At 36.7% G+C, this 288,358-nt stretch overlaps 3 protein-coding genes across 3 annotated transcripts; all 3 read left to right on the forward strand.

Annotated features, from left to right (window-relative positions):
• Positions 1-13,829: 13,829 nt before the first annotated feature.
• GSH2 (glutathione synthetase 2) lies at positions 13,830-234,470 on the forward strand. The gene is made up of 13 exons (XM_089820872.1): positions 13,830-13,976; positions 87,592-87,761; positions 88,199-88,368; positions 128,691-128,766; positions 128,975-129,105; positions 175,340-175,462; positions 175,579-175,659; positions 175,767-175,847; positions 176,103-176,172; positions 176,365-176,486; positions 233,354-233,496; positions 233,613-233,805; positions 234,005-234,470. The coding sequence occupies exons 1-13, from the start codon at positions 13,835-13,837 to the stop codon at positions 234,126-234,128; spliced, it is 1,626 nt and encodes a 541-aa protein (XP_089676998.1). The 5' UTR covers positions 13,830-13,834; the 3' UTR covers positions 234,129-234,470.
• Positions 135,912-140,459, forward strand: LOC149567618 (uncharacterized). The gene is made up of 2 exons (XM_089820873.1): positions 135,912-137,741; positions 140,080-140,459. Exon 1 carries the CDS (start codon positions 136,755-136,757, stop codon positions 137,316-137,318), a length of 564 nt encoding a protein of 187 aa, XP_089676999.1. The 5' UTR covers positions 135,912-136,754; the 3' UTR covers positions 137,319-137,741; positions 140,080-140,459.
• On the forward strand, positions 153,117-155,520 carry LOC149567619 (uncharacterized). Its single transcript, XM_089817501.1, has 5 exons — positions 153,117-154,009; positions 154,155-154,453; positions 154,610-155,003; positions 155,101-155,324; positions 155,435-155,520. Exons 1-3 carry the CDS (start codon positions 153,591-153,593, stop codon positions 154,819-154,821), a joined length of 930 nt encoding a protein of 309 aa, XP_089673627.1. The 5' UTR covers positions 153,117-153,590; the 3' UTR covers positions 154,822-155,003; positions 155,101-155,324; positions 155,435-155,520.
• Positions 234,471-288,358: the final 53,888 nt, after the last annotated feature.

Below are 288,358 nucleotides of genomic sequence, written 5' to 3' on the forward strand. Positions count from 1 at the left end.
TGGCCTTTTTCAGTGATACCTATCTTTTCTCAAGAAGGTTCATGAGCCTCTTCATTTGTTTCTCCTCCACTTTCTCTACTATTATCTTCTCAATCTCTATGTTGTTAATAATGTCAGTGAATTGATTTATCAAATCAATATTGGCACCATACTAGACATCTATAGCTAAGTCCATTGTCAAATATTGGGTCTTCATCAGTATTCGGGCTTACCATGATCTCTTGCGTGTTTGCATAAGGAGTCTGTATTGGTAAACTAGTTTATAGTATTTCTTTATCTCCTTTTCACTCATCCCATCCAACTCTGCCTTTTTATTTGTCAACATCCTCTTTGATTATGTTTATTTCAATTTCATTTTCTACATCATGCTCAAATAGCGGTCCTTCATCTTTTGAGCTAGACGATGATGATGGCTAGGGTGAGGAGTGTCAAACCTTTTAATTATTCTTACCATGTCCTTTGTCTCCTTCATTTAGACTATGCTTCCTCTTTAAGGACTTTGACTGCATTACACACTATTACCCATGTGTGTACCTCCAGTCATCTTATACCTATCTAGTGTTACTTCCTTTATAAATGATTTATACTTCTCTTGTTCTTTCTCTACCTCTTGGACTAGTGCCTTTTCTTTTGCATGAGTTTTATCTCTTTTAGATGTATTATCCTCTCAAGATGTTTTTTTCTGGGTTGGGATGTCTTCATTCTCTATTGGATTTGTTTCAAGCTAATGCTTGTATCCTCAGTATTCTTATCTATCTCCTTTTTCCTTTCTTTCCTGGGACTTTTCTATTTTGTTTGCACTCGAGCATCTTCACCTTGAGTGCTCTCTTTGATTGGTGCAGTGTTTATAGTTAGTGCCTCTGGTTGAGTTGTCTCATTCTCCCATACAATTGATTGTTGTGAATATTTATTATTCTTTTCCACCTCAAGTTCTTGTTTGTTAGCACTTCCTATTCCTTGGGAACCTTCTATTGTTGTGTCTCTTCTTAAACCTTTTCTTTAACCATTCCTATTTTCTCAACAATGTTCACTTGTTCTTGCTAAGTCTCCTAGACAAGTGAGCTAATTCTCACTAGAGAGTCTATCCTTATTGGTAACATGGATCTAACTAGTGAGGCTTCCTTGGATGCTTTCTTTTTTCTTTATCTTGTCTTCTCCTTAGCTTGAGTATAGTCTATTTCAAGTGACTTTTCCTCAATTATTGTCTCTGATTTCTCCTTGTTTGAATCCTTTGGTGGATTAATCAACTCCAATGACTTCTCTCTTTAAGGGCCATGTACTTCTATCCTTGGTGAAGTAAGAAGTTTGAAGTTAACATGTATCACTGGTAAGTCTTCCACATGTCCCTCTTCTTCTTCATCCTTACTTGATCCAATTATATTTATCCTTTTTTTCATGTATGGTTGTAATATGCATTTTCCTTTTGGATTAGTTTGTACAAGTATTTGTGCCTTCACTTCCTCTTCCTTCTTCTTCAATCCAAAATTTTCTAACTATGTTGCAACAATATTCTAACATTTCACGGCATTCTCAAATGCATTCTTCTCTCTTCTTGTAGTATCCAATGCTACATTATCTTGCATGGAAAAATATTTGTTTTATGTATCTACAAATGACTTTCTTTTTTATTTCATATATTATGGCCTTACTCTTACTAGTGCATCATCTACTATTCCTTTGAATATAAGGATTCTAGCTTGTCATTTCTTTTGTATGATTGATGCTATTTTTGGGGGTAATTATTTTCTATTTTAGCAGGTATCCTATTGTATGTTTTCATACCAAGTAGGAGGACACTAACAAACTTGTTTTTATCTTCCTTAATGATTTTTCAAAACCTATTTCTCAATGTTTTATAGCTTTTGTTAAGTACAACATCATTTATGATGTCATCAATTTAGAGTGGAAAATATTATTTCTTACCTCTCTTCATCATCTTTATTACCTCCGCATTTCATTCTAAATTAGATGACTCTATATCTTTGAGAACTAGTGAGGGTGATTTATCCTCTTTACCTTTTATTTTTTGCTTTGCTTCCTCTTGTATGTCTCAATCTTTGTTGGTTGGCCTAAGATTGCCTCCTTCTTTCTAGAATCCTTTGCAATACTTTCTATATTAGGTGACTACTATTGATCTAAATCACACTTTTCTTCTACATTCACCTTTAGTTGTGGACTTGATTGGGCTTCAATGGTGAGCTCTAGTTCTTCCTCAATGTTCATTTCTTCAATCTCCTCTGCTTTGGTTGATTTGGTGCTCTATTTATTGTTGGATTTTCCTATATTTTCCTTGGTTGATTCAACACTCTTCTATTGCTTAAGAATTGTATTAATCACTGTACATGTGCCAAAAATAGGCAAATTTGGGTTTATTGGCATAGCTAGTAACCTATCAATGTGTGGCCTTGCCACTTCTTCTGTCAACTCATATTGAAATATTGTTAACCAACAATTATGTGGTTCAATAGCCTACACCATTTAATATTTTGTGCTTGCCAGTAGGTACAACTCATTCTTGTATTCTTCTACAAGGCTAAAGACAATCATCTCCCTTTTGTGCATCTCCTGCTGAAATTTATGAAAGTATGACCAAATGATGTCATTTCCTTGGTCTCCTAGTTTCCTGTACATCTTACTAATATGTGTTGTGACAAGTGTTTCCTTTTTCCATTTAAAGTATTGATACTTGGGAAATTCTCTTCTAAAGTAAAATAATATATACTTAAAATAATAGATCCAAATTTTAAAATATGCTTGCTATAGTTCTTCTTGATCTTACCCAAATTTTCCAAGAGTTTTCTGTGAAGTCACCCACTTGGTTCAAGTGTGGAATTATCATGAATGATTTGGTAAGCATCGTATGCTACTCCACTCAGTATAATATTCTCTCTACTTGAATTGTAGATTTGATAATCAATCACCATTATTGTGAATCTCATCTGATCACTGGGAATATTGTTGATTGAGCATGCACACTTGTTAACATAGCCTCTATTTATTTGTGTTACCTTTGGGACCATAATAGTTCTAGTGGTGAGTTCCAACCCAATGCCACTGAAACCTGTAACCCCTTGAATCACATCTTTGGTGATCCTATGTGGTTTGTGAAACCTACATAAATTAGTCATTTACTCTATTTAGCATAGATCTTACCTAATCTTCACAAAAAAAATTGGAATAACTATGGAATGATGCAATATGGTATTTTCCAAGTGCTTATATTCCATCTTCAAAATCCCATTTTCACAAAACTTTCCACATAGTTTTTGAATGCCCTTGTCCCCAATATCTTGAACTCTAACCCTTAGATATGTGCTAGAAATCTCTTTAAGAATTAAATCTACTAGAGATAATGATGATACTCCTACCATGTCCCTTCCATCCTTCTTCAACAGAAAAATCTTGTGTGTTGGACATTCAACTTTCTTTGAGTTAACCAAATCCACCTTCCTGATTTCTTTGATCATATTGAATACAAACTAGTAGATGGTAACATAATGATCGATAACACTTACTTTTACTTCTCAAGCCTCACTCAAAATACTATACAAAATGATTAAGCTCGAAAAGCTAGGTTTGTTCAAATAGAAAAATCAAGAGTTCAAATTTGCAAAGTGGTGTGTGGCTCTTTGATAACCAATTCATAGCTTGGCAATAGTAATGTTAGGGTAATTGATAGGGAGACTCTCCAGTGAGTTACTCTTAACTCTATTATAGGTCACTCCTATGACCTCTTAGGATTTCTTCTCATCAAAAACCCTTCCTCGTGAGGGGGAATTCAATTTACTTCCCTACTACTCTTCTAGAGCTCCACTATCAATTCAAAGTGCAATCACTTCTAACTAGCTCACAAAGGTAAGCTCAATCACCAACTTCGTAGCCTTTTCTCAGTCACCTTGTAGGAACTTAGGGCTTATATACCAATTTGTTCAGTCAAATCAACAAGACATCTTTCAGACCATCAACCCAATATGCATTATCACATCTAATTTTATCATTCAGAATAATTGATCCTTTACCTTTCACATAACACTATTACCATTGTAATGAATCAACCGTTCAAACTTACTTTTATAACTAGTTACATGATGTGAACAACCACTATCAATTATTCATCTGTAATTTTTGCTTATATTTGAAATTAGAGTAGTTTATTCACATTTTTTTATCTTCATCATAATCATCTTTCATAGAAACATACACAACTTCTTCATCATTTTCATCAATACCACTACCTCAACTTTCTTTAGCAATGTCACAAGATTTCTTACCTTTACCTTTGTAGTCTATGTCACCTCTTCCATCTTTGTTATCTCTCTTCACTCAATACCTATTGCCCTTCCTCTCATCCTTATCCTCTCCATCAAGATATCTTGCAACAATATGACCAACTTTATTATATGAGATAATAGGAATCTTACTTTGTATTTACCTTTTTCTCTAGGTAGCCTCTTAGCCAATAATGCCTCAAGTTCATCAATTTATTCATCTGATTCACTGCCAAACATTTACATGTTTTCTTTTCTTCTCCTTTCTAGAACCATCAAGAATTAATTTTTATTTGAAAGCACTTTCAACATTAGTAAGGGGCTAATTATCAAAATTAGCTAACTCAAAAGTTGTGAATCTACCAACTAGACTATCTGGTGTGAAATCATTACTAGGTGTGCATCTTAGCTCTTGTGTTGCATACACTCTAATAAGATAAATAGGAAGTAAAGTTCTCAATACATTGCTCATCATTATCTCCTAAGATATTTCACCTCCAACACTTCTAATAGCATTCACCACTTCTTTAATTCTTGCAACATATGGTGCTATATTCTCACCTTCATTCATTGCCATGTCATCAAACTTTCCTCTTAGACTTTTTGCCTTAGCTCTCATTACGTTTGTGTCTCCTTCATGGATTAATGCCAACTTGTCCCATAATTTATAATCATTAACACAATATTTTACTTCATCAAATTCAGAATAGCTTAGGGAAGATGCAAGCTCAATCATTATTTGTTTATCCTCCTACTTCTCTTTTATCTACTCAACAATCATAGATTTGGAAAATTCAATGTACTCATTTTCTAGATAGTAAAGTGAAAAATTTCCAATACCCAATAGATGCAATTTCATTAGCCTTTTCCACGCTAAAAAGTTCTTTTTTCTTAGCTTGGGTATCTATCTCTTGTACATCTTGATCTTTGGCTTTAAGTCATTCAAATTTTCACACAAGCACCAATGGCTATGATACCAATTGTTAGAATATTTGCAATAACTTAGACGAGGGTGAATCATTTATCCCTAGCTCTAGATGTACAAATTAGACACTTGAAACTTTAACAAACTTAGCCCAATAACTCACTAATTAAAACTATTCACTATAATCCAACTTATTCATTCTATTTTAGCTATTTGTTCTATATGTGTCGAATTGCAAAAACTTATTACAGTCAACACTAAATTTAAACTCAAAAATAGTAAGTAGCATAAACACACACAAAACATCCACATAATATTTGACACTAAGATTTAATGAAGAAATCCAAATTCGGAAAAACCACCACTAACATCCTACAACTTTTCACTCTTCTAAAGTGAGTCTTGTTAGGAGCCAACCCTATTAAAGGTTACAAAACACACTATTATGTGTGACACTGTTAAAGGATTTAATTACCCTAGTAGGAGTGGCCTTGTTAGAGGACTTAATAACATTCCATTAGAATGTCACCTTGATTAAAGGATTTAAAAATAACTATTAGGTCAACCTTATCAAAAGGATTTTGCTACCACCGCGATGGTTAGAAAGTAACAACAAAATTTTGATATGATAACATAAAACTCACTTTGCAAATTTAGATTTCTATTCAGGTCAACTCTAGTTCATTGACTAGATGAGCCATCATTATCACCATCTCAGATCTACTTGGCAACTCTTCAAGCAATCCTTCTTCACCTTACAAACTTCACACTTCTCCTTGCAAGTCTTTTCACCACTTGTCTCTGCAAATTTCTAGTCCAAAAACCCTCTAAAACATATCAAATACCTCCTTAAAATAGGTAGTTTTGATATTTTTCTATTTAATCACAATCATAGATCTTAGGGTTTATGATCATATCCAAAATATTTAATGAATCTATCCACCTTCTTCTTCTTCTTTTCTCAACACTTCTAGAAACATCACCTTGAATCTTAGCCTTTGATCACTCAACTAATCCTTTCCTTCTATTAAATAATACAACTCATCAACACATTTTTCTTATTTAAAGATTTCAACTATGTCGGCGACAAATATTAATTCCTTCATAAACTATTCTTTTGCCGAGACTCAGTCATCATTGTGTTCTTTTACTCGGTCTTCACTGGATTACTCAGTCATTACTTAATTGTCTTTCTTAATCATCACTATTCAACTCGATTGTTGTTGTCACTTGATAATCTCTATCACTCACACAATATTGATACTTGGCCGAAATTGTCATGCTTAGAAATGATTAAGTTCTTTAATCTTTTTCTTTAACTCCTTCATTGATTATGTAACATTGATACTCAGTCAAGCTTATCATTATGACTTGTTTCAACTCTAAGTTTCATCCAACTATCTTCTTCATTTCATGTATTTATTGGACAATACATTATCTTGTCAAGTACTGACTTAACAAGTGCCCATTATAATTTCATCTCACTTACACATCTCAACTCAACCTTTCACTAGGTCATCTCATTATCTCTTCTTTTCAAATTATCTTCATCAATCAATAGATATGACACTCTACAATGTTAGTAAATTATCTTCCTAGTATGGTTTAACACTTGGTTTTACCAATAGGTTAGACATCAATGACAATATAACAATTGTTCCAATCATGCTTTCAACAATTGTAGCTCCAACACCTTATAGGTGTAATATACTAAATTGGACACACTACAATTTATGACATTTTAGCTCCTCTTTGGTGAGTTTTCATTTCATAATTTCACTTTGAACACACACTTTCCCTTAATTCTCTTCTTTCTCCTAGGTAAAATTTAGATGGGACCTTATAAGGTCTCCTTGATTTTCCTTTTTCTCACACATTGGTTGAGGTAAGATATGATTTCTAAGAATCCTCATCCTAGCTCATATCCTAGATTTGATCTCACATTATCAACCTATGACATTCATTACACCTAAAACTTCTACAAACCCATAAAGTAGAACACTAAGACCCTTGTATCTCACCTCCTAGACTAGCTCAACCTAGGTTGACTTGTTATAGACTAGGTCAACCTATTGCAGAATAAATTGAAGGAGAGTCTTATGATTCCAAACCTAGTGCTAGTTTACTCTCACAATAAAATCTTACTCGTTATAGTTGGCTCCTGCAAGGTAATTTCAAAATAGTCACTATAAAAGGATATCGAACTCCTCATTTTTTACATGGATGAAGAAGGAAAGAAAGAGGAAAGCATGTGTGAACACACCAATCTAACATAGAGAAATTACAAGGTGGAAACAAAGGGCTAGTTTCTTATTCTTTATTACAAAGTGAGGTTATCATTTTACATCAAGCATTCAAGGATGCTATATTATCATGGGCAAGGGGATCTTGAACATGTTTAGAGCACTTTATCCTTGGTGGCTTGATATGATTTCTATATTATGTTTAGATGTGATTATTTGTATCTTCGTAGATTTACATACATACACACTTACATGTTAGGATTTCACTCATAGAGTAGATTCTTAGAATTTTAGCATATTCACTTTCTAGATCTACAAATCTAGGATACTCATACACTCCATACATACTCAACATCTTTCTTAACAACTATTCAGGGAAGTGTAAATCACCAAAGTGGGAGGTTGACTAAGGCAAACCCCTTTATAGCCACCCACACACACCAAAACTTTCATAGGGTTGCAGGATATCAAATTGGCAATTACAGACCTAGAAACTACTATCCAAGAGCATTTTTGGAGAACTTGGTTTGGCCTCATTACAGTGCCCCTAGAACACAGTGACCTCATGGGAGTTTTTCTACATAGTTACAACCATATCAAGTTGTTCTCTACTAATTTTTTAGAAAAGCAATTTTTGAGTTTTTCATTCCATTTAGGAATCTACAGTTAGATCTTCAAAAATAGGCCTAGATCTGTTATTTTTGAGCAAAAAGATACACTTCCAAGCACATGTCAAGATAAGTCCTTCATCTCTTATTTTGTCTTTTAGTATTTACTTATTCTCATATCTATATTGGGTTGTTTATGTACATTTCATATCTATAGTCATCTTGCATTAATTACTTAGATCTTATTTGCTTCTAATTGTTGGAAATATTCAAGACTATGCTAAGTTACTAAGAGGGGAGGGATGAATCAATAACTTCTAGTAATTAAACAATTTCAACTCTTAATCCAACAATCCAATTAGCATTTAATCCATCACATATAATCTGATATAATTGCATGCATAAGAAACTAAAAACTATTGGAAATATTCAAGATATGATAGGTTACTGAGAGGGGAGGGGTGAATTAGTAACTTCAAAACTTTTAAACAATTCAACACTTTAACTATATATACTATTCACCATTCATTCATCTAATCTACTACATATATGAGAAATCAAACATCCATAACACATGCACACAATGATTTGGTAACCCAGAAACCTTCCAAATAGAAAGTAAAATTGGGGTGGGGATGATACCCACAAAACTTCGTTACTGCAGTATGAAGTTGGCCTAGTAAGGCTTACATTGACCACTTCTGGTGATCTGCCCTGTTAGGAGCACAAAGGACTGCTAGGTCCACCTTGTTAGAGGATTTACAAACATACACTGAAGTATGCACTCTGTTAGGAGATTTATACAAAGACTATTAAGTCTACCCTGTTAAAGGATTTACAAAATTGATTGACCTGTTAGGATGAAATAGTGGATCTACTTACAAACTTTATTTTTTGATTAGATCCTTGAAGTATAAATCACCTCTTGTGACTGATATATCTTTACTGCTCCTTGTAGACCTTGTTGAATACTCTACTCTTCTGCTAATTCGCTTTCATTCTTCTCAAAACATTACATGTCTATATTTTATACTTGCTTACATGCCTTGTAAATGATATAATACATTACATATATACCATTCCAATAATTATAATTGCAAGGTTGGCTAAAACACAAGTGAACAAAATATTACTGAGTCGGCCAAATAGTAAATAACTCGGTTTCACTGAATTGACTCGGTGACCTTTTGATACTCGGCATCCACTGCATTACTTGGCATCGTCATGCACTCGATAGAAGTGAAGGCTCGATCCATACTAATCACTTGACATAGTTCTAAACTCGGTAACCATTGGAGACTCGGTAGATATAGTATCACTCGGTAAAAATTGGATCCTTTGTTTACCTTGCTTTAACTCAGTAAACACTGCACTTTCATTACTTAGTAAACATTATGCTTCCATCACTCGGTAAACACTGTGAAGCTCGGTGAACACTGTAAACTCGGTAGACACTACTGGATTGCACATTCACTCGATAGCTTCATGAATGCTCGGTATGAACTACTTAAGTGATTAACCTATAAGGTAACCAATGAATGCTTGGTATACACTGTAGATGCTCGGTGTAAACTGTGAAGCTCGGTGAGTGTAGGAAACTGAGTGCGGAGCTTGGTAGCTATACTGATATAGATAAGTGTTGTCACTAATGGAAATAATAACTTAATGCCAACAAAAACATGAAAGCATTCATAACACTATGACACAAAGATTTGATGACCCAAAAACCTTCCAAATAAAAAGTAAAATTGGGGTGGGAATGATACCCACAAACTTTAGTACTGTAGTATAAAGTTAGCCTATTAAAGCTTACATTGATCACTTCTGATGATCAACCCTATTAGGAGCAATAAGGACTGCTAGGTTCACCTTGTGAAAGGATTTACAAACATACAATTAAGTATGCACTTGGTAAAGAGATTTACAAAAGATTGTTAGGTCTACCTTGTTAAATGATTTGACTGATCCACCTTGCATAAAAATATGGAAACTCAAACCCCAAACACATTCTCAATATTCCCATGTCTTTTTCTTTCTTCTAAAAATAATGATATGTTGGTCCCATTTTGACAAAATGCACTTATAAATGAAAGCAAGTGGACATAACAACACTAAAAATTGGGTTGTTTGAGAAAAGTGAATATTGAGAATCCACTTTATAGGATTTAGGACTCAAATTGACAGTCAAGTTCAAAGTCCAATTGATGATCATGATTACTAATGAGGACTCCAAAATAGAAAATATCACACTTTATGACAAAAAAGAAGTTGAATTTGGAAAATGTCTTAATTATGAAACTTTATAGCAAAAACGAGTATACAAATGGAAATACACCCTTAAAGGCTCAAAGGGAAATGTGAAGCTATTATAATGGGTAGAAGGAATAAGGCTACAATTAGGAAGGTAGGGATGAAATCTCATTTGGAAAATGAGGGAATTATAAATTTTTATATTCATTAATTTATAGATTTAGGAGAAGTAACAAACTAATTAATTAAATAAATAAATTGTAATGGAAAAGGGGAAAAGAGGGATAAATAAAAGTAACCTATTTATCATAGCTTAAGACAATTGATAGAGGGAAAAATCAATAGTTATTTTTGTTTAAAGATGACATTGATCAATGGATCATTAGAGCTAAATGGGTAAGGACAAATTTGAAAGAATTATAATTGAACATTGTCAAAATGGTCAAATTGTTTAGACATAGTGACAATTAAAAACAAAGATTACTCGACTTTTTAAATTATTTAATTAATGACCAAATGACATAATATTGCTAAATGATAATAAAAATCACATAATGAATACATTTTAGGAGCTTCCTAAAGAAAATATGAGCTCATTATTGAATTTGAATTTAGAACATAGAAAGTTAGAATCATCCTTTGTTTTACCCAAATTTAGAACAAAGATCTTTAACCATTATATCTAGAAAGTAATTGTTTTTCAGATGTTTTGAAGGCAAAAGTTTTTTTGGTAAGTGAGCCCACCACTCACTTGCACAAAATGGATATAGTTTTGTCTTTACAAAAGAAAAAATATTACATAAAAAAAGGAAAGGTAGCTTAGTTTATATTTGTAAAAGTTCGTATTATTATAAACTTTTGACAAAACTATATTTTTTTAAAGTTATTAGTTCCTGTCATAGGCACGATACTATACTATAGCATTCATCAATGTCAATTTATTTTTTCCTTTAACCAATCAACAAATCTTTGTACTTTAGTAATGTTTCTAATTTCTATGTCTTTTATAAAAAATATTAAAAATCTTTTATTTCATTTCTTATTGGTTATTACAATAAATAGTCATATGTCCAAGTCTATCTAATAATAATTATTTTGAAATAAAAGTCAAATATTTCTCCTCAACTTTTGCGTAAGCTTTAGAAAATATCCACCAATGATAATAGGTGTTGCAATTAAATGCATAATTCTTAAAACATCTAATTATTTTGTAAAAAACATGTCCTCACCTATTTAGAGATAAATTAATACAAAATTTTCATTACTATTTCCAAAGATTGTCTTGAAACATTCATTATTCTAATTTCATTTTTAATTGATAATAGTCGAATTTTGAGAAGACATTTGTTGTTATTTATAAATTTATAAACTATATTAGTTCTTGTCTTTGGTAGGAAACTAATGGAATCATGTGATTCCATATTAGTTACATACATCTAAAAATTTGAAGATGTACTAATGTTTGCAAAAGCTATATTAATTTACATGCTTTTTTGAAATTGGAAAATACAATTTTTTGAAAATTGTATTGGCCCATGATATAAAAGAGTATGAAAAAATTCAATTTTTTTAAACAAAAATATAAATATTTTCTAACAACTCTATTAATGAATGCATTAATTACAACTTTATCTTTTACATATTTGTAACATGTGGATTAACTTTTTAAAAATACATTCATTTTTATCTTCCACCTCACAAATGAATGTCCAATCAATATTAATTATCCCTATCTAATTTCCTTACCAAGTTCAAATATACAGTTAAATATTTTATATTTCTTATTTTAAATATATTTATTATTAGTTTTATATCAATGTTTAGTTTTTCTAATTTGTAAAATGTTATTCAAATATAGATATTTTAATCAAATATAGAGTTAAATATTTTATATTTCTTATTTTAAATACATTTATTATTTAAGATAGTTTATAAGAAGAAGTCATATGAATTTATTGAGTTAAATATTTTTAAAATTGTATAATTTAGATATTTTAATCAATGAATGTCTAATCAATATTAATTATCACAATTTCAAATATAAAGTTAAATATTTTATATATTATATTTTAAATATATTTATTAGTTTTACATTACTGTTTATTTTTGTCAATTGTAAAATGTTATTTCTTTAAGTTTACATTATATTTTACTAGCTACTATTTTACAATCTTGCTTTGATACTACCCCTTAAACTTATTAGAGATTTTGGTAGCTTGAATAAATTAATCAACAATTTATTTTTTAAGACTACATATTTCAACTTATAATTGAATTGGTAGAAATCGGTAGTTCATTCATATAATATAATTTATATTGTTATTTATATCCCTACTTATTTTCCTTACCAAGTTCAAATATAGAGTTAAATGTTTTATATTCTTATTTTAAATATATTTATTATTAATTTTACATTGATGTTTATTTTGTAATTTGTAAAATGTTATTCAAATATAGATATTTTGATCAAATATAGAGTTAAATGTTTTATATTTCTTATTTTAAATACATTTATATTTAAAATAGTTTATGGAAAAGAAGCCATATGAATTTATAGAGTTAAATATTTTTTAAGTTGTATAGTTTAAATATTTTAATCAAATATAGAGTTAAGTGTTTTATATTTCTTATTTTAAATATTTTTATTATTAATTTTACACACATACACATATATATCTTCTTAGTTTTACATTGACATTTATTGTTTATTTTTGACAATTGTAATATGTTATTTTTAAAAAGTTCACACTATGTTACTATCTACTATTTTATAATTTTGCTCAATTTTTTTTAATACTATTAATACTACCTCTCAAACTTACTACATATTTTGGTACTTTGATTTAAATAATCAACAATTTTTTTGATTAAATATTTCAACTTATAATTGAATTGGTAGAAATGAATAGTTCATTCATATAATATAATTTTTATTATTATTTATATATATTTTTAAATAATAAAATTATTAATTTTTTCAAATTTTCTTCAACTCTCTCTATTATTCTACCTTTACTTATCCTTATAATAACATATTATTCTCTCTTTTACCTCTTGCTTCGTATACCATTATATTCCATGAGCCATAGGCATCTTTGATATCAACACTAGCTTAGTTGTATATACACAAAAAAACGTTATGAATGTTTCTATTTTAAAAGACACTTCAACATTTTCTATTAGTTCCTCATTAAACACAAAAAAAAAAATTTTGAGCCATAAGTTTCCATCAGTGAAACAAAGAAATGTTGACAAGACAAGATCATTACAAAAGCTATTTCAATCAATCATAAAAACACGAAGGGAGGAACTTTGGTGGCGCATGTGGCCCTTAATATTATTTTTTCTTACAATATTTTAAAAGACAAAATTACAATGACAGTCCTTGTTTTTTAATTTTTTAAAGAGCACCGACCATCTGACCATACAAAACAAATGCAATACTCACTGCGCACGCGGGGGTAAATTGTTTTGGGACACAAATTACGATCTTTCAACACAATACAAAGCGGTAGGCAGACGCATATAAACGAGTAAGGAATGAATGCTGGACTTGTGGATTATGGGCATATAGGGCGCTCTATCACCATCGGGTCTCACAAATTATATCCGATTTGCAAGAGAAAGAGGATTTACAGACCGCGCGATCCTTGCATTCGTCGGAGGCTGATTGACTTTCCAGGTGCGCAACTTTCTTTCTATGCATACACCAGCAACTCATTGGGTTTAAGCAAAAATGCTATTAGTTCTTTTCTATAACAGAGGGGTAATCCGTCGGCATTAAATTAAGACGCATGTACTTCTACTGCGTGACTGTTTAATGATTCTCAGTATTTACTAAACAATATTAGATAAATCCAGACCATGGTACTTTCGTATTGTGGCATGTTCAGCAGCTGCACCTCATTTTAAAAAGGCAAGAGGCCAGGAAAATGGATTTCACGCCACCAAAAGTTAAATGTCTTGTGCAAACAGAAATATAAATGAACAAGCTTTATCAGTAGTCGGCCAGATATTGAATAGTGTTTCCTCTTGCTCAAGCCAAGTACTGACATTCTGTCAATAAAGAAAGCATATTCCTAATTTAATATCTGGCCAATTACTGATAACGCTTGTCTTAAATACGCGATGTAATCGTCCTGCGGGTCTGTCCTTATCTGTTTAATTGAATGGGTCTATGAAATGTTGATGTTTGGTAGCTTCTGTAGGGTGTATATATATGCGCTTATTCTAAATTTAAATTTGAGGTCGCTGCCATTTGGAAAACTCATACCAAATACAATGACAATGGTTATTTCATTTGCAGTGATCTGGGTAACTTAACATGGTATCAGAGCAGGTTTTAGAGCAAGGCCTAGACATAATTTCTCAATAAAGAAACTATAAAATAACATATTGAATGAAATAGAACTCAACATATATATTATCTGCGTTCAAGGATTTGAAGTAATTGTCAAAGAATAATGCAATGAACGACACATAAAAAATATGGAGGATTATTGATGGAGACATGCAAATAAGGACATTGGCAATTTTAAAGTTTGTAGCTGTGATAGAGATCTTTATCTCTCGAAATCTGAATGTTATTACTATTATTATCATCTTCAGCTAGAAAGGACACTTAAGTTTAATTTGTAAAATTAAACGTAAATGACGTGTCATTTGCATGCATTGAGGCATGAATATTTGAAGAGTCGCAATTAATTATAGGAGTTATGAGAATCTCAAGAGACCTTCGGTTATAATGTGAAGAGTCTCTCCTATTGTTATATATTCGCATCAAGCAAAGGATATTGTACACTTGAACATTTCATTATCAATAAAGATATATTTGTGTTGTGTGGCTGGGTTTTTCCCATCATTCTCGAAGGGTTTTTTCCAGGATATTTCTTGTGTCTTTGTTTTAGTTTTATATCTTTCTTATTGCTTGTTCTCTTCATGGATTTTTGGGTTCTAGATTTAACATGGTATCAGAGCTAGGTCCTGATAACAGCTGTAATGGAGAATGCATAAGACCGCATACAGGTTTAGACGCATGTCTCCATACTATGACTTAGCTTGATTTATGTTTTCATTTGGGATGAAAGGAGTGATTTGATACAAGTCCTGCATCACGTGTGATAACTTTGTTGGACAAATAAGTTTTATTTTATTTATACAATTTTTTCTATATATGCGTTGATATTGAATCAGTCTTTTTTATGTGTTCTATTTTTTAAAAGAGATCAGAATATTTTCCATGCTAGAGATTAATTTTTTTTAAATTTCTTTTTGGGCCTTTTGTTATCCTTAATCATGAGCAATGAATTTGGCATTTGATGTAATCAGCCAACAACTATGATGTTTTTTATTTACCGTCACTTCTTGGCAAGAGAAGTTTGCATAGCCTTTGGCGTGTGGATTTGATCTTTTGTGTTGTCAAGGGTGATCTTATGTTTGTGATGTAAATGGTTGGAGCTTTGTAAAGAATTTTTACAAATATTATGAAGTTGCTGCATGCGTCTTACACGAGATGTTCTTAGATGCTAAGGCACCTCATCTTTCATCTATGATTCCTCCATCACTTCCTTGGAAGGCCACAAAACCAACTCAGCCGTCTGGGTTAACTAGACAAGGCAGTTCTGCCATTATTGGTACCTTTGCGCAATCTGAAGAATTATGTTGTGTTATTGTTGTTATACGCCATGGTGATTGTTCACCTAAGCAAAAGGTGAAGCTAAAAGTCACTCAAGAGAGGCTTTTAAATTTAATACTCAAATACAATGGTGGAAAGCCTTGTGCAAAGACAAAGCTTAAGAGTGCTGTGCAGTTGTAGGATCTTTTAGATCCAACAGGGATGTTGGTTCTACGCGCGAGGTCTAGAAGGGAGAGTGATAGTGATTCTGAGGACCTCAAACATGCAAAAAAAACTTTGACATGTGAAAGCTGTTCTTGAGGAGGTTGGACATTTTTTTGGGATATACAGATCGGTTCAATTGAAGCCTCAAAAATGGATAAAAGTCTTAAAAGAGAATGGTGAAGGTGGAGAAGAATGCCCAGTGGAAGCATTGATGGTATTGAAACATTGTGGTGTCCTTACAAATGTAGGGATAAATTAAGTATATAATTTTTTTCTTCAAGCCTTGACAATATCAACGAAGAGTGTTATTCACATTCATAGGGTGACTCTTTAATAACGTTCATCTTGTTGTTTTTTTTTTTTTTTTTTGTAGCCGACAAAGCTATTGTGTCGGAAGTGACCGATGCCTCATCATGCCCCATCATGAAGAAGCGATCTATTGTGATATGAGAGTGGGCGTTATGTCAAATTGGCAAAGAATAAGGACTTATAATGCTACTGTAGTTGGGTTGTTGGAGTCATTAGTTGGTGCTTGGCGATCTTCATGAACATCCGGTGAAAGATAAGGAACAAATCAACATAGAGGTAATTGTATGCCTTTATTAGGTATAGTGTTTTTATTTTAAATCTTGTTATGTGTATGCATCACTTTCTTTGCAAGCTCCATCTGTTGGACGTACATGTTCTGTATTTGGCAGTCGTGTTTGGTATTTATTAGTTTTATGTCTTCGCTTCGTCTTGTATCCTCTGTAATGGAAAATGTGTTGAGTAAGCTCGTAATGGAAAACGCTAAATATATTTTTGTAAATGGATTATAATCTTTCTCTAGAAGCTCGAGAAGAAGATTTTGTTTCAAGTGATTGGTAAAATATGGGATTGTTACTATTGATTGGATACTTAAGTTTTGACATTCGATTCTACAGTAATATCAATTAATGTCATTCTGTGTTATGTCTCAATGACATTAGAGTCAATACAATATTGAATATAAAAGATATATTTCTCCATATGTATTCCTGTGTAATTCTGGTTGGAGTCATTTTGTGATTATAATACTCTTAGTTTTAAATAGAGGCTTTATAATTGGTACTGTCTTTGACTGATATTGTGAAAATTATTCTTGTGTGAAAGGATTTTGTTGAGAAAGCAACATATACTTAAGGATTAATGTTTGGCTCCATGGGAGTTCAATGGTTTTATATAGCTGGGAATAGGGTTTTCTTTTCAGCATTCATCTCTTTATATGATAAATTAGTTTACGAATCTCTCTTCATTGCAGGATGCAACAAGAAAAGCAATGATTAAGAGGTTGATGTTTTAGCTTCAGAGGGAGGCTTCATAATTAAGAGGGAGTGCTTATGGAATCCCTTTAATTGTCACATTTGCTTGTGATGCTTATGGTATTTGTAAAATTGATTTAAATAGAACTAAGTCTTATTTTGCTATGCCTATTTCTATTAGTGTGTGAATAAATGAGATTGTAAGATCAGGTCTGACAACTCTTTCACTATGCAATATTGAACATCATGTTGAGAGAGTCCATGATGTCATCACGTTGAGAGATTCCGTGATGGGAGTTGGATGTCATGTTGAGAGATTCCATGATAGTTCACGTTGAGAGAGTCCGTGAACAAAGACTTAGCTGTGAGTCTTGCAATTTTTTTTCATGTGGAGTAATTCCATGAATGAGTAATTGTTACAGGTTTTCATGTGAGTGATTCCATGAATATGATTCATTGTTACAGGTGTCCATGTTGAGTAACTCCATGAATTATGTTTTGAATTCGTATGATTAGAATTTATCATTAGCATTTTTGGTTGCAACTTTGTGTGACTGTTCAGCTAAAAATCTCTCTTCCTAAGAGGGAGTGTTAAAGTTTGTAGCTGCGATAGAGATCTTTATCTCTCAAAATTTGGACGTTATTACTGTTATTATCATCTTTAGCTAAAAAGGACACTTAAGTTTAATTCGTAAAATTAAATGTAAATGACGTGTCATTCGCATGCATTGAGGCATGAATATTTGAAGAGTCGAAATTATTTATAGGAGTCATGAGAATCTCAAGAGACCTTCGGTTATAATGTGAAGAGTCTCTCCTATTGTTATATATTCGCATCAAACAAAGGATATTGTGCACTTGAATGTTTCATTATCAATAAAGATATATTTGTGTTGTGTGGCTGAGTTTTTCCCTTCATTCTTGAAGGTTTTTTCCTAGGATATTTCTTGTGTCTTTGTTTCAGTTTTATATCTTTCTTATTGTTGGTTATCTTCATGGATTTCTGAGTTGTAGATTTAACAAGCAAAAGGGCATGCTAGCAGTAAGGAAGTGTCTTTCTAGTCTGCAGTCAACCTTGCGGTACAAGTAGATAACCAAAAAGGTGACCATACAATGGAAACACCTGGAACCCATGCATCAGATGGATGCATGCCTCACATTTGCATCCTTGTGAACTAAATATTTGTAGACCCTTGCAAAGTTAGCGATTATTTATAACATGTCATGTTCATGAGACAATGATAGAAAGATATATAAAGGAATGCCATGTCAATCATGTAGTCGACTTTATAAAAGGTAGATACTGTTGTTTCGATGTCATTTATAACCACCTTGCAATGACTAGCCACATGGACATTCAAGGAAGACATTAAACATGGGAAATGGGAGAAAAGTAATGAACCATAAGGCGTCATTTTCTATTTCTTAGTCGATAGGGGGAGATCTTAGGAAGCATGTAGATCACAACAGATGTTAGATACTAAGGGAATAATAAGTATTGGTCAGTAACTACATTGTAGATTTAAGATAGCGAGTCTACAAAATTGACATAGAAGATATACCATTGGCTAGCAAGAGAGGAAAATAACAATGATGGTATGGTTTGATGAACTCCTCAATCATGATCTCTAAAGATATTACGTGCTTGAGACCCACACGAATCAATCTAAGATCTGATCAGACACTATGTATGGAAAATATATTAGTTGTGCTAATGTTTCACGACAACATCATCTTCTTGGATATTGCCGTGGGATAGTGACTATCAACAAATTCTTGATATGACATGATTGGTATTAGGTGTGGATGATAAACAAAGGAATTTAGTCTATCAGCGTACAAGAGTCACGATATATGAACAACCGTATTAATACTCGTAATCCTAATAACAACAATGAGTAATCAAGTTGGAAGGCGACATAAAATAAGGAAGACACATGCATGGGCATCGAATGTAAATCCATCATGACAAATGCTTAGAGCTCGCTTCATATTGAAATGTTGTGTCAGAGATACTGTGATATGTGACAAGCCTCCTTTATAAATGCTATAATTCTAGTCTGTGTAGATGACACTGATATATGTTTGCGCACTGAGCATATATTCTTGAGTGGCGAGTTGTTACATTGGCTATTGTAATGTCGTTGTATGGGTGTCATAGATGTTTAAGAGACATGTCGGGTAACAAAGGGCAACAACATTCTTTACTTGTGGCAACTACATTTTACCTGATTGACGAGAAGAGACTTAAGATGGGGCTGATCAACACATTGTCTGAGGAAAGAAGACATGCCTTAAAATATGTGGAGGCCACAATTTTTGAAAGGATAGTAATCATGGGCCCCACACATCCACCAAGGAGGATGCAAAAGGCAATTGAAAAAGGTACAAGTCAAATCATTTATTAAGGAAGGATTTACAGACCCCACCAACAAGGACAAATCATATGAACGAGTGACACAAGGTAGACCCCACGTACAAGTGGGAACGTAAATTAAATTTTGATAAATATTAATGAGATATTTCAAATGAATGAATATCATTTTATAATATTTAGAAATATATTAAACATTAAATGTCATTTTAAATATTAAGAATTGAGTATTAATATTTTAATTGATAATATAAAATGACAAGTTATGTTATTGTTAGTAGCAGGCATGAGATAAATTACTAACATTCAAATTAATGTCAACATCTTTTTTTGTACTTTTATGTGTATTATGAGCTATGTGCCTTGAACTTCTCCAAGAATGTTCTTGCAGGAAAAAGAGGGAGTTTGACAGTTCATCAGAGATGAGGAAGCTTAGAAGATTGATGTTTAAAGGGAGTCTCACTGATTCAACTGATCTTTGAAGAGCTTGATCATATTAGAATTAAAGGGAGTTTTAACTTCATGAAAACTTTTGGTATCATGCGAGTGACTGCATGATTTAATGGGCCTACCCCTTGTGTACATCATGAGGAAGTGATGACTTCCAAATGATGTCACTTGTATTTGCATAAGTCACTGTAAGGTGACTATCTTACAATAACTTGTATTATAAGATCAAACAAATTGAGTATATGGCGAGTGTCTTGGATCTCGACACTCTGGGAGGCCAATACTCATGATATCATATGTGATATCAAACATTTATGAGCAATTGGTGAACATTATGTATTCTAGAAGACCAATACTCATGATATCAGATGTGATATCAAACCTTATTGAGTATTTGGTGAATGTCATTGATATTTTGGGAGGCCAATACTCATGATATCAGATGTGATATCAAACCTTATTGAGTATTTGGTGAATATCATATGTTGATATTCTGGGAGACCTATACTCTTGATATCAAATGATGGACATCTTTTGATCAAAGATATCCTTAATCTTGTTAACTTGATGTTACATTGAGGTAACGTGTCTTTATCCTCCCTAGCTAAGAAGGAGTGTTGATGGTTGGTAATTTCTATTAGGTAAACCAATATATAATTATATATGAGATATAATTTATATATATTAGTTTATTGTTATATGAGAGAAATATATATATATATATATATATATATATATATATATATATATATATATATATATATATATATATATATATATATATATATATATATATATATATATATATATATATATATATATATAACAATGATTAAATGTTTATTATTTTAATAATCTAATTAAAGAATAGACATGTCCCATTCATAACTTATTCTCAATTTAAATAAGAGGCTGTTGCCATTTGGAAAACACATACCAAATACAATTGTAGTGCTTATTACATTTGCAGCAATCTGGGAAACTTAACATGAAATAATGTGAAGTCCACTCTTAAGTCCACACTTTTAAGAAGTTTGAATATTAGTGGCAGCCTAAGTATAATTTGGAGAACCCATTGTTAACTAGTTCTTGATGTTCTTAACTAAATCTCAAATTTGGGTTTAGTAAATAAATATATTCAACAGGGATTCTATTAATAAGAGTAAAATCTAAAATTATTATTTATAGAAATATTTCTTAATCAAAACCTTAATTGAAAGGTTCAACAAGAAATCTCACTTTTTAAAACTTCAGAATCCCTTCAAAGTATAACTTCATAACAATCAATAGTTAATATATCTTAATTTCTTTAGAAATTGTTTTCATTGTTAACACAATTTCCATTAGTTATATAATTGATGAAGTTTACTCTTATGATATGTGATAGGAAGAAATAGTATTGCATTATCCCTCTAGTTAGAGAATTCTCACTATGTTACCTTTAGCATCCTTGTAGAGAAGCTGGCCCCAAGTCATTTTTAACAAAACCAGGTATACTATTAATTATTTGTGAAGCAAGGGCATAGAATTGGTTGATTGTGAGACCACAAGATGTTTGAAATATTTTTGTTATATTGAGTTTATAATATACATATTTTTTGTCTGTAGTTGATTGGAGGTGTATTTTAAGAGATTGCTATTTATTTTTAGCGCTCCCACTTACGAGGTGATCTTTATGTCCATGAGGTCTTTTTAATCTCAATTTAAATTTCTGATCAATATGCAATCTGATATTTATCGACTTGCTTACTCGTACATTTTTAAAATTGTTATGATATGGATATGTTAATTTGTAAAATTCTTATGTATGCTTAAACACAATGAATGTTAAAATGTTTGAATCTGCATAATACACTTCTATTGCAGAATGAATAGTTTAGTGTAAAAAAATCTTGTAGGTCTATGTGTGAGTCGAGTTTACAAAAATGGGTCTGACTAGGTTGGACACTATAATAAATAGCATGTATCCAACCATCTACCAACTTGCGTGAAATTAGGTTCTTTTGGTGTTGATGGGAAAGAAAAGCTCAATTGATATCTCTTTAACTTGACAAATATAAGTTGATAAACCTTTCCCTTTGTTGGTAGAATAAAAATTGATGTTGAGAATGATATGAGAATCTTGAAGTTTTTAGACTAAATACCTAGTTCTTTTGAATCTTCCTAAATCATCAAGCTATAGTTGGTGCTCAGTTAGAAAGGCCTTTCCCTTCTGTCACCACATGACACAATATTCTTTGATGAAATAACGACTACACTGGTGATAACATGTAAATTATTCTTTTCACTACTAGATAAGGGAGTCAATTGTTAATAGAGTCACTAGGTGAAATTATGAATCATCAAAGATTAGATTTTAGGGTTTAGAGAGCTGTCACGGAAAGATTGTTTAGGATTTGAAGATTCCTCGCAATGCTTTCCTTCTACTATGAAGGGTGTTTTGAAAGCATGCTCAAATAAAGTGATGATGAAATGTTTTAACTCAATTTTGGATGAAAAACCAAGTCTAATGTTGAAGAAAGAAAACTTAAAATACCTTGTAATTGTGTCCTAATCCTAAATTACACTATAAATAACATAATAATGCAAATTTAAAAAATGAAAATACTTGTACACGTTCAAAACTTAAGTGCTCCATTCTGAACTTTGTCTTTGATGAAGTGACATATGATCTCTGTGCTTGGATCTATTATAAAACATTGGATTCTCAAAAAGTTTGGGACAACTCTGATTATTATTGTAATGATTGTGGGACCCAACCCCTGATCGAACAACTCTATAATTAACTAGTGAATTTAGATGGTCTCACAACTAACAGTGGTAGCTGCCATATATGTTGCCTTTGTTGTGCTTACTGTCATTGAGGTTTGCTTCACCCTTGGAACTTCACTTCCAACTTCACTTCCTCATCTCCAAGATATCACATACCATACTATATTATGCCCTTAAGATATTTGAGCACATGTTTCACTGCCATATATTTCTAGTGTGATGTTGACTAGATACATCAAGGAACCTATTAGCTATTTGTACAATGTGGGATCAATCACCTTTGAATCTTAAGAAATTGCTTTAAATTAGTGATCATAGGTGATTTGAATATTTTAAATGTTAGGATCTCTGATAGAGATAAACTATTATAGCAGACTTGCACAAATACAAATTATGATGGTGATGTTCAAATGATGCTGTTCTTCTTCTTTGAATAGCAGTTTGTGTGATGTTGTCTTCAAACTTGAACGCCAATGGAGGATCAATGATCTTGATTATATTAACCTGTAGGGAGAGCAATCACTGGGACTGTTTATGACGTGTATTGATATTGATCCCAACGAGCATGTCCCCATAGAGACATGACTCTACGTGGCATGACTAATCATTAGTTTGCCATATTAACAAATGTAATTGGTTTCCATGTAATATGTTTTCTTTGCAATCGGCAGCAAAACATATGAATAAAAAGCCCCGATAATAATAGTCTTCTCAAGACATAAGCCCGATAATTATGAAGTTATCTTGTGAACAATTAAATGTATATATAATCATATATGTGTATATATATTCTTTTATAAATAAATAAATAAATAAATAAATAAATAAATATATATATATATATATATATATATATATATATTTTTCACCAATAAAATAGAGTTCATATAAAACATGAATTCAAGTACTTAATATTACTTCAACTGATGCTATACATCAACAAATACTATATTCTATACAAGTTATGAAAAGATATATAACAATATAAGAAGTAAAATAGCAAAATTGCAATCGCCAAATACTTAATACTTGAACATTGAACAATGAACAATGGAACATTGAATATCAAATTAGAAATTAGAAATTAGAATATTAAATAATCGAATTAGCGAATGGAAGATTTCTTTTATATAAAGAAAAATCATAAAGATGATTAGCATTACTATCAATAGCATGATATCAAAACAATTACAAAATTTCAAAATGCAGTGAAGGGAGGCTTCTAATCATCCCTCAAGGCAAACTCCTTGTCACTGGAACTAGTAAAGTGGGTATAAAAACATCAACTTGATTCAACGCGATTTTCCCATCAATTTATTTCTTAATTTGTTTATAAATTTGAGAGCAAGGGTCTAAGGGTAATATTCCCCAATGATGTAGAGGGTCAATGCCCCTTGCAAGGCCTTTGTATTTTTCATTTTTAAAACATTTTTCTCCCAAAATTGACTTGTTTGAACAAAACTTTAAAACATACATTTAATCTTTTTTCTTCACTTTAATGGCCATTCACCAACAGGGGACATGCAAAGATCCTTGAGATGGGTGAGGGAGGCCTGGGCATGCCCACGTTCATTTTGGAGATGCCATGTCATACCTACGTCTCGACGATGCAGTGGTGACAGAAGGGTGATGGTGTGGGGGTGCCCTATCCTCATACCCTCGTCCTCGGGATGTTCCCATCTCGAAAACATGGGGGTCTAAGGACAACATGTCCTCGTGTTACATTGATATACACTTTGATGACAAGACGATTAAGAAAAGTTGCATTTTACATCCATCTAATGTTTTTTTTATAGTTCATGATTCAAATGAAAGACATTATGTTATAATGAAAGCATATTTGGTGATTGGAGCAAAGGCCTCCTTCATCCATTCCCTTACATTGGGAGAACCTTCTTATTGCAAACCTCACTTTGTACTTCTCAATACTACCATTTCTAGGATGCTTGATTTAATAGAGGCAATGGAGAACTCACAATTAATGTCATGTCCCCAAATTTTAATGTAATAATTAAATTAAATTAATTAATTAATTGGTTCCAAAATTTAAATAATATAATAAAGGACCTTAATTAATAGATATGGGGCCCTAATTAATAAAATAATAAATTAATAATGTCGGCTTGTTAAAAATCTGTAGACCCTTCTTGGAGGCCTTTATAAGGAGATGGCTGAGCGTTGTAAATCATCATGGATTGAATTTGACTCGTCTATGTATTTCCAGAGGTTGAAGGTTGAGGGAACATTGTGTGCAATTTCAAAGGTGGAAGATCCTCCCTATTCTACTTGCTGCAGTTTCGGTGGTTCAACGACAAACTATTTTGCCGTTGGAGATATTGCTGCGCAAATTTGTAAATTCTTCATTTTGGAGACAGATCTGTAATCTTCGACACTTGCTCAACTTTCTTTATAAAAATAAATATACTTTGCATTGCTAGTTTTGGCGACAATTTGGTGTTCATTACATCATTGGCTCTGGCGACAAATCTTCAGACTTGAATTTGGCTCATCATTGCTCTCTAATAATCTACATCCCGATTGATACCATATGGAAACTCAACTTTTGCACTCATCACTTAAGGGAGATAAACTGAGACTGTACGCACCTATACAAACTTTGACCATATGACTCCCTCATACCTTGATTGTATGCTTGGACCACACATCATATCCTCATTGTATGATAGTGCACTTTGGTCCGTACGCCATCTCACAAACCAGCCACTTTGCATCTACATGATGTACACGACATCACCATATGACATCCTTCATTTGTACGACATCCACCCTCCTTATCTCATCGTAAGTGATTTGGTCATTTGTGTGAATGGGAACATCACAATTAACTTCCCTTCCAGTCCTAGCACAATGTCCAATACACTGTTTTTCATGATAGAGTTCTACTCCACCAAGGCATCTCACCAAACCTATCTATAACTTCTCGGAAGTTGGAAGACTCTAAATCATTGATGTTACTCATCAATGCTGCTAAAACTGGTGAATTATTCCCTCTCTAACCCTATTACCTACTGCAATGCCTATTCTAAATACCTTTGGGTTGATAGCATGTTAGTTATCCTTGAATTCAATTTCAAAACCCTTATCGTCCACTAAAAATGAAAGAAAAATCTTTCCTAGAGCAAGAACAAACAAAACATTACAAAAAATCTATAGAGATTCTTAAATTACAATTTAAAGGGTATTGTACCAATTCCTACTATTGAATACTTGGCATCATCATAAAGCTCATCTTGAATTCCATAATTTTATTCCCTGAAATTGGTAAAACATTGCTTGGGTGATGATACATGCCCAGAGGTTCCATTGTCCACTTGCCAAGCATTCCTAAGAACCATGCTAATAGAGAGACAAGGAACCATTGAGAGCTCTTTCTTGAACTTGGTAGCAAACTTGTTAATTTTAATGTTGTTGTCATGTACCTACTACTTTCCTTGCTTCATCTTCCTATTTGATCACTATGAATCATTATGACAAATCATATGAAAACAAAATCTACTTAATTTTTGTCTAGCCTTTCCTAGGCTGTGAGGATCTTTTCTCATCCTTTTCCTTGCCCTTCGTTTTTGACTATTTTTTGCTCTAAATCCCAGGTTATGGAATATGAACCCTAGTTCTTATTCAAACCCTATTTGTTATTTCTGCAAACTAGTTGAATAAACCCTACGTTTTTGACTTTGTTTTTGGCTCTAAATCCTAGGTTATTGAATTTGAACCCTAGTTCTTATTCAAACCCTATTTGTTGTTTATGCAAATCTGGTTGAATTTCATGTCATAAAGACCTCTTAAATAAAACCCTAATTCACACTTCTAGTTGCCCCCTTCAAACCCTAACAATCATCTTGAAGCCTAGTTGGTTTTGAAAGGCTTGTTGGCTTTCTGTGTACACTAGTTGCTGGCTATTACTCACAGACCCTAGTTTTGGTTTGCAAAAATCCTTCTACAATAGTTTGATAAGCCCTAGGCCGCAAGTTTAAATTTCATTCAAAAATGACCATAAAATCTTAAAACCATTTACAACAAGCCCCTTTCAATTGTTGGAAACCCTTGATATTATTTTGCACTATGCTAAAAAAATGTGATTTTGTGCCTAGTACCATTGTTTATTCCTTGGTTACAGATTTGATTGACCTGTCTCATAGAAATTGTACATGATTTGAAATAAAAAAGGATTGCATGTTTTTCTTCAAAACAAGGCATGATTTATGACATTGCTATCATGATTTATCTTTGTAGTTTTTGAGTCAAACTCATTGACCCATGTATCATGAGTAGTGATTCAAACACAAATCCATCTCTCATAAGAATAAATGGAACACTTAGCACTCATTGTATCTAGGTGATGCTCACATAAATGAAGCACCGGGACTTCCCGAGAGGTACCCATCCCAGTACTACTCCAGCCCAAGCACGCTTAACTACGGAGTTCCCTCCACGATTAAACCCAGTCTGCTTGCAACCTCATTTGTAAAACCTTCACCAAGTGTTTTACCTTATGAACCATTCATTAGAAAGCCCCTTAAGCTCATCAATTGATAAGTAGGACATTTTTCCACAACAAGTCAAATTATGATATTGCTATCAGGATTTAATTGTGTAGTCTTTGAGTCAAACTCATTGACCCATGTATCATGAGTAGTGATTCAAACATGAATCCATCTCTCATGAGAATAAATGGAGCACTTAGCACTCATTGGATCTTGGTGATGATCACAGAGGTGAAGCACTCGGACTTCCGAGGAGGTCACTCGTCCTAGTGCTACTCCAGCGCAAGTGCACTTAACTACGGAGTTCCCTCCCTAGTTAAACCCACTCTGCTTGCAACCTCATTTGCAAAACCTTCACCAAGTGTTGTGCCTTATGAACCATTCATTAGAAAGCCCCTTAAGCTCATCAATTGATAAGTGGGACATAGTTTTCCACAACAAATCAAATTATGATATTGCTATTAGGATTTAACTATGTAGTTTTTGAGTCAAACTCATTCACCCATGTATCATGAGTAGTGATTCAAACACGAATCCATCTCTCATGAGAATAAATGGAGCACTTATCACTCATTGGATCTAGGTGATGCTCACAGAGGTGAAGCACCAAGACTTCTCGAGAGGTCACCCATCCCAGTACTACCCTAGCCCAAGCGTGCTTAACTACAGAGTTCCCTCCATAGTTAAATCCACTCTACTTGCAACCTCATTTGCAAAACCTTCACCAATTGTTGTGCCTTATGAACCATTCATTAGAAAGCCCCTTAAGCTCATCAATTGATAAGTAGGACATATTTTTCCATAGCAAGTCAAATGATGATATTGCTATCAGGATTTAACTGTGTAGTTTTTGAGTCAAACTCATTGACCCATGTATCATGAGTAGTGACTCAAACACGAATCCATCTCTCATGAGAATAAATGGAACACCTAGCACTCATTGGATCTAGGTGATGCTCATAGAGGTGAAGCACCGAGACTTCTAAGGAGGTCACCCATCCTAGTACTACTCCAACCCAAGCGCGTTTAACTACTGAGTTTCATCTCTATTAGCATCACCTAGATCCAACGAGTGCTAAGTGTTCCATTTATTCTCATGAGAATGGATTCATGTTTGAATCACTACTCATGATACATGGGTCAATGAGTTTGGCTCAAAAACTACATAGTTAAATCCTGATAGCAATATCATAATTTGACTTGTTGTGGAAAAATATGTCCTACTTATCAATTGATGAGCTTAAGGGGCTTTCTAATGAATGGTTCATAAGGCATAATACTTGATGAAGGTTTTGCAAATGAGGTTGCAAGAAGAGTGGGTTTAAACCATGGAGGGAACTCAATAGTTAAGCGCACTTGGGCTGGAGTAGTACTAGGACGGGTGACCTCCTAGGAAGTCCCTGTGCTTCACCTCTGTGAGCATCACCTAGATCCAATGAGTGCTAAGTGTTCCATTTATTCTCATGAGAGATGGATTAGTGTTTGAATCACTACTCATGATACATGGGTCAATGAGTTTGACTTAAAAACTACACAATTAAATCCTGATAGCAATGTCATAATTTGACTTGTGGAAAAATATGTCCTACTTATCAATGGACGAGCTTAAGGGGCTTTCTGATGAATGGTTCATAAGGCACAACAATTGGTGAAGGTTTTGCAAATGAGGTTGCAAGCAGAGTGGGTTTAACCATGGAGGGAACTTCATAGTTAAGCACGCTTGAGCTGGAGTAGTACTGGGATGGGTGACCTCTTGGGAAGTCTTGGTGCTTCACCTCTGTGAGCATCACCCAGATCCAATGAGTGCTAAGTATTCCATTTATTCTCATGAGAGATGGATTCGTGTTTGAATCACTACTCATGATACATGGGTCAATGAGTTTGTCTAAAAAACTACACAGTTAAATCCTGATAGCAATATCATAATTTGACTTGCTGTGGAAAAATATGTCCTACTTATCAAGGCATGAATTTTTTTGTAAATTTTTTTTGTAAAATCTAGCTATTACTTTTGTTGGAAAATTCTCGTGTTTTCAAATCAAAAAGCTTTGTGGTTTTTCAGAATAAAAATTTGTGATTTCAATTTCTACATAAGAATTATGCCATGATTTTTTTATTGGTAAAAACTATGATATCCTACAGCCCTTCACCACAATTTCAAGGGAAAAAATGTTGTGTAAATTGTGATCTCCCCTCTTTGAGACATTAGGAAAATGCAAGCCAACTTCAAAATATTAAAATGACTTGTAGGGAATGGAGAGCAAATCATTTTAAAAAGTGTCATTTTATAATTATAAAGGTTAAAAGGTGACATATTTGGAGCTAAGTATAAAGCTTTAAAATGGACATTTTAACTAAAGAGGGAAAAAGGTGACAAAAGATGAAGAAGACAAAAGACTCAAAGAGGAAGCTGAAGAAGATAAAAGATTCAGAGGAAGCTGAAGAGTCACTGCTTGGGCTTAAAAGAGAGAGATTTCTTTTCAGCATGCTTGGATATTGGTTTGGATTTTCAGATTTCTTCTCTTGAAGAATTGGAAGTTCAACTTTGTTCAGCTTTGAGGATGGAGACTCTCTAGCCATAAGACGGTGGACGAAAACCGTTGTTTGTGGAGACGTCATATCAGGTGTCTCACTTATTCTTAAATTTTATTTCTATTTTCCAATATGGCTGTCATTTCTGTGTTTACGATTGGAGCTGATTTATATTCTACTAGAATTTTGATTGCAGCGTTCATTTGGAAAATATCATATTGCTGTAGGTTATTTTGTTTGAACTGCTGGAAGTGGAATGAAATAGAAATTTTGAGATTGTCATTTGTTGATGATTTTACTGGTTAATTACGTAAGTATTTGCATGCATTGTTTGTTTGAATTTTAGTTGTGTGAGAAATTGGGAAAAATATCCAACCAAGATATTATAGTGCTACCAGAGCTGGTTTTCTAGCCAGTATGTGAGGTTTTTATTAATCACAAATAAGTGTAGTGGTTATTTGGTTGAAATGGTGCGGAGCCAAGTCTAGTGTAAAATGACTCTGTAAAGTTTGATATATGCTGAGGAACTGTCATTGTGGTTATATTCCCTTTTTCAGAAAATAGAAGAAGAAATAATAATGTGCAGGCCAGGCTTTGATTGATTGTGGCATATAGAGCGAGACCTAATAGAAAACAACTAAAGAGCCGAAAGGTTTGCTATGGAATAATATATTTCTCCAAGTTGTAGGAAAACATTGGATGAGCTTCTGAAATAAATTTCCTTTCATTGCCATGACTGATTGGTAACTATATCAACGAATATAATTGCTTCTGTGGGACACTATCGAGAAGCTGGCTGCGAATCTTGTAGTAGCAAAGGTCATTCTTCTTTGTAATGAAATATTGTGCCGTGATTTAAAAATTGATATTGTGTTGGGTCAACATTGGTATGACCGTGAAAATTGTTGAGGAAGCAAACTTTTGAGTATGGTCTGCATTTCAACGGAGGTAGTTTATTTTGTTGTGGAGCAGAATTCTGTGGTCACTCTTGAAGCATAGAGAAGCTCTTTCCTGCCATGTTTGCACTTGGAAACAACTTGTTGCAATTTCCTTGGAACCTTTTCATATATTAGAGTGAAGTTAACATAAGAAAAAGTATTCTTGAATTAAAACATCTCTAGGAGATGAGATGTCTTCTCGGAACAGATTTGTTAGCTTTGCTATGGAGTCAACAATGATTCTTTTTAACGAGTTTTTAATAATTTGGGGCATTACAACATGCCCTCTGGGCTATCGTTGATATTCTCTTCTAAATTTAGAACCATATGCTGTGTTTAATTGGGAAAACACAATTTTGGTGACCTGAAAAGTTTTGACTATTACAAAGATTGTTGGTATTTACCGTACAAGGTAAAACCTTAACACGTGTAACACGATTCAACGCAGAACATATACTTTATTCATATATGCACTTACTGATTACAATCTGAATACAATGACTACAATGATCACAATGATTACCACGATGATTCCAAAGTGCATCTTGGACGTGTACATATACCTTTCCGAAGGGGTGACTCAAGCGTCACGCGCCCGTTCGGATACTACTCTACCCGTCGGCTACACTATACATTTTACCGACAACATCATCCCCCCAAAAGAAAAGTTGTCTCCGCACGACAATTACAAAATATCCGAAACAAAATACATTGACTAACTACAACAAGATAATTCTGTTTCTGTCACATCACTTTCACATTGTCCCGTGTCTGCACCAAACTGATCTCCAAACCACGTTGCATCTGTAGCTTATGCTAACACAATACTGTGTCCTTAGCTGACCTTGATAACCACTCGCGCCGCTTTCTCTGTTTCCAACTCTTGGGTACAATGAGCCAAGTGTCGTTGTATTGCCTTCAATTGGATGATCAACTCCTCCCGAGCTCTCTATGCATTCACCAAGACAGTTTTACGTCCAACACCTACTCCAAGTGCCTCAAAGCGTATCACCCCTCTTGAAAGGCTTGCTCCGTTGATCTTTTCATCTCTGGCACACTATGCCTGCAGCAGCTCTAGGTCTCATCAACTGGTCACACTTCCCATGATTGATAACTGCAATGACTGGGGGTCTAGGGGGCATCGCCCCCAGTGGGGTCGAGGGGTAACGCCCCCGCGGGGTCCTGGGGTAGCGCCTCGGGCGCGCTCCCTGTCGCGATACAGGGTGCCAAGGCCAAATTAGCACTCCGAAACCACACAAAACTGCATAAAACACACTATTTCTGTCATTTTCTTCCGATTCCACACTCTTTTTGGTAATTGCTTATGTCTACCCTTCCCTTTGGCATCATGCATTACTCATTCCAAACTGTTTCAATCTATCCTTTTTTTTTAATTTTTGCTCCTTCCTCTATTTCTTTCTGCTGCACGGCTACATCCTTTGCATCATTTACCTGCTACAAATTTCTTTTCTTGTCCGTACGAATCTTTCACCCTGAATTTGTCTTGCTCTACTGCTGCACAACTCTTACTCCTTTTCTTCTTGTCTCAAAGTACTGCATCCGTACGCCATACGACCCTCCTTGGGTCCTTAATCACCGTTTAGCTTCTGCTTTCTACTTCACTGCTAATGTACTGTCTTTTATCTTCTCCGTACGATTGTCTTTCCACACGTTTTAAATACCTCCATCCTTACGGCTTTATACAGGTTCCAACACTTATGAATTATATTTTCTGTACGTTGCTCTATTGGCCATACGGTCTATAGTATCTACTGTTCTTTGTCCGTATGGTCTTCCTTCAAATGGCTGGCTGGCCATATGGTCTTTGATCCACTTCCTTATGCCTTCCTCTAGCCATATAGAGGTTTCACTATCTCTGGAAACTGCTTGTCTATCCACTGGCCGTACTGCAACTTACACAGCCTGTTCCTTGTTGACTGTACAGTCTCCTTCACACTGTCTCGATACTTAGCCGTACGGTTTCTTCTCAAAATGCATTGGTTTTTAGTACGGTCCTCAATTCGTTCTTTCCTCCTATCTTCTCTGGCATACACGATCTTTTATGACTAGTGATTTTACCTGGCCGTACAGTCTTATTTCCTCTTCCTGCTGTTGGCTGTATGGGCTTCACATTATCACCTCCTTCTATGTTGTGCCTCTAGCCGTACGGCTTCCTCTTATGTCTTCTGAGCCACAAGGCCGTACGCTCTTTAACTTCTTCCAATTATGAATTTGTTTGCATATTACCTCCTTTAAGGCCGTACGACAGGCTGTGTTCCTTCATGTTTTATCGCTTTGTTACTTCACACTTTAAAACTATAGTTTATTATTTCGTACTCTAAACTATTTTAATCTTTAATATTTTATTACTTATTATACATATATACATTATTTACAGATGTTTCTTTTCTTTCCTCAGCTGTTTGTTGGCGGGGGACCATTTCTTTCACGGTATATTTTCAACTTCGATCCATTTACAACATCTAGTATTTCTTTTCCGTCCAGTGTCCACAACTTAATTGCTTCGTTATATCCAACTTCCCGTATCTTGTACGGTCCAACCCATTTAACTTTGAACTTTCCAGGCCTAATTTCATTTGGTCCATTATACTTCAGTATTAACTGGCCGGGTTGAAAGTTGTTTAATTTTAAGTGCTTGTCGTGCCATGCTTTCCTCCTATTTTGTGTTACTTCTATGGCCCATGCTGCATAGTTCTTATTCATTCGGTACGACTTCTTTCGTATGGTACTGCACCTTCGATCAATGGTATTTGATGGACGCATAGCTCTGGTGGTACTTCTTTTAAGTCTTTATATGTCCAAGCAAAAACATCCTTGTACTCCATGAATATTTTGAATGCTGCCATCTTCAACACTGGATTCCAGTCATCTCCTACCAGAATGTTTTTCGGATTTTCCTCATCAACTAAGTTCATTGTTTTCATCGTAGGCTCTTCGTACTTCATCAATTTATCTTCATTGAACGTATGGGCCCATGTTTCATCCACCTGCGCTTCTCCCTCCTTCAGTTCACTGTACTCCTTCGGGAACTCATTGTCTGCTTTTCCTTCCTTGACACTCAAAATGTTGCAACTTGGAAAGACCCCATAATCTTCCATTTGCCAGTGTAGCAATCCATTTACCAAATCTAGGTCGTCATCAGTTGACTCTCTTACTCTCAACACCCCTTCTTCATCTCGTTCCATCCTCTTTTTTCCTTCGTTGTCACTTTCGCCTTTGCCTTCTGAGTCTGATGACGCTGCTTCTTCTCCTACCATTTGTGTATGCAAATCAATTGTGAATCTCCTGCCTCCTTTCTCCATGGATAGGGTGTTCCTTTTCCAATCATGTTTTACCTTAGCTTGCACCATACACCCCCATCCTAGGATGGTGTCGTACACTCTTCTCTTTAGTGGGATGACCACAAAATCCAATAAAAAGGGTTGTGTCCCAATTGTTATCGACTGTGCCATCAAAGTTTCCAACGACTTTATCCCATGTTGATCTGCTATAAGTAACTGGAAAGTAGGTGGCCATAGTGTTGGTTGTCCAAGTTTTTACCAAATATCTTCTGCCAACACGTTCACCCCCGACCCTCCATCTACTATTGTATCCGTTAGCACAGTACCCAGAATGCCCATCTCCACCACTGTCGGGTGTCTACTTGTCGTAAGTGCCAACAACATCGGGTTTGTTGCTGCTGCTATTGTTTCCTTACTATCCTTTGCTTCCTCCGTCACTCTCGGGGATGACATCATATTTATAATAGCTGTACACAACTGTGGCATCGTGAGAAGGTCGTTTAATTTAATGGGCACTTCCGTTTGCATTATCTGTTTCACCATGTTTGTTCCGCCAAGTTTCTTTTTGATGTTTCGGCAATGTCCTTCATTTGTAACTTCTCTGCTTTCATCTACTTTTCTATCTCTGTTCGGGCTTTTTGTAGCCTCTCCTTTTCTTCTTCCGCATTCGGATATTTTGCTTTCCTCGCTTGTTCTTGCATGATCGCCAGTACCTTCTCATTACACGTTTCAATACTTAATAGATTTACGCCTTGCTTTGGACATTTTGAATCTTCATGGTCCCTTGGACCACACCATCTGCATAGTAGTTGTGGCGTCTCCTTCGTAGGACAGTCCCTAGCGAAGTGACCCTAAAGATTGCATGCCCGACACTGTATCATTGGCCGTCTGCTCATCATACTGTATTCTACTTCGGCCTCCGTTATTATTATTATTTCCACCCCTTCCGCGCTTATTATTATTTTGATATCCACCCAAAGTTGCATCATTGCTTGTGTTATTGCTGTTGTTGGACGTTTCCTGCATTAGTAATACCTGCTGGTGTCCTTTTGCTTTCAAGTTAAATGGGCACTCCTTTAGGGAATGTCCCGCTACTTGGCATATGTCACAGAATTGCTTCTTCGGGCATTAACCCTTCATATGGCTATCCTCTGTGCAATCTGTGCACCACAACTCTCCCTTCATTGTGTCCAGATTCTTTTTCAAATTCTTGAATTCCTTCATCATCTGAAGCATGTCTTCCTTCATCATCTGAAGCATGTCTTCCTGTAATGCTTTCACCTTCTTGTTCGACTCCTCATCGCTACTGCTACTTTTCGAGGATGAATTATCCGAATCAAAGGATTTATGCTTTTTCTTCTTACTCGTCTTTTGTTCACTTTCCAAATCCATGGCACGAGTATAGGTGTCGGTGTATGACGTTAGTGGTACAATGTTCATCTTTTTTTTAAGAGCCGGCCGTAGCCCCTCCACAAACCACCATTTTTTCAAACTGTCCGCTGGTTGACTCTCCATCTTTCCAATCAATTCTTTCAATTGTTTGGCATAGGTTCGGACTGTTTCATTCTTTCCTTGTTTAGTACTATATATCTTTGCCACTATTTCATTATCATCTCGGAGCAATTTGAATTCTGCTATAAATTCTTTTTTAACATTCTCCCATGTATTGAGTTTCTGAGGACTGGTATTAGAAAACTAATCTATCGCCATACCCTGTAGGGTCACTGGGAACTATCTCACCCAATCGTCTTCATCTGTCACACCATTTGCCGTCCATATGGTTTCACACGTTTTACAATGTCGGATAGGGTCTGCTAAACCATCATCATGAAACTTGGGCAATTTTTCTTTAGGACCTGCCATCGTTACTTTCCTTTGATTCTGAGGTACTTGTGTACCTGCACTGTTCTGAGCTCCCACGTTGTTTTGCACTCCCGCACTGTTGTGGACTCATGCGCTTTTTTGGTCTCCTGCGCTTTTCTGTACTCCTGCGCTGTCCTGGTCTCCTGCATTGTTCTGTATAACAATCTTGTTTCCAACAACCGCATTGTCTAGTGAAAGGTCTTCAAGTGATGTTCAATTCTTTGCCTGTATCCGTTCATTCGATGTATCAAGAACGAAGAGATCACTTCACGGTTGTGCTCCCTCGATACTCCGAGCCGTGCGAGTTGCTTCCCTTCCGTTCGGACACTCTCCCCTCGACGTATACAAGTTAAGGAACTCTTCCCTTGTTTCCTCCACCAAATTTAAGCATTGTCGAGTTTCCTCTAGCAATTCCTCGGCACTCCTCAGTCTACTAGGTGAGTGCACTTCCTCCGTCTGTGACCCTTCACCCCTTCGGTGCCCCTCGACAATCTGTTGAAGCCTCTGCTTGCGCTCTGTCTGCTGTGCTAGAATTAAAACTTCTTGTGCTATACGTAGTTCATCCTTATCTTTCACCTTGTTCCTATCCTTATTAAGCAAATTCAACATTGATCTTCATATCATTCCTTCGTTCCAAGTTCGTCTGGCAATGGCGCCAAATGTTTACCATACAGGGTAAAAGCTTAACATATGTGTAACACGATTCAACACAGAACAAATACTTTATTCATATATGCACTTATTGATTACAATCCAAAAACAATGACTACAATGATCACAATGATTACCACGATGATTCCAAAGTCCATCTCGGACGTGTACATATAACTTTCCGAAGGGGTGACTCAAGCGTCACGTGCTTGTTCGGATACTACTCTACCCGTTGGCTACACTATACATTTTACTGACAATAGTTGGGAGATTTTTGGCAATTACAAAGATTGTTGGGAGATTTTTGGCATTCATGTGCAAAGAATTTGGTTACGTGGTGTCTGTGTTTCAAAGAAAGTGGTGACAGTATTACTCTGGGCATAAGTCGTCCATGGAGGAATTGTAGCTTGACAAAATGGGTTTGAAAACTGGAATATGAACCATTTGAAGAGAAATTAATTAATTTCTCAATAGTATTGGATTAATTCTTTGCTGAGATTTTGATTTTTATTTGGTGGGCCCCAACCAAACTATTGTAAAGGTCTGTTTAATATTTGACCCATGCGGTCATTATTGTCATGAGTTTGTAATTTGAAGAAATTGAAGATCAGTAATTTTCATCAGAGCTTTCAAGTGATGGTTTAACAATCATTGACCAAGATATTAAGATTGAGGGCCGTTTTAATATCTATCGTGCTGCTTCATTGCTGTGAACATTTGAATATTGCAAAATTTCGGCCAAAAAAATTGATTTTGTTGTGGCCTTGAAACTTTGTTCTGAGTAAAGTGTATAATCGGAAATAGATAATTCTTGGCCAAAAAACTACTCATATCATGGCCTATGGTTGAAGTGCTTAATTAAATTTTATATTCAAACCTTGTTGCTGGGTGAGAGCTAAGTCTTCAATTAAACTATTAGTGGAGTAAACTATGGTGTATTAGAATTATTTCACATTGGTTCGAATGTTTGAAAATTGTTGGGAGGAATTGAATTACAATGGGCTTGCCGTTAGCTCTGTCTGATGTCATGAATGACTTCTTGGATGTTGTTACTTCTGCTAGTGGCGTGCAAGGATACCCCAACAGACGAATGAAAGAACATTGGAAGATAATTGCATATGCATCAAGTTGAAAAACCATGGTCATCCATTGGGGCTAATGAATCAAAGTGTTTCATTTTACTGAAGGGGGCGAACCTAAAACACCTGAAGTTTCATGGGAGAATGTTTTGGATTCAATGTGTGCCAACATTGAGTTTAGTTCAAAAGTTCAGATTTATTACTAAGAGTAGTCGTGTATCATCTCCAGTTTGTAGATGAGACTGAATTTTGAAGTTGGGATTAGTTCAAGCGCTTGTAAGTGAAATTCTCAAATGTTTTCTGATTCTGTATTGTTTGCCAATGTACAGAGAATCAATCTTTAGCAGTTTAATTAATATTTCTGCATATAATACTTTCTAATTTCAATTCAATAGTAGTATTGGACTTAAACGTATTTATTTCTCATCTCAACAAAATGCCAACTGCTTGACGATATGCCTGAATTTGAATTCAATAAGGAATTGAATGATAAGACAAAATTTAGAAGACAATAAACAGGGGTTTTCACTACAACTGTTTGACAAATGTATAAACAGTTAAAGGTTTGTCTATTTGGGAAAGATTCCAACCAGAAGTCTCTACAGTGGTCAGATTGGCATGGTTGTTTGCAGTGGTAAGTATCAACGGAGATGCAGCTTGACTAGTCAATGGAGAATTTGAAAAGTAATTTGTTCTCAAAAGAATTCAATGACACAATTAGTGGCAATCAACTATGGTACTTCCAAAAAGAAAGCAGTCTGGAATGAGCTCTATATAATGGGATTGCAATTAGAGTTTGTGAAACCTCTGAATAAACTATTGGATTCATGTTTATCCAAAATGGATCAGTATGGTTGGAGGTTTTTGAATTGGGCCTTGCAACCCTCAATGGTTGCTGTAGTGTAATAAAGGTTAATGGAGCATCTGAATTAAGGATTAAGACTAATGGTTGCCTCGTACCTTGGTGAATGTATCAGAATAACAACTCCTGTTATATCTTACAGTGATAACATCTTGAAGAAGGTTATGCAATTGATTGTGATTCCGTAGGTGGACTACATGATGTCAAAAGCCTTACCTTTGGTAAGAGGACTAAAACCTTGGAACTCATGACAATAACTAGATGTTTTAATCATCATATTGGATCTCGGTTGTGAAGTAATAATTCTTCAACTGTTTCAATGTTTCTTAAGGGAGTTTAGGGAACATCATCCAGACATTGTGAGATCTTGCATAAAAATAATCATGTCCTTAATCTTAGATGAGGATGATGACATATGCGAACAACTACAATCAGATTTTGTAATTCCTGCAGCTGACTTGGTCAGTTCACCATTGTGACCCTCGTGAGCTAACAGTGGGATTTGAGGGTCTTAGTTGTGGAGTTATAGGCTTTCTAACAACTTATGGTGTATTTTGGCTCCATTTGAAGGACTTATTATTTATAGTAAGTCCAGCTGTTGTTTCCAATGAGCGCAGTTGAGTTAGAGGAGTTGGGTGATGCTCTCACTTATTATTTTGGGCTCCAAGAATCTTGGAGGGAGCGTCTATTTATAGTAAGTGATCTTGTCAGGTTCATTCATTGTCTTTTTTTATCAAGACCACTTTGGTGTTGTTAGATTTCAATTATGATGCTTTTTCAATTGTTTTCGCAAGACAGGTGAATTATTATTATTTAGCTAAATATGCTGAGGTTGCTATTTTTGTTGGTGTTGTATGTTGGTCACCTCAGTATCATAGCTCGTTGGAACTAGGTTGAAAAGTTTCAAATCGCGGGCACAAGAAATAGTGGCCTTGTGTGCCAGAATATTATGTTATGGTGGAAAAGGTCATTTTTGGGAGCCAAAAGCAATTAATAAATTATATTATAATGACACTTTATTATATTTTAATGTTGTGCTGAGGAAGCTCTTTAAGTGGAGTTCATTTGGGAAACTTGTGCCATTTGGAGATTATAAATATGATCCCATTTGATAAGAAAGACATCCGATTGATTATTTGCTTTGCTGCCTTTGTGGAGTTTCTAAGTTTGTGCCCTTGCTGAAGTATAAGGGTTTGATCCGAGGGTTGAATATTGAAGTTGTGCATCAACCACTGCTGAAGTATAGTGATGTGGATTGGTTTGCAATCTGAATTGCAGCGTTTCTCTTACTGTTGTTGCTGTGTTTGAGAAACAAATTGATATTGGGATTTTGCTGGAGGGTTTTGATCAGTGCACTCATCTGTCTCTACTGTTGAGCGTGGATTTGGACTGCAATTTAGCTTGGGAATTCTCTGCCATTAGAACGCTTAAATTTCCCACACATCAGCGTTAGGATTTCTTGCTGCTAGGAGTTGCTACAGCTACAATCCAAGTGTTTGAATGTAATTATTCTGGTACCATTATTATCTGCATTTGGATGTCAATTACTTGTATTTGGGCGGTTGAAGTCTGGAGTATTTGGACGGTGCATATCTGGTCCTGTTTGCATATTTGGTTCTGTTTTGTGGGTGTCTGTGATACCTGTTATGAGGTGCAATTTCCATCAGCAACCCAGACGTTTGCAGGTCCTGTTTTAAATTTAAAATACTCTCCTGTGGCATGGTAATTTCCTGTGATACATAGGTGGCCAGAAGACCCTAACAGGGCTGCGATTACTTACACCAAATGGGGCATCTTTCTGCTGCAAACTGGGGCATTAATACTGTGGCAATTTGGTGTTCACTGCTGCCAACATGGACGAGGTTTTTATTTACTGACGGCATTAATCGAGGTTCACTATGATCAATGTTGTTTGATTCTGCAAATATTTATTATGTAAGACAATAAATTGAAGCTGGAGTTGCTCATTAAGTTTGTCCTCATACTGAACTATGCAAATTTAGTTGAAAAAAAAAAGGAATAAGAAACCTGCGAAGTTTCAATGGCCAGATTTATATGTAATCTGACAATAAGACATAAACAGGCATGAGTAGTATACTTTCATGTTCCAATATTGTGTTTGAAATTTAGCAATATCATCTATTGGGTAGAGCAAGCTCGTTGGGATTATTACAGATTTGCTAGCAATATGGAGAGAGGATCATAAAATCTTGTCTATAGCCTATGAGCTCACAAGTCAATTGATTGAGCATGAGATGGAAATGTTCAAGGAGTGATTGTATGTGAGCTAAGATCAATAGGCATACAGGTTGCAAAACTTTGAAAATGAGCAAGAACCAAATGAGTAAAGAGAAGCTTTGTTTCACTTGCCAGCATACTTGGTCACTTGATCACATCTGTGAGGACAATGAGGAAGATGATTCAGCCCAGGAAGTTCAGATTAGCATTGAGGAAGTTAAAAATCCTATAGTTCTGCTCCAACATAATGATACCCAAACTTGCAAGGAGTGGGGATCAGCTATGGTTAATGGTAAGAGATACTCCAACCCATAGTTACATCGACCTAGGGGACAGCATTCCGAGTAGGGGGGATAAAGGGGCCTCAATTTGGGGATGGCAAGGGGATGACTATGGGGAATGGGAGGTTGTATATGCTATATACTATACATGTGGTACTTAAAATGCTTGTTGTGAAAATATGTATAACAATATAAGACATAAAGATGTAAAATACTAGTTTACTAAAATTTAAATACCTGAACATTGCATTGAACATTGAACAATAAATATTAAAATTTTAAATATTCGAATCAGCAAATGGAAGAGTTCTAACTTCTATTATAAAAATATTAAATGATAATAGTCATAGATATCAAAAGTACGAGTATCTTATCATACAAATGATTATGTTGAGCAACATGATATGGTACTCAATACGATCAATAGAATATTAGAAAAATGTTTTAGTTCGTTTAACAAACTTTTTTTTTGGTTTGATAGGGGATGCCTAGCTGTCCCTTGGAGGGGTCAAAGGACTTGTTCCCATCCCCCTGTCTCCTCGAGGGACGCTGAGATATCCCCTTGTCTCCTTAGAGGATGCCGAGATGTCCCTCCTTGTCCACTAGAATAGCAACAGATTGGTGGCGCCGTAGGAGACATCGGATCGATGTTCCCCCATCCCCGGTATGTCCCCATCGTAGAGACGTCGGGATTTTTTTGGGGGGATGCATCTCTGTGCTACTATGCTCCAGCCTCTTATTTGATGACTTGGAAGTTGTTATTAACAAGCATTTAATGCTCCCAATGAAGGAAATGAATCTTTCCATAATTATGAATCATTTGAAAAATGATGACATACTAGAAGATCCTCGAGGCTATGCATTTTGAGGTGGAGGAAAATACCCTTAATAATCTGAAAATAGTGCAGCAAATGATGAACTTTCTTCCAACTAAAGGGCTGTTCAAACTTGTATATGTGAGCCAGACCATGATGATGACACCAAAGGGGCTGATTTGAATAACCAATCAGAAATTTAATTTCTAGATGAAGAATTTGGAGTAGGTACTCTAGAAGATAAGTTAAAAGTCATGGGTGACATTGTTGTTGCAGCATTAGTGCATTTTGACAAGTACCCATAATTGAAGAAACCATATTGGAAGTACAAATTGAGGAAAGGAAAAAGGGGACAATGTTTGAATTAATAGTGCATACCTTCACACAATTATAAGGGCATTGGAAATGATGAAATCAAATTATTTGAAATTGTCCAAAGATAGAGATAAGGTCATCAAGTTTGCTAATGATAAAGAGAATGAGGTAGATGAGCTTTATCTTCAGTTGTGTATGGCACATTACTCATTGTACAAGGCTGAAAATCAGATTTCTGTGGCACCCACTCACAAGGAAGATTGTCTTAATTCAAAGACTAAAGAGATCATACAAAATATTGAAGAAATCAACAAAATTTGTGAAAATAAGAGTGGGCATAGCATTTCCACCTTTTCCTATTAAAACGAGGTACGCTATGCTAATTAAGATCAAATGAACCAGCAAGAAGTCAACCACAAGAATTCTGATTTTTACAACAACAGTTCTATGCATTTACAAAATTATGATGTAACAAATTTTCCACATGAGGATGAGGATAAACTGAGGATCTGAAAACTCATGTGATAATGATCATTTTCCTGGTGGAGGTGAAGAGTTGATTGATAATACTTGTGGTGAATTGGAGATTCTAGATTTGTCCATAACGTGTAATGAGGGCTTCTATAGTTCATCTAGAGATTTGGCATGAGTTTTTATGATATGACTGTTGTCGGTAGAAATTATGTAGCCTACAGGGTGTTGTCGGAAAAGATTTTGTAGCCGACGGACCCTTTTGGGAAGGTTCGGTGGGAAGTATTTATACCTCGTTTGGGATCATTGTAAAGCATCTTATTTTATCATCAGTAATGTAATGTCTTGGCATATGCGAATAATAGGAGTTCTGCTGTTCTTGTTCATTGTCTGTGTGCATTAATCAATTAATCTATGCGGTAAACATTTGGCGCCGTTGCCCTATGTACCTGGAAGGAGGGAGGAATGAAGCTTAATGTCAAATCAGCTTAACAAGGATCGGAATAAGATAAAGGGAAAAGATGGAATACATATTGTGCAAGAAAATTTAATTTTGGCACAGCAAGCAGAACACAAAAGGAGGTTTCAGAAGACTGCCGATGGGCACCGAAGCGCTGAGGAATTGTTGGAGGAAACTCGAGAGCGGGTGGAATTGGTAGAAGAAGCAAGGGAGGAATTTTTGAACCTGTATTTGCTGAGGGAAGAGAATCCAAATGAAAGGGAATTGACTCGCACGACTTGGAGTGTTGAGGGAGCACGAGCATGGAGTGAACTCTTCGTCTATGATACACTTTCGGAACGGGAAGACCCTTCTTCACCAGAGGACACAGCTGTTGGAGATAAGACAATTGTTGGAGAGTACGCTGGTGTAGGAGTGCAGATCGCCGGTGTAGAAGTGCAGACCGCTGGTGTGGGAGTGCAGATCGCCGGTGTGGGAGTGCAAAGCTACGGTGTGGGAGTGTAAACCGCCGGTGTAGGAGTACTAAGCGCCAGCATGGGAGTGAATAGCGCCAGTGTTGTAGGACCGAACAACACCCATGCACAAAATCCAGTAGTGATGGCAGGACCAAAGGAAAAGCTGCCGAAGTTTGATGGCGATGGTACGGCCGATCCGATCTGACACTGTAAAGCATGCGAAATGATTTGGAGGGCAAATGGCATAATTGATACAAATGAATGGGTTCAACAGTTTCCGGCCACCCTACGGGGTGTTGCAATTGATTGGTTCGCCAACGCAAATCCTCAAAAATTAACCACTTGGGACAACCTTAAGAAGGAGTTTACCACCAAATTTCAACTACTCCGCGACAACAATGAGATTGTGGCAGAAATATACAACACAAAGCAAGGGAAAAATGAAACAGCTTGAGTCTATGCCAGGAAATTAAAAGACTTGACAAATAAAATGGAAAATAAGCCAGCTGACGGACTGCAAAAAAGATGGTTCATTGAAGGCCTGCACTCGAAGCTAGGGAAGAAGATAAAGATTGTGCTGCCATCGTCATACATGAAAGCGTACAATCGAATAATGAACCTGGAAAGTGAGTAGAAGATGAAAAAGAAGAAGAGTAGCTCCTGTGAGTCAGACAACGATACGTCTTTGGAAGAAGAGAGCAACAATGAGAAAAATAGCAGCAAAAAGGTCCGAGCTCTCCAGAAGGACATGATCTGTATGATGAAGGAATTTAAGAACATGCAGAAAGAAACTAAGGGAAGCGACCTATGGTGCACGGAGTGTAAGACAGACGGTCACACTAAAGGGTCTTGTCCAAAGAACCAGTTCTGTGACATCTACCAGATCATGAGACATTTCACAAAAGAATGCCCCTTCAACATGAAAACTAGAGGACCTCAACAAGTATTCCTGGCACAGGAGGCTTCTGCGTCCTGAGGAAGTGGGAACACAAGTACAGAGGGTGCCACATCCGGAGGATATAGAAATAATAGACGTGGGCAGGATAACAACAATGTGAACAATAATAATAACAATGGTAGCCGAAGTCGAATTCAGTACGATGCGAACGGAAGGCCAATCGTTCAGTACCAAGCATGTAATTTGTGGGGACACTTTGCCCGGGATTGTCCAACAATGAACACACGAAAGTTATTATGCAGGTGGTGCAGACCCGACGATCATGAAGATGCCAAGTGCCCAAAGTCTGGGGTGAATCTGATCATCGTTGGGATGGATGAAGAGGAGGTGCTGGCAATCACGCGGACACAAGAAAAACTATACCCCGACCCAATGGAAGAAAAGAAGAGGATGAAGTACGAAAGGAAATTGAGAAAGCAACACAGGTGGAGACATCTCAATTGAAGGACACCGCAGACACCTCACCAAGGAACTGTGCGGAACAAAACATTGTACAACAGATACTACAAATGGAGGTACCTGTTAGAATAATGATCTGTTGATCACGATGCCTTAGATCCGATCAACACTCACAAATATCGCACCAACTGCCAAGTTACCAGGAGAACCAAGAAGAGGGAAGGAAATTGCCGCCGGTGGAGAAGACCCCATGTTGCTCGCCCTCGCATCTGGATGGCATCTAGCGGTCATCGAGGTGGAGATTCTCGGAAGTGTGCTGACGGACACGATTGTCGACAGAGGGTCCGACGTGAACGTCTTACCCGAGGATACTTGGAAGAGGTTGGGACAACTGACATTGTGGCCACCTACATTTCAGTTGTTGACAGTAGACCAACATGGCATTAAACCTCTCGACATCCTGATGGCACAATCGGTGACAATTGGAACACAACCATTCTTGCTTGACTTCGTTGTGATCCTGCTGAAGAGAAAAGGATACAACACCATTCTGGGCCGCAGATGGCTTGTTCAAGCCAAAGTTAAACATGATTGGAAGAAAAACACTTTATCACTTGAAAGTAAAGGGAAGAAATTCGTTATTGATTTGCACACTCAGATGGTGGGGGAAGAAGCTCTATCATTAGATTTTGAAGATGAAGATGAAGGTAGGCAACGTATGGAACTAGATCAGGAGGGAGTCCTGCGATTGGAAGGAGGATCAATAGACGACGATGTGGATTCTGTCAACGGTCTTTACCACTGGCAGATAGAGGACTATGAACTGTTCGAGAGCTGCAATGTACTGTCGATAGAGGAAGGCTACAACGGAGACGAATTTTCAAGAGAGTTTAGAGAAATGAAAGAGGGGGATGCGCCGTTGGATGAGACACCCGCCCATACATTCAGTGAGGGGGAGCCCATCAAATACAATGAAGTCACACTGCCAACAATGAATTTGGGGGATGAAGCAGAACCAAGGAACATATTGGTGGGAGATAACTGGGATCTAGTACTCAAAGCAGCAGCATTCAAGATATTTTTGGAATACAAAGACGTGTTTGTGTGGACATACAAAGATCTGAAAGAAGTACCGCCGGAGTTGTGTGTGCACCGCATCTTGTTGGTCGAAGGTGCAGTTCCTGTACGGAAGCGACCATACCGGATGAACAAGAACTATGCAACACGGGTTACAGAAGAGATCAACCAGATGCTGGAAGTCGGTATTATTTTCGAGGTGCAGACCAGTGAATGGGTGTCACCCATAGTAATCTCACTAAAGGACACCACCCAGATCCGGATATGCGTTGATTTCAGATGCCTGAATGTAGTCACGATCAAGGATCCGTTTCCAATTCCATTTACAGACAACATCCTGGAGGAGGTAGCCGAACATGAGATTTACTCATTCATGGATGGATTTTCTGGATACAATCAAATTTCAATCGCAGAGGAGGATAAATTGAAAGACGACATTTGTCATAGAAGATGGAGTGTACGCATATAATTGGATGCCGTTTGGCTTGTGCAATGCGCCTGCTACATTCCAGCGTATCATACTGCATATTTTTGAGAAAATGTCTGTCGGGAACTTCAAGGCATTCTTGGATGATTGGTTGGTATTCAGCGCCGAGGACAAACATTTGGCAGCACTTGGCAAATGTATGGAGAGATGCCAACGGGTGCGCCTAGCCCTGAATCCGAAGAAGTGCAGGTTTATGGTTCCGCAGGGAAGGTTGCTCGGACACATAGTCTGTAAGGAAGGATTGAAGATGGATCCAGACAAAGTAAGAGTTATATTGGAGATGCAACCGTCCACCAATGTAACGGAGGTAAAATCTTTCGTGGGACACATAGATTACTACAGGAGGTTCATCAAATTTTTTGCCAAGGTATCATACCCGCTGGACAAGTTAACGTGCAAAGGAGAATCATTCAGATGGTAGAAGGAACATGAGGCATTTGAAGCGCTGAAGGTACAATTGGCTACGACACCCATAGTGGCATATCCGGATTGGGATAAGGAATTCCATGTTCATGTTGACGCATCCAACTATGGCGCAGATAGGCAACCACAGCTTGGATCAATCGATATACTTTGCTAGCCGACTGTTATCAAAAGCAGAACAGAACTACAACACAACGGAACGGGAAGCATTGGCATGGTCTACGCGGTATAGAAGTTCCAACACTACTTACTGGCAACACCATTTGCATTCTATGTGGACCATCAAGCTTTATTGTACTTGGTAAATAAATCGGTCATTCAAGGAAGAATCAGTCGGTGACTCCTTTTGCTACAGGAATTCACCTTCAAAGTCGTTGTACAGGACGAGAAGAAGCATGTCAGTGCAGACCATCTATCACGGATTGAAACAGGTGAATTAACAGATGGAGGCATGAATGATGACTTCCTTGATGCACAGCTATTCCAAATTGTAGTGCTACCAAAATGGTATACCAGTATTGGGGAATACTTGTCCACGGGACAGCCATCGAGGGAGATGCTAGAGAATGAAAGGAGGAAATTGGTATTAAGGAGCCGCACATTTCAGTTGATTAATGTATTGTTGTACAAAATGGGGCCAGATCACATTCTCAGATGGTGTGTGTTGGAGGAAATAGCGAAAGTACTGAAAGAAGCACATGAGGGGCCAGCAGGTGGACATATGGGGACCCCACACCACGGTAAGGAAGATACTACTCGCAGGATTGTGGTGGCCAACGGTGTACAATGACGCGTAGGAATGGGTTGTCGGTTGTGACACTTGCCAATGGGCCGGGAAGCCGTTGAAGAGAGACTTTATGCTGCTCCACCCTTCACACGCGCTGGAACTCTTTGAACAGTGGGGATTGGATTTCATCGGACCTCTGAAGGTGAGCAAGACTAGACTGTGCAGATACATTATCGTGGCGACGAAATACCTGACCAAGTGGGTGGAAGCACGTGCAATACCGGATAACTCGGCGATAAGCACAGCAAAATTTATTTATGAGCAAATCATTACTAGGTACGAGATTCCATTACAGTTAACAAGTGATAGGGGTGGACACTTCGTGAACCATGCTATTCGCCTGCTCACCTCTGAATTCAAGATTTACCACTTATTATCGAGCCCATTCTACCTGAGAGCAAATGAACAAGCTGAGGCTATAAATAAAGTCCTGGTATCCATTATCTATAAATCCTGTGCAGTTGAAGGTGAAGATTGGGAGGAAAAATTACCCTTCGCTCTCTGGGCTTACCGTACAGCGTATAAAGTAACAACGGGGCACATGCTGTTTCAATTAATGTTCGCGCAAGAGGTAGTGGTACTCGCAGAATTCATGATACCGAGATTGAGGATAGCATTGGAAAATAAGTTAGGCGACATGGAAAGCTTAAGGGAGCAACTGTATAAATTGAACAACCTAAAGGAGAAGAGATTGTTGGCGCAGTGGGTGACAAAGGTAACACAGAATAGTTGTAAGGCATGGCACGATAAACACTTGAAATTGAACAGGTTTCAACTTGGACAGTGGGTGTTGAAGTATGATGGTCGGAAAGAGATCACGCCAGGCAAGTTCAAAGTTAAGTGGGTCGGGCCCTACTAGATCTGGGAGGTAGGTGACAATGGGGCAATAAAATTGTGGACCTTGGATGGACAAGAGGTGTCTAAGGTAGTGAATGGGTCGAAGTTGAAGATGTACCATTCCAGGAAGCCTCCCTCGTTTGCACAATTGGGAGGGATAACTAGGTATGTTTATTTTATTGAATTTAAAAAAAAAAAAGAAAAAAAAGAAAAAAGAAAAGAAAAAAAAAGAAAAGAGAAATAAAAAAATATGTTTTTTTGAAAAAGTGGCAAGCAAAGTGTGGCCTTGGGCAGGTTGTCCCGCGGACACCCCATGGCATCGTGTTTCCGTAGGTGCCTACTGTTTTCCGCGGGTAGGTGGCTTTTGGCGTCTCCTTTTTGGTTTCGCGGACGTCTTTCCTAACCTTCCGCGAACAGTCTTGTTTCCTCGCGAACTATCTTGTCCTCCCACGGTTGCTTTTCCGGCGTCTTGCTTTCTTTTATGTGGGCCTTTCTCCTTGCTTCCACTGGTCACTCTTTATTTTCTCGTGGACGGGTAGCTGTTGGCGACTTTGCTGATTGTTTCCGCGGACGCCTTTATTCTCCTAAGGTTGCCACTCCACTCACACGGCCTTATTTTCTCTTCCGCGGACGTTTATTTGCGTGGAAGGTTACCTTTATTGTCACGCCCTTGTTCCTCTTCAGTGGAAGGTTCATAGCATTTGACATCTTGGGAACGAAAAGACCTGTGTAAAACGTGTTATCTCTTTCCCTCGGAAGACCTCTCTCCCGTGGACTCACTCTTCTTTGTGGAGCTTTCGCTATCACAGGCAGTTGAAACATTTCAATGCTGCAGGCAGTTACGACTTTGCTCCTTTTCGAGCTTGTTTCCGCGGAAGTCTATTGCACAGCGCCGGCCTTGGGACTGTGAGTATGAATTTCAATACCAAATTGGGAAGTCAGCATTTGGCGAATTTTGGTAGAAGTTTTGTTGCCGCGTGTACGTGAGGATTACTAGACTAAAATCAAGTACAAGGAAATAAATAGACAATAGCAAAAACTATATTCAAACATATTCTCTGCGAGAAGCCCAAACCGGTAGGAACTCTATATTATAAAGGAAGGAAGAAGACGTTATTATATGGAATTGGCAGGAAAACAGAAGCAGTGGAAGAACCAGTTGAAGACAAGTATGGAGAAGAATGCGAGGGTTTTAGCTTCAGGAATTCGAGTTGCAGGGCCATCCGCTTCCAACAGTAAGAAACAGAAAGTCAGGGTAGAACTCACCCCTCTCACGGTTCAGTTAGAGGGACTCAGTGGCGGCGAGTGCCAGAAGTGGTGGCAGGAAACTCCGGACGTAGACCTAATTAAGTAGATTTTGATACGGGCATAGGTGCATTGGGCCATCCAGCTTCCAGTTTTTTCCATCCGATTGTTTGAATCAGTTTTGCAGACTATGATAGAAGCATATTATCGACACAACAGAACCAACACATTCTTGTACGAAAAGCATTGGATGATGGTTTCCTTTAAGCCTAGGGATTTCACTAGGGTTTTTGGCATCCCTGGCCCAGGAGGTAAAAAGGCGGAAATCAAGAACCACAAGCTTTCTCAGGAATGGAAAGAACACTGGATACGATTAGTGGGCCGCAATCTTACGCTCGAGGAAATGGAGTTAGTGATAAAAGGGTCTAAATGCAGAGGGCTTCGGCGAGGTCTTATTCGGGAAGGCCACTAGAAGTGCATTATGGATGTCATCAAGAGTAAGTTGATAGGGGCAACTCGGGCTTCAGATATAGCATTACCACAGATTGTATTCATGAATGGCATCATGAATGGCACGGTGTATGATTGGGCTACAGTTCTTGCCGATAGGATGGAGGAGTTCATGACACTCCAACACCACACCTTCTTTATGCCACTCCTGCAATTGGTTTGTTTCTGGAGGCAGCAGTTAATCAAATACCAATGGATGATTTTGAGGCTCCTCTGTAGGGAAAGTTGGCACAAGGGGAGCCTCCAATATTCTATTGTCGACATTTGGACACAAGTGGGCCAGCAAGAAGGCAGAAGAAGGTACTCCGAGGATTGAAGGCTTATGGGGACACAGACAGCGGATGGGAGGAGACTTCAGAAAGCAACGAGGCTGAGTATGAGGAGGAGAGTACGTCTGTAGAACTTGGCACCGAACTAGTAGTTAACAACTTCAGCACACTTGTTCGCCCCTACTTCACACATTCCTCCTTTTGGTTAGCGTCATGCACTGGCCGTGATGACCCCACTGGCAGTAGCAAATGTCCCACGAGCAATGGTTGAGGGTGTCCCATCGACGACAATTGTTGCATCGGCGACCACTCCAGATGTTGCTTTCTCCACGGCCACGACAGATATTGTGTCTTCTATAGCTTTGACCTAGGGTTTGCCTTCCTAGGATTGTCTGCCAGACCCTGTTGTCCCAGTAGAGCCAGAGTTGATAGAGTTGCCAGCGCCAGAGATTGAACCCCAGGTTTGTTTGGATGTTATTAATTCAAATGCTATGGTCACGATTTCATCTTCCTTGTTGACGGAGGCACAGTCAGAGCAACCCAAGAGAATGGATGTGATAGATAGAGTGAGCAAATTTCTGAGACAGCAGTTTCGGCTCATTCTTGTAGAGGTCAGACCGTCTATTTAGTCCCCTAGTCATGGAAGAGTCCCCCCAAGACTAGCAGCCGTATTAGAGCCACGGGAGGTGGTAGTTCCACAGTTGGCGGGTGCGCTCAGGAAGGAGGCGGCGGCACCAGATGTGGACATGGTTACAGCGGCAGTAGCATAGACGAACAGTGATGGGGAATGGACCATGGATGACGTGTCGAAGGAGGATTATGGGTCAGATGAGGACAGTTGCAGAGATTACCTCAGAGCTATGTGGGTTGCGCTGCAGAAGAGACACAATGTGGCACTGTAGGCTATGACTTGGCAGAGAGAGTGGCATTTGGTTCGAGCTTATATCAGGGGGATTTGTTCGGAGCGGTTCTGTTCATGTTTTGAGGACAGAGGATGGCCAACAGTTGAGACATCGGAGATTTTGGCAGATTGGGCCACCGAGCCAGAGTTGGGTCCGTGCAATACTTCTATGGAGAAGCTGGCGCACGAGGTAGTAGGATTGTACAAAGAAGTCTACTATGCTCGCAAGCATGCAGACGCAGACAGGGTTGTAGTAGAGAGGTCTTTGGTAGCAGAGAAGGAGGCTAGGGAAAAGGTACATGCAGATTTGGCCAGCCAGCAAACAGTGTGGGCAGCTGAGTGTGCAGCTCTGTTTCAGGATAAGGAAGCGGCTCAGTAGGAATTACAGTTGGTAAAGACTTAGGCTATGGATGTAGCGCTTCTCTTGAAGGAAGCCATAGAGGTTAACACACGGATTTAGAAGGATTTGAGCATTCGGACAAAGCAAGTCTATGAGTTGCGCCGGCAGTGGCATTCTTTAGGATCGCAATCTTCTCTCTAGTGTATAGTCTTTCTCTATTGTATTTTCTGGTCTCCTGTTTTTGTTTGTTTTGAAGTCGCTAGGAGACGACTTTTCTTTTGGGGGGGATGATGTCGTCGGTAGAAACTATGTAGCCGTTAGGGTGTTGTCAGAAAAGATTTTGTAGTTGACAGGTAGATTAGGATTGTTATGTAGCCGACAGACCCCTTTGGGAAGGTTCAGCGGGAAGTATTTATACCTCGTCTGGGATCATTGTAAAGCATCTTATCTTATCATCAATAATGTAATGTCTTGGCATATGCGAATAATTGGAGTTTTGTTGTTCTTGTTCATTGTCTGTGTGCATTAATCAATTAATCTATGCGGTAAACAATGACAGCTAATTCTTTATTAGTTGGTGATTTTGTTTGAATCCCTACTTCAGTTTGGTGACTGTCTTGCTTGGTCTACTACTGCATTTTCAGAATTGGACAGTCTATAAGGGGTATTGTGTTGTATACAAATTTATGGAGACATCTTTACTCGAGGGATATCCCATATGAGATATTTATCTTTACAGTTCAGTGGCACAGTGACAACATGGTTCTCATTCTTGTTGCTGATCCGGGCTATTGCAGCGACATGTGGAGATTTGGTGAGTTGATTTTCATGCATATGGGAGATGTGTTTGGCATCTACTTGTTCAGTTGGCTGATATAGGAGGATTGTAGATCGATGTACATCTATTTCTACTCCCAGGATTGAGTTGATAGGCTGATTTGAGATCTAGGTGTTGATAGGATAGGAGCTTCTCTTTTCAGAGATCCAAATGAGCAGGTTTACAACTTGGGACATAGAGATGCTATTTTTTAGAATAATGCAACAAGAAGGTGAAGCAAAGTTTCTAGATTGACGGGGGATCTAGGGATCTTATGGATGAATGAGTTGCACTTGGACACCTTGCTTCACAATATGACAAAATTTTATTTCAGTTGTTCCAGATTAGGCTTTAGAGCAGCTTGTAGATTAATTTGAGATCTCAAGGAGGGAGGACTATAATGTCCCCTTTTTGGGACATTAGGAAAGTGCAAGCCAACTTCAAAATATTAAAATGACTTGTAGGTACCCAAGAGAAAATAATTTCAAAAAGTGTCATTTTATTATTAGGAAAGTTAAAAGGTGACTTATTTGGACCCAAGTGCAAAGTTTTTAAAAGGGACATAGTAATTAAAGAGGGAAGACAGTGCCAAAAGAGGATGCAATGTCCCCGTTATAAAATTAAACTTTGTAACGGGCCGATTTATTTAATTTATCTCAGTCTCATTTTTATTTTTATGTTCGAAGTTTGTGTCGTCGTCGGCTATCTTTGTACACCCTCGGAATGGTTTCCTGATCGGTATTTAAGTACGGCTTGTAGGAAGTCTTAGGTATGCTTTTGATTATTTGTTTTTGTACTGCAAAATCCTATTGGAGTTCGAGATTGTTCACCATTTCGGAAGTGAAAAATCTTCCCTGTTTGGCTCGTGCGATGAAAGATCTTCCCTATTTGGCTCGTGCGGTTGCGGTGGGATTCAGCCCTCACCCTATTCTGTCTGTGTATCTTGGCTCGATTTTGGCAAATATTATTATATCTATTGTGGAGCAATTTTGTGGTTATAAATTGTTGGGCATAACTGGAACTATTTGTCTCATATCCGGATTATCAGAAAACATTGCGCACTACTGTATTAATCCTCCTGTTAAGCATTTGTACGGCCATCCAAACTTTCTGTCCTCCGCACTTCTCATCTTTCCTCACTCTAGGATCAATACAACTGTATGACATCCCTTGACTTTTCTCAATTGCACATTTTAGCTGACTGTACAGCCTTTCTATGGCATGGTCTCTTGACCGTACGGCCCTCCAGGCATAAACCCACAACCACACCGTACAATCCTCACACCCTTTGCAGTTGGCATCATCATACTGTACGTCCATTCCGTACGGCCCTCCAATAGTGAGCTTGTCACATTGTACGACATAATTTGGCCTCACCGTACGACTTATCATCCCTCACTTGTATGGATTATTCCAGCCACCGTACGACCATACCAAGTACGGTCCCCCCTCTTTGCTCACCATACTATCACTTTGATAGCCCATACAGCCTCAACTCAGGATTGCACATTGGTTTAAGGTAGCAGGTATAGAATATTATAGTGGTATTAGAGCACTTCGATCCTGCTAGCCTATGGACAGTGAATGAAAGTTTATAGCTGGAAGAGAAGGACACATTTCGTTGATCAAATGGCTGACGAATGGGAATCGACCAATGTTGAACCTGTGGCTCTTTTGAGGGAACTTGCTAGGAATAAGGCACAGATAATCGACACACAACAACTTATGGAAGAAACTCTCAAGAAGTTGGTGGAGAACAAAATATTTGGAGAACAAAATGGTCACAGTGCGGACTTGGTGTCGGGGAAATCAATCCCTCAGCTAAGACGCTCCTAGCCTTCCATGTCGACTTTTCCACCATGGACGAAGGGACAACATGGAGGGAGACAACCAACTTTCGAAGAGATGAGAGAAGACTGGAAGAATGCAAACCGTGAAGAAGATATATCCTACAAAGATTACATAGATCTGAGAATGAAATATTTAGGAGGTGGAAATAGAGGATACTTTAACAATGATCTCAGGAGAAAGTTGAGGAAGGTAAATCTATCTCCATTTGACGGATCCGGTTCCATATCAGCGCAAGTGTGGTTTATGAAAGCCAATACCTACTTCTAGTTGAATCCTATGCTAGAAGAAGCAATCAAATTTGCCGCGTTACACTTGGGGGGAGTTGCACACGAATGGTGGCACCATGGCACCATCACATTAGGGCATGATCAAATAAATATTTATGCAAAATTCATAGAGAGATTGATAGAACGATTTGATGGTAAAGACCTGGAGCTCAATTTTAAAGATTTGGCGCAACTGAGACAAACTGGATCGGTAGATCAGTTCATTGTAGAATTTCAGAAACTCTCTATTTTGGTCAGACATTTTTGAAAGAAGGCGGGTAGTGCTCTTCATGGACGGACTGACTGAACCTTTGAAAGGTTGGGTGAAGGGATTCAATCTGGCTACCCTGTCAGAAGCAATCAGTAAAGTACAAAGTATGGCATTGTTGTTAGCATCATCCTCATCCTCTTGAAGTTACTCACATCCTAAACCGCCGACGTTTCCGAGGGACAAACCTCCGCCCAAGAAGTCGTCGTTGGATGAAGCTCCCAGACAAGAACTTCGAAGGAAGAAATTGTGTTTCAATTGCAAGGGACCTTGGGAGCCGGGTCACCGATGCCTCGGAAAGGGGAAGATCCATTACATTGAGGTCGTGTTCGATGATGAGGACGAACAGGAAGAAATGCCAGCCGAAGATAACCAACCCCACCATGACACCAACATGAGTCTGAACCATACGGAGAGAATTGCTGCTTTGATACATGGAGGAGCCATTGCTTTGGCTGACAGCTCGAGGTACACTGTTTTTCGTGTACGGGGTACCCTTCAAGGACAAAGGGTTACGGTGATGTTGGATAGCGGTGCTACTCTAAATTTCATCAACTTATCCTTGGTAAGACAGAGAAGTCTCCCTACGGAGGCGCACGCAGGCTTTCAGGTCAAGGTAGCCAGAGGGACTTTCCTGCCCTGCACGCACCTTGTTCCTCAATTGAGCATCACAATGGCGAATCACATGGTGACAGAGGACTTCATAGTGGACCTGGCTAACATGGAAGTTATTCTTGGCATATAGTGGATGGAGACCCTTGATGAATACACTTAAGAGTTTCAAATGGATGGACTTCACTTTTGTGGTTGACGGGAAGAAGGTTGTCCTGTGAGGAATGACAAATGAAGGTCCGAAGGAAGTTTCTGCGCATTAGATGGAGGCAATCTTTCGACATGATGATGTTGTGTGGGCTGCGCATTGTTTTATCTTGGCGGAACCTATAAAAGGGCAAAGAACACCTCCATAGGATGATGAGCTCCAAGATATTTTAAGTAGACATGAAAAGGTTTTCATGGATATTCCTCTTGGCGTACCACCTCACCGAGGGTTTGAACACACTATCAAGTTGCAATCAGGGACAAAGCCGGTCATAACCACACCGTACCACCATCCCAAGAAATTCAAAGGTGAGATTGAAAGGACAATTCAGGAATTGCTAGAGAAAGGATGGATCCGTCCTAGTTCTAGCCCATTCGCGTCATTTGTGGTCTTGGTCAAGAAGAAGGATGGGACGATGCGCATATGTGTGGACTACTACGCATTGAACAAAAAAAAAAAAAGAACAGATATCCAATTCCAAGGATAGATGAGCTGCTGGATGAACTACATGGCGTAGTGTATTTTAAAAAAATAGATCTTTGTTTTGGATACCATCAGATCTGCATCAGGGAAGAAGATGTGGAGAAAATGGCTTTCCATTGTCACTACGGACATTATGAGTTTTTGGTCATGCCGTTCGAATTGACCAATGTGCCTGTTACATTTCAATCGTACATGAACCGCATCTTCAACAAACAATTGCGTAAGTATTTATTGGTATTCTTTGATGATCTTATTTATAGTAGATCATAGGAGGAGTACCTGAAGCATTTGAATGAAGTTCTAAGTATCATTGAAGAACAGTCCTTTTTCGCCAAGCAGTCCAAATGTGAATTTGGTATAACATAAATATTGTACTTGGGGCATGTTGTCAGTAAATATGGAGTTTAAGTGCATCAGGAGAAGATTCAGGCTATCCTCAACTAGCCTCCCCCAAAATCACTCACGGATTTGCGAGGATTCTTCTGATTGTGTAGTTAATATAGGAGGTTCGTTAAAGGATTCTCCTAGCTCAGCGCACCTTTAACAGATCTGATGAAGAAGGGGTCATTCCAGTGGAACAAAAAGGCACAACTCAACTTTGATAAGCTGAAAGAGGTCATGAGCACTTGTCTCATGTTGGCACTACCTGACTTCACACGACCATTCATTTTGGACGGCGACACGTCTGGGGAAGGCATTGGAGCGGTACTGGTGCAAGATAGACATCCCATCTCTTATGAGAGCAGGAAGCTTACGCCAGCTGAACGCCTATATTCCATCTACGACAAAGAAATGTTGGCCATCGTACATGCACTAACCAAGTTCCAATAGTATTTGGTAGGTGCCAAGTTTGTCGTCCATGCGGATCACAACAGCCTGAGATATTTTTTGGAGCAACAGGACTTGAACGAACAGCAACAAAAATGAGTAAGCGAAGTTCAAGCTTTTGATTTTGATATTGAATATGTGAAAGGGAAAAATGTGGTTGCAGATGCCTTGTCCTTGAAACCCACCATCTGCTCACTAGACCAGATTTTCACCGATTGGAAGGCTCATCTGTTAGTGGAATATTCGAAAAATACATTTGCCTATGAAATAATGGATGACCACACCCACGATGATCGATATAGAGTGGTGGATGACATCATCTACTATAAATACTGTATATACCTGGTACCAAAATCCAAATTGAAGCAGAAGATCTTGAAGGAAATGCACGACTCACCTCTGGTTGGGCACCCAGGTTTCCTCAAAACTTATAGAAGTCTTCGGGAGATGTTTTCATGGAAAGGACTTAAAAGGGACATGTTGCAATATGTAAGGGAATGTACGGTCTGCCAACAGAACAAGTCCGAGCACACTCTTCCTGCTGAGCTGCTACAACCGTTGCCAATTCTTGAACATAAGTGGGAAAGTATATCAATGGACTTCATAACAGGTCTTCCCAAGGTGAACGAAAAGGATTGTATCTTCATGGTGATTGACAGATTAACAAAGTATGCACATTTCTTTGCCATCCCCTCAGACCTACAGGCTACACAAGTTGCCGATCTGTTTTAGAGAAGTCTTTTGTTTGCACGGATTATCCCGAAACATTGTCAATGATCGGGATGGACAATTTGTCAGTATATTCTGGACAGAATTGTTTCGGATGGCAAGGTCAGAATTATCGCCAAGCACGAGTCACCATCCGCAAATGGACGGTCAAACCGAGATTGTGAACAAATGGCTCGAAGGCTACCTTTGGAACTATGTCTCGGCACAACAACGAGCATGGGTAAAATGGATCCATCTGGGGGAATATTGCTACAATACCACGTATCACATGTCTATCGGGATGACGCCATTCAAAGCTTTGTACGGGTACGAACCCCTCTCCTTCATCGACACAGTTTTGGGGGATAGTCGCGCATCAAGGGCGAGGGGGTGGCTTCAGGAAGGACAGGACATACTGAGGGGCTTGAAAGAAAACCTATAGCGCGCACAAAATCAATAGAAGATGTACGCTGACAAGCATCGAATAGAGAGGAGTTTCAAAGTCGGGGATCTGGTCTATCTTCGGGTCCAGCCGTACTGACAATCTTCATTAAAGGGAACAAGAAAGGAAAAATTGAAGCCACGATTTTATGGTCCCTATTGTGTGGTTCGCCACATTGGTGAGGTCGCGTATGAACTGGAACTCTTGGAGGGAAGTTGCATTCATAACGTCTTCCATGTTTCCTGTTTGAAAAAATCCATAGGGCAAAACGTCACAGTTGCTATCGACCTTTCGCCACTCAACGAAGAAGGAAAGTTCATTTTGGAACCTGTCGAGATCCTCAAAGTATGTAAAAGATCTTACGGAACTGCACTGTGAAGGAATACTTGGTACGCTGGCGACACCTACCATTGGATGATGCAACGTGGGAGGGCGAGCACATTCTCCAACATTCGACACTGCATTCGCTTGAGGACAAGTAAACTTTGGGACGGGAGGACTGTAATGCGCCTGTTATAAAATTAAACTTTGTAATGGGCTGATTTATTTAATTTATCTCAGTCCCATTTTTGTTTTTGTGTTCGAAGTTTGTGTCACCGTCGGCTATCTTTGTACACCCTCAAAATGGATACCTGACGGGTATTTAAGCACGGCTTGTAGGAAGTCTTAGGTATGTTTTTGATTATTTGTCTTTGTACTGCGAATTCCTATTGGAGTTTGGGAGTGTTTGCCATTTCAGAAGTGAAAGATCTTCCCTATTTGGCTCGTGTAGTTTCAGTGGGATTCAACCCTCACCCTATTCCGTCTGTGTATCTTGGCTCGATTTTGGCAAATATTATTATATCTATTGTGGAGCAATTTTGTGGTTATAAATTTTTGGGCATATCTGGAACTATTTGTCTCATATCCAGATTATCAAAAAACATTGCGCACTATTGTACTAATCCTCCTGTTAAGCATCCGTACGGCCATCCAAACTTTCTGTCCTCCACACTTTTCATCTTTCCTCGCTCCAGGATCAATACAGTTGTACGACATCCCTTGACTTTTCTCAATTGCACATTTTAGTTGACAGTATGGCCTTTCTATGGCATGGTCTCTTGACCGTATGGCCCTCTAGGCATAAACCCAAAACCACACCGTACACTCCTCACCACCCTTCCTAGTTGGCGCCATCATACCGTACGACCATTACTTACGGCCCTCCAATAGTGAGCCTGTCACACTGTATGGCCTAGTCTGGCCTCATCGTACGGCTTATCATTCCTCACTGGTAAGGATTGTTCCAACCACCGTATGGCCATACCAAGTATGGTCCCCCCTCTTTGCTCACCGTACTATCACTCTGATACCCTGTACAGCCTTAGCTCATGATTGCACATTGGACGGAATATTATAGAGGAAGAAGATGAAAGAAAGAAAGAGGAAGCTGAAGAGTCACTGCTTGGGCTTAAAAGAGGACTTGTTTCATTTCAGCATGCTTGGATATTCATTTAAATTTTCAGATTTCTTTTCCTGAAGAATTGGAAGCTCAACTTTAGCCAACTTTGAGGATAGAAACCATAGTTCCGAAAATCGCCGGGTGAGTCGATTCGACCAAGCCGATTTTTTATGCCTCGTGAATTGGAATTGACGATTTTTTGGCATGAATTGCCTGAATCCCCGATTCATGCCAAAAATTGCCGGAATTTGCCTCGTGAATTGGCAATCAAAGTGTATATCAATTAATATTGATGGTATTTGCAATAAGGTGTATAGTACATATGTCAATTGGGGTTCATGACGCATTGGATGATGTTCACACGTAAAACTTCCTGTTTTAAACTGCACCAAGTCAGTAGATTGGATGGTGCTTACTCTTGTCCCCAAAATTTGCATGTGTATATATATGCCTTTGACCTAAAACTCATGAGTAGTAGTTATGTTTTAGTTTACCAACAAGAAACTTATTGGTAAGGCTTGCACTGCTTTGCCTATTTACTCCAGTTTTTAAAGTTTCAGTCAAGAGCTTAATCTTTTCAGTTTCACAGTTTCCATTGATGCTGACCACCATTATTTCTCTGATTATACCTTAAACTACCAACAAAAATATTATTTGCAAGGCTTGCATTGCTTTGCTTTATTACCTAGTTTTCAGAGGTTCAGTTAAGAGCTTAATCTTTTTAGATTTGCTATTGATGCCAACCTTCATTATCTCTTCTACTATACCTTACAGTTCTTTAATCTATTTAAATATTTGTCAATTTAAAAAGCTTAACATTTTTGAAGCATTTCTTGGTTATAACTTAACCCATAGTTAAGAATTTTATACATCAAAGTGCAAACTGCTTAAATGACTCTGAAAATGTGTACACCATTGAATCAAAATCGACAATTAGATTAATTTTAAATTTGGATATTCTTGCCCTTACCTTACTGTAATCATAATGGTTCTTACAATCTGAATTTAGCACTTTGATTCCTATTTACTTCAGCTAGCCTACAATTTACATTTTACATAACATAGTTACGTATGTGATGGATTTTATGTTCCATGTTTATGTATGTTAAGTTTTAACTTTTATTTGATGATGTTATAGTGTGTTTAAGTTATATTCAATAAAGGGTGCATGAAATAAGTTTTAAATTGTTAAAATCATTAAATTTAAAGGGTTTTTTCAAATTTGCCGATTCATGGCAGATTCATGGGTGATTCATGGGCGATTCACGATTCGATTCAGCCTTGCCGATTCTGATCCGATTTCGATTCTCGTTACTTTGATAGAAACCCTCTAGCTGGAAGATAGTAGATGAAAATCCATTCTTTGTAGAGACGTCGTATCAAGTGTCTCACTCATGCTTAAATTTTATTTCTATCCTCCAATTTGACTACCATTTCTGTGTTTATGATTGGAGTTGATTAGTATTCTACTAAAAGTTTGATTGTAGCTTTCATTTGGAAAAATATCATATTGCCTCCGGTTATTTTGTATGAACTGCTGAAAATGGAATGAAGTGGGAATTTTGAGATTGACATTTACCAATGATTTTACTGGTTAATTGTGTAAGTATTTGGATGCGTTGTTTATTTGAATTTCTGAGAATAGTTGTGTGAGAAATTGGGAAAAACAGCCAATTGAGATATTACATAAATACTTGTAGAAAACTCTATTTGATTTTGCTAAAATCTTCCCTTGATCTTCACAAGCCTTGGCTTTGCAATTTTCCCTTTGCCCTTTTGTCTCTGTTACCATGGAGTAAATTCAAAACACTTGATGTTTGTGTTAGTGCTAAATAACATTGCACAAATCACCATAATGAAAACTTCAGAATGTGGAAACATACATAGATAATTACACCTTCAAATCAATCTTCAATTCCTTCAGAAAACTTACAAGGCAATGTCCACAACTGATACAATCATAGTTGCATGGAAATCAATGACATCTACTACGTTGTGCTGGTATTTTACTACATTTTCTTAGTCCTCTAAAAAACTTTTGAAGTCTTACATTCTTCTATCTTGCTTCTATCTTTATACTAATTCCACAAAAAGTTTAATCTACAAAACATCAGCTTATATAACGAAAGCATCCTTATCAATTATAAGGACACGATGGAAGATAAGACCAAATACTAATGAAGAATTACACTTTCAAACTAAGCTAAAAAAAGATTTACAGTTAAGACCTTTAAAATTAAATGGAAAATAGACTTAGCTCAAACCACTTGAAATTTATCCTACATGTTCACATTGAACCTGGGTGGAAGTTCCTACCAAATCTAAAAACACAATAGAGACAGTTGATTCGAAGGCTCTCTTCAATGTATTGTACATCAGACTTGTTGAAGAGGTGATTTGATTTATCACATTATTGGATTGAGCGTCTAGATACTTGTTGAAGATGAGAGTTTTCATACTAATAAATACTCTTTAAACATCTTCTAGATAGTCTTGAAAGGAAGACCCATTCTTTGATAATGGGGTACATGGTTGCTGCAAGAAGAGGGATAGACATTAGTTGAGGATGTGATCATTTGTATGAATGCCAACAATTATATTTTATGTCGCCCTAGAGGGGTTGAATTATCTTGAAATGCACATGTGGACTCCAAACACGGGCAACTAGTTTGTGCCCATTAATTGTGCTATCAAAATGAAGGATTGAGATCTTGATTTTCTACTTGAAAGGAGGCAAGGTGATTTGGATGGTTGATGGAATAATGTCACTGCCTTGCCTTGTGAGATGTTTGTGCATCAATTGCACGAGCTTGAGTTGAATTTCATTTTGTTAATTTTTTCCAGTTATAACTTGAATGAGAAGTTGAACTAAATTAGTATTTTGGTTGCACTTAGGGACTTTGTGATCATGGGTGATATGGTGAACAATAGTATGTCATGTTCATTCACATTGGGGTTTTTTTAGAATAAGAGACGAAAGAGCAATATGCCCTTAAGTATTTAGGTGTGGAGGTTATATTTTTAAATTACTTTGAGATAATATATATGGTGGATGGGGTTTGGTCACGCTCGAAGTCATATTTTGCGATTCTAGAAGACACATATTGAGAGCTAATTTGAAGGAAAGATGTTATGAATCTAGTGTTTACTAGTCTCAAGAAAGTTTTTTAAAGATTAATCCTTCACACTTAACTTACAAAGACCATAAGGGTATTACTTTTCTGATTGCATGAGATATCATTAAAATATTCAAACTTAATTTTGTTAAAACCAGGAAACAAACAAAAGAGACTACAATAAATGATAATCTCAGCTCGAATTAATTGAAATTCAATAATCTGGCATGAATTTTTATACATTATTTTGTGCTTCTGAGGCAATTAAATTAATCTAAAAATGGATCAGTATTGGCCAGATTTAATGGGAAGCATCCAAAGTGTTTTTTTTCCCGTTGTGAACTGGTCTATAATTGGATTTGCAGTGGGTGATTGAATGCTTGGGAGGTGCTGCCACATGCAAACCTTCAATGTGGACATCCAACTTCACAACCCTTGCAATGTCCCCTTTTCAGTCAGTCCAGTGACTGTGGGATCAGTCCATTACTGCAACCCTCATGGGCTAGTCTTTTGGATAGAGGGTACATTGGTTTACTATTACCTGCTATTTTGGGACATCTCCAGAGTGCAAAGCGGTTACCAACCAAGTCTAGGCACATCAACTTTTCGTTTGAGTCAGTTTGAGAGACTTACTATTTATAGTAAGTCAGTTATCTTGGCAATTACTATATTTTGCAGTGCGATCAATGGTTGACTTATGAATAATTAAAAAGAGTATAATTAATGATATTAAATAACTTATAATAGTCACTTTAATGATCATTTGTCAAGGACAATGGGGCCATGACCCATCAATTAGTTCTTTAAGTGACTTAATTTTATTTTAAATGGTGCCTAAGTCAAAACTATAAAAAAGCACACAAAAGTTATACAACTTTAAATGAAACAAAAACAAAAATGTGGGAATATATCTTTTATCCCACATGGGTAAGGAATGTGTTTGAGCTCTCACAAGAAAGAATAAAAAGGGACTTCGAGCTCATTCTCATACATTGAATTTGATGATTTTGCTCTCTCCATACTTGGTGAATTTCTCTTCTCATTGGCGAGGGTTACAAGAAGAAACTTTGAAAGTTTTTCTCCATTGTTGGACAGGCTTGAGGTGTTAAAACTATACACTAAGATTTCTAGTTGGTTTGCAATTATTTTTATATCAGCCTACCAGAGGTTCCTGTATTTGCATAGGTCTTCATCTGATCATTGAGGATCGATTTTGGAAGAAAATACATTGCAGGTTGGAAGGGGTTTTGCATTCATCTCCAGTTTTGTACATCTTCCAGTCATTGTCAGGCAAGGTGCCAAGTAGCTTGACCTTCCTTCCTTTGGAGACACATTTCATTGGTATTTATCAGGAGTTTGAGTTACACTTGCAATACAAGGGCAATCAGAATATTAATTCTTGCTGCAAGTAATTTCTACAAATCATTGTCTGAGTACAACAGCAAGTTAGTGGTTCGTAATACAATTTTGAAGTTAAAGAAATCTTTTATATTGCCTAGCAATCACTCTTAGTGAAATTGGTTTCATGTTCAAGGCAAAATCTGTTAGTTTTGCAATTGCTGCAGTAAAACTCTATATTTTCATGTTTCCGAACAGCTCATAGATTTTGGCATGCTTTCATATTTTGTGTATAAAAAAAATTAGATAATTCATCAAAAATATATGTTGAAAGTTTTGTTTAATTCTGACAACTTCAAAAATTTGTCAAAATTGTCACTCGTTTAAAAATTGTGAAAAACTCAAAATATTGCAAAAATTTCAAAACTGAAGTAATCATCAATAATTGCATTGGTTAGAACTTAGAACCATCGGGGTTTTCATAGTGGTATCAGAGGGGTTCCTTGCCATCTTGTAAGGTAGAGAAATAAAATTTATTGTACATATATCAGAATTATGGCCATTAATCAGAAACAATCAGACAGTATTGTGAAACATTTGAATGTGCTGGTGAGTGAGTTGAATCATAACCACAAATGGATGACAAAAGTAATTTCAAATCCAACACTTGAGCAAAACATGATATCGTTTTTCTCAAGGAAAATGTTTTCAATCAAAACTCTAAGTCTGATTTTTATATCAGCAGTGGCTCATGTGAGAATATAGTTGCACCTGTGTCATAGCAAAGTCCAAAAATGTTGTGATAGAGTTATGGATGATAGTGCGCATGTTATTAATGATACTGACGAAGGTAACATGGATATCTAAAGCCACATTATGTCATGTCCTCAAATTTTATTGTAATAATTAAATTAAATTAATTAATTAATTGGTCCCAGAATTTAAATAATATAATAAAAGGACCTTTAATTAATTAATATGGGGCCCAAGTTAATAATATTTTTATTTGTGGTTCTGATTGCTTTAGTGTATCTCGGACCCATTTTTATTTTTAATTGTTTCCGTAGTTGTTGTCATCAGCTATCTTTGTAAACCCGTGGGAGTTCTTTTGAAGAGTATTTACGCACGACATATAGGTAGTAGTTGTTGTGTGATTTGGATTATTTTCTTTATGCTGCGAATTTTAGTTGAGATTCTCTGTTGTTCGCCATTTCGGAAGTGAAAGATCTTCCCTACTTGACTATTCCAGTTTCAGTGGGATTCAACTCACTCTGTTCCGTCTCTGTATTACTTGCTCGGATCTAGCAAATCTGTGCACAATCTTTGTTTGCAAATACATCTATCCATATATCTAGATTGGATTGCAAATACCTATACTAGCATTGATTGGTGTGTTTGGAGAATATATTGTTCACACTGTTTTAGCATCTCAAATTGGGGCTCAATCCGTGGCGAACGATCCTCCATCATCCTCTTCCCTCCACCGTACGACCACTTGTAACTCTTAGACCGTAGGGACCCATTTTGGCTTCACTGTACGGACTTTCATTCCACACTTGGCTACCGTACTACCATACAACCATCTCCCTACGGCCAGACTTGGCCACTGTACGGTCATCCAACAAACACCGTACGGACTCCCCCACACCTATCGTATGCCTACCACCAACAGAGCATTCTATTGGTCAATCCGACACATTTTGTACTATCGTACGATCAACTTAGACAACCGTTCGGCCAACACATCTCATACCGTACTGATTACATTGGATTGTATTTTGGGGTTTCTAAAACTTACTTCTGGGTTTGGATATCAAGCAATGTGCAATCGGGAGTGGAAGATTATTGTGGTATCAGAGCAATTACCTTCGGTTAAGATCCCCTTTAGGTCGTCATTCCCTTTGGGCTGAGATTGTCTTCGGACCGAAATTGCCTTCATCGCCTTCGGGTTGTCAAGATTGCCTTCGAATTGAGATCCCCTTCGGGTCGAGATTGCCTCCAAATAGAGATCCCCTTCAAGGACGAGATCCGCTTCGGGCCGAGATCGCCTTCAAGACATTACAGTGGTATCAGAGCTAGTGATCTTGCCAGCATGCTGGGATGGTTGAGAGATTTTGGTATTTGGATGACACTATGGCCCCGAATATCGATGGAGAGTGGTGGTTGAAGGCACTACTAAAGATTGGCAAAGAGCTCAGTGACGGTGTTGATCTTCCATTAGATATATTGGAAGTATGTTTGTGTAAGGTGAACCAATTACCTTGAAGACTTATACATAGAATCCTCTCACTAATTAAAGATGCCTTAAGTCAACCCAGGGTCTTGAGACACCATTATAAGGAAAAAAAGGTTGGTAGTTGTAGCATGTCTCAATGAGGTCTTGAGAATTTCGGCTCCTAAAGCATTGTATGATGATAACACCATGATAGATATATTACATTTGATAGTTGACAGCTTTCAAAGTCTTGATGATTTCAGTAGTGACCCTTTTAGTAGGAGATCTACAATATTGGAGAATTGTGCAAATGTCAAAGTAAGTAACCTCCTCTTAGATCTTGTATTGCAAAATTTGGTCCATGATATGTTTCATCACCTCTTGGTCACCATCAAAGAAGATCTTTGATACTAAGAATTCAATTTGCTATGGAGAGTCTTATGATTTTGTGCATTTAAGAGATGGATGAAATATCCCAACCCATCACATCTATGTTATGGGCTGTTCATAATCTAGAATGTATCCCCTCTAAAGCAAAATATAGATTGGTCAGTAATGTTTTCAAGCATTGTGAAGAAAAACTAATATCTCATTTGCAGGAGTGGGAGAAAATGGATTTTTGATGATAAGGGTGATGCATTACGTGAGGAGAATGAAGGCATAATTACAAGGTTGCTCTAGGAGGATTTTCTAATCTTTCTACTACACCAGCATGGGGAGAACACCTAAAAACTAAAGATGTTACTTGCACGGATTTTGTGAAGACATGGACAGATCAAGTTGTGCCCATTACCAAAGCTGTGTCCGAGGTTGTGCTCTTTGTCGAGGCACTATCTATTGTGGAGGTTCTATCATTTGCCAAGGTTGTGTCCATCATAGAAGTTGTGTCTGTCATTGAGGCTCAATCTGTCATTGATGCTGTGTTGATCCCGGAGGGTGTGTATATGTCATCGAAGCTATGTCTATCATTGTGGTCATGTTCGTCACCAAGGTTGTATGTCCATCACTGTGGTTGTATCCATCGCCATAGTTGTGTTTGTTGTCATCACCATCACTGTGTCTATTATCGTATTTGTGTCTGTTTTCCTCACTGTAACCATGCTTGTCGTCGTGTTCGTCATCGTCAGTGTGTCCGTTGTCACCGTCGCCATATCCGTCATCGTTATTGTGTTCGTTGTCGTCGCTGCTGCCTTGTCCATTACTGAGTCCAATATGTCTGTCATCGTTATCATCGCCATGCCATCATCTTCGATGTGTCCGTTGTTGAGTCCATCATTATGTTTGTCAGCATTGTTGTGTCCGTCACCGATGTTGAGTCTGTGTCTATCGTCAAGTTTGTATCCGTCGCCGTAGTTGTGTCCATCGACATTGTCGTGGTTGTCTCCGTCATCATTATGTATTCGTCATTGTGGCTGCATTCATCGCAGTAGCTACGTTTGTTGCCATTGAGATGTTGCTCGTTGTCGAGGCTCTATCCATCATTGAGGCTTCAATTGGGGTTTTGTGTGCCACCAAGGTTTTATTTGTAGCTAAAATTTTGTTTGCTGTCGAGGCTTTCTCTGCCATGGCTCCCTTCACCTAGGTACTCATGGTCAGGGTTCCCTACGCTGAGTTACTCTCTGTCGAGGTTCCCTTCATTGAGGTACTCTTCGTTGAAACTCCCATCATCGCGGCACCCTTCGCCAAAGCTCTTGATGCCGTGGTACTCATGACCGAGCCCCCCTTCGCCGACATTCACACCACCTTTGCTCTCTTTGTCAAGGTTTCGTCCATTAGGAATATAATAGTGGCCGTTGTGATTGTATTAGTGGCTAAGTTTGTACCAGCATCGACATCTGTGTGGATGACCATACCCAAAGAAATTTTTGAACATAATGACGTGAAAGTTTCTTCAATTTGTGTCATTGGGATCTTGTTGAAGGCTACGACAATGTTTATATCAAAGTGGCACAACAAATGCTTAACGACAGGGTGGTGCAAGGGAGGTTTGATGACAATTCACTCATTTCGTCTGCGTGTTTGGTTTGGGATCCTGGTGCAAACAACAAAGCCAATGTTGAAGTGAACCCTCACAATGCTCTCATTGTGTGGGATGAGAGAAAGGCTGCTAATCTAAAGGAGAGCATGGATAATAATCTGGAGTTATATTAATGGAATCATGAACCTAGAGAATGGGGCGAAGGTTGTTTGCAGGAACAATTTCTACCGTTGATTAAAGATGGAGTCTATCCTCCAACCATGCTCAAGGCATGTATAATTGTAATCTTTCCCTGTGAGGGTCTTTTGCGTGAGAGCAACAGGGTTTGCCTAAGTTATGAGTTTCCAGAAGAGATTGATGAACATGATGACATCGATTTATTTTATGATTGGCATCTTTAGGATCCTGGTGACTCGGGATATGACAATATTTATATTAGAGTGGCGCAACAAAAGTTTGATGGCAATGTGGTGTTGCGGAAGATTGATGTCATTTCACTTGTCTTGCCCACGCTTTGGATTTGGGACCCTAGAGCTATTGGCGTTTCATCTGATGATGGATTGCTTGAGGGCAAGCAATCTTTGGGCAGCGAGGATTTGTCATGTCCTCAAATTTTAATTTAATAATTAAATTAAATTAATTAATTGGTCTTAGAATTTAAATAATATAATAAAAGGACCTTTAATTAATTAATATGGGGCTTAAGTTAATAATATTTATATTTGTGGTTCTGATTGATTTAGTATATCTCGGACCCGTTTTTTATTTTTAATTGTTCTTGTAGGTGTTGCCGTTGGCTATCTTTGTAAACCCTCAGGAGTTCCTCCAAAGGGTATTTACAACATGTAGGTACTAGTTGTCATGCGATTTGGATTATTTCCTTTATACTGTGATCCCAGTTGGGATTCTCTGTTGTTCGCCATTTCGGAAGTGAAAGATCTTCCCTACTTGGCTATTCCAGTTTCGGTGGGATTCAACCCTCACCCTATTCCATCTTTGTATTACTTGTTTGGATTTGGCAAATCCGCGCACTATCTTTGTTTGCAAATAAATATATCAATATATCTGGATTAGATTGCGAATACTTATACTAGCATTAATTGGTGTGTTTGGTGAATATATTGTTCACATTATTTTGGCATCTCAGATTGGAGCTCAATTTGCGGCGAACGAGCTGATGGAGCTCTAATTTTTGCAAAGGATTAGAGTCTCCATTTGAAAATAATGTTGGAGACTTGGTGAAATATAGTCGTCATTAATGTCATAGATGAAAAATGTAATCAATATCCATAATAAAGATATATTATATAGACTATCTGACGTGAGGAGATGTGAGTAAAGAAGTTACAAGTTTCTAGTCAGCATGTTAATGCCACAGTTTCTATGCCTACAGATGATTCTTTTGGTAAGGTGGACAATTATGAAATACACGAGTACATCATGAACCTGATCAATTAACTCTAAAATGAATGTGTAGAATAACTCAATTAAAAGTATCGAGTGGCTGATGGACACAATAAACAAACCCTACTTCAGGAGTTTTCATCATAATCATATGAAATCATTTGTATGGAGAAAGATGTGCATATCAGTATTTCATAGGTTTACGAAAGGCGTCTGTGCAAAGATTTGAATAAATAATTTCTTCTGAAGCAGAATGTGCATCTCTGTTCTCAAACATATATCGATGATGTACAACTAGATATCTTAAGTACATACTATAACGAAGATGACTTCTTTCAAAAATACCAAGCTCAAGTTGACGAGAGGTAATGATATGAACAAAGAACGATGACATAGTGACTGTTCTGAAATCAATTCCCATACATAATATGTAGTAGGTGAACAATGATTACATTTCAGTCAATTGAAGTATATCAGCATATATAGAAGCTGTAGAGGAAGCTTAATTCTGAATCCATTGGTAGACTGCAGAATCAATTTCCTTTTTAGTATTTGTGGAGAGTTGGAGTAATATGATACGAGCATATAATGTAACCATAGTGAGTATAATTTATCTGCAAAGAACTTAAGAAAGTACACAGGCTGGAAAAAATAGTCAAATAAGAACAATATTGATTTGAAGAAGCACTCGATGACACCTCCAGTTATAAAACCGATGCCATGTAAGCATGAAGCCAACAACATATTTATAAGGGGTCGCAGGTTCATATAGCACATGCATGCAGATGAGGTGCAAAGGATTTTCTAAAAACTGAGGCCCTCAAATATGGAAGCCTGGGCAATATTATAGATTAGCATTTTGCTTAAGAAACAGAGCCATGTTGAAGCGATCATCTGGCAATATATGAAATCTTATTCTGACGTTTGGACCATTTTTGTATCTTTGAACTTTGCAGAAATACCCGATTACCTCTACAAAGATTTTGATATTGCTGTCTAGAAGCCAGAGCTCACCTTATACTGCTTTCTCAGTCCAAACACATCAATGCCCACAACAAAATTGCCTATGCCATAAACTTGATATGGAAGAGGGAGAGTTACAATTCCAGAGCCGTCAATTAAACACACGAAATATTTATTGTGGAATGTTAAAGATCATGCTTGCAGAAGCAAAGAGTTTGAAGGAAGAGATGCTAGAATCGAAGAGTGAAAAGGTCAAGGTATGGCGTCAACAAAATAGACATAAATGCTATTGAATGGAATAGTCGAACAAAATTTAAGGAAAAATGAGTGTGAATAGAGATTGTATTCACTAGTATGTATGTCATTGATACATTAGGAAGGATTCACAAAAGTTATCATGTGTGCTAGGTAGATGGAACTGACTATATTACCTGTATAGTATCGTTGAAATATTACAATTTCAACTATAGAAATCCATATGCTCCAATATCTGTTAATGACATCACCCAATTAAACTTGGTCTCTCATTAAAGAAATTAAAGTAATAATTATTTTAAAAGCAAAAGGGTTTAAATGAAGAGGTGTGATTGTAATTGAATTGAAAATATTATTTTTAAAAGGGAGGTAATCTTTCATATTTAAAAGTCATGTCTCTTTATATCTAAGATATAAATAAGGGACAAGTTATTTGTGATAAGACATATTCGAACAATCATATTCTACAAGAAGAAGTATTTATATTATTTTGTATGGAGGGATAAGGAGCTATATTATGACTTCATAATATAAATTCAATTATTTTATTTTTACAATAAAATAAAATGTCTTTTGTTTTTTACTAAATGGCATGGAGATTAAAACTGCAGATGAATCATCCTTTGTTATTATTTTTTTGGAATTCTGTAAACAATTTTAATGTCGGATAAGTGGACATGGTCATTTAGCAATAAAAATTGGATCATTACAAATATTGTGAAATATATAGTTGTTTCCGTATTTGTATCTAGTTTGTCTCCCTACTAGAGGAGTTAAAGTTCAATTTGGACTAATTTAAGATTGCATAATATTTGGTCTGTCGCATCTTGATTGTTTAATTGTTGGTAGTAAAGTTTGTAAAATATTATAAAGTTGTACATGAAAATTCATTGAAGTTGACTCTATTGCCCGGATGAGCAGAGACACTAGTCTTTTTATTATTGAAGTCAGAAAATCTATAACTTCCTTCCTACAAGCATTAAATCCATTATTAACAAACCTTATACAAAACATTGAAACACTCAGCATCCAGTTTTCATTTTAATTGAGTTTGAGGACCTTGCCAGTCGAAGAACTCCAAAGCTTAAATTCGCTTTAAAAAAACTTTGAACCAAGTGATCAGGTTCGAGGAGAATGTCTACCCGCCTAGGTGTAGCGGACCCTGAAGTGCAGTGGAATCGAGAAGTATTCCCGTTCGTTGGCCAGAACTGATTGCAGAATCCTATTGGAGAAGGGGCAAGCTCTTGGATTTCCAATCTGTGGTCTTGGGAACCAACACGACCCTCCATCATCCGCCTCCCTCCACCGTACGACCACTTGTAACTCTTAGACCGTGGGGACCCATTTCAGCTCCATCGTATGGACCTCCATTCCACACTTGGCTACTGTACAACCATTTCCTTACGGCTAGACTTGGCCACTGTATGGTCATCCAACAAACACCATACAATCTCCCTTGCACCTGTTGTACGACCTGTCACCGATGAAGCATTTTGTTGGTCAATCCTGCACATTCGGTATTACCATACAGTCAACCCAGACAACTGTTCGGCCAACACATCTCATACTGCATAGACATCATTGGATTGTGTTTTGGTGTTTCTGAAGCTTACTTTTGGGTTTGGGTATCAAGCAACGTCTAGCCAGAAGCAAAACATTACAGTGGTGTTAGATTAATTGCCTTTGGGTTGAGATTCCCTTGGGAAGTCATTGTCTTTGGGTTGAGATCCCCTTCGGGTTGAGATTCCCTTCGGGAAGTCATTATCTTTGGGTCGAGATCCCCTTCGGACCAATCTTGTCTTCGAACCGAGATTTCTTTTGTTGCCTTCGGGTTAAGATTCCCTTTGGGTTGAAATCCCCTTCGGGTCTAGATTGCTCTCAGATCGAGATTGCTTCGGTCAGAGATTGCCTTCGGGTCAAGATTGCCTTTGGATAGAGATCGCCTACAGGATTAGATCCCCTTCAGGCTGAGATTGCCTTTGGGCCGAGATCACCTTCAGGCCGAGTTTGCCATTGAGACATTACACATAAGTTCTGATTTGCATGAAAGCAATAAAGATTCCTGTCATCATGATGATACAATAGTAGCTACATATGTGGAGAGCATTCCTTTTGAGTTACCACATGTTAGTGCTCAAGTGCTGGTCACATTGGCTATGGAGTGTGATTGGATCTCATAGCAGGTTGATTCAGATGATGTAGTTGTTGGCATAAGTTCCCAAGACCATGCATTTGATGGTGATGCAGTGACAACAAGAGAGAACATGCGAGAATACTGTTAGATCAACAACTACTTCTTTGCCAGATGAGCCATCCGGTGAAGTACCCAGTAGCAACACCTTAGTTGTTGATGTATGTATTGATGACAGCACACATGACACTACACTTCATGTGGTGAGTGACTTTGATTTAGGCTCTCTTCATAGTGCCAAGTTTGGGTTAGAGGATACGTGTAGGAGTCAACTGCTATAGGTTCCTTTCTAATCTGATTAGGCAGCTAAAGATTAGCGATAACATGATTGCCATAGCTTTAGAGCACTTCGATGTTGCACAACAGAGGTTCGCTACCTTTTCTTGGAGTTTCCCTATGATAGTTGTGCATAGTGAGAATGACCTTTCCCTTGGGGAGTTTCATGCTCTCTGATTGGCTATTAGGATTATGAGACATAATTATTTATAGTTGCTAGCAGATTGAGATTGTTGTTGGTAAAATTATAAAATAGCCAATGGGTAGATTAGCATGTAGTCGGTAGTTGTTATGTAGTCGACAGGTCCCTTCGGGAAGGTTGTTGTTATGTAGCTGAGAGGCCCCTTTGGGAAGGTAATTGTTATGTAGCCAATGCGCCCCTTCGGGAAGGTTCTTCAGAATGGTATATGTACACCGTTCGGAATGGACTTTGGATCATCGTTGTAATCATCATGAGAAGCACTATGTAATCTCTTCGGCATATATGCGAATAATAAAAGAAGTATTGCTGCATTACATGTTCTTGTCTATTATTTGTATGCATTAAACTATTTACCCCATACGGTAAACATTTGGTGCCATTGCCCAATGGACCTGGAACGAAGGCAGAGGAATGAAGACTAATGCCGAATCAGCTTAACAAGGATAGAAATAAGATAAAGGGAAAAGATGGAATAGGCACCGCACAAGAAATTTTAATTTTGGCACAATAGGTCGAGCGCAGACGGAGGTTATAGTAGATTGCCAACGGACACCGAAGCACCGAGGAATTGTTGGAAGAGACTTGATAGCGGTTGGATTTGGTGGAAGAAACAAGGCAGGAATTTCTTAACCTGTATATGTCGAGGGAAGAGAATTCAGATGGAAGGGAATTAACTCGCACGACTCGGAGTGTCGAGGGAGCACGAGTTTGAACTCTTCATCTGCAATACTCTTCCGGAACGGACAACTTCGCTTGAGGAAAACCCTTTTTCACCAAGTAACGCGGCTGTTGGAAAGAAGACGACTGCCCGAAACAGTGCGGGTGTTCAGAACAACATGGGTGTGCAGAACAATGTAGGTGTTTAGAACAACGCGAGTGTGCAGAACAACACGAGTACACAACTAGTACCTCCAACTGGAATAATAATGGCTGGACCAAAGGAAAAATTGCCAAAGTTTGATGGTAATGGAACGGCCGATCCAATCAAACACTGTAAGACATGCGAAACAATTTGGACGGGGAATGGTGTAACTGACACAGATGAATGGATTTGACAATTTCCAGCAACCCTAAGGGCTGTAACAGTTGATTGGTTTGCCGATGCTGATCCCAAAAAATTAACTACATAGGGGGAAGTTAAAAAGGAGTTTATCACCGAATTTCAATTGCTGCAAGACGACAGTGACATTGTAGCAGAAATCTACATCACAAAGCAAGGGAAAAATGAAACAGTCCATGTATATGCCAGAAAACTAAAAGAATTGATAAATAAAATGGAAAGTAAGCCAACAGATGGGCTGAAAAAGCGGTAGTTCATTAAAGGACTACGCTCGGACTTAAGGAAGAAAATGAAGATTGTGCCGCCATCATCATACACTGAAGCATACAATCAAGTGATGGACTTAGAGAGTGAACAGAAAACGAAAAAGAAGAAAAGTAGCTCATCCGACTCAGATGATTCGGAAGAAGATAGCAGTGATGACGAAAAGGGCAGTAAGAAGGTTCGAGCTCTCTAGAAGGATATGATTAGAATGATGAAGGAATTTAAGAATATGCAGAGAGAGACAAAGGGAAACGAGCTTTGGTGCATAGAATACAAGAGAGAAGGTCAGATGAAGGGATCCTGTCCGAAGAACCAGTTCTGCGATATCTGTCAAATTATGGGACATTCCACAAAAGAATGCCCCTTCAATGTGAAAACAAGAGGGCATCAACAAGTGCTCTTGACACAGGAGGCTTCTGTGTCAGGAGGGAGCAGAAACACAAGCAATGATGCTGCCACTTCGGGTGGGTACAGAAATAATAAAAGAGGGCCAAACAACAATACCAACAATAATAATGGGAGCCACAGTCGAATTCAGTATGATGCGAACGATCAATCGATGGTTCAATGCCGAGCATGCAATTTATGGGGCCACTTTGCATGAAATTGTACATCAACGAATACACCAAAGTTGCTATGCAGATGGTGTGGTCCTGGAGATCATGAACATGCCAATTGCCTGAAATCAGGAGTTAATTTGATCACCATCAGGACGGACAAAGAGGAGGTTCTCGCAATCACCTGTAAACAAGCAAAACTGTACCTCGACTCGACAGAAGAAAAGAAGAGATTGGACGAAGCGCGGGCGGAAATTGAAAAAGCAACGCAGGCAGAAAAATCACAATTGAAGGACACTATCGGTACCTCAACAAGGAACTATATAGAACAGAACCTCGTACGATAGATATTATAAACTGAAGTACCAATCAAGATAAAAGATTTGCTGCTCACAATGCCTCAACTTCAATTGGTACTCACAAATATCACTCCAATTGCTAAACCACCTGGAGAACATGGAAGGAAAAAGGAAAGTGGAGCAAGTACAGCCAACCCAATGCTGCTAGTCCTCACATCCCAACAGCATCCGACAGTCATAGAGATGGGCATATTAGTAACGGTCCTTTAAGACACAATTGTGGACGAAGGATCAAGAGTAAATGTCCTACCAGAAGATACCTAGAAGAAGTTGGGACAATCGACATTGTGGCCACCTACATTTCAGTTGCTCACGGTAGACCAGCACGGGATCAAACCGTTGGGAATCCTGATGGCACAACCAGTGACTATTGGAACATAGCCGTTCCTACTCGATTTTGTCGTCATCTCGCTGAAGAGGAGAGTATATGATGCCATTTTGGGCCGAGGATGGCTCGTACAAGAAAAGGTTAAGGATGATTGGAAGAAGAATACACTATCAATGGAGAGCAAAGGATGAAAATTCATTATTGATTTACACACACAAATGGTGGACAAAGAAGTCGTATCATCTGATTTCGAAGAAGAGGATGAAGGAAAGCAACAATTGGAACCCAATGAAGAAGGAGTCCTACGGTTGGAAGATGGATTGATGGACGATGATTTGGATTCGGTGAATGACCTTTTCCACTGGTAGATGGAGGATTATGAGTTCTTTTCGAGCTGTAATATGTTAAGGGTCAATGAAGGTGAGAAAGAAGAGGAAAATGAATGTCCGAAAGAATACAGAGAAGCGGAAGAAGGAAAGGCAGTTACAGTTGAAGCGGAAGGGAAGAACATATAGTACGAACCCAAAAAAAGGAAAGATTCCACCGTATGTAACACAGTGAACGGACCGCGCGAAAAGAAAAGGTTAGAATGCATCATGAATTTACTAGAAAGGAGCTAGTAGCAAGGAAAACACATTGTACGGTCTGAACAGGAAACCAAGAGCAAGGGTTTAATGAAAACTTTAGTAGTACGGAGTGAAGGTTCTAAAATCAAGAATATAGTTATTGACGGCAAGGAGTGGCAGTCGACGAAATTCATAGTCCCGAGTGTCGAGAACAAATTGGGTGATACGAAAAACTTGAGGGAGAGATTGTGTAACTTAAATAAACTTGATGAGTGATGATTGCAGGCACAATGGGCCACGAAGGTGACATAGAATAGGCCCAAAGCATGGCATGATAAATACCTAAAATTAAATAAGTTTCAATTAGGCCAGTTAGTGTTGAAGCATAACGGGCGGAATGAAATCAAATTTGGAAAGTTCAGAGTCAAATGGGTAGGACCATACAAGATATGGGAAGTTGGTGATAATAGGGCGATTAAGTTATGGACACTCGTCGAGAAGGAAGTACTGGACATGGTGAATGGGTCGAAGTTAAAAATCTATCACGGAAGGAATACTCCCTTGTCAACGAACAATTGAAAAAAGAAATTGAAAAAAAAAAGAGAGAAAAAAAGGGAAAAAAAAGTAAAGTCACCGTATGGCGAACATAAAGCATTTAAAGGCACTATACAGACACCATAATACATTGGGCAGACATCAGAAAATGTCGTATAGTCACAAGTAGAGAGGATTTATGCAAATTTTTACTGGTTCAAACACCGTATGGTATTGGCAGCGAGGTGTAACATAACAGAGAGAGACCACCGTTCAGACATAGAAGAAGGGTGATATGAGGTTCCAAAAAAAAAAAAAAAAAAACGAGAGATCGAAAATGTTTAGAATGAATAATGCATGATACCTAAGGGAAGGGAAAGACATAAATAGGTTGATGAGACCTGGAGCTGTTGCAGGCATAGTGTGCTAGAGGTGAAAAGATCAACGGAGCAAGCCTTTCGAGAGGGGTGATACGCTTTGAGGCACTTGGAGTAGGTGTTGGACGTGAAACTGTCTTGTGGATGCATAGAGAGCTCAGAAGGAGCTGATCATCCAGTTGAAGATAGTACAACGACACTTGGCTTAGGGTACCCAAGAGTTGGAAGTAGAGAAAGCAGCACGGGTGGCTATCAAGGTCAGTTTGATTAAGGAGACAGTATTGAGTTAGTAGAGGCTACAGATGCAATGTGGTTTAGAGACCAGTTTGGTGCAGGCACGGGACGAACTGAAAGTGGTGTGACAGAAACATATCATCTTGTTATAGTTAGTCAGTTAATGTATCTTTTTTGTTAATCTGTCCCGGATATTTTGTAATTGTCGTTCAAAGATGACTTTTCTTTTTGGGGGGATGATGTTGTCAGTAAAATTATAAAATAGTCGACGAGTAGATTAGCATGTAGTCGGTAATTGTTATGTAGCCGACGGGCCCCTTCGGGAAGGTTCTTGTTATGTAGCCGACGGGCCCCTTCGGGAAGGTTCTTGTTATGTAGCCGATGGGCCCCTTTGGGAAGGTAATTGTTATGTAACCGATGGGCCCCTTCGGGAAGGTTCTTCAGAATGGTATATGTACACCGTCTGGAATGGACTTTGGATCATCGTTGTAATCATCATGAGAAGCACTATGAAATCTTTTCGGCATATATGCGAATAATAGAAAGAATATTGCTGCATTACATGTTCTTGTCTATTGTCTGTTTGCATTAAACTATTTACCCCATACGGTAAGCAGAGATTTCTTGCTCGAGAGAGACTGTATATTTTATGATGCCTTGAAGGGAAAGGAGGAGGTGGTTGACAAGCTCACCCATGAGCTTGAGGTGACTGTGGACTCATTGTAATGTACTTAGTTGGCTCTCCAAGAGTCACATTCACGTTTGGATGAGATGACCATGGAGTTGTGATCAACACAGTCTTTACTGGTTATTGTTACAACACAGTTATCTACAACAATGGCTTGTGAGGCTTAGATACTCACGAAGTGCAGTAAAAGGATGTGCTTACATCTATCGTTGAGTCAAACTTAGTTGGGTCTTTGGAGATGATTACTACAACTGAGACCAATAGAGAGTTGCAGCTTGTATTAGGTACTCTAGAGATCAATATAGTATCAAATGATGTCGATTTAACTACGGATATTCTTATGTGGTAGTGATGGACTCCCCTGAGAGTTGTGTGTTGGTACATGACTCCTCTCCGTCACCTTTAGAGGAGGAGCGTAGGGTATCATCTGGTTGGGAGTATAACTCTCAGGTTGATTTGTTTCCTTCTGGAAATGAATCCATTAAACCATCTCATGTAGTTGATAGTGATAGACAACTTGTAGTTTACGAGAGTCAGGATGGTTAGTTGCAGGGTTTAGAGCACAAGGTTGACCTCGCCTTATTCTAGTTCTATCACACTGACACTATTGCAAACTATTTTCTTTCAAGTTTGTAGTTACAGGAGAGACCATACAAAGTCTCTAGAAATACTCTCATGCAAAGGTTAGGAGTTATTAGAACTTTCACGAGGGCTATTGTAGATACTCTAGCTACAATGCTTCCTTACGCGAATTTCATGGTAGGATTCATAGAGTAGGTTGTTAGGGGTTCTTTCCCATAACAATTGCGGACTAGAGATTGGAGCCATCTCATGATATTGACATAGTTGATGATGAGTTGTGGACAAAGATTGGAGCATTTTATCACGAGTTTATAGTTGCAAGTGCTCATCATTTCTCCTTTGATTCACACCTGGAGGACTTGTTGGTTCATTATTGTGGATCGGCCTCGGGTTTATACCATCTATTGTGGGATGGGTTAGCACCATCTTTTGTAAATGGGGCCAATGAGTGCAAGTTGGATTACTTGTAGTTTCAACACATCCAAGACAATTTGACCGAGTTTGGAGATGGTGGTTGTATTATTACTAGCTTTTATGGTTGTTATTATTGCTGCACTGTAGTTGGATATGAGTGTCAGTTATATTGGGATTCCGCTGCTCATAGATTTGGTGCTACAGTTGGGTTAATTTCGATGAGTTCTTTACTCCACCAGTGCCTACCATTAGTTTCCAGATGATTCTGTTATTAATGTTAGTTATTGGGTACTAATGGTATAGGAGTCAGTTGTGTAGAACAAGGACATTACATAGTTTTACCCTTGGGATCTAGGTGGATTGTGATGCTAGTTTTTTCTCCAAGATTGCTTGGGGACAAGCAATCTTTGGTGAGGGAGGACTTTAATATCCCCTTTTTAGTTAGTCTAGTGATTGTGGGATTAGTTCATCATTATTAGGGCACATTGGTTCACTATTACCTTCTATTTTGGGACATCTTCAGCATGTAGAGTAGTTACTGGCCAGGTCTAGGCACATCAGCTTTTTGTTTGACTCATTTGAGGGACTTATTGTTTATTGTAATGTCCCCTTTTTTTAGCAGGTTCTTGCAGTTGGCTAGGTGAGTTCACCATTGCGACCCTCGTGAGCTGGCAGTAGGATTGAGGGTCTCAGTTATGTGGTTATAGGCTTTCCAACAACTTATGGTGTGTTTTGGCTCCATTTGAGAGACATACTATTTATAGTAAGTCAAACTGTTCGTTCTGATGAGCTTAGTTGAGTTAGAGGAGTTGGGTGATGCCCTTAGTTTTTATTTCAAGCTTTCGGTTTGGGCTCCAAGAATCTTGGAGGGAGTGTCTATTTATAGTAAGTCACCACGTCAGGTCCATTCATCGTCTTTCATCATCAGGATCACTTTGGTGTTGTCAGATTTCAATTTTGATGCTGCTTCAATTGTTTTCGCAAGATGGGTGAATTATTATTGTTAATTCTTCTAAATACGCTGAGGTTGCTATTTTTGTTGGTGTTGTTTGTTGGTCACCTTAGTATCATCGCACGTTGAAACCGGGACAAAATGTTTTAAATCGTGGGAACAAGAAATAGTGGCATTGCGTGTCAGAATTTTAAGTTATGGTGGAAAATGTCATTTTCTGGAGCCAAAAGCATTTAATAAATTATATTAATGGTACTTTAATATATTCTAATGTTGTGTAGAGTAAGCTTCTTAAGTGGAGTTCTTTTGGGAAACCGGTGACATTTGGAGATTATAAATGAGGGTATTTGATGAGAAAAACATCCGATTGATTATTTTCTTTTGTTCCTTGCGAAGAGTTTATGAGTTTGCCGATTTCTTTGCCCTTGCTGAAGTATAAGGGTTTGGAATTAAGAAGTGCCTAGTAATTCACAGTTAAGGTATTGTGAATTAATTTTGAGAATTGTCTTAATTAAATCATAGTATTTCCCGACTGTTATGTACTGTGCCTAGGAATTTCATTGTGGCTGGAGAATTTGAGATTTGGAACGCCATTATTGTCTGCTGTTTGACATGATTAAAGAGGAATCTATTATGGCTGTTGTCCCTATATTTGGTAGTGATTTCAGACTTGTGGAAGGCTGCAATCAATTATTGGAGGGTAGTAATCAGGTTTTAGAGCACCTACGATTATAAGCGAGGAGCATGTATTTCTGAACCTGTGAGTAAATTGGATAATCTCTTGAGAGCTGCAATCCATATTTCATTTGTTAGAAGTCAATTTTCAGGTTCATTATTGCATTCTTGTAAATTTCCAGAAGTCAATTTTTAAATTGGATATTAGTAGCATTGCCATCAATTATAGAATTACTTTTGAATTGTTTAGTGGCGTTCATTTGTCCGAATTGATAAAGATTTAATCAATTAAAATTGTGAGCAGCTGGTTGTGAATTTAAAGCATTATTTATTGAGTGATAATAATTTGCCTGCTAAATGTTTGACAACATATCAAACTATTGATTAGCAAAAGCAATTGATGTTTGTTAAGGATATAGCCCGTTGAGGGTTTTTACATTTATAGTAAGTCAGTTATCTTGGTGGTTACTATATTTTGGAATGATGATTAAAGGTTGACTTAGGAATTATTGAAAAAAGTATAGTTAATAATATTAAATAACTTATAATAACGTTAGTTAATAAAGTTACTTTAATGATCCTTTAAAAGGACTATAAGGCCATAACCCATCAATTAGTTTTTTAAGCAAATTTTATCTTAAATGGTGTGTAAGTCAAAACTATGGAAAAACACACAAAAGTTGATATAAATTATATAACTTTAAATGAAACAAAAGAAAATATGCGAGAGAATATCTTTTATCCCACATGGGTAAGGAATGTGTGTGAGCTCTCAGAAGGAAGAATAAAAAGGGACTTAAGAGCTCATTCTCATAATTGAATTTGATGATTTTGCTCTTTCCATACTTGGACTTTGAGGTGTTGAAACTATATACTGCAATTGCTGGTTGGTTTGCAATAATTTCATAATAGCCTATCAAAGGTTCCTATATGTGCACAGGGTCTTCATTTGATCGTTGAGATCGATTTTGGAAGACCATACATTGCAGGTCTGAAGGAGTTTTGCATTCGTTTTCAGTTTTGTATATCTTCCAGTCATTGCCAGGCAAGGTTCAAAGTATAGCTTGATTGACCTTCCTTTGGAGACACATTTCATTGGTCTTTATCAAGGGTTTGAGTTGCAATACAAGGGCAATCAAAGTATCAATTCTTGCTGCAAGTAATTTCCAACTGCAAGTAATTTCCAGAAATCATAGTCTTAATACAGCAGCAAGTTATTGGTATGTAAATGCAAATTTGAAGTTATAGAAATCTTTTATATTGCTTAGCAATCACGCTTTGTGAAATTGGTTTCATGTTCAAGGCAAAATCAATTAATTTTGCAATTGCTGCATTAAAACTCCATATTTTCATGTTTCCAAACAGCTCATAGATTTTGGCATGCTTTCATAGTTTTGAGTGTATAATTTTTTTAGATAATTCATCTAAAACATATTTTGAAAGTTCCATTGAATTCTGGCAACTTAAAAAATTTGTCAAAATTGTCATGTTTAAAAATTGTGAAAAACTTGAAACTTTGCAAGAAAATTTCAAAACACAAGCATGAGGAATTGCATCGGTTAGGACCAACAGGGTTTTCACAAGCCTAGTAACTATGACTGCTCTAGGGCCCGTTTGGTTGGTGGAATATAAATTAAGCATTGGCATTGGGAATGCTGGCTTTGGGATTCTGGAATTTGGAATCTAGATTATGATTAGGGAATTCAATTTGGGACTGTTTGGTTGACCAAGAATTCATTTTGAGAATACAGATTTCCTCCGTTTGGTTGCACATTGTGGAATTGGAATACTAGCCAAAATAACCATATGAGTTAAAAAGTGAATGAGCATACACAGCAGCTATAATAATTGGTGAAGGCCTGATATTATTAAAAGTTTTGATTCACTCCAGCAGGAATGGTGATGGTATGAATAGTGCTATATATATAAATATAATTTTTGCATTGAATAGAAAGAAGGATATGCACAGTTATGAAGTGAAAGAAGTTCAAGCATTGATTCAATATACAATCACGAAAGTAAAATAAATATCACCATTCAAACTAAGAGTTTGTGCTTTAGAGCAGCTTGGATTCGGGAGATGGAAGTCAGTGATGAGTTATGATGGCTTGAAATATTCCACTCAATGGTGAAGTACACTGATGCAAAGACACAAAAGCAGAGCAGTGATATACATATATTGAACACAAATCATTAGAAACATTACTACAAATAAAATGCAGATATGTATCAGTGATTTTCCCCTGTTTAAAAAAAATAAATTTCAAAAATTTGCAAACATATTAGCAAGTAATAGCAGAAAATTTTCCCCCCATTTAGAAAAAATAAATTTAAAAAATTTGCAAATATATGAGCAAGTAACAGCAGAAAATTTCCCCCCCATTTAAAAAAATTAAATTTTAAAATTTTGCGCAAAAATAGGTGCCCCCAAATGGGCATCCGGATGTCAAACCCAATTAAATTTTACTTTAGTTGAAATCCTCATTTTCAAAAAATGGGAATTAAAATGAGAATTCCAAATAACAAGTATTTCGAAGGAATTTGGAATTCTTGTTTTGGGGGTCAAATGGGGATACCGGATTCTACTTTTATCCAATTCCAATTCCAATTGTGCGGACCCAAACAATGGATTAGAAACTTTTTAGAATTCCGAATGCCAATTCCATTCTAATTCCAGCTACCTCCTAGGATTTGTCACATCCTGTTTAACTAGTCTAGCTTAATCACTAGATTATTGTACTAATCGTTTGAGTGAAAACAATTAAGTAGATATCTTTGATTATGTTAGCTATTGTTGAATACTGGTTGTGCTGACAACTAACTGTGCAAGTGTGACAGTTGATGTACTCCCAAGTTGTGGGGAGAGTACCATTGGAGAAAAGGTCCTAGCAGGTGCATAACTCGTTATGATGGAATTGACACACATACTCACCTCGACTTATGGAGTTAGGTTCCACGTGTGTGTATAAGATTAGGTATTTTAGTTTCTGATAATTTGAAATTTTGAATAATTATTTATTCATAAACAGTACATTATTTGAATGAGAATAAAAGATCTTTACATAAATCTAGACCTATCAAGTAATCTGGAGTGATCGGATCAACATAGGGTCAGAAGCCAAATTTTGCACAAGAATGTATTGCAACAATTAATAAATAAAAATAATATCATATTTTAATGTTAATATTAAATAGTAAGAGATAAAATTGATATCATAAATTAATCATATTGTGTAATAAATATTGGTATTTTTATATGTTGATACTGTTATTATATTTCATTTATTTCAAAAACTGAAGGATTAAAATTAAATAAAGATGCCAGTCTTTCCACATCCCATTTGTCCTTGCTATGCTTTCACATTTGCATGCTTGTCTGTTGTGGCATTACCATTTAACATTGAATATAAACAGGGATACACAGTCCACAATGGATAATTCTAGTAACCATATTTTTTTATGAAATCTATTGTGGAAACTGAGGAAGCAATGGATAAATATTGCTGGTAAGATAATTAGTAAAGAAATTCTTCGCCTGATATAAGTTTAATAAAAGCTACCATCATTGAATGTCACATTCTGATAAGGATTTTCCGGATGAGTGTTAGCTCAGAATTATAATGAAAATAATTTTGAATCGTGTTTATGAAAGGTATCTTGAGCTACAGTCAATAGCTCACTAGTAGTCTGGTCATAAGGCATTGTGAACTACAATACATACCCCACTAGTAGACTGGTATATGACCAAGCACTAGCAAAAATAAACAGAGGGCAGGCATAAAAAATGAGTACATTGAGTATGTATAGAGATCAAGGAAACAGTCAAATGAAATGGGAAACTATAGTAAAGTTTTTGTTTTTGGGACTAGTACATGCTAGACAATGCATCATTCCAATAGATGACATTTAGGTGGGTTTTTGAATGTAATTTATAAATTTCTAGTGTCAATATTTGAAGTTGTCCTATTGGACACCAATGCATTTTGCCTTCGAATAAAATAAAACATGCCAAGGAAGCCAAAATAACTACATTTGTACAAAATCGAAATAAAAAAAAGTTAAATGGAGAAATAAGTGGTGTTGGAAATGTTCAATAACCTGCAACATTTTGAAATTTCACAAGTCAATGAATAATTCTTGTAAAAAATTGATGGCAAATTCTCCAATGTTCATTTTTGAACTTATGCTAGCATAACTATTTAGTCAATTCCCTTCTAGTGTGTGATTATTACTTAAGATATCGTCCAATGTAGTCTGAATGTCAACCAACCAGTGTTAGACAACTATTATTACCTAAGGCACGACTTATAATATATAGAATTAAAGCTACCCTGCTGTGAACTGGTGTTTTGGGTAAACACAGTCAGGTGAGTCAAACTGCTCACACACACCCAAGAATTGTCAGTGTTAGACAACTATTATTACCTAAGGCACGACTTATAAATATATAGAATTAAGGCATCCCTGCTGTGAACTGGTGTTTTGGATAAACACAGTTAGGTGAGTCAAACTGGTCACACATGCCCAAGAATTGTGCTAAATTCTTTTGTGGTTTTGTTCTTCATTTTCCCACCTTTTCAAAGCATATTGAAGTTTTGACTTTGGTGTAGCAATGTAGAAGTTATAACCATTTAAATGCTGCCCCATTTCACTGCAAATCAGCAAGAGATTAAATGAGGAATATATGTAATGTATAAATGTATCATTAGAAAATTGAATTAATCTAATAAATTAGATTGTCCTTTCCACCAAATTTTAGAAAGGGTTCTAGATTTGGGAAGTTAGCAAATGAGTAAGACCGACCCTCGAGCCTCTTTATTAATGTGTTGAATGTGTTTAAGGAATTATGGTTGGAATATGAAATTGTTTCCTTGGCGAACCATTGGATAAATGTTATTGCATTGGGAATTATATGATCTGATATAATGCTGGAATGGGCTTTGTCTTTGATATAAAATTTGAAAAGTTTTCAAGTTCAAAAAATTGAATCAAATTCATCTTTAATTATAAATATAAAAAAAGGATTATAATTTGAAATTTCTATATAAGATTTTAAGAAGTCCAAAATTAAGATATTCAACTACTAGATCATCTCCCTTAGTTATATTATAAGAATCTAAATTATACTAAATACAATTCAATTCTCTTCACTATAAGAAGACTCTCACTCTCATTTCCTAGCCATTTGAAGTGGTGCACCAAACACCATATGCTCAAAACTTAATGACTATTAAATATTACATTTTTAGTTAAAATAAATACAAATAAAAAATTTGTTAAATCTTTAAAAACTAAAAAATAAGAGAGAGAGAATTAAAAGAGTTAAAATATTTGATTGGGCCTTCAAAAAACATTTAGTGTGCAACAGCAGGAGACATTTAAATCACGTGCAGAGCGTAATGCCATTTATAGTACATAAACCTACCATAGAAGACAAATGCTCCGAATCCTAAATTTGATAGCCTATCTTACAATTTTCTGTTAAATATAATCAAATCTTTTAAAAGTATATTACATGAAAGATAAATACTGAAGAGAATAAAAATTAAAATGAATATAATTTATAATATATTTTAAAATAAATGATATTTTCGCATTTAAAATACGCCGTAAAAAAATGGTTCAACAGTGAGTGCGGACTGTCAAATTTAAGCTGTGGCTCCGATATTGAGCCTCTGGTAAATATAATATCAATAGCAATGACAACTACAGCAGCAGTCACCACTACAACAAAAAATGTTATGTTTGCGTGAAGAATGATTGCTAAACCTTATTATCTCACATTGTCTCCGTTGTGATTGGTTAATATTCTACAAACTTATTTATTTTTTATTTCACTCTGATGTTTGCCCTTGTATACGGTTCCGATTCGAACATTACATACAGCCTCTGGTAATAATAATATAAATAGCAATGCCAACTACAGCAGCAGTCACCACTACAACAAAAAATGTCACGTTCGTGTGAAGAATGATTGCTAACCCTTATTAGTGCACATTGTCTCTATTATGGTTGGTTAATATTATACAAACTAATTTATTTTTTATTTCATTCTCATATTTGGCCTTGTATGTAGGGTGCTGATTCGAGCATTACATTTTCCTCAAATATGTTGTTTTTGTATTTGCAGCTATGGAACAATTCAAGCTGCAGATAATGGCGACTGGGGGCAGTGAGAAACTGTCAGAAGTCGATCCAAACAATGCTATTCCTCCTTTTGAGGTAGCAAAAGAGCTCCTGCCGAGTGCCCTTGTGTGGGCTTCTCTACATGGCTTTGTGGTTGGGGACAGGTCTGTACAGGTATTCTTGTGCAACCTTGTATTTTCCTGAGTCACAGAGTAATTACATATCATTCATTAGTAAGTGTGAACACAGCAGCCTTGAGTATCAGGATGAATATTTTTTCTTTTAATTAGTTATTTTCTTTTCTTGCCATAAATCTGCTATATTTATATATCAAGAGATCTTATAACATGACCGTAGAGATAAAGATATTCAGCTTCAGGGGTTGATAGTAGATGAATGTGACACTGGCAAATTAATCAGACGAATATGTGCCTTAAGAAAGTATTTTATATTACATGCCATATATATTAGATGTGAAGGAAAGTTGTTCATTGATTCCAGGGCTTATGAGTTTCTTTCTTAACAGTCGAAAATACACTTGTTATAAAACATGGCCTTTCCTATTCTTATCTTAAACAAGAGTTTCTATTTGATTTGTATATGCCATGCAGAGATCTGGACAGGTACCAGGTGTTGGCTTAACACATGCTCCATTTTCTCTCTTTCCAGCACCTTTTCCTGAAACTTGTTGGAGTCAGGCCTGTGATTTGGCACCCTTATTCAATGAACTCGTGGATAGCGTAAGCATGGATGGAGTTTTTTTGCAAGAGTCACTATCCGGGTATTCTTTCCATTCTTCTATGTGGTACAATGGTTAACCATGTTTTATTTGGTTCTGATTTAACACTTACTAAACAAAGCTCCTTTTATTGTTACTATGTAATGAACACCCCTAATTTTTTTTAACTGTTTGCCAAATGAAATGGTACATAGACCAAACAAATAATAGTTTGTTTCTGTCAGAGAGTCTGATTGGAAAATTTTCAATTTACACTTAAATTTGTTTGTGAAAAAGATGACATTCCAACAAGGCTTAGATTAGGAGATAAGGCACTGCAGATTGATTCAGACTGTAGCAGCAAGTTCAACAGTCAACTTCAGCTCCAAAATAGCTCATTCTATATATACAACCATTGATAGGCCTTCCAATTGCAATGATAGAGCCCAATATCACCCCCAAAGTATGGCAAAGCACTCTTGAATGCTTAGATCCTCTGATCAGACAACTCAAATGCATAATGCTATTTAATGATTAGAAAACATACTTAGAATTTCTGCTACAGCAGACAGTAGCACCAATAACATGGGTGATTTAATTATAAGAAGATTCATTACTTCTATTGCTTCTTGAACTGAAACCTAACGACTTTTTATACTCCCACAGAGATAGGCATCCCCCAATAGCTAATAAGCACCCCTGAATGTGAAGGCAATTTAATCCTTCAATCTCCATGCTAGCACCAAGCTAGAGGGTAGACCTGCTGGAAGTTTGAAGGTCCTTCAATTTTTTTAAATTAAATATTTTTGTTACCTGAAATTTTGATATGTTCATATGGAAATTTTTTAATGACCTACAAGTATGACAATCCTGTATATGATAACGGGGGGGAAGGGGGGTGGGGGAATTTTTTTCTGAAGGCTTTGGGCTAAAGTATTTGACTTAGACAAACTGATAGTTGAGCTTAGGATTGTTGAGCCTTTTGAATGCAAAGACGGGGTCTATTTTCATCCAACATGCTCCAAAATTGCAGATACCTCTAGGATATTCCGATCTCCTCCCAAGTTCAAATCCTCATAGATCTGGCCTCATGTCTGATTTGGACAAAGTAAAAGGTAAATCTAGCTTTCTTGGAAGTTCTGATTTCAACGGTAAGCTTAGGTCTGCACAAACAAGCTCCAAAATGAAGCTGCAACACAAAAACACAAAGAGAGTACCCTTTAAATCTGGTATTTCTATCAAGCGTTTTTGATTATCTAGATCATCATTCAATGGAAGACAAGAGTATACTCAAATTTTCAAGATCTACCAAGATTTGCAGCCTAGCTCTCTTTATTTTGATAAGAAGCAGCAATTGCACAAGTGCCGATTTCATGAAAGAGTCGGTACAAAATGCACTATGCGATGCAACTGTCTCTCCCTATCAGGAATATCTCATGTGCAGCACTCTCCTGCAACTAAGAGACCACAATCTTCAGTAGTCCCCGAGAGACCAGCCACCGCATCAATCTAGTTAACAAAAGATAGACTTTGAATCTCCCCTTGAAAAGATGCACCAATTTTGTGCATCTAGTTTGAAGTAGGAGGGTCAGTAACTCCTAACTTTTGCCAGAGATACTTAGAAGTATTCTTTGATAGTGACATGGTGATAGTACTTGCAATTGGATGCTTTGCAGGCACATATTCTAATCTGACTTCCTCGAAATGGATCACCAGATTTTGTAAAATGTTAACAGCCCTTGTATTATCAAATATAATAGGAGTAGCTTCATCATACACCACCTTAATATCTCTTAAAGTTTGTTTCATCCACATTGCTTGAGTGCAACAATATATTCTGCTTTTGTTGTTGACAATGATACAAAAGTTTGCATCTTGCTTAGCCAAGAGACTAATTTATCTCCCAGCGAAAATGCCATACTAGTAGAGGCTGATAATCTTTGACAAATCTCTGACTACTTGTGTAGAACTGATCCTCACTATGTTGTCAAAGTTAATGTGTCCCATTCTTTTGTGTTGTAACCAACATTCACTACTCTACACCATTAGAGAGCTACATCCTCTAAATTCCTCAAGTAATGAACACTACCATTTGTACTTCTACCTTCTACAACTTGTCTTCTCGAATTTCCTTTCGGATCTCCCACCCAAATCCATGAAATATATGCTTGTAACCTATGCTGCACATCTGACTAACACTCAAAATATTATGTCTTAAACCTTTAACATAATAAACATCCTCTATCTTGTTCCTACCATCAATGGATATGTGATGCAGGAGCATCCTGGGTCGTTGGCAATCTTGCATCACCCCAAAATATTTCCTTTTATCTATTTTCCTTGTTCCAGTTGGACAATTTCCTATTGTTCTAGTTGGCTTGTTCTCTTATGCAATCCTTATGGTGCGGTCTTGGCATCATGGAGATCCTATGCCTATCTTCGTAGCTTGTTGTAAGGTTTCCAGATGAAGTTATCTAATGATTGGTACGATCCTATATTTGCTTTCCTATTCTAAAGGCTAGGTTGGCAAGATTCAGTTTGCGATGGAGATTCACAACATGCGATGCTAATTGGTGGTTTGTTCTATGTTTTTATACTTGTGACCAATCCTCTTGTGTATCCGCACAACATGATATATGTATTTGAGGGTGTTTTTATGGATTTAGGTCTTGACCTATATGTTGTAATGCGTTTCCTTTGTCTTGGAGATCGTTGCTTGGATAAGTCGACTTGTGGTTGGCTATCTTGTGCCTTGTTTTAGCAATGTCGTCAGAGAGAAGATAGCTAGTAGACTAGCATCTACTTTTGTAAATAATCAAAACTCTATGTCTAGAACGTAAGAAGGCTTGTGTCCTAAATTTGTAAGCTGCACTTACAGGACAACTTGATGATAATTTTGTTCCATTTCCTTATTTGGCTGGTATTAGTGTTGCTTTGAGTTGTCATTTCCGTTGTCGTGTTTCTAGTTGCAAGGTTAGACATCTCCTTTGGGGATTTCTCTATCTTTGACTACGCCAAGTGGCATGAGAGCACAATTCCGATTCTTGGTTTCTAAATTTGGATATATGAGCTTGCGAAGTTGTTTACTTGTTCATGAGGTGGCATAACCACGGATCTGACCTACATCAACCGGTGGCTTGTGTAAGGTGGTCAAGAGAAAGATTCGTTGTTGATTGGTATGAGAGAGAGAGTTACAACAGTAAGTAATTGATCAGAGCCAGTTCCAGAGATTGTGAATCCTAGAGATTCTGACTGTGGGGTGGCAGAAGATAGGTTTGACCTACAACTGTAGAGGGTTGCACAAGGAAGAGTTGGTGATTTGGTTGAGGGGAAGTTGGTGGTTCCTAGGACTAAGCAGACAAATTATTAAGGCAGATTGTTGGTGTTGGTAGATTGCTTTATTGTGTTAGGGAAATCAACACCTGTGATCAGATTGTCGAACTTGAAGAGATTGTGAATCTAAGATGACTTAAGTTTGCATGGATGCCACCTAAAAGATAAAATCCTAGAAGGCTAGAGCGAATGATGGAGGAATTAAAAAATGAGATAAGGATTGAGATGACTGGGGTAGGAGGAACCCTGAGACTGAAGATGAATCTGAGGAAGTAGTTGAAGATCTTGAGACATTCGAATTTGAGATCCTTGTAGATTAAGAAAAAATGTTGAGAGCTATGACACAAATGGATAAGTTTCGTAGAATTGATGTTTCTTTCTTTACTAGTTGATTACATCCAGAGGAATTGATAGATTGGTGAACTAGATGATTACTTTGAGCTTGAAGATGTTAAGGATCCATAGAGAGTTAAGTTAGCGCAAACTAAGTTGAAGGGTCATGCCACCTTATGGTGGAAAGAATTGAACAAAGGTAGAGAAGATATTGGTGAACCTAAGATCACTAGATGGAGATTTATGGTCTCTAGACTTAAGGCCAAGTTCATAATAGAGGATTATGATTTCAAACTGTTTAAAAAACTACAAAACTTGAAACAAACGGATTTGACAGTTAAGGAGTACATCAAAGTGTTCTACAAGATGACAATCATATGTGGACACTGAGAGTCATTTACGGAAAAGGTGGTTTGGTATGTTAATGACCTAGGACTTAACATTCAAGATGAGTTAAGTATATCGAGGATTAGCTCAATTGAATATACTTATTAGTATCCCTTGAAGGCAAATGTTAAGTTGAAAGGAAAACAACTTACCCTTAGGGTTAGGGATAAACTAGTTGTTGATAAGAGAACGGATAAACTTGTGATTGAAGAAGAACCCGATCAGACAATTCATGGAAGAGGTAGTGCAATGAAGAGTTCAAAGGCACTTGTTTTAAATGTGGTAATGTTGGACATAAAACTTTCCAATGTTTGGTTGGTTCTAGCAGAGTTAAACAAAACCTAGTAGCACATGAGGAACATATAGAGGATGGACTTGCTGAGAAAGAGGCTGCACTTGAGATGGTAGAATCTCCAATATTTAGGAGAGTTATGTTGGGCAACGAAAAACCTAAGAATGTGTAGAGAAGGCAGTTGTTCTGAATTGTTCGTAAATCAAGTCGTAACTGTTGTAAGGTGATCATGGACGATGGTAGTATTGATAACCATGTATCAGAAGAGATGGTACAAAAACTTGGGTTAAGGAGACTCAAACATCCTTGTCCATATGGAATAAGTTGGTTTCAGGATGATCACATGGTAGAAGTGAAGGAGTAGTGTTGGGTTAATTATAACATTGGACCATGTTTGGTTAGTTCTAGCAGAGTTAAACAAAACCTAATAACACATGAGGAACACACAAAGGATGAACTTGCTGAGAAAGAGGCTTCACCTGAGGTGGGAGAATTTCTGATGTTTAGGAGAGTTATGTTGAGCAACGAAAAACCAAAGAACGTGTAGAGAAGGTAGTTGTTTTGAATTGTTTGTAAATCAAGTGGTAAATGTTGTAAGGTGATTATGGACAATGTTAGTATTGATAACCATGTATCGGAACTGATGGTACAAAAGATTGAGTTAAGGAGACTCAAACATCCTTGTCTAGATGGGTAAGTTAGTTTCAAGATGCTCACATGGTAGAAGTGGAGGAGTAGTGTTGGTTTAATTTCAACATTGGACCATATTGGGACGCGTTATTGTGTAATATGGTGAGCATGCGTGCTTGCCATGTTTTATTAGGAAGACCTTGGCAATATGATGTTGGAGCTATTCATGATTTCTGGAGGACTGTTGTTTCTATTGTGAAGGATGGCATAAGGTTTACTTTAATTCCTTTGGAGGAAGAAAGGAAGGGTAGGAACCTGAGTGTGATGAGGACTTGCATCGAGATTAGTTTGCTTTGGATCAAAAGGTGATGGATTTGCAACAAGTGACTAATGAGATTACTGAGGTTGTACAATTATGGAGGAGTTTGACGAATGGATTTGAAACAGTGGTGATGAAGGTTGATGACAACCAGATGGTGTTGCAACAATAGGTTATCAGAGTGGTATTAAATGAGCAACATGATCTTGTGAGTAGATCAAAGGTAAAGGAGTTGATGAGCACTGACATAGATGAAGTCAAACATCATAGAAGTGGACACTGGTTGCTGACTGCAGGAAAAAAAGGACTAGAAGGAATTGGTGTGAGTTTCTCAATCAAAGCAGAATAACACCGGATGTTGAGATGTATGCTACTAGGGTTGTGGTGAACACTTGCATCAACAACAATGTGAGTAGTCATTTGCAGAGCTGGCACGACCATTTTCCTTGTGATGAGGAGATGTGGGTCAAGAATCAATATGGAATTTATGTTTTGTATCCTATTAGATTCATAAGTTCCTCGTATGGAACATCTCCTATTCACCTTAGGTGTTTGATGCATGAGCATCCTTGAGTCGTTGGCAACCTTTCATAACCCAAAAAGATTTTCTTTGAGTTTGTTTCCTATAATAGTTGGACAATTTCTTGTTGTTTTGGATGGTGTCGTTCCCGTTCATTCGTTCTCTAATGTGATCCTTATGGCGTGGTCTAGGCATCACGGATATCCTATGTTTAGCTTTGTAGTTTGTTTTAAGGTCTCCAGATGAAGTTATCTTATGATTGGTCCAGTCCTATATTTACTTTCTTGTTCTAACAGCCAGGTTGGGGAGATTTGTCTGGCAATGGAGATTCACAACATGTGATGCTAATTGGTGCATTGTTCCATGTTGTTATACATGTGGCCGACCCTCTTGTGTGCTCGTACAACATGATGTATCTATTTGAGGGTGTTCTTATGTGTCTAGGTCCTTACCTATATGTTTTTATGCATTTCCTTTGTCTTTGAAATTATTGATTGGATAAGCTGACTTGTGGCTGACGATCTTATATAGAAGTAGAGTAGCAGTCCTTGTTTTAGCAATGTTGTTATAGTGAAGATAGTTGGTAAACTAGCATCTGATTTTGTAAATAATCAAGCTTGTATGCCTGAAATGTAAGAAGGCTTGTGTCTTACATTTGCAATCTACACTTGCAGGCCAATTGATGATAACTGAAATTCCAGTTCCTTGTTTGGTTGGTGTTATTGTTGTTTTGAATTGCCATTTTTCGGTGTGTTATTTCTAAATCTCCTTTGGGGATTTCTCTAACCTTGATTGCATCAATATGGTTCTTTGACCATATATGTGTAGCCTCTTTACTAGCAAACTTAAGTGATCCACCATCACACTTTTAAAAGTCAAGTACCTTTCTTTTATCACCTGTCATATTATTTGAGCATTCACTATTAATTTCCAAGCTTTAGGTTACATGAGAATGGTGCACATAATCATTGACCTTTATCTGTTTTTAGTAGCATGTGGAGAGCCATACCTTCCACTATCTTCTTTATTGACTAGTAACAATTTCTTATCACTTGAATCATCACAATCTTCATCCTCAGATGAATGAGCCTCCTTTGAATGGAAAATCCTCTTACGCTTATTTCTATCATTTACTCTATTGGTTTTGTCATCTCTTCTATAATTATCCTTTCTCTTGTTATCATCATTAGGTCTATCTTCCTTGAAAGTACATCCAGCAACATAAGGCCAAATTCTTCTACAATTAAAACATTTTAAGGGAAACATACCTTTTTATTTTTTGAACCTTGTCTTTAGTCTTCTCACAAATTTTGCTTCCTTACCATCTAGATCTTTACTTTTTCCAAGTATATCTTTAATTTTCTTAGTATCTTTGAATGTAGCTTCCTGCTTAGCATTATGATAATCAGGTTCAAATTCTGATATCTCAAAAGACAAGGATGCGTGCATAGATTTGATCCGATGTATATGTATCTGTGTTATGACTTTTCTCAATAGCATACAATTTAGGTCTAGCCAATGTTCTCATTACTTTTCGCAGAACAACTTTTTTCTCCATAGTTTCTCCAATATCCCTGATTCCATCAACTAACTCATTCATTCAATGTAGGTAACTTTTAATGTTCTCATTTCTAGTCATCCTCAAAGTTATAAACTTTTACTTCAGGTTATGCATCTTGACTTGCTTGATTTTTACATCTCCTTTATAAATGTTTCTAAGCTTTTCCCAAATTTCCTTTGTGGATTTGCAAAGCATAACCTTCAAGAGTTCTACCACTTAAACCACTAATAATTGCATTGATTTCATTCAGAGTAGGAGCACTGGCTGGAGTACAACCATTCTTAAACTGCTTCCCATATTCTAAACAACACAGTCCAAACAAGATTTTATTTGCATGTTCCAAAAAGAATTAGTTTGTGTCATCAATCTTTGGTACTTCTTGACCACTTTGATGTGCCATCTTGAACCTTCCTCAAGCATTTAAACCTCTCACGAAACCTAGCTCTAATACCAATTTTTGAGCACTCGACAAGATTGAGAGGGTGGGGTTGGGGGCAGGGGTGGAGCAGAGAATTAGTCTTGAGTAAATCCTTAAAACTTTCTAGTCACAAACAGTTAACAAGTCTCTGTCACCAACTAAACATCAATGGAAGATAAAGCAAAAAACACAATACATGGATACTAGATTTTTATGTGGAAAGTTCAAATATGAAAAAAAACCACTATCTAAGATGCACGATCTCAGAACAAGATGCAAGAAAGGACTTATAGGCTGTTGATGTTTTGATAGCTTTGGTAAGATAAACCTTTGAGATCAGAGAGAAGTTAATATAATTACAATGATATATATATATATATATATAACTCTAATTAAGTTTGCTATTATATTAATTATATTAATGAATAGACATGTCCCATGAAGGGACATGTCTTTTCTCGGATTATTTCTCATGCAAATTCAAAGAGATGGATGCATTTGGAAAACACATACCACAAACATGGCAGTGCTTAGTGCATTTGCTGCGATCCTGAAAATTCAACATGGTATTAGAGCCACATTGCAAATGTAGGAAAGGAAGCCTGAACTTGATAATGGGAAAACTTTGACATCAAGTATTGAAGGAAGTAACCAGTTCTATGACAGCCAACCACTATATTGAATAAAGCATTGGGTAAAAGACTCAAACTATAAGCAGTGATTAAAGAAGAAAGAAATCAGATATGAGAAGACGATGCATGTGAAAGGCTCGATAAAATAAAAGTAAACAGTCATAAGTTTATAATCAGCAGAAACTGCTTGAGAGAAAGCTTGGGCCTCCCTAGTCTAGTTGCTATGATGAGGGAGAGTATTTCTTCTTTGATCCATATTTTGAGGAAGACTTATAGTTCGTAGAAGCCCTTGGGACACACTTTCATTTGATAAGCATTTTTGCAAAGGGGGATGACATAAATGTAGAAACAAAGAGATCAACAATGCTATGGCTTCTTTGAGGTGTCACTAGGAGCGGTGATGTGCGAGAGCTAATCAAGGTGCCGTGGTAATTGCAAGGCCTGTTGGGATCATGCTATACTAATGAGACAGGGATCGTTGTAGCTGTAATGTTACATTCCAAACGTCACCTCTAGGAAGATAAGAAGATAAGCGGGTCATATGATGGTGTTTTGTGCACAATTAGGGAGCTGTACGGTATTGTGGAAGCCAACAAAACACGATAGAAAGGACTGTATGGTTGTGGTGGAGCAATGGTTTGATAATATGGTTGTCATCCTCAGGCTGTACGGTTGCCACTAGACTAGCCATAAGGGTTGTGGTTAATTGGCTGTACGGTAAGGAAAGAGGAGCCATATGGTGAGGGGTGAATTGTACTATGGTTGTAGGGGATGTTGGGGTTGTATGGTGTAGAGTAAAGGCCGTACTGTGAGTAGATGGGATTGTCGTACGGTGAATTTGGTAGTTGTGTGGATGGGTATAGAGGGCCTCAAGGTCATGGGTTGAGCTGCACTTTGAGATACCAGAACAAAAGGGAATATATTTGCTAGAAATGCCAATTAATGCCACTACAGATTTTGAAATTCAAATCATAGATATATAGATATATGAATTTGCAAACAAAGATGGTGTGTGAAATCGCTAGATTCAAGCAAGTAATAGAGAGATGGAGTAGGGTGAGGGTTGAATCCCACCAAAACCAGATTAGCCAAGTAGGGAAGATCTTTCACTTCCGAAATGGCGAACAATACTGAACTCCAATAGGAATTCACAGTACAAAGAAAATAATCCAAATCGCATACCAACTACTACCTACATGCCGTGCTTAAATACCCTTTGAAGGAACTTCTTGAAGGTTTACAAATATAGCCGATGGCCAAACCTACGGAAACAATAAAATAAAAATGGGTCCGAGATATACTAAATCAATCAGCCCATGAACAAAGGTTTGCTTAATTATTAATTTAATGACGGGAACATTACTGTAGCATTGTGGTTGGAAGCAAAATTTTCTTAATTCCCCACTCTAGCATTAGCTTTGTGGCGAATATTTAAAGGTTTGTATATACCAAACATAAACCTGTATACATATGATGACACATAGAGAGAAGTAGTGATCACAAATTTATAAATGACATTCATCAATATTCTTGAGCAGTTATAATAGAGATTAATATGCTTTGTTGGATAAGGAGTTTTTGTCTTATCCAAGCCATAATATTACACGTCAACATGAGACAAAGTTTTACCCTATAGTGAAGGTACCGTTGTTTTGGATGAAGTCATAGAAATATGACAGAATGAAAGGTATCATGGCCTCTTAGCCATATTTGTCAAAATAAGTAAAGAGTGTGAATGAGGCTTGCAGTGTCAGGCATGTCTGGTCTATGCAGCATTAGACAAGTAATTCTTGCAAAGAAAAGAGTGAATCGCATGGTGTGATAGAAATTCATGGCAAATGCAAAACTGTTAAAATGGTGCTTTCAAAAATATAATATAATTATTAGTAATTGCAAACATTTGGATATGTTTGCTATGAAGAGACATGACTTGCTAAAAAGTCGCACATCGATACCATAAATGGGATAATATGGAGTGACTAAATTAGAAAGGGTTTGTTTACTGTACAGGTAAAGAAGTCAACACATACAGACAATAAAACACGAACAGCAGAATAATATTCGCAATAGTAGATTAATGATGATTTACAATGATCCCAGATGGAATATAAATACTACCGCCGAACCTTCCCGAAGGAGTCCGTTGGCCACAATTATTTTATCCGCTACAAACTATTTACCGCCGGACCGTTGGCTATAGAATACAGAAACACCGCCGGACCATCGGCTACAGAAACACCGCCGGACCGTCGGCTATAGAAACACTGCCGAACCGTCGGCTACAGAAACACTGCCGGACTGTCGGCTACAGAATACAAAATACCGTTGGAACCATCCAGTCGGCTAACACCATCCCCCCCAAAAAGAAAAGTCGTCTCCTGACGACTGACAAAATATCTAAGACAAATTAACAAACAAAATACATTAATAGAGTGACTACAACAAGAGAAATCTGCTTCTGTCACATTACTTCCACATTCATCCCGTTACATCTGTAGCCTCTGCTAACACAATACTATCTCCTCAAGCTGACCTTGATAGCCACCTGTGCTGCTTTCTCTGTTTTCAATTCCTCGGTACCCTGAGCCAAGTGTCGCTGCACTGCCTCCAACTGGATGATCAGCTCCTCCCGAGCTCTCTACGCATCCACCAAGACAGCCTCACAGCCAACACCTGCTCCCACTGCCTCTGGTACATAGAAAGTCCATGCCTGCAACAACTTCAACTCTTCTCAACTGGTCAGACTCCCACGACTGATATCCGCCACGACTGGGGGTCCAGGGGGCAATGCCCTCGGCGGGGTCGAGGGGCAGCGCTCTCGCGGGGTCCTGGGGCAGCGCCCCGGGTGCGCTCCCTGTCGCAGTACAGGGCGGGGTCGAGGGGCAGCGCCATTTCTGTCATTATCTGTTGATTCTACACTCTTTCTAGCAACCACAGATGCGTCCCCTTCCCTTTGGCATCATCTGTCACTCATTCTGAACAATTTGAATTTGTCATCATTTTTTTTTTTTTAAAATTGTTTTTTTAAATATCTGTAACTGCTTCCTCTACAATCCACCACAAACCCCTCTGCATAGAAATTCTTCTCCTTCTGGCAGAACAAGCACTCTTCTTTATGTCTCTGTTTCCCCGCGGAAGTCTGGTTGGAGGAGGGAATGGAGTCTAGCGAGAATATTTATTTATTTATTTATTTTTAATACCCACGGCCTTTCTTTCCTTACCCGCGGCCTTTCTTCTCCTCCCCGCAGCCTATCTTCTCCTACCCGCGACATTTTCTTTCCTTACCCGTGGCCTTTCTTCTCCTAGCCACGGCCTTCCTGTCGTCGCCCGCAGTCTTTTCTCTTACCGTCGGAGGCTGCTAAAAATTTTGGCGGAAATGATTGTAAGCCCGCGGCTATCGTTGGCGGAGGATACGAAATTTTTTTTTGTGCCCGCGGTCTTCTTCTAAGCGCAGGATTACCTCTGTTGTCGAAGTCATATTTTTGCCCACGGAAACCTTTGCCGTTTGCATTACGACTCTGCTGCGAGCATTTGTGATTCGAGCATTTTGGGGGAACGGATTTCGTACGAGATGTTCTTCTCAGTCCTGCGAACCAGAACGCTCGGCTTTGCAATGCTCCGACAAGTGCAGGCCCAACGTGTCAGTCTAGGGAAGAAATCGCACGAATGCTTTCTGCCGAGCTTTATCCTCCGCGGGAGTCTCTTGGCCGTGGACCCGCGGGACTTTAAGTGCCCGCGGACAGGCAGTTGCCCGTGGGACTTCTCGGCCACGGTTTTTTTTTTTTTTTTTCGTTTTCAATTTAAAAGAAATCAAATAACAAAGGTACCTCCATTTTGCCTCCAGGTGTCGCCATTCTGCAACGACGACGGAGTCAGCTGGCCATCTTGTGACAGCGACGGAGTCTTCCTGGCACCATATATTTTGAATTTGGATCTGTTGACTGCCGGAGGTACCTTCTGCCCGTCCAAAGTTGATAATCTGATCGCTCCATTGTCGCCGACCTTCCGAATCTGATATGGTCCAATCCATCTGGCCTTAAACTTTTCCACTTTAATTTCATTCCGATCATTGTACACCTTACATCTGTTCTGTACCACCTCCGTCGCCCACTGTGCCTGCGGTCGGCGCGCAACTAGATTATTTCCTTGTTGTCGGTGCCCTTCCCCTAATTTTATGTTGCGGTGTAACCTTTTCTTTTCGCGCGGTCTATTCACCATGTATCGGAAAGTGGGATCTTTCGTTTTTCTGTGTTCAAACTGTAGGTTCTTCCCCTCAGCTTCAGCCATGGCAGTTTTTCCTTCTTCCGCTTCCCTGTATTCCTCCGGACATTCGTTTTCTTCCTTTTTCTCATCTTTGTCGACCACTAACATATTGCAACTCGGAAAGAGTTCGTAGTCTTCTATCTGCCAGTGGTAAAGGCCATTCACCGAGTCGAGGTCATCGTCATTCGATCCTCCGTCAAGTCTCAATTCTCCTTCTGCATCCGGTTCCATTCTCCTCTTTCCTTCGTCATCACTCTCACCTTCACTGTCAGAATTTGACAATGCTGCCTCCTCGCCAACACTTTGCGTGTGCAAGTCAATTATGAATCTTTTGCCTCTGCGCTCCATTGATAGGGTATTTCGTTTCTAGTCATGCTTTACTTTTGCTTGCACCAACCAATCCCGTCCCAGAATAGCATCATATCCTTTTCTTTTCAATGGAATAACCACAAAATCCAATAAAAATGGTTGCGTACCAATTGTTACCGGTTGCGCTTTCAGAATTCCCAACGGTTTGATTCCATGTTGGTCCGCCGTGAGTAACTGGAATGTAGGTGGCCACAGCATCGGCTTTCCCAACTTCTTCCAAGTATCCTCCGGCAAGACATTCACGCCGGACCCTCCGTCAACAATTGTCTCTGTCAAAATATTTCCCAAAATCCCCATCTCGACGACCGCCGGATGCCGTCCGGATGTGAGTGCCAGCAGCATTGGGTCTGTTGTCATCACTTCCCTACTATTCCTTCCTGTGTCCTCCGGTGCTTTCGAAAACGGTGTATGATTCAAAATGGCCGTCCGTAGCTGGGGCATTGTGGGAAGGAGGTCACTTATCTTTACCGGTATCTCCGTTTGTAAGATCTGCCGTACAATGTTTTGTTCTGCGAAGGTCTTTGCCAAGGTGCCGGTGATGTCCTTCAACTGAGATGTCCCCGCCGACGATGCCTTTGCAATGTCCGCCTGCGCTTCCCCCACTTTTCTCTTTTCCTCCACTTGCCTCTGTGTAATTGCCAAAACCTCCTCTACATCCGTGCCAACAGTGATCAAGTTTACTCCAGCCTTTGGACACTTGGAATCTTCGTGGTCGCCGGGTCCGCACCATCTGCATAATAATTTCGGTGTGTTTGCCGCTGTACAATCCCACGCAAAATGACCCCACAAATTACATGCTCGTCATTGAACGATCGGCCGTCCGTTTGCATCATACTGGGTTCGACTTCGGCTTCCATTATTATTGTTATTATTTTGCCCTCTGTTATTATTCCTATACCCTCCAGAGGTGGCACCATCAATGTTTGCATTTCCGTTACTGCCCGACGGGGAAGCCTGCTGCGTAAGAAGCACCTGCGGAGATCCTCGTGTCTTCATGTTAAAAGGACAGTCCTTTGTTGAATGGCCCATGATCTGACAGATGTCACAGAATTGGTTCTTCGGACACGATCCCTTAGTATGACCGTCGGTCTTACATTCTGTGCACCACAGTTCACTACCTTTTGGCTCCTTCTGCATGTTTTTAAACTCCTTCATCATTCGAACCATATCCTTCTGTAAGGCACGAACCTTTTTGCTACTACTTTCGTCATCGCTGCTATCATCTCCGACAGGCTCGTCGTCATCAGAATCAGAGGAGCTAGTTTTCTTCTTCTTTTTCTTCTGTTCACTTTCAAGGTCCAGTGCTCTGTTATAAGCATCCACATATGATGACGGTGGTACAATTTTCATTTTCCTCCGCAACTTCGAGCGTAGGCCGTCCACAAACCACCTTTTCTGCAATCCGTCTGCTGGCTTGCTTTCCATTTTGTTTATTAAGTCTTTCAATCTTCTGGCGTAGACATGGACAGTTTCGTGCTTCCCTTGCTTGGTATTGAAAATTTCCGCTACGATTTCATTATCATCCCGCAAGAGTTTAAATTCCGCCAAGAACTCCTTTTTAATGTTATCCCATGTATCCAGCTTCTGTGGATCCATATCCGAAAACCAATCAATCGCGACACCCCGTAGGGTTGCCGGAAATTGCCTGGCCCATTCGTCAGCATCTGTGATTCCATTTGCCCGCCAGATCGTCTCACATGTCTTACAATGTCGGAGGGGGTCGATTGTACCATCACCTTCAAATTTTGGTAATTTTTCTTTGGGTCTCGCCATAACTTTAGAGATCTGCACTCCTACGATGGTCGGCACTCCCACACCGGCAGTCTGGACTCCCACACCGGCAGTCTGTACTCCCACACCGGCGGACTGGTCTCCCACACCGGAGGTTTGCACTCCCACACCGGCGGTCTGCACTCCTACACCGGAGGTGTCGACAGCTGCGAACCTTGGTGAAGACGGAGGATCCTTCGAAATTGTTTCCCGCGGAAGTCTATCCTGGACGAAGAGGTCACTCCATGCTCGTGCTCCGTCGGCACCGCGAGCCGTGTGAGTTGATGCTCTTTCGTCTGAATTTTCTTCCCTCGGCGAACACAAATTCAAGAACTCCTCCCGTGCTTCTTCCACCAATTCCACCCGCTGCCGAGTCTCCTCCAACAATTCCTTCGCACTTCGGTTTCCGTCGATAATCTTTTGGAATCTCTGTCGGCGTTCGGCTTGCTGTGCCAAAATTAAATTCTCTTGCGCAGTACGGATTCCATCTTTTCCCTTCGCCTTATTTCGATCCTTGTTAAGCTGATTTGGCATTAATCTTCATTCCTCCCACCTTCCAGATTCATAAGGCAACGGCGCCAAATGTTTACCGTACAGGTAAAGAAGTCAACACATACAGACAATAGAAAACGAACAGCAGAATAATATTCGCAATAGTAGATTAATGATGATTTACAATGATCCCAGATGGAATATAAATAGTACCGCCGAACCTTCTCGAAGGAGTCCGTCGGCCACAATTATTTTATCCGCTACAAACTATTTACCGCCGGACCGTCGGCTACAGAATAGAGAAACACCGCCGGACCGTCGGCTATAGAAACACCGCCGGACCGTCGGCTACAGAAACACTGTCGGACTGTTGGCTACAAAAACACTGCCGGACCGTCGGCTACAGAATACAAAATACCGCCGGAACCATCCAGTCAGCTAACAGGGTTTAAATTATCTCTAAAAGTCATAAACTTTGGATTTGAAGAGTACATCCTCTTATGAGCAGGATATAAAAGATATAATATAATAAGATAACCACCAAGGTACTTGTGGGTAGAGAAAGGTAACTCTGAAGGTATTAGTTCATTTCATTGATTTCTATACATTCAATATTTATTAGATACTATAATCAAATATATATATATATATATATATATATATATATATATATATATATATATATATATATATATATATATATATATATATATATATATATATATATATATATATATATATATATATATATATATATATATATATGTAAATATTTTTATATATTATATTTGATTATTTTGAGATATTCTTTAATTCAAAGGGATAAAGTTTAAGAAATATATAAATTTCACAAAATGATTAAATATCTAATAAATATAAAAAAATGCATACATATGTAGAAATATACTTTAACTTTATAATTTGACATTATTAAATGTAAGAGGATTAGTTCATGTGCAACAAGATAGTAATATTTTTAAATTAGATATTTATCTATATTGCATTGGAATGATCTCATATTATTATGCGAAATTATTTATTATCTTTCATTATTTTATTTAACTAATCAATAAAGTCTCTCTCTTATTTGTATTTTTTTATATTCTATAAGAACCTTGTGCCTTGATCTTTTCCTTTTGAGAATGTTATTGCAGGAAAAGGGAGATTGATATTAGATTTAGAGGGAGTCTTTCATTTCTTCAATGACAACTTTGGATGATGAGCTCAGAGGATTGAGATTCAGAGGGAGCTTGACATTTCATTAGAGGTAACCTGAAAGGAGAGGGAGTAGATAGAGGATGTGATTCAGTTAACCTTTAGAAATCTTGGTCATATTGATTTAGAGGGAGTAAAACATGTTGAGATGGATTCTCCAGTGATCAATAAGTTGTAGCAGTCAAGAGGACTATGCTTCATAGGTTGTGACTATGTGATTTTAATGGGCCTACCTCGTGTATACATCATGAGGAAGTGACGACCTCCAAATGATTCCACTTGTACTTGTATAAGTTATTGAAAGGTGACAATCTTACAATAATTATGATGGATATCTTACGATGTCTATGCAGATCATGATGGATTATACTTCACATGTGGATGTTTATATGGTAAGCATTATGAGAATGCGTGTGCACATACCTTATCAACATTTTTTGAGTACATGGTGAATGTAATTGACATTCTCGAAGGCCATTACACAGAGTACACGCATCTTGATGTTTTGGAAGGTCATTACTCACAGAGTATTTGATGAATATCACATGTCCTGATATTCTAGGAGGTTATTACTTACAGTATCTGGTGAGTATCTTGTTTGGTGAATATCTTTGATATTTTGGGAGGTCAATACTCGTGATATCATATGTGATATCAAAACATTTTAAGTACTTGGTGGATATTGAATGTAGATATTCTAGGAGACCAAGACTCATGATATCAAATGTGATATCAAAATGTTGAATATCTTCTCATCAAAGATATTCGTATATTACATTGAGTTAATATATCGTCATGTGTTTATCCTCCCTAGCTAAGAGGGAGTGTTGATGTTTTGGTAGCTTAGTACACTTGCAGTGATCCCGGAAATTCAACATAGACTAAAGCTCATTGCTTCAAGGCAAGATATAAATCTGCACAATGTAATGTCCCCTGTGAGGACTTAATTTATCTTAAATTTCTTGATTAGGGTTTGGATTGTAATGTCCATGATAGGATTGGTCATTTATTTCATTAGAGTTAAGTTATCTTTAACACTCATATCCAATTTTATTACTATTTCAACTCAATGAAGGGAGTAGGTGTTATCCAAGTTGCCTAGACACCAACTTCGCAATGGATTTCCTCAAGGTTTACAGATCCAAGCCCTTAAGCCTTACAATGAACGCGAGGTGTTTTGGGTCGCTGATCCCCACCCTATCTTGGGAGAAAGATCCATTGCATGGATTTATGCAAGCCCCTCCTTTGTAACACTTTAGTCTTCCCTTCTTAGGCAAATAGCAATAGGATTGAATATGTTTTCAATATATAAATATTTACTTAAAGGTTTAAATATATTCATCAATGGTATCCTCTCTCTATATATAAACTATTGACAATAAATAAGCTTTCTGAAATTTCGATATAAAACGTACACCATGTCTTTGTTAGAGACCGAGTGCAGTTTATTGTCAGCATTGTGAGCATATTTCATATTCTTTGCACCGATTTCCTTTTATATTTCTTTCTTACTTACCTATTCAATCCTCCGATTGAAAGGGATTGGCGTTAATATATGTCCTTTGAGTGGTTGCATCTATCTCAAATGTTCCTTGACTTGATTGCACCTTTTGGGGGATAACTAATAAGAGATTAGTTAATAACTTTTTGACATATGCATCGAACTATCTGATATATGCGTGTTAACTCCTAGCCACATACTCTTAACTTTCACTTTATCCTCCTTATTGCTCAGCTGCCTATCTCTACACATAGACTATATATATTATTACTGGTTCTTTCTCAGTCCATATTGTATCCTAATGGCTAATTCCCTGTTAGGAATACAAGACAATAAGGTGATTGTTATGAAAAGAATGATTATATGTTGGGCTGTCTTAATATTGAACTGAGACAGCCTTGTCCTTCATGATAGTCATTATTCCTTTATTCAGATTTTTGTCTTTAGTATCTCTTAACATGTGCCTTATCTTACTGATCCCAACTGATGTCCTACTCATTGCTTATAATGATCATGATATCCTTTTATTTTAAGCTGCAATAGTCTTGTGATATAGTTTGCTAATTGTATTTATTCATGACACAAGGAAGTAATAAACTTAGACTCACTAAAGTCAAGACTATAGTGATTGTGAGTGCAAAGAAAGAAATAACCAAACTCAAGGTCATTCAACTATTGGTATTTTTCTGGGCAGTGGCATTCATATTTTAGAATAGCATATTCATTGCAGAGATTGCTGTTACAACATAATTTGATGAATTACAATGTGCAGATAATCAACTCCATTTTCTTCTATAAGTGTTGGATTATATCTCTACAATTAATGTCAAATTACTCTATTGATTCATGTCTTTGAAAACTAAACAAGTATTTGAAAGGAAAGTCCCAACCAGTTGAATAAAGAAGCAAATACTAATTAACAACTTTGTGAAAACGTCTCAATGATGATTATATGTAAATTGTTTGATGAGATTTTTGAATACTAATTCATTCTAAAGTTCAACCATAGAAGTCTTAGATTGGGCAAGATTCTTGTAGCTGTTATAATAGATTATTTATTTATTTATTTATTAACATAGTGTAATCATCTTGGTTACATCACAATTCTTTCAACGTACTGAGCATCTTACAAAATATTTTCAAAATATGCTCAGTGGGTGGTATATGCATACATCCTAAACAGATAGTAGAAATGAAACATATTCTTTACAACATGTACTACATATTAACTGATTACAGCAACAACTATCATAACCGAGATTTATAAGATAGTTAATACAAAAAGCAACTGTATAACCAGCCTAGCCCCTCTTCCAAACACCAAAAAGTATGTCCATCTGCAGCATGATCATGAGAAATATAGTTACCAGATTTAACTCTATCACCAATACTATGATCTTTAATAAATTGGTTGAGATTGTCCGTCTCCCTCTGTTTGAGCATATCCCTGTGTATATCAAAATATTGACATGAAACAATATCATCTTTGTGAATCAGGATCTGTTCCTCCCTCATCAACATCATTCTGTCCCTGGAGATTTCCAAAGTAGCAGCAACTTGTGACATAATTTGAAAATGTATGAGTTTACAGCCAAACTTAGTAAGTTGTCTCCTTCTCTTCTGAAATCTCTACATTTCTCTCCTTCCAAAGAAACCAAAGAACTTCACAAGTAAAGACAGACCAAAAACCATTCAATTTCAAATCAAAGTCATTAACAAAACCTGCAAGCACTTCACTCCAGGAAAGACCTTCCCTACTATTCTAGACTATGGGTGACCCTAAAAAAAGCCTAGACACCCCTGGCAAAGGTACAATAAAAAAAGTGCTCAAAGGACTCGTGGACAGAACATACACCACTCAAAATAGGATTACCATGACCATTAGGCAAAGTATTACCCACAACGAGTTTCTTCAAAAGCAACAATCATCTAAAACAAGATTTCTTAGGCTCACACCGAGAATGCCAAAAAAAGGAAAAGATAAAAGGCCATCTATCAGCCGAAACCCCCAGCCCCTAGCCATGGTTAACCCTGTTAAAAATAGAACAATCATCTTTAGCATTCTGTAAATATGCCTAGGAGAAACATTATTGACATGATTGCCATCTTTCCATTTGATATTTTGCACAAACTGATTTGAATTCATAATATGTCCAGGAAAGACATTTTCTACTGCTCTAATGATAATGGAATAAGTCTTCTTTTGAGAATTGGGAATGTTGAACTTGCCAACAATCTCATTCTACAACCCTAACCTATTGTCAACTAAAATATCACCAACAGTAGAAATGCCATAGCTATTCCATTTTTTTGTAGAACAACTCTAGGTTAATGCAAGAGGTTAACCATTAGCTTCAACACCCCACCAAATAGATCTATCCAAAACAGAATATTTAGGGGGGCCACCAACTGCATCCCTGAATGGAATAAATTTCCTAACCTGAGCCTATGCCTTCCACAGAGAATGAAAAACTGATAACTCAAAGTTCCCCAAAGCTTTGTCACATAGCTGAACATTCTGCCAACTTTTCCCCTTTTTAATAGCAGATCTGGAGATATTGTTTCTAATTAAAACCTTCCATGGTTCATCCCCACTCAGATCTTGAATAATTGACTTAGAAGCCAATGCCATACCTTGATCTTTTAAGTCAATAATCCTCAATCCACCCTTCTCTTTGGGTAAACAACACCATTCCCATTTTACGTAGTGCCTTTTTTAATTCCCTAAGCCATCAGACCACAAAAATTCCTCATAATCCTTTCTAAATTGCTGCTCTGATATTTGGAAAATAACCAAGCTGAAGAGAAATATATGTGATGAGCTGATAACACTTTCTATACCACTTGAACTCTACCTACGAGAGACAATAGACGAGTTTGTGATTTCAAATATTTCTTCTCCAACTCTGGAAAAGAGCCACATCCACATATCTTTAGTAGATGGCTCGATGGAGAATGGGATCCCAAGATACCTAACAATCTCATTAGGTCCCAACCATTGCCAACCCTTAGTCCCCAAACTGGAGGTGACACTGACCACCCAATAATGGATGATTTGTGAGGAGCCACTTTTGGCACTAGATATGAAACAAAAAATTTGCAGTCTGTGGTATTATCAAAATTCACTTCATCCAAACCTATGAATAGGGTAGTATCATTAGCAAATTGAGCATTAAGCAATACTTCTTGATTGGGCAGAGTAATACCCTTGATAGGAGGTCCTAATTGAGAAGTTCTGAGAATATAAAATAATGCATCAGCAGCAATTACAAACAACGAGGGAGCAATTGTACATCCCTGCCTTATAGATCTTCGAAGGATAATCTTCTCAGTCAACTCTCCATTAACATCTATAACTGTAGAAGAATCATTAAGTAATATTCTAATCCATTTACAGAAGCCAAGAGGGAATCCAAAAGCTTGCAAAATACCCATCACAAAAGGCCACTCTACTATTTCATAAGCTTTTTCAAAATCTAACAGAATCATTGCTGCATCCTGTCCATCATGTTTAGCCCAATGCATTGCTTCCCAGCTAGTAATGAGGTTTTCTAGGATAAACCAACCTTTGATGAAACCAGTTTGTGTAGGAGAAATAAACTCATTAAGAAGCCCCCCTATCCGCTTAGCCAAGATTTTAGCAATAATTTTGTATGACAGATTTAATAATGCTATATGTCTCCAATTCTGAACCTCTAATTTATCCCCACCTTTTGGTAACAGTTTAATAACCCCTTTATTGATGTCAGCTCCAAGTGAGCCAATCTGGTAAGCATTTTCATACAATTCCAACAATTCAGAACCAATCCACCCAATATTGTGTTTATCAAACTCTGCAGGGATGCCATCAGGCCTAGGAACCTTATCATTAGCTAGAGAAAGAATAGTCTCTTTAATCTCCTCCAAAGTGATGAGTCTATCCAGTGCTGTAGCATCTTTATTACTAATCTTTTTGGGAATAAGCTTAAGGCAATTATCTAACTCCTGCTTCTTTTCATCAATGAATTCTGAGGTAAAAAGACCTTTATAAAAGCTATAAAAAGCCTCCTTAATGCAGCTAGGATCATTATTTAGATTTCCATTAACTTGAACAAACTCAATCAATTCCTTCTTATGTTTAGTTATAATGATATTAAAAATATATTTAGAACCTTTATCTCCTTCCTTCATCCAGTTCATCCTAGCTTGGATTTGCTGTCCTCTTATCCTATACTGCCGAATCTTTCTAAATGGGCTTTAGTCCATATAAGTTTCTTCTCTAAATTAGGATCACAACCCTTACTCTGAAGATCTCTTTCAATGGAATTCATGGAACTCTGCATGACCTGCTCCTCCTCATCCCTGTCCCTAGCTCTTTTCTTACCAATAATTTGATAGACTTTTTTCGAAGAGTCCACCAAAAGGCTCCATCTATCCCTAGGATTCAACTCTGAGTTACATAACTTACATAAATATGTCACAATATGGATGGCCCCATCATCCTCCTTGATGGAACCCTAAATTTTCGGTTCTCCATTTGTGCACCATACTTAATCTTTTCACCCTATGATATATATTGCTGATCTATTTTGCATACTTTAAAGCAAAATTTAGTGACCTATACAAATTGCCAATCATAATTAGTCTTCTCCATATTCATACAAAATATTGTCCTTGTCACTTAGTATTGCAGATAAAAACAACCCACTTAGGGACATCCCTGCTTGTTATCCTTTTGATACTGTAACAAAAATTGTTGCCAGCAGTCTATCTTACCAAAAAACCATGTCAGATTTCACATCTCTAATTGCTATCCCATTTTCAATCGGAGTGTCATCTTGCCTATGCTTTATGATCACTGTGACCATACTTGCAACTAAGCACACAATCAAAGTAGAAAAGCATACTGCGCATAGAGGCCAGAATGATCACAATCCGAGATTATCATATATTTAGATTGAGTTGGTAGAACAGACTGAGATAAAGCTGTGTTGTCTGGAAAGTCTGCACACATGATTTGATTCTAAAACAAAACTCAGCACTAAAGAAAAAAGTTTGCTCAAACATATCATAACAGTGGGCGTGCTTCTTGATAGATATACAAATATAATGATTTGTACAAGGTTGAGGGCTATCCATTGGACAAAGAAAGTCTGCATCCAGTATTTTCAAATATAGATTGCAGAGGTTATCTTGCCAGCATGGAGTATCATCTGATATATTAAAAGTTACTCTTAAATAGAAATTGAATCTATCTTCAGCTGGGACCATTAGACAGAAACAATGATGGTACTTCAAACTCTCAATACCCATTCTCATTAACAAAACTCTCCTGCAGATGAAGAAGAAGAAATATGGCAAAGCTGTGGAACTACAGGGGATCAAAATTGAAGTTAGTGTCATCATAACAATACATGGGAAACTGCAGATATAAACATTTAGATGCCTTAAAGCTTTGGAGATCACTGTAACAATAAGCGTGTGACAGGAGAACATCATCCGACAGAAGTCCATAATACAAACCCATATGAGTGACGATGACACATCATATGCTTCTGGTGACGATGCAAATGAGGACGGGTTTCTGTAGAGCATAATCTTCTTGTTTCTATTAGCACACTGTTTTGAAAGGAAGGCTTTGAATTGGTGCAGATTTTCATCCACCATGGAGGCTCAAAAGAAATTCAGTACAAATATTGATAATACATGAAGGAAGGAACAAAATACGACAAGGAAATGAAGCCTCGAACTGATGAGAAGCCATTCATGCACATCTAAATATGACTTCATGTCAGAAAAGGGCTTGACAAAACAATGGATGATGTCGAATGAGTCTTTCCAGATCACGCTTGCGGAGGAATACGGTGCGATTAAGGAGTTTTACGACAATTATTGCAGATAAAAAAGATAACAAAGATTAATTATTTGTTGAAGCCCGCCAACGATGATGGAGTTCCATGGAAATATACAAAGATAAAGCATTCCAAAATTTTCATGCCCGATAATTTAAATGAGGATAGCGGAAGAGATTAGTATAAATGAAACTAAGAAATATACATGTGAATGGTATGGTTTATGAGGATTAAAAAGCTCTTTTCCTTTCATCTTGCAAGGCTCCTTAATCTTGCTTCTTTTCGTGATACTTGCAAGGCCTCCTCCATGTTTGATTTGCTTGTTGTGGCCATTTTGAAATCCACCATCCTTTCCATCCCTCATCCCTCTTTGCTCTCGCTTAGTAGAAAACGCCGTAATACATGTCCCATGAACCAATGGTTCGATGTTGATTGCAAAGCCTTCCATTGTTCAGTGTAATCCACTTTCGAGACTCATTCCCCCGCTTTTGCTCACCTTTGGTCTTTTTATCTCCATTTTTTTCGTTGTAAGAAACAATCCTTTATCGCAGCTCAGTATAAATCCCTATACTCCACACTTATACGCAACCCCCAGCTTTTTTGGCACACCTTGTTCCCTTGTTGCTCACGGCCACCCTCCATCCTTTACTTTCATTCCCTAACCTCTCACACCACAACTCTTTATGAAATTTCAGGACAAATTCCTATTCACCCCATTTTGCCTCCTTACTGTCACTTGTTCACCCCTTCTAACATTTACGAGGCCATCAGATCCATCAGATGTAGCAGAGTGGTAGATGAGGAGGGGTTCCAGGCTGAACTTTTCAAGTTTGGTGCTCTAGTTCTTGGTTCCTATTTTTCTATTATCTTTAATAGGGTGCTTTGCACTAGTTTTCTTGTCTCTTGGTTTAGACATTTGATTTTTCCTATTCACAAGACATGACCTATTTCTGACCTTGGTAGCTATAAGACCATTATGATCAAACACACGTTTGCCAAACTTTATGCCACTACCCTAAATGCTATGTTATCCAGAGAGCTTGACAGGAGAGGTTGTAGAGCTAGAGGACAGGCTGGTTTCTGGGCTAACTACCAGACTATGGATCACATTTTTACTTTACAGGCTATTATTGAGGAGGCCAGACACAGATCGGCGAAAGTATACTGTTGCTTTGTTGATTTTCGCAAGGCTTTTGATTCTATTCCTCGGATGGCTCTATTTTAGAGGCTTTGTACGATTGGAATTTCAAAGATGTTACTGTGATCATGAGATTATATGAAACTGTGGTGGGTTGATTCAAGATTACTGAGGGTTTCTTGATTCTGATCCATAGCACCATTGGGGTTAAAAAGGCTGCCCTCTCTCCCCCACTTTGTTCGGTTTCTATATTGACGAGCTTCAAGACTTCCTTTTGAAGTCCTCACTCCCAGGTGATGGATGCTACTTACACTAGGTCTTGATCTCCATTCTTCTTTTTATGGATGATGTGGTTCTTTGTTTTTCTTCCCTTGAGAGTTTACAAAGGCTTCTTGATGGTTTGGCTTCCTTTTTGTGACCAGCAATAGCTTGTGGTTAACCTAGGTAAGACTCGGGTTATGGTCTTTAATTGCTTAAAGACCTCTCATCTTCATTTCTTATTTCAGGGGCAGGAGATTGAGATTACTTCTTATATGTATTTGGGAGTGAAGTTTTCTAGACCTCGCTTCAGTATGAGATCGACGATTTAGTCCAGTGTTAGTAAGGGTATGGGATCTCTTGCTATGCTTGACAAACAATGCTTTAAGCACCATTTCCAGGATACATCGTCCAAGTTATCCCTCTTGGACTCTCTTATTCGACTGACTGTTCTTTTTGGCTCTGTGGTTTGGGAGCCCTTTCTCCATGTCTTTGACTGGGCCTCAATCAAACAGCTGCAGGCCTTGCTTTTATGGTGTATCATTAGATGTCACAAGTTCACTCCTCATAGTATCATTCTTGCTGAATTCGGAGCTCATCCTTTTAGACGTGCGACCATATTCGAGTTGATTTGGTTCCTTCATTGCCTTCACAGTTTTGCGGATTTGACTAGAGATCAAGATAGATTACTCATACTTGGCATACTGTTCCTCTACTATGATTGCGAGGTTTGATACTAGCTCTCGTGCTTGTTACTGGTATGCACAGGCATCCTCTCTGCTAAAATTGATTGGGATTGATATCGATTGCCTCCCTCCGTACTAGTTGTCGTTGGATGCCCCCACTCATCTCCTCTCTTCTTGTCAGGAGTTAAATGAACATGTCAGATTGGATATTTACAGATAGTATATTATCACCACATGGACTAACCATCCTGATGGACTACCTCTGAGGATGGCCTTCTATGCTTAGCACTTTCTGGAGATCTGTGATGGGGTTATTGTTCGTCCTAGCTACCTATCTCGACGTTGGTGTCATGCTCTGCATATCTCTCTGGAATCCTTCAGAGTTGGTTCTCACCGCCTTGGGGCTTAGATCGACCATCATATTAACATCAGCACACAGATCTGTCAGCTGTGTACTTTAGTGGAGGTCGAGACAGAGACTTTATATTTCGTCCCCCTATCTATTATGAGATCAGAGGTAGATTTCATTGTCTGTTCTGGGACTGTTTTTCTCTTTCAGTGTTCTTAAGTTACATTGACCAGTGGTGTCTCACACTTATCTTCAGGAGGCCACCCTACTTTGTGATAGTACTTTGTAGTCACTTCTTCCTTCTTGACATTCCTTTGATCAGCTTATTACTGCCTTTTTCTCACCCTTATCTTCGTTACGGGGTGTGAAAAGGCCGTCTAGTTTTACCAGTTCTACCGATCATTCCAGGTCTGTCAAACCCCACAGCAGTTTCTTTCGTCAGTGACACTCCTCCAGGAGCTTACAGAGATAGATCAGAGCTCATGTCCTCCCGTAGTCTTTTCCTTGACATTTCTATGCACTTCTCTTTTCTTTTTCTCTTCTTGTAGTTGTTTGTTTTTCTTGGATACCATTTTGGTGCTCCCACTGTTGGCTGTTGTCTTGTTGTAAACTCTTAGTCCCATAGACCTTTTTGTGGTCTTTTGTTGGACATTAATACTTTTATCTTTATCTTATCTATGAATTGGTCAAGAAAATCACACCATCCTGTTATGGATCTGTCAAGAAGGCTCCTATACCATTCTGCTGCGTCTTCTATTAAGGATTGGACAAAAAGTTTCATGAAAACATCCTTATGATCTTTTAATTCCTCAATTGTATTTTTCAGATTAACATGATGTTGCTCAACAGATTCAACTCCATTACAGGAAAATTTAGGAATGGATGGTCTTAAGTCATTAGAAATCAGATTGGAGTATCTTCTTATCCCATCAAAATGAAGCTGTCTATACCTTTCAATCACCATAGGCTGTCTCATAATGTGATTTCTTATTCCGTGATGTTGCATTCCATAACCTTGGTTGTTTTGATTTATACCTTTATTGTTCTGATTACCACCGTAAGGGTGCCTTGAGTTTGTGTTATTTTGCAGAATGCTTCTGGCATTTTGCCCTGAATTTTCAGCATGTTGGTTGTTGCTATAACGTCCTCCAAAACCCTGATTCTGATTTTTATTCTGCCCATGATCATACAAATGATTAACATGGCTAGTAGCATAATGCAGATCCAAGTTCTTCCTGTGAAGAGTGTTGTATTTAGATGTTTTATTTGACTCCTCTTGAATATTTTCTCTTTCATCTCTCCACCTTTCCTCTCTTTGTTTTTCTTCATTGTTTACCTTACTTCGTGGAGAGATATATCCGTTCTTGATATTCCTATTTTCTCTAGGATATCATCAGGCTGTATCTTAAGTATTCTCGATAATATTGCATTGTTACCTCTAGATGCTTCAGCCATTTTTTTAACAATTGCATCCCACGGTTGTAACTCTTCCTCATCTTCTTCATCATCAATTTGAGTTACTTCACATTGTGGTTCTTCATTAACTCTAGGGATTCAAAAAAATGGGTAAAAGTCTCATCTTCCTTTTCAGGACTATTGTGATTTGAATTTTTTTTTTTTCAGTTTTCTTATTAGTTTTCTCATGGAAATCCCTGTGTCCTGAATAGATCATTTTTTATTTTTGACTCTTATTTTTCTTCTTTCTTGGTTTTCTTTCAAAGGTTAATTGTGTGAATCTTTTAGGTCCTTGATTAACCGACCTCCTTCCCCACATAAACCTTTAAGACCACTGTCTAATTCCTTTCATATAAAAATAGACTGAACAATGTACAATAGAGTCGCCACCCCTGAAAGGAAATGAAATGAAAGTCTAGTTACTTCCTCAGCAGAGTACGAGCCACAGATACTTGAATTTTAATATAAATATTTTTGAAATATAATTCTGAAAATCAGCACTATGGAATTAGAATCTTGATAAATTCAAATTAAAAGAACCTTAAGGTTTATATGCTCAATTACATGTGCCAAAAAGAAAATTGAGAATTTAAATAAAATTAGAAATCAGATTTAAGTTCTGATATTTATGTGTTCAATCTTATATGCTGAAAAGGAAACCAGAACTCTAAAAATCTGGACAACACTAATTATTCAAAAAGTTTTGAAACATCAAGGATATTCAAAACTTTTCCAAAATCTGAAATTTATTCAAATGTTTTGATAAACAGGAAAAGACTGAGTGCTGAAAACTCACCTCTATGCTGGTCTGAAAACGAAAACTTGCATAGCTTACTTGCAACTCTTCCCCTGTGGAGTCGCCAATCTGTTGGTTCCCAAAACCATAGATTAGAATCCTATGAGCCTTGCCAACTCAATGCTGCTGGGATTCCAATGGTTGAAGGCCAAGTTGATAGGACTAATCGATTCGATTCGAGTCCTCTGCACTTCTGGCCTTGTAAAGCCAAGGTGGATATACCTACTGGAACCAATCTCTTAGGTTCTGAAGATCGTATAGCAGATGATCAACCACAAATGCAACAAAAAGTCTTCCAGGAGGCAAGAGATTAGGAAGATTTAAAACATGAGAGATGCCAGGATTATATTAACTTCAAAATTTCATCAATAACTTCAAATTATATACACTTAGAATTCTTCAATATTCAGGGATAGTAACAAATATATAGTTAATGGAAAGTAAAATACTTGAAATAAGAATGTTTATTATAGTAAATGAAGAGAACAACTCTGTGAATGGAAAAAGATAAGGAACAACTTCTAAATCTCAGACTATAAATTAAATGATCACAGCATGAAATATAAAGATCAATGCTTATTTCAGGAGGGCAATAAAGTCAAATATGAGTTTCTTTATGCACAACTTTATAAAACTATGTTTAGCAATTCTATTATTGAAATGTGAAGATTAACTGAATATGCAGTCCTAAATCACTCCAGATTGAATTTTAACTCCAATGGCAAGGAGACAATTTGGACAAAGATATGAAATCAATTTAATATTTATCAATATCCCTGGTAATCAAATTTAGAATGCTACAATCAACCTTTGATGCAGGTCAAGAATTTGAATTACTCACAAGATTTTAAACAATCATAAAGGATGAAAACTTACAGATATCTTTGATTTCTATGCTTTGTAAATAAGAATAATGAGTTCTTACAAATATGCTGAAGCTGTTTCATCTATTTACATGCCAGATTATTACGACAGTTTGTTCCAGTCTTCTTTTCAAATAATGTATATATATCAAGCGGATATCATCTCCAGAATTGCTACTACTCAGAAATTTTAAAAGCTCTTTGATTGCTGTATGTTGAATGTCATTGCCAGTTATGGTTCATATATTTATAGAGGATGGAAGAATACATCCTTTTCTACGCACCTCTTCTTAACAAATTGCTACTCAATATAGTATCGTAATGCAAATTTGACTAAACCTAATCAGCGTTTTAAAACAAGCCATGTCATTTGTCTCATAACAATATAAAATTGCAAATAGGCAACAATAAAGAGCACCACAATTATCCTGCGATGCAGAATATTCATTGCCGTCCATCTAGAGTATCTGCCAAACTTTTTCCATTCCCCGTCCATAGTAAATTTCTCGAGTCAATTACAATATCAAGATTACATCTGAATTTGTACACATCGACTTGCCTCTGATCACCATTTGAAATCGTGATATGCATCTAAGGAAACAGTCTGGCCAGATGTGTCTTGGGCTCGGCAATCTTGAATAGGTGTGCTTTTGTGTCATCTATGACACCATGGCCGAAGACATACAACCATAAGCAAATGCAGAAAACCCGATAGATTTGTATTCACGACGTGGCAGATAGAAAACCACGCTCCAGCTTTATGTACAAGTCCTTGCACGATAAGAATCTATGTGCTATTGCCAGCTCCCGATTTTCATATCAACACTGAATCGATCCTTCTGGGCAGAACATATGATGATGATATCTATTAGTTGGGTCTCATCCTGAAGATTTTTTTGCCACATTCTTTAACGTTGAATAGCCAGAAGGTGCAGAGATTACTGGCAGATGCTAATGAATCATCCTCACATTCTAAATAGGGACACTCGTGGTAACTTTTCTGCATCAACACCCACCCACATACTTCTTCAGACCTGCACAAATATAAAGCATCAATAGATAAGAATCTCATTACTTTTAGTGGTTGGCAAGAGGTAACACAAATCCTCTGCCACTTTTCCCAGATTAAGAACGACCCTGAGTGGCTTCTTCCAAATGCTTGGCATCAAATTTTCGAATAATTGTGGTAGATAAGACCTTCGGTGCAGGTACTTCTTAATGTAATATCCATCATATACTTATTTGATTTGCTTATACTATCATCTTTCCTACGTTGACTTGCTTATCAATTTGTAATGTTCCCATTATAAAATAAATAATAAATTAAACTTTTGTAACAGGCCGATTGATTTAATGTATCTCGAACCCATTTTTAATTTTGTTTCCATAGTTTGTGTCGTCATCGGCTATCTTTGTACACCCTCGAAAAGGTTTCCCAATGGGTATTTAAGCACAGCTGGTAGGAAGTCTGTAGGTATGCTTTGGAATATATTTCTTTGTACTACGAATTCCTGTTGGAGTTCTCTGTAATTCGCCATTTCGGAAGTGAAAGATATTTGGCTCTTTCGGTTTCGGTGGGATTCAACCCGTACCCTATTCCGTTGTTGCATTTATTACTTCGTTCGGATCTGGCAAATCGGAGCACCATCTTTCGGCATATATTATTCGTATTCAAGTTTCTGATATTGTGTCTAATCCACTTGTGTGAACGAATTTGCATTCATCGTTGTGGCTCAACCCCTAACTGTGTAGCCTCCTGTCATTTTCCCATACTGCTCATTCCTCACCCGTATGACCCTCATCCACCCATCCGTGTTATTCAACACTGCATTGTACGGCTTGAGTTTTTGCTTATTGTATGACCTTCCAGTTCAGCTGTACGGCCTGCATACACACCATACGGCCTCCTAGTCCAGCCGTACGACCACCCTGCATATGGTGCATCATCTGCCATATTGTTTGCGATACATCACTGCCTTTGTCCCACCGTACAGCTATCATATTCACCGTATGGCCATGTACCTGAGATACATACACTGCCGCTGTATACCCCTTCCTACTTATCGTACGGCCAGCCAGGCCTTCCCTATGGCACATGTAAATTGGATTCAAACATTCTCCAACCATATGCTCCTGTTACTAGGGGGTCAGAGGACATTGGAACATTACAGTGGTATCAGAGCACTTCAATCTTACTAGCCTGTGGACAGTGAATGAGAGTTTATAGCCGGAAGAGGAGGACACATTCCGTTGATCAAATGGCTGCCGAACAGGAACCGATAGCTGCTGAACTTGTGGCACTACTGAGGGAACTTGTCAGGAATCAAGCACAGATCACTGATACGCAACGACTCATGGAAGAAACTCTGAAGAAGTTGGTAGACAACAAAATATTCAGAGAACAAAATGGTCACAGCGTAGACTTGGTGTCGGGTAAATCAAACCCTCAGCCTGCATGCTCTTGACTTTCCATGCCGACTTTTCCACCACGGACAGAGGCACAACATGGAGATAGACAACCAACCTTCGAAGAGATGCAAGAATAACTGAGAAAAGATTGGAAGAATGCAAACCTTGAAGAAGATATATCCTACAAAGATTATGCGGATTTGAGAATGAGATATTCAGGAGGCAAAAACAGAGGATACTTTAATGATGATCTTAGAAGAAAGTTGAGTTAGGTAAAACTGTCTCCATTTGACGGATCAAGTTCCATATCCACACAAATGTTGGTAATGAAAGCCGATACCTACTTCTAGCTGAATCCTATGCCAAAAGAAGAAACAATCAAATTTTCCGCACTGCACTTGGAGGGAGTTGCGCATGAATGGTGGCACCACGGCACCATCACATCAGGGCATGATCCAATAAATACTTATGCGGAATTGACGGAGAGATTGATAGAACAATTTGATGGTAAAGATCCAGAGCTCAATTTCAAAGATTTGACACAAGTGAGACACACTAGATCGGTCGATTTGTTCATTGTAGAATTTCAGAAGCTCTTTGTTTTTTGGTCGTGGACATTTCCGAAAGAAGACGGGTAGTGCTCTTCATGGACGGATTGGCAGAACCTCTGAAAGGTTGGGTAAAGGGGTTCAATTATACCACCCTGTTGGAAGCAATCAATAAAGCACAGAGTATGGCATCGTCATCGACATCATCCTCTCAAAGTTACTCACACTCTAAATCGTCGATGTTTTCGAGGGTCAAACCTCTGCCCAAGAAGCTGATGTTGGATGAAGCTACTAGATAGGAACTCCGAAGGAAGAAATTGTGTTTCAATTGCAAGGGAGCTTGGGAGCCTGGCCACCAATGCCTCGAAAAGGGGAAGATCCATTACATTGAGATCGTGTTCGATGATGAGGACGAACTGGAAGAAATGCTGGCCGAAGATAACCAACCCCACAATGACACCAACATCAGTTTAAACTGTACAGAGAGAATTGTTGCTTTTGTACAACGTAGAGGAACGATTGCCTTGGTCGACAGCCTGAGGTGCACAATTTTTCCTGTATGAGGTAGCCTTCAAGGACAAAGGGTTACAATGATGTTGGATAGTGGAGCTACTCTAAATTTCATAAACTCATCCTTAGTAAAATGAAGAAGTCTGCCTACAGAGGCGCACGTAGGCTTTCAGGTCAAGGTCACTAGAGGGACTTTCCTACCCTGCACGCACCTTGTTCCTCAGTAGAGTATCACAATGTTGAATCACACAGTGACTAAGGATTTCTTCATAGTGGAGCTGGTTGACATGGAAGTTATTCTTGGCATACAGTGGATGGAGACCCTTGATGAATACACTCAAAGTTTCAAATGGATGCACTTGACTTTTGTTATTGACGGAAAGAAGGTTGTCTTCCGAGGAATGGCAAATGAAGGTCTGAAGGAAGTTTTTGTGCATCGGATGGAGGCAATTTTTCAGCACGATGACGTTGCATGGGCTGCGCATTGTTTTATCTCGGCGGAACCTATAAAGGGGCGTCGAACACCTCCATAGGATGATGAACTTTAGGATATTTTAAGTAGACATGATAAAGTTTTTATGGATATTCCTCCTAGCATACCACCTCATTGAGGTTTTGAACACACTATTGAGTTGGAATTGAGAGCAAAGCCAGTCATAACCACATCGTACCGCCACCTCAAGAAATTCAAAGATGAGATTGAAAGGATGATTCAGGAATTGCTAGAGAAAGGATGGATCCATCCCAGTTCTAGCCCATTCGCATCATCTGTGGTATTGGTCAAAAAGGACGGGATGATGTGCGTGTGTGGACCATTGCGTGTTGAACAAAAAAACAATAAAGAATAGATACCCCATTCCATGGATAGATGAGTTGCTGGATGAATTGCAAGCCGCGGTCTATTTTTCAAAAATAGATCTATGTTCCGGATACCATCAGATCCGCATGAGGGAAGATGTGGAGAAGACGGCTTTTCATTGTCACTATGGACATTATGAGTTTCTGGTCATGCCATTCGGATTGACCAATGCACCTGCTACATTTCAATCATGCATGAACCGCATCTTCAACAAACAATTGCGTAAGTATTTATTGGTATTCTTTGATGATCTCCTTATTTATAGCAAGACATGGGAGGAGCACCTGAAGCATTTGAATGAAGTTCTAAGTGTCATGGAGGAACAATCCTTGTTCGCCAAGCAGTCCAAATGTGAATTTGGTATGACAAAAATATTGTACTTGGGGCATGTTGTCAGTAAATACGGAGTTCAAGTGCATCAAGAGAAGATTCAGGCTATCCTCGACTGGCCTCCCTCAAAATCGCTCATAGATTTGCGAGAATTTTTCGGACTGTGTAGTTACTACTAGAGGTTCGTTAAAGGATTCTCTCAGCTCAGCGCACCCTTAAAAGATCTGACAAAGAAGGGGTCTTTCCAGTGGAATGAAAAGGCACAACTTACCTTTGATAAGCTGAAAGAGGCCATGAGCACTTGTCCTGTACTTGCCCTACCTGATTTCACTCGACTGTTCATTTTGGAGTACGACGCGTCCGGGGAAGGCATTGGAGCGATATTGATGCAAGATAGACATCCCATCGCTTATGAGAGCAGGAAGCTTACACCAGCAGAATGCCTATATTCCATCTACGACAAAGAAATGTTGGCCATCGTACATGCACTAACCCAGTTCTGGCAATATCCGGTAGGTGCCAAGTTTGTCGTCCGTACAGATCACAACAATTTGAGATATTTTTTGGGGCAATGGGACTTGAACGAACGACAACAAAAATGGGTAAGAAAAGTTCAAGCTTTTGATTTTGACATTGAATATGTGAAAGGGAAGAACAATGTGGTTGTAGATGCTTATGTCTTGGAAACCCACCATCTGCTCACTATACCAGATTTCAGCTAACTGGAGGGCACATCTGTTAGTGGAATATTCCAAAAATGCATTTGCCTGTGAAATAATGGATGACCACATTTACGATGATCGGTACAGAGTGGCGGATGACATCATCTTCTATAAAAACTGGATATATTTGGTGCCAGAATCCAAATTAGAGCAGAAAATCTTGAAGGAAGTATACAACTTAACCCTAGCTGGACACTCGGGTTTCCTCAAAACTTATAGGAGTCTTTGGGAGAGGTTTTTATGGAAAGGATTTGAAGGGGACGTGTTGCAATATGTAAGAGAGTGTACGGTCTGCCAGCAGAACAAGTGCGAACATACTCTACCTGTCGGGTTGCTACAACCTTTGCCGATTCCCGAACATAAGTAAGAAAGTATATCGATGGATTTCATAACAGGGTTTCCCAAGGTGAACGGAAAGGATTGTATTTTCGTGGTGGTTGACAGATTGACAAAGTATGCACATTTCTTCGCCATCCCCTTCGACCTTCAGGCCACACAAGTTGCCGACTATTCTTTAGAGAAGTCTTTCGCTTGCATGGGTTACCCCGAAACATCGTCAGTAATCGGGATGGACGATTCATTAGTATCTTCTGGACAGAACTGTTTCGGATGGCAGGGATAGAATTATCACCAAGCACAAGTTACCACCCTCAGACAGACAAATAGAGATTGTGAACAAATGGCTCGAAGGCTACTTTCGGAACTATGTTTCGGCACAACAGCGAATGTGGGTAAAATGGATCCATCTAGGGGAATATTGCTACAATACCACATACCACATGTCCATCAGAATGGCACCATTGAAAGCTCTGTACAGGTACGAACCCCTCTCCTTCATTGACATAGTTCTGGGTGATAGTCGCGCACCAAGGGCGAGGCACTAGCTTTAGGAGGGACAAGACATATTGAGGTGCTTGAAAGAAAATCTACCACGGGCACAAAATCAATAGAAGATGTATGCCGACAGACACAGAATAGAGAGGAGTTTCGAAGTGGGGGGTTTGGTCTATCTTTGGCTCCAACCATACCAACAATCCTCATTAAAGGGAGCAGGAAAGGAAAAATTGAAGCCACGATTTTATGTCCCCTATTGTGTGGTTCGTCGCATTGGTGAAGTAGCGTACAAACTAGAACTTTCAGAGGGAAGCCTTATTCAGAATGTCTTCCATGTTCCTTGTCTGAAGAAAGCCATAGGGAAAAACGTCACAGTTGCTACCAACCTTCTGGTACTCAATGAAGAAGGAAAGCTCATTTTGGAACTAGTCGAGATCCTCGAAGTATGTGAAAAGACTCTACGGATCCACACTGTGAAGGAATACTTGGTACGTTGGTGACACCTACCATTGGACGATGCGACGTGGGAAGGCGAGCACATTTTCCAGCACCCGGCATTGCATTTGCTTGAGGACAAGCAAACTTTGGGATGGGAGGACTGTAATGTTTCTGTTATAAAATAAATAATAAATTAAACTTTTGTAACTGGCCAATTGATTTAATGTATCTCAGACCTATTTTTATTTTTGTTTCCGTAGTTTGTGTCGCCGTTGGCTATCTTTGTACACCCTTAGAAAGGTTTCCCGACAAGTATTTAAGCACAACTTGTAGGAAGTCTGTAGGTATGCTTTGGATTATATTTCTCTGTACTGTGAATTCCTATTGGATTTCTCTGTAATTCGCCATTTTCGAAGTGAAAGATCTTCCCAATTTGACTCTTTTGGTTTCGGTGAGATTCAACCCTCACCCTATTTCGTTGTTGCATGTATTACTTTGCTCGGATCTGGCAAATTGGAGCACCATCTTTTGGCATATATTATTCGTATTCAAGTTTTTGATATTGTGTCTAATCCACTTGTGTTGTGTGAATGAATTTGCATTCCTCGTTGTGGCTCAACCCCTAACCGTGTAGCCTACTGTCATTTTCCCGTACTGCTCATTCCTCACCCGTACGACCCTCATCTACGCAACCGTGTTATTCAACACTTCATTGTACGGCTTGAGTTTCTACTTACCGTACAGCCTTCCAATTCAGCTGTACGACTTGTATACACACTGTACGACCTCCTAGTCCAGCCGTATGGCCACCCCGCACAACGTACATCATCTGCCATATAGTTTTCCGTACATCACTGCCTTTGTCCCACCGTATGGCTATTATATTCGCCGTATGGTCCTCCATCTACCAACCGTATGGCCATCTACCTGAGATACATACACTGCCACTGTACACCCCTTCCTCCTCATTGTACGACCAGCCAGGCCTTCCCTGTGGTATGTGTAAATTGGATTCAAACATTCTCCAGCCATACGCTCCTGTTACTAGGGGGTTAGAGGACATTTGAACATTACACAATTAATCTTATTTGGTGCCATTATTTTTTGTAAACACCAATCGTGGCCCTTTGATGCTAATAGATAAGATACCAATTCGTATTCCTCTGTATGCTCCAAAGCAATAGACGACATAGCGACTAATTATAACTAAGATTTGACTCATACACAGTACATTTTCAGACGTGATCACCTTACTGGCACCAGCCAGAGAGTAAGGCGGAAGAGTATCAAGAAATGCTTAGATCACTCATGCTATGTCATAACAGAATATGCCAAATAATATTTGATTCTCCTGATTCAGCGTGCGTAGATTATACCCAACTCAGGCAGATGCAACCTTCATTCTATGTCATAACTGAATACACCAAATAATATTTGATTCTCCTGATTCAGTGTGCCTAGATTATACCCAACTCTGGCAGCTGCATCAACCTTCATGTTATTTTTCCACATAATGATCATAATGGAAAAAGAAGAAAGAATTCTGGGCACCACTATCTACAGGCAGAAAAAATGTGACAAGTTAAAATGCGATAAACATTGAATAAAAATATCCTTCAGAATCATCTTGTGAAACATAGTGGCATGTATGCATTCTAACAATTATTCAATGTGAAAATGATGGAAAATAATAAGAAGTTGCATTTTTGACATAACACTAAAAAGAAGATTAGGAAGAATGCTTGATTTTATGCCTTAATTTGTGAAAATCAAGGCTCCATCACACCGAAGCCATTTAGTTTGTCATGTCCCCTATTTTCCTCTAATAGAATTTAATAATAAATGTAATAAAATAATAATAAAATGGATACAGAATACTTTACTTTGAGAAATTAAATATTATAATATATTATTATATTATAATATAATATAATAATAATAACAATAAATATGTTTTTTACAAAAATAATCATGATATAAAATAATTAAAATAATAATATATAGTATAATTAAAGTGATTATAATAATGATTAAATAGTAAAATACTATTTAATGAATAACAATATTAATAAATAAATTAAGACATAATCTATTTTTATTATCATACCATTTGATATATAATGATAATACAATTTAGTATTAATAATATAAACAAGATGGTAGAAATATATAATGATATCTAAGATTGGTATATATATTAAAGATGACTAGACTTAATACGAATTGTTAATCTTTTATCTATTGATGGTATACTGATCTTATAATTAGTGATAGACATCAATTATCATTCACTAAACTTAAGTGAATAGATGCGTCTTTAAAGAAACCACACCAACATCATATATATGGAGGAGGATTGGAGAACAAGGGGAATAGGGAAAAAGAGGATGTGGATGCCGAAGTAGGAAGAAACGTTTAGAAGTGTCAGACATTGATTCTTATAGCAGAACATACCCTATCCACGGGAAATGCATATAATGCGAGGAATAGTCTCAGGCATTGAGAAGAGGAACGAGACTTAGAAGTTCCGGCATCCAAATTGGAGAACAACGATGGGAATAAACAAGCATCTGAGAGATCACCGGGACAGTAGATTGAGCGTACTCCAGTTACGGGTTCAGACAGAGATAATATGGAAGGATTGGAGATTGAAATCTCAGATCTAAATCAAAGAAGGATTGTAGATACCAAGTCAAAGAAGCATTCTGTCTACTGATTACCACGTCATCAAAGGAGTATTACATATATTAGAAAAGGCAAGCATCTCATCTGCCATGGTCTTCCACATCAACTTTGACACCAGACATCGTGTGCAAGCCGTCAAACACATATTGCATAAAACTCAGACCAAGTGAAATCTGAGAGCAGTCACTCATCAAACGAGGACTTACTACCATCGTTGGGAGAAGGAGCGTGTGTAATAAGCCAGTGCATCCAAACGTGATCAGAGCCAAGGCTGAGAAACAGTTATGTCTACGCAAAAGGAATCATACCCGACATTCACGTGATGGACAGTCAGCGAATATAGCAGAATATCTTATCCACTGAATTTAATCAGAGATGATTACGAATTATGATTGAACAATTTTTCATGCTCTCCTTGATCTGCTCAATGAAGCAATAACAAGAGGAATACAGTCACAAAAAATTCAAGCTCTAACCTCTTCTATAAGGAGAGTCAGTATATGTTGTTTCAGGAAGGCTACAGTTTGGTAAATAGACATTGATGCAAGGACATCATTCGGCATAAGGAGCAACGTTGATCACAAATAAAAGAAAGATTTAATTAATTAGAAAATCAAATACAATTATCATCACGAGAAGGAGGAATACTGGATTCTGAATCCCACAATACACATCAGCATATACCATCCTCGAACATTGGACTTACATAAGAGCAGTCATAAATCTTTGATCATAAGCTATAGCAGAAGTATAAAAGTATAGTTGGGATGACATGAGAAAACAAATAATCGTACATACATATTAACCAGTGAGTAAAGGCAGCAGAAATCAAACAATTCAATTCAATCAATTTATAACAGTCAAATTATGTATACCGAAAGAAATCTACAGCAGTGCTTACACAAAGGAATCACATTTATAGCTTTAACGTGACTAAAGAGGAATGGGCAACTACAATTCATTATATTCACAACCTAAAGACATATCTAAATTAGGATAAAAAACCATTGAATCCACCGATATAATCACAGATTTCTTCTATCATATATGGAGTCCCTCTATTTAGAACAACTTCCTATAGTCAGTCATACATACTACATACAAGATTATCTCATAGCATTCAGATAGGAATCTATTTACAATCGATAGAGTTCAACCATTAAGATTCTGAAATTCATGAGATAAACTTTATTAATGATTAGAGGATAATGTATATCTGTGAATAAAAAAATCAGAATTACAAATATTTGAATCTCTAAAGGATCTAGTGGTATATCCCTAGGTGTGCATATCTTTAGTCTCTAGGTGTGCATATGTGAGGATTGACAAAAGATCATACAACGTTAATGATGATATAAACAATTCGCAAATTAAATTCCATACATTCATTGTGATAAAATAAACAGTTGGGCACAAGTGAAAAATATAAAGAGGCTTTTTGCAGTGGAAACTCTAAGAATTTATTACAAAACCTTAGTTTAATAACAAGGGACATTACATAGCTGTAATTTTTGTGTACTTTGTAGATCTTATTTCACATTGATTCATTGCTAAAAATATTATCTTTTAGTTTCATTGTTTTATTTTGATTACACAGATAGATTGATTCAAGCATAAAACCAAGAATTTATTGCTGTAGGACACGGAAGGTTGATGACTTCACAGCTCGACTCTTAGATATTCATTCTAAAACATTGCAAGATAACATAAGACAGGTAGGCTTGTATGTGAATTTAACATTATAAATACCCATTTCTGAGTTTTACTGTAAAGATTATATGGCATGGTACAGTTTTGTTCAACATCTGCTGGACTCACCACTACAAGTGACTCAATATTCTTTGTGGTTTTGAAGGTGAAGTATATATATGTATTTTATTTAAATAGATTTTAACTGAAGTATTTTCTAATTTGATGTCACAGGAAATACGCCTTGGTCTACATCGTTCAGATTATATGCTAGATACTGAAACGGGATCATTACTACAGATAGAGCTAAATACAATTTCATCATCTTTTGCAGGACTTGGATGCCTTGTTAGTCAGCTTCACAGGTCAGTCATTTTCTGTGATATAAACAAATAGATCTTTGTATGCTAAATTTAAATATCAGGCTCCATCACATAGATATTACTAAGAGTAAGTACATCAAGTTATTAGCATTAATGTATCAGTATGGTTTTGTGCAATTAGTATCATCACTTTATGTCAAATTTCAACCACACTAAAAATGATATTTCCATCCCAAATCTTTTATTGCTGGCCTTTTTTCATGGTTACTATCACTCCTGTGTCTATTTTCTTGAGACAACTATCTTGACGAACTGCAAAGGCCTAGTATGGCTATTGATATTGACAGAGCTCTTTTGAGACCTTTCAGATAGTGATCTCCATAACCTTTGATGGACTAAATTGGTAGAAAACACTCTTAACATTATGTGCATGATGTCTTTTTTGACAATTGAATGTATATGTATATTTTTTTACCTTCAATGTCTTTGTATTTTATTCTCTCAATGGAGATCTGTACCAAAAGTTTGGGAGAAAACTCACGTTACTAACATAATAGAATTTCATCATTATTTGACACATTGATACATTCCTTGTCTGATATGTTTAAATATTCTTTAGTCTTTCAAATGCAATGCATGTCCATGATCCATTACCATCTGTAGAGACCCAACATGCTAGGTTGCATCCAGAGAGGATAAATACGTAAAACATTATAATGAATAGTCAGATAAATCGTAAGAATGCATTTACAAATGAATATTTTAACCTAGGAACATTTTAAAGTGCTCTTTCCTAAACATTTAAATGCAAAGAAAAATGTGAAGCATTACATGCTCATAAATACAAAAAATACATACTATTAAGATACAATTTGGTAGGTATCTAAACATTTTGCTCTTATCCCAATCGCTTGTAGGATTCCTTTTTCCCGCATCGCCTTCATTTTCCCTTCCAACTCCAGTCCTTTGAACTTCCTGTTGTCCTTCATTGACATCCTCTATCCAGTTTCACATGTTTTCTAGCACTTTTTTTCATGCTGACTTTAATTGGACTTATGGACTACATTTCATTGTCTAGTTCCTATGCTCGCATTTGCATCAAAATCTGACAAAGGCTTCCACTGCTTTTATTTTTCATTTCTTCTTGTATGGAGTTCTTGTTGACTTCTGGACATATAATTTCCACTTGGAGATCTATCTTGATAGATGTATTGCATGTAATTTCCGCATTTCTTTGTATTGCCTCTTGCACTTGTTTCATTCCTTTTGTGGAGTTTTGTTTAATTTTAGGACTTCCGTTCTCTTTACTAGTTTCAACCACTACTGCTGATTTAAAACCCTACATGTCATGTTTTTGCCTTTTGTTTTGCCTACCATCCCCTCTTCATGATCTTCCCAACTACTCACTTGAACTTCCTAGAAATGGCATAAGTGCTTGATGCATCTGCTACAACCATCAAATTAATCTTTTCCACTCAAAAAACTTTGTTTATCGCAAATGGGTGGATCCAAGCTCAATATTGATGGCAGACAATGGAGAATAACATTTCACCATTGATTTGTGTAAAGTTACTGTAAATTCTTCTTAAACAAACTGATATAAAACCTTTCTAGTGCTGGAGTTGAACTTGATCAGTTAAGGATGATATATAAGTCCTTCTTACTGAGATACCAATTCTGCAATAATATATATATATATATATCCTGCTATTAATTCAAATGAGGCAGAGGATGTTAAAGGAGCAGACTTCTTTCTATTATGTGTCCTTTATCCACATCCCAATGTCATATAAATAGGGCACCCAAAAGTCATGTCCTAAGAAAGGACATAACTCTTTCTAGGTCGGCCCCATAAACCAAATGATAAATAAGCCCAGATCGGCATCTCATCTTTAAACAGATTTAGTTAGTAAATTTACCAACACTAAATATGATAATTAGAACAATAACAAATGCTCTAAAAGGGACACCGATTAGGTAAGTATCATAAGTTATTTAAATAGGTTAAATCCATACAAAGGATATTAATGCATTGCTAGATCTGTAGGATCAGCAGTCCAGACCATTATGTTATCAGAGTTATTTTAGAATTAACAATTTGGTGGCTGAATTCTTGATGTTGATGATTTCCACACCAGCTCTATGTTGTCATTCCAGCAGATGTTAAGAGATTAAGACTTGCATTACATGTCACATTAATGAGGTCGAGTTCTTAGTTAAATTGTTTGAAGGATTTGACAACCAAACCAAGTGCTGTAAACATGAGTTCATTTTTATAGAAAAATGGTTAGTCATTTTTTGATGTTGATCATAGTAACATGGGGACGCATCCCCCCCCTTTTTACCCGACATCTCGGAGACTTCAATGCATCGGAGACTTGGGGACTCTGTCTCCTCGTCCCCAGCGGCACCACCAGATTCCACCACCTCCACCGAGGATGGGGGTCATTCTGATTTTCACTATTTGCAGATTCGGCTATTTATGTTTAATGTTCGATGTTCCAATTCAATGCAATGTTCAAGTATTCACTCTTTTATATCTTTATATCCTATATTGCAATACATATTTTCATAACTAGCATTTTTAAGTACCATATGCATAGATATATTCACCCCTCTTGTCCCCCGCTGCCATCCCCCTACCATCCCCACGCCATCCCCAAATTAAGGCCCCTCTGTCCCCCTGTCCCAGAAACTTGTCCCCTCGTTCCGCCGTCCCCCCATCCCCCAGGGCAGTGTAACTATGATGTTGATGTGACTGCAAGTTTTGAGCATCTTGTAGGGTTTTAGATCTTGCAAGTACAACTTGTTGAGCATCTCATTTTGCAAATCCCAAAGATGTATTTAATGTACTGCAGATATTTGTAATTGGAAGTTTCCTTGGCCATTTGGAGATCTTCAAGGGAACTCCTAAGTTAACAAGTCTTTAAACATTCTATCTTTAGCTTTTCTCTCACCACATTCTTACTTATTGGATTTGTAATGGTCATTTCTTTATTGCTTATAGTTTTTTTGAGTTTGAAGAGGAATTATCAAGCATTTTGAATTATTGATTTCATTTCTCTTTTATTATCCCTTAGTGTTTTTTCTTTTGGTAAATTGCAACTTTGTAATTCAATAAAAGGTGCCAGTCCTAGAAATAATGATCCTTAATGTACTTTAAATTTAAAATTATCTTTTAACTATTCATTTGGGAGTAGGAAGTTAGCTTGTGTTTATTTGATGATTTAATATTGTTTCAAGGGAAGCACAAATTGGTAGCTCATAATTGGTGGTGAGCATTGAGTGATGGCATCTACCATCAACACATTAGTCAATCTACACATTCATCAATTAGAGATCACACTATTTTGATATGGATTTAAAGGTTTTTATGTATGAGCTTTCAATAATGAGATTATGCTTGAGAAGACCACTTTTGATTTAATAATTGCCAGAGAATGCCTACTTTGCTTGGTGAGTACAACAGTAGTAGAGGAAGAAGGATCACATATTATTTAATGTCCCTGATTTAGCAGGTCTTCGGAGCTTGGCAATGTCAGTTCGTCATCTTGACCCTCGTGAGTTGGCACTTAGATTCGAGGGTCTCAGGTTGTGTGACTTGTTGTTTATAGTAAGTTAGGTGAGTAAGGTTTCCATTTTTGATAGTGCAGTGGTGACACCTTGACTCCAGACTTCATCAGTATTTTACTGAACTTTGTCAATTTAATGCATATAGCAAGTTATCTGTTAAGTTAATAAATAACTTTATAAGCTTCATTATCTAATTTGATGGTGTGTTTAAGACGCCTTTTCAGTGAATGGTCTCTTTGAAGCTATATGGCGTTGGTGTGTAAGTGAAATCTTGGGGTTGTTATTCTTGTAAAATGTAGTCCTCTTGGAAATCAGACCATCTCATATTTTGCTTTGTTTTCATGAAATTGAAGAGCAGAAGGGTTTTTGCATGGGGTTTGGAGAAATTGAAGATTTCTCATATCTGATTTGCACTTTGAGTTGGCTCACATTGCTAATGAATAGTGTTGTATTTGGCTCTGAGGAATGAAGATTTTTTTGCTGTGAATCAATCAATTTATACTTTCGTGATTGGAGTGAGGAAGAAATGCCATTTTGGTGTCAAGATTCTCTGCAAGATTTCATCAACACTACTGCTGTTGGAGTATTTGATGTGCTGCGATCCAAACTACAATCTGTACACTTGCAATCAGAATTAAATGGTGGGGTGGCTTTTCTTGGAGGCTACGATTATGATATTCTAGCAGCGTTTTCATGCTGGCAATGTTTCTACATCAAGGGACAATTATAGAATATTGGCATGGGTTTTTGTATACTGATGCAAGTTGATTCCCATTCCCAATTATTCCAATGTCTATCTACATTACCAGGTACCTTCAATTAAAATAAGTTTTTCATATGGTATTTGCAAATTGTACATACTTTGCAATCTGAATTAGGTTGGCTTTCAAAGTTAGTTATTCTTTGCATTCAATTTTGTCTTATCTCTATATATAGAAAATGCCAAATTAACATATATATCCAAAATAACAAAAAATTGCAAAATTTCACAAGTCAAACACAAAAAAAACAATATTTCATAGCTTCAGAGTGAGCCAGTAGGGTTCATTATAGTGGTTTCCTACCAGTCTAGAGGGCATTGGGTTTATTATGGCACGACAGTTTATGCTGGGAGTTCATTACACTCATAGGGGTAGGACTTCACCATGAAGTGAGGGTGGACAAGAGACTTAGTTCGGCATCATGGGTAATAGAGATGTTGGTTGTTCAGGTAATAATAGGGATGTTGGTATAGGCTCAAACATTGATGGAGAGGCTATGGAGACGCTCAAGGATCTTGCACGTCCAAAATTACAAAAAAGTTGCAAAATATCAAAAGTCAAACACAAAAAAGACAATATTTCAGCATAGCTTCAACATGAGCCAGTAGGGCTCATTATAGTGGTATCAGAGTTGTTTCCTGCCATCTTATAGGGAACTGGGTTCATTATGGCACAATGGCTTATGCCGATAGTTCATTACACTCACAGGGGTAGGACTTCACCACTAGGTGAGGGTGGACAAGAGACTTAGTTTGGCATCCTAGATGACAAAGATGCTAGTGGTTCTGGTAATAACAAGGATGCTAGTACAGGTTCTCACATTGATAGAGAGGCTAAGGAGTTGCTCAGGGACCTTGCACATGGTGTTCTACAGTAGTTATTTGAGACTTTGCAGTGCATCGCTCTTCCTAGAGGACGTAGCAAAGATTGAGGTACTAGTAGTTTTTTAGTTATCTCTCACAGGTCGAGAGTTGATGATAGGGTGGACCATACAGGTACATATGATAGACCACAACGACCTACTTTTTGGAGACCTGAGTCATATGTGGTGAGTACTGAGACTGAGGCTACAACATTTGTTGACAATGTGGTGGCCCATTATATAGAGTGGGATGGTTTACCACAAGTAATTAAGCAGAACCTAAACTTTGATAGATTTCTAGCACAGAAGAGAGAGCACACTGTAATGTTCCCAATTTTAATTAATTTGGGGCCCATTAATTATTAATGTTTGTATTGGTGGGTTCCGATTGATGTAGTATATCTCAAATCCATTTTTAATTAATTGTTCCATAGGTGTTGACCGTCAGCTATCTTTGTACACCCTCGAGATGTTTATCTGAAGGGTATTTAAGCACGGCATGTAGATTGTAGTCAGTATGCTTTTGGATTATTTTCTATGTACTGCAAATTCCTGTTGGAGTTCTTTGTTATTCGCCATTTCAGAAGTGAAAGACCTTGCCTATTTGGTTTGTCTCGGTTTTGGTGGGAATTAACCCTCACCCTATTCCATCTGTGTATTTCTTGATTTAATTCTTGCAAATATCGATATATATTTTTACGAAGTGACTTTGTTGGTATCTCTTGTTTGCATATCTAGATTTCTTATCAAATATTATTCATCTTTGGATCAACAGTAACTTCTCGACAAGCCACAACTTGCAAACTGTACCCCGTCACAAGGCTACCGTACGGATTGATCCCGTATGGCCTCGACAGAAGCTACTGTACGACCTTGGCTGAAGCTGCTGTATGGCCTTGACACTGTACGACCTTCCTGGCCTTGTCTATCATACGGCCTCCCATTGTCCGTACTGTCAAACCCCAACATATTGTACAACCAATAAGGTACCGTACGGCCTTTTCCATCCTGCACATTGACATCGTACAGTACACACCTTGAGGCACTGGAAAGACTACCCGAGGCATGGAGGAGAACTATCAGAGGCACGGAGGAGAACTACCAGAGGCACTGGAAAGACTACCCAAGGCACGGAGGAGAACTACTTGAGGCACAGAGGAGAACTACTGGAGGCACTGGAAAGACTACCCGAGGCACGGAGGAGAACTACCAGAGGCATTGGAAAGACTACCCGAGGCACGGAGGAGAACTACTGGAGGCATGAAGAAGAACTATCGAAGGCACAGAGGAGAACTATCGGAGGCACTAGAAAGACTACCCGAGGCACGGAGGAGAACTACCTAAGGCACAGAGGTGAACTACTGGAGGCATTGGGAAGACTACCTGAGGCACTGGGAAGACTACTTGAAGCACGAAGGGAGAACTACTTGAAGCATTTGCTACTGGGAGCACACAACAAGGCTACCTAAGTAATTGCTTATGGGTCGAGATCCCCTTTTTTAGCCGATATTGCATTTGGATTGAGATCACCTACAGTTTGAGTTCCCCTTAGGAACATTATAGTGGAATCAGATCCAGATCTAGTGATCTTGCTAGCCTGTTGGCATGATTGAGAGATTTTGGGATTGGGATGACGTTATGGCGCCAAGCAGCTACAGAGACTGGTGGTTGAAGCCACTACATGGGATTGGAAAGGAGCTCAATGAAGGTGTTGATCTTCCATTAGATTTGTTGGAAGTATGTTTGTGTAAGGTTAACCAGTTACCTTCAAGATTTATACAGAGAATCCTCTCACCGATTAGAGATGCCTTAAGTCAACCCAGGCTTTTAAGACACCACGACAAGGGGAAAAGGTTGGCAGTTGTAGCATGTCTCAATGAGATCTTGAGAATATAGACTCCTAGAACACCATATGATGATAGCACCATGATAGAGATCCTGCATTTGATTGTTGACAGCTTTCAGAGTCTAGATGACATTAGTTCTGATCCCTTTTACAAAAAATCTACAATCTTGGAGAATTGTGTAAATGTTAAAATGGGTAACCTCCTCTTAGATCTCAAATTGCAAAATCTAGTCAATGACATGTTTCATCACTTTTTGACCACCATCAAGGAAGATCATGATACTAAGGTTTCAGTTGCTATGGAGAGCCTTATGATTTCGTGCATTGAGGAGATGGATGAAATATCCCAACCCATCACATCTATGTTATGGGCTATTCATAATCTTGAACGTGTCCCCTCTATAGTTGCATGTAGATTGGTCAGTCATATTTTCAAGCATTATGAAGAAAAACTAATATCTCATTTGCACAAGTGGGAGAAAATAGATGACAGTAATAAGGATGATGCATTACACCAGAAGGAAGGCATTATTACAAGCTGCTCCAAGAGGAATTGCTAAATCTTTCTTGTACACCAGCTTGGGGAGAACACCAAAAAATTGAAGAGGTTGCTTGCATAGATCTTGTGAAGACATGTGCAGATCAAGTTATGCCTATCACCAAGGTTGTTGCTGAGACTGTGTCTGTCATCGATGGTTATGTCCGTCGCCAAAGTTGTATGTCCATCACTGTGGTTGTATCCGTCATGATAGTTGTGTTTGTTTTTATCATTGTCGCTGTGGCCATCGTCGTGTTTATCGTCGTCACCATGTTTGTTGCAAAGTCCCTCGCCAGGTCCGTCACCGTCATGTCTGTCACCATTGTTGTGTCCATCATCGTCATCGAGTTTATGTCAGTCACCATAATGTTTGCCATTTTCGTGTCTATCTTTATCGTTGTGTTCGTCACCATCGTCGAGTTTGTATCCATCGTCGTCATCGTATCCGTCACCATCATTACTGTCGTAGTATTCATCGTCGTCATTGTGTCTGTCACCATTGCTGTGTCAGTCACCGTTGTTGTGTCCATTACTGATGCCGTTGTATTCATCGTCATTGTTGCATTTGTCACCATTGTTGTGTCAGTCACCGTCGTCGTGTCCGTTATTGACGCCGAGCTTGTGCCTGTCGTCGTCGTGGTCATCCGAGTCATTATTTTGTGCCCTCCAGTGTAGCTACAACTGTTGAGACATTGCTCATTGTTGAGGCTCTATCTATTGTTAGGGTTTCAACCAGGGTTTTGTGTGCTGCCAAGGTTTTATCTATAGCTAGAATTGCTAGGCTTGAACCAACATCGACGTCTGTGTGTATGACCATACTCGAAGAGATTGATGAACATGATGACATCGATGTATGTTATGATTAGCATCCTTGGGATCCCGGTGACTCAGGACACGACAATGTTTATATCAGAGTGGTGCAACGAAAGTTTGATGAATATTTACTCTCCTTTCTTAAGTGTGTGTATGTGATCATGATGCTACATGAAGACTTCAGAAGATACAACTATCGACCTCCATGAATGGTTTGGGATCTTGGAGTTACAAATTGCTTGAGGACAAGCAATTTTTGGGCGGCAAGGATTTCTAATTTTCCCAGTTTTAATTAATTTGGGGCTCAAGTTATTAATGTTTGTATTGGTGGGTTCCAATTGATTTAGTATATCTCGGACCCATTTTTAATTAATTGTTCCATACGTGTTGACTATCGGCTATCTTTGTACACCCTAGGGATGTTTATCCGAAGGGTATTTAAGCATGGCATGTAGATTGTAGTTAGTATGCTTTTGGATTATTTTCTATGTACTGTGAATTCCTGATGGAGTTTTGGATCGTTCGCCATTTCGGAAGTGAAAGACCTTCCCTATTTGGCTTGGTTTCGGTGGGATTCAATCCTCACCCTATTCTGTCTGTGTACTTGGCTCAGATTTGAAAGATTAGAACATCTTTTGTATGTGGAATATTATTATTGTTTGGCACAAGTTTGTATCTATTTGGTATCTAGTTTCCTGCAAGTTATTTGTGTTAAATATATTGCATTTGCATTACATATTGCGTTGTCGAATTGCTCTGCATTTCTCTAGCCATACTACATCACCGTGCACCACATCCGCACCATCCACCGACTGGACTCCCTCTAGATGGACATCAAACAATCATACAACCATCTCCATAACATTCAGTACAGCCTTTAGACAACCGTACGACCATCTCCTTAGCATCCCGTACGACCTCCAAACAACCATTTAACCATTATTCCCTCCCTTCTAGTACGAACTTCCTATACACCTACCATACGACTTCACCCATCACCGTATGAACATCCTTATTGGATCGTACGATCACCCTTTTCGCCTCCTGACTCCACCGTACCTAATGCACTAACTACCCAAGGCATGGAGGAGAACTGCCTGAGGCACTGGAAAGACTACCCGAGGCACGGAGGAGAACTACCTAAGGCATTGGGAAGACTACTTGAGGCACGGAGGAGAAGTACCTGAGGCACTGGAAAGACTACCCGAAGCACGAAGGGAGAACTACTTGAGGCATCGGAAAGACTACTTGAGGCACGAAGGAGAATTACCTGAGGCACTGGAAAGACTACCCGAGGCATAGAGGAGAACTACCTGAGGCATTGGAAAGACTTCCCAAGGCACGGAGGAGAACTACCTGAGGCACTGGAAAGACTACCCGAGGCATGGAGGAGAACTACCTAAGGCACAGATGAGAACTACTGGAGGCACTGGAAAGACTACTCAAGGGACAGAGGAGAACTACCTGAGGCACGGAGGAGAACTATCGGAGGCACTGGGAAGACTACTTGAAGCATTTGCTACTAGGAGCACACGACAAGGCTACCTAAGTAATTCCGTGCCTTAGGTAGTTCTCTGTGCCTTGGGTAGTCTTTCTAGTGCCTCCTGTAGTTCTCCTCTGTGCCTCAAGTAGTTCTCCTCCGTGCCTCGGGTAGTCTTTCTAGTGCCTCCGGTAGTTCTCCTCTATGCCTTCGATAGTTCTCCTTCGTGCCTCAGGTAGTTCTCCTCCGTGCCTTAGGTAGTCTTTCCAGTGCCTTTGGTAGTTCTCCTCTGTGCCTCAGGTAGTTCTCCTCCCTACCTTGGGTAGTCTTTCCAGTGCCTCCAGTAGTTTTGCTTCAGGTAGTTCTCCGTGCCTCGGGTAGTCTTTCCAGTGCCTCGGGTAGTTCTCCTCCATGCCTCGATAGTTCTCTATGCCTCGGGTAGTCTTTCCAGTGCCTCAGGATGTGTGTCGTACGATGTCAATGTGTAGGATGGAAAAGGCCGTACGGTACCTTATTGGCCGTATGGTATGTTAGGGTTTGATCGTACGAAAAGTGGGAGACCGTATGATAGACAAAACCAGGAAGGCCGTACAGTGTCAAGGCTGTACGACAGCTTCAGCCAAGGTCGTACAACAGCTTTTGTCGAGGCCGTACGGTATTAGTCCGTACTGTAGCCTTGTGATAAGATACAGTTGGCAAGTTTCCGCTTGTCGGGAAGTTACTGTTGATCTGAAGATGAACAATATTTGATAAGAAATCTAGATATGCAAACAAGAGATACCAACAAAGTCACTCCACAAAAATATATCTCAATATTTGCCAGAATCAAATCAAGAAATACACAGATGGAATAGGGCAAGGGTTAATTCCCACCGAAACTGAGACAAACCAAATAGGCAAGGTCTTTCACTTCCGAAATGGCGAATAACAGAGAACTCCAACAGGAATTTGTAGTACATAGAAAATAATCCCAAAGCATACTGACTACAATCTACATGCCGTGCTTAAATACCCTTCGGATAAACATCTCGAGGGTGTACAAAGATAGCCGACGGTCAACACCTACAGAACAATTCATTAAAAATGGGTCCGAGATATAGTAAATCAATTGGAACCCACCAATACAAACATTAATAACTTGAGCCCCAAATTAATGAAAATTGGGAACATTACACACACTAGAGGTAGGCATGGGTTATATCCATAGATCCACCTACCTTCCAGGAGGCTATGAAGAAGGAAACCCTTAAGAAGGTTGATAACTCTGATTCTAAGAGAGCTATTGTAGCCTCTCTAAGAGAGCTATGGTAGCATCTCTAGATCAAGAAACACTTAATGATCTAAGGAGGAAGAGGCCAATATAGAAATACAATGTTGATAAAGGATTCGATTCACCCAAAATTTGTCATAGGGAAGTAATGGAAAATATTGAAGAAAATTCATAGGGGATCTAGAGAAAATTATGATAGAACACCCTGTCTTACACAAACACAGGAGGAATAATCTCATTAATTCTACATTATAATAAAAAGAAACTATCAAAAAAGAAAATGAGCGGGAGATAAAGACAAAAGGAAAATAATTAAAATAATCCCTTTTCAAGAACCAGTTACTACACCTTGGAAGTAAGTGGGAGGTACTATATTTTGAAAAGATAGACAGGGGTAGGGGTTTAAGAGTTTTAAAGTGGAGAACTGAAGGGGCTTCTATTTCACAATTGTCTTTATGTTGCGGATAGGGGAGTTCTTAAATTTTAATATTGTAGTCAAAAGAGATGCTATTTCTTTCACAATAGTCTTTTTGCTTTAGGAAGAGTAATCTTTTGATTTCTTAACTAAAGAAGAGGACATTTGTCTTTCCAATAGTTTTAACACATAATTTGTTTTGGATGTTGAAATAATGAAGTGTTTATGAGACTTTGAGTTCATCATCATTTTCTTCAGATTTCATTGAGCTTTGCCTCATAGGAACTATTTTCAACATCATATTTATTTACCCAACTATGCATGTATTGAATTCTGGAACTTTATTTTGAGGTTTAATTGTCTTTTAATAGAATGTACGTTTCTTGATTTATTTAGCTATTGACCGTGGATGTGGTGGAAATAGGCTTTGTACTAATCTCTAATGTTTATTTTGTTTATGCATTTAACTCTCTTCGCATCTACGTCATTTTTATACATAGATGTTGGTACCTTTGATGCTTTCTAGTAAAAAGCATATCAAAGATATAAAATCCATTGCAAACAAAGAGGGAGTTGTACCTCTCACTTTAGACGAAGGTTACCAATCTCATGACAACCTATCCAACTATTGGTTGCATTTTGTCTTTCATTCTGGGCATAAAGAGTTAGTTTGTGTGATTATTTTTGGGAAGACAAATCTGTTTACCAACAACATATTAGGAGGTTGTGATATTGCTATCAGGTTTTAGCTATATAGTTTTTTAAGTCAAACTCATTAACACATGTTTCATGAGTAGTGGTCCACAAGAACCCATCTCTCATGAGAATGAATGGAACACATAGCACTCATTGCATATAGGAGGTACTTGTGAACTACTCATGAAATATGGATCAATGAGTTGACTAAAAAAGTTACACAATTGAATCCTTACAGCAATATCACAATTTGACTTGCTATATAAAATATCTCCTACTATCAATATTAAGAGGTTCTAAGTGTCATCCTTTCCAAGTAAGTGCAGTACTAATGAGACAAAGGGTGTCATAAACTCATAATGTCATTAATGAGGGTCCTGTGGCAAAACGAGAAATACAAGTTGAGAACTTTGTAGGATTCTATAGTTGAACATACAATTGGATGAGCACACACTCACTCATGACTTTTATGTGATTGGGATTGGCGAGACATTATTTTACAAATTTCGTGATTGTTGACTGAATTGCCTCCCCCCTTACCCCCCATATAGATAAGTTGTAGGGGGGTAGTGATATAGAAGAGGGTGGAGGCATTCCTTGTGTTTGGCAAGGTCAACATTGACGTATACAGTTCAGCCTCGATTAAATCTCACAATAGAGACTATTCTACATTACTTCATTGTTGTGGAAAGTTGGAGAATGTAGCAATTAGATTGGCACAACAAACATTGGGGAAGGACAAAATGTTGGATGGTGAATTTGGTTGTTTTATATAGATGATTATCCACTCGATTTTGAGGAGAGTAAAAGGCTAGAAATGACATGCAACTTGCGACATAATATTCCTTGCTGTAGTTTGTTCTAGCCTCCAGGGTTGATGTGGGATCCTGATGATTGGTTTACATGTGCGGTTTTCTTGAGGGCAAGAAATTTTAGGGTGGGAGAACCTGCAGTGTCCCAATTTTGACATGCTTGGGAGATTAAATGTTCTTAGTTTCCTTTGGCACATGTTTTTATACTAATTGATTTCGTTTATGTGCAATTACAGGAGGTAGTTACGTAAAGTGTCTGCTCCCCTCTCTTCTAGGTGAGAATTGACACAAATCCATGTTTTTTGACTCCCTTGCGTGCGGTTATGATGGCATTCTTATTTACCAATCTCTTAAATTGGGTATTTACAGTTATGTTGTGTGATAAACTGTGAAATTTCCTTATTTAAATTCATATTTTTTTTGTAATTATGAATGAGAAATAAAATAATCTCATTGGACCTATAAGTTAAATATGATAATAAATTGAATAATTAAAATAATGGTAAATGAATGATCATTATAATTAAGATAATGCTAAATGAATGATTATTATAATAATAAATTAAATACTTAACATAATGATAAATGAATGAGTATCATAATAATAAATTAAATAATAATTAAGATAATAAATAAGTGAACATTATAAATAATAAATTAAATAAATAACAAAAGATTGAACATTATAGTTATAATTTAATATTAGGAATCATAAAAAAATAATCAATGAAACCATCATGACTATATTACAAGCGAATGAATACCTTGATACAACGCGTCGTTTGATAGAAGGTCCTTACACAGCATATATTAATGGTGTAGAAGAACATAGGGAGGGGAAGGAAAAAAAACGCAAAGAAAAAATTAGATACAACTCGCAGGCAGCGTTCTACCATTGCACAAAAATCGAGAGAGGGTTTGGCGCAGTATTATCTCCTTTGTCATTGCACTTGACATTCACAGAGGTAACCACCGGTGGAAGAAGCATATGCAGTGGAAGAAGAGAGACGTCCACAGAAGTAATTGTAGGTTACACCTTACATAAGGCAGCAAAACAGCCGGAAACCAAGAGCTCGACTTCATTTTCCGGGGCGTGGATATTGCGGGAGTCCTATTTTACCAAGCTCTGCAAGGAAACCGCTACCGGTATTCACTTGGCCATCATACCATATAAAACAGAACATTTTAATTGAGTTGTGACTAGCACGACTAGCGGAGAGATAAGGAAGATTAGTAGAGGAGGTGAAAGCGTAAACACAGGAAGCCACTATACATTCCAACAACATATACTAAACAGGTGATCAAGCATTTGCACCAGGAGGCCCTTATACCATAGAAGCATGTGACTGCTAAGTTACCTAAATGAGGCAGCATGGGAATGTGGTTTCTTTAGAGAGAGACCATGAATCCACAACTATTGAAGTAATTGAACAAGCTTATCTTTGGGTCCTTTGGAGAAGGAACTCAGAAGGCAATAAGCAGTTAGATAATTAAATTCTCGACAGGGCTTAGTTTCTTTAGAGAGAAACTGCAGGAGACTATATATATATATATATATATATATTGTAAAGTTCAGCATATGCATATGATAGAGGTCCTTGGTAAAGGAGGGATCATTACCAAGTGATTAATCAGAGATCCCTAAAGCTAGGTGCTCCTTTATGACAATTACTTAGCAAGGGTTGAGTGATTCGAAAGGAGTCTCTTCAAAGGATTAGTATTGGGTTTGAGGGTAGTTTAACACTGTAATTCTTGCAGGGTTCGGCAAGGGTTCATTACATGGTGTTTTATCTTTGGCCTCTTTGTGTTACTAAGTATCTCGCATGGGATGGTGCATATGATCCATCTCAAGAGCAAGTTTGTGGAGGTCTTAGAGAATAGGAAGTATGTGACTTTTAAGCTTTCTAGAGCCTTCAATATCTGTATTACATCAAGTGGAAGATGCAATTGTTTAACTCTCGGCTTAAATTGATTATTGAATCACCCTAATGCCTTAACATCCGAAGAATCTTCTTGTAATAGTCATGATCTTGAAATGGGTCAGTGCTGCCACAAGTCTTATTGTGGGCACTTTTGTGCTTCCCTCTCTATGCTCTTGGGAGGTTTTTTCTCTACAAATTGACAATTATAGTTTCTTTGAAGGGCCATTGGGCAAAGCTTGAGGTTTTGGTATGATAGTCCGTCTTTAAGGTAATTGCTCTTGTGGGTGGGTTCCCAAAGGGCTTTCATAATTGGCTTTATACCTTCAAGTTGAAAGAAATAGCTAATGATGTAATGATTCTATTGAGCTTATATTTGTATCTTACTAAGCTCTGTCATAGATATAAAATAATTGTGAAGGTGGGTTTTCCCCTCTCCGTGTAAAATTATATGCAATTTTCATATGACTAATACAAGTTCAATCCTTGTGCCTTTAACCAAAAGAAGTAAGGAAAATTAAGTTATTTAATATTATGACTCAAAGTATATAAGATAATAATAAATAATCATTAACTTCAATTAATGTCACTAATCAACAATCAGTAGGAAAATTAACATCAAAGCATATGGAACAGGTCTATGGGCGCTCTTACAGTTTTTGAATTAGTGGGCTCGTTTTCAGGCGGGAAATTGGTTGGGGAGAACTTGGCCAGAGGTACAGACCCTGGAGGAACTGTGGGGAAGCCTGGGAAGATTGCTGGGTTGAGTTCCGTGTCTTTTGAGAATGATGTTTTGTTTGGACATGTTTTAGACACTTTTTGTGGGGTCCGTGATCTGCCCTTGGATTCCGCCTTCGTATCTCGTGTGTTGGGTCAAGATAAAGAGGAAAAGAAAGATAATGTGGAATCAAATAAAGTTTATTCCTCTATTGGAGAGAAGACAGGGTCCTCAGATTAGAAGAGCTGGTCTTCACTTTTCGGCAGGAAACCTATTGGAAAATCTTCTTTCCTGCCGGTGACTTCGAAAACTAGTTGGGAGAAAGGTGAGTTCCAGGTTTTTATCCTTGATCCCTTAGTGGATTTCTCTGTTTCTTCCATGGATTTTACGCTAGTGGGCAAATTTCTGGAGGCAAGACCAGATATTGATTCTCTAAGGATAATGATTAAGAGGAAATGGGCTATTCGTGGGGAAGTGGATATTGCTCCCATGCTGAATGGTTTCTTTCTGTTTATTTTTAACTGTAAGGAAGATATGGAAATGGTTCTTTGTGGAGGCCCTTAGCCTTTTGGAAAAAGTTCTCTTACTATCAAAAAGTGGGAGCCTAATATGGTTTTATCTGATTCCTCCTTCCTTACTACCCCTATTTGGGCCAGACTTCCCGGTCTTCCTCTTGAATTCTGGCATGAGGACATTTTTAAGGGTATTGCCAGCTCTTTTGGTGAACTGGTGGCTCTGGATAATGCTACTGCGACCAGATCCAAACTCCATAGTGCTAGACTGTATGTGAAGGTGGTGGATCTGAATCATCTCCTAGACAAAGTGGAATTAATTTCTAAGCTTGGTAAGAAAACCCAAGAAATCTTTTTTGAAGATCTTCCTAATGCTTGTTATGCTTGTAAGAAGCAGGGTCATTTAGTTAAAAACTGTCCTTCCAAGAGCAAAAATCTCTTCAGTACTGAGAAGGTAGCGAATAAGACTAAGGTTCAGCAAAAGAAGGTTTGGAAACCTAAACATGTCCAGCCCACAGAGAAGAAAGAGTATGAGAATGCAAAAGTTCCACCAGCGATTGTGGATATTGGTTCTAAGCCTCTTCTTGATGATGGGGCTAGGCTCGTGTTTGATACGGAGAAAAAGAAATCTGAAAAAGAAGTGGTTGGCTTACAACTTGATCCCATTTTACCTGAACAAGGAATAGATGAGCTGCTGGACTTATCAAAGCAAATTGTTCTCTATCGAAAGATGGAGGATAAATGGGGTGATCAGGATGAGAAGTTTGAGCTTGAGGAAGGAGAATTCTTGGCTGAATCAGGAGCCCATAGTGAGGAAAAACCAACTCAGTCCAGGGAGTTGCAGGCTTTTGACCCTGTTTTTTCACAGGATACTTTTATAAAGGACCTTCTTGTCCTAGAAGCTGTCAAAGAAGATGGAGGTATCTCACAGCTTAAACTAAACTCAAGGAAAAGGGCTGAAAAAAAGAATAATATAAAGGGGGTCGAGACTCGAAGCAGTAAACTTGATTCACATACTAAAGTGAATCCCAAAGCCTTGACTCCAGTAAAATCTGGTAAAAAATTAGATCAGCAGTCCAAGTTGAAACCAGATGTTGGGTCCTCGAATGGATGTGGAAGGAAATCTTCTAAGAAAACCAGGGAGATAGAAAGCTTGCAGAATATTGCTGATGGTTGTCAAGCAACTATTCTGGATTATAACCCAAAAAAATGGAAATGAAAATTATTACCTGGAATATTAGGGGGTTGAACAGTTATCATAAACTAGATGTTGTTAGGAATTTTGTTAGAGAACAAAAACTTGATTTTCTTCTGCTACAGGAAACAAAGATGAATAAAGAGAAAGCAGAGCAAATAAAAGCTTTTAAAAATTACTCTTTAAATGCTAGTAGTTCAGAAGGTGCTTCAAGGGGAACCCTGATGCTATGGAAAAAAAATTGCTTTGCTGGGACAATTTTGATTGCCAATAAATACTTTATGATTGCTAAAATTACCAGTGCTGATCAAAATGAGGACTGGTATATTGTGAATATATATGCGCCCAACATGAAAAGCCAAAGGAAGAAGGTTTGGGATTCTATATCCAACTTTAAAAGTATAGATTACTCTGGACGATGGATAATCATGGGAGACTTTAATGTCCCTCTTTATGATCATGAAAAAATGGGAGATAATGTTACCTAGCTTGAAGGAAGAATGGACCTAAGGGAGTTTATTAACAAAGAGGGTCTATTGGATATGGATCTTCATGGCATTCAGTTCACTTGGAGTAATAAGAGAGTTGGTAATGATTGTATTCAGGCTAGGCTTGATCGTGCTCTTATCTCTTCGGATTGGTCTAAAGATTTCATCTGCAAACTAGAAGCCCACCAGAAAATTGGTTCTGATCATTTCCCTCTTATCTTCTCTGCTATCAAGTTTAGTTCGAAGAGGAATTTTCCTTTTAGATTTGAAAAAATGTGGATGAAGCACTCTTAGTTTGAAAGAAAAATGGAAGAATGGTGGAATATCAAAATTGATGGTATTGCTCTCTTCAGAGTGACTTCTAAACATTAAAAATGTCAAAAAGAAAGTTAAAATTTGGAACAAAAATTGCTTTGGGAACATCTTTGAGAATAAATCTGTTTTGAAAGAGGAGATCCAAAATATTCAGGATAAAATTCAGAAGGAGGGATACACCCCTGACCTTCTTTTAGAAGAAAATGATAAGCTGTCTCAATACCATGACATCATTACAAAATAGATCTACTGGAGGCAAAGATCTAGATTGATATGGCTGACTGAAGGAGATAAAAATACCAAAATTTTCCATCTATCCACGCTAAAGCATAGAGCCAAATCTCACATTTCACATCTTATGAAGGGAGATTTGAAGATTAAGGAGGATAAGGACATCATGGACGAAATGGTGAATTTTTTCTCAGGGCTAATGACAGTGGATCCCTTCATCAATTTGGAACATCAGGCTGAGTTTCTTAGAGTGATCCCCACTCTGGTTTCTAAGGATCAGAACAAATTGTTAAGCTCAATTCCTAAGAATGATGAAATTTTCAAAGCTGTTTGTTCTCTAGGAGGAGATAAAGCTCTTGGTCCTGATGGCTTTCCCATGTTTTTCTTTCAGAAAGTTTGGAAACTTGTAGGAAAAGATGTTTGTGATGCGGTGAAGGAATTCTTTGGGGCAAAACAAATGCTGAAGGAAGTTAATTCCACCTTCCTGTGCCTGATCCCTAAGAAAATTGGAGCTGACTCGCCTGACCAGTTTAGGCCAATCAGTCTTTGTATTCTCTATATAAAATTATCTCCAAAGTTCTTACTTCAAGACTGCTTCTGGTGACCCCTTTGCTCATTGCTGACCAACAAAATGGCTTCACTCCAGGTAGACAAATCCTCAACTCTGTTATTTCGGCTCATGAGAATATTCATTCCTTATCTTGTTCTAACAATCAAGGATTTGTAATGAAAGTGGACATTGCTAAGGCTTATGATAGAGTTGATTGGTCTTTCCTCTCTAATATTTTGGTTGCCTTTGGCTTTGATAAGAAGGTTGTTGGACTGATTCATCAGTTAATCTCTTCTTCTTCTATTGCTGTCCTGGTTAATGGTAGCTCTTCTCTTTTTTTTAATCCCTCTCGCGGATTGAGACAAGGGGACCCGCTTTCCCCCATCCTATTTGTTATTATGGCTGATTGTTTGGGGAGGTACATTGGGGATCTAGTGTGTAGAGGAGTCATTAAGGGTTTGCAACCCTCTTCCCATCCTCTTATTTGTTCTCATGGCCAATTTGTTGATGATACCATTTTTATGGGGAAATCCGAAGTCAAAGAAGCCAGAAATTTGAAGCAAGCTTTAAATCTTTTTTCCTCAGCTTCTGGTCAACTGGTTAACTGGAATAAAATGCTGTGTTTTTTTCTCAATACCCCCATTCTTAGACAACATAAAATTGCCAAAATCCTTGGATGTTCTATTGGTTCTCTCCCTTCTTCCTATCTGGGTCTTCCTTTAGGCTTGAAGGCTCCGGATTCCTTCTGGGAAGACCTCATTAGCAAATTCAGCAAGAAGTTGGCAGGTTGGAAAGGGAACCTTTTAAGCCAGGCTGGTAAATTAATTCTTCTTAGAGCTTCTCTCCAAAGTATACCAACTTTTGCCTTAAGTCTCTTCAAAATCCCCACTAAATTTGTTGAGGCTATTGATAAAATTCAAAGGGATTTTTTATGGACTGGTTCAGAGGAAAAAAAGAGAATACCTTTAATTGCCTGGGATCATGTTTGTAAACCGGTCAGGGAAGGTGGTCTGGGTATCCGGAAAATCAGAAGCATGAATCAAGCTCTTCTAGCTAAACAAGGATGGCGTGTGTTCCATGAGAAGAAAGAATGGAGTACCATTTGGAAACACAAGTACCTCCCTAATTCTGTTTCTCTTCCTGATTTCTTCTCCTCTGCTGATGTTATTCATCCCTCCTCAATTTGGGGAGCTGTGCAAGGTACTAAGAAAATGCTTGGAGAAGGGTGCTCTTGGAAAATTGGCAATGGGTCTAGGGTGAGTTTTTGGGAAGATGTCTGGCTTAAGGATCACCCTCTGATTGAAGATGTTCAAGATCTGAATCAAGTTGACTTATGCAAGCAGAGATATGGCACTCTTGTTAGTCATTATTGGCAGAATGATTCCTGGGTTAACTTGAAGGACATTGATCAAAGTTTCTATCACATCCAATTATCTCTCAATGCTGTTTCTCTCCACCCTTCTTTTGAGGATGAGATTATTTGGTATGCTGATCCTAGTGGGCAATACAAGGTTTCTTCTCTCTTTGCTTCTAAGGAGAAGGAAAATCATCCCTTGTGGTCTCAGGCTAGGATGAAGGGTCTCATTCCTAAAATTAATTTCTTCTTTTGGGTCCTGCTTCAAAATAAAATTCTGACCCTTGATAACTTGCAGAAAAGAGGTATAAATTTGGTGAATAGGTGTATTTTATGTAAGAATGGTCTTGAAGATAGAGACCACCTGTTTCTGAACTGCTCTTATTCCCAGATGGTTTGGACTGAGATCCTAATGTATTGGAACTTGACTTGGGTTCATCATAACAATGTGGAATCTTCTTTTAAAAGCTGGAAATGCCCGTCTAAGAATTCTGATGTTCAATTTCTATGGAAAATTACTCTGCCTCATCTCTGCTGGGGTATTTGGAAAGAAAGTAATAATAGAATTTTTAGAAACAGAGAGGTTCCTGGGTGGGTGCTTGGTCAGAATATTATTAGAGCTTGTAAGGAGAATTTCAGATCTCTGAAAATATCTGATCAAACCTTTCTTATTGATAATCCTATGTTTCCTGAAAACCCTAAGACTCAAACTGATAACCCAAGATTGAATGTCACTTGGAGTTCCCCTCCGAATGGTTGGATAAAAGGAAACTTTGATGGTGCTGCTAAGGGAAATCCGGGGAGTGCGGGTTGTGGAGGTGTGTTGAGAGATCATATGGGAATAGTTAAAGATGCTATAGCTATCCCTATAGGTCAGACTAATAGTCACATTGCTGAAGCTACGATGGCCCTTTATACTATGAAAATTGCAGTGGATTTGGGATGTCCAAAATTATGGTTGGAAGGTGACTCTTTAAATATTATTAATATCCTTAATAATAAAAGTGCTATCTCATGGTCGAGAGAGGCCACTATCAAGGAGATTAAATACCTTATTCAAAAATTTGAAAAAGTTGTCATATCTCTTACCTTTCGGGAGGCCAATGTTGCTGCTGATTGGGTTGCCAACTATGCTGTCCTAATGGGGCAAATGGTGAGGTGGACCGATGAATTAACTAATCAAGTTGATCTCAAAGCAATTATTCATTATGAAGCTATTCATGCGCAGGTGGGTAAGATTTGAAAAGATTGGAAAGTTAATGATTTCGTGGAGTGATCAAATTATTGCCAGATTTTCATCCCCTATGAAGTACACTCAAATGAATGCGACGTGGTGTTCGCATGTTTCTCCGAACAAAGGTGTCTCTTTTGGTGGGAAGAAAAACAGATTTCTTTCTAACCCTCTCTTTCTATGCGTCTGGTTTTTCTGGTTTGAATGTGTTTACTATTCTCTGCTGATGGGGGGCGAACCGCGCAAACAAGAACCAAAAAACTGTGAGGCATGGAAGGCTCGCAAGGATGTTTGGAAAATTCTGCAGAAAGGAAAAGTGACTCGTTACATGGAGCGACTCAATGGTTTTAAGCCACACATCACTACGGCTTTCTTTAAGAACTGGTCCAATGACAAAGTCACTCTCCATGGTGTGACTGTGAAACTTACGGAGGAGTTTATTGCTGAGATCACGGGGCTTCCTACGGTGGGCATAAAATTCACTAAGCAAACTAGTATTTCAAATGCAGCCTACAAAAAGTTTCCGAAAACGGAAGAAGAGGAGAAGCTTCTGGAAAAGAATGGTGATTTCTTTGATGCGAACCAGATAAAGGAGATCTGGAGGGATGTTCTCTGCTGCATCCGTGACTATTTCATACTTGATGGAAGAAATAAAAGAGTTCATAAATGTCATTTTGTTTTTTTAAATCATTTCAGATATAAAGATAGAATATCTTTCCCCTTCTTTTTGCGGTTTTCTTTACTTAATAGTTTAGAAGCCCATAAGAAAAAGGAATCTAGACCCATTCTTCATGAAGGTCTGATCCTTCTTATTGAGGGATATTGTAAAAATAAGCACATTGCCTCTACTCCCTCTAAGGACAAGAAGAAAGAGCCCATTAAGAGTAAGAAGGGTGACTCTGTTAAAGGTAAAGAAAATGCCCTGAATTTGAAACCCTCTGCCTCTCAAGTTCTTGAGGATGAGGAGTCTGAGACTGATAATTCGGAAAGCTGTGAGAATTGGAAACCTGAGGATGAGGATGATACTGAAACTGGAGAGTTAAGTTCTAATTCGGACGGGTATCCGGAGACTGAAGATAATAATGAAAAAGGAAAAGAGGAAAACAATAGTGAAGGTAATTTTGAACAGAGTAAATCTAATAATGAGGGTAACCAGGTTATTTCTAGTGGGGGTAATAAAGTGGAAGATAACACTGTCGGGAATCCTGTTGAGAAGAATAAGGACCATACGGCTATTACTGCTTCTCCTGTTAAGGGGATAGAGGAAGAAAAAAGGAAGGACTCTGCTCATCTTGAGGACTATGCCGAGGGTCGAAAGGAGGATCAAACGGAAATGGAGGATATCAATGACAATGTCTGCTCCCCCCCACACGAGACTGCTGAAGATGATTGTGACGCTATGTAGAGGGATACCATACTTACCTTCTTGCATTCTGCTAAGGAGAAAGCCGACACCAGTCTCAAGGTTGATTCTTGGATCTACAATGAAATAATGGGTTTGAAGAAAAAGGTGGAAATTCTGCAACATAACCTGGATACTATCAATGCTAAACTTAGTCATATGGAAGGACAGATGGGAGACATCCCTAACAAACTTAACAACTATGAGCAGAACCTCACAATGTTAATCAAGGAGAGTAGCACTAAGATGGAACAGGTCACCTCGAGTATTTGGGCAGCCGCTACTAGCCTGGGCAAAAGGGCGAATGAAGATATCATTTCGGCTGAGGGTTCGAGCAAAAGAACAAGGTAGAGCTCGAGGAAGAGTGCTATGAAAGTTGCTGCTACTATGGATGCTGTTTCCACTCAAGAGACTGCTGCAATTGGTAAGGAAGCAGCTAAATTGATCCTAGAGCTGCAATAGTGGCACTGGGGTGGGTTCTCTGGTTTGGTGCCTGTCTGGTATTGGTCGCTGGTTGGGGACTCTGGTCTTGGTTTCTGGTTTTTTATAGTTTAGACCATAGTTGGAAAACTCGCCGAGTTTCCTAGCTCGGCGAGTTTTTCACCAGTTAACTCGCCGATTCAAAAACTCGGCGGACTGGTAAAAACTCGCCGAATACTCGGTGAGTAATCGCGAAAAACTCGGCGAGTTTTTAAAAAAAACTCACGATTTTTTGGTGAGATTTTCACCTGCGGCCTGTGACGGATTAAAGCAGTAGTGAATGTGTTTTTTTCTCATTTTTTCTTGTATTTGGATTGTTTAGAGCCTTGAGGAGTGAAGAGAAGAAGGTTTGGAGGCATTCTTGGTTGATTGCAAGTGATTCAAGGCGGATTTGAGTGGATTGTAAAGGATTCTAACCGATTTTAGAAGACAAATTTCTTTCCAGGTATGTTCATCTTATCATAGTTTGAAAACTTTTTATAGTTTTATAACAAATGTTCTGTTGTTTTTGTTGTTGTTAACTTGTTTGTAAATGTTTTCAAATCATTTAAAATCATTTTGAATTATTTTGATTTGAAACCCTGGCTTCTAAGGATATGGTTGAAGTTTGTTGTTTGCTAAGGATATGGTTGAAGTTTGAAGTTTGAAACTTTGAATCATTTGAAACCCTAGCTTCTAAGTTCTAACTTTGTTTATTCATTTTTCTATATATTTATGTGTAGGGCAGCGGTCAACCATTAAAAAAATGACAAACCCGCAAGAAGAGTGGCCACAAACACCATGACCATCTGGATATATAGGCACTCGGCCTAAAAATGGAAGAGATAAGGCATGGCGGTATGCCTATGAAGCTCCAAATCCAAATGATATTGGGAAGGTGATATGCATTCCCTGTGAGAGAATTATTTCTGGAGGCATAAACCGCCTCAAATACCACCTTGCAGGCATAAAGAAACATGACTCAAATCCTTGTCTCAAGGTAACTGATGAAGAAAAAAGATTCATCCATGCCCTACTTGCAGCTGCTGAAGAGAAAAAATTGAATAGGGAGAGGGCAAAATTAGCTATGAGGGCAACCATAGCTGAATCAGAAGGAGCTCCTTTTGATATGCAAGAGGAAGAAGAAGCACTTGAGAACATACCAGGATCTCTTCGTGGCCCACGGATCCGCAAACAAAATTTCTCATTTACCGGTTCCACTTCTTCTACGTCTCCTACTTCTTCATCATCACCATCCGGATCCCCATCAGGGATAGGTGGTTATTTTGTGCCCAGGAACACACCTAGAGCACAGCCATCATTAGAGGGCACTGCATGGTTTAAGGAGGTGCATGAGCAAACTGATATTGTAGCAACTGATTTTTGGTTTTTCAACAATATCTCAATGAATGCCGCTAATAGTCCCTATCCGGTCAATATGGTGAATGCAATGACAATATCAGGCAAAGGGTACAAGCCGCCTAATCGCAAGGATATGAGTGGAAGGTTAGTATTTTACTATTTAGTAATTGTAAATAATTGTGATTCACTTTAGTTCATTGTTATATTTTAAATCTTAATTGTTATAACTTATTTCCTAATTTTTTACTAACACTTACACTTTATTTAATATTACACCTAAATTTTGTAGGTTGCTTGACAAAGCGGTTGGTAGGGCAACATTGTTGATAGAAGACCAAAAGAAAGAGTGGAAGAAGTATGGCTGCACCATTTTATCTGATGGGTGGACAGATGGAAGAAGTAGAACCATTATTAACTTCTTGATTGCTTGCAAAGATGATGTGGTGTTTTGGAAATCTGTCGGTGCCTCCAACAAAGTGAAAAATGCAGCCACATTGGCTTTAATGTTGGAGAATGTTGTCATGGAGGTGGGAATAGAGAATGTGGTGCAAATAATCACAGATAATGCAGTAGCATATGTGGCAGCAGGTAGATTTAATTTTTTATATTTGAATCAATATGAATCATGAATGTAATGCTATGGAATCTAGATAATGGTATTATTCAATTTAGATTTGATGTAATTTGTAAATACTAAATATGGAAAGTTTGTTATTGATTATTGATTTTTTGCTAATCTTTTAGGTAGAATCCTCCAAGAGAGGCATCCCACACTTTTTTGGTCACTTTGTGCAGCACACGTCCTTGACCTTCTTTTGGAGGACATAGGAAAACTTGATTGGGTGAGTCCAATTGTGGAAGATGCTAGGCGAGTCATGAAATATATCTATAATCACCCATGGGTTCTCAGTTTGATGAGAAAAGCCACTAAAGGCAAAGATTTGATGAGACTATGACAAGGTTTGCAACGGTCTTCGTGACGTTGCAAAGTATTCTTGACCACATATTGGCTTTGAAGCAAATGTTTGTGTGTGCTGATTGGGTTGCTTCACCTTACGCAAAGAAGCCCGAAGGAGAGGCTGTGGCACGAATAGTGTTTGATGATAGCTTTTTTGCAAAGGCTAAGGAGATTGTGGAGGTAACTTCATTATATTTTTAGTGTATTCAAGTTTCATTATCAATTCATAACTTACTATGTTATTAACTAATTTGTATTTTTCAAATTTCAAATGTAGATGTCTCTGCCCCTGGTTCTAGTCTTGCGCACATGTGATGGGTAGCAATCCCCAATGGGAGGTCTTTATGAGGCCATGGATAGGGCGAAAGAGGCTGTTAGAAGTTACTATCACGGGGATAGTCTCAAATTTGACCCCATTTGGAAAATAATTGATAGGAGGTGGAACAATATGCTCCACCAACCTATTCATGCACCAGGCTACTTCCTCAATCCCAAATTCAGGTACTATGATAATTGATTGTCCTTGAAGTTGGGATTTTAAAAAGTCTTTATTTTACTTTACTTTTTAAGGTTGTGTAGTAAGACTTGATATCATTTTCTATTTGTTTTAGGGCTGATGATTCCTACTCAGATCCTAATGGAGAGGTCATGGAAGGTCTCTCTAAATGCATTGAGAGAATGATATAAAGTGAAGAGGAGAGAGACTTTATTGTGACCGAACAACAAATCTATGTGGAATCAAGGGGTCCTTTGTTCTCTTCTATGCTAGCAAAGAGAGCAAGATCTACTCAAGCACCAGGTAAAGCGTCAAACTTAAAAATTTTTGCTAACTGATAAGTTGTGCTTCTGATTTTTTTTTTATTGCTTTATAACTTTTTAAATTTTGTTTTGCAGATGCTTGGTGGGCAAGTTGGGGTGGCAATACCCCCAATTTAAGGAAATTTGCTCTTAGAGTCCTATCCCAACCTTGTAGCTCATCCCATTGTGAGCGCAATTGGAGCTTATTTGAGTCCATCCATACAAAGAAAAGAAACAGATTGACTCAAAAATGGCTTAATGACCTTGTTTATGTGCACTATAATCTTAAGTTGCGCATAAAAAAGGCACAGCTCTTAGAACTACCTGGTCCGCTTGATCTAGATGAGATAGATCCTTATTCTGATTGGACAGCACAGGAGCTAAGTCCATTGTTTACACTAGATGAGATTGCTAATTTGGAGAGGCAGGCCATGGAGGGGGAGGCTGACACTGATTTTCAGTTCACTATGGATGACATTGAGGATGAGGACGAGGATGATGATGATTTAGGCGAGGATCAGGCATTACCATTAGGAGGAGATGCATCCTCTTCTAAGACGCCGAGCCAGTCAGTAGGGACGTCGAGCGAGGGGGCACAGCCACAGAGTTCATAGTCACGCAGCTCATGCCCTATCCCAGTGCGGGGCACTTCTTCTAGGACTAGATCCCCTCGCTTTCCTGCTAGTGCAAGTGGAAAGAGGAAGATGTGATTGACATTGTCAAATTGTATTGATGTATTTAGACTTTTAGTATTTACTTCTAGTTTGACAGATTGAAACTATTTAGTAATTTACTATTTTGCTTCCTACCATGAGCATTCTGCATGAGAATGCAATTTTGTACACATTATAGATTTATATATATCTAAACTTCGTTTCTTTGTTTTGTATTGTCTTTAATTAACTTATTAGATGCACCTTCTCATTAAATTTTGCAAAATAAATGTATTTTTAATTAAATTTCAGCGGTTTTTTAGGTTCCCGAGTTTTTCCCGAGTTTTTTTTAAAAAATCGTCGAGTTTTTCCCGATTAAACTTTTGGGGGGCTTGGTGAGTTTTTGCATTTGGCGAGTTTTCCAACTATGGTTTAGACTGTTTGTGGTTCCAGGTCCCTGTAAAACCTGGGTTAGTTTGTTTTTGGACTTTTCTAGTGGTTTCAGGTCCCTGTAAAACTTGATTTTGATACTGTTCTTCAGTTTGTTGCAGGTTTTTTCCTGGTTGGGCTGTCTTGCTTTATCTTTCTGTTTTTTGTTAAAGGGTTTCGGGGTCCCTTCAAAACCTGCTTTTACCGTAATCTAAATCAATCAGTAGGAAAAAATCAAAAAGAAATATTATAATTTTTTTTTTGAGATTTAATGAAGTTATGTGATTAATAGTTCCTTCTCTATTGATTTGAGAGTTATCTCAAAATTGTGTTTTTGCGACAGGTGCTTGGGAAAATAATTTTCAGTAGTGAAACCATTTTCCATAGATGGTCTTGGAAGAATCAACCATATTCTTTAATTGGGGTAACAATGGAGTTCATGGAAATTAGTGAAGTCAAAATATTTTATTCATTTGGTAGTATTCCAAAGTCAAAATGTACTCTCATTCTGAGTGATGCTTGGTAGCTTCAAGGAAGATCAATTTCTAAAAAGTTGAGGAATATCATCAGAGTTTATAGGTCACTCATATTTTTAATGGTTATTTGGATTGTAGTATTAATTTGGACACCTTAATTAGATTGAAATAAACTGTTATGTTGTGCGCCATTTTTTGAAATTTTGGTGATTATTTCAAACATTGTTGATAAAGTAAATGTCTTAATATTAAGATAGCTTTATCGACTTGTTTAGACTATTATATACTTGTTGGATGAACATATGATAGTAATATGAAATTATGAATGTTTGATTTAAGTGTTTTGAGAAAAAGTGCACAGTCAGGGATAACTATGGAGTGGGCAAACATTCTTTCTATGATTGAGACTATTCATTCTCCATCGTGGCAAATATAGAGTGGAACGCATAAATTTTGGGGTGAGATTTTCAAATGCAGTAAATCCTTTCTTGGTTGGACTCTTTTCATAGTTGTAGGCAACACAAGCGTGGGTTTCCTCTGTCATATTGAGAAGGTTTATTGTTTGTGGTTAATGCTAAGCCCAATATCTTCCTTGAATATTAGCTTAGTTCCCTCTATCGTAATTCATGGCTTCTTAGCTATAATATCGTCTTGGGATATTTATTCTAGAGTTTACCAAATGCAACACAGAAATTTAAACAAATAGTTTGCATGCAACTGATTTCCATTCATCCAAAAGTTTATTTTGAAAAAAAAAAAACATATTTGAAATAGAGATGGATATCACCATCACAATATATAGGTCATTACAACCATATTTTCCAAATAGACACGAAAAACCTGTATTCACAATTTCACCCAACTATGAACTCTGTTGCTATTCCACCTCTAAAGTTGAATTGAGTTTCTATCCAATTGACTAAATTCATGGATTTTTGTCCCTCCAATTCTGAAATGAAAGCTTGAATCTTCCAAATTTTTTAAAAGAAATACCAAACATAAACCAAACATGTCTGAAATGAGCCTCACAAAATTCTTTAATTGCACTTTCTTGTATCTCTTTCTTTTCCTTCTCCTTGTCTCTTGGAATTTGTTTCCAATATCTTTGTATTATTCTCCTCTCTTAAATTAAAATTTAAAATGACTTAATTAATTTTCACTAAGCTCCATCAAAGTAATTTTAACACTTAATTAAGTTGTCATTTAATTTGATATGATTTGACAACTTTAAAACTTAATTATTTGATTGACTTCTAATGTCTCAAAAAAGGGACCTTACATTAGCATAGACAAGTTATTTGAGGAGCTCATATTGAAGTCAGTTTTTAGTTGAAATCAATTACAACACTTACACAAATAGTTAGAGGGAGTGTATTTATTCATTTCTTTATTTGCAAGAATCGTAGCGAGTATTCTTGAAGTTAGCTAGTGGTGTAATCTTCCTGCAAGATTAATATACCTAGTCAAGGTTTTGAAGGGTCTAATTGTAACCACAATTTGCCTCAAATTTCTTGGATCAAGTTCTTGTTGGTGTCAATGTCTAGCTTTTCCAAATGCAAACATTTACCCTTATGTCAATTTCATCATTGCTTGATTTATAATGCTTATAAAGTGCAAATAGTCTTTCACTAGATATTATTATTATTGTCCTCAATTTTGACATCACAAAATTGTGGCAACGCTATGGGTTTTTCTAATGGATTCATAGGTGCATCCTCTTTGTTTCAATGGATTAATGAGACATAATGAAAATGATTCATTATCCCTGTATTTTTCCTTGTGTAGTCTTATTTGTGTTCTTTTGAAAGTTTTCCCTTGAGATTATCCCCAATTGTTTATAGGTAAGAGTTTTCTTTCTCGCACTACAAACGCTCAATTTCTAGTTGACTTTCTCATCTTTTCTTTATTTTGTAAAATGTTTTTCCTTTTGCTTTTACCTTAGATGAATAGCCCTTGGAACTCCGCTCCATTTGAGCTAACTTAGGTCGAAGTCGAAGTTGTCTAGCTCAAATTATTAAGGAAAAAGTGGGGTTTTCAGAACAACTGTATATTTTTATTAAAAACCTCATAAAAATGGGTTTTTTATTGATAATTGCATGATATAAAGTTATATTTGATGTTTAAAGTGGATTTCGTGGTCCATTTTAAAATTTAAGCTCATTCTGAGTTGATTTGATGATAGTTTTTTATGTTTTATGAAAATAGCTTTTTGCAAGACTATTTTTTATTTTACTTTATCAAAACTATTGTTAAGTATTAACTATAATTACATGAGATAACTTAAGTGCATAAGCGGGTTTTTTATTTCATATTGCATTTATCCATATGCAAAATACTCCTTGAAAATCCACTTTCAATAATTTCCAAATCCCAGCATCATTAAAAGTGTGCTTTTTAAATATGATTGCATATGTGATTTTGTTAAAAGTCCAAGTTGCATATGCAAGGTCTCATCTACATATGCAGTTGGGTGTAAAATCTTGTTCTAAAAAGGAAGACAAGTTTGCTTTTCCCTTACATGCGAATGCATGTTAAAACCCCACCATTACGCATTCCATGTGCCTCCATATGGCTGCCGTATGGTTGAAGTCTTTCCCACATGCTTGCTGGATAGAATCTCACATTTTGCACTTTTTTAAATGTGAGGTGCTCAATGTGTTTTTTTTCTCCTTGCTCACTTAGATCCAAGCTTGCTGGTCACATATGTAATTCATCCTAAAAAATCCGTTTTAGGTTATTTTACTCACAATTAGCCATTCTGAGCATGACCCATTTATTCGTTCTATATCCTCATTTATTGCATCCATTTTTGCTAGCTATACCTTGGTCAAAATCCATCAAATCTTGCCATGGATCCTTCACATGAAGATGTTCTCATTTTATAGGATTTTCATGTAACGGTTGTGCAAGCTTACCATTTTGCAATGTCAAGAGAATCTACTCCAGCAAAGGGCAAAGACAAAAAGATCAGTATCATAGCTTCATCCCTTCATCACAAGTAACCTCATACTGTGATGTAGTACGGGATATTGATATTTCTCATATGAACATTGAAGACTTTCTTGCAAGAGTTGAGTTTGTAGCTACTGAAGATATGGTGTGGATTAAGCAGAATCATATTCGTCATCTGTCCACTTTCCCCTTGACAACTCATAAACCAGAATTTATCCTTGAATGTGTAAGACATTTTGATGCAGCTTCACGAACCATCAAAGATAAAGATGACAATACTATCATTAGTCTTGATCTTGAGACTATTGATTGTATATTTCATGTTCCTCACACTCTAGTTGTTACAAATATCACAAGGAAGAAGGCTATGGAGTGGTGGAATGAGGATACTCCATCTTGTACCAAGTTTTTAAATGACAACTGACTGATTACTAAGAGACCCAATCTTGTTAGATGGTCAGATAAGGGAGTACGCAGGTGTGATTTTAAAGAAGAAATCAATGACCTCATCACACTTCTTAGTCGCTTGGCAGGGCTCAAGGATTGAAACACCTTCGAACCTTGGATGTATAAGTATATCTCACTCATAATATGGTAAAACAAGAATGTGTTTTGAGCTGAATTGATGAGTGACTCAATATGTGAGCAATTGGTGAACGTACTATCTACTGGTGTGTTGAAAATGAACTCCTACATTGCTGCTTCTCTAGGCACCTTTTCTGGTCTATCAGTAAGACATGACAAGTCTATAGTCCATGTGTGGGAATACTATGAGCAACTGCCTTTGAAGCAAAGTCAAATACTCTTCATAAGGGTTCAGGATGCCTCTTTGGGCATTTTATGTGCTTGTTTGATAAAGAGTTTCCTAATAAGCATCTCATGAGGCATGCAACAAGGTTAGTGAGTATGGTTGCATGTTTTTACAATTCCCAACTTTACATATTTGTGAGTTGGGTTGTTCAAGGGAGAGTCATACACACTACCAAGGTATCCCACTGATAGAATTATATGATGGAATTAGCAAGATAACGTATGGAAGTCCAGGCTTATCAATCTAGTTTGCATCGACCTAGAGTAGGAATCTCATCTCAAAATCCATTAAAGATTGGAGAATACTCAATAGATACTGTGCCTAAGGCAAAGAACTTAGAATATGGAGTTTGAACTCCAAAGGATCACACTAAAAAAGCTTGCAGCCAGGAGTTGTTTTGATTGGAGGGGATCGCATGACAAGATGAGGAAGTAGTTCTTGCACATACATCATCCAGGTCTTCGGATTGATGTATGCACCGAGGTGGATATATGGCGTATGGATTATACTCGGTTGACTGCGAAACAAATTGTAAATTTCAATTTGGCATCAATTCCTACTGGTTTTGAAGGCGATGATCAAATGTTAGATCTTGAATATTTTCAGCATGATCTGGAGAAGTTATCTATTCTTCCTTTTACATAGGCATGCAAAAAAAGTATGTCCATTTAGGATAGGTTCCAATCTATCCTTGCTAATTCCAACACATGGATGAAGAGAAGGGGTCTTAAATACATAAAGATAAAGCCTGGCAAAGATGTTGATCCTGCTGGTCCGATTGGTTTGAGATCAGAAATAAAGGGTAAAGGTAAAGATGGCACGTCCTCGTCTACATTTGAACTTCCTACTCAAAGTTTGCCTAAGCCGTCTATCAAAGGAGGAAAGGATTCAAGAGTACTTGAGGTGAAAGAGATTGAATGTCAATCAATTCATGTTGACTCAAGTGATGATGAAGAAAGGAAATCAAAGGAGTCATCACCTCTTGCTTCATGTCCCTTTGAAGTGCTCGCTACAACCTCTCTTCCGGATTCAACTCCAATATTAGATGAATCTCATGATTCACCTTTAGGTGTTGCTATAGGTGCGTTCTCCATTAAGCATATGTCTTTTGAAGATTTTGTGACTATTACACCAACATTCCATGTATCCTCAACCGCACCTGCATTAGAAGTATAAGGAGATTAGTATGATTTTGAGAATGGTTTTGATGCATATTCCTTTTTGATTCCTTTTGCCATTGTTTGGTTCGCAACATTGCTTGATGTAACTTTCACTCAGTTTGAACAATTAATGACTGAGGTCACACATAACACTCCTGTGGCCATTCAAACTGAGATACCTGCTATAGTTGCTACTATTGTGCAAGGTAATCCTGAGTTAACTATGGTAACTACTGCTTTTGCTAATGCATCTTCTTTCAGTCTTCCTCCATGGTTGAGCGCTATTACCCAGGAAAAAAAGAAAGAAGAAATTCCATTTGAAGAAGATGACAAGTAAGCAAACCAAGTGTTTCAAAGAATAAGAAAGTTAAAATAGTTTCTCGAGTGGTAGTTGATGATAATCACATCAAGTATGTTGAAGTGGCTGAACCTATTGTGGAGAAATCTACTAAAGACATGCAGCCTGCTGATTACAAAATCACAATACTGGAACTTAGTAAGCAAACAAGACCGAGTTATCAACAGGATGCAGATGAGGCAGTAAACTTTCTTTCTCAAAAGAATAATGAATTATGGGAAAAGAAAGTGAAATTCAAAGAGGAGAATGCTCGTCTGGTGGGAATCATTGAAGAGATGAAGAGGTCTTCTACAGGCAGTGAACCTATTTTAGTTGTATACACAAAAAAGGGAGAAGCAAAAGGCACATATTGTTGATGAATGGAGCAACAATATTGAAAAAGAGGGAATCCAAGTGATTCGAGAAGTATATCGGGATTTGAGGGAAGGAAGAGAAATCTCTGCTAAATTAGATGACATGTTGAAATCACTTAACCATCAATTTGAGTTGCTGGACGGGGATCTTAATGCTTGGAACAACATGATGGAAATTGATTTAGGTTTATGTGAGTATGATGTCATTACATCCGTTGAAATGTACTATGATTCTGTGCATGTGATGGAAAACAAGAAACAAGTTCTCCAACAACTCATAGAAGAGATAAAGGTAAGAATACTTATGGTATCTACTCAAGAAGATAAGATCAAAGAAGCTTTAAAATAGTTGTCATGTGAGATCAACAATGAGGACAACAGAGTAAGAACAATGGAGTAAGAAGTCAAGAAGAAATTCTCATAGAGTTTGCAAAAGCTATTCGCCTACAGCTAGAGTTGGATAACAACATCAGTGTGCTTGACACATTTGTAAATTGGAAGTTTTCATTGAAGAATTTGCATAATCAAGTGGAGGATTGTAACAAGGAAACATGTAGGGCAGCAAGCACACTCAGGAAAGTTATCATGATTTTACAAAGCACTGGAGAACCAGATGTTGCGGTTGTACAAGAGTCCCTACGAAAGTTTGGAGAGTTGGTTGATACCATGTGAAAACTCCAAATCATATTCTATATGCTTTAAGTAGATTAGTGATAGGAAAGGTACATGTAAAGAGCATCTATGTTGTAAGTACAGGATAACATGTACTTGTACAATCAACTCATTTAGTTAAGTTGCAATTGCATAAGGCATGCAACTTTGAATAAAGTTAAAGTAGTTAGTTAGGATAAGCATTGGAGGTTGAGGTTGTTCCACTTTTTCCTCCACCTTTCTCTCTTTGTTTTTCCTATGTAAAGGCAAGTTCATTGTACATAATCATCGTTTGCTTTATTGGAGAAGGCTGGGCTTGTGACTAGAAGGCTTTGTATTTCTGAAGTGAATAAAGAAGCACGTTTTTCCCAATTTTTGTGTCGTGATACTTGGAATTGATTATTGTTTCTTATGTTACATTGGTTCATTCATTTTTGTAACTTTTCTTTAAAAGCATTTAAGTGTTTAATGTTGTTTTTGGGAGCCTTTGAGCTTTCTTGAACGAGATTAATCTAGTTTGTTAGTGGCAGCAAGTACTAAGATTTGAAGACTTTGAGCTTAATCTCTTAGTATATTATTTCATATTTGGATAGTTGAACAAAGACTTTGAGCTATGTTAGCTATTCACCCTTTTGTTTCAAGAGGGTTGCTTGTAGGAGACTTTAGATTCTTACTATCAACCACACAAGTCAAGATATAACTGCTGTCTTAAGGTTGTTCTTACGTCAATACTTATGCCACCGGTATTACCGTAGCAATAAATTCCTTTTGTTTAATTGCAAGTTGTAGTTGGTAATAGAATTTATCATTTATGAAGAAAGAGGAATTGATTCAATGAAGTACCCTTTTGTTAATTCCAGTCAGGTCTTTGTTGTAGCCACCTATGGTAAGAAGGGAGCCTCCTCTATTGCTGAGAGGAGAGATTTATCTCACTACACTGTTACCTAAAGTTCCCATTTTGTGAGCTATGGTTACAGTGGCGTACAGAAATTTTAGCCAACAAATATATATATTGGTATATTTTTTGACAATGATAAAAGCATATGCTTCATGAGGACATGTCCCCTTGATTGGTACTACTATACCTATACTTGGAATGTTTCATTGATGTGGGGATGGCTAAGGAATGTATCTTCCCATCCCCATTTGCCTTCAAAACTCAGAGATGTCCTCGATACTTGGAAAAATTTGACAGAGGGTGTTGGGGGACACCTAGCCATCCCCATGATGGCTAGTAGACATCCAAACATTGCTCATTTGTCTTAGGGATGGCTAGTCATCTCCTAAAATACCTAAGTTAAATTTTATGTAAGTTGAAAAAAACAACTTATGACCTTTCAATGGTTGGTTATTTACATTTTCATTATAATTTACAAAAGAATTTGGTAATGGTGCTCTCCATGAAGGTCTGTGTGGTTTTGAAGGTGGTTATTTGGGCTTGATGGCTATGGACCCCCCCCCCCATCTACCTTGTTGGGGGTACTAAGCCTTAACTCCTGCAAGGGGCATTGACCCTTGGCCCTATTGTAGGAATTTTTTCCAAATCCCATCAAACTATATGTCTAATTAAGAACTAGACCAAACATGAATCATGATCACAAAATCTACAAAATAGATATCTCTAATTGTAAATTTATACATCTCCACGGTCAAAGACAAAATTAAGGATTATCTTGTTTGATATAGTGGACAGCTTGTTTTGTATACAAGGGATGCATTATACAAAGTTGACATCCTATGTTCAATGTTTGTTATATTATAGAGTATAATTTAAGTCACAAATAGCGAGAAATGACATTTTCATCGTGCAAAAAAAGTAAAATAGTAATACCCATGACTCAAATTCAATTACCCATACCTAAAAAGGTTTTATAATGTCTACGATGAATGCTTTAGACATCAGGCATAGTAACCAAAGGTGCATTGCCCTCTATGTTTAGGAAGTCATCAGGTTCTAGGACCACACACTTCAGTACTGATTGCCCGTGAAAACTTAATCCTATCAGCTCATTGCTTCCTTCTTCAGAGGGCTAAACTCAACATGAGGCACCAAGCATTTGCTTGACCTTGCCCTTTTTACCTGGCCCTGCCCTTTTTTCCAAATTTGTGAAGTCTAGGGCAGGTTCCTATTGGATGCGATGTTCTTCTAGGATCACTCTAAAGCAAGCCAAGGTTCTGGCTAGTCCTAGAACCGTTTTGTGATTCTTCACAATTGCTTAGAATCCTGAGCGGTGTTGTAGAGGGTTTCCTTTGGATCCGCTCTTTTTTCTTTCTTTTGGTTGTTGTTTTCTTTCTTCGAGTACCATTTGGTGTGCATGTAATGGGCTGGTCCCTCTTGTTGTTCTCTGTAGTCCCTTTGACACCTTTTGTGGTCTTTTGGTGGACGTTTCTAAAGTTATCTTATTAATTTATTATATGAATAATTTGAAATATTATCTATTTTCTAACAACAATCACCTTAAAATTGTTCCAAAATTACTCCTGTATTGAAAACATATCCTACTATCCTCGTCTCCAAAACTCTGTAGAACATATATAAAAATAATTTTTTTTGGAGTTTGTAATTTGAGTCTACTATTTTGTTAATTCTTGATTTGGCAAAATTCATTTCTTAGTATGAATTTTTGAATTGTACATGGAATTGAACGTCACAACATTAATAAATAGCTCTACAAGCAAATTATGTGTTTCAAATTTCTGAACGCAAATTTTTGAGAAATTGGTAAGGGATATCTTAAAGTGCTATTAGAAGCTAGAGACATTTAGATGTTCATTTGCAATCATCATGCATCACTTGCTTTATTTAGGAGTTTTTCGAGGAAGGCATGCCTCAAGCATGTGGGTGCCAAACATAGTAGTAACTCTGTATTGCTGAGATGATTATTGAGGTGCAGAAGTGTCTACAACTAATGGTGGTTAATTCAGATTGGGGTAGATGGGTAGAGATAAACACAACTGAAGGAGAAAGTATTGAACCAAAAATCCTCAATGATGGTTGGCGGTCCACAATAAGGTAAGAGATTGTTATGTTTTATTTTTTGATGAACATTTGATTTTTTCTTGGTAGTGAATTTATGAGATTATTATCAAGTATGTTGGTATAAGGAAGCACTGGGTGGGTAGGGGTGAATCAGTGCAAACAGGTAGACTACTAATTCAACCACCGATTTGATTAACTTTAAAACAATCTTCCAACACACATATCATATAACCGCTAAAATGAAGTAGAAATAAATAACTTAAAGCAACGACATATGCAACACAAATAACATATTGTTCTTTGTACATGGAAACCCTCAATTAGAGGGAGAAAAGCACAATGGAGATGGTAACCAAAAGCCCTTCACCAAATATCCTTTTCAAGGGTTTAGCCTAGTAGGAGTATAACAAAGATGTGCTAGGTTCTACCTCACTAGAGGATTTATAACTCCTTCTGAGAATCTACCCTTTAAAGGTTTTAGACAAAGAGAACTGTTAGAGTAAACCCATTTGAGGGATTTCCCTCGCTACAACTGTTATGTAACAACTTGATTGATCTGTAAGTAGCAGTGTTTGGTTGTAAGATCCAATTTTCTCCATCCACTTTTGATACTTTTCATTGCTCAATCCCTATTTCACACCTTGATGGCAACCTCTGTAATCACCAAATTCTTTTTCCACAAGCACCACACTCAACATTCTTTCTCTTAGAACATCATCATACAAATACACACCGCTCAATCTTCACCATCCATTCAAATTTTAAACTTACCACACAAATACCATATGCAATTCACATATCCCGATGTACCTAACTTGTTTTCAATCACCGCATTCATTATTAGGGGTTTCACGTGGTTTTCCCAAGAATAGTCAAAACGTGTTTGACCTTCTCCAACTTCTTTTGGAATCACACAACTGCCACCTTAGCACATCCTCAACTGATTGAGACATGTCATCACACCTATTCTCATAACATCTATTATACTGATTGTCAGTCAACAATTTGTCATCGGTAGCTAGAGAACATAAGCTAAATATCTTGCAACACCTTCTAACAATGAAACCCTTGCTCACTTGTCATCATTGTGTGTTGCGATTGCACACATTGGCTGTATTCATCACATAGAAGCTTCACCGATGGCCACTACACTTGGTTTACACTACATTGTGATCTCCATCGAAATACCCAACTTTTAATTTCTTTTCCTACATAGTGGTTAGCACACTTAGTTGTTTCTTGCTCACCAATTTTTACCTTGTCTTATCAATTGATCCATCTTTGTGTACTGACTATGTTGCCATAAATGACAACCAAATACTCCACTACTTCTGACTGCACCTCACAATTCATCACAAGACCAATTAATCTCACGCTAACAAAGTAATACATTGCTGATGTTTGTTTAAAATTTCTAACTTGGTTTTTAAGTCTCACTTGAAAATTTACTAAATTATTTTCATTCTTTGTAGATATATTTGCTTCATTATTGTTATCAATTTAACATACCTCATAAATTGCTATATTATGCTTGCCTTTATACTGAGCTAGGTGTTTTTAGTTGCTGAGCATACATATTACAGAATGAAATGGATGCAGAAAGTAAAGTATAGAAATCAGTAAACAAAAAATTGATGATTTTTTTATTCAAAATACAAGTACCAAGACAGTACATATATATTGAAATATTAAAAAAGAACTATTTTGATAAGGTACAAAGTGTTCAACTTTTAGACAGTACTTAATACAATGCATCCCGATATCACACAAGCATTCTCAGCTCCTAACATAATATCTGAATAAACACACTGTATAAACAGAAAAGTACTGATAAGATAAAGGGAAAGGCCTCCATTGCCTGAATGGGAGATTCGTTGTTCTGAATGTTGAAGGAGTGAGTCCGCATCTCCATCTGGGAATAGCCCTGCAAAAATGAAAGAAGAGGAGGGTCAGTTCATATGAACTGAGCAAGGGAGATCTTTCCAATTATCTATACACTACTGTTCCTACAACATGGTTATTCAGATAACTATATTAAAACACAAGAAGGTAAGAGAGAAATCTGAAAGTAAAACATGTTTATGCTAATGAGTTTGTTTCATGTGCAGATACAGGTATGAAGTTTGAGGTTGTTGAAAGATCTTGCATAAATTACATGCATGAAGACTTTTGACTGAATTATGTAGAGGCCAAGACTGAAGGACTGAGGAGGCTATCAAAGGGACATGCATAAATTACAAGCGTGAAATCTTCTGGTCAAATAATGTAGAGGCAAAGACTAAAGACATGGGGAGATTGTTGAGGGGGCATACGTAAATTACAAGTATGGGACCTTCTAGTTGAACCATAGCACAAGGTTGAAGACACAAGGAGATTGTTAAAGGGACGTACATGTGTTACAGGTATGAAACCTTTTAGTCAAATCATGGAGGGCATATGGTGTTTACCGTACAGGTAAAGTAAATGAACGCATACAGACAATAGAACATGAACAACAGAACTTATATTATTATTCGCAATAGTAGATGAATCATGATTTACAATGATCCCAAACGGGGTATAAATACTACCGCCGAACCTTCCCGAAGGAGTCCGTCGGCCACAAATATTCTATCCACTACAAACTATTTACCGACGACGTCGGCTACAGCATACAAAAACACCGTCGGACCGTCGGCTACAGACTAGAAATGCTGCCAGAACTATCCAGTTGGCTAACACCATCCCCCCCCAAAAAAAAAACAGTTGTCTCCTGACGACCAACAAAATTAAAAGAATTTACAGAGCACAGAAGAAACTAGAGAGAAGGGGGCGTCCCCGAAGTGTGCTGCTGGCGAGGTAACTCATACACTTGCTCTGTCCTGATGCGGAGATTTGTCTGAATCTGAGAATTAACTTCGACGGCCTCCTTTAGAAGAAGTGCCGCGTCCATGGCCTGTGTCCTGGCTAACTGCATCTCGTGCTCAACTGCATCCTTATCTCGAACCGTTGCCTCCGTACCTTGCTTAGCCACGTCCTTCTCCTGCACCGCTGCTGCCAAATCTGCCAGTAGTGCTGCCCGCTCTGTGGCCCAAGCTGCCTGCTGGTGGGCCAAGTCGGCGGCTAGCTTCTGTCTAGCCTCAGTCTCTGCTGCCAATGATCTCTCTGCTGCAACCCTGTTAACCTCCGCCTGCTGACGACCATAGTAAACATCTTTGTACAGTCCCACAATCTCATGTGCCAGCTTCATCATAGGGGTGTCACTGGGTCCCAACTCCGGCTCAGTGGCCTAATCCGCCAACATCTCAGCTGTCTCCGTTGCCGGCCAGCCCCTATCTATAAAGCAAGTCTGAAATCGCCGAGGACAAATCCCACGGATATATGCTCTGATCAAGTGCCACTCCCGCCGCCGAGTCAGGGCTTGAATTGCCACATCGTGGCCCTTCTTCAATGCAGACTTCATAGCCCTGAGGTAATCCTGGCACCTGTCTTCATCTGACCCATAGTCCTCCTTGGCGAAGGCCTCCAATGACCATTCTGCATCACTATTTTCCTCCTCATCAGCGGGAGCCAAATGTTTACAAGTCGGCTACAGACTAGAAATACTGCCAGAACTATCCAGTCGGCTAACATATGGAATTCTTAGTCTACGAGCTGATGGAATTAGATCTTTACAAGTATGGAGTCAGGGATAAGTTTCCAAGCATGAACAACAGAGAATTTAACATTTAGAAATAGCAAAGGGTGCTGCTGTAGCTGAATTATGAATGCAGTGCATGAGCATACATGTGAAAAAGACAAATTTCAGAGAAATGAGTTGCAGATTTCACGGGAGCAGCAAGAACATTTTCAGCATAATATTCGGAAGAAAAATAGTCAAAGTATAACCAAAACTCTCATGATTTCAACAGCAAATGCTGGTATCATACAATAGCAATAATTTGAAAGTAAAGAGCATCAAATAGAAATAGAAGATGATCTGGCTGAAATACCTTCTAAGGTCAATAGTAAAGAGGATGATAACACTGATGGAAAGTCATAAATTACTAATTTTTCTTGTGGAATGGTGTATAAGGATTTTGCATTATGATCAAGATATAGGATGCCTTTCTATTGCTGTGTTTCAAAAGATTTCTCCATTTCGTGTCAAAGATATGAAATTAAAAGAACCTTATATAAAACATAATATCAGATGAACACAAGATATTAAAGAAGCTGTTCTAGGGAAAGCTGAAGTTGGTACAAATCCAAATAAAATTATCTCATTAGATCTTGGTAACATGGTTTGTGCTCATAACATCAAAATGGACACCATTGGCCAAAGAGATGTTGAAGTGACAGAGTTAGATATACTGAATTTTATTGAATAAATCTCAGTCAAGGCATCCAAGATAACAATATTTTATGCTATCATATGCAGCCGTCAATTTAAAGCAGCAAAGATATATTATACACCAGCAGTATTACATGAAATTACTAAATCAACAGCAAATACAAGTAATTTATATCATCCAACAGCAATAATCATAACGTGATGATTCCAAAGGAGCAACAAGATAAACTTAGTTGATATGGCATCCAACAAAAAGCCATATTTCACAAGCAAATACCAATGAATTTCACAGCAAGAATGGAGTCTAAATGTCAACAAAGCCGGCCATGAAAGAAAATCACCATAGCTCATGCCCTAACTAACAAATAGGAACTCACGACATCATGTCTCAAACAAACAGCTAGCTCTATATCCATAAAACCCTTATGGTGTTTATAAACTGCGGATAAACTCATAAAAAGAGCAAATTATAAACCCTTAAGTCACCAAAATAACTCATGAGGAGAAGAAAGAGACTCACGGCTAGCATAAGAAGAAGTCATCCAGCTAGATAAACTCATAAATTTCGCAAGGAGAAACATGTCCAGACTTGGCCATGAAAGAAAAACACTCAAAACCGAACGGAAGTAGCTCATGCTCAAAAAAAAACAGCACCCAATGTAAAACACTATGATGGCATCCAAGATTCATAGCTCATAGCCGTCAAATAGCAGAAACCCATGGAAGACATAAAGTCACAGCAAGATGCAAGGAAAACTTTCACGAATTCAACAACATTCCTGAGGAACACGTGTACAACAGGGATGATGTCAAAAAGCCATGATAGGAAGAAGAAATCATGACTTCTGTCCATGAAAAGAGTAAAATATAATTCAAACCTTTATGAAAATCAGGAGATAGTTCACAGCAAGATGCCAGAATTCCGCAATAGAAATATCCAACAAAACCATGGCGTCCAGCAAGCAAAAAAATCGTAATGGCAGCTCTCATGGCAGCAGCTAGGGTTTTCAAAGCCCTCTTCTCCTCATTCACGTGAATGGGAGAATGAAATGAATAAACTTGCATTTGCCTTTTTGTCTTTTGGAAACCCTTTGTTACATTGAATAAGATTTCAGGTCCGTTTTTGGAGGCTTTGATTATTGTTTTTGAAACTTTTAAAAAATGTTTTTATATAAGTTTGATATATATTTAATGAATTATGTTTATTTTAATCATTTAATACATATAAAATTTATAAAAAAATATTTTATATTCCCTTCTCCCATATTCATTAATATTAATGTGTTTAAAATTAATAAATATAACATTAAATACATTAATATTATAGCATAAATTTGATGCAAAATCAATTCGAACTCTGTAATGAGGAATTGAAGGTTCCTTATATAAAATCCTAGGATCATTAATAAATATAATAAAAAGAAGAAAATTATTGTGAAATTAATATATTAAATGGCTATAATTATAAAGCCTTTGATTTTATTAATTAAATAATGGGAGTTAAGGTGATTTAAACAATTTTTAATGCCTAAATGCAAGGGGAGAAGTTAAGTGTCTATTTTTGAACTCACAAATCGAACTTTAGATTGTGGAGTCAAACATGGAGCTATTTTTGGAGGCTAAGGGCAGTTTAAGTTTCCCATGTGGTAATCGAGCACTTTAGTGCTATTTTTGGTGATTTATGGAGCAGTAAAGGCCAGTTTTGCATGTAGTTCATGGTGAGAGTCTGTTTTATGCATACTTTGCATATTTATGTTGAATTTTACATGCTATATTTTTGGGTTACTTGAGGGATCCGAGTTAGGGTTTTATGCATGATTTTGAGGAGCTAGAGGCAGTTTTCTAGTTATTTATCAGTTGGACAGGTGGTTGACAACAATTTTCAAGGGCTTCCTCATAGTTTGTATCATTTCTGACTTATTTTTTCATGGCGTGATCTTGAAATCCGAATTAGGGTTATAAGTTCTATATATTGTACATTTACCTCATTATGAGGGATCTTCTTTCAAATTCAATTTTTTGCGCATTGCAGATTTTGAGTTATTGTAAGAGCAATTTGTAGCAAAGGTTTTTCAGCATTGGTTATAGAGATTCAGCGGTTCCTTCTCATTGATTCTTATCCAATATTTTAAATTTTTTACTTTCATGTTGTGTTCGTCTTCATTTAAGTTGTATTCCTTATTGCAGATTTGAATCTTGATATGTGTGATTACAGGTCTTTGTTTGTGTCCATTGATCTTTTTGTAGAAAATTGGTAAAGCTTATGTTTTCCTTTTGAAGTAGAAGATACCGATCCTTGCATAGAATCACTTTTGTAGTTGTGTGTTTGTTTGAGTATTGTGAATCAATTGTGTCTTGCATAATTTGTGTTGATTTGATTAGAGTTACATTCAAAACCATCGGTGTATCACCTCCTTTAGGTTAGTGTTTATTATTTGTCATTCACTTTTCATTCCTTATCTCGTGTATAATTTAGGTTTTCGGTGATCACTATTTAGGAACTGGCCTAACTTTCGGAGATTCATCTCTCGTTTTAGGACAACCCACCACCTGAGAGAGTTTTCATGTTTCAATAGGATGGCTAGATTCTGTATCTTACTATAGTCGCAATCCTAATTAACAACAATTATATCACTTGATGTGCAATTCATAACATATGCTAATAGAAGCTCTCCTAGCCTTGGAGAGATTTATGAAACACTGGACAATATGCATGTATAGATCAAGCAAATAATTCACAAAAAGGATAGAGATCCCAATTTGGGATTTTATGAGCACATTAGCCCCATTGTGACATGGAGGTGGGATAGGATGAACACCTTGTTAGAATCATTTATCGTTGCACCAAAAGCTCAAAATTTGAATGCTCGATAGAAATACTAGATGAGACCCGACCTACAGGAGATGATTAAGCAATGTCATGAATCCCCAAGGAGGTGTTGACCACCAAGTCAACTCACCCCACTTAATATGACTGCTTATTCTCTAAATTCCAAATGACATGCAACAAGACTTAAAAAGAGTGCTTCCATTAGATCATGAAGAGGTTGAAGAAGGGTTGATGAGGACCCTTGCAAAAAAGTATACAAAGAAGTCTAGTAAGATTTGAGCACAATCGTTAGACTTTATGAGTCTTTGTGGCCCAACTTTCAATAGATGAGAGGTGAGGATGGATAGAGTTAGACTTAGTCGGACCCTATTGGATAGTAGACATGGCAAGACAAGGATGTATTGGAGTCAAGGATGCTTGCCACTTCTCTCCTTTCACATGTTGCTACTTCATTTATTGTAGAAAGGAATTAGTGTACATGTAGCTCAATCCATTCAGTCAAGAGGAATAGGCTTATCTATAGACTATTAGAGAAGCTAGTGGTCGTGCATATTGCCTTGTTGCTTTATATTGGTAGACTATCGAGTATCACAAGACTTTAGTTGCACATTGTGATGTTGGTCTTGAAGATGCTACACAGATTTGATAGGAGGCACACAATGTCTTGCTTGTGGCCCAATTCAGATGAGACAATCTCTCATTGTGGTAGTGACCCAACACCATTGGATGAGAGAACTTCTCATAGTGGCAGTGACATAAATTCTGATTTTGATTTAGTGTTAGGGGAGGCTTATTAGGGACAACGGCCAATTGGCTGAAAACTTTGTTTCGCTATTCAATAGCAATGCCACTTAGAGTTTTTGGGACAATAGGTTAATTATCAAAATAACTTAAACAAACTACAAGGAACATAAAATCTAAAAAGTAAATAAATTGCCCAGATACATCCGAATGCACAGGGTTCTTTTCGCCATCGTCTCTTGCCATCTCTAAAGTCTTCCAACCATAATTTGACATCTCCGCCCAAAACCTTAGGGAAAAATATGTTAAAAGGAGAAAATGGAAGGCATATAATAAAATAAGGCTGCATAATGTTTCATTCTGATATTTTGGAGGACATAAATATGCATGAAAAGTTATAGTGATTGTGTCTACTGACAGTGTAGACTTTTTGAGAGGGATATGACCAATTTTATGACTGATTTCCTGTCACTGCAATGGTCTAAAGAAAAATTGGCTCTGCTATTTACTATTCTTGTAGACTGATTTAATATTCTTGTTTTCAAAGTTGAATTTCATGATATTTTCTGGTAAGTATTAAATTATTTAAAAAAATTGCATCTCCATGTATCCTCATCTCCTTGGAAATTAGCTGTACTAGTACTGCTACTTCTCCAAGTACCCCTATATCATAGTAACAATGGTTTTTAGCATTATTCCCTTTAAAAGTTTACCTTTTCCACTTCTATGTACCGTGTAGAGTAGGCTGGTTAGTCCCTAAGATGTCATCTGGACCCTAGGGACAAATCCTTGTGGAACACTATTTCAACATTCATTTGCTTACATTCTGGAAAAATAACATGTTATATATGGCCAAAGAGTATGCTTACAAGGTACACAATTACCCATAATGTAATGATATTTTCATCTTCCCAACTATTTGGTTTTTGGTTGATATATAGAAATGATAGAATAGAAACAAAAGGTTATATATGTGATTACAGATAACATGTTGCTCTGATCTGCTATTTAGATATTTGATCAAACATTTTGGGGATCGCCAATGCTTGGATTCAAAAAGAGTGCCTGAAAATACTGCAATGAAGAGATATGCAGAGGCATTAGCGCTTGCCTGGAGTGAGTTTAATGACTTTAGGTAAAGCTTAAACAATCATCTGTTTTTTCTTGTGCATTTTGTGCTCTTGTTTTCTTTTTATCATTTGGCAGTAAATACAGATCTGGTCTTATTTCTAATAAAAAATAGTTTGGTAGTTCTATCGTCCTGGTAGTTGTGCAGCCAGAAGAGCGTAATATGTATGATCAACATTGGATTTGTATGCTCCTAAAAGAATTATATCCTCATCTACACTGCTTAGAAGCAAATATCAGAATCTGGTGCCTGGTATTGTTCTTGGGTTTTTATTTTAGGACAATTTGCTGATACCTTAACTAGAAAGCACATATGGGGTGTCAACAGTTCGGAAGACTTTAGCTGAAATTGATGCTGAGGGAGAACTTTTATCAAATGGAAGTCTACAAATGTAAGCATTCTTTAAAGTACAATATGAAAATTTAGCTTCAAGCTTTCCAATTTTTTATTATTCTTTGTTGAACTTATGTCAAACCTTTGTCATTTTTACAGACGGTATAATATATTAGAGCAAAATATAATTATTCTTTTTATTTAATGCCAGTCCTTTTTATTTAATGGCAGAGAGTTTTGAGTTTGTAATACACAAATACCTTAATATGAATTATTTATTTCAGCGATGATAATTCTTCTTCTATCTTAGCAGAGGACAGCGAGTTGTTTCTGTTGTTTACTTCAGGGCTGGTTATACACCCACTGATTATCCTTCTGAAGCAGTATGTATACTACCTTTGCTTGATACATGATACTGTTAGGGTATTGAGTTTAGTAATTTCTAAATGTAAAAAACATGCCAACATTTTGCAATGTTTCTAATTGTACATCCAATCTGAATATCCCATACATATGTACTCTGGTTTCACTATCATGATAATTATTGCTTCAACAAATTTTATGCGTTAGTGCAGGAGTGGAGTGCCAGGCTGATGTTGGAGATGTCTTCTGCCATCAAATGCCCATCAATTTCATATCAGCTTGCTGGCTCGAAAAAGGTTCAGCAAGAATTGGCTAAACCCAATGTTCTTGAAAGGTGCAATACACGTGTTTCTGTGCATGTCTATCTTGTTTTGTTTTGTATTTCCTGTTTGTCATAACTGGTCTCCAACTAAGGGCATGGAGTCACTAATATGTTGTGAATGAATGGGATTAATAACACAGAGGCAATCTTTATAATGGATTAATATTAGTATCAGAAAGTGGGTAAAATTTTATTATCATTTCATCTTCATATTTAATGATGTAGTTCTTCCTTGACCTTGAATTTTCCTCAAGCCAATTTAAGCATATACTAAGAAGAGATTAGTTATTTGTTATTGAATATTTTTCTTGACTTGAAGCAAGTGAATGCAAAATATGTTATGAGATTCATTATGGTTCCAATTATATTACAGTTTTTTATCATGTTAGAGTTTGGCAAGGAGAAAATGTGGAACAAGTTACTCAACTAATAAGATCTAAAAAAAATTGTAATCAAAATGGAATACTAATTTTTTATTCTACATTTTTGCTTTTTCTCATTGCTTATGGTGCTCCGGAAAAATACTTCTACAACTAGGGCATTGATGAGTACGTTTTATCCTTAAGTTTCTTCAGGTGAGGATTTTCCAGAGCTGCATCATGAGAAGTCTGTCACAGGCTTATGAATCTAATGAGCAGTAGACTGAAAATTGAAAAATAGAGGCTCTCGAGGATAACATGAGTGTTGGCATCAAGCCGAAAAATATGTTAATGGCAATTATGATATGGGTGTGGAAGATGGAACTTTTTCTTCTTTGGAAAGCCCACAATTTTCCATGCCCGTTGTGCCAAATTCTGTCAAGGAGGCTTTTTTTGTTCATCACAAAACAATAGACAACACAGAATAGGGGTTTGAATCATGGTTTGTTCATCAGCTATTTTGCAAACACTTTGGTGCTAAAGTCAGTTTTGGTACAAATCTTAGTATTGAAACCTCAGAAAGCTCTTCATGTGCTAGACTGCCATTGGTAAATTTCATGGATTTTGCACAGCCTCTGTTTAAAGGGCTGCACAATCTAGCAACAAATGACCTGAAACAATTGATAAAAGCTCAAGTAATTTTTTTCCTCGTGCTAAAGGCTTCATTATCTATTGTGAGATTGAGGAAGATAGAACTGCCATTTAGAATCTGGGTCAAGGGTTTGGGATAATCAATTCCTGTGCTTAAAACACTGGTAACCCTCCAATTTTATTCTGACTCTTTTGCCACAATCTTAAATTGAGTGCAGTTCTCCTTTCATTGTAGTTTTGGGGATATTTGGGGTTTCAGGCGATTGGAATCTCTTGCAAAACTTTAGCATGCTTTTGATAATACTAAGATCAACTTTGTACCACTTTTGCTGAAACTTGCATCAAAATGGATCTATACAAGGGCGTCACTCATTTTAAGAGAAAATGGTTTGGCTTGGTCTCAAATTGCTCATTTTTTTTCCAGAATAGCAATTAGAAGCAATCTACTTGGTGGCAAGAGGCAGTGTCCCATCTTTATATGATTGATCCAGGCCCTACCAAAACGTTACCTTTAGCACTTGGTGGAAACTGCCTTCTCTAATGAGGGCCTAGATGTTTGCGTACCAACAAATAATGTTCTGCAAGTAAATAAACTCTCATCTGATCATACATTGGTTTTTGAGAATGACAATAGTTCCCCTCTTTTGGACGAGTTTCTCTTGTTGACACTGCCAAGCATACTTCATAAGACGGTCTAAGGACGACTGAAAGAAATCCTTTGGAATGCACTGATGATTGGACAAAGATTGACAGTAATACTACTATTTACATCATGGAGAGGGCACTTTTCCCTCAATTAAACCATTTTTTCTTCCAAATGTTTGATCTTCAAGGTTTCTTTATTTACTTTTATGAAGGTGAAGGCTACAAAGGAGTAAAATGCACACTAAAAGATTAGGAATCATTTTACAAAGAAGATTTACCCATCAAAGCTGAGATTTAAAATTTTTTTTTTTTCAAGTTTCCATTCAAGATTTTTCAAAAAAAAAAAGAATAAAAAATAACTTTTTGAGCAATTTTAGAAGTGTTTATGCGTAATAAGGGGTAATAATGCTGATTTTTAATGAATGTTTTTTTAATTCAGTATTAATTTGTAATGCTTTTTATTTTAGGTTCAAACAAAATGGTTGGAAGCTCTAGTCTGGTTTCCCAAAATGAAGAGATTCCTTTTAAATTCGATATAGTGTCACCGTAATGATTCAACAATCCTAGTGGAGGGAGTTTCCTTTGGAATGCACTGATGATTGGACAAAGATTGACAATAATACTACCATTTACATCATGGAGAGCATAGTTTAAAAATTTGGTATTGGCAATATCTTAGCTGACCCAAAATTTATGAAAATATTGGAATTGACAAAAACTCGGTGAAGAATTCGGCAATAAATCGACACTTTTATCGAACATTTGAAAATATACAATTTCTTAAAATATTCTTAAAAATGCATACATACACACTATATTCGTAGAACATATAATGATTTGAGATATCTACCATATATGAAGCAAAGTTCTAAGTTAAACAATAATTCCAAGTTTCATAGCAACTAATGCTTAGTAGATTAAAATAGTAATAGAATCATAAACTGAAAAACAAGTATAACATCAAAATATAAATAAGTTCAATACATATAGCAATCAAACTCCATGAAAGTTTGAATCTACAACTTCTAAATACATATTAAGTTCAAGTTTCAGTACCAATGAAAACTAAAAGTAGCAATCATAAATTACGTCTACGAGTAAAACTCAAAAAAGATCACTGCTGCTGGGTGAGTGGTGTTGAAGTAGTTGCTGTAGCAACATCCTCAATAGGTGCCCTAGTAGTTGCCTCACGCTCCACAAAAGCCTTTGATGGATGACCAAGCTCAGGTTCCTCCTCACATGCTGCCACATCCACATCCCAGTCATCTGCCTCTATTTCAAACTTAGCTAGCTGCTCATCTGTCAATAAAGATTCGCCCACATCCGCATTTGCACCCTCACCATCAGGAGGAGCAACCCAATTTGCTGAATATGGATCAATGTCATCCACGTCTAGTGCTGCATATGAAGCTTTCCCTTTCATCTTCTTCTCGTGCAAGAGAAGGTTGTTCTTCACATAGACCAAGTTATTTAGGAGCTTTTGAGTCAATCTATTAGGTTTCTTTTGTGTATGTTTTGAAAAGTACTCTAATTTCTCTCACAGCCAGAAGCACTACAAGGCTACGATAAAATTCGGATGGCAAGCTGTTGAAGATTTGGCATTGTGACACCATAATCTTCCCACCACAGATCTGCAAGGCTTAAAAAAATCATTTATGATGTGGTAAAACTTCCAATAAACTTCATGAGCAAAATAAATGGTATGATAAAACTATACGCATGTTCTGTTTTACCGGGCTGCAAGGTGTATCTCCTACGCTTGCAATCAAAAGAAGAAAATAATGATGCCTCTTCCCTCTTGTAGCTCTATAACTCATCAAGTATGACGTCTCAGAGGTCCATATCAACAATCAATCTTTGAATACATGTGTCCAAGCCAATTTGAACCTTTGCATCTGCTTTAAAAGTGTTGGAGAAATAGTACTCGGGGTTCAACAAGTAGGCAGCTGCATGAATGTGTTGGTGGAGTTGTCTGTTCCACCTATGATCAATGATGCATGAATGTGTTGGTGGAGTTGTCAGTTCCATCTAAGATCAATGATGTTCCATATGGGTCTATATTTGGTCTCATTTGACTTATACAAGTGTTGAATGACCTCTTTTGCACTATCCATGGCCTCATATAGAAACCCTATGGGGTTTTTATCCCCATCCGCAATTCATAGAACCTTCACCAACGGTTTTGACACCTGGACATAATAAAACATACAAAATCAGCCAATGAAAGTATTTCAAAATTAAATACTAAATCATCAATTAAGATTTGAAAACTTACTTTGAGGGTCTCCTCCATTAGCTTTTCAAAGCTACCATCAAACACAATCCTCACAATCTTCTCTGCTTCAGGCTTCTTGGCGTAAGGACTCTCTAACCATTTTGTATCAAGAAACATGCACCTGAGGTCTAACAATGTCTCTAATATGCTTTGCAAGTTTAGAAAATTAGAAGCAAAGTGTGACCCCTGCTTGTACAAAATCCTTACCACTAGTGTGCTCTCTCATAAGACTCAAGACCATGTATGATTGTAGATGTACTTCTTAATAGTCCTTCCATCTTCAACCACCTTCTCCACCCAGCTCAGTTTCCCTAGATCCTCAAGAAGCAAGAAGCAAGTCGAGACAATGGGCAGCACAAGGGCTCCAAAACAATGTAGGATGTCTCTCCATCAGAAGTCTACCGGCTGCCACATACGCAGCTGCATTATCAATCACAATCTGGATGACATTAGCCACTCCCACTTCTATTACCACCTCATCCAACATGTTACACAAATTTTTTGCATTTTTTACTTGATCAAAGGCATCAACTGATTTTATAAATACCAACTGCCCCCTTGAAGCAACTATGAATTTGATTAGCGTCCTATTCTTGCCATCAGTCCACCCATGAGATGTAATATTCTTGTTATAAAATAAATCATTGATCAAATTATTGTTAGTGGGCCGATTGATTTAATATATCTCGAACTCATTTTTATTTTGTTTCCATAGTTTGTGTTGCCATCAGCTATCTTTGTACACCCTTGGAAAGTTGTCCCTGATGGGTATTTGAGCACGGCCTGTAGGTTGTCTTTGGGTATGCAATTTGGATTATTTCTCTGTACTGCGAATTCTTGTTGGAATTCTTTGTTGTTCGCCATTTCGGAAGTGAAAGATCTTCCCTATATGGCTTGTGCAGTTTTGGTGGGATTCAACCTCACCCTATTCTATTGTTGCATGTAATACTTCACTTGGATCTAGCAAATTGAAGCACCATCCTTTGGCAAATACTATTTGAAGGTTATTTGTGTTCTAATTTTCATTCTTGTTTGGTTCAATCTGAGAAATTGTGATCTTTAAGTTTACAGTGGCATCTCGAGACTTTCCCTTCCATCCGTACTAGGTCTACATTCCACACATTGCCTCCCTCTGATGCAGTATGGCCAGTATTAAGTATGACCATCATATAGTCATCACCGTACTGCACTTTCTTGTGTCGTATGGCTTGCTACCTTCCTCCCGTACGGACTGAAGATATATCTTGCCGTATAGCCTACACCTTCCACCATACAAAAGACAACATACACACCCACCGTACAACCTTTCTAACACCGTACGACCCTCATGACATCGTACGACCTTTCTGGGCATTGTCCTGGCACTGTACAGACATCTTGGATGCTATAAACCGACTTTCCCCTCCTTTCTCCGCTGTACGGATACCTTCATTTGCATTGCATAGTTGTCCTTTCCACACGGTACGAGTTTCTGAGCTCATCTTCATCAATCATCCAGCCCTTTCATACTTGGGAACATTATAGTGGTATCAAAGCTTCAATCCTACCAACTTGTGGATAGTGAATGAGAGTTTATAGTCAAAAGAAGACGCATTTTATTAATAGAATGGCTGTCGAACTGGAACCAATAGCTGTCGAACTCGTGGCACTACTGAGAGAACTTGCCAAGAATCAAACACAGAGCATTGATACTCAGCGACTCATGGAAGAGACTCTCAAGAAGTTGGTAGACAATAAAATATCCGGAGAACAAAATGGTCGCAATGCAGACTCGGTGTCGGGTAAATGAAACTCTCCTTCAACACACTCTCAACCTTCCATGTTGTCTTTTTCCCCACTGACAGGGCACCACTCATAGGGAAACAACCAACCTTTGAAGAGATGTAAGAACAACTGAGAGAAGACTGGAAGAATGCAAATTTTGAGGAGGATATATCCTACAAAGATTATGCGGATCTGAGAATGAGATATTCGGGAGGCAAAAACCGAGGATATTTTAATGATGATCTCAGAAGAAAATTGAGTAAAGTAAATTTGTCTCCATTTGATGGATCTAGATCCATATCTGCACAAGTGTGGGTAATGAAGGCCGATACTTACTTCCAGCCAAATCCTATGCCAAAAGAAGCAATGAAATTTGTGGCACTGCACTTGGAGGGAGTTGTGCATGAATGGTGGCATTACGACACCATCACATTGGGGCACAATCAAATAACTAATGCGGAATTCACTAAGAGATTGATAGATCGATTTGATGGTAAAGATCCAGAACTCAATTCCAAAAATTTGGTGCAATTGAGGCAAACTGGATCGGTCGACCAGTACATTGCGGAATTTTAGAAACTCTTTGTGTTGGTCACGAACATTTTTGAAATAGGATAGATAGTGCTCTTCATGGATGAACTGACAGAACTACTAAAAGGTTGGGTAAAAGGGTTCAATCCTGCCACCTTGTCGGAGGCTATTAAGAAGGCACAAAGTATGGCATCATCATCGATGTCATCCTCTCGAAGTTACACCACAAACTGCTGACGTTGCCGAGGGACAAAGATAATCCAAAGGAAGAAATTATGTTTCAACTGCAAGGGACCATGGGAGCCTGGCAACAGATGCCTTGGAAAAGGAAAAATATACTACATTGAGGTTGTGTCCAAAGATGAGGATGAACAGGAAGAAACGCTCTCCAAAGGCAACCAATATCACCACGACATTAACATGGTTAGTTTGAACCATACGGAAAGAATTGCAACTTTGGTACGATGCGGAGGAACTATTGACCTAGCTGGTAGCCCAAGGTGCACAGTTTTTCGTGTATTGGGTAACCTTCAAGGACAAAGGGTAACAGTGATGCTAGATAGCGAAACCACTCTAAATTTCATAAACTCATCTCTGGTGAAGCGAAGAGGTCTACCTACAGAGACACACACAAGATTTCAAGTCATAGTTGCTGGAGGGACTCTTCTGCCATGCACGCACCTTGTTCCTCAGCTAAGTATCACAATGGCGAATCACATAGTGACCGAGGATTTTTTCATAGTGGACCTTGATGATATGGAGGTTATTCTAGGCATACAATGGATGAAGACACTTGATGAATACACTTAGAGTTTCAAATAGATGGATTTCACTTTCATTGTCGATGGAAAGAAGGTTGTTCTCTGCGAAATGGCAAATGAGGGTTCAAAGGAAGTTTCTGTGTATCGGATGGAGACAATTTTTCGGTGTGATGACATTGCTTGGGCTGCATATTGTTTTGTTTCGATAGAGCCTATAAAAGGACAACGTACACGTCTCTAGGATGACAATCTCCAAAATATTTTGAGCAACCACGATAAAGTTTCTATAGACATTCCTGTCGGCATACCACCACATCCCACCACATCGAGGGTTTGAACATACAATCGAGTTGGAAGCAGGAGTCAAACCGGTCATAACCGCACCGTATCGCCATCCCAAGAAGTTCAAAGATGAGATTGAAAAGATGATTCAGGAGCTGCTAGAGAAAGGGTGGATCCATCCCAGTTCTAGCCCTTTCACGTCGTCAGTGTTATTGGTCAAAATGAAGGATGGGATGATGCGCATATGTGTGGACTACCGTGCATTGGGAAGAAAACAATAAAGAATAGATATCCCATTCCAAGGATAGATGAGTTGTTGGATGAATGACATGGCGTAGTCTATTTTTCAAAAATAGATCTCCATTCCGGATACCATCAGATCCGCACGAGGGAGGAAGACGTAGAAAAGATGGTCTTTCCTTGTCACTACGGGCATTATGAGTTCTTGGTCATGCTGTTTGGATTTACAAATGCACCTGCTACATTTCAATCATGCATGAATCACATCTTCAACAAACAATTATGTAAGTACTTATTGGTATTTTTCGATAATCTTATTTATAGCAGGACATGGGAGGAGCACTTGAAGCACCTGGAGGGAGTCCCAAGTATCATGGAGGAACAGTCTCTGTTCGCCAAGCAATCAAAGTGTGAATTCAGTATGACAAAAATATTGTACCTAGGGCATGTTGTCAATAAATATGGAGTTCAAGCTCATCAGGAGAAAATTTAGGCTATCCTTGATTGGCCTCCCCCAAAATCACTTTCGGAATTGCGAAGATTTTTCGGATTGTGCAGTTATTATCGGAGGTTTGTTAAATGATTCTCTCAGCTCGGCGCACCCTTAATGGATCTTTTACAAGGGGTCTTTCTAGTGGAACGAAAGGGCACAACTCACTTTTGATAAATTGAAAGAGGCAATGAGCACTTGCCTCGTACTTGCATTACATTTGGAGAAGCCATTGGTGCGATATTGATGTAGGATAGAGACCCCACATCTTATGAAAGTAGGAAGCTTACACAAATAGAATGCTTATATTCCATCTACGACAAAGAAATGTTAGCCATTGTACATGCACTGACCAAGTTTCAATAGTATCTGGTTGGTGCCAAATTTGTTGTCCATACGGATCACAACAATTTGAGATATTTTTTGGAGCAATGAGACTTGAACAAGAGGCAACAAAAATGGGTAAACAAGGTTCAGGCTTTTGATTTTGACATTGAATATATGAAAGGGAAGAACAATGTGGTTGCAGATGCCTTGTCCAGGAAACCTGCCATTTGCTCACTAAACTAGATTTTAGCTAACTAGAACGCACATTTGTTGGTAGAATACTCCAAAAACACATTTGCCTGTGAGCTAATGGATGGCAACACCCAAGATGATCGGTACAGAGTGGTGGATGACATCATCTACTATAAGAATTGGATATTTTTGGTGTCGAAATCCAAATTGAAGCAGAAAATTTTGAAGTACACGACTCACCCTTGGTAGGACACTTGGGTTTCCTCCAAACTTACAGAAGTCTCCGGGAGAGGTTTTCATGGAAAGGACTTAAAAGAGACGTGTTGCAGTATGTAAGAGAATGTGTGGTCTGCCAGCATAACAAATCCGAACATACTCTACCAATCGGGTTACTGCAACCGCTGCCAACTCTAGAACATAAATGGGAAAGTATCTCGATGAATTTCATAACGGGGCTTCCCAAGGTGAATGGAAAGGATTGTATTTTCGTGGTGGTGGACAGATTGACAAAGTACACACATTTCTTCACCATCCCCTGAGATTTTTAGGCCGCACAAGTTGCCGATTTGTTTTTTAGAGAAGTCTTCGTCTGCACTGATTACCCCAAAACATTGTCAGTGATCGGGATGGGCAATTCATTAGTATTTTTTGGACAGAACTGTTTCGATTGGTAGGGATTGAATTGTCACCAAATACTAGTTACCATCCTCAGACAGATGGACAAACGAAGATTGTGAACAAGTGGCTCGAAGGATACCTTCGAAACTATGTTTTGGCACAACAACGTGCGTGGGTCAAGTGGATACATCTAGTAGAATATTGTTACAATACCACATATCATATGTCCATTAGGATGGCACCATTCAAAGCTCTGTACAAGTATGAACCCCTCTCCTTCATCGACACAGTGCTAGGAGATAGTCACGCACCAAGGGCGATGGATTGGCTTCAAGAGGGACAGGACATCCTACGATACTTGAAGAAAAGCTTACAACGGGCACAAAGTCAACAAAAGATGTACGCTAACAGACATCGAATGGAGAGGACTTTCAAAGTAGGGGACTTGGTTTATCTCAGGCTCCAACCATATTGACAATCATCATTGAAGGAAAAGGGAAAAGAAAAATTGAAGCCATGATTTTATGGCGCCTATTGCATAGTTCGTCACATTGGTGAAGTCACCTATGAGCTGGAACTTCTGGAGGGGAGTCGTATCCATAATGTTTTTCATGTTTCATGCTTGAAGGCCGTAGGGTAGAACGTCACAGTAGCCATAGACCTTTTGCCGCTCAATGAAGGAAAACTTATTTTGGAACCAGCTGAGATCATCAAAGAATGTAAGAAGACTACGAAACTGCATGGTAAACGAATTTTTGGTGCGTTGGAAACACTTGCCATTGGAAGACATGACTTGGGAGGGCGAGTACATCCTTAAGCACCTGACATTGCATTTGCTTGAGGACAAGTAAATTTTGGGATGAGAGAACTGTAATATTCCCGTTATAAAATAAATCATTGATCAAATTATTGTTAATGGGCCGATTGACTTAATATATCTTGGACCCATTTTTATTTTGTTTCCGTAGTTTGTGTCGCCGATGACTATTTGTGTACATCCCCGAAAGGTTGTCCTTGATGAGTATTTAAGCATGACATGTAGGTTGCCTTTAGGTATGCAATTTGGATTATTTCTCTATATTGCGAATTCCTGTTGGAATTCTCTGTTGTTCGCCATTTTGGAAGTGAAAGATCTTCCCTATTTGGCTTGTGCAGTTTTAGTGGGATTCAACCCTCACCCTATTCCATTGTTCCATGTAATACTTTGCTCAGATCTGGAAAATCGGAGCACCATCCTTTGGCAAATACTATTTGAAGGTTATTTGTGTTCTAATTTCCATTCTTGTTTGGTTCGATCTGAGAAATTGTGATCTTTAAGTTTATAGTGGCATCTTGAGACTTTCACCTCCATTCGTACTTGGTCTACATTCCACATATTGCCTCCCTTTGATGCCATACGACCAATATTAAGTATGGCCATCATATATTCATCACCATATTGCACTTTCTTGTGCTGTACGGCCTGCTACCTTCCCCCTGTATGGACTGAAGATATATCTTGTCATATGGCCTACACCTTCCACCATAGGAAAGACACCATACAACCTTTTTGACATTGTACAACCCTCTTTGGTGACATCATACAGCCTTTTTGGGCATTGTCCTTGCACCATACGAACATCTTGGACGCTATAAACTGACTTTCCCCTCCTTTCTCCACCGTATGGATACCTTCATCTGCACTGCACAATTGTGCTTTCCACAACGTACAAGTTTCTGAGCTCATCTTCGTCAATCATCCAGCCCTTCTGTACTTGGGTACATTACATCAGATATAATAGTCCAACCTTTCTGTTCCCAACTTTTTGTTTGCTCTTCCACAAGCTGATGAATGTTTCTTAGCTTGTCATCTAGCAATGGCCCACTCACCTCATAGGGAGTTGGGGATTTGAACCACTAACCAGACAAAAATAAAGCATTGAAGGAAAGATCATTCCGGATCCAAAATCTCGTAATTGCCACCTTTGTCTTCTCATGCATCTCTTTGTTCCATGCAGTACCTAGTAAGCCAGGTTGAGCAGCAGGAGTGTTACGTGGAACCCAAAACTCTGCTAAAGACCCACTCACACTTCTCTATCCTCCTATCTAAGGCCCAATAGAAGAAGAACTTTGTCCACCTGTTTGTGATCTTGTAGAACTAAAAGTCCCCATTGGGGCTGACATGGCCTCAAATATCTTCTTTTTTGCTGGCTTACTTTGTGCATATTTTTGAAGGCTTTTCAAAGCCTCTCTTGTAACCTCTTCCAAACACACTTTAGACGATGTAATATCATTGCATAGAATCTTTGCAAGATGGTATTTCAATCGGCTTATGCCTGAAGTCATATGCTTATGGCAATGGGTACATTCAACATGTCCATTGATTACCCCTGAGATCCCATGTTTCCATAAAAGGTCCTTACCTCTACCATCACTAGTCATCCTGGTTCTATAGGTATGTCACTGCCACTTGAAGTTTGCAAGTATAAGAATGAACAATGAATTATTAAATAAGTTTGATACAAACATAATTTGCAGCAATTTTAAAACAGTATGAATATATAAAGTTTAATGATTTGTAATCCAACTTTTATCACAAGGAGGGTGAGGACTGCTATCCAATTGTTCGGGTTTAAAATAAATTGGAATGAGTCTATAAACAAAATAAACTAGAATGTATTTATAATCAAAATAAAGATTGGAATGTCTATTTAATAGTGACAATTGATAAACCTATTAAAATAAAGTAATCGTGAATCTATTTAATTTTAATATTTTATAAATCTTATAAAAACTTAAAAATTAGAACACAATAAAATGGCAAATGCTATTATATATATTATATATTATATTTCATATTCATAGTTCTTAAAAATCAATAATAATATATAACAATATTAAATTATAAAATTATTAATAATTTAATAATTCTATATCAGTATTAAACTTTAAATAATAACAGTATTAATAATTTGACTGGTTTTTTCGCTAATTTAGATTTTATATTTCATGTTGCATCTATTTAAAATTTAGTAATTTACAGTTTTTAATATTTAGTACTAAATTTTTTAAATAATTAAAATATAATAATTATTTTTAGCAAAAGAAAATTTATAACTTATTTCTATATAGGCTTAGACTGTAGATGACTATCAACATTTGACAAAATTAAAAAATACATATTAAAATATACAAAAATACCTAGCACCTGCGGTTGCAAAGTGTATTTGCGGATCTTGGAAAGTCAAGATAAAATCTGCTCAAGATAGGTCAGTGCAAGCTTGATAGATTGGCTCCTTCAGCTCAGTTGGTTGAGTACATGCCTTGACATTGGTCAATCAACAAATACCTCAACCTAGCTTCCGAGACAACAAATACCTTTTCTTGATTGTTCCTCAGGAAAGCTGAAGCTCACAAGTCTGTCAAACTGAAGACTATGTCATTGCAAAGAAACTGTAAACATCTGCTCTTTCCATAGATGGCTTTGTGATGACGTGCAAAAAGCAATAGAAATGATACCATGAGCGGTTGTTGCCTATTCTCCTAGCATTTTTGGGGAATGAATTTGAAAGCGATACCGATACCTAAACTTTATTGACTTTTTAAACCTTTTTTTTGCGTTGACTAGTCCACGTTTTCTTGCCACAAAAATTTTTCGGAACTCACATTATTTTTGGGGAATCACATTGCCTTTTTTTGGGATATCTTGGCACCAGTATTTGCTGCTATAAAACTGGGGTTCAAATTGTTGTGCGATATATCATGATATTTTCAAAAACCCACAGTGTTTTTAACCTATGATCAAGACAACTAGAAGCTTATCACACTATCAACTTGCTGAATGGTCTTGATAAATGGCTCCATCTTGCATTCAGGGTTAGAATCATTAGAAAAAATGTTTTCCAAAGTAGGGCTTCCTTCAATAGGCGTATGTTCTAACTTTTTAAAAGCAAGGTTTTCACAAAAAATGTTATATTGTTGTCAAACCAATCTTCTACTACTTGGTTAACTTTTGTCTCATTAATATTTTGCTGCTGTGATAATGTGATTGGAATCACATCATCTTTATCTTGCTCAAAAAATAAGGTAATTCTTTAAAGAAAACATGACCCTTTCTTCCTGTTTATTATCCTCTCCTGCAGCCAATGAGGTATGTTCATTATCATGCTGAAAATATGTAGGCAGTTTAGCAAACATGCTTGATTCCTCTTGACTTAGATGGATTTGCTCTTGGACCTCTGTTGCTCTACCACTTTAGAATCAACAACTACCTCTCTTCCATCCTTATTGATTTGAACTAGCTCACATGGAGTAATGTTAACAAGATTTGGCATCTCATAACTAGGATACATAGTCCATGTAGGCTGCAATGATAGCTTGATACCCTCCCTTGTCTCTTGGTTCAACTGCATTTTGAGACTGACTGTAATAATTGATTTCATGTTCAATCCTAAGCTTTAATAAAGGTCGTCCCAACTCTTTTGGAGGTTTATAACTCCCAAAACTTGGAATCTCGGGCTTGGAGACCTCTTGATTTGTAGACTGATTTGGGACACAAGCAGTTGATTGAGCCTCAATCTCTTGCACTTATTCTATCAACATTTTCATTTTCTCCTCCTTAACTGTGACTTGTTTGGCAAGTAACTCGTGTACATCTTTGGGCTTCCACATCTTACTGATGAACAAGTGTGTGATAAGAAAGCTCCTCCTGCAACATGTTATACTCTTGCTCCTTTTCTACAACTCTCAACTACTCTTTAAAATTTGTCAAAATTTAATCCAAGCTAATGTTTGAAACATGTTGGGAAGAATTATGTGAATGTTCGTGTGGTTGTTGATAACCATGCTGGTGAACATATGAAACTTGCTGATGGGGTTGGTGAGGAGGTATAAAAACATGATTTCCATGAAATGGGAAATGATAGGCCATGTTCTCATGAATAAAAATAAAGACAAGCAATGCTTAGATAAACCATAGGGTCATGAAAATATTGAAAATGAGAATAAACAAGACTTCACTTTGTTGTAGCAGCAACCCAATCTGCTTCAAACCAGTGAATTTTGTTATAGAGCTTTCAAGTGCGTACCTTTCTTGCCTCCGAAGTGCTTGAAAAAGACCGAAAAACTCTCAATATTTTGTTCCACCAGGCGCCCAAAAATAGTTATCTCTCAGACTTACACCCAATGCTAATCTTTATAAAACTAGACATAATATAGAATTATTTCAAGGTTGTGGGTGACCTTTAGCCGAATTAAACCTCTGGAGAAGCCGAATTCCTTGAGTATCACCTAAAGCTAAAGCTTTTCTGAAGGGAAAGGGTAAGAGTTAAACTTGAACTGCAACCTATTGCTACAGAAGATGATACACCAAAACTTAAAGTTGCAAAAATTAGTAATTACTTGGATAACCCCTACATGCATTTAGAATTGACACAAATCACACCTTCATGCCCATGCATTTATATTTCATAGAAAGGCTTGAGAATGCATAAAAAAAGAAAGGAAGAAATCAACTCATCACTACAACACATTAAAATGAACTCTTTTGACAATTTGTAACATGCAACAAGACACTTAAAAACCACAGAATAGGCACTTGTATAAGATAGAAATGAAAGGAAAATAAGCTTTTACTAACAATTTATGTCAATGATGTATTCAATACACTAATTCCATAATGCATTAGAAGGTCTGAAATGTAAAATAATGACTCCCAATATATATAGATAGATATGCAACATGTGAGATACAATACTAAAAATAGTGAAGAACTAGGATTAAACAAAAATCACTGTCTTCTCTACCAAAATATATTGAACATGTAGATACAATACTAAAAATAGTGCAGAACTAGGATTAAACAAAAATCACTGTCTTCTCTACAAAAAGCATGAACTGACCACAAAGTGAGTGAAAACTCAGTAAATACAACTTTTCAACCAACTAGGGTCGAATGCAAGAAAATAGCCCCAAAAATAGGCCACTCCACTCCCTAAAAGTGAAGTCATGTGCATGAAAAAGTCTCTCTTATGACGTAGCAAAATTGCCCCTAAAAATGTTCCAATTGACCATAAATGCCTTCCAAACTCTAAGGAAAAGTCAAATTTGCCCGAGTCTTCTTCAACTCCCCTATATGCTTTCCTCATGCCCTATATACTCTCCTCATGTCTACAAACTAAGAAGTCCTTGAGCTCATCAATACATCTTTTCCACTCTAATTAATGTCATTACTTGCTCTTCTTTTAAAAAAAAATAAAAATAATGTTAACTGATTTATAATATCAACCAATTAATAATTATTAAATTACAATAATGCTGCATGATAATTCTTAAAATATGGGCATTTGAAGACACTGAATTTTGGGCATTTTCTGCTTATACTCTGAAGTTTTGATATAAAAACTTGTGAAGAAATATTACATTTATGAGTCTTCCATATATCCTACTTATGGTTGTTGCTCACCATTATAGACATGTTCTTCCATTTTTCAAATCTGGTGTTTACAAATCATCCATTCAGCTATTCAAATATATGCTTTAGCACCCATTTCAACTAGATAGTTTTCTGAAAATGAATTATATGACCCCTTAAAGGTCAATACAAATTTTCTGGTAAGAACAAAGTTTGTTCATAACATCAATATTGTTACATCCTAATTTTGTCTCCATTTGAAATGTCATATAACCATTGAGGTATCATCTGAAGTCTGTTGACAAGTAAAATTAGTTACAATCATGTGAAATGGTAAGATGATTAATCGTTGTAATCTCATATGAGGTTGGCATGATAACTAACCGTTATGATGATATTATAATGCTATTTTGGAAAGTTGGTTATTTATCATGAATTCATGGGAATTGAAAAGGCGGCTAGCCATTGTGATTGTTTATGATTAATAACTTGTTATGGTAGTATGATTTAAATAAAGAGAATTTCCTTGTAGGCAGTGTTGGGTGGATATTTTGCAATCGACAATTTTTGGGTAAACTCCAGTTGCAAAATAGGATGACCTACCATAGTGTGTGAGACAAGGTCTCTCCTACATTAAAGGGAAGGCTCCCTCTTCTCACCGTTCCTTTGGATCAGCTCAAGGTAAGCAAGAAGTTGAGAGATTTTGTAAGGGGTGTTACCAATATTCTTTCCTCTTAGCTTTCAAAAAAGAATCCACTCACTCGTGGAGCGAGTAATGGGCAAGATTAAATCTCTAACTACTTTTCTAATAGCTGGAAATGGTGATATCAATAAACTCACACTAATTGAAAGACTGATTGAAAGCGTACTGGTTTGGCTATAAGTCCTACTTGTCTAATTTATAAGAAAATTCACTACCATTGGGGTGCAAAGACTTTCAAAAGTAGATGATCTCTATTTTATAAGAAAAACCTCTACCATTGGGGCACAAATACTTCTAGAAGTAAGAAAATTTTAACTATTTGTTGTGAATTTGAGAAAGTAACACAAGCTACAGTCAAAGCATCTAGTCTATGTATTACCACAATCGCTCCCAGTCAAAGCTTCGGCTCCAATTGCTTCTTAAATCACTATGCTCTATTATTGAACACACAATAATAATATGAATCAAAGACAATAGGCACAAATTACAGCCAAAGCTTTGAATCCAATTGCTTCTTTTATTTGCTTTTCTCTCAAATTCGTACTACACAATCAAAGTTATGCTTGCACAAGTGTGGCAGAGCTTTCTTGCATACTACAAAAGATGATTTTTACAATGAGGGGGCATTCCTTTAAATAGGCATAGGAGTTGAGAAAAAGATGGAGGAAAAATTGAGAGCAACTCAACTTTGACCTGGTCTAAATAATGAGAGAAATTATTGGGTTACATGCAACTGCACATGCAACTTGCATTACATGTAGTTGCACATGTAAGTCATATTACATGTAATTACACATTTTCATGTAATACATTCTCTTCAATTACAAACATGAAAGAAGAAGAAAGAAAAAAGAGAATTGAAACAATCCTAGGGATTGTCCTGAAAGGCCTTGTACTTGGTGATGCTATCCCGGATGATCACAAGATTGTGAGTTCTTGTATTTTATGTAACTACATTCACCTTTATAACCATGTTCTTGTGTCTTTTGATAACCTCTAATTCTCTTTGATGAATTGTCTGTTGTCATTCAAAATATTGATGTAATCAAGCTTTTCTCGTTCATGTTGTCATGAATTCTCCTTCGTAGATTGGCACATTTTGGATTCTTTGACACTTTGAAAACCTTCTTGACGATGTTTGGATGCAAACTCGAAATAACTTTTCATCAGCACCTTTAACTCTTTTTTTTTTGAAGTAAAGTGCTTGGCGCATTTGAATGCGTGCAAATGACAACTTTTGACTTTAAAAGTGTGACCTTTAGTCAAAAATGGGTTCTCTGGATGTCATTATATGTAAAGTGAATTACATATAAATGCAACATGTAATGAGAAACGAAAAGTGAGATGACATGCGAATGGGCGTATAAAGAATGAGATGAAATGCTTAATGACAAAGGAAGTGAAATGACATGTATTTTCTCATGGAGGTGTAAGTGCATATGGAAGGAAAGAATGCAATGTGCCTTGAGGCAAAGTGAACTTTATAGACGCCTTTGAAGAAAAGTAAAGTCAAAGTACATGAGAAAACATACACATGACATTTTTGACCTTTTAAAAAGTGACTTTTAGTCAAAAACAGGTTTTAGAGATGCAATTACATGTAAGACTTTTCATGTAATTGTGTTGTGTAACTGGATGTGGAAAGTGAGATAAGTGGAAATGGAAATGGAAAATGGGATTACATGTACGTGCGAATGATAGATGGGATGAAATACATGTAATCGCATTTGATGAATGAGATACGAAGTGTTGTGACATAGAAAGATGGAAATGGAATGTGATGATGTTTTTGCGTGAAATAGAAGGTGGAGTGAAGTGAAACATGACCAAGTTCTTGGGAAAGAACTTGCAACTCCAAAATGAAAAAAAAACCGAAAAGCAAACAAAAAAAACACAAACACAAGAGAAATGTACCTTTGGCAAAAGACTCAAGCATGTTACAAGATAACCATTTCAACGTGCAAATTCGAATTCGGAGTTTGGCAAAAGACCAAAAATATGAAAATGAACCATTTCATCATTTTAAAAGGAAAAATGTACTATTCATGGCATATATCTAGACAAATGTGCAATAACAAGCCATAATATGCATGGAAATAGTAAGATAAGCATGAATTGATGAGCAAGTTTGAAAATGTCCACTTGGAGGTTATGAGCCAAAATTGCAAGATTTTTAGATTTTTAAGACCAATTCTTCTTCAAATCTGGATTTTCAAACAACTTTTGGACTTCTTCCATACTTGCATTCAACAAATATTAATAAGCAATGAAAAGTCAAATTTGACATGAGAATGCCAAAAATGTGGTCTCCAAGGCAATGGCATGCATTAAAACTTAAACACAACCCCTATTGATCCAAAAATACGGGCTGGAAATGCCATTTTTAGAGCTTTTTCAACAGAAACGTGACATTTTTATGGCAAACTCTGCCATTTTTGCAAAAATGTAGCCCAAAAATGAATGTTTTTGAGTCATTTTTGACTTGTGAATGCAAAAAACAACTTCCCCAAATGCTAATACATGGATCCAAATGCAAAAAAGTGATTTTAAAACCCATAAAAGTGGATAAGAACCCCAATTTTCTGAGCGCTTTTAGCAAAAACGTGATTCATAAAAGGCATGAAATGAAGCTTTTTTGACAACTAATGGCAAAAACGTGTTCTTCAATAGTATATATATGAATTGAAATGCCAAAACAATTTTTATTTGAGCCAAAACATGACTTTTAAAGGTGCAAATTTGGGTGTTTCTAGCAAAAACGTGATTCATAAAAGGCATGAAGTGAAGCTTTTTTGACATCTAATGGAAAAAACGTGTTCTTCAATAGTATATATATGAATTGAAATGCCAAAACGACTCTTATTTAAGCCATAACGTGACTTTTAAAGGCCCAGTTCTGGGTGTTTTTGTCCAAAACGTGGCCCCAAATGAGGCTGAAACAAAATGTTTTAGCATGAAAGAGGTTGCCAAATGCATGGGAATGCATGAGGATGCAAGAACGCCTCTTGAGGGAAAGATTTCAAGTCATTTCATGGAGAAATCTAGGAGAAAAAATGGGTTCTTGGAGGCCAATGTCATGAAATTCTTCAAAAACGGGTTTTGGAAGAGCAAATGCATGAAGTTGAATGCAAAACAAACCTTTTTTGTGTGATTACATGTTTTAAATATGCACAATAGAACCAAACGTACCTTTTAGAGGCCATTACATGTTTTAAAAACATGTAATGGACTCTCCCAAGGAAAAAACAAACGTTTTTGGCGCATATGCATGTTTTAAAAATGTGTTTCTTGTCCAAAAACGGGTTTGGGAAGTGCAAATACATGTCTTCGGTGTAAAAACTCACATTTTTGGTGTAAAGACGTGTTTAAGTTACATGCATATGCAACTCAAGGCAAAAGGTCACATTTTTTGTGCATATGCATATAATACATGTAGCTCATATTTTTGATGTCATTGCACATTTAAAGTGAGTTTATATGCAATGGCATCACAAAGGTCCACTTCTAAATGATTTTACACTTTAAGTTGAGTTTTACATGCAATGGCTTTTAAATGGATTTTACATGTAATGACAGGTCCACTTTTAAATGATTTTGACACATTTAAGTGATTTTAATAAGCATATGTCAATTTAATTTTGATAAAATATTACTTAAGTGGAACATAAATTATATTTACATTATTATATTAACAATATAATGTGTAAATATCATTTAACAAGTAATATTTACTAGAGCTTTTGATTTAAATGTCAAAAATTAAATTGAACTATATAGTTAATGTAGTCACTTAAGTGAAAAATAAAAAAACAACTCAACTTAAAAATATAACATATAGTGCACTATAGTTACTTTAAGTGAAAATTTAATTGATAAAGTAAATTAAAAACATAACATAAAGTGAATTTGAGTAATATTTTTCGAAAAGTGAATGTCAAATTAAAAATATAACATGATATTTTAAATTTGTGTTGTTATTTTAAAAAGGTCCACTTTTTGGGCACTCAAATGGCCATACCTTTTGACTGACAACTCTGATTAAGCTCTAGATTAGATCAAATCGAAGGGAAAACCAAAAGCAATGTCTTGAGCAAAATCAAAGGACTAAAAACCAAGAAACACACTCAAAAGCAAATAAAATGACGATGAAGGCCTCAAAAATCAAGCATAGGCTCAACAAACCAAAAAACAAAAAAGACTTGACGAAAGCCTTTAGTAGAAGAGTCTATTATATCAATTGGTACTAATTGGTTGATCAATACTAACCAATTAGATAATGAACTAAACTTAGAGTAATGCGAAACTAATTTGAAAAAGTTTCGTACTATGATATATATATATATATATATATATATATATATATATATATATGATACCACCAGGATATTAAAGTAATATATATATATAATTTTTAAATGATTCCATCATGCTATTATATATATATGTTTTTCAATAGAGCTCTTTAATAAATTCAACTTATATGTGAGACGACCAAGTACACTTGGCACTACCTCTCTCTTCTTTCTTTTTAATCTCTGTAGCTTGAAACCGATGATCTTGTAATTGTTACCTTGAGCGAGCAAGGAAACGCTGCGACTCATTGAGCCATAGGAATATTATATATTTACATCATAGCACGATTGATGGAGAGGAAACTAATCCCCCCCCCAAACTCTGCCATATCATAACAAGAGTCGTTCCAAGACGTGAGGTTGGAGCATTGCTGAGCTATCAAGGAAACATTGACCAGGTTATGAATTCTGTGTCTTAGCACTCGATAGTGCACTCTCTATCAACGCATTTGATATATATATATATGATTTTGTATTATGCACCAGTTATAGTTCTATATCCCTACTCTGTGGCAATCTGTTTCAATGTTATGAATTATGTCTATGCACCTGAAGATATGCTCTGTAAAAATGCATCGAGTTTAATGATAACATATAAACACCATTGTGTCTAAGTTAATACACTTGACTTTTCTTATTCTCAAGTTCTCTCAAATGACTCTTGCTTCAAATAAAGGCAGAGTTGCTAGATGCGTAAATGCTTGTGATCTATGTACTTCTTCGTCTTACATTTGTTGTGAAATTTGTTCTATAGTTCTGAAATTGTAAGAATTGAACTTATCATTGCTCAAGATAGTACTCCCATGGATAGAAATTGAGATGATCTATATACAAATGAGAGTTAATTTCTCCAAGGACTCACCCTGGCTAGAATAGCCAATGGAAGGGGGTGAAGAGGAAGAAATCCCTGCAAAGGAAAGAAACAGAAAATCTGAACATCAATACTTGAAATTAAGATATGTTTTATATGACATCCTAGTAAGCTCATGTTTGTCCAATATGTACCTTGTTATCAAGTCGAGTGGTTGAATCAAGTACCAGGATGCTCAATGATTAGACAAGGTGTTCCATCTCTATTCCATGTAGGGAGGGCCTTTGTCAAATGAGATTATATGGGGATATTTTAAGGGTCTGCGGTTGGGAGGATAAGCCCTTGACAATGTTTCCACTCCACAAGATGTCAGGACATGCACTAGACAAAGACAAGTTATGCATTCAAACATTTGTTGGTAACAGGTATTTTACTTTTATGATGTTTATACAAGTAAAAGATATGATGGATTGATTTATATCGTTGATTCAGTTATTTCGTTTGATGAATGCAACTTTTCTTGTCAATGTAATTGGTAACCAGTTAGATTGGTTGATCTTCCAACCGAACATGAAATATATCTATATGTAAGACATAGGTTTATCTGATGGATTGTTATTTCAGTCTTTCATCTATGTGAAAAATGAATATGAGCATATCTTCTAACTGTATGTTATTGCCCTAGTTAGCAATGGAAGGAGAAAGGATGATATAGTGGTATTTGATGCCCTAAATGATATAATGGTATTTGATCCCCTAAATGATACAATATTATTTGATGCCCTAATTGATATAGTGGTATTTGGTGGTATTTGTTGTTTCAATAAAGTGGTAAAGTTATTTGTTCCTAACCGGTATTTATGCTCAGTGCCTGGACATAGTGTTCCGTGTCTATTCCGGGTAGTGAGGGCCTTTGTCGAATGAGATTATGTGGGGATATTTTAAGGGTCCGTGGTTGGGAGGTTAAGCCCCTGACAATGTTTCCCCTCTCCACAAGATGTCAGGACATGCATCAAACAAAGACAAGTTATGCATTCGAACATTTGTTGGTAACAAGTATTTTACTTTTATGATGTTTATACAAGTAAAAGATATGATGGATTGATTTATATCATAGATTCAATTATTTCCTTTAATGAAAGCAATTTTTCTTGTCAATGTAATTGGTAACCAGTTAGATTAATTGATCTTCCAACCGAACATGGAATATATCTATAGGCAAGACATAGGTTTATCTAATGGATTGTTATTTCAGTCTTTCATTTATGTGAAAAATGAATATGAGTGTATCTTCTAACTGTATGTTATTGCCATAGTTAGCAATAGAAGCAGAAGGGATGATACAGTGGTATTTGATGCCCTAAATGATACAATGGTATTTGATCCCCTAAATGATACAATGGTAATTGATGCCCTAATTGATATAGTGGTATTTGATGATATTTGTCATTTCGATAAAGTGGTATAGCTATTTGTTCCTAAGCAATGTTTATGGACTAACCTAGGTTTTGCAGAGGCATCCCTAGACGGATTTTGGTTTTGAATTCTATGGTATGTAAATTTTAAATCCCATATTAAATTCATTGATGGTGTCTTCAATTGTTAGTTATAAAATTTATGCTTAACTATTTGTAACTATTAATCTCATTCACATGAACATATCTGTTATAACTATCTTCCTATGAATATGAAGTATTAATTGTATTCTTTGATATGACTAGTTGTTAGTTCAAACCAAATAAAATTTTATGTTACAAATATCTTACCCACCAATTTATAGGGTCATATGAGTCCATATTGTTGATGTATAGCATCAGTTGAAGTAATATTGTATACATGCAATTATGATTTAATGAATTTTGTACATTCTTCAGTGAAAAATATATACATATATATACCTATATATACATATATGTTTATATACATATAGATATAAATACATATATTTTTAGATACTCACAAAATGGACTTCATTCATATTAGGCTTATGCATTAGAGATTATCGGGGCTTTGTATCTGCCATCGATTACTAATTAAATTGTCGCCAACTGCCATGGATTATATTAGGTAGTGATTGGTTATGTTTATGTTTAGCTAGTCATGCCTGCATAGAGGCATGACCCTACGTGACCTTTGGTCACATAGAGTCATGTCTCTACGGAGATGTGACTTCTCATGTTTATATATGTGTGCCAAGAGATCGTTGGGAACTATATCAATCTAAGGCATACAAGTCCCAGCGATCTACTTCTCCTCTCTGCAGATTAGAACAATTAAATGGTTGATACTCCCTTGGTGAATAATTCTGAAGATTACTGGACAGTAGTCGGATCTGAAGATTGCATTATCTGAAATACAAAGACATAGGTTTGGATCATTCCTTCTATAGCACAAAGAAATCAAGGATAATTACAATTGTTCCATTCTGATATAATAGTTTACTCTGTCAGTGATCCTTAAAATTAACACATATGTGGCCGTACTAAATTTTTCTTTTTGCTACAATTTTTTTTGAATTTTTCTTTAGGAAGATGTTGTCACTAAAATGGACAAAACATTTCAATTTCCTCATGAAAATGAGTCAAACCTGATTTAAATGAAAGTGTACTCAGATATCTTTCCTTTGAGTATGATATTACACACTCATGTCCACACAGGTTTGTATCATGTGCGAAAAGTGGCTGTAACAGTAAAAAACTAGAAAACTAGTAAAATTGCACATTATCAAAGTTCAGTTTTTCCATTTACAGCCTACAACAATAGATAACCTTGGATTTCTTGTAGCTGCATACTTTGATGACAATGGTCATTATTTATCTTTTCACTCTTTAAAGTTGCATATTCCCTGCAACATGTATTTTTCTTGTTGCTCCATCATTACTTCCTGTAGCTACACTTTACTTCTTGTTACCACACTTTACTTCCTGCAGCAGCTTGCATTATGCTTGCTCTTGCAGCATGTATTTCTTGTTGCTCCATTGTTACTTCCTATAGCTATACTTCTTGCTAACACACTTTACCTCCTGCATCATGTATTTCCTATTTTTTCTTGCTTCCCTATAGCAGCATACTTATATTTTTTATTGAATGCAGCCTATTGCAACATTAATTTTCTTCTGCAACATATCGTCCTGATTGAGCCCGAAGGGTGAAAACTAGGTAACATGAACAAAAATAAGTAAATTGTAAAACTGTAGAACATTTAAAAAATTAAAAAAGTGAACCAACCTCCCTCTCAAGTGTTTAGGAGTAGGCACCTTGTAGTCTTTTCCCACCATAGTAACTCTTGTCGCAAAATTCAGCCAATATTGACTAGCTACAAATGGTGTTGAAAACCCAAAAACGATACATTGAATGTCAACTTGTTGATGCACATCGTTGTTACACATAGAAACCCTTCAATGATGGTTATGCTCTATTAGTGTTTTTGTGCACAAAGTAGGCATCTTTAGAAGATGTGTGTGGCAGTGGTCTATTAGAACCAGCGGAAGTGAAGCCATGGGAATGGTAGATTTGCGGATCCGTCGGCCACACTATGAGCCCACTATGTCTTCCTCTTCCTCAAGATTTACTGGGATACCTATTTACAGCCCACATTATTTCATTATGAATGAATCAATGATCATTGTTTTAGCAAAATCTAGATTCTAAACAAGTGATGGTGAATGTTAAATAATAAATGATTCATAAAAATGAGATATTGTGAGTCTTAAGATACCCTGTGATTTAGAAATGGCTAATTTTGTTCTTTCCCTTTGCAACTTTTTCTCCTTTTAGGCACATAGCAAGGAATTCATCTCTCTTTATATTTAAGCATGGTGTTGTCACAAACCCTTGTGTCATGCTTTGTGATCCATCCAAGGTGGTACCTCAAACGAAATATCTCCACTAATAACATTTTTGTGTTTTATGCATATTACACTATAAACTCAAGTCCTTCAAAAGCATATTTCCATGCATTGTCTCTAGCTACTTTAGGGTGCGTTTGCACATATCTTGATGGACGGACATGTTAGAAAGTCCACCAAGATAACTAAGGGGGGGGGGGGGGGGGGGGGGGGTGTTGAATCAGTTATCGGATCAATACAACTTTTATCAACCTCATTAAACCTTAAAATTGTGATCAATACCAATAGCAATCATAAGAAGATATGCATCGACAATAACACTAGATATGTTAACTAGGGAAACCCTTGATCAGAGGGAAAACCTTGATGGGGATAGTACCCACAAAATGATGTAGTAATATATAAGTTACTTGTAAGAGGATGGACTTTGTTAGGAGCCAATGAAAAACATTTAGTACATATCCGTCCCTATTAGGAGACTTTGAATCCCTATTAGGAGATTCCAACATTGTTAGGAGTTGTGCCAACCCTGTTAAGAGTTGTAGAAGGCAGATGGACCCATTGTCCAAACAGCTTTAGGGTCAAGACCACTAAATTCACTGTCCAACTAACCTCTATATTATTCCTTTCAGAATAATAGAAATGCAACTTTATCAACAACTCAAACTCTTGCTCTATTCTCTTACCGTGCCACTACCACACCAAAACACTTCTCACATCTCAGTACCAAATCTGCAAACTTACATCACAATGATCCCTTTGATCACTTACTCACATTTACCGATCTTCTCAAACCTAATACAATTCGCTTACATCCATTTACAATCACTTGCATCAACCATATATTCATCACAAGGAAAATGACTTTCCTTTATACCATGTCCTGAAAATAATTCATTAAGTCGGCCTTGAGGCTTTCCTTATTACAATTATAATAGGACCTTATTAAGATAATATAATACATTACATCTTTTCATAATAACAATACATTGTCGGCTCACAATCTTCACAACTTTTCACACATGCGACCTTGGACCTCGTGCACTCATTGAAGTCATCATCAGTTTGTCTTCTATCTTTGTCTAACTATGCTTAACTAGATTCTATCCTTGTGAGGAGATATAATCCAATTGCTAAAAACCACTTCTCAGGAACTCTGTCTGCAAACTGCCATCAGTAAATCACAAATAACTCTCACCAGTCTTTGACTTTTTGCATGCGCACTTGACCACTGAATCTGGGCACACTGTAGAACATATCCCCAACTATGCTTGACTTCATCTTCAATATTTGATTAGTACGACATCACTCTATCTGCTACTCTGCCAATCTTTATAGTATGTTGACATCTATGACAAACATGGTCATGAATGCAACACATTCATGTTGTCAATCTCTTCAATGCTTCAACAATGCTAGGATACTCCCCCCATAAGAATATTATGAACATTCATGCTAACAATCTTCCCCTTTGGCATTGATGGCAACATAGATGAAAAACATCTAAATTCCAAGAATACCAAACATACTACTTTGTTGTTGTTGCTCTCATCTTTTTAAATCCTCTTCATCAATCAAATTTGAAACTCTCAACAATTCTTCATTAGTGTTATTGCTCCCCCATTGACATCAATACTCTGTTCATATACAACTCCCCCCATTCTGTCTACTTATCTTTCCATGCATTCTTTCCCCAATATTCAAGAGATTCTTTCATACACTTACTTCTCCCACATCCACAGGAGATGTTTTTCATGCACTACTTCTCTCCCATTGACATCAATGACAAAGACATCATTATGTCAAAATGTCTTCAACCAACTCAAGTGTTCAAAGACAATGTTTAATAATAGCTACCAAGAGTCCTTTAAGCATCTTCTCAATCAGATATACTCCAACATTCAGTCTAGATAAATAGTGGTACTTGTTGAAAATAAAGGATCTCTGATAGACAAACAATTATAAAATGTTTGTAGATAAATTTAGATTCAAATATGCAGAATGAAAGTACTTATCTTTTACTGTGATTGTAGCAAGGTCTTTGATAGTCTTCCTTCTTCAGCAACGATCACTGTACTGGATCACTGAATATCAAATTATGTAAATAACAATAATATTTCAATAATGTTGATCTTATACTGCAAGTACTCGAATGCCGGATATTGATGCTTTCATTGTAGTTGAATGTTTACACATATATATAAAAGGAAGCAGACATGACTCCGAAGAGTCATGTCTCTACGTGGCCCAAAGGCCACGTAGGGACATGCCTCTTTAGAGGCATGTTTAGTTAACATGTAATTGTTCAACGTTTGTTTATGTATGTTGCCCGATAACAACACAAGGGCATAATAACAATATTCATAATAACGTCAAGGCACGGGTTAGAAACCCCACTCAGGCAATGAACCTTGACGCGGGTAATATGGAACCCGACAATAGCATTTGTCGTGGGTAATATGAAACTCGACAATAACATCTGTTGCGGGTAATATGAAACCCGACAAAGCAATAATATCTGTCACAAGTAATATGAAACTTGACCACTTAACCTGGTCAATCATCATGCACATTTACTGTCGATATTCCATATGCATAACAGAGATGTATGCATACGTATATGTATGTATAAATTAGTATGAATACATGTACGTGTACATATGTCTCTGTGATGCATATCAGACAGTGGTGGCATAATTATATCTCTGTAATGTATTTGCAAATAATAACATCATAGAAGATTCATATTTTGCTTCTTCTGACGCTAAACATCAACACTCCCTCTTTAGCTAGGGAGAAGAAAAAACATTAGTTTGAGTCATCTAATAAGCAATACTCCATGAACAGTAAATGATCTCTACTTGCACTTAAGCAATGTCATGAGATAACACAAATAATCTCTACTTGCACTTAAGCAATGTCTAGAGAAGGGCCAAGAATAATCTCTACTTGCACTTAAGCAATGTCTAGAGAAGCCCAAGAATAATCTCTACTTGCACTTAAGCAATGTCTAGAGAAGCCCAAAAATAATCAACTATTTACAAGATCGTCACCTTGTAAATAATTTTCTATTACTGAATATGTCCATGAAAGATCGTCACCTTTTATTACATATAAAATAATATTAAGTAACGTGTGGAAACAAATGAAAAACTCTTTTATTTCAAAAATTTTCATTACAAATAATCATACCAAGTCTTTCCCTGAAGTATTTCAGTTTCACTTTAGCAAGAGGTTTGGTAAGGATATTAGTTGTTTGATCATTTGTACAAATATATTCCAATTGAATGACTCTTTGATTAACCATATCTCTGATGTAATGAAATGGAATTTCAATGTGTTTAGAGTGATTGTGAAACACAGGGTTAGAGGAAAGCTTGATATAACTTTGATTATCACAATAAATCACGGTGGGATTCAAAGGTCTTTTGAAGAGATTTGAGAGCAACTTTTGGAGCCATACTGCTTCTCTGGCACCCAAGGAAGATGCAATGTACTTGGCTTCAGTAGAACTTAAAGCTACAGAAGTTTGTTTTCGACTAGTCCAAGAAATCATACCGGATCCAAGACTGAAACAGTATCTTAAAGTGCTCTTGCGCTCAATAGAACTTCCAGCCCAATCAGAATCTGAGTATCCAGTTAGCTCAAGCTTGACTTTGTCATATTTGATTCCCATTCCAATAGTACCCTTTAGATACCTCATTATGTATTTAGTTGCCTACAAATGTATCTTCTTAGGTGCACACATAAACTGACTCAAGGTATGAGTTGCATAACACATGTCAGGACAGGTATTAACCAGATACATCAGGGATCCAATAATTTGTCTGTAATATGTAGGATCCACATATTCAGATTCATTCATATCATCTTTTAGTTTGTGTAGGTTTATCTCCATAGGTGTAGCGGCCAGTTTACATTCCATCATTTCAAACTTGGTTAATATATCAATTGTATATTTTCCCTGATTAAGTATAATACAGTTGTCCAACTGCCAGATTTCTAACCCTAAGAAATAGTAAAGTAACCCTAGATCCTTCATTTCAAATTCAGCAGAGAGATCTTGTTTACATTTCTCTATAAGATGTTCATCACTTATAATTAGCAAATCATCAACATATAATACAAAGATAACCATATCATCACCTTCAGTTTTGAAGTATAGATTTGGATCAGCTTCATTTTTGGCATAGCCTAATTTCAGTAGATGATTATCTATTCTTTCATACCAGGCTCTGGGAGCCTGTTTAAGACCGTAAAGAGCTTCCTTCAATTTACAAACATGAGTTTTGCAATCAAAAATACTAACCCCTTCTAGTTGTTCAACATAAACTTCTTCTTCAATCTTTCCATTGAGAAACGTTGTTTTGACATCCATTTGATGTACTTTCCATCCTTTAGATGCAACAATAGCTAGGATTGTTCTGATTGAAATATACCTGGCAATAGGGGCAAAAGTTTCATCATAATCAATGCTTTCCTTTTGAGAGAAACCTCGGGCTACAAATCTTGCCTTGTATTTTTCAATATAGAGTTATATTCCCCAATCATAGCTTCCTTCCAAGATTGATGTGAAAGTGCTTCTTTAACATTGGTAGGTTCAGATTTTATGAGTTCAGATAGCAGAGCAACATAACAGGATTGATTCCTAGTTTTTTTGCTTTCCTGAATTACATCATGTGGTTCTACTTGATTTTCAGCTAACATTTTCCTTGCCCAAAGGGGTCTCTTCTTATTGGTATAGTTGACGTTTTTTGATTCTGTATAATTTGACATGAAAGAGATGTCAAAATTATCCTCCCTCTCAATTTTTGTAGCTTGATTTTCTTCTGAAATGGATTCATCACTATTACTAGAAATTTTGAAGGGAGTGTCTTTTTCAAATATGACATCTCTACTAATCTTAATTGTTCTTTGTCCAGGAATGTAGATCCTGTACCTTTTTGAAGTTTCACTATAACCAATGAATATTCCCTTTTTCCCAGAAGGCTCTAATTACATGGTTCTCCTTTCTTCTGGTATGTGAATATAGACCGGACATCCAAATAGTCTTAGGTGACTTAAATTTGGTTTAACACTAGTAAATGCTTCTTCTGGAGTGGTGTTTTCCAATATAGAGTGGGGGCAACAATTTTGAATGTAGGCAACAGTATTGGATGCTTCAGCCCAAAAGGAGTAATAAAGATTTTGATCATGTAACATTGCCTTGGCTGACTCAACAATAGATATATATTTTTTTTTAGCTATTCCATTCTGTTGAGGATTATAAGGTACAGAACACTCCCTCTTAATCCCAACAGAAATACAAAAGTTTTTTAAAATATCAGATGTGAACTCTCCCTCATTGTCAGACCTAAGGGTTTTGATCTTTTGTCCTGATTGATTTTCAAGTAGGGCTTTAAATTCTTTAAACTTGGATAAGACCTCAGATGACTCCTTTTGTTTTAGAAAATAAATCCATGTTCTCCTAGAGTAGTCATCAATGAAAATTACATAGAATTGACATCCATTAAGGGAGGGAACTGACATAGGACCACAAAGATTTGTATGAATCAATTCAAGTATGGTTTTAGATTTATGAACACTATTAGAAAATGAGTGTTTAGTATTTTTACCTAAGGCACATCCTTTACAGATACTTGAATAATCTGATTTTAGATTTAGAAGCTTTTATACAATTTTACTTATAGATGATAAGGCTCGAAAGTTAAGGTGACCTAGTCTTCTATGCTAGATTTCAATGGAATTTGTCTTATCATTACTAAGAGTTAAGTTTAACTTTGGATTTTGATAATTACAAAGCCGTTTATAAAGACTTCCATCCACCCCAATGGATATGGCTTTCTTAATAGATGAGTTCTTAGTCCAAGATAGAACTCTATCTCTTTGAAATGCAATTCTGTACCCTTGATCAGCAAGTTCGGAGATGGAGACAAGATTTCTTTTAATCCCTGGCACATGTAGGACATTCTTGAGTTGAAGAGTGATATCAGAATTCAGTTCAATAGAACAAGTACCAATTCCTTTAATTGGGTGAGAGGAATTGTCTCCAATAGTTACTTCTTCTGAATCATGATTTGAGAGGGTTTCAAACTTATCCTTAAATCCGGAGATATGATGAGAAGCTCCACTATCTATGATCCAGGTGTCATGATTAGTGCTTAACTCACTTGAGAGAGCTACTATGAATGCATAATTTTCTTTATCTATTTTCTCATTATTTTCTTCTTTAACTTCTGCTAAAGCTACTTGAATTTTCTGTTTTTCAGGGTACACATAGTAAGAATGACCAAGCTTATCACATTTAAAGCATCTTACTTTGGACTAGTCACGATGTTTGTGGGATTTGTGATTTTTGTTGTTGTTCTTCTTGTTATGCTCGAACTTTCTTTTCTTATTTGATTTGGAATACAGTGCTTGGATGTCACCATTTTGATTTGAAATTAAACTTCTGGAGGCTAATCTAGACTCCTCTTGAGTGCATTCATTCTTTAGTTGATCAAGTTTTGAAAGTTTAGGATGAGAGCTTAAACCTCTTATGAAAGTTTCCCATGATAAAGGAAGACCTCTAAGGGCAATCATACTTAATTCCCTATTATCCATTTGACTTTGCATAGTAGCAAGTTGATCCTTTAATTCAGTAATTCTAAGGAAGTAAGAGGTAATGGATTTTCCATTTTTCATTTTTATGTAAAGTAGATCTTGTTTCAGAGTTAGCAATCTACTTGTATTATTAATTTCAAATGTATTTTGAATAGTGGAGAACATATCAAATGCAGTTTTAAGATTGGCTATAGAAGGAAGTATATGATCTTTTATTGAATCTATGATTATTTTTGTTGCCTTATTATTATGCCTTTTCCATGATGCTTTCTTAGTTTCATTTTCAGGCACAAATAAATTTGTTTCAATATGATTTTCTAATTCCATCTTTCTTAGAATTATTAATAGCTTGGTTTTCCAACATGAAAAGTTAGATGCTCCATCTAGTCTATCTTCAATTCTTACGTGGTTCACCATCTTAATGTTTAACAAAAACTTTTCTTTCCTTTTAATTTAGATTCAAAATTTAATATTTTGTAATGGTTTTCTTATCAGTGCAGCTCTGATACCATGTTGAAAATAAAGGATCTTTGATAGACAAACAATTACAAAATGTTTGTAGAGAAATTCAGAATCAAATATGCAAAATGAAAGTACTTATCTTTCACTGTGATTGCAGCAAGGTCTTTGATAGTCTTCCTTCTTCAGCAACGATCACTGTACTGGATCATTGAATGTCAAATTATGTAAATAACAATAATATTTCAATAATGTTGATCTTATACTGCAGGTACTCGAATGTCGGATATTGATGCTTTCACTGCAGTCGAATGTTTATACATATATATAAAAGGAAGCAGACATGACTCTGAAGAGTCATGTCTACGTAGCCCAAAGGCCACGTAGGGACATTGCCTCTTCGGAGGCATGTTTAGTTAACATGTAACTATTCAACATTTTTTTATCTATGTTGCTCGATAACAACACAAGGGCATAATAACAATATTCATAATAACGTCAAGGCACGGGTTAGAAACCCGACACAGGCAATGAACCTTGACGCGGGTAATATGGAACCCGACAATAGCATCTGTCATGGGTAATATGAAACCCGACAATAACATCTATCGCAGGTAATATGAAACCCGACAAAGCAATAATATCTGTCACAAGTAATATGAAGCTCGACCACTTATTGGTCAATCATCATGCATATTTGTTGTCGATATTCCATATGCGTAACAGAGATGTATGCATACGTATGTGTATGCATAAATCAGTATGAATATATGTATGTATACATATGTCTCTGTGATGCATATCAGACAATGGTGGCATAGTTATATTTCTGTAATGTATTTGCAAATAATACCATCATAGAAGATTCAGATTTTGCTTCTCCTGACGCTAAACATCAACAGTACTCTGTGTCACTGGATTGATGCAATCTCTGCATCTACTCAGAAGTAGGTAGGGGCATGACCCCAAGCAAACCTCGCAAATACTCAAATGTATCCTTAGGCAAAGGCTTCGTAAATATATCTACAATCTGCTCCTTTGTATTAACATACTCTAATCTGATCTTTTTCTCTGCAAATTTTCCTCTCAGAACATAATTGATATGTGCTTTGTCTTAGAATGTAATACAAGATTCTTAGACATACTGTACTTGCGTTATCACAGTGTATTAGGTTCCGAAAACTCTATCCCAATACCCTTCAACATCTGTTTCATCCACATGATCCGATTGCAATTGTTTTCTACTGCTACATGCTCTACTTCTAATGTATTCTATGAAATACAATCTTGTTTCTTGCTTAGTCAAGAAACCAATCTTCATCCAAGGAAAAATGCTCCTCCACTTGTACTCTTTCTGTTATCCATACTGCCTACCCAGTCCACATCAATATATGCACATAGAGTAAAGTCATTTGATCTATCATATCACAACCCAAAATTAGGTGTACCCTTTAAATATTTGAATATCATTTTTACTACTGCATAGTGTGATTCTTTAGGATCAACTTGAAATCTTGCTACTATACCAACTGGATTTGCTATATCTGGTATTGTGTGAGTTAGATATCCCAAACCTTCAATCATGGATCTATACTTTTTTTGCTCAACTATAGGTGTCTCATCTTTGCTAGATAACTTCTGCTAATGTACTCTGTGAAATACAATCTTGTTTCTTGCTTAGTCAAGAAACCAATCTTCATCCAAGGAAAAATGCTCCTCCACTTGTACTCTTTCTGTTATCCATACTATCTGCCTAGTCCACATCAATATATGCACATAGAGTAAAGTCATTTGATCTATCATACCACAACCCAAAATTAAGTGTACCCTTTAAATATTTGAATATTATTTTTACTGCTGCATAGTGTGATTCTTTAGGATCAGCTTGAAATCTTGCTACTATACCAACTGGATTTGCTATACCTGGTATTGTGTGAGTTAGATATCCCAAACTTTCAATCATAGATCTATACTTTTTGTGCTCAACTATAGGTGTTTCATCTTTGTTAGATAACTTTTGACCAATTATCATAGGTGTACCAACAAGCTTACAACTTTCCAAGCCAAATCTCTTCAACAAGTCTTTCAAGTACTTAGTCTATGATAGGAAAATACCATCATTGTTTTGCACAATATGTAAACCCAAAAGATATTTCATCTCACCAATCATGCTCATCTCAAATTCATTCTTCATTTCATCAGCAAAGTTGTCACTTGCTTCATCATCACCTCCAAAGATTATATCATCCACAAATATCACAATAATCAATAGACCATTCTCGAATTCTTTCAAATATCAGTTACTATCTGTAGTACCTTTAGCGAATCCCAATTTTGCCAAATACGTATCCAACCTCACATTCCAATTTCTAGGTGCTTGCATTAGTCCATACATTGTTTTTTCTTCAACTTGCATACCATGTCTCCTTCTGTCAGAGGAAATCCTTCAGGTTGCTCAATGTAGACTTCTTCAAGTTCTCCATTCACTAATGCTAATTTCACATCTATTTGATATACTTTTTGAAATTTTTGTTTGCTGCATAAGCCAAGAACATTCTTACTGCTTCAATTCTAGCAACAAGTGCAATTGTCTCTTCATTGTCGATACCTTTTTGCTGTGAATTTTTTTGCATACCAGTCTTGCTTTGTTTCTCACAACCTCACTTTGTTCATTCATCTTATTTTTGAAAACCAATTTAATTCCGATAACATTCTTGTCCTTAGATCTAGGGACCAATTCCCATGTATCATTCTTCACAATCTGATCTAGTTCTTCCTTCATTGCTTGAATCCAATGATCATCTTTACATGTTTCATTTGCACTCTTTGGTTCAACTTGAGAAACCAAACACAACCTTTCATGTACTCTGTTTCCTGTCAAAACTCTTTTGTCTTTGCTTCCAATAATCTAATCAACAGGGTGATTCTTTGCCAAATTCTTGTTTGATGTTGGTGTCACTATCTCAACTCTTACTTCTGGTCTAGGTTAAAATCTTGTTTCCTCTCTCTGCTCCACAACTCGAATGTCATTCTACAAATCATTATTAGTTTCATAAAACAACTCAACATTCTCATGATTAGTCTTAGGATTAACTTCATCAGAATTATAATAAAGTATTCTCTCTTGAATTCCAAATTTTTCATCCACTTTTACATTTACATTCTCAACAATAGTCTTAGTCCTTTGAAACATCTATAAGCTTTGTTTTTCAATGAATAACCAAGGAACATACCTTTATCGCTTCTTGCATCAAACTTACCAATGTTATCATCTCTCTTAATATAACATTTACTTCCAAAAATTCTTAAATACTTCACTGATGGTGCATGTCCAAACCATAATTCATAAGGAGTCGTGTTCATACCTTTTCTTATCTGCACTTTGCTCATTGTATATACTATTGTATTAACTGCTTCTCTCCAGAATGTCTTTGGTACATCATTCTCAAACATCATAGCTCTTGCTGCTTTTGTTACAAACTTGTTTCTTCTCTCAACTATACCATTCTACTTAGGTGTTTTAAGGGTTGAAAGCTGTGTTTTAATTCCATTCACTGCATAATAGTTGTTAAACTCATTTGAAGTAAATTCTCCACCTTTATCAGATCTTAAACATTTAATCTTCAATTCAAACTCAGTGCTTAAACACTTTAAACTTTTCAAATGCTTCAAACTTTTCTCTAAGAAATACAGCCCACATAATCCGAGTAAAGTCATCAACAAGAATCATAAAGTTCCTTTCACCATAGAATCCTCTTGTCTTTGTAGGACCACTCAAATCGATGTGAACAATCTCCAATTTTGCTGGTGTAGTGAACTTCGTGCTAGGAAAAGAACTATCTTCTACTTTAGCCATAGCACATTCCTTGCACACAATATTAGTAGACTTTACAATTTTTGGTAAATCTTTCACAACAAATGTACTACTTGCTTTCACAACATTATCAAAGTTTATATGACAAAACGTTTTATGCCACAACCAATTGTTGTCGACCTTTGCAACCAAACATGTCATCTTTGTAGGATTCAACTAAAAAATATTACCTCTAGGTCTTGTGCCAGTACCAATCATCTTACCATTCTTATCCTTGATAATACATGTCCACTTTGTGAACAACAACTGATATCCCTTATCAACTAGTTGTCCAACACTCAAAAGGTTATGTTTCAATCCATCAACAAAGTAATCATCATCGGTTTTAGTTTTACCATCAAGTGTAATAGATCATATCCCCTTAATGTGACAAGCCACATTGTTACCAATTCTAACAATTCCTCCATCACAACTGTTGAACTCAACAAATTTATTCATATCACCAGTCATATGATGTGAACAACCACTATCTATAATCCAATCAACTTTCTTCTCAACCTGTGATACTAGAGCTTTCTCTTCTCTAACTTCTTTATCAGGATTTTTATCTTTTATAGCAACAAATTCTAACTCATCACCACTTTAATTCTTTTCCTCAGATTCATCATGATCATTTGCATACACACATTCTTTAGGCCTTCTAGACTTGAAGTTCTTTTTGTACTTCTTTATACTTTCAGGACATTTAGAAGCATATGATCAAACTAATTACAAGTCCAACATTTAAAGATTGTCTTACCATCTGGTTCTCTCTTCATAAGCAAAGAAATTCCTTCTTCAATCTTTCTGTCTTCTACAGATCTTGATCTACTACTGCTACCATAATCTCCACCAGTGCTTACACTTCTTGATAAGGAAGGGCAAATACTTAGTGCGCTAAAGGCACTCTCCACTCTAGGCAAATCTCCAGATTTTTTCAAACTTTGTTTTGTTGCTTCCAATCTTCCAAGAAGAGTCTCTCTGGAAATATTTTCAGTACAAGGTATCACTTGCTCAATAATCTATGCTATCTGCTTGAATGGTGGTGTCGAAGTCTTCAAGATCTTCCATATGATCTCATCCTCCTCTTAAGTTCCATTACAAGACTTGATTCTTGCAACAATTTTTGATATTCTATCAATATAACTTCTTATAGATTCATCTGTCATCATTTTAGCTTCTTGAAATAAACATATCCTGTTTTGCAATCTGATTCTCTTAGCATGTTTATCACCTTCAAAAGTAGATTTCAAAGCTTTCCAAATTTCATGAGATGTTACCAAAGATTTTACCCAACTATAGTCATTTTCAGAAAGAGCTGATAAAAGTGCTTCTCTAGCAAGCATGTTACACATGAGCAAATCTCTTTCAGCTTCAGTACATTCTTCAAGTTTGCTTTTTCAAGTTCGTTTTCTTCCACAATAGTCTTCTCATTTTTCGTAATTATCCAATATCCTGGACCCATGCATAGTAGATGTGTTTTCATTTTCTCTTTCCAGTTGTCATAGTTAACTCCATCAAACTTAGGACTTCCTTTTTTGAAATGACCCGCCATTGATCTCCTTAAGTGGTTAAGCTTTTCCTTCAAGAACCTGAGGCTTTGATACCAATTGTTAGAAAGTAAAGTCCACCAAAATAACTGAGAGGGGGGGGGGGAACGAATCAGTTATCGGATCAATAAAACTTTTATCAACCTTATTAAATCTTAAACATGTGATCAATACCAACAATAACCATAAGAGGATACACATACACAATAACACTAGATATATTAAGTAGGGAAACCCTTGATTAGAGGGAAAAGCTTGGTGGGGATGGTATCCACAAAATGATGTACTAATATATAAGTTCTTTGTAAGAGGATGGACTTTGTTAGGAGCCAGTGAAATACATTCAGTACATATCAGTCCCATTTAGGAGACTTTGAATCAGTGTTAGGAGATTCCAACCCTGTTAGGAGTTGTAGAAGGCAAATGGACCCACTATTGAAATAGCTTCAGGGGAAAGACCACCAAACTCACTATCCAACTGGCCTCTGCTTTTTTCCATTAAGAATAATAGAAATACAATTGATTTCAGCAACTCAAACTCTTGCTTTGTCTTCTTATTGTGCCACTACCACACCAGAACACTTCTCAGATCTCAGTAACAAATCTGCAAACTCACATCACAATGATCCCTTTGATCGCTTACTCACATTTACCAATCTCTTGAAATCTAATATAGTTTGCTTAGTTAGAACTAGAAACATAGTTTGATCTGGGAACTATATTCAGTCCTTTCGTCAATATTGTGTATTGGCTGGCCTAGTAGGGAATGGGAGACTAGAATAGAAGACTGAATTTGGAGGATTACTTTCCTTGTAGGAGAATATTTGGTGTTCTTGACTATATCTTTGTTCATATCTACCTGTTTACGTATTTTCTATGGCAAAGAAGAATCAACAACCAAAGTCGTAGAAAAATGCGAGAACAAAAGTACATGGCCTTCGTTAATGGTGAGGGTAAACACATTTACCTTAGCGGTGAAGTGATATGGTTGTGTAGACAATCTATGTGTTCCGCAAGAAGACGAGAAGCAATCTAACCCAGTCAACAGCTATTGTGTGCGGAATAAGACAAGGAGTTTGTCTTTATCATACTGGGTGGCTAACCTAATCATGTTAGAGTATCTTTGGGTGCAGCATCATACATAAAGGCAAAGAATTATTATTACGAGGCACAAATGTAATACTGGAGCAAAGCAAAACCATTTCAAATCTGGAAAAGTCCATGTACAAATTAGAATGTTAGCCAAAATGGAAGAATTGAAGACACAAACAGCAACCGCCAGGTCCCCATTTGAATATTGTATTATTTTCCAATTCTGTGGTAATCAATTGTGTAAAGGATTTAAATGCAGATGTTTTAAACATAATTCAAATGTTTTCTATCATTTGGACACTTTCTAGTTTAATTTATTAAATCCAAATGAATTAATAAAAGAGCAGTATCAATGTTTAGAATTTACAATTGTACTGAGAATATTTACAATATTTTACCAAGGTTTACTTTCAGATTAGTCAAGAACTTTTCATTGGTATCAAAACGTTTTTGCCTACTTGCTTGTGGGGTAAATTACATAGGTCAAACATATGCAGAAAGGACATTATAATTTCTGTAATACCCGAGTCAGACAAAACAAGGATCCTAACACTCTAGCAGAGTCACCTAGTTCACCTATACAGGTTGTTATTGAAGATAGTCATACAGAAGCAGACAAAGAAATAATTTTTGAACAAAATAATATGGGGGAAGCGAAAGATACTAGGGATCTTATAGCAGCATTACTTAGGAGCCAACATGATATGCATAACAATGTTAATCATATGACTAATTGGATGACTCAGTTTATGGCCCACAATCTTAATCAAAATCAAAATAATGCAAGGAGAAATGGTGGTCGGGAGGATCATTTAGTAAATAACTTGCGTGAGGTTCTACAACCTCAAGGCCTTCCATGCCCACTTTCACCCCTCGGAATCCTCAACCTGGAAGAGAGCCCTCTATTATAGAATTACAAGAGTAAATATACCAGGATTGGTTACGGTCAGGGGATGAATTTAGATCATCAATGACTTTTAGAGGATACTTGGATCTCAGGATGAAACATAGGCCTAAAGAACAACTGGGTTATAATAATGAATTACGCAGAAAAATTGGTAAGATGTCCATTCCTTATTTTGATGGGTCAGGGAAAACAATGTCTAGATCTTGGGTGCAAAATCTCGATACATATTTTCGATTAAATCCTATGATGGAAGATGAAGCAATCAAATATACAACTTTGCATTTAGAAGGGGTGGCACACGAATGGTGACACCATAGGAAAATAACTTTGGGTCATAACCAGATTAGCACATATGCTACTTTCACCGAGAGACTCATAGACAGGTTTAAATCTAAGGACCATGAACTTCATCTTAAGGATTTTACCCCAACTCAAACAAACAGGGATAGTGGAACAATACATTTCTAAATTTGAGAAGTTAGCAGTCCTAGTAATTGAGATTATTGAAAGACGAAAAAAATGTTATATTCATTGATGGGTTATCTGATGCACTTAAAGGATGGGTCAAATCTCCAAATCCTCCATCTTTGCAGATTGCCATTAAAAAGGCAAGAGAATTAGAGCCTTCTTCTAAGGTTAAAACTTTTAACAAGGGGCCACCAAAATCAGATAATGATAGAAAGCCTTTCACGAATGACACACCTCCCAAAAATAAGTTGAATAAAGAGGAACGAGATAAACTTTGGAGAAAAAAGTTATGCTTAAATTGTAAAGAAGCCTGGGTTTCAGGTCATAGATGTTTGGGGAAGGGAACATACATTATATTGAGGTAGTATCAGACAATGAAGAAGAGGAAAATATAGATCCGAACCCAGAACCTAGTCTGAAGGCTGCCACAGAATGGCTCAGGAAAACAAACAAGGAAAATTTGTAATAGCATCCATGACAAGAACTACACATTATAATATTTTTAAGAGTAAGAGGAGTATTATAGGGTCAGCAGGTAGTTGTTATGTTGGATAGTGGATCTACACATAATTTCATTGATGCTCCACTAGTTAAGAAACGTGGTTTACATACAATGAAACATGAAGGATTTGATGTTCAGGCTGCAAGTGACACTAATTTAGTAAACACACACGAGGTTCCACAACTCGGTATTACTCTTGGTAATTATATAGTAACGAATGATTTTTATGTGGTTGGCTTGGCTAATACTAATGTTATTTTGGGAATTCAATGGATGGGGACTTTGGATAAGTATTTACAGAGTTTCAAACACATGGAGTTTTCTTTCAAGATTGATGGGCAAAAGGTAATTCTTAGGGGAATTTCAAATGGTGGACCAAGATTGTTTCTGCTAATAGGATGGAGGCTATTTTCCATCATGGTGATGTTGCCTGGTCAGCACAACAATGTTTTATCTCTACGAAGGTAACATGTTTTAATCTAAACATTATCAAGATGATTTGTTGCAGATTTTAGATTCACACAGTTTGGTTTTCAGTGATATTCCCCAAGAGTACTTCTGGATAGAGGTTTTGAACATACTATTGAACTAGAAAGGGCAAAACTAGTCATCACTACTCCATACAAACATCCTAGGCATTTAGAGATGAAATAGAAAAAGGCTATTAAGGAGTTTGTTAGATATGGGACATATTAGGTCCAACTTCAAAACATTTGCTTCATTTGTAGTGTTGGTTAAAAAGAAAGATGACACTCTATGCATTTATATAGATTATTGTGCCCTCGACAAAAAGTCCATAAAAATAGGAATTTGATTCCTCAAATTGATGAATTACATGGTGTTGTGTATTTTTCTAAAATTGATTTGAGGGCAGGGTATCGTTAGATTAAGTTAAGGGAATAGGATATTCATAAAACTGCTTTTTGTTATCATCATGCTCATTATGAATTTTTAGTCATACCTTTTGGATTGACAAATGCCTCAACAACATTTCAATCATGTATGAATCATATTTTTAATAAACAACTGAGGAATTTTTTTGCTAGTTTTTTTTAATGATATACTGATTTACAACAAGACTTGGGAGGAGCACTTGAAACATATTGCTGAGGTTTTGGGTATAATGCAATCACAACATCTCTATGCAAAAGCCTCTAAATGTAAATTTGGTATGACAAATTTTTTATATTTGGGTCACATGTATTGAAGTTGATGAAGGATCAATCCCACAGCTCCCAAGACTCACTTACATGCAAACACCTATTACAAAAGAGAGAAGCAAAAAGCTATGGAGGCAGAAATTGCCAGATCCATGGATGAAACATTCTTGATGAGCAAAAAGATAGATTGCTATTATCAAAACTGAATGAATCTCCAAATCATGTTTACAATGAGTGATCGTCTTTATAAAGGAGATCGAAACCCTAAAAAGGTCTAACCTAGGTTGCATGATAATAATAATTAATAAAAAAATTAATTATTATATGCTTAAAGTTTAGCTTAAGGAGACAAGATTTAATTAAAAAATATCTAATTGCTCTAACACCCGCCCTTAAGATAAACTTAGGGAGTAGCTAATAACCTAGAAACTACTATTGAAAGTAGATTTGGGTCTCGACAACAAGGCCTAATGAGGTACCCAAGCACAACCAAATCTCTAAAAAGAGAGAAAATAGAGAAAACCACATGGGAAAAACCTTACTCAAAAAAGAGATGGAAAACATGCTAAAAAGACTAGTGAAGGACTGAAAAAGCCTCCAAACTGGAGAATGTCCCAAAAGATAGGAATAAAAGATGATCATGAAGAACACCACTGAAGCATCTAGAAGTGACAAAGCTCTATCAAAAGTAACTGCTGATTTGAAGAACCTCCACTGAAATAGAACCTAACCAAGAAGAGAAGACTGTAATCTACATCAAATCAAGAGGCACACGAAGGCAAACAACTGGACTCGAAGATATAGATGGCATGAAACACCAAAGTCTAAAGAGCTGATCAATCGAACCAAGAAAGCATGAGAAACAACAAAAGACCCCCCTAAGGCAGCTAAGGTTGAGGTGATAGGCAACTGGAAAAGTGGTCTAAAAGAACTGCATGTCAAGGAACCATGATCAAGATGCACAAAAGAGTACATATGTGTGTCCTGAGGTGATTAATCTCAAACATGTCATGAGGCTAATGTCACGGAAGGGACACTCACTAGAGAAAGGAAGATGGTAAACAAAGGAAAAACGTCAACAACACATGGCACTTTAATCATGAGTCATGCATGTACAATAGGCACAAGACATGGTGAATCCCAAGAATACAATAATCTGCATGAGTTTCCTTAGATGACACTGCTCAAATCAGAAGGCAAAACAAGGCAAAACAACTAAAACGGAAATACAGATGCAATATGGCACTTTATCTCAATGTGTTTGCAAGAATGCATAGAAATGATGTCTAAATAAGACCAAAAGAGACATAAGATTAATACAATAGATAGTATAAGTCATGAAGAATCATCTGAAGCAACGAAATCGATTTTCGGACCTAAAACAACCAAGTTATCCACTAGAATGGAAAAATGCAGAAGACTACATAGAATGTGTATAGAGCAAAATATGGAAAAACAACCAGCATTACTGAAAAGAGGTCAGAAAGACCTTTCCTATGATATAAAGAATTTCCAAATCGGAAACCGGATGCTCAAGATGTCTCCTAGAGTGCAAAACTATACCCCTGACTTTGACAGTAGAAAAAGCCATCAAAAAAGCATCGAAACTGAAAACAAACTACACTATTGTGACGGGCTCGGAACTAGCTTTCCGACGATATCTCGTTTTCGAAAAACGGATTCTGTATGCCTGAGATATGAGCAAAAACGCAAAGGTAGGTCTAAATAGAGCTTGAGGAGGTGACAGGAACGTTGATGTAGTGTTGACATGGTGCTGACATCAGCAAGTGATCGAGCCCAAATTTGACAGTCAAACGGCTATTGAGGCAAAAAAAATCCCAAAAAAATCACCATTGCTGGAAAAAAATTCCACCTGTTGGAAACAAGATAGAGATGTTAGAAATTAGTGTTGCCGATAAAAGAGTCGGTGCTAGATTAAAAACCGGTGGCCAAAAACCTTCACACGTGTTAAAAACATATGGCAAAAGACATTTGGAACCGAAACCACTGTCATAGGTAAAACAAAAAATGTGTCAGCAAACCATTTGAGCTCATGGAATACCGCTAATGATAAAAAATCAAACCACCAAAAACATAAAAAAATCCACCATGCGAAGTTTGTGGATGACGTGGTACGTTAAAAGTTTGACTAAAAAAAGGGCCCACCACACTTTAACCAAAGGTACTTTTGCTGTTAGGAAAAAAATCCTGAAAAAAGGGGCGGTCATGAGCGACACAAATGGCGAGGGCCACCGTTCCTTCACCATTAAACGCGGCACCATTCCAAGAATGAGCCTCCAAAAAATCCATGTGCTGAAATGCATAAGTTAACCAGCGGTTCCACCTTTTTGTTCGGCCAAAATTGGGGCCCATTAATGATGTGGATCAATTTGCATGGAGACCCACAAAGCACGCAGTTTCTAACATAGGCCCAACGGTGCAAATCCAAAAAAGAACTCACACTTTGAGTTCGTAAGGTCACCTCGTATTTGCAAAGAATACCAGTCACCAAATCATCCTCGTAAATCACTGATAAAAAAAATGCGAAGCCACAGATAATGCATACACCATGGAATCATTAGAGGACGTTGACATTTGATGCAGTTTAGCCAATTGATAGGGCCCGCACATCAAGGAGGGAGTTGAAAAATACCAAAAACAAGTATTCACCAAATGATCCTCAAACTTGTAAACCGTTGAGAAAGCAACCAAGTAGCATGAGCTGGACATCGTGCCATTAGACGACACAGAAAAATCGATGTGCTATGAGGATAAAAAACCATTAACGTCCACTGTGAGAAAAGCTTTCGCTTTCAAAAGAGGCACCAATCTGTGTGGACAAGGACATAGCCAATCATGCCTAAAACTCAGACATAACCATTGTTCGAATAGGACTAGAGATGATCATGCCTAAAAATAAGGCTCTAAAGACATTGACGTGAACCGCGTGGAGAGACTTTTTCAAAGAAGCTCCCAATATCGGCCTGAGATGTACACAAAGCCTTTGGTGGGATCTGAGCAAAAAACAGAGTGGGGCACAGTGGATGATGGTCTCCTGTGTAGAGAGTCCAAACAAAAAAAAATGCATTACTTCTAAAAACTGAGGAACCCGTCAAAAAAGGCTGAGTCACATGAGCCTTGATGCAGGGACCACTGACTGGCGTAGCTGCGTGTACAAGCATGGACACTAGCACCATATTTCAACTACTCAAATTCCGCTCGTAGAATAAAAAGAATGCGTGCAATCCAAACAAAACCGAAATTGCCAAAATTGGATGAGTGCATTGGATGTTGCGTAGGGTTTTTTAAAACAAGTGGGGTCCAAACTTTTTGAAACAAACTCAAAAAGTGCCCTTCAAGATAGCCAATGGGTTCAATTTACACGCAGACCCAAAAACTTTCCTGTTTCACCAAAAAACCCTCACCAATGAGCATGGGCTCAATAAAGAGAGCCGCCAACACCCACAGGATCATGCTCATCATACACTTTTGCATGCACGTTTGAAAAAAAAAAAAATTTTGCAATCTATTTTTAACCACCAAAAAAAAATATACCTCGCCTTGGTTTGCATGCCCAAAACGACTTGGGTACAAAAAAAATTTGCCTAAGATTTTAATAGCGTCCAAAATGGATGTATTTTATATGGAATTAGGGGTTTTCGAGCTCTTTGAGTTCAATGATGATGTCTATTTTTGCTCAAAGTGCCTTGAAAAGCAATGACCCCCCAGATGCAATAAAAAAGTGTTGAAAGCTCTGATCTAAAAACTGATGCCAAATCTCTCAAGAACAAAACAGAGGCATGAAGATCTGGAGTTCTGATATCATGTTGAAGTTGATGAAAGATCAACCCCATAGCTCTCAAGAATCACGTGCATGCAAACACCTGTTACAGAAGAGAAGCAAAAAGCTATGGAGGCAGAAATTGTCAAATCCATAGACGAGACATTCTTGATGAGCAAAAAGATAGATTGCTATTATCAAAACAGTATGAATCTCCAAATCATGTTTACAATGAGAGATCGTCTTTATAAAGGAGATCGAAACCCAAAAAAGGTCTAACCTAGTTTGCATAATAATAATTAGTAAAAGAATTAATTATCACGTGCCTAAAGTTTAGCTTAAGTAGACTAGAGTTAATTAGAAAATATCTAATTACTCTAACAACATGATCAGTGATAAAGGTGTGCAAGTACATTAGGAGAAGATTAGAGCCATTTTGGATTGGTCACCTCCACAAAATCTTTCAGATCAAGAGGTTTCTTTGGCTTATGCAGTTATTACAAGAGATTCATTAGAGGTGATGGAGCCCAAAATTTAGAATTTTAGCCTCCATTTGCGTCCTTTGGATGATGCTTATTTCTACAGCAATAGTCTTATTTCTCTTATATTTCATCATTGTATCTTTGGCAGCCAAATAGATAAATAGAGCCTAGAGATTGAGGCTGAAAATAAAACAATTGATGGGAGTCGTTTGGTTTCTATATAATGATGTCTACTAAAGAATTTTCCTACAAGAGTAGCTAAAGTCTTTGATTACAGTATTAGCCTGTGCCTTTCTTGTCAATGTTTAGCAGGTGGTATCTATTACAATGCAGTTCTATTGAATCTGTTTAGATGAAAGCAACAAAATGTAAGAGAAATGCTTTTGTTGTCTATTTTGAGTACATAAAATAGGTATGATGAAAAGCTTTCAGACAAACACACTTAGCAAACATAGAGAGATTTTCTGCAACCTTTATCAGCATCCTCCTTGTGTAAGGATGTAAAAGCACAAATTGCATGAATTGTTAAAAACTTAAAGTGAATCACCTAACAGGAAAAATATGGAAGCCCTGGAAAGCTACTCTTTTATATGATCCTCTTGCTACAGGAAATACTACACTTAGGGCAGAGTATGAGTCACAATTGTTATAAGCTTGTGCTGGCAGTTATAAACATCCTGTACATTATTAATCTGAGATGTTTGAACAAAAGTATTTGCATCCCTCTGCCTGACTTGAAGGCAAGGCACTTTGTGTTTTAAGTATCTGGAATAAACTTTGGTGAGGCATGTGAAATTCAGAAGTGATCAAAGTATGTTCTAGTATATTTATGGGAAAATCATCAGACTTCTTGGTCTTTAATAGCATTGATTGGGCATGTGGTGTCAAACCATACATTGTTTGCATTTGCTGTATGTAACTGTGTGCAAAATGGAGTAACTAGAATTTGTGGAGCAAATATGGGATCTCTATCACGTGGATTAAAAAAATCACCCAAAGCAATCTATGTACAAAGTAAACATGGATGTGAATATGAAAGTAAGCATGAGCCTCGGTTGCTGAAGAATGGTCTTCCAAGAGATTTTAAAGTGTTTTGGTGTGATTCCGTCTATGCTCTTCATTCTACGAGCATTGAGATTTTAGTCTAGAGCCGTATGAAAAAGAGGAACATACTTGTGACTACATGATAAGTTTATATCTGACGTTGCTTTGTATTTATTGCAGATAAGGAAGAGGTGACTTGAGCAAGTACAGACAGATTGTTGTCTCCAGGCACCTGAGCAGAGGATGGAGAACTTGAACATACCAAAGGAGACTACTTGCGAACTAGGCACAGGAGAAGGAATGATGAGTTGCGATCTTTGGGTGACCACCTTGTTTTATGGTGCCATCAAATTTGAAGATACACACAAGAATTAAAAAGGTTGCACATGACTCCGTGGAGATAAAGGCTTAAGTCACACAAACCGCACATCACACAACTAGACAGGTGGATACGAAGGCTATGAAATTGACGAAGCATGCCAGTAGAACATGTGCGGCAAAAAAACAAGTGTTCAGGCATCCTATGGTTCATGAAGAAATACAAGAGTAAAACAAATATTTACATCCTTGGTGATGTGCAAGGATTTACTCAATTCAGTAGCGGTTGTTCGGCCCTATCCAATAAATTTAACAAAACAAATATATATCTCCAATAGTTGAGTCATATTATGATTCATTAGAATAATTAAGCTCACAACCTTATTAGAAGGTAGTTGTGATTAGCATGTGTGGAGAGATGTGCCGGTTCATATTAGCACCCTTTCATGTTTATAAACATGAGATGTAAAAGACACAAAAGAACAATTCATATTTTTATTTTATTCTATGCGCTATGACGTATTATATTCTTTTATTGGTGGGGAAATGAAGTCTTGAACAAAGCCCGTGGATTGAATTACGGAGCAAATTTATATGCAATTCCAGAATTGAAATGTAGCAAATAGATCATTTGTAAGAGTGTCTTTATTGCAATTTTATTTCCGGCATAGTTATTTGTTTTAAATTTTGGAGTTTTAAATTATTACTATGCCCTTTATAAATGTTTTTTATTAATTTCTGTAAATATTTTAATATTCGAATAAGTGGATTGGGTCATTATTGAATTTTAAATTTGATAAAAATAAATATTGTGAAATATTTAATTATTTTCGTATTTATGTCTAGTTTGTCTCCGCAAGAGTAAAGTGCATCCTAGACTAGTTTAAAATTGCATTCATATAATTGATCTGTCGCTTCGGAATTATTAAAATGATTTATAGTTTAAATATATTGAACTTTATAAAGCTGTACGTTTCAACTTATAATATTGACTCTGATTGCCCATTTAATTAAGCACTGGTCTTTTACTCTTGATTCATAATCCATATGTTGGCAATTGTTTCATTTCTTTCCATTGAGAAATTAATATATTCATTTGTTGCATTCATTCTTTATTTAAACATTATCAAATTCATTTATTATTCTCATTTCACAATCTGTAAGTTTGAAGCTTTCTATAATTCTTGCCATTTTGAAAGCTTTCATTATATTCTTGTTCTAACCAATCTGCTATAAGCATCTTGGATTTGAGTGTTTTGTCCAGGATCAGTTATACCCACCTTGGTTTTGCAGAGCCAGAAGTGCAGGGAACTCGAACCACATTGTGCAGTTCTATGAAGTTGGCCTTAACCAGTTGGATATCCCAGCATCGAGCAGGCAAGGCTCATAGGATTTCAATCTGTGGTTTTGGGAACCGACAAGAGGATTTTCACAGCTTGGAGCACCATTGATAGATCTTACAAAAAAGGGGGCATTCAAGTGGATTGCGGAAGCACAACAAGTATTTGATAAACTTAAGGAGGTGATGAGTTCTTGCCCAATGCTTGCTTTCAGATTTGAATCAGCCTTTTGTATTAGAATGCGATGCATCAGGCGAGGGAATAGGAGCAGTGTTAATGCAAAATAAGCATCCTACAGCTTATGAGAGCAAGAAACTCAATAGTGCTGAAAAGTTGTATTCAATATATGATAAAGAAATGTTGGCACTAATGCATACACTGGCTAAATTTAGATAGTATTTAGTTGGTGGTAGATTTGTAGTTAGAACTAATCATAATAGTTTAAAATATTTCTTGGGACAAAAAGATTTGAATGACAGACAACAGACATGGATCAATAAGGTCCAATCTTATGATTTTAAAATTTAATATGTTAAAGAAAAGAACAATGTGGTTGTTGATCCATTATCTAGGAAACCCAAAATAAATGCCATGTCACGAGTACTAGCTGATTGGATACCTCTATTATTAGTGGAATATTCTAAGCATGCATTTGCTTGTGGTTTGCTGGATGGGAATGTTCAAGATGATAGATACTCTTGTAAATGATAGTATTTACTACAAATATAGAAATTTTTTGGCACCAAGGTCTAAATTAAAATTGAGAAGCATGCAGGCAGTTCATGATTTACCCTTGGTAGAATATCCAGGAAATCTGAAAACTTATAGGCAAATCTGTGAACAATTCACATGGAAAGAGCTCAAGGGAGATGTGTTTCCATATGCCAAGGAATGCATTACCTGTCAGTAGAATAAATCCGAACACACATATCCCTACAGAGTTTACGACTGTAGAACTATTTTTGGAGGAAGTTTCCCACTTACATGGTTTACCAAAGAATATAATCAGTGATTGAGACTGTAGGTTCCTAAGCAACTTTTGGGAGGAATTGTTTAGGTTAACAAGTACAGAGTTGAATAACAACATTAGCTATCACTCACAAACAAATGGTTAGACTTAAATTCTAAGCAAATCGATTGATGGTACCTCCACAATTATGTTGTTGGACACCAAAAAACTTGGGTTTGATGGTTACATTTGGGAGAATATTGTTACAATACAACCTATCATATGTCCATTGGTAATGACTACATTTAAAACTTTGTATAGGTATGATGCTTTATCTTTTGTTGATCTTGCTTTTGTTCACAGTATTGTGCCCAAGTCATAGGATTGGCTTCAGGAATGTCGAGATATTTTAAAGGCACTTTAGGAAAACTTGCAAGCCGCACATAATCAACAAAAACTTAATGTCGACAGGAAATGTATTGGCCACAGTTTTTGAAGGAGAATTGGTGTATCTTAGGTTGCAGCCATATTGACAATCTTCGCTCAAATGCAGTGGAGCTGAAAAATTGAAGCCTTGCTTCTATAGACCTTATCAGGTTGTCAGGGAAAATCGGTACAATCACTTATGAACTGAATTTATCGGAAGGTAGTTGTATACATAATGTTGTCTCAAGAAGGCATTAGGCAAACAGGTGACAGTATCAGAAGAATTACCACACCCTTGGATTTCGAGGGAAAATTGGAAATCATACTTGAAAAAATTCTAGATATACAAGAAAGGCATTTGCGTAGTCGGTCCATCAAGGAATATCTAGTACAATGGAAGAATTTGCCAATGGATGATGCTACATGGAAAGGCGAACAAGTGCTACAACATCCGAATTTACAGTTGCTTGTGGGAAAGCAACTTGGGGAGGGGAGATTTGTAATGTTCCTCTTCTAGGATTGTTTTTTTAGAGACTATAAATTATGTATATGTATATATATAATAAATAAGTAATTATTTAATATTTTGTCGAAATAATTTAGAGCTCATTAAATAATTACTAAAAACTAAATATTGATAATTTAATTAATGGTTATTAGACAATTGTTAATGAAAGAAGCATTTTCAGTTGTGCACAAGAATGAATGTTTAAATGCCTTGTCAAGAATGAGAGGAGAGAGGCATTGGAAATGGAATGAAATCTATCAGAACTAGAAACATAGTTCGATCTGGGAACTATATTCACTCCTTGCATCAGTATCATGTATTGGCTGGCCTAGTGGAGAATAGAAGACTGAATTTGGAGGATTACTTTCCTTGTACAAGAATATTTGGTGTTCTTGACTATATCTTTGTTCATATCTACCTGTTCGCATATTTTCTATGGTAATGAAGAATCAAGAGCCGAAGTCATAGAAAAATGCAAAAATAGAAGTATGTGGCCTTCTGTTAATGATGAGGGTAAACACATTTACCTTTGTGGTGAAGTGATATTGTTGCGTAGATGATCTATGTGTTCTGCAAGAAGACAAGAAGCAGCCTAACCCAGTCAGCGACTATTGTGTGCGGAATAAGACAAGGAGTTTGTCTTTATCATACTTGGTGGCTAACCTAATCACATTAGAGTATCCATTATTACAAGTGAAAATGTAATACTGGAGCACGAGAAGACCATTTCGAATTTGGAAAAGTCCATGTACAAATTGGAATGTCAACCAAATTGGAAGAATTGAAGACACAGACAAAAATTGTGAGGTGCCTATTTTAATATTATTCCAGTTTTGTGGTAGTCAATTATGTAAAAGATTTAAATTCAGATGCTGTAAACAAAATTCAAATATTGTATATGATTTGGACACTGTTCCAGTTTAATTAATGAAATCCAAACAAATTAATCAAAGAGCAGTATCAATGTTCAAAATTTGCAATTGCACTTGGGATATTTGCAATATTTTACTAAGGTTTACCTTCAGAATAGTCAAGAACTTTACAATATAGCAAATGTTAAGTTATAATACATTTGATATTCTGTAATACTAGATGGTTGCCATCAATATTTTGATGTATTTGCACAATCCATTGAATAAGTAGAAAGTATTGTATATGCACATCCCACTAAATAACTTGAAGTGTTGTATTTTCTCACCTCATTAAACAGTAGAAAGTAGTGTATTTGCTCACCGTATTGAAAAAGTAGAAGTTTTCTATTTACTCTATTAAATAAGTGAGAAATGATTATGCTTGTCGTAATTGCACAGTCTACTGAATAAGAAAATTGTTCTCTTTTCAATTCTTGCAAATCACACTCCACTGACGAGAGCTACTTTTTGCTTTAAATTTAATTATTAAATAATTTCCCTTTGACCACCTAATTAGCCTATGATTCTTTTTTGGAAATAGGCTAAAGTTCTTCAATAATTTTATGCTAGAGAAGGGAACATGAGAATGAAGGAGGTGAATTTGCAACCTCAGTGATTGCATTAGTGTTATGGGACTTGGACTTGCCTCTGACTTGGAAAGTCAAAATTGGGCTCAAACTCAGCCTCAATGACCAGACTCGGCCAGGACTTGGAAAATCGAAAAACCCATGAAATTAAAAGTTTTTTAGGGATTTAATAAAGATTTTTGCATGCTTCATTTTGTCAATTAGCATCAAATACACAATATTTGAGATAAGTAGGAGCTACTTAACACTCATACACAATTTTGCATAGATCACATAAGTATTAAAGCAAATTTTAGAAGGAAAAAAACTGAATAACATAATATAAAGTTAAACATAGTGTCACTGTCAAATGTCTACAATATAAGAAATCCATGGAATCAAAAGTTCAAAACATATATCAAAACATCAGCTAGAGTGCAGAAGACTAAGGCTCATAGTAGCCTATGCCCTCCTATGAATATGCCTAAGTCATGGAAGACTCTAGAGCCACCCTCTCTCCTTGCGTTCGAGGTTGAACCTCAGGGGCATCCTCATCCTCATCCACACCCACATAATCTTCATCATCCAACTCGAATCCATTACTTCTAGCCTCAGGGTCTTGCACTCGGTCTCCTTGCACTGTAGCCTCCTCAACTGCCATCGTTACTGCCTTTGTCTCCCAATCCACCTAATCAACCCACTCCACGTCTTCATCACTAAAGACAGGACCAACAATCTTTGTTTTCCACTCTACATGTAGATCAACAATCAATGATATATCAGTGCCTTGGATCTGTCTATGGAGAAAGTGAAGGTTGTAGTGAACAAACTACAAAGACAAGATCATTCAATTTTTGCACAAACAATGGAAATGCATGTAAGTTTGTAGAAGCCTCCTCCAATGCTTCCTTTAGCTCCTCTCAATACTTAAGTGCAAGCTACAAAGTTGCACAAACAATCAACAATTGAAATGAGAGAGCCAACCAGTTTGCTAATTTCTCTCTCAAAATCTAATACTCTTCTCTAACTCTTTTCTCTCTATCACAAGCATTAGAAAACGAAGGAATGACCTTTTTAGGTAAAATAGTTGTTATACAAAGCACAAACAATTCATTTAACCCTTTAATTCATTATTATTTGCACTTTATGAGTCATGCTGCCAGAGAGAGTCCAGAGCTCAGGACATTGCGAGTCAGGAGAGTCCTTGGACTCGGCGAGTCCATGCTAACTCTACCAAAGTCCGAGTCGAGAGGCCATTTGCATCGGAAATGTGAACTTTGGCTTAAACTCGCAGAGTCCCCTAACTATGGATTGCATAACCTTTTGTTAATGTAGGAGGTAAACTACCTTGACTATTGTGTAATCTCACCTACAATTGCTTAACCTCCCACATGGCTTTATATTTTCCTTGATGATTATGTAGGTAGTTGATTCTTGGAACTAGTGACTCATTTTGTCCTTAACGGTTGGCAAATGAATGAAAACTGTTTTCTCCCCTCCATGGCTATTCATTGGGAAATACTCCTTTTTGAGACGAGGGATATAAAAACAAGCTGGAGACATCTCACAAAGGTTGGCACTTGGACCATTCTTCATGTATTATTCATGTTTTTGGAACAAGCTATATAGATTAGGATTTTTGCGGAGTGGATTGATATAAAACTTGGTTGTTGCAAGCTCATTACTTGTCTTGGAGATATTTCTATACATGAATTATAGTGAAAAAAATAGCAGTTCATTCTTGTTGGAATTTTCACATATTAAGGGTTTCTCCATTGTAAGCTTAAAATAAGCTTAAAATGTTAGTTAATAAGGAATGGAGGGAAATGAAATTTTTTTTGACGTCCCCAGTTTTTAATTTTCAAATCAAGATTTTTAAAAAAAAAAAGAAAATTATCTGTGAGTACATCAATCCCAAATGCTTGTCTCCTTCCCTTGCTATGTGGCTGTTCAGCTCTGTGAATGGACGAGATTGAGGTAAAAATGATAAAAATAGCCAGTTTTTATGTTCTAAGAGTGTTGGGTGCAGCTACTGATGGACCTGAGAGTTTGAAGCCTAGGACTTGGCTTAGTCCTAGTCTTATTGCCCAGCTTAGAACCAACTCTCATCAGCTCCGATGTGAGACCAGGCGGTGGAAGAGGCCAAAAGAGCCTTTGGGACGAGAGAGTTTGCACATTTTGCAATTCTGGGAAGGTGGAAACCGAACAACACTTTATTTTAGAATGTGATGCATATAGGGACAGCAGGATCAAATTTGTGGATATTATATCTAACAACTCTTGGCACAACTTATTCAGCAAGGAGAACGTTGAACAATTGGGTGGGCTCATCATCAACTTGCACAAAAAGAGAACCAAATTACTTTAGTTGGTTTACTAGTGGGAAGACTGTCCCATAGGCTATGCTTAGCCTCATGGATACTAAAATTTAGTCTATCTATCTAGTGCTTGCTCTAGTGAACTTGGCTTGACCAATCTCAAAACTCACAATTTGGGAGAGTCCTGTCAAGTAGTTGACAATACCTCAAATCTTGTTCTCCTTTCCTTTTTTGCTGCTAATATATTTCTAACTACATTCTCTTACCAGCGATTTCTTCAACAATTTTTTAATGTGGGTTCATCTTATCTGGTAGATTAGTCTCTGAAACCAAATCCACGTGATGACTGATGCTCCCCATTTGTGGTCCCTCCTGGAAGATTCTGGAAATGCTTTCTACATACTCATTCACCAAATCCTTCATTTGACCTGGCATTTGGCTTGCCTTGTTTATCGTCACAACTGGCGTAGTTTAGTAATGAAATAAAGCATGATTTCTCTTTCTAGACTACTTACAAAACTGTTTTCTTGAAATAATTAGCATCTAAGACCTTTTCATTTCCTCTTTGGCTTTCAGTGGGTTAAGCTATTAAATGCCTTGTCATCATGAATGGCCTTTCAATCAAACTGTCACAGTCTACCTAGCAATACATGGCAGTTATGGCTTACATTGATTTTTCTCAATGTTTGTCTGATTTAATATTCAACATTAGTGATAATAATATTTTGTGCTGTTAATAACAGTAAAGGATCTGAAATATGACATCACGAGTCAACTGACATAGTTTAGTTCATCTGACTGTAAGATTAATGTGGCAAAGAATCTCTATTGCTAATATTAGACAGAAGAAATATACAAATAGTAACTTTTACCGAGAGCTTGAAGGAGGACTTATTTTCCTTACATGTCTATATGATAGATGGCATCTGGGTATGGTTGTTTTTCTCCATTACTTAAGCGTGGATGCATGCAAATTTTTAATGGTTGTATTTTTCACCAGTAAGCACCTTGAAATACAGATCCCCTTTAACATCTTTGATGTGGTACAAAGTCTACATTGAAGTTAATAGGAAAAGCTGTACAATAATTTACCCATTGCATAAAATCAATGCCACTGCAGGTGCAGGGCATAAAACATTATTATAACAGACAAGGGATTATTAGATCCTAGGACTTTAACCTATAACCTTCCAATCACTGTTGTTGTGCTTTACCACTGAGTTTCTGGCCCTATAGCCCCAGCCCAACTTTGCTTTGGATGTGCTTATTTCCAGTGGCCTCTGTTAAGCTACCTATAGAATGCTTGGGTCTCCTAGCCTAGCCTGGCTCTAATACCAGCCTGGCTCTAATACCATGTTGATCTTTTCATCTACTTTGAAAGATAGCACTTTGGTGACACACTGCTTGGTGCTGTTTTGCAAGAGTCTGTTTCAGGTTGTGGACCTCACGTGGCATCAATATTTCAATCAAAGGACTTCCACTAAAGTATATTTTTTGAGATCCCAAACCTACAAAACTAAACCACACAAACTTGCAGCAAACCATAACACAATGTAAAGAAACTCTTTCTGAATGATCTACATTCCCTTGACCTGTAGGATGCTCTTGCATCACCTTTCCCATTATATTAGGTTTTTGGTTTATCAAATATGAATGAATTGTATGAGTAGATTATTTGGGAATCCAAACCTACAAAACTAAAACCCTGCAAACTTGTACCACACCACAGCACAATGAAAATAAACTCTTTTTGACTGATCTAAAATCTCTTGACCTACTCTTGTATCACCTTTCCCATTACATTAGTTTTTTGGTTTATCAAATATAGATGAATTTTATTAGTAGATTATTTGGGATCCCAAATCTACAAAGCCAAAACCAAACACAAAACCACACAAACTTGCACCAAACCACAACGCAATGAAAATAAACTATTTTGAGTGATCTAAAATCACTGGACCTGTAGGATGCTCTTGCATCACCTTTCCCATTATATTTTATGAGCAGATTATATGGAATCCCAAATCTACAAAACTAAAACCACACAAAACCACAGACTTGCACCAAACCACAACACAATGAAAGTAAACTCTCTTGAGTGATCTAAAATCGCTTGACCTGTAGGATGCTTTTGCATCACCTTCCTCAGTATATTAGTTTTGGTTTATCAAATATGGATGAATTTTATGAATTGCTTTGTTGGTTACTATTAATTCTTCAGTAAAATCATCTGGTTATTTGTCGTTTCCAATGCAATGATTATATTATCTTTAATTTTGAGTACATGGTCAACAATGTAATTTGACTTCCAAGATCCTCTGGCCCCAGTCATGTGTCATGGGTATTCAGAATTCATCTCTTAGGAAATAAAACATGTTAATGCTATTGACATGTTTTAACAGATTTATCAATAATAAAGATGATGCTCTCAAACTTCGTAAATGCTTTGCTGGATTATGGAGCTTGCATTACAATGCAAAAATTATACAAGATGCAATTAAAAGGCCAGAAGCATTTGTTCTTAAGCCACAGCGTGAAGGAGGAGGTAAGTTACTTGTGATTTGATTTCACCTGATGATCTTTTGTGTGGAAGCTAGGTTAATGATGCTATGATACTTTTCGCAGTGTTTTAGGATTGAAAATTTGGAATCTCTTCTCCAGGAAACAATATATATGGTAAAGATGTAAAAGAAAAATTATTAGAGTTGGAGAAAAGTGGTGGTGACGGACTTGCTGCTTACATACTAATGCAAAGAATTTTTCCTCCAATTCGCACTTCATATCTTGTGCGGGATGGTAATTGTCAGCTAAACCAAACTGTGTCTGAACTTGGCATATTTGGTGCTTACTTAAGGTAATCAATTCTTTTTTCTGTTTTTATTTTTTAATGTTACTGGTGTGGTCGCAGAAAGCTAATAACATAGTTTTATGATATAAGGTATGAAAGTCCAATTGAAAATATAGTCTCTTGTATTAAGAACACTTTGGAGATGCAAAAACTTAGTATTATTTATGCAACCTGAAAACTATTTGCCTCACACAAATATTTGCAGGAACAAAGAAAATGTGCTAATAAATGACCAAAGTGGTTATCTTATGAGAACAAAAGTTTCCTCTTCGGATGAGGGTGGCGTTGCTGCGGGCTTTGCTGTTCTGGATAGTATATATCTAACTTGAGACAGCCAACAATCATACCAAAATATCATGGTAATAAATAGCATTCCAGCAATTGGTTAGCTATTTAAGGAAAAGAAAACATGTACTTGAGCTTGAATGTGGATTTATTATGTCCATTTATTGACTTGACAGTTCACAGGCTTCACCAGCAACTAGAATTTGCAATTGAGCCCACCTTTATAAATTAGGGAAAGTAGTTGTATGTACTTAGCTACTGAATATCATTGATGAATGTATTGCTCCAACATATTTTTTAAATGCAGGGATTGTCTTTTTTCTTATATACATACAAGGGTTCAGAATCATGGTTTGTCATAAATACAAAAGCTGTGTTTTTTCTTCTTTTTGTGAATGTTTTTGGGTGCATGGTTACATTAAATCCCATAATGTACTGGATGGAGTAACTACATGCATTCTAGTTGATTGTACATGCATTGTCCTTATTAGTCCCTGCTAATGTTTTCACTTGTCTTTTATAATTAATTTTTATAACCAAAATTACTCAATGAATAAAGTTAAGGAACAGTTTTATTTTTAAATTAATATTTAGTCCTTAATTACCCTTTTTTGATTGGCTTGTGTTAATTTCCCTACGGGTGTTATTTTGTTTTTAATTCAAAAAATATTCAATTTCTGGATGTATCGCTGTCCATGGAAGAGGTTCACAGCATGGCAGAAGTCGTGTGGCACAATCTGCAAGTGCTGGATGCATCCGATGTTGCCAAAACACATGGGAAGGATCTATTACTGTGATACAAACAACACAAAACCCAGATCTTCCCCACCAAATGTCTCAGCCGTAGTAAACGGAGTGGCCCTATGCGGAACCCTAACCGGGCTACACATCATCCTTGAAAACATAGCGGCAAGAAATTTGAGGAGAAAATGTTTGGATTTTCAAAGTAGTGATGTAGATTCATTAATCGTAACAGATTAATTAATCAGAATTAATTTAACCAGACTGCACATCATCCTGGAAAAAATAGCGACAGAAAATATGAGGAGAAAATGTTCGTTTTCAAAGTAAGAGAAATATTTTTAAAAGAAAAAAGCTCTGTATCTTTGGGGGCAGCACAAATATTGCTCACATAGATAGAATTGAGCCTCCAAAATAACGGAAAAAGGAGTCCACCTACAAGAGATGATTTTTTAAGGCTTTTGCAAATCATTATTCCTCCACCTATGAGGCAGTGGGAGGAAGCAGGCATCGAGGCAACAGGAAATTGGCTCCACATAGTGACTGAGCACTACTGAAGGAAGGTCGGGCCCACAGGCAACAGTCAACAGAGGAATACAAAAATAAAATAAAATACAAGACCTAGCATTAGAAGGCAAACTTCATTGGGTGTGTTTGCTTTATTTACTTGTCTCCTTTCACTTAATATATTTTATGTATCGGTATTGAAGAAGCAATATTAAATGAAGACTGGTTGACACAAACTGTGCTGATTCAATATCCTAAATCTTTCCAAGCTGGAAGGGCACCTGGCATTATTTTCACGCAGGGATCAGTCAAATGGAGTCAAAGGGAAAGTTAGCAGTGGTCTGTCATGGGTCAAACACAGGCATCTCAAAGGGCAATAGGGAATAAATTGTTTATCCAACCAAACCTAATGGATGGCACCAGTTTCAACAACAATTTTCAACTGCTGGGTCCAATGCTCAATGCCCTATAACAGGAGGGTTGTAATCAATTTCTGAGAGAGTAAACAACCAGTCACACAAAACCACTATCTATGGTTAACACAAATAATTTAACGAGGGTGTGGGAGGTTGTCATGCTGGACTTTCTGCAAAAAAAGATAAGTAATGCGAACAAAGGGTTGATACTAGTAAATGCAAAACAATACAAAAGGATTTTAAGACGCAAGCAAATCCCAAAGTTCAAGAAGCCACAAGAGATGTCTTGTAATGGTTTTGCCACGTGTGAATGGCGTCTAAAACAATATTGGACAAATCAATGTGGAACAAACAGGGTTAGAAGAGAAAGAGGACGAGGAATCAAAGGCAGGTAGTAGCAAGTGAGGAATTTGAATCATTTACATACCAAGGAGAGGTAGGCATAGGAGCTAAATCAGTCAGCTTTTCAGATGCACAAGGAGATCAAAGATATTACAGCCCAACTAGAACATCATTAACATGGTGCCTAGAAGTATACGTACAAGAGCTCATGGACTTAAAAAAGAGGCATGAGGCTGTGAAAACAAGGAATTGGGAAGAAGAGAACAAAGTGTATGAGGCAATTAGAGTACACAAGATAGGGTGGAAAAACAAAGCTTTAAAGGAGTAGATCTAGGCATGTAGGAGAAAACAGAGACAGGACAGCAAGAGCTAGAAACCATAAAGCAAGAATTGGAGCAATGGAGATCAATTGGAAACAAAGGGACATGTCTAACAAATGGAGCTGACATAACACAAATAAAGGAAATTCAAACAGCCATGATGGATATGGAAGTCAAAGGGTCTCAATTAAAAGCACAAATAGAAGAAGCAAGATCTTGGTCTCAAGTAGCTAGCAAAACAGTGGACAAACGAAAGGAGATTATTGAACGAAGTCAAAATACAAATGGAAGAAGATCAAAACAGACAGGGCAAAGTGGCTAATATCATAGTCAAAGTAGTGAAAGGTTTTGGAGTAAATGAGAAAATGAATAAATTGATGAGAGATTTTCTTAGAAATCAGTTGAAGTGGATAGGTAGCATTCAACAAGCAAACATAATTGATAAATTGGTGGACAAATGGAGGGATAGGCATATACAGATTACCTTGAAAAATATTGAAGATAAGAACAACATTCTTAGGAATAGAGGGCTGCTTTAAGGCACACATTTTTATTTGGATGAAGATCTTACCTTTTTCCAACAAGAAGATCAAAGAAGGGAGTGGGAAAAGGTGAAAACAACAAGAAGTCAAGGGAAATGGGCCTCGTTGAAGAATGGGAAAGCCCAAATCAGTGAGCGTTTCTCAAGGGAGAAATAGCGATTAGGGACCCCACAAGACTACCTAAGTATTGTAAGTTGGAACTTCAGAGGTTATCCATGGAGAAGAGGATTGGGGGTGAGGCCCATAGTAGAAGAGAGGGATATTATCATCCTTGTAGAAAGGCATGAGCATGATAGTTGCAAAGTACAGATTTTAAAGGATACAAAAAAAATCAGTTTAGAATAAAGGGAATGAGATAGGTAAAGGATATGGGGGGATTACGGTGCTGATTCGAGTGGAGTGGTGTAACATTGAGAAATTGGAAAAGAAGGACCCAAATAAACAATATATTTGGTTGCAAATATTAGGGAACATAATAAATTACAGGCTAGCTGCATGTTACTTTGCTCCACAAAAACGTTTTACAAGAAGAGAGAACTAGACAACGAAGATCCTTATGCATCACTAAAAAAATACATTTTAAAGTTCAGCAACACCGTAGACATAATGTTAGTAGGTGACTTTGATGCTAGGACAACTAATAATCAATCCTTGCAATTGACTGACAATGGCAAAGAGGGAAACAATCCAATATGGCTAGAAGAAGACAATGATCAACTTTGGAAGAGAGCCTCGAGGATGGCGAGGGAGGTGTCTCACACTTTGGAGCTAAATTACTGGGGTTGTGTAGTGTGTTTGATATGACGATTTGCAATGGGTTGAAGAGTTGGCCAAAATCAGGATGTATCACGTGTAAACCGTATAGTGGCCAAAGTGTAGTTGACTATGTAATTTGTTCGCAAAATCTTATAGCTAAAGTGCTTGATTTTAAAATTGGTGTTTTCCCTTTAGAGTTGAATTTCGATCACATGCCTCTTTTTGTTAAGATGGAGTTTGCCTCAAACAACCCAAAATATAAACATGACTCTCATGCACAAAAAGACAACAATTAGCAAAGGCAAAGGCAATATCATTTTAAATCAAGAGAACAAAGTTGTTTTCAAGGTGGTGTTGGAGTAGCAACTCTATGAAAGTAATAATCTTTTGGTGGATGGCAATTTCCATGAGAAAGGTGAACCGATTCATAGCAGCATGTTGACCTCTTGTATACATAAGGCTCTAGATGTGTAAAAGATTAGAAAACAAAAATAGGGCTACTAATACTTTTTTGGCTAACTCATGGTACAATGAAGAATGTCAAGCAGCAAAGAGATTAATAAAAGGCAATGAAACAAACAAAGATTCAAGAAATGGTATAAAAAAACGATTCACACAAAGAAAGAAGAGTATGTCACGGCTAGAAGGCAAAAGTTAATATCCCTCAGAAAACATGACCCAAAGAAGTTTTGGAGAGAGCTACAAAAGGCAAAAAAAATAAAAAAATAACAATATTATAGATGCTCAATGGCTTGAGTATGCTAAGCAACTTTATGAGCACCCAAAAGAGGAGAACACCCCTTCGTTTGTGAATACAATGAAGGAAATTTGATGGTTGAGGATATCAAAATAGGGATAAAGACTCTAGCAGATGGTAAAGCTAGGGACATTGATGGGTTGCAAGCTAAATATTTAAAATGGGGAGTGGAAATCCTTGCACCTCACATAAAGGATATCTTCAATTGTGTTGCTTGTGAGGGTTTCCCATAAGATTGGACAACTAGTGTGGCTATCCCTCTCTTTAATAGTGGAGATGTCAACAATCCATAAAATTACTGCACTATTATGGTTAACCCACTTTTGGGCAAACTTTTTGGGAGCATAGTAGAACATCGAATCAACAAATGGGCAAAAAAAGAAGGTAAGAGAACAAGAAGGCAAGACAGCAAGCCGATTTTAGATTCAGACACTCCACAATTGATCATTGCATCACTCTTCGGCACATAATAGAGAAAGTGTGGGACAAACAGGGAGAAGAAACCTAGTGTTGTTTTGTAGACTTCAAGAAAGCTTTTGACACAGCGCCTAAAGAGATGTTATGGAATAGAATGAAAGATTTGGGGATTTCGAATGAGTATAGAGCAACAGTACATAGATTATATAACATAGTTAGAGCCAAAATCAGAACTAGTGGCGAAATGTCAGAGTGTTTTGGGAGCGACATTGGCGTTAAAAAAGGATGTTTTTTTATCTCCTACCTTGTTTGGGTTGTACATCAATAATCTAGAAGCTTGGTTATATAAAACTGAGGGAGGGTGTTCACTTGGCAAGGTATGTGGTGAAGCTTCTTCTGTATGATGATGATCTTATTTTGATATAAAAAACAACGCAGGGGCTAAGAGATCACTTAGAGCAATTCTATCAGGAAGTTGGGATGCAGGTGAATATTACTAAAACCATAGTTGTAATTTTTTTTCTTTAAGGAGAGAAGAAAAGCATATCACATTCTTGTTTGAAGGCAAACTGTTGGAAATTGTGAAAGAATACAAATATCTTGGGATTGACTCCATTATAAACTCAACTAGGAGACCTGTAGAGAGAAAAGGATCAAGGGGGTTGGAAAGCTTCATTTTAACTCTAGAATAGATGTAGGACAATGGAACTGAGACTGGAAAACCAAGAAGACTCTTTGATTTGTTGGTCACACTGGTAGTTCTTTATGGTTGTGAGGGGGGGGGGAGCAGAAATAATTAATCACAAGCACTCTCAAAGTCAAGAATTGTGTGCCTTATGAAATTATTATGGCTAAGGCCGAGGCTTTTCCATGAGATGCTTCAATGGAACTCTAGTTAGTTGTTTAAAAAAGATTGAAAACATGCAAGATCATCGTTGGCCGAAAACAGTGAAAGGAGAGGCTCTTAATCGAAGGAAAAAAAATATGGATAAAGCAGAACATTAAATGGTTGGCTAAATGGAACATCAAGTTACAAGATTGTCCAAACACAAATATGGACATACAAAAGTTTGTTAGAAAGGTAACTTGGCGAAAAAGTGTACCTTGGGGCTGCTATTAAAGGAAAGGTAAGGTTATTAGTGGTAAAATTGAGGATGGGGTCTCATCACCTTGGGTGCGAGACGGGAAGATGGAAGAGGCTCAAAGAGGCTTGGGAGCAGATAATTTGCACATTTTGCAGGGCTAGAACGGTTGAAATGGAATGACATTCTCTCTCAAAATGTGCAGCATACAACAACATTCAATCTCTCTATGATGTCATCTTGATGGCGAACAACATGCATAGTTTATTTGAAGGGGATAAGATAAAGCAGAATGTTGGTTTTTTGGTTAAGATACATACCAAAAGATTAGAAATGGAAAGGAATTCGACAATTATCTAGTGTTGTTGTTCTTTGGTCCTTAGATTGCTTTGGTCTTGTGGACGACATTAAAAAAGCATTCATTCATTTGGGAATATTTGATCACCACCATGTAGTAAAAATTTTCAATCCATTTGGAAAATGATTGGAAACTTTTGCTAATATGTGGCCAAGCATGATTGGACGAAACCAAAATTATAACAAGATTAATGTAGCGTGATTGTTCTCGATTTATCCAAATTTTATCCCATGTTTTTACATTTAATTAATTAAATCTTATAGCTAAGTTTTTTTAAAATGATTTTTATCATTGATTGAAATGATTGGAATAGGAAAAGTTTGCTAGATAAGAATATGGAAGTACTATATAAATATTTTATCTATACTTGATACAGAAATGGGAAAAATGATAGTTTTACATATTTATTTTATATAAAACATTAAGTCAGTATATTAAGATATTTTATATATTTATCAATAGTGAAAATTATGGTGCATAAAACTAGAACATGAGGCATATAAACACAACACGCTAATAATGGATAATAATAAAAAATTAGAACAAAGATAATAAAAAATATTTATTTAATCAAATATCTTATAAGTTGAAATAAGATATCTACATTTGACAACTTTTATTTCTTACTTACAATTTTAAAAAAAAATTATAATTCATAATAATAAGGTAATCTTTTATATAATTATTTTAGAAGTATGATGTGTAAAATTCTTATTAAACAAGGCAAGAGCCTACAATGCATAAATAAATTACGAGCCTCCCAGCGAGGTGGTCTTGGGTTTGAATCTACTCAAGATTAACACATAATAATAATTAATCTAACATTAATCATAAAATGAATAATAATAATTCTAGGCTTCGGCTGATTACCTATTAAAAAAAATGTTATTAAATGATATAAATATAATACTTATAAAATAAATTTAACAAATTTATTTATTATAAAATAAATTTAACAAATTTATTTATTATAAAATATATAAACGAGCATTATTTTTTCTTTCACTATTGGGAGAATGGAATAATAAAAATATTTTTTTGTTGTACTATTTTTAATTATATAATTGTCCAAGTGGATAACTATCATAAAAAGTTCATTTTAGATGTCACTAGTATCATCAAAATCCACAATAGTCAGTTATAAATATTTAAAATAAAAAATGCTTATGTATTGTGTAGAAAATTTGGTTCTAGTTGATATAACAACTTCTAAATAATAATTTAAATATTAAGACGTTCTAATTGTAACTTTGGACAAATATATTGTCCATTTTTAAGTCCAATATCTAGACACAACCACATGTATTCATTGATTGAAATTCAATTAATTAATAAATACAACAAATATGCATCCCAACCTATATAGACAATCCCTTATATATTGCCCATTAATATCACAATAGGTAGGGGTTTGTGCTCAAATAGAGCTCTTGTTATCAAATTGTTTCACTTTTAAAACATGGATTCTCTAAATCATTATCACTGAAGTAGGGAGATCCTTATTATAGAGGGTTGAATGTTGATGGAAGATTCAATCCTAAGCATACCAAAGGTGGATCCTTCAAACATGATTCCTATGAAAGATAATTTAACTCAAAGATTTGGATGTACAAGACAATCAATTGAAAAAATGCACACAACTTCATTTGCTGAGTTGTGCATGTCATATCTAGTGTTTCTCTTAATTCAAGGCATTTCAAGAATCGTCTGGATTTGGGGATGACTAGGGGCAACTATCAAAATAATTTATAAAATTTAATTTGAATATATTAAACAATTATATATCTTTAGAAGAAAATAAAACTAAAACTAACTAAAAGAAACTAAATTTATAAATAGTAAACGTGAAGTGTTGAATTTTGAAATGACACTGCATTGATTTGCATGTTGACTTGTATTTCATTCAATTAGGCAAATTTAGTTTCTTGGATTTTTCCATTCTGTTTGACATATACAAAAAAAATACAAAAGAAAAAAGAAAAAAAAGAAAAAAGAAAAAAACATGAAAGAGATTTTATGCGAGTTGCACAAAGAAACAAAATGGAATAAGCATTGATCTATCAAACAATAACCATTGATTTATCAAATACTTCAACTACGATTTTCTCTATGTATTTGTGTGTGGTAATGCATTTGTGGGTTTTTTCCATTGATGAGAAAGAGTGAAACTAGTCAATATAGGAGGAATAATTATGATATGTATTGGGAGCATTAGTTATTCATGGATTCATTTATTTAGTTTACCCTATTTCAGAGTACGAGTACAAGAAGTGTAGTTGAAGTTCAAATATTTAATTTCCAAAGAATAGCTCAAGAAGCTAATGATTTTGATGAAATCCTTGCCCTTCTAGTATTAAGTAGTTTGATACAGTTCTTGACCTATTAGTCACATGTAAACATTCATTTCTTATCAATTTGATCTTAATTGAAATGAGAGGGATTGTATATATTGGTTGTGAAACATTCACATGTCCTCTATCCAATGTGTCATTGTTCACAAGCCTATTAGGTCCATGGTTGATCTATCTCATTTTATTAGTGGAGGGGGAATATAATGTGGTGGGCTAGATGCTTACATGTATCTAAATACTAATACATTTTGCACTTGAATTGATAGATAAACTTTTGCAAAATATCATATTTGTTTGCTTCTAGGGTTATTAATATTGTCTATTATAGATTTAGGGAGCTTCACAAGAAAGACCAATTGGAAGGTTGCTCTAGAACCACACACCTTATGCAAAACAAACTATATGCTACTACATTTTGATGTTTGAGTAATGTTATGATGCTTGGTCAAGCCCTATAGCAAAATGAAATATTTGTCTTTTAAGTTCAATATTCTACTTAAAAGTGAATGACATAAAAAAAACAAAGTAAATCACTCCATTACATTTCATTTCCTTTTTTGAAAGTTGTGAGGGAACCAACTAAAGAAATATTAAATACATCATAGTCGAGTGATTACAAAAGTTCAAAGCGGGAACTAATGAGTTCAATGTATTCCTTGGCTAAAAGGTGCATCATCTAAGCAATCAAGCTTTATGGGTCGAACAATATTTTGAGGGGGCATAATAAGAAGAACAATTTGGTTAACTGTGTATCTATAGATAATCTATGCCATTAGGGTTGGATGTTACTCTCTATTTTGGTAATGGGATTGGGGACTAGATATTAGAGATATGTAGGATAATATGGGATAAACAAGGGTCAAATGAGTCTCACCACTTATAGTGGTTTGCTTGGCCTTGGCCAACTTCACCTAGGAAGGAATTAATTTTTGAAGTTTTTATGGTTTATTAATTAGAGGGGATATTTTTGTATTAGCATAATATGATAGTGCATCTCTCTAAACCACAATCCATATATGCAATGACTTTATCACCAAATTTCCCTTGAGCAACTCACCCTAAGTTTCACTTTTTTCACAAATAATATGTGGTTCAAAAACCTTGCTTAGGGGTGTGAGGGTTGCACAAGTGATTCGAAGCATCATTTTCTATGATCCATCTTGTTTATTGAACTCTTATTGATGGCAAGGGGCACTTGAGAAACTCATTTAGGTTATCTTTTTTAGCATGGCATGTGACTTACAAACTAATACCATGTCACTTCATTTTAGTGCCATGGTGGTTAGCAAGTGTAAGGCTCAATTCATGATTGGATCACTAAATTGAATATGTTGACCACACAAATTGAGACTAATCAAATAACCCTTCCTATCATTGAATGAGGTTACTTTCATATGTCTTTTAAGTCAACCATTTTTAATTACAAATCAAATAAAGGACAAAACGAAAAATAGGAATGGATGAATTTATCAAAATAGAGGCTAGAGATAGAACATAGGATAGAAGAAGAGCAGAAGGATTCCATGAGTTTGGAATGCTTGGATGTCGGCTTAGAGCTCCCTATCCACGAAGTGCAAGAGAGTATATTTCAAGAATGAGAAAGCTCTCATATGAGCCTTAGAGATACTCTTCTTGCTAGTAAACCATGCAATGGGAGGTTCCAAAGACAAGATGCAAGAATGCAAATGTCCTAAGGAGTTCCTCAAGGATGCAATGCAAATAAAGATTAAGCTAGAATGAATATGAAAAGTGCAACTATCCTAAGCATGGATGAGAGTGTTACAATCCAAATATTAAGCTATGTGAGATAGATTATTGCAAAATAGAAGCTAAACTAACATGCAACATGAATCTAAGCTAAAATGCTATGGTATGAGAGAATGCAGACAAGAAATAGAAATTCTCCACAAAGCTCCAAAGAAACCTGTTAGAAAACCTGCAGCATAACAATATTCAAAATGAGGATTGAGGGGGGAAAGCTCTCTCCCTTTTAAAGTCGTACGGATGGTAGAGATCAAGATGAAGATGGTGAATGATCAACGGTGGAATTTGAAAAGAGGAGTGATCCATGTGCACACACAAGTCAACCAATAGAATATAAGTTGACTTGTCAAGACAAAAAGTCTCACAAGCCTTTTCTTTTAATTGTAAAATAGAAAAAGGACTTTATGTGTGCACTTTAAGTGGGTTAGAAGAATGGGGTGTTTTATTTAATTAAAAGGGGACATGTTCTTTTAATCAAACAATGAACTTAGGATAGCATAGTCAAACTATAGGTTATAATCAAATAAATTGATTATTAGCAATTTGGTCTAGGTAAATGATTAAATTAATTTAGCGAAAATGTTAAAAAGGGGGCTAATAATCTCGATGACCATTTTTAGGTGATTACATTTGCCCCTCTTTGACTAATGTGTGATCGATCTGGGAACACATTATGTCAAATAAAATAGAAAGTCAAGTAGGTGGTGATAGATATAGATATCTGATTTTGAAGAACGAAATGTAGAAAAAGATAGCAAGTCCTAAATGTACAACTTGATAGTGGTAGTACTCAACACTAGGAAAAGATGATATCAGAATTCAAGAAGAATGCTAACAGTTAGCAAAGTAGATAGATCGAGAACAAGTGAGAAGATCAAACAAATGCTCCTAAGAAATAGATAGTTCTATAAGAAATTGATAAAATGCCCCAATTTGACTAGAGTTGACCTTGAAGGATATAGCATAAAAATTAGGTCAAAATGAGTAGAAAAGTGATTTTAGACATGAAATAGTGAATTGAAGTATGGAAATGATGAAGACATGAAGAAATGAAGATGCCCCAGTGATGATTCAGAGATTAGACCTCAAAAGGTCAGCTAACTGCTCAGAAGAAAGTAGAATTTTAAAAGACAATTTTGACCATCAAGATGAACTCGAATTTGGATTTCAATCCCAAAAATGAATCTAGGATATTGAAATTATTTAAGAGGTCAAAACTTTATATAATGTGATGATAAGATAGAAAAGAGATGAAGTGAAAGATTAAGAAGGTGAAAAGACATGAACAAGAAGAAAGTAAAGAAATATATGAAAGGAGTTAGCTTATATGTCCACAAAAAGATGAAGAGAGAGCTCTCCCCATATGCAAGAATGCAAGACTAAGCTAGAAAATGAACCTAAAATGCAAGTTAATATGCAAAGTGGTTTACCAGCAAGAAGTGCATAACATTTAGACTCTTAATTTCATCATTGAGCATTTATTAGGGACATCATGAGATCATACAACCATCACTAGTATAACTATGAGGATATGAATATGATCGATATCAGATAGGTATGTGGAAATCCAATCTAAGCATCATAGACATGTAAGTCAAGATAAATACGCAATTAGATTCCCTAAGTTTAATTTAGCAAGATCATACTTGTACCAAGGCATAAGCAACAAGATAACCCCTTAGTGCGGTCTTGCGAAACAGTCAAGGATGATACATTTATAAGTCAAAGTGTTGAATAGGACAAGCACGAATGCTTACAACACTATAGAAAAACAAAGTATACCCACAAGCAGAAATCAAGAAAACATGCCCCATGCCCCCAGTCTTCTAGTCAATGACATCCTTGAAAGACTATTAGAGATGTAACATATAGTAAAGAAATTATCATAGATAGCACACAAAGTAGATAAAGATCAACATAGCTCAGTCGTTTAAGTGTTAAAGTGTGTGTGTGTAAGTCACTTGGCCATTTCTTCAAGACTTGATTCTGATAGTGAGAAATATCGCGACATTGGAGAAAAACACTTGATGTCAAAGTGGGTGGGGGTAGTGTTGAAAAACATTGTTTTGTGAGTTGTCAAAGAAACCCTACTGCACAAGAATACCTCAATAGGCGAAGTAGCTATGCCCTCGAGATGAGGACAAGAAACAATTCCAAGCCAGGAAATGTGTAGTGAAATAGATGATTGAGACTGACAGACATAGGTGCAAGGGTTTCAAGTAGTGCCTGTTTCCAAGTTTTCACCACTTGACAGATTTTTTTTCAAGACTTTTTTTTTCAATTATTTTTGTATTTTTTGTATTTTTGATTTTTTGGGTGATACATCAAAGCACCTATTGCTAGGTTTTCACTAAGATGATCATTTTTTTACGACATTTTCTGATTTTTAGGATTTTTTCAGCATCATATATGATTTTTTGGATTTTTTACAATAATTTAGAGATCACTAGTTCTCAAGCAAGATCACATCATTTTCTCTCAATGTCTAGCAAGGTATAGGACACGATGGAGGAACAAGTCGGTGGATAAGAAAAGATGGATGAAAAAGGAGCATGAAGCAAGTGAAAGTGATCCTCAAGGATTGACTCCTCAAGAGCACCCAAGCTAGGGAAAGAGGTGAAATAGTCATATGAAGCATGTTTTGGATAAGCAATGGAAGTAATGAGAAAGATAGCATGTAGGATAAGCGGTGAAGCCAACAAGTATGATAGCATGAAGCATGTAGTCCAAAAGAGTAGACATGTCAAGAGACCTAAGAACCATTTTTTATTTATCGTGATCAAGACCAAGGGGTCAACTAGATAGGATAGCAATGGGATAGAGCAATAAGAATAAAGCTCAAGATGGAGGCTATGAGTGAATGAGAAAGCACAAATAGAGAATCTCGTGGATAAGATAGCCAATATGTAAAGATAGCTCAACATTGTCAAGATCAAAGAGAGAAGAGGGGATAGATGGATGATGGAAGAATTACACATGATGCCTATTTACTAGGTTTTCATCATGGTACTTATCCAAGGTGCCACAAGAAGTGGTTTTCACCAAGGCACATTTTCATTATTTTTCTTTTTGAATTTTTTTGAATTTTAAAATTTTAGAAAGAGCTCAAGATTTTTGAATGTAGATAGTGCTCCTATAGGAAAGATAAGTCATGATAAGCCAAGACCATAGAAAGGTATGCTCAAAGATGTTGATAGGGTGATGAAAGAGAAACGGTAGTAGGAAGAATATATTGAGGATAAGAGTTTATGTATAGAAAGTAAGTGTAAGCTTTAGAGGATTTCATGAGGGTAGCTGAAATATTGGACAAGATCAACATTGACACACACCTTGAAGGGTATTGGAACAATGAAAGAATCATGGATGAAATAGCTTGAGATTTAGATGTATGAGGTGGTAGAAGAGATTTGGAAAAAAGTGGAGTGAAAGGCTTTGGAATATTTTTAGGAAGATTTTTGGAAGAAGATGGAATGGAAGCCTTTGGAAGCTTGAATGTCAACTTTGAAGTATTTTCAATATTCAAGTCTTCTAAAAGAGACTTGGGAATCCATATAGCTTTAGATTTTCCTTTGGATACTTCAAAACACATTTATTCAATAATGGGTTTAGGAACCCATATTTTCTTTGATTTAGCTTTTTTAATAGTGTACCTTTGTGGTCTCTTTTGTGCATTCTCCTTCTTAGCATTCACATGTCGATTAGATGGGACATAGTGATCTTTCTTTTTCAATGGATTCTTATGTTTATTCTCACTTCCAAATGACTTGGGATTTGTGGATAAATAAGGATGATATGATTGGTTTGGATGTATAGATGGGTGAAAAGTCATCAAGGATGAGTGTCTTTGTTGATCTTGAGGTATTATAGGAGAGCTAGGAGTGAATGGAGGAGATGGAGGAACATAAGGCCCCAATATGGATGGAAGGTTTGAATGCTTTAGCTTAGATGGATAAGGACCAAGGATAGATTTAGAAGGGGATAGTGGGAAGAGATATCAACATCTTTAGAGTGAGCAACATGGTCAAAACCATCAATAGACTCATGAGTACCTTTGATAGGAAAAACATTTTTAATAGAAGCACTTGAAGCTTGAGCACAATTTTGAAGTGGATGTGGAGAAGTAGAACATGAGGGGACACTTTGATCTTGACAAGTAGCTTTGGATATCATATGAAGAGAACTTTTCTCATAATTTTCAGTAAGCTCAAGGGAGATAATGGAAGTGGTATCTTCATCATACTTAGGGGATGGAAAAGACATAGGATATGGAGGGGAAAAATCTTGAAAGAGATGAAAGGGTGCTTGATCTTGATCTTTCTTGACATTTATAGCTTTTTCTTTTTGAGAGTCCTCTTGACATGGAGCCACTTCTAAGGACAAGGGAGAATGAAGAGTGAATGGAGTAGTGCTTGGATTAGGCATAGTAGTGCATGAAGGTTGAGGATGTTTAGAATTAGTAGCATGGAAAAGGTTTGCAACCAAGTGAAGGTTAGCTTGAGTTTCTTTTAGAGGTAGCCCTTGAGGATACACGTAGTCAATGTGGAAAGCATTAGGTTCTTTATTTGATGGAGGAATGTTGGAAAGCTTTGAAGTGTTGGGAGATGCACGAGTGTTGGAAGAAGTGGAGGATGTAATGGAGCCACTACTAGACATAGGTTCATCAATGTAATCTTGCTCAAGAGAAGTATCCTCAGCACATGAGTCACTAGAGGTTCCAAGATCAACAATCTCATCATCAATGAGATCTTGGATTTTATGTTTCAGCTCTATACAATTAGAAGTAGCATGGTCATTAGATTGATGATAGGCACAATAGGTATCCAAGAATGGATTTCCATAGGAGCTAGACTTAGGCAACATGATAAGGTTGGTGCCAAGAAGTGTTCTCAAAATGTCATCATAAGAATTACCCAAGGGAGTAAAATTTCTCTCAAAAGTATGTCTACAGTCCTTTGGTTGTTTCTCAAGTAAATAGAATGCATCCATGTCTTCATTATTATCTTGGTCAAAGATAGGTCCATCTTGAAATTTTGGCATAGGCTCAAAGGAGGTATCACTTGCTTGTTCTCTAAAGAGATCTTTAGATCTAGAAGATGAAGACATTTGATGTCTTGAAGTAGAGCATGTAGACCTAGAAGAAGAGGATGACCTCAAAGAAGGCGACTCACATGCATGTAAAGACCTTAAGGAAGATTCATGTAATGATGCAATCTTCTCCTCTAACCTTTTCTCAAGTTTAGACTTCATTTCTGTCATGCGCTTAGAGAGATGAAGGTAAGAAGGATCATTTGTCTCTTCTAGTTCTTTGTATTGTGCATATAGATCTTGAAACTCTTCAGTGACATGGAGGATATCATGATCATCTAGATTCAGTTGAAGTTTAGTAGCACAAGATTTAGATCCCATAGTTTTAGATGCAAAGCCAAGCATAAAACAGCCTAAAAGATAACTTGATGTTCAAACTATAGTAGGTAGAGTGTCCACTTGTCAAATAGAGGGTAGCAATAAGAAAATGAGTTGTCAAACAACATGTCTAAGAAACTTATGACATGAATGATTCAAGTCAATAGATATAGCAAGAGGGGTGACAAGTGAACAAACTTCCCAACCCAAGAGTGCAGTCAAGAAATCAAGGTAAGCATTTCAGCAAAAGGATAACTAGCAAGCAAACATAGACCATGAAGACAAAAAGAACAAGAGCACTAAGACCAAAGAGCCACTTTAACCATGTTTAAGCACTAGAGACATAACAAATCATAGCCAAATGATGAAACCTCCCTTAGTAATAACACAAGAAAATGTTTGCACTTGACATTTTGACTTGGTTGACAAAGTTTCGCAATAGTTGATAGCATAGCAAGTTTGTTGTTCAAAAGCAATTTCTTTCCAAGAAAGATAGTAACGCATGGAGTAGTCTTAAAATTGCATGATACAAGCATATATGAGGTCTCAAAAGAAATCCCTAGAATTATCGTCATGTGTATGTTCAAAATATTTTCACAGGTATATCACATTCAAGAACACATCAAGCAATATCTACCTAAAAGACATGGTTCATTACTCAACAACTTGGCCCACGCTTGATGCTCCTTTGCCTCACACCAAGTGGTTACCCACAAGAGATATTGGCTGTCATAGAAGTGCCATAAGCGCAACCAAGGGAACACATATGGTGAGTGTAAATCTTGGGGTGATCTGGGTAGTCTAGTAGGATCGATCCTTGCACCAAGAAGTTGAGCAGCTAAAAAGGGTAGTTACTAACTTAGGGTGTTTAGATAGGGCTTTCGTTCATAGTGTTCCTCTTGCTCCCAATTACGGGACACCTCACCTTGCAATGAGTAACCGATCTCGCGACCACAAGAGTACCTTAAGCATTCTTGCCTAGTGATCTCCCTATGGTCAAGATCTCATAAACGATCACACTAGGCAAAGAAAAACACTATGTCTATCAAGGTTTTGTGTTCTTGATAGCCTTGAGTTTATAGTGGGTTGGAAGAGCTGGGTAATCTGCTTGTCCCCACTTGGGTCGTTCCTCTCAGGTTGTCCAAGAGCAGGCCCTCTAAAAGATTCTAACTACACAAAGAGTGGATCAACTTTCGGAAGTCAAGATTTCTGATTCACCGCAAGGGTGAAGAGCATACTCTCCTATTCCAATCATTTTCTCCCAAACACACCAAAAAGATTTAGTTGCCTCTTATTCTTGAAATCAAATGGTAAGTCAAGATTTCTGATTCACCACAAGGGTGAAGAGCATACTCTCCTATCACCAAAAGATCCCAATTGTAAGTTTTAATGTGCCTAAAAATAAACTAGTAAATGCTGCACATGTAAAAGTAAAGTACAAGCAAAATTGGGTTTTTATGCATTGGTAAGCCCTGCAAACAATCGTTAGTAGCCCTTGTGCATTTGAAGCTTTGACATGCATTCTTTTTATGCAATGTTTCAATTTTTTTCACAAGGATGGCAACTTACAATCACAACTTGTTAGCACCACAAGTTAGTGTGAAATAACATAAAAAACTAAAATAAAAAGTGGTTAGTTGCCTCAAATATTCAAGTTATCTTCCAATCAAGTGCATGCAAAGAAAGTGCAAACTAATCACAAATGCTCTCATTTTTACTCTTTGCTTTTGACCTAGTCAACAAGATTAGAATTTTTTGCTATTATTTCGAATCCAAAAATAGAAATGAAAAGAAGAGACCCCTACTAAAAATCAGAGAGCTTTCCAAAAATGCAAGAAATTCAAAAAAATCTCTACATTTGTGCCCTAGAGATTGATTTTGTCAAAACAGGCCAGATTTATAAAATTGGGTTTTTGATCCCTAATATGACCTCAAAAGTCAAAACACAAAGAGAGTACCCCTCTTAGAATTCAAAAAAATTTCTGAAAATGTAAGTTTTTTCAAAAAATGCACTGATTTGCGATTAGAAACAGATTTTTAAGAAAAATAAAGAAAAAAATTATAACTCTCGCAAATCACGTCAAAATGCTTTGAAAATCGGACTGAGATATTTTGAACACATACCCAACCTGCAAAAAATAATTCAGAACCAAAATCCAAGCGATTTAAAAGATATGATCAAATCTTTAAACCAACTAAGTTTTTGACCTTCAAACCAATCTACTTATGGGTTGGCCTTAAAACCAAAGTGATAATTCTACAAAAGCACTTGATTAGATCCAATATGCTACTGTAAAAAACCAAAGATAAGAAATGAAAGCAAATGGAGCTAGAAACTTGATTCATGCCCCCACGGTGGACGCCAAAAATGTACACTCAAATTGTGTCACACTCTAAACCCTTCTATCCAAACGATTCCATGAGTTTGGAATGCTTGGATGCCGACTTAGAGCTCCCTATCCATGGAGTGCAAGAGAGTATATTTTAAGAATGAGAAAGCTCTCATATGAGCCTTAGAGATACTCTTCTTGCTAGTAAACCATGCAATGGGAGGTTCCAAAGACAAGATGCAAGAATGCAAATGTCTCAAAGAGTTCCTCAAGGATGCAATGCAAATAAAGATTAAGCTATAATGAATATGAAAAGTGTAGCTATCCTAAGCATGGATGAGAGTGTTACAATCCAAATATTAAGCTATGTCAGATAGATTATTGCAAAATAGAAGCTAAACTAACATGCAACATGAATCTAAGATAAAATGCTATGGTATGAGAGAATGTAGACAAGAAATAGAAGTTCTCCACAAAGCTCCAAAGAAACCTGTTAGAAAACCTGCAGCATAACAATATTCAAAATGAGGACTGAGGGGGAAAGCTCTCTCCCTTTTAAAGTCGTACGGACAGTAGAGATCAAGATGAAGATGGTGAATGATCAATGGTGGAATTTGAAAAGACGAGTGATCCATGTGCACACACAAGTCAACCAATAGAATATAAGTTGACTTGTCATATAAGACAAAAAGTTTCACAAGCCTTTTCTTTTAATTGTAAAATAGAAAAAGGACTTTATGTGTGCACTTTAAGTGGGTTAGAAGAATGGGGTGTTTTATTTAATTAAAAGGGAACATGTTCTTTTAATCAAATAATGAACTTAGGATAGCATAGTCAAACTATATGTTATAATCAAATAAATTTATTATTAGCAATTTGGTCTAGGTAAATGATTAAATTAATTTAGCCAAAATGTTGAAAAGGGGGCTAATAGTCTAGATGACCATTTTTAGGTGATTACAATGATTGGATCACTAAATTGAATATGTCGACCACACAAATTGAGACTAATCAAATAACCCTTCCTATTATTGAATGAGGTTACTTTCATATGTCTTTTAAGTCAACCATTTTTAATTACAAATCAAATAAAGGAAAAAAGGAAAAATAGGAATGGATGAATTTATCAAAATAGAGGCTAGAGATAGAACATAGGATAGAAGAAGAGCAGAAGGATTCTACATAGTAAAGGCTAGTTGTAGAGAAGGGGACACAAGGGTTGAAACATGGATTGAGCTAATCCAAACCCCTAACAAGATAGTGGATAAAGGTAAAGATAGTGCCAACACCCTTTCATCACCATTTGAAGCATTGCTAGCCAATATGGTAGGTAATATCACCATGTTGATAAAGGAAGATATGGACTTGCAAATATGCATACAACTATCTACTTTTGCACTTCTTAAGGTAGTAAATATGCATAAATTAGAAACTGTTAGATTTGGCATTAGAGAAAATATAGAGCACCTTACCATTCCAAATCTAGTTCACATAACAAGATAAGGAAAAGAAGGAAGAGAAAATAATTGAAGAGTTTGATGATCATTTCACAACTATTAAGAAGATTGTCAAGTAGATGTCCAAATAGAGCATGATGCAAGATTATTTAATTATGTGTAAATATAAAAGGTGATTTGACTTATTTGAATAAAAGACTTAAGATGGTAAGCAAGTGGTATAGGAGCACCTAGGGTTTGGGCTAAAACCCTAACTCATTTTGGCTTGAAAATGATCCTATCCAGATCATAGATACATAAGGAGTCCAACAGGGTCTATTGTGTGTGGTAGTTTTGATTAGGTGATATTTTTAATGTTTGGGAAAAATTTGCCCAGAGGTGGCAAGAAGTTGTCAGTGTTGACAAGAAAGTGCCAAGTTGACAATTTTGGGCATGTTATGTCAAATGGCCCAAAATGGCTTGGAATGAGTATGAATGAAGTTAGATGAGTCTAAAAATAAATAAATATCCATTATGCAACATTTTGAGTTGTTAGAGTATTGAGGAGTGTCACTATGCAAAATGTTGTGAAATTGTCATTGACAACATTGTAACTTTGCTATGTTGTCATGACCACATTTAAGCAAGAAATTGCAAAACTCCAAGAATTAGTTATGGATTGAATCTAGTAGTTGGTGCATGTCATATGAGGGGATATAATGTTATTCCCAACCTTTGGAGAGGATTGGTTGATGTAATGAGCACATAGAAATAGAAAACAAGGCAAAATTCTCTACAATTTTAGTCACAAATCTGCTTGCAACTCAAGCATCTACCATGTAATGGATTCAATGCATTTTTTATTTGAAGTCTAATACGGAAATGTGATACTGAGCGGGTGGGGGGGGGGGGGTGGGTTGGTGAATCAAGATCTATGAAACTTGTTTCACTTCAACATGAAACATATTTGATATCACCACATAAAACACTCATTTAAACATTTCATCTCATATCAATGTTACCATTCACATTAACATAATATCATATCTACCTTCTAACTGCATAAATGTAAACTCATAAAAAACATAACACATGAACACAAAAAATTGGTAACACATAAACCCTCCAAGGTGCAAGTAAAATTGTGGTGGGGATGACACCCACAAAATCTTCACTACTACGGAAATAAAGTTGTGCATGCTAAGGTTGTGGGGACTCAAAATTGCAAGAGGATTTGCTAGAGTTTCCCTATAAATCATTTTTGTGCCTAAATGTCGAGTAGTCATTTTGAGTAATATGATGTATTTTGAGTGCTCATTTCCTTTCATTTAGTATATTCATCCACCTCAAGTCATTAGTTTGAAGATTTGAATCATTTGGAGAGTTGTTTTGAGCATTTGAGAAATATGCATTTTTGTGTCAAATGTAAAATAGATTTCAAAAGCCTACTTTGCAATTAAATATCTTGCACCTGGTTAAGTCTCATAATCGACAACTTTGGGGATCTAGTATGCATATCAAAGGACACATGTCATCAATCCTAGGTAAAGGATACCTATTCTTAATAGTCACCTTATTCAACTGTCTATAGTCAACACAAAGGCACAAAGAACTGTCTTTCTTCTTCACAAAGAGCACTGGAGCTCCCCATGGTGATACACTAGGTCGAATGCTCCCTTTGGTCTGAAGTTCCTCTAGCTGAAGACGTAGTTCACCCAATTCCTGAGTAGTCATACGATAAGGAGCTTTAGAGATAGGCTCCGCTCCAGGAATCAGATCAATACTAAAATCAATGTCCCTCTTTGGAGGCATGCCTGGAATCTCACTTGGAAAAACATCTGCATACTCCTGCAAAATCGGTTGATCTAAAATCTTCCTCACAGGATCTTCCTCATCAAGATCATTTACCATAACAGCAAATATCTGACATCCCTTACGGAAACTCCGCTTCATTTGCATTAGCAGAAATCATCCGCAGAGATATAGGCCTTGGTATCCCAACTATCTTCGCATCATTCCCTTGGTCATCTTGGCACAAAATAATCTTCTTCCTGCAATCTATACTGGCTCTATAAGATCCAAGCCAGTCCATGCCTAAAACCACATCATAGGAACCAAGGGGTATGACTTGAAGATCCACTACAGTATCAAAGCTTCCTAATCTAAGCCCACACTTATGAACTACAAAATCCGTGGAGACCTTAATCCCTGAGGCTAGTTCCACTTGCCAACCATGATCTTGCTTCACCGCATCCAGCTTACACTTAGAAACTATAGATGGTGAAATAAATGAATCTGTAGCTCCTGAATCAAACAATACTGAAAGAGATATACCTCGAATAGCACCTATGGTCTCAACCACTGTTCCCTGATGATTTTCCTGACGCTGATCAACTGCTGCAAAAACTCTATGAGCTCTACCTGCATCACCAACTGTGGGTTCTGAAGCTGTAGGCCTAGGTCCTGAAAAATGAGGTGCTCACTATGGACACTGAGCTGCATAATGTCCAATCTGTCCACATGAAAAACATTCTGTATTCCTACCAGATCCTCTACACATAGGTGGTACATTAGACTGTTGGCGACTGTTCCTGCTAACAAAAGACTGGCTACTCTGAGCTAGTTGATTGGGTTGATTCTGTTTATCGCATTGAGCATTGCGGTTGTTCTTAAAGTTAGAACCTTTGCCACCACCTTGAGCCTGGGAATTCGATCCTTTCTGCTACTGCGTCTACTGAGATTGATGCTGATACTATTTTTCCTTAGAAAAGAAAGGCTTCTTGTTACCACCTGAATTGAAGTTGCCTTTAGATCCTGATGCTGCTGGTGCTCCTACAAAACCACCTTGACCAAGGTTGACACTTTTCTCAACAAGGATTGCTTGATGTACCGCATCCTTGATAGTTTTTGGCTCAAATACCTTGACACCCCCAATTATTTGGTTATTCAAACCCCTAATAAAGTGTTGTGTCAACTGAGCTGAATTTTCATTGAACCCTGAAAAAGACATGAGCTCATAAAACTTACGCTCATACTCAATCATTGACATAGTGTACTGCTTGAGATTATGAAACTCATTTGCCCTTTGCTGCTTCCATTCCTCTGGTAGGAATCATTCACGAAAACTCTCTAAGAATAGTTCCCACGTGACACTGCTCATATTGATTCCCAGCTTCTTCTCCTCAATCGTCCACCAAGTGGCCCCAAAATTCTCCAAATTGGTAATCGCAAATCTTGCCTTAACATTGCTATCGAAATCCTGCATAGCAAAAATCCTGTCAAGGGAAATAAGCCACTGCTCGGCCACATAACTAGAACCTTTCCCATTGAAAGGCTTGACCTTGGATCTTGAAAGATCCTTCATCTAAGTGGACACAATGGACCTCTGATGATCCTTCCGAGGAATTCTAGATCTGGGTCTATGCTCTTGTTCTGTTTGATGCACTTTAGGTTGTTCTTGAACAGGAGGTAGACGTTCCAGAATAGTCTGCATCATCTGTCTTAAACCAACCTCTTCAGACTCAGCTTGGTCCTCTCTACGACTCTCTTCTTGATGCCTATTAGAGTGCTCGCCCTGCTCTCTACATGAGCCGATCCCTCATGGGTAGACTCATGGGCACTAACAGCTCTACCACGACCACGGCCTCTTCCACGGCCTCTAATAGAAGACCTAGTCCCAGATACCATCCTACAACAGTACAAAGTACTATTAAAATCAAAAGATGCATGTTTGTAATAGACTAAGTTCAATTCTATGTTTAGGTTTAAGTAAAATTTCCAGTTTTGAAAACTAAGTGTTGAAGTATGAAAAATATTCAAGTAAAAGTTCAGGTTCTGTTTCAGTTCACCTAGTTTCAAGTTGAAGAGATACACTTTATAGTTCAAAGTTCTAGTTGTTTCAAAATACCCAGAGCTCCCAATGTAGAAACTCGGGCTCTGATACCAAATGTAACGCCTCGCCAAGGGATCTAAAGAATTAACCCAGAGTTTCACTAAGTTTGGTAACATTTTTTTTTAACATGAAAGTAAATACCATACATAACTTATTCACAATAATGGAAGCAATAGCAATGTCCATCTGAAAGTAAACATAACATACATAACAGATTACATTCATTAAAGATCCCTTAACGTTGAATTACGTACAAGAATCCATCTAGTACAACATCCACATGAAATAATAATGATAAGTCCAATGTTTAAACATTACATTTCCAAATGCTCAATCATCCACTATACATGTCACAGGGTATGACAAGCTCAAAGAATATACATATGTGAAATAAGGTACATCATCCTATTCTAATCCATGATACATCAAAGTCAATCACATGATACACATGATACATCATCATAGAATACATATACATCCATCATAAGATCAAACATAATAAATTAAGTGCACGGTTCCTCCCAACCGTCAATAGCATCATTAGACCATCGTGGGCCCTAGCCATCCCTCTGTGCGTAACATCCCAAATCACCGAAGAGATCATCAATATTAACATAGTAGGAATGTCACTCCTAATATATATAACATCATATGTAGAAAGTATTCTAACATACAAATATAAGAATAAGATAACATCATCTAACATATGCTAATCATCAATGAAAGGATACATATCCACCATCACGAAGGACGCATCAGCCATGATGTCTCAATGAGTCTCAAATGATAAGAGTGGAAAATACACTACCACCCAACCACGTGGTACCTAAGTGGTCCACTTCCACCGTGTTGAGGAGATAATCTCAAGTCCCAAATAGGCTATCCATAACACATAGCACATATCTCTATAAGTCCAGGAATCTTAAAGGTATACTAACTCAAAAGATTCAAACACAAAATTTGACATCTACTTCCCAGAGGCACACAATGACATGTAGGAACCTACTATGCAAGCGGGAAAGTGTCATCGCATTTATCACATACAAGTTACCCTGGCAGTTAGCTAAACTCCACGGGTCCATATTAATCTCATGCAGCCACTAGTATCCTCTCACACTGACAAGGCATACTATAGAATGCAAGGTCACAACCATGCGTTCTCACTACTCCCATCCTAGCCTATACAAGCACTCAAGGCATGGGCGAGAACAAAACACTTATCTTTTTAGGTTCATTCAGTTAGTATTAGGTGTGAATGTTATCACTTATTAATCCAACTTACAATGAGTTACTCTGGCAGCCTCTTAGGACCCCGACCCCCATTGCAAGCCACTTCCCATCACTACATGCAGATATCCTACCCTAATGCTCATGGACTCATAAATCTCAAAATTACAAAAGATAATCCATAAAATCATCAAATATGCATAAAAGCATCAAATCTCCATGAGCAAACATCCATAGAAAATCATGAACACAATAGCTCTCTATTGGCAACTGAAGTATCACTGATAATCAAAAGTATCCAATGGTTCTCGATAACCAAAATATATCTCAATCATACTGATCAAAGACTCCAAAAATGGTTGAGTCAAACATGTCACAACATGACATCATCAAGAATAAATCCACATTTCAGTCCCATCATGGTGACTAGAAAATAACCAAGGATAACTGATCGATGACCAAAATAATGGTTAGGTCAAGAGTCTCATAAAAAAAAAATCTCAACTATAACAATCAATATTCACATCCAATACATAGAGCATTCCATCACATAACCATGGTTGGGTTTATAAAGATCAAGATTAAAACATCATCATGACATCACAATCACAAAACCCCCAAGCCTCTGGTAGACGTCCTAGAACTGGTCAACACTAGTCAACCCAAAACCCAAAACAATAGCATAAAGAATACACAATGTAAACACATGTTTTGGTTTTGCTAAGTTTTCAATTTTGAATTCAAATGCAAAAGTCTTGGTTTACGTTTCCCAAACTATATCAAGTGGAGAAATTTCACATTTTACCTAACCCATGTAATTGTTTGATAGATAAAAAGTTTCTCCATTAGACTCAATTTTCTAATTGATCTAATAATATTTTATTCATATAAACTTTGTTTGAAAAATGACATTTCCATTGAACAAAATTTGCATATATCAAAACTTATATCACGTTCTAATAATTAACCTTAATTAACTAAATTAAGTTAATTATTATTATCTCCTCATTATAATTATTAATCATATTCTTTTAATCTTTTATCTTTACAAAATGATCCATCTATATAAATCATTTTAAATAAAATAATTATTTATAACTATTATACATATACTTATATACATATATATATACATACATAAATATATATTTATATATTAATATCAATTGATAATAACTTTTAAAAATTATATAAAAATCGATCACAATTTATAACCAAAGTCGAAGGCAATTGATATATTTGAATCGCCGTCGATGACGTGCGATCATACCCGTCGCGTGTACCCTGCATCCGTAGGTACCCTGCGACCACTGCCGTATGGCAGTTCTTTTGTCGCGGGTACACTGCGTTGCAAGTACCCTGCGACCCGCCAATATAAATATCAGTGGACAGATAAAGGTGGGGGGGGGGGGGGTACATACCTGCCCAGACATATTTATTTATTATTATTTTTAAATAGCGTTTTTAAAATGCTTTTCGCAGAGATAAATCGCGATGCGATTTCTTATATATATGTAAAGGTATATATATATATATATATATTTCATATATACAGAATTAAAAACATCACAAACATCACAATATATGAACATATACATATACATATAATATATATATATATATATATATATATATATATATATATATATATATATATATATATATATATATATATATATATATATATATATATATATAATTGCATATATATATAAGTATGTATAAGCAAATTTATGAATACAATCTTCAATTTTCAGAATTTCTTTATAAAACTTTGATTTCCAAAATTTCCAATAATTAATCTAATGGGTTTGACTATGAATTTCAACCCTAGCCCCGTTTTTCCTATTTTGATCTATGCATATAAAATTCTCAAATAAATTTAATTGCCCAAATTGAGAATGCATACAATAAAAATATGAAATTTCTCAGAAGACATATGGAAGACACGAAGAAGACAGGGAAAGCAAGATGCGAAAATAGCATAAGTAAAATCACAAGAATCTACCCGGATTCTGATGCTAAATCGCTCTTCCTCAGAAAACTCGCAAAGCAAGCTCCCTTCTTCAGAACTCTCGAATCCTCCAATGCTCCAATTGCACTCCAAACGCTATATCTAAGCTTCTAGGGATGCCTGAATATAAAGAGCTCTCAGGAAACCTCTAGAATGCTTCTAGAAACAGCTAGAAGGTGTCACCAACTAAGCATGGGTCTTTTTCAACCTTTTTGATGAGTCATAGGGTTGTAGACACCATGTGCTTAATTGATGCACTAACCCCCGTGTTGTTGACACAAGAGAAATAGAAAATGTGTTAATTCCCATGCAAGCTTATAACTCCAATTTACTTTTTAAACAATTTCTATTTAAATTTTATAACTTTCATGTTAATTTTTATAACTTTTATTATTATTATTTTATTTATTACTTTATTATTATTTTATAATTATTATTAATTTTAATTTACTAATTTTATTTTATTTAATTCTTTTTCCTCAATTAATTCTCATTTAATTAATTATAATCACAATATAAAAAATTATGATATTTTATTAATTTTCTTAAATAATTAATTAATTAATTAAATCTATTTATTAAGACTTAATTAATAGAAAATTCACCATAGACCTCCAAGATAAAATATGAAAATCCATCATAGAACAAATCATACAAAATCAGTCTAAAGGGTTAAAAATCACGAATTATGTCATCCGACACATTCGGTGGGTACTCAACTCTGATACTTGTCCTAACTCACTAGGACAAATGGTTTTAGGGTTTGAGATTTGGACTTGAGAATTTATCTCCCTTCTCTTATCATTGAGATAGTATAATAGGGTACGCTCATCCTAGCAATTCAGGGAAGTCGATACCCGGTACCTACAACCTGCAGAAAAACCATGCATGTACATCCAATATATATATAATGCTAAGTTAAACAGGCAATGGTAGGAAGTGGTGCATTGTGTAGATCCCGACTAAGCAGGTGACTACGACTCCCTTCCTTAACCATATAAAAAATGCCATACAATAAGAAAACACGCACACCATACACATGTAAGTATTGGGTAAGTATCCATAATAAAACACATGAGATAATAAACCATCTAACTAATCATCATTAATAACTGAAAACAATATAATGATCATCATGTATGCATGAAATGTAAAGTCTAAATGATCACATCATATAACTACTGAATCCATAACATAATGTCTGATAGTCTCAAAACAATACCACTAATCCATCAACATAATACTAGTCCATCAAAGTCTGATAATAATAGCAACAATGAGTCTAGAAAAGATGTGAACGAGGGTAGGCACTGCACAAAGAAACAACAAAAAATGCGAGAATAAAATATGGACTTCTTATTTGCGTTGCAAATGCAAAATTACAAAATTCACAAGTACAATATGTTAACCCATATGGACCTTCATTATAGTAATTTGCAAGACAAGTTGTGAACTATCACCCAAAGTTGTCCTAGACAATGTTCGAGCCTTTCTTAAATAGACAATTTTATGTTGCCCAAAAAGGTTCTTGACATTGAAACTTAATACCTAGGGCTGACAGGCCCTAACAATTCATATAGAGTCAGCCAAATACATCTTTGACAATTATTTTAGATATTTCGGGTCGCCCAACATTGAAAGACCATAACTCATGAATTGTTGCTCTGATTGGCTATTATAACCACTTTTTTGAAATGCCAACTTTTGATCTACAGGCTCAGAACTGCGCAAGTGCCCTTCCATTGAGTTTTTGGACCTCATCTAGGCACTCTAGGGCCTCTAATGGTGAGCTTAAAAATTTTTCTACAAATTTTTCCACAAAAAATCTATAATAACTTCTTTGATACTTAAGCTGGAGCAATGAGATTTTTATGGTAGGCTCATAACTCTAAAATGAACCTTCATGTAAAAAATGAGAGCATTCTGAGCTCGTATGACAAACTTACTAAAAATAGCAAGTTTCCATAACTAGTAACCACCCTATCTACTAGTCCTTATTAAAATAGAAAAAGATTGAAATGAAAATAATTTTTGGGTGATTCAAGATTGCTCTTACACCCAGGATGCACCTACATTAGTATGTCTCATATTTTAAGTCATTATGATAAGTTTTGATAAGGTTTTGAGTTCCCCAAAATCGACAGTTCATCTTTGTCATGATTTTGCACTTTGCGCATTAATCTAGGAAGTCATGTTTGATAGTGAATATTTTGTGACATGTTGAGTGTGTTGAAGAAACAAACATATCACTACATTGTAGTCATAAATGACATCTTATGTTTGCAATTTTAAGTCCTTATGAATCCATTTGATAAGTTTTTCAAGTCAATTCCATTTGAAAAAACTCAAAACTACCTAGTTGTCTTTTATTACAGTTTATCAATATCTTTGTTTGATTGATTCTAACTTTGACCCATTTGACCAAAATGTGAAAATTCCTTCACCATTGCATTCTAAAGGTTAAATACTTCTTGTGTCCTGAATTTCATCTTATGATGAATCTATTTGTCTAATCTTCATATGTGATTCCAAATGCAATTTCTAAAGTTTCACTATTATTCAAATTTGCAAATTGATTAAGAGGCTTGTTTGAGCACTACTACATTTGAGCTTGAATTTTGATGGTAGGTCGTCGCCCAAGCGATGGTACCACGAATTGGCTCCCCTTGGACAAACGTTAGACTTTCGTTGTCGTAAATTGTAACAGCATGGACGTCCATTGCACGTGTAACAAATTAAATTGTCGTAACTTGGAGGAGGGCAAGGGAAAGAGTTCATCTTCACACCATCCCAATTGGGATAGTACACCGTCGCAATTACAAAGGCGTAAGATTTCGATCATTTGCGATAGTCATCTTGTGGAAGTGATGGCTATCCATCAAAAATGGTCATCGCAAGTGCGATGTGTATGCAATAGTTGTGCTCTAGGAGAGATATCCATCAAAACAAGTCATCACAATTGTGACAAGTAGCCAAAATATTTTGAAAAAAAAATTCTACTTGTCCAATGAGGATTAGTAGTTCTTTTTTGCAACAGTGAAGATGTGTTAATGTTGGGCTTCTCTTGATTTCGAGAATAGTTCAATATTCTCTACTAATAAGGGCCAACCACATGAAGGTGGAAGCTCATTTGGCTCCATCCCCCCCCTCCCCCCAACATCTAAATTTCTCGTTAACATCTAAAATTCATCCATTCCATTAATAAATTCCTCGTTAACATCATACCATTGATTCGATAAACTTGTGAATGCCACTCTAAATCGAGAATGCACGTGTAGTTGTGTTTTGTATGCATGGACAATAGGCGGAGCTGAAAAAACCCACCACATTTACATTTATTTAATAGGTCTATGCAAACCTCTAACGAAAATGTAAACCTGTTGGAATTTTTCAGCTCCACTTGATATAGTATGCATATGAATTGAGATTGCATATTGAACTATGGCATCCTTCTACATTGCTTGAAACCAAGAGATTCACATAGTTAGTTGTCATGCAATCATAGGTTAATGTTGAGCTTCACTTGGTTTTGAGAACAGTTTAATATTATCTACTAATCAGGGCCAACCACATGAAGGAGGAAGCTCATTTGGCCCCACCACCCCCCTCCTGCCCCAAACATCTACATTCATCATTAACATCATACCATTGATTTGATAAACTTGTGAATGCCACTCTAAATCAAGAACACACATGTAGTTGCATTATGTATGCATGGACAACAGGCGGTGCTGAAAAAACCCACCATGTTTACATTTATTTAATAGGTCTATGCAAACCTCTAGCAAAAATGCAAGCTTGTTAGGTTTTTTCAGCTCCACTTGATGTCATATGCATATGAATTGAGATTGCATATTGAACTATGGTGTTGTTCTGCATTGCATGAAACCAAGAGATTCACACATCTAGTTGTCATGCAATCATAGGTTAATGTTGAGCTTCACTTGGTTTTGAGAATAGTTTAATATTCTTTACTAATCAAGGCTAACCACATGAAGGTGGAAGCTCGTTTGGCCCCATCCTACCTAACATCTAAATTCCCCTTTAACATCTAAAATCTTTAAGCAATTATCAATCTTTAAAGTACCTGAAATATCCTCATCACCTCTGGTTACTCTCAAGGGAAGTCCATCTTCATTGCTCATGAGCAATTCATCACAATTCTTTAGTGATTCTCGTACATCTAACAAGGGTACATCCAGGAATGCCATTGTCTCACCCTGCATAAAATGTATCTAATATTACAAAATGTCACCTAAAAAAAATAATAGTTCAAGGGAAATAAACACATGAAAAATGAGAGAGAAAAAGAGGAATCTACTTACCAAAAGGTGTTGCCACAACATCTATGGCTATGCTACCTATTGAGTGAGTTTTATTTTTTTTCTGTTGTGCCAAGATCTCTTTGTTTATATGCATACATACATGCATAGGCACACACACATGTGTGTATGAATATATACACATATATACACATATATACATATGTATATACATACATACATAAATAGATATCACAAGGGCATGACAAAAAAATGTAGCAATCACATGGGCACACAAGAAAAATTGTAGATCTCCATTGGTCTCCACAATCCATAAGGTCTCTCTCTCTATATATATATACATACATACATATATACACACATACATACATATACACATACATACATACATACATCTGCATATGCAATTTTATCACCTTGGAAAATTGTAGTTAATCCTACTAGCTGGGAACAATTGATTGTTTTTACTATGATATGTTTTTTGTAAAATTTCTTGTGAACTCTGCCCATTTTCCTGGTCTGCATTATTTTTGTATAGGATCTTGAGGTAAGTCACTTAGCACGGATTGAGTGAGTTTTATTATTTTATTATTTAGATTTTGGAATCTGCAAGTAGTTGGATCTATTTTTCTGTTGTGCCAAGATCTCTCTATATATATACATACATAGGCACACATATGTGTGTGTATGTATATAGAAGTGTTTCAAGTATGGGAACCACTTCAACATCCTTTGCATGGTTTAGAGGTATTTTCATTGTGGTAGAGGCTTCTACAAGGAAACGAGCCTCATGATTATGGAATTTACATAGAAGTAGAACTTGCTTCTTCAACTCCTCACACTCAATTCTTTACTGAAGTTATTCTTTTAGTAGTGAGAATAGATACTACAAATTCCTGGGAGCAAAAGGACCTTTAACCTATGCTATGTTTTCTGGAGACATGGGAGAAGTTACTACCAGCTTTAGTGCTTCATAACATTCTAGATCATACAGTGGTGCCCAAATTAACATCAATAGTAGATACTTGGGATCCTCATAGGGTTACATCCATGGCTTCCAATGTTGGGCCAGCATATGGAGCCTTTATATGCAACCATTCGTTATAAATTGGGGAATGCACTTAATGACTAGTATGCAAGTGATGCATCTGCATATGCAATTTTAGCACCTTGGAAAATTGTATTTGATCTTGCTAACTAGGAACAACTAATTGTTCATTTTATTGTACCTAATCTAATGACAGTTCTACAGGAATTTGAAATCAACCCAACTAATCAACATATAGACCAAATTAACTAGATTATGGCTTGTTTCTTTCTAAAAATATCTAATATGACATGTTTTTGTAACAAATTTTGCGAACTTTGCCCATTTTTCCTGGTCTGCATTATTTTTGTGTAGGATTTTGAGGTAAGTCGCTTAGCACGGGTTGAGTGAGTTTTATTGTTTTCTTAGTTGGATTTTGGAAGATGTATGTAGCTGGATCAATTTTTTTGTTGTGTTAAGATGTAATAAGCAGCTTTAAAAAGATCTCTTTGTATCTATACATACATACGTACATACATAGGCATGTGTGTGCCTACACACACACACACACACACACACACACACACACACACACACACACACACACACACACACACACACACATACGCATACATAAACATAAACATAAACTTCTCTATATATACATACATAATTAGATACATGTAAAGGGTAATGTAAAGAGATGTCAAAGGTGATTAAATTTCTTACGGATTTGACTATGAATGTCTTTTCTATTTTCAAAACATAATTATTAGTAATCTCTACTCTTTATTTTTGAAGTTACTGAACACCAAAGGGTAAGACATTTATTGATTTTGATACCTCTTTTGGTTGTTCAACTGGGTATAGGTATTGTTTCAAAAGACACAAAGCCAAAAAGCATGTCACAAGAGGACATGTCTCATGTCCACTTGATGCAAAGTGCACAACTAGGAAAGTGTAAATGGGCTTTCCCACTCTAACACCAAATCACCAAGTTACCAAATCCTCAACCTTCTCACAAGGTCATAACCAATTCAAATCTTCCAAATGCTGAAGAAAACAAGACTATCAACTTCTTCAAGCACCCATGGTCTAAGAATCAAATTCATCCAAATTATGGCTTCGGGATCTAATCCCCACAACTAGGCCAACATGAGGAAAATACAAAAATAGTTTGCATGAAATGGACTTAGGACATCCAGATAACAGAAAATACATCATTGGTTTGATCCCCACACTTCCCCAATGTATCAAACCTGAATTCACCTAGTAGCCCTATTAGGCCCCCTTAAGATGTTTTTGGTGTCTAACTTCCAAAATTCCCAAACAATATTTAAAACAAATTAGGGTTCCATATACCCTTTTCAGAGTGTTTTTTAGTGGTGAATATTCATTATTTTTGGTGTCTAACAAATTCCCAATCCCAAAGCACTAGGACTTAGTTCCACTTAGGGTGTTTTTTAGTGGTGAATATTCATTATTTAGCGAATATTGGGATTTCTCAGTGTTGATTTTGGTGATTTTCAAGCCATTACATGGTGGCCCAATTGCCTAACATTATTAGGGTTAGCAAATCATTATTTGTTTCAATTTCCAAGCATGGAGTCACATTTGACTTCTTTGGTAAAATTATTCTCCTTTCATGCAATTGACTTGGTTATTCTAATTGATTCCATGTTTGCCATCCCTCAATCCATTAGCTTTGCATGTTTATGGGTAGTTTGCCCAATGTTTTTAATTTTAATTCCCTTTAGTTGGCCCATTTTGCTAATAATTTTCCATTTTGCATTGGAGTCGTTGGTACATTTCGCCTCCTGCAATTCAAAAATCAAAATCAACTGATATAAATTCCAGTTCACCTCATTTTTTTTCTATCCCTAATTAGTGGTTGGTATCTTGATATAAACTTCCATAATCACGAAACATGATAATAATTAATCTTGACTTTGGCCTCTTATAAAAAATAAATCAATGTTCATGTTTCAAGACCATATCTAGATAAGTAAATAGATAGGAATGATTTAATTTTTTTTAATTTACTTATTTTGTAAGAATTTATTTTACTTATTGTAATATTATTATAAAATGTAACCATATAATTGTAATGTATATATTTTTTGTTTAGCATAATGAATCAATTTGCCCACAAAATAATGTTTAACTTTGAAAAAACTATTATTCGTCAATGTACATATTTGATGTCTAGTACAATGAAATAATTTGTCCACAAAATTAATATTTTACTAGAAAATAATTTTTATTCGCCAATGCATATATTTTTGTAGTTTTTAAAATAACACAATTCGTCCAGATTTTACACATTGTTTGAGAGACTGAATGATTCGCCAATGTAGATTATTTATTTTTCTTTGTAAATTGATATTTTTAGCCAAAAAATATATTTTTTTTGTTAGGTGTTTTACACCTTTCGCCAATTTTTTACACTTTTCCCAAAGGGGGGTTCCTTAAAATATACCCTGGACTGTCACTTCCACTCCAACACTCCCTTTCCTTCACTAAGCAATGCAATCCTAATTGGCCTAATTAGAATTGGTTTACAAAGAAACTATGTGAAAGTGGGGTCATGGAAACACACCCAATACTTAGGAATGTCTATTCACCTTCCTCCAACTTCATTCCAAACACTCAGCCCTCCAACAGTTATCCTGTTATTTTTATACTCCACACAACACACTCATAAGGTCAAATCCTAATAGGCACTTGACCTAGGGATGGTTAGGAAAAATAGTGAAACACATTGCCCAGTCTTGAAACCCTAGAATCACTAAGAGGACTCATCTAACTTTCATTCTCCAAGGGGCCATGAAAAACCAACAGTGGGAATCACAACTATGGGCCCATCTTTGAAGCTTGCATAAAATTGATGTCCTACAGACCCTCTTGTACAAAAAATGGAATAACTTGAACAAAACTACACAAAAAATGATGAAACCAAAAGAAATGGAAAGGTAAGAAAAAATTCTTCTTCAAAAAGTCATCTAATTATGTCTTCCAATCCATACAGTATGGACAAAGTACAAGAAACTAGTAAAATTGCTTCAAAAATGAAAAATATCTTATTGCGACTTCTCCCAATCCATACAATCTGCCCTTTGTGACCTCACAAATGAGGTATATATCCTTCCTACATCCAGCCTAGTGGTTATAACTATTGTTTGAATAGTTACAACTCCTTTTCAACTAAGTTGCATTTTTTAGCAACTTTTACAATTTTGCAAATTAGCAATTTTGCACAAAAAGTGCAACTTTTGCAATTTTCACAAATTTTCAATTCTAAGATTTGGAAAAGGTTCCAACTTATTCAAAGATAACTAAAACCACCTAATCCTAATCTATCTTAACAAAAAACTCAAAAAGACCGAATTTTACCTAACTAGCAACTTTGGCTTATAACTTGCCCAAAGTGACCTAGGCAAACATGAAGGTGTTTTTTCATTACAACCATGGATTTTTCATCCAAGACTTATTTATCCTAGCCTGATTAGGTGAGAAACCAAAACATTAAACCAAAATCCTCAATAGTGACCACCACTCATGACATGATTGTTGATATAAACAGTTATTAACCTTATACTTATTAGTTTACAAGAAAATGCACTTTCTAACAATTATTAACAGTTATTAACTTTCTAAGAGTTTACAATTGTTCAACAAAATTAATTTTTTATAAGAAAATGCACCTAAAGAATTGTTAGCTCAAAAGCAAGAACATGGTGTTGAAACAGTACAGAAAGAGCTTGACATGAGAGGTTCACAAGTGAGGGTGTTGACCAAATCTTGAAAACTTGAATGCTGAAATGAAAGCTATCGATGATCAAACACCTATGCCAGAGTTACAACACAATGTGAAGTTGATTTTAGATATGGTAGAGGTGGATATTCAAAAATTTGATTGTCAAAATTTAAGGCACGAGAGAAAATGAGTGACTTTAGAAAGAGAAGGAGAAGGAACCGAATTTAGAAAGAGACTACATGGAAAAAAATTACAATAGCTAGACAACATAGAGGATATTATGGGAGCCACTAGATAGAATCCAAGAAAGGGTTACGGTAGGGACTATGACATTGGAATCACTTGCAAGTTTCTTTGAGAATTTATAGTCCAAATATGAGGAGGAATATTACATCTGCATTTGCTTATGAGAGTGTTTCAAGTATTGGCACAGTTTCCCCTCGATGATCCCAAGTATCAATTTCTTATAAAGAGTGTTTCAAGGTTGGGAGCCACTTCAACATCCTTTGCATGGTTTAGAGGTAATGTCATTGTGGTAGAGGCTTCTACAAGGGAATGAGCCTTGTGATTATGGCATTTACACACAAGCAGAACTTGCTTCTTCAACTCCTTATGCTCAACTCTTCATTGAAGTTATTCTTCCAATAGTGAGATTAGCTGCTACAAATTCCTGGGAGCCAAGGGACCCTGAACCTATACTATGTTTTTTAGAGACATGGGATAACTTACTACTGGCTTCAATACTTCATAACATTGTGATCATATAATGATGCCCAAATTAATAGCAACAATAGATACTTGGGATCCTCACAGGGAGAGTGTGCCAATACATGCATGGTTACATCCTTGGCTTCCATTTTTGGGCCAATGTATGGAGCCTTTATATACAACCATTCATTATAAATTGGGGAATGTGCTTCATGTCTGGCATGCAAGCTATGCATCTGCATATGCTCTATTTGATCCTACTAGCTAGGAACAACTAATTGTTCATTTTATTGTACTTAATTTGATGACAGCTCTCTAGGAATTTTTAATCAACCCAGTTAATCAACAACTAGACCCATTTAACTGGGTTATGGCTAGTTTCTTTCTTAAAATATCTTCTATGATATGTTTTTGTAAAATTTATTGTGAACTCTACCCATTTTTCCTAGTCTGCACTATTTTTGTGCAAGATCTTGAGGTAAGTCGGGTTGAGTGAGTTTTATTATTTTGTTATTTGGATTTTGGAATATATATGAGCTAAATCAATTTTTCTATTTTGCTAAGATGTAATAAGTGCCTTAAAAAAAATTGCTAAGATATACATGTTTAGAAGGAAATATAAAGAGGTACCCTTTCAGAAGGAAAAGAAAAGAACATATACATATCCTTTGAGGAAAATCATAGAGCAACAACACAACAACGAAATCATAGAGAAAGGACACAACACAACAACAAAATTGCAAAGCAAGGGCACGACATGACAACGCAATCACAAAGAAAGGGCACGACAATAAAATCGTAGAGCAAGGATATGACAAGGAAATTCAAAGATCACAAGGGTATGAAAATGAAATTGTAGAGCAAGCACATGACAATGAAATGGAGAGATCACAAGGGTATGACAATTTTCATAGCTCTCCACCCTCGTTCAGAGCTCTCCACCCTCTTTCGCGTGAAGCTCTCCACAATCAAAACAAATGGGGAATGATTTATGTCCTATTTTTTTTTCTTTTTTTCTTTTTTTTTATACTCAAATAGGTGTCACAACTATGACGCCAACGTTGGTATTGTGTCATGGACAATTGCAAAAAAAATAAGAAAATCACCACAAATTACACTATCGCCGCAAAGTATCATCCCAATTTGACCCCAAATGTTGTAGTGGAGGTGTTATAATTTTGAATTCATGATAGATGAGCCTAAAATAATTTCACTACTATATTTGAAACTAAAAATACTTCATGTATGCCAATTTTCAAGTTTTCACCAATCCATTTGAGCACTTTCCCAGGTCCATTCCACATGCAAAAATATTTGGTTTGTCAAGGTACCTAGTTCTGTAATTCCTGGAAGCCAACTTTGCAAGCTTTTCAATTATGCCTAGATTACTTTTATCATCCCACATTGACTATTCATACTCTCCATATGACAGTATCTCTATGTCCCAAGTTATGGATTCCCAAGTGATCATTTGACTTATTTTTGAAGTTGAAACTGAATGCAACTTTCTATTTTTGACATGTTGTTTGTAGGATCAATTTTAAAAGGAAAAATTTGGTGGTTAATATCTTTTGACCTGGATGTCATCATGAGGCAAGATTTTATATGTGGAATAGAGAAAAAATATGCCAAGTGTTAGTTCATGGTGAGGTGTTCTGGTTAGTTTTTAAAGACTATCTTAGATGCTCCCAACACGAAATTTGCACTTTGCAGAAAAGATGAAAAGTGAGTATTAAGTTTTTGGATAATGATCCAAATTATTTTAAGTCAATTTAGGGAGATTATTTAGGTGTTACTAAGAGGTTGTGTTTAAGTTCGGAAAAAAAATTTATTTGGGCCCACTTTGGAGCTCAACATACTTCATCAACTTGATAAAGTATTATAAGACATAAAGATCAAATCAAAATGGTAATTCAATCAAAAGAACATTGCACTTTGTAAAATAGTATTAGATGAAACCTTGGGGCTGGGAACTTATGTAAGACTATAGGAGAATACAAGCATGGATGTCAATAATAAGTAAATGCAATCAAAGGCTATTCACCCTTAGCAAAATTACTCAAAAGAATTCTTATTCTTTTTAATAATAAAAAAAAATTATTTCTATAGAAGGAGTTGACAAGGGTCTTGATCTTGTAGACATACATCATCCTATGCAACAAAGGAATAACTTGAAGAACCGAGAAGTTGTGAGTGAAAGCACAGATGAATTGGTGATTTTCTTGATTATGCCAAAATTCAATTGGAAGAATTAAAATGATTAGTGTCCCATGATATTTTTTTCCTTTGATGTGATAAAAGTCAGTGGCATATGAGAATTTGTGTGTTCGATCTTGATATGGTGAAGGATTTAATCAAATTTCAAATGTTATCTTTTCAACCAAGATCTTGTGAGATATTGGTGATCAATTTGTTAACAACCCATGTGCACTTGGATTGGTAATTGAAATCTCCAAACCATCATTGAAAAGAGATGCATATCTTCAAGGAGACACCTCTAGATGATATGGGATGTAGTGGAATGATATTTCAAATTAGAGGAGATTTCTCTAGATAACCACCTATATGGGCATTGAATAGGGGAAGGCAAGACTTTTTATTTTTGCTACTGTTCCTTTTTGACATAACAAGCACCATTCAAATCTCCATCAAATTAGGCATGTAGATGTATGGATTATGAGGAGATGATGTTTTCTATTGTTAATGTTTGAATAGAAACATAGAACCAAGAATAGATGCAAATGTTTTGTATGGAGAGCACATAATTCTAGTGTTTGAGTTTGTTTTGGGCACATTTGTGTTAGGTATGTGAAGACCAATAGTCATTTGGGTTTTCCTTCCAATGTATTATGTCTCTTTAGCAATCTCTTGTGATCTATAAATGTTGATTGCATCCATTTGTAAACTGAGTCTTTTCAATCAATAATATTCCTCTGGTCTTAGTGGGGACATAGCCACGATTTGTGGTGAACCATGATAAACTATATGTTTATGTATCTTGTTGATCTACACCTTTTATTTGCATTCTTAATTAACCTTTAAATTGGTATCAGAGTCTGCGATCGATTTCAGTGATAGGATTCCAGAGTCATGAAGGAATCAAGAGTGTAGAAATTCTCAGGGAAGAATTTTAGCCTATGGAAGGTACAAATGTGATCATTATTAGTCAAGTATGATCTTTCAATAGAAATTGGAGGTAAATTAAAAAATCCAACCTCCATGATAGATGATACTTGAAATAAGGCTGATGAAAAGGCAATGGTAGAGATTTTTCTCTTGCTATCACAGAATGTTTTGTTCAATGTGAACAATGAAATGATAATAAAGGAGGTATGGAAAAAGCTTCCAAGTATGTATGAAATGACATCTACTGCAAACAAATTTTTTATCATGAAGAAGCTTTACAAGTTGAAGATGAAGGACAAAACATCGATGCCAAATCAGGTAAATGAGTTGAATACTCTTTTATGTCAAGCACACTCCATTGGTATTCCTTAAGATAATGAAAATAAGGTGGTCATCTATTATGTTCCTTACCAGACAACTAGGATGGTGTGGTAACATTGATCAACACATCTATTACTAACAAAAACAAGTTGGTCCATGATGAGGTAGTTTCTACTTTGCTTAGTGAAGACATGAGGAGAACCAACAAAGAGTCTTCATCTAGTGATGCTCTGACGATGGTTAGCACATAAAATAGAGGAAGAACTCAATATAGAGATAGGAATAGTAACAGTTGAAGGTCACAATCAACTAGAAGATCGTAGTCCTTGGGTAGACAAAATGATTGTTGGTTTTGTGGAAAGGATGGTCATGTTAAAAAGGACTACGAAAAATATAAAAGGGCCAAGAAAATTTTTTGGACAACAGAGAAAACATCATTCATGATAAGGATGATGGTATTTTGGTTCTTGCGACAAGTGACATAACTTCAAAGCCATGGGTAGTTGACTTTGAAGCTTCATATCATGCATCTTCTTGTCATTAAGTCTTCACAAACTACAAGGAAGGTAAATTTGGGAATATCTATTTGGGTGATAAGAAAGCTTGTGAAATTGTGGGAAAGGGTGATATTTTGTTATCAATAGGAGGTGCTCAATTATTACTTAAGGATGTTAGGCATGTTCCCAAATTAAAAAGGAATTTGATTTTTGTCAATCAGTTATATGCTCCAGGTTCTTACACTTCTCATAGACACATGAAAAATTACCAAGGGTTCCATGGTTATCCCCAAAGGGGATAAAGTTGGTAGCCTATATGTTGTAGAAACTAGTGATGATGTGGGAGTTGTAATGACTATTTTGGATAGTGATACTACACTTTGGCATCAAAGATTAGGCCACATGAGCAAAAAGGGTCTAGAGGTTATGCTTAATCGAGATCAACTTTCAAGTCTCCAATCGGTAGATTTAGAATTTTGTGAGCATTTTCTTCATGGGAAACAAAATTGTGTCATCTTTTTGAAGAATGACCATAACAAGAAGGCAACGCCATTGGATTTAGTGCACTCGAATGTCTTTGGTCCCACAGAGGTAACCTATTATGGAGGTGCAAATTCCTTTGTTTCCTTTCTTGATGATTATACTAGAAAGGTTTGGGTTTATATAATGTCTGGAAAATCTAAAGTTTTCTCAAAATTTAAATTTTTTAAAGCTCTTATTGAAAATTAGAGTGGGCACAAAATCAAATGTCTAAAATTAGATAATGGAGGTGAATTCTATTTGTTGGAGTTTGATAACTTTTGTGCAGATCAAGTTATTTTACAAGTGAAAGTTGTGCTATTCACCCCTTAAGAAAATGGGGTGGTGGAAAGACTAATCAAACCATACACGAGAAAATTTGATGTATGTTATCTAATGTTAGTTTAGGCAAAGAATTATGGGTGGAGGCTTGCAATACAATAGTCTATTAGATTAATCGAAATCCATCTCATTTGGACTTTGGAATTTTGGAAGAGGAATGATTGAGTAGAAGGATTTCCTACTCTCATCTTCAAGTATTTGGGTGTCAAGCATTCGTTCATGTTCCCAAGGAAAAAAGGAGCAATTTGGATTCAAAATTATAGCAGTGTATCTTCATGGGCTATGGAGAAGATTAGTTTGGATTTCAACTATGGGATCCTATTACAAAGAAGATTGTATAGAGTAGAGATGTGGTCTTTAATGAGTCCAAGTTTTTGGATCTTCAATCAACACCATGGGAAGGAGTTACTAAAGACTTTTTTCCTATGTGTATGTTTAATAAGAACACTTCTTCAATAAATTCTCAGCCTCAAACTGTGGTTTCTAGTCCTACTTTTGTTTTAGTCACAAATCCTGCTCTATCTTCATCCTCTATTTCTACTAGCATGGATGGTAATAAATGGTAGTAGTCTGATGAAGAATCATTTGAAGATACATCACATCTTCCTTCACAAACTAGAGATGAAGTGCATCAGAGCATAGTTCCTCTATTTCATATAGAAACTCTTCCATCACCACAATAGACAGAGCATGTTAATCATCCTCCTACTGGACTCCATGATAGTGAGGAACAACTTCAATTTCAAGTTCATAATTATGATTCCAATGCACAGGGTGCATGGGAATCCAAATCAGCTATAGTTCTTCATCAACATGGTAGATGAGATGTTTCTGAAAATACAGATTCCACCCAAGCTCCTATAGACTACTCCACACATGTCGCTCACACTCATAATTCCCAAAGTGAGTTTATTACCTCCATCCTTACTAAATTAGTGCCACATCATATCTTTGCAACCTTATACAATCTCAATATATAGTCACACACATGCAACATGGACTCTGATGAGTGATGTCCAAGTCCTCTTCACCAAACAAAAATAGAGCATGAGAGACAAGACATCTCCTCCCATGGTCTAACTAGTCCATGTCATCCAACAGAGCATATCAAAACTATCAAACATAACAGTTTTGCAAAAGGATATACGCCTCTCTCATGGTTTAGACTATACTAAGTAGTATGATAGTTACAATGGTGATAATATGTTTGGAAGAGGAGGTCTTTAGTCTCCCAATCATGATGTTGATTGTATAGGTCATGATGTGTGAGCCTCTCAACATGTCTGGTCTTGTCTTTCCTCACTCTTGACTCCATGACCTTGAACAAGCACACAGGATGTAAGAATTTACAACAACTAGCCATTCCACAAGAACACTCTAGAATCAATATTTTGTGACAAACAAAGATAATTTAGCTTGGTCAAATACAAATGTGCTTGTAGTTAATCCAACTAATTAGAATGTGAAGAAAGTCAATTCACAGAAGAATCGATACATTCTCTCCAAAGGAAGTGCACATGAATTGTATGATGCGACTAAGTCCATGAATGTATCTAATAAGATACAACCTGATGCAAATTCTAAGGGGACTAATGCTATCAAATCAAGAGCAAGAGGTTAATATTTAGGGATTAAGGAGGTCTACCAAAGAGAGACGACTTCCTACAAAGTATTCAAATTATGAATTACTTTACTCCAAGGAGGCAGAGCTTGAGATTTTAATCTCTGATCAGAGTGGACCACCTAATTTGAAAGATGCTTACAGAAGTACTGATAAAAATCAATGGATGATTGCAATGGAAGAAGAGATGAATTATCTTAAAGCCAATAAAAATTAGGATTTAGTACCACTTCCACCCAACCATAAAGCTCTTTAAAACTGCTGGGTATATAAGGTGAAAGAGGAAGATGGAGGAAGAAAGAGGTATTGTGCTCAGTTGGTTGTTAAAGGGTAAGCTTAGAAAAAGGGGCTAGGCTAGACTTTGCAAAGATTTTCTCACCAATTGTGTGGATGACTACAATTCAGATAGTGTTGGGATTGGAAGCCATTTGGGATCTTGAACAAGAATAGCTTAATGTCAAGACAACTTTTCTACATGATGACATTAATGAAGAATTGTACATGGAGCAACCTGAAGGCTGTCTTCAAAGAGGAAAAGAGAATCTCTATTACTGACTAAAGCAAAGTTTGTATAGGCTTAAGCAAGCTCCAAGGTAGTGGTACATTAAATTTTATTGGTTCAGGGTTGAACACAACTTCACTCGGTGCGAATCAAAGCCATGTGTCTATTATAAAAAGCTTCCTAATGGTGAGTTTGTTATTCTTCTACTTTATGTTGATGACATGTTAGTTGTTGGTTCTTCTCCTCAGATAGTTAGAAAATTAAAGAAAGGGTTAGCCTCTCATTTTTCCATGAAAGATTTAGGGGCTGCCAAAAATATTCTTGGATGACAATCACTAGAGATAGACAAAAGAAGGTGCTTACCATAGTCACAAAAAGCATAAATTGACAAAGTTGTAGAGTGGTTTGGTATAGCTGAAGCAAAACATTTTTCTATTCCTCATGCCCCTCACTTTTGTCTAACTTTTGATTTGTGTCCCAAAACACAAGAAGAGAAGGAATTTATGAATAACATTCCTAATAAATCAATGATTGGTAGCATAATTTATGTTATGGTTTCTATATGTCCCAACATTGCTCATGTGATGGGAGTAGTTACTAGATTCATGAGAAATCCCATAAAGCCTCATTGAGAAGCAGTTAAGTGGATATTGCATTATCTCAAGGGAACTTCTGATTATGCATTATGTTTTGGTAGAAATCATGCTTAGCTACAAGGATTCAATGATTTAGATCTTGCCAGAGATTGAGAAAAATGCAGGTCTACTACTAGTTATGCTTTCATATTTTTCAAGGCTACCATTAGTTGAGCCACAAGGCTGCAACATTGTGTTTCTCTTTCTTCTGCTAAAGTCAAATACTTGGTTCTTTTCGAAGGTGCTAGAGAGATTATTTAGTTGCAATGCTTGTTCAATGATCTACATTGGAAATCAGATTATTATGTTTTATTTTATGATAGTTAGAGTGCAATTTTTATGGCTCACAATCATTCCTCTCATTGACACTCCAAACATATTGATAAGAATTCTCACTATGTTCACTATGTGGTAGAAGAAGGAAAATTAAAGGTTTCTTAAATTGACACAAAGATCAATTCAACAGACATGTTGATGAAGGTTGTTGCCAAGGAGAAGTTTGAGTGTGCCAAGACTTCTCTTTCCCTTGTTAAAAAGAAGTAGGTTAGCATGTAGAGTAGGGGAATGGGTGATCAGTTGATGCATATGTTGTCTTAAGGTGGGATATTGTTGATTATGTGAAGATTGACAGTCTCTTCAGTTTTCCTCTTTAATGTATTATGTCTCTTCAATTGATCGCTTGTGATCTATAAATGTTGATTGCATTCATTTGTAAACTAAATCTTTTCAATCAATAATATTCCTCGTCTCTTAGTGTGGACATAGCCATGATTTGTGGTGAACCATGGTAAACTTTGTGTTTATGTGTCTTGTTGATCTGTACTTTTTATTTGCATTCTTAATTAACCTTTCAATTTGAGCTCATTACTAGCGAGATGGAACCCGAAATCAAAGTGGATTGGGGAAGTATTGTGTCTCCCATATCATGAATGTAATAAAGTTTGAGAGCTCCCATCATTTGATTTTTCCTTGTCTACATAGACATGCAAGAAAATAAAACAAATAAATTATATGAAACTATACACAACTTATAGGATAGGTTAGTCCCTATGAAATGTGCCAAATTTTAGCTTAATTCCTTCAAAAAATTATATGTGGATCAAGGAGACATGTCGACTTCCAAATGCCATGTGTGGATCAACATAGATCAAATTGGAATGCTACTCCAGTCCCACCTATGATGACATAAAGGGATTATGTCAACCCTTATCCCATGTGTGAATCACATAGAAGCTAGTTATGTGATTGCATCTAAGGTTGGGGATAGATGTTGTCTTGACTTCTTGTGTGGATATATGGAAAATTCTAGAGTGAGAATGATGTGGTTTCAAACTTGAAACTAGGAAGCATGACACACCATTTTAATCATGATTTAAGAGCTTCCACTATTTTGTGTCATTCCCAATTTTTGCACTATACTAACAAGATGCAAGTGGTTTGTTTCAAAGTTCTCTATCATCCACATGGCCACGATAGCCTAAGTGAGTCAGGAGGTTCTCGCATAGATTTTTGCAATATCCTATGTGTTGCGGTTTGTTGGAATTATTGTATTGAATCTACATATGATGTTGTGATAATTAGTGGCGTGATGAACTACACTGGGTGCAAAAAGTGGAGACAAAAATTTGGGGGCAATCCAAATCTATGAAGGAAAAATCATATTGAAGCACACAGGAAGCTTTATGAGATATGAGTTTTGGATTATTATCCTACATCAACCATGCTTTCATTTATAAGGTTACTTTTATATAGGAAGTCACAAAATAATGTCTAAATAGATCACACCTTTTAAGACATGACCCACACATGGATCCACTTGGCTGATGTGGCACCATTAGATATATTTTGACTAGTCATACCTGTAATTGCTTGAAAATGGTCATCTAGACTATTAACCCCTTTTTTAGCATTTTAGCTAAATTATTTAATCATTTTCCTAGGCCAAATTGTTAAAAATTAACTTATTTGATAAATTAACTTGTAGTTTTACTATAATATCCTAAGTTCATATTTGATTAAAAGAACATGTCCCCTTTTAATTAAATAAAAGACCCCATTCTTCTAACTTACTCAATGTACACACATAAAGTCTTTTTCCTATTTACAAATTAAAAGAAAAGACTTTGTCTCACATGAAAAGTCAACTCTCTCTCATTGGTTGACATGATCTTGCACATGGATCATGCCAAACATCAACCTCCACCCTTGATCCCTCTAGTTGTTGTTAGTTGACTATGTGTACACTTTTAAAAGGGAGAGCTCTCTCCTCCAACGATCTAATTTTTGAGCTAATGTTATGTTGTAGGTTTGCTTATAAATTCTTGGAGCATCTTTGGAGAACTTCTTGCTTCTTATCTCATTATTTTCATATTCATGTTAGCATAGTTCATTTGTAACTAGCTTTGTTTTCCTTTACAATAGCATAGATTACTTATCTTAATTAGCATGGTTTGTAATACTTTCATATGCTTATCTTAGTTTCATTCTTGCATTCTATTCTAGTCTAGTTCATACTTTCATTTCATGCTCAAGAGTTTCTTTAACACTAGCACTCTTGCTCTTGTCTAAATAAATCGCCCATTTCATGGTTTACTAGCAAGGGTTGCATCTCTAAGGCTCAGCTGAGAGCTCTCTCTATACTTATACACACACCCTTGCACTCCATGACTAGGGAACTCTAAGCCAAAATTCAAGCATTCCAATTTATGGAATACCTTGGATAAAAGGCTTCAGAGAGGTGCACTTTCTTAGTGTACATTTTTGGTACCCACCATGGTGCAGGACATCTTGGTCTTACCTCTCTTTTTGCATTTTTGTCTTGCATTTTCAGTTGTTCTTTTTGTACTTTTTTTTCTCTGCAATCATAGTTATTGTACAATACTTTATTAGTATTGTATGATATTTCTTAGTATCGTAGTGTGATACTTTACCAATTAAAATATCACACAACTCTTCAAAATTCTCATACCATTATAGCAACTTCTATCACACAGGTATGTTAAGAAATATTGCACAGAGAAAAAGTATCATTGTTGTATACTAAAAATTATCGTATGATACTCTGTTAGCAAAAAATATCACTCTGCCTAGAACTTGTTTCTGTTTGAGTTATATGGTCAATTTTGAGCCTTTGACATTTTTTTTTTCAAGTTTCTTAGGTTTATTCACTATTTAGTAGAAGCCTATTACAAGTTTTTATGTTATTTTGGACTAACATTTTTGTTTGTAGGGTTGTTCTACAAATGCTTGTAAAATTTCTATAAAAGAACACATGTCAAAGATTGAATGCTAGGAGGCTACTAATTCTTGTTTGCAAGACTGCCTAAAAGAATAAAAATAATCAAACAAGTGTGCTTGTGATTTCTTTCATTTTGTGTGCAACAATATACTAGTTGTTCATTTTTGCAGGCACATAAAACTTGCAAGTAGCATCTTTTGGTGTTAGGAAAGTATACTCTTCACCCTTGGAGTGAATTAAAAATCTTGACCCACCCTTAGATTCCAAAACTAAGTGACATAATTGAGCTTCCTTGTGTGTTTGGGGAAAATGATTAGAATAGGAGAGTATGCTCTTCACCCTTCTGGTGAATCAGAAATCTTGACCTCCAAAAGTGGATCCATTTTGTGTAGTCTAGAATCCTTTAGAGGGTCTTCTCTTAAGTGATCAAGAGGAATGACTCTAGTGGGGATAAATGAACCTAACTATTCTTAACCACTATAAACTCAAGGCTATCAAGGACACAAAATCTTGGTATACATAGTGCTTGTCTTTTCTTAGTGTGAGTACTTGTGGGATTGGGACCATGAGGAAAATGCTAGGCAAGAATGCTTAAGGTAATCTTGTGGCCGTGAGGTCCATTACTTGTTGCAAGATAAGTTGTCTCATATTGGGAGAAAGGGGAGTGCTATGAACAAAAGCCCTTTCTATAGAAGCTACCTTATTTTGTTGCTCAACATCTTGGTGCAAGGACTGATCCTAGTGGATTACTTGGGTCACTGTAATTTTACATTCATCATGTGTGTCCCCTTGGTTGTGTCAATGGTACTTTGATGAAAAAACAATATCTCATGGGCAACCACTTGGTGTGAGGCAAAGGGGCATCAAGCATGGGAAAAGGTGCTGAGTAATGAGGTAGTATTGCTTGGCATGTGTCTTCGAATGTGAACAAACTTGTGTAAATGTTCTTGAACATCAAACATCTCATTAACATTCATAGGACTTATTCTTTTGGATATCCCAATTTCTTGTGTTGGCAAGGTTTCTTTTTTTCTTGTCTAAATGTTTGAGACATTTGATTTTTCCCTTACTATTTTTAAACTATGATATTTTCTTCTACGACTGAAGTCATCAATACTGCACTCTGGTCTAAAAAGTTTAAGAAACCAAACTGAAACATAGGATTTTCAAGCCTTAAATTGCATTTTTCATAGTTCATTGGCCCTTTATCACACAACCTTCTGAGAAATATCATGTGATATTTTGTACCTATCAAAGTATTGCATCACTATATTTACTCTATCGTATGTTACTTGTGAAGTCTATCATACTACTTAAAGAAAACTATTGCATGAGCGAAAAGTATCACCCAACTATAGAAAATTCTATCATACAATTATTATTTTTGATCTTGTATCACCTGGTCTTCTGAGAAATATTGCTCAACCTTTGTTTCTTCCAAGATTGAGTCAAAATTATGTCATAGTTGAGTTACAAGTGTTGTCACTTCATCCTACGTAAGTCTTCTCTAAAATCTTCATGTTAGGTCATGCTCTAAGTTGAAAACATGGGCCTATTTTGTCAGCTATGAGCTAAAAATGTTTCTAATGGTCACTTGTCAAAATTTGGCTACCTTGATATTATAGCTACTTGTTATCGAGCTTCTTTCTCAATCTCTTGGCTCAAGTCATTTGTGTTGTAAGTTCTTGAGCACTCTTGATAAGCCACTCACTTATTCTATCTTTGACAAGTGATCTTTCTTGACCATACAAGCTCCAAATCTAAAAATCTTTACCTCATCCCATTAGATGAAGATATGTCCTTACATGTTAGTTGTTACTAGGCTCCAAGTCAGTCAGGGAAGTTGTCCTTCTTTCACCTTTGAACAATTTGTAACTCCAACTAGGCATCCTCATGGACAACCTTGTGTAGAGGAACCTATCTTTGATAAGCCATAAGAGGCTAACACTTGGCATAATCTGCTCTATAGATTTGAGAACCCTTTCAATATGCCTTTTGATACTCCTAGAGCTAAAGACAACATGTCACTCACCATGCATCGTGAAGAGAGTAAACATCACCTATAAGAACAAGCACACCTAGAGAATGAAAGTGATGGGGACACCACCTAAGCACATAATGGATACAACAGGAAAGGGAAAATTTTATTAACTTTGTAAATAAGATAATACATTCAGTACAAAGAAAATAGACTTCAAAACATGCCCTATGGGCTTACAATAGTATAAATCTAGAGATAATTTTTCCTTTCAGTACCTCCTCTCAAACTCCACTCCGAACTGCCTTTTACAATGCCATAAATGTTCTTAAATAGACCTCGGAGGGTTAAGGATTAGGAATACATTCTAGAAAGTACTAGTTGGCATCCACCGACCAAATAGAAGGCTCTAGAAGTCGCATTAGAAGTTGGCACAAAATTAGAAGAATCTAGAAATGGTAACCGAACTTTCAGGAGGCATAACTTTTGAACCGTAGCTCCGATTGACGAACCATTTACATTTCCAAAAAGCTCTCAAAGCATTCTATAGCCCTATGGACCAGCTTCACTCATCCCCCATTTTTTGGCCCTATTTGAGGTCATTTAATGCCCCTAACCTGACTTTGAAGAATTCTTAAGAGGTCTCCAAAAATTGAAAAATTGCAATAACTTTCAAACCATGGGGCCTTTCGACCTGATTCTTTTTCTAGAATGCTCTAAATTACAATTAAAATATTATAACCAATTTACACCTTCTATCTCACCAAAATGATGGCTCAATTACATACTCCTATTTTTTCTAGCATTTACACGTATCCCAAGGTGTTCAAATACTCTATCCTAGAACACTGATAGTGGAACTATGAGAGTTGGAACCTTTATTTGACCCAAATGGGTATCTATAAATGAAAACACATGAAACAAAAACTAAGTCTAAGTACATTTTTTTGGTTGACATAGGATTGCCCTTATACCTCTGGATGCTCCTGCATCAGAAAGATGGCAAGAGGCTATACACATGGCTAATAGAGAAAGATATTATCATCAAGTTGAGTTCATGTAATGCTGAAAATAGACATGCACATAGTTACTAAAGAAATCCTTTTGATAACATTCCTCTTGGTGGAAATAATGGAAACAAAACATCACCTAGATCTCCTAAAATAAATGTAGGAGCATGTCCATCACCACCTAGACACTCACAATCACATCATGAAAGTGAGGTCAATGATGAAATCACTAGCAAAGATCTTATGAGATTTCAACAAGATGAGGTTGCCCAAAGGCTAATGCTAAAAACCTTAGAACAAAATGTTGACCAATATTTTCAATATATGACTGTTAAAGAATGGAAACTCCCCCGTGACTTTGATGTGCAAAGAATCATCCAAAAAAAAGAACCTACTAAGGCTGAAATCTTGAGAGAAGAAATGTGAGAACTCAAAAATCAACTCACTCAATTACAAGTTTCCAAAGAACAAACTAAAACTTCTTTTGTGGAATCAATATGTGCTCTTCAGTTTGATAGAAGTCTTTACATGGTCCCATTTCCTAGGGATATATAGGCTCCTAAGTATGACAAATATGATGGAAATGGTGATCCTCATGATCATATAAGGCACTTCTATGCTCTTAGCGTGGAATTTATGCACAACGATACTTATCTTATGTGGTTATTTCCTAGGAACTTGAGGGGCCAAGTTATGGAATGGTTCACAAAGTTGTCACCTCACCTCAAGTCATTTGATGAACTTGCACAATAGTTCATTCAGCAATATTTGTATAATGTTCAACATTTGATCACTATGTTGGAATTGTGCAACACTGAACAAAAACAAAGTGATCCTTTTGCTACATACCTCCAACGTTGGAGATCTTTAAACTCAAGGTACCCTAGCAGATTTTTGGGACTAAGAACATTGATATTTTTGTCAACACACTTTTACCTAAACTATAATTTGACCTTAGAATACAATTATTCATATCCTTCAATGAAATGATCAAAAGTGCATACCTCATTAAGGATGTTGTTGTTAAGAGAGGTGACATTGTGTTAAACAAAGACAAAAATGTCAATGGGAATGGGAAGGATAGAAAAAACCTTGGAACAAAAACAAGTATGTCATTAATGGAGTAGTGGATTCTCCTAAGACCAAGGAATAAATGTTCAACCTTTCTAATGCTATCTATGTTGCCAAACAACAAGAGACTTCAAAGTATCAAACCTTTGACAAAACCAAGAAGTTTTATAAACCAAAGAGTGTCTGTAACACACCAATGGTAGAATCCTATGTGGTGGTCCTAAAGACCTTGCACACAAATGATCTTGTCATTCTTCTAGACAATTCCTAACCCTATGACCCATCTGTCAAACCTACTTGGTGGAGGGATGATCATTTTTGCAACTATCATAGGATCAAGGGAAATGACACCAAAAATTATTTCAAAGTCAAGGATGTTATTCAAGACCTCAATAATGGAGGTAAAGTCATAATGGATGGCTTAGTTAAAAAAATTGACCATAAAGCCTTCAAGAAATTGTTACCTAAATATGAAAAAGGGGAATCATCTCATACTAACAAGAAAAACCATGATGCCAAGATCAATTACACTTACACTAATGCAAACAATGTCTTAAACATGTTGGAAGTTGTTGAACATATCTACATGATGGGTCCTAAATTTGACAAGAAGCCCAACTATGACACAGATGATGAGAAGCCTAAGGTAGTTTTAAGAACACATAATTCTCAACAAAACTCTAGAAATAGTAGACCTACAATAACTCTTAGGGTAGAAGAATCTTCCTCTTTGCATAGTGAGACACTCAATTTTGTCACTACAGAGGAAATCCAAGGTTGTCCTCAAAGTAGCAAATGACCCTAAAAATGCCTCATTTTATAAACAAGTAGCTACTCTAGCTATATCTAGTTATGATCTTATTATTTAGTTGCAACAAACCCTTGTGAAAATATCCATCTTTGAGTTGCTAGAATTATCTCCTTTGCATAAGGAGATTCTTGAAAAATCTTTATGCACAACCAATGTTCTGATGGATATTGACCCCAAGCAATTCCAAGATATTGTCAATCATATTTCCTTACCTCACTATCCTGAATTCTCTAAAGAAGATGACAAGGCCCTTAGTCATCCCCACAACCTAGCTCTCAACATCAAAGTTCAAATATTTCATACATGCGTCTGTTGAATGGTGATGGGTTAACTATTATCTCCTTCAATGTCATCCAACAGCTACGCATGTCTAAATTTGCTATTGACCGTAGATGAAAAATCACCATCAAAACATGTGATGAGTTTGAACATCCTTATAAATGCCTAATTGTGATGCCTATATTCTATGTGGGTCTTATGGTAAAATATGTGTTCTTTCAAGTCTTAGACATTTTTCTTGTATATAATCTGTTGCTAGGGAGACCATGGATCTATGACATGTAAGTTGTGTCATCAAGGTACCATCAATGTATAGAGTTTGCATTCAATGGTATCAAGATCATTATTCTAGGGGATAATTCAATATCTATCAATACTCTCACTATTGCCAAAATGTCAATTCCTCATAATCGCTCTCCTTATGAGCTTAACCCCTCGCTCAAGGCATGTGAACAAAAATTAAAAATGATGATCCTTGTAATGGGAGAATACACTCTCAATTCTATTGCCACTTTACCAGTCTCTCCAAAGTCTTACGGGAAACCCTCCAAAAAAATGAAGCCCTTGTCTTTGGCCATGACCATCTTTGCAACCTTTGTTTAGTCCTTCATTCCTCTAGAAGCAAAAAAGGAAGATCAAGCCATAAGAGACTAGATTTATAGGGAACAAGAAGATGTTGAGGAGATTACTATCACTACTTCCATTTCTCCAGAGTGCTATGGAAAAGGCTACAAATTCTTGAAAAACATAGGTTATCATGGCCAAGGGTCCCTCAATGGTGATAAGAAATCTCATGTAGAACCTTTAAGTCATACTTGAGGGATGCAAAAAATGAGATACTACTTGACTAGTATTTGGACCTTAGAGTCTAAATTACCAAGGATCAATAGAAGAGCCCCCATGATTAGTGAATCAGAGGATGAGGATCCACCCACTGCTACTTTTGTTACATAAGAAGAGGATTTAATGCTTCCTACCTCCCTACTTTGGGGAGAAGATCCAATGGTCACCCATAATGATGTTGAGGCTTCCACCTCTAGACAACACAAATCTAATGAATCTGATAACTAAGATCCTAATAAAGGAAGGATAAGAGAAAACATTGCTCAACTGCTAGCCCAAAATTAAAGCAATGATTCTGGTGAGTATGAATGTGAATATCTCTCAGATGCTTCTTTTGATTTAAGGGAGGATCTCATTACACACCTATGTCACCCAACTAAATATAGTCAATGAATCTAGTCTAGGGTTTGATGAGTTTGGCTCCCAATTTGCTTTAGTGGATCACGGTGATCCCTCTAGGTCTACTCCTGATTTTGATCCCTTGGAACTTTCCCTATAGGCTTGAATTCTCATGTCACCAAAGATAATTCCTTCCACATTAAAAATTTCAAATCTTCCACTTCCCACTCCTTGATACATCTTGATCTCATAGACTAGTATGTTCATCACCAAAGACTAGAGTTGCCATCTTTTCAAAATGATTATGATATCGCTTGCTACCTAAATATCATTGAGCCCATGAAATATTTCACCTTTGAACAATAAATTAACATGATAGAAATAGATATCAAGTACCTTAATCAAAAAATCAAATGAAAAATGAAAAATAAGTTTTCAAATGGCTAAAACCACTTTGTGGCAGTGTTTGAACCTCTAAAAAGTAAAAATAAAGATGTATCCAAGCATGACAAACTCTCTGAGGTGCCTAAGGATGAGGTACTTGGTACTCTTCCAAGCTATTTTTTAGATAGATCTTTGATTCTTATTGGACCTACACAACCTATCAATCTTCGTATGGAAGAGCCTCCTAAGATCATTCATGTTGCTCAATCACTATTAGCTGAGGAAAAAGAGAGATTCACTATGTTCTTCCAAGAAGAGAAGATAAAAT

The sequence above is a fragment of the Cupressus sempervirens genome, chromosome 3 (genome assembly GCF_028749045.1).
Source record: "Cupressus sempervirens isolate cs-2001-9-10 chromosome 3, ASM2874904v1, whole genome shotgun sequence".
Lineage (NCBI taxonomy): Eukaryota > Viridiplantae > Streptophyta > Pinopsida > Cupressales > Cupressaceae > Cupressus > Cupressus sempervirens.

What these genes read in the sequence shown, in the direction of transcription:
- LOC149567618 (XM_089820873.1), top strand. Translation starts at nt 136,755, where the DNA reads ATGCCTATCACCAAGGTTGTTGCTGAGACTGTGTCTGTCATCGATGGT.
- LOC149567619 (XM_089817501.1), top strand. Translation starts at nt 153,591, where the DNA reads ATGAGGGCAACCATAGCTGAATCAGAAGGAGCTCCTTTTGATATGCAA. An exon ending in CGCAAGGATATGAGTGGAAG is followed by an intron (nt 154,010 to 154,154) that starts GTTAGTATTTTA and finishes TAAATTTTGTAG; the next exon opens with GTTGCTTGACAAAGCGGTTG. An exon ending in AGTAGCATATGTGGCAGCAG is followed by an intron (nt 154,454 to 154,609) that starts GTAGATTTAATT and finishes CTAATCTTTTAG; the next exon opens with GTAGAATCCTCCAAGAGAGG.
- GSH2 (XM_089820872.1), top strand. Translation starts at nt 13,835, where the DNA reads ATGAATGCTGGACTTGTGGATTATGGGCATATAGGGCGCTCTATCACC. An exon ending in TTGGGGACAGGTCTGTACAG is followed by an intron (nt 87,762 to 88,198) that starts GTATTCTTGTGC and finishes TATGCCATGCAG; the next exon opens with AGATCTGGACAGGTACCAGG. An exon ending in CTTGTTAGTCAGCTTCACAG is followed by an intron (nt 129,106 to 175,339) that starts GTCAGTCATTTT and finishes TCTGCTATTTAG; the next exon opens with ATATTTGATCAAACATTTTG.